Raw genomic sequence first — 288,358 nt, 5'->3', positions numbered from 1 at the left:
ACGACGGAAAAAGATCAAGTGTGCCCAGGATAAATGAGAATCACAAAGATCTGCTCTATAACAAGTGGGACGATCAAATCAGGGAGGGAGAACAAGCGGCAGAAAAAGCAGCCACGATAGCAAGCATTCTTATTGATTGCGTAAATGAGAATTTGCACAGAGCTAATTTAATCGCAGAAATGACCCCAGGGTATTTACCAAACAAACTACAACTAGAGGCGGAATGGAAACAGAGAGCACAAGAAAAGCGAAAGGCAATCCAGGCACTAAACAGGTTAAATTGGGAATGTTATTGTCCACATACTTGGTGAAGCCGCATAGTCAGTGGATGACTGTGAAGTGTATCATAAATGCGGTCGTAAAGGTGGTACCAACACTCATCGATTCCGTTTACTCAGCCTAGCTCAAAGTAGAAGTCAGCCAGCCAACCCTCCTTAAACCAATGCTGAATACATGCAGTTTTAAAGACTAGATACAAAAGTAGTTTAGTTCTGAATTTAATTTTCGGTTTAAATTTTGCTTAGAAAAAGGGTGGTCATTTGAAAAATGCATCCTAAATTTTTGTAAATAAACTATTATTAGAACTAGGAAGTAGTATTTAAACCCTTCTCATGCATTTAGAGAGGGTTCCAGAAATTTATCGAAAAGTTGTCCTCAGAACATGCACTTTTGCACCCTCAGAGGAGGTTTTGGCGAATGAATGGATCAAGATTTGTTGATGTTTGCATTTGATATCTGTTACTGATGTTTCACTTCTGTACTCTTACTAGATGTTGGAGCAAGGAGAGATAAATCATTGTTGCTTGAAGCTTATGAGTAGGACCAGTCATAAAGGGTACTTTTATCTCTTAACCATTTCTGCTTATATGATAAAGTGATATACAGTTTTTAGTTGTTTATATGTTATCGCATGAATGCTTGAGTTACCATTTGGCACTTTTGTACAGTGGTAGCTATTTATTTATGTTTAACGTATGAATAGCTTATTATGCGATATGTTGTTCACAACTGTTTTGCCTAACTTTTTATGTGAAATAGTTCATCTTAATTGATTTCCTTTCTTGTAATCGCTGAATGATCTTTATTACGAGTTGTTATTTGAAATCTCTTTAGATCGCATAATAGAAGAGTTACATCCTAGGTTAGCATAGATTAGATGTGCTGTTTTTATTAGATTAAAATACATAGGATTAGATTAAAGTTTGAATTAGAATAGCTTAGATAGTTACTGTTAGATCAGCAACATCCAATTCTACGCACACACCCATAGATTGGGAAACTGGTCCCATTATCCCCAGTCGGACCCGCTATACGAAACGGATAAGGAGCTGCCAACCAAGGTCCGGACCGGGTGGGTATCCCCCTTGTTGACGACCCGATTTTCGGGGCTTCAACATATTTGGCGCTAGAAGGAGGGCCTGAACATGTTGTCTGTTGGAGTTTGTTTGCAATTGTGACATTTGAATTAGGATGGCTTCTCTCAAACATCCCATTTTGAGTTGTATCCATGTTTGTGCCTCTTCTAACACTCCACCCGAAGTGGTAAGACTCTTGTCTTAGGTAAAATTCAATGGTATGAATAATTCTTCTGCTTTTAATCATGCCCTTCAATTTATTCAAAATGTTTCAAATTCAAATTTTCAAGGAATTGATGAAGGCATTTTATGCAGAATTTTTACTCTCACATTCATAGCAGAAGCTAGAAACTCATGTATAACCCTCCCAGTTGCCTCGATTCATAGCTGGGACCAATTTGTCACGGCTTTCATTTGTAAATTTGATTGCTATGATTACGACCAGGTATATGACGAAATTGAATATCTACGCAAAGAACGTGAGTCTGTTAGAGATTTTAATATTCGATTTCATATTAATTGTTTGAAATATGATGTTGAGAATGAATTCATGAATGAAGAATCATTAGATTGTGTTGAGAATAACTATTCCCTGCCTCCTATCCCTGATCCAGTAGAAATTAGTCCTAGCTTTGTTCCTTTTTCTTCTAATGTGAATGAGAATTACAATTTGGACGTGTGAATAAGTCATGATGAAGAAAATTCCCAAAGCTTAGGGGACATGCCTGATCCAATACAAGAAGACGAAAGCGGGAATGTTAGAAGAAAGCCTGCCTTGGAACCAAAAAGTGATTTTGAGACAAAGTCAGATAATATGATCGCAAGTCGAAAAATGCAGATGCCAAGGTTAGAACAGCAAAGTAATCCTCTTTCAAAAAACATAAGCACACCAAGGTATGATCTAAATCCCGAAATTTACAATGAATGTGATGAACAATGGTTTTTCCACGATGATACTTTCAAATGCATTATTTCAGAGTCCCATTTTTCTCTTTACCCTGATGTTTTCAATGATGATAATTTACCCCCCCTCAGTATTAATGATATCTAAGAAAGTACCGAGGATTATCCAAATGAATCACCATTAGGTTTTCAAGATAAAGAGGCAGCTATAGAACACCCTTTTGTCATTTACAAACATGAACGACTTGACCCCCCTGGTTTGAATATATTGGATAAAAAACAAAGATCTAGGGAATCTTGTAAATCCATTTATGATAACTACTTTGATGATGAAGATGTTGATTTATCTCGACTAAATCAACAGAAATCTGGGAATGAGGGATATTCTAATTTAAGAATTATTTCAGTCAATCCTCATTCCAGAGTGGCAGATCATTTACATGATTTCACTACCCAAGAGAATATTCCAATCTATGATTCATATCATGAACAAACCTTCACGCCTGTTCCCAATCATAATTTGTTTTCTAATTCACAAGATGGAATTCGAAATTACTCGAATCCCATAATTCTGGCCAATTCTTGTGAAAGAGAAGATATTTCAAATCAATCCCAGTTGTGCTATAACACTAGTTGTACAGATAGTCATTGCATTCTTTGTCGCTTGCACTCATTTTGTATAAAACCGGATTTTGCTTTAAATTTCAACTTTCAGACTCTTGATAGATTACTATGGCATAGTGAGCACCTTACTGAAAAACATTGGAGTGATGTTTTACCATTTTGGAAAATTCAATTGTGTCAAGGAAATCTACAACTTTTTGAATTCCAAGTCCAATCAATATCAGCTTTTCTTGAAAAACTTCTATCCTATCCAAAACAACATCAACAAAAGACGGTATTTCTCGAGAATTGCCGACAATTCAGGTTAATTGCTAATTGTTTTTTGAGGAGTTTCCATCCATTCTTCATTGATTCATTCAGTGAGATATATTTGGAAAATTTCCTTTTATTAGAAAAAGTCGAAGCCCCAACTTTTACACATAATAAAATACTAGCTATTAAAACCAAAAACTCATATTTACAACTCAGCCTGTCATCTTTCCTATTGAACGATTACCAACCCATAATGGCAACTCATCCTGATTTTTATGATCCAATAGATATCCAATTGGAAAGAAGATTTCATGAGAAAGAGATTTCAGACAAAATTCTGGCCACAATTACACTTTCTAATTCCACATTCAACATTCTCAGTCCCGGAAAAAATTTAGTCTTAATACTGATGTTTGAAAGGGATACACATGTAGGAATAAAAATGGAAAGATGGTTACACTGGAAATATCATTACACCTAGTCGATTTTTTGTAAAATAGTTAGAATAGGAGTAGAATTAATTTAGCTAGGTTGTTAGATGGATAGTTTATTTTTAACAGTTGGCGGTCAAAATAAGAGAAGTAGTTATCCCTATCATGTACATAATCCAAGGGAATAGTTACCTCTCATTTCCTTTACCATGTTTTTCCCTAATAACATTTGCTATCGTTGGCAGCATTTGAAATTTACTAAAAGTGGCCAACTGTCTTTTAGATTTTGAATACTTCGCTTGTATAAATAACAAATATTTTGGAAAAATGATCTTTATTATTGATAGATAGAGTTAAAGACACTAGCCTAGATATAATACTAGTTTCAACTTCATAAAGTTTGACGAAAGCAACCTTTAGTGAAGAAATTGTTTTATCTCAGTACAATGAAAGGTATCAATAACAAAATGAGGATTCTCTGTAGAACAGCTATTTCCAAAAAAACGCTATTTTTGTCGTCCAGAGCTATCTTAAGGAAACAATGACTTCCTCCCTGCTAAGGAAAACGCATCCTTCAGAGGAATAATCCAAGGATACACTATATCTTGAAGAATAAGAGGTCTCATCACGAGCCGGCTTATCATAATCACAAATATTATAACTTGCTGACTTTGCCAATACTATCCATCACAACAGGGCAATGACTCAAGATTGTTGCAATTAAAATACAAGGGGTCTCATCAAGAGCCAGCTTGTTCAGCAAATTTATGAATCAAGTGAGTGACTGTGTCATAATTTGGCTACCAAACCAAGATATTTTTCTTCAAGAATAAAAAGAAAATCAAAGCAATAAGTGTGAATATGGATTTTTCTTTGAAAGTTGTAGGTCACCTTAAGTAGGATACAGGATCATTGCTGGGTAACAGGTAACCCTGTCGAGGCTATAAACGCCTGCTGGCAATAGAGGTTCTACCTACGACAAATGAGCATATTTAAAACTGGTATACAGAGGAGACTTTAATTTATCTTTACAAAACCCAAGTAATGGCTGATATAAATACAAGGACTAGATTAAGGAAGCCAATAGTCAAAGTTGAGGAAGCTTGAAACAAAATATCATTGACAGGTTAGGGCATAATATGCTTTATCTTTCCATAATGAAGTTTAAATTTTCTGAAAAATTTCCTGTTTTGGAAGTTTGAAAAATTCAATAGAAAAACATAGATAACTAGTTCTCCCAAGTGAATCGCCAATTGTTGTGACCAACAACAACCACCCCCCTTCTCATTTAAGTGTTATCCAAAATACTAAATGTGTGGGGACCCTTAGTTAAAATTTAGGAAAAGCAAGAGTAGGGCTTAGCTTTCTTTTCCTCAAAATAAAGTTACCATCATAAGCTTAGGAAACTCCTTCGAATACTTAAAACCTAAAGTTTATGATGAGGAAGAAATCTTTAAAACACATCGTATAAATGGTAGTAGAACCCCACCATACAAGTACAATCCGGGCATGTGCAAGATTATGATATTAAAACAACTATCGCGTCGCAATAAGCAAAGCTTATAAGAAAAACTTCAAGATTTACCGATTTGCGATGACATCGATCGCAAGATCACATATTGCAGGAAAACAAGTTAAATAAATTTGTCATACATAAAATTCTGCGATCTGCGATATTGCGATATCGCGATATAGCGATGGTTGCGATGTCAAGCCACACCAGTGTTGCGATATTACATTTGTGCGATTTTACAATATTATGATGATGTGATCTGAGATGTTGCGATCTACGATGTTGCGAAACAAATCGCAAAATCGCTCCATCGCAGATCGTTCGGGAATGATATTCAAGAAAAGCCACTTGCCATAAGCTGACACATAATTACTCGCTTTAAATGCTAATACAGGAGTTAGTTGCCAGTTATTAATAAAATATGGACGCGTGCTTTTCAAAGAATCACTTCACGTAAGGTGGTGTATTTGGTATGTCTGTGGCATTAAGAACTCTCCCATCACCCGTTCGGGTCATTCATTTCCATTTTACTTGTGAATTTTAGGAACGGAGAACGGAGGACAATACAAGGCAATACGCAGGTCGAAATGGGGAAGAAAAACAAGGCTCAAAGCTCCGAAGTGAAGGAAATGGTACAGTTATACACAGAAACAGCCTGTAACAGAGATGCAGGAATATCAACCTGGAAAGGCATGCACAGACTGCTCGAAGAAGAGAATCCCAGAATAATGAAGGTTACTGTTGTCGTGGGATCACAGGGCTCTTCTGAAGCATCCCTAGAAGAGCTAGCATGCTCATTCCTACATCGGATAACAGCAAGGCCCAAAATTATCGTATACACGGACATGATCAAGTGGATACCTGATAGCGCAAAAATGAAAAATAGACAGTTCAAGATTCATGGTCAAGGGCTCATTGGGTCATTCGTTGCATAGGATTTAAAGCTTATGTATGATCTGCCTAAACCGCAGGCAACCTATAATACGCAATTCATAGAAGAATTTGTGGAGGAGAACCCGAACCTGTCGGAGACCACCAAAGATTGGTCCAGAAAAGATGAACCGCTCAAGAAAGATAAACACGGTATGTACAGTACTGGTTCCCTTACCTCTCCATATTGCTTTGCTGTTGCCATGCTCTGTAGATTATTTGGAATGCCAGATATCAACAAATTTCCATCCGAATAGTTACCATTACTAGATGCTGCCACAAACAACACTATTGTAGACTGGGCCAAGATTTTATCTGATAACCTAATCATGTCTATTGTCAGTTACCGGTCCAAAAGATCTACGTCTCAAAGGATTTATCCTCCTTTTCACCTAGCCACATATGTTATGGATTCAATATGTTATGTGTCTAGATTCCCTGTTATGGGTTGGAAGTGGACGACTCAAGAACCCTTACCTATCCATGTCTATCATAAGATATTGTGGGACTCTCAGTTCACTCCATATTTCTACCAGATTTGTCACGGACTCATGCTACCCTTGTATAGAATGTTGTATGATAAAGAACCCCCGAGGTGCTCGCCTAAAGTACAGATAGATATCCTCCCCATCCCAAGATGGTTCGGAGAAGAATTGTTTACTTATGTTAGAGTTTTTGGAAGTACTATACCCCCTCATGTTCTACCTTTGTATATCCCGGATAAGCTCCTAGCTCGAGAAATTGCATATCAAACATGTTCAGAAAGCGGCCTAACTAAAGACTTAAAGGACAAAAAGAAGGCTATATGGCCACATTTTCCTATGGCTTGTGGGGTCTTTTCGTTGTTCGATGTAGGTCATGCTGTCACTGAAGTACAGAATATGACGTTTCTACAATTATTTAAATTCCCGGGAAGACCATTTGACCCAAATGAGGTTGCCAAAAATTTCACAACTACAGTCAAGATAAAAGTGTTCTTTGGGAAAAAGGATTTATTTGATGATATATTCCAAAATAAAAGCTCACTTCAAGAAATTTTGCAGGAAGCCCAATTGCAATTGTCTCCAGAAGACTTTCAAAAATTCATCATATACAGGGAAAGAAGACTAGCCAATGTTCCTCTAGAAAAGCTGTAACTATCTGCCAAAGAACCGACTCCAAGCGTTAGCCTCAGTTGGATTTCAAGCACTAACGGATCTAAGTCTAAGTCTGTAAAAGAAATGCTTGAACATTCTAAAAGATCCAGAAACGAGCAAGATAGGAGCAAAGAGTCAGCTAAGGACACCGCGCAGTCAATGGAACTTCCACAACAACAAGTTATTCCCTCCCCGCAAAGAGATCATTCCCCTCTCGTCATTGAAGCACCACCCGTCACGACAAAATTAGATAAAGAATTGGAAACCTTCAATGAACTGATCAATCTTAAAGGACAAGCCCCAAAAACACCTGTAAGCAATATACAGGTAGTACAGGAAATGGTCCCAACCATAGTCAGCCATGTCTCAAAAACAGAACATATTCCTATCGCTCCGTCTTCTAAGCTTCTACTTAATGTAGAAGAAATTCCCCCTCTGGACATATTTTATAGTCCCCAGCATAAAGCAGTGGTAATAAGACAGAGAAATAAGAGGTAGTTAGAAAATACACTCTCTCAGGATGCTGAGCAATTAGACGTCTTATGGAAAGATCTCGCCAGTAATCCGACTGAAAATCTCTCCAAACTATCTCAGATTGCAGGAGCGTATGCCTCTGCGACTATTGACAAAGCATCAGAAGTACAACAATTGTTGAAAGAGTGAGAAGATCAGATACAGGTACTGCAACTACAATTGCAACAAGCCAATGCTAATAATGAGGCACACAAACAGCTTGAAAAGTTGCAGGAAGACTTCCAGCAAATGCAGATAAGTTATCAGAGAAGTTTGGATGAGAAGGGAAAACAATTACAGGATGTACAAGAAATGCATAGGTACGACCCTAAACTTACAGAGTTTACTTCAGAATCTATTTCTTTGAATGAACAACTACTGAAGCAGCAAGAAGTGTTGGGACAAAAGATCTCATAGTGGAATGATTATTGCGAGATGAGTGATAAGATCACTAATCAAGTGGTTGATTTACGAAGTGAATACGATCTGATTGACAAATGAGTGACTGAGTACTTGGCTTGGTAGGATTAGGATGAGGGAAAAAGAGTAGCTGAACCCAGGATAAATGAGAATCACAAAGATCTGCTCTTTAACAAGTGGGCCAATCCAATCAAGGATGCAGAACAAGCGGCAGAAACAACAGCCATGACAGCAAGCATTCTTATTGACTGTGTAAATGAGAATTTTCATAGAGCTAATTTAATCGCAGAAACCACCCCAGGGTATTTACCAAGCAAACTACAACTAGAGGCGGGATGGAAGCAGAAAGCGCAAGAAAAGGGAAAGGCAATCCAGGCACTAAACAGGTTAAATTGGGAATGTTACTGGACATACTTGGTGAAGCCGCATAGTCAGTGGATGACTGTGAAGTGTATCATAAATGCGGTCGGAAAGGTTGTACCAGCACTCATCGATACCGTTTACTCATCCAAGCTCAAAGCAGAAGTCAGCCAGCCGACCCTCCTTAAACCAATGCTGAATACATGCAGTTTTAAAGACCAGATACAAAAGTAGTTTAGTTCTGAATTTAATTTTCGCTTTAAATTTTGCTTAGAAAAAGGGCGGTCATTTGAAAACCTCATCCTGAATTTTTGTAAATAAATTATTATTAGAACTAGGAAGTAGTATTTAAACCCTTCTCATGCATTTAGAGAGGGGTCCAGAAATTTATCAAAAACTTGTCCTCAGAACATGAACTTTTGCACCCTCGGAGGAGGTTTTCGTGAATGAATGGATCAAGATTTGTTGATGTTTGCATTTGATATCTGCTACTGATGTTGCACTTCTGTACTCTTAGTAGATCTTGGAGCAAGGAGAGATAAATCATTGTTGCTTGAAGCTTATGAGTAGGACCAGTCATAAATGGTACCTTTATCTCTTGACAATTTCTGCTTATATGTTAAAGTGATATACAGTTTTTAGTTGTTTATATGTTATCGCATGAATGCTTGAGTTACCATTTGGCACTTTTGTACAGTGGTAGCTATTTATTTATGTTTAATGTATGAATAGCTTATTATGCGATATGTTGCTCACAACTGTTTTGCCTAACTTTTTATGTGAAATAGTTCATCTTAATTGATTTCCTTTCTTATAATCGCTGAATGATCTTTATTACCAGTTGTTATTTGAAATCTCTTTAGATTGCATAATAGAAGAGTTACATCCCAGGTTAGCATAGATTAGATGTGTTATTTTTATTAGATTACAATATCATACGATTAGATTAAAGTTTGAATTAGAATATCTTAGATAGTTACTGTTAGATCAACAACATCCAATTCTACACACACACACCCATAGATTGGGAAACTGGTCCCATTATCCCCAGTCAGACCTGCTATACCAAACGGATAAGGAGCTGCCAACCAAGGTCCAGACTGGGCGGGTATCCCCCTTGTTGTCGACCCGATTTTCGGGGCTTCAACACAACCATGGTCAACCTTGGTCAACCATGGTCATCCATGGTTAATCATGCTCATCCTTGGTAAAACATGGTCAACCATATTTTATAAAGTCAAACATGGTCATCCATGGTCATTCATGGTCAACCATGGTCGAATGTCGCATTGTGACAAAGATTGCCTTGATATGAAAATCAATCATGGTTGAGCATGGTCAACCATGGTCCAACATCACATTGTGGCAAGGATTGTCTCTATATGAAAATCAACCATATTCATTTTAGTGTTTACAATATTTATCTTAGGGTTTATATACCTTGGGTTTATAATATTAGTCCCTTGGGTTCATAATCCCTTAGGATTTTAGTATTAATCCCTTGGGTTAATTATTCCCTTGAGTTTATAATATCAATCCCTTGGGGTTTATTATTCCCATGGGTTTATAATATCAATCATGGTCAACCATAGTCAAATGTCGCATTATGACAAACATTGTCTGAATATGAAAATCAACCATGGTCAACCATGGTTCAGTGTCACATTGTGATAAAGATTGTCTCGATATGAAAGTCAATCATGGTCAACCATGGTCCAATGTCACATTGTGACAAGGATTGTTTCAATATGGAAATCAACCATGGTCAACCATGTTTATTTTAGGGTTATAATCTTTATCTTATGGTTTATATACGTTGGGTTTATAATTTTTATCCCTTGGTTTTATAATATTAATCTCTTGGGTTTATTAATCTAAGGGTCCATATTCCTAGGGTTTAATATTATTCCCTTAGGTTTATAATGCATTGGGCTTTTACTATTGATCCATAGGGTTTATTATTCCCTTGGATTTATAATTTGTATTAATATTTATTAATACAATATTTTATTAATACATTACTAATGTATTAGTATTTAATATTAGGGTTTATAATATTAATCCCTTGGGTTTATAATACTAATCCCTTGGGTTTATAATATTTAATAATATTTATTTTAGCATAATAATATTTAACAATATTTTTATTAACATAATAATATTTAATAATATTTTTATTAACATAAAGATTGTCTCAATATGAAAATCAACCATGGTAAAACATGGTCCAATCTCACATTGTGTCAAAGATTGTCTTGATATGAAAATCAATCATGGTCAACCATGGTCATCCATGGTCCAATGTTGCATTGTGATAAGGATTGTCTCAATATGGAAATCAACCATGGTCAACCATGTTTATTTTAGGGTTTATAATATTTATCTTAGGGTTTATAATATCAATCCCTTGGGTTTATTAATATAAGGGTTCATACTCCTAGGGTTTAATATTACTCCCTTAGGTTTATATAAATATTTGTATGATTTTCTATAAATAATATTAAAAATTTATTATTTATTATTTATAAATTAATTTATTATTTATTTTTCTATCATAAAATATGAAATAATTAATTATTACTATTATTATTATTATTATTATTATTATTATTATTATTATTATTTATCTAACTATTATACTTAGTCACAGCAATAAGGATGAAATGCATTCGATTTCGCGCAGTAGTTAGTGATGATACTCTAGAGTCTAATTTATTAATTTAATGTGAAAGAATAGATGACACATTTGTTAGAAAAAATTGTAATTTTATTTGATTTTTAATATGATTCAATATTGTTGTTATTGAAACAAAGCCTGTACATACCATTTTTAGAAATTTCATCAATTTCAAAATCCTCGCCATTGATTCTAAATCCTCACTCTGATGCCCATCCTCACCATTGCTTCTGTGATCTAACTCCATTAATTGTATAACAGTTTTGATCCCATATTCATCACATTCCATAACAAAGCCTACTAGTTTCAAGATCATGAGATTTGGCTTCATGAAGGATAGTTTATTTTTTGCTAATTCTAGCAAACAAGAAACCATTCTATTTAATTTAATCGGTTCACTATTCATTACTAGTTTTCTATTTGTTACATCATAGATTGGCTCATATGCATGCAATAATTCCTCTACTTATGCCGATGGAAGTATTTTATCAAGAAATTTTAACAGGGTGATGGATGATCTAGTGAAAAACACACCTCAAACAGGGTTCAACACTTGTTCCTATGGTCAAACTCCCAATAGAATGTATGGCCTTCTCCAGTGCACAAGAAACATATCTGAGAACAAATGTTCAATCTATTCACAAGAAGCAAATGATAGTGTTCTACAAATTTGCGGAAATAGCGTAGGCGGTCGAGTATGGCTCGATAACTGCTTTGTGTGATACGAGAACTACAAATTCTTTTCAAAGCTAAACACCAACGAGAATTATCTGGAGAACTCAAAGGATATTGATACAAGTAATCTATATAAGTTTAGAACCACCACTTCAAATCTCATTTGCAACCTATCTGATAAAGCTTATAATGTTCCAAGAAGCAATGGATTCATTAAAGGATCAGCTCCATATTCTATTAGTGGCACCATTTATGGTCTCGTTCAGTGTTGGATAGATATATCCATCAACAACTACAGGTCTTGCCTGCCATTAGCAATAGAAACCCTCTACAAATGTTGTTCTATAAAGCGAGGATATTAAGGATTATTGGGAAATTGCAGGGTCTGATATGAAATACACCCTTTTTATGGTACTAGTCCACCTGCATCTTATGGAATAAACCCTTCCACAAAACCTGCCCAGACTACTCCGGGTACTAGAACTTCACCAACCACGTCAATTAATGTACATTAAATCTCTTTGTGTTGAATTGATATTTATGATATGCGCCTTACTGGGATTATATAGAGTTTGGTTGTTCCATTTTTGTAAATAAAATTACAATATATTCAAGATCTGCTTTATAGGAGGTTCCCCTACAAAAACATTACCCATAACATTGGGGATTGTAGGAGGCGTGATTCTAGCGTTAATTGTTTGCCTGTTTTCCATGAGGAATAAACTGCATTGTTCCAATTCATGGAGTCATGGACAGATGGAAGGTACAATCTGCAATTTTGACTCTTTTTTCTAATAGTTAAATTTGTGTTATCCAATGAAATTAGATTCTTTATATTCACTTTTTCTTCTTAACATAAATCCTTCGAAATTACGAGATAGAGTTGACTATACTCCAGCTGGAGCAAATTATTTTCACCTTAGAAACACTCACAAAAGCAACATATAATTTTGATGAAAAGAACAAGCTTGGATAGGGAGGCTTTGGCCATGTATACAAGGTATGTATTTATGTACCCATTATCTTAAAACCATGAAATTGTATGACATGTCATGATCTTTGAGAGGATCGACAAAGAATGGGTTTGTTGATAGGCTTATCTTGATGTGGTTGCTTGTTTTAGGGATTAACCAGAGATGGAAAAGAAATTGCAGTGAAGAAATTGTGTGTAAGATTTGGGCAGGGAAAACATGAATTTATCAATGAGATGAAGCTTTTGGCCATTCAACACCGAAATATTGTAAAGTATTTTGGCTATTGTGTTGAGGGAAAAAAAGATTACTTATTTACGAGTATTTTCCATACAAGAGTCTTGACACTTTTCTCTTTGGCATGTCATTTTGGATTTGTTTATTGAGGGGATGATAATAATTGTTTAGTAAAATTAATGAGTTTGATTATTTGAATGTTTTCAAATCTGCTAACAATGAAATTCGAATAAAAATCTAGAGAAGAAGAGACATCTCGATTGGAAAAAGCATCAAAAAATCATAATGGGTCTTTATCTGCACGAAGATTCACACATGTGAATCATTCACATAGACATTAAAGAAAATGGAATTCTTCTAGATGAGGAATTGAATTTGAAGATAATAGACTTTGGGTTAGAAAGATTGTTTCCTGAAGACGAAACTCATATCCAAACAAGAGTTGTAGGAACATAATATGAAGATTACCCTCTATCCTTTTCTTTATACAATTTGTTGACACAGAACATGTATGCATTTGTGAATTATTAAGTACCCCACTCATTTGAACAGTTTGTGATTGGAGTATGCAATGGTTACATGGCGCCAAAGTATACAATTAGGGGAAAGCTATGTGTACAACTTTGGAGTGTTAGTGCTTGAGATTGTGCATGGGTGGAATAGAAGTGACATAGCATTTCTTGTTGAAGCACAAAGCTTATTAGAATGGGTAATGGTTTGCCATGCATAATTATAGAGATGTTGGGTGACTATGCATTTATAATTGAAAATGTGATACATGCAGGCATGGAGATTATACAAGCAAGGGTGTCTTATGGATATGGTGGATATTGATCCGAACTTAAATAGGAATGCAACAACTTATAGATATAATAATAAATATAGAGGTGCAGCTAAAAAAAACTTCATTTCATTAATAGAAAATATTGAACTATGCTTTCAAACAGAATGGAAATAAGATAGCCTGGGTGATGGTAGCTTATATCTGAGAAGAGATGTGGCAGATACATTCCTCTGAACTGTGTTACAATGAGGCTCAAATGCCTATTTATTATTGATAAACAATGGAAAACCCTAAACATCCAAAAACCTAACCCTAGGAGATGAAGCACCAAAATTGTTGGCCTCGTTTGGGTAAATTGGTACATTAACTTCCCGTGGTCGTAATTTTGGAATACGATCTCCGTTTGGTTATCATAATACCTGGTTTTCAAGATCTCAAAGAGGAGGCCAAAGATATCTATTCGATACCTTTTCAATCTCTCTGATTTCCCTAAAAACTTCGTTTAGGGCCTCAAAACGACTCTGAAAGTTCAGGACCTGAAAAACCTCCAAAAATAGTAAACTGTGGTAAAATTAAGGATACCGAAAAACTGAAAAAGACAATGTTAGGGGTCCAAAAGTAATAGACAGGTCGCCACCAATATCCACCTGGATCATTCCTCCCCCCTTAGGAAGCAATGGTCCCCATTGAATCGAGTGCCTCCATGAGATGGGGAAATTTCTATCGAAATTGGTCTGTGGTGAGCCACTTGCCTTGGTAAAGGAGTTGGCTAGCTTTGACAACCCAATATAGTTGGATATTTTGCTAACGATTTTTCTTGATCTGTGTGTTCATGATCTGATTAGTGGTGGCCTGGTCCATGCAATATGGGTTTAGCTCTGTTGGTGTGAGTTGTTTTGCAACGTCGGGTGTGTCCAAAAATGGTGGAAAGTATGGTTGAAGGTGTTATAGACATTTTTGTGCCTTACAGCATTGAGCATGAAATGTCCATAATCTAAGGGATCCAAAGTCCCTAAACATGTTGTTCCTACCCCTAGAGGAACAATGCTAACAAACCACAGCAATTCACAAAAGTTCTCCACCTGAAACTGCTCAAAAACAAGTCAATTCAGGATCATGTCAACTGCTCCATTGACAATCTGCGTTGAATGTCAGTGGCTCCACTGCCTACCTGCGTTGAATGTCAACTCCAACACTAGCTACCTGCGCTGAGCGAGTTTGGACAAGTGGCAGACTCATTCCTCAAGGTGTCAATGCTCAGGAAGCTTCCAAAATGACACTTGCCTTAGGGAATTCGACTAGTGATGAGTAAGAGGTTCCAAATCTCCAAGTGGAAGCAAGAACCTCCAAGTGGACTCAAGAACTAAGAGAGGGAGAGGACACTAGTCAGATCTCAAGCTGACTCATCCTCTCTCCAAAATAACTATATATAGATCTCTCCTCCATGAGATCTGGAGGCTGGAATTTTGTTATTGCAAAGAATTGTTGTTGGTTTGAGACTGGAATCATTGGGTGCTTAATGCTTTGAAGGGGCTGAAGATAGGAATTCCATTTGCTGGGAAGGAGATGCTGGATTGGAGCCCTCTAGGTTGTATCTCTTCCTAAACCTTGTTATTCATCAATAAAGCTATCTTGGTTTTCTCCTATATATTGGTGTATTTGTATGATTGCATTAGTGTATTTGATTTACTTCTAATCCTGAATCATTTATGAATATGAATATTTGCCTTTGTGTTGTGTTCTTCTCTTGTTGCAAGTAGCTGTTCTCTTGTGATCTCGCAGGAATCAAGTAGTTGTTCTCTTGGGCGAGCAAGGAGGCAAGTAGCTGTGAACACCCAAAGAGAAGAGGATCTAGATCGAGGGACAAATGGAAGACACCGGTAAGTCTATTGATCTCTCTTCTTTCATATTTCTTAAAGGAAGAAACCAGTATAGCTGTACTCGTTTGTTGCTAAGGCATTGTCACACCTTAGGTGGATAGGATCGTCCTGCATAGGCATTTTTCCCCACAACAAATTGGCGACTCCACTGGGGAAACTTTGTTTATCCATTTCATTTGTGTTTCTATCATTTGTTTACTTCATAGACTTGACAGCAACAATCGAACTGCATCTTTCCCGGATGCACCGTAGAAAGTTGTTGCTTTGATCCAGTTGTTGGACTTGTCTATGATCTGAACAATGGATTCACAGATGATTTGATGATCCTTGTGATAGATCTTAGTAGCTTTCAAAGCATCCCTTTGATTATACCTTGCTTGTGTTTCTGATTTGGCCTGAAACTGTTGATTTTTGAGCAATTTGTGACCCAGAACCCAGGAGAAACAAGAGTTTCTCCTTCAGCGCAACTGCTGTGAAGGCAGTCTGTATTTCAACGCAGGTCCCGTGAAGGCTACCTGCGCTGAATGTCAAATCCTCAGCGTTGAGGTTGCGCTGAACCAGTTTGGCCTTGTGCAGCTGGGGTTCTCTACTCTCTGTTGCCCTGTTTTGATCTCTGTTTTTTGCAGCCTTTAACCAGCATAGGTACCAGTCAGATAACTCCTTTTCTTTGCTTAGATTCCGCCTCCTTTTGTACAAAAATACTGTGAGTGTTTTTATGTGTTTGTGGCGTCATTTACAGTTTTCCTTTGCATGAGTAAAGTAGTCATCCTGTAGCCTTTGATTCAGATCTGATTGATTGTGATCTTAGAAGAGAGTTCGTTGGTTGTTTGCAGATTGATTATAGATTTACTTTTGCTTATTGGTTTGAATTTGTCTCTTTTAAGTGTCAAAACAAGTCATTATTTCGAAAATCGTTAAGTGTTGTAATCTCTTCTATCTTCTCTGATTTTGAAAGAGTGAACTTGTTTGTATTGATCATTCAAAAGCAAATTCAAAGTTGTACAAAAAGCTTTCTTTGTAGGCATTAATACTAAGAAAGCCGAAAACAAACACCTGCATTGTGCATTTTGCATTTGATAGTTTGCATGTTGGATTTAGGAAAAGTGCATTAGAGTGTGCTGATTGCTCTTTGAGAAAAGATGGTGTCTTTCTTTTCCCTTAGTAGCTAGGATTTTCAAAGTTGAAAAGATAATAAAGCTTGCTTATCATCTTTAGACTGCATTTAGGAATTTGTATCATACATCTCGTGGTGAACCTTGAAAGGCAAACTTTAAAAAGATCAACCTAAAATAAACTGAATGAACCTAACAACGCTTTGTAACATAACGCACAACATAGAGGTCTAGGCTAGAGACGTGTTCCGGCGTCATTAAGCCTAGTGACTGTCGATCTCGTGGAAGGTGGGTGATTCCTCCTGAGGGACGATAGTGCTAGTACAGATTGTGCTCCCACGTACCATCACGTATATATTGGGAGACCCCTATAGGCATATATCCTTTATCCTTAGGAAACCGTGTCGGCCGCCCTACTGATCGCAATGCAGTGAACACAGCATTCACGAAGATCGACCGCCCGTACCTTAAAAAGTATTCTGTGGTTTTGCAAAAATTTTGGCACACCCTCTGCCTAGAACTCCAGAGCAGTTTCTTTTGGCCTTTTTCAGACTCTATAACAGAAAAAGTCCATCCGAGCATTTGTCACTTCGGGCTCGTTAAAACATCGAAGGAGACTAGAGTCATCTTTAGCTTTTTCCCGACTCTTTAAAACTGAAAAAGCAAGTTGTGTCTAAAGCGTCGTTAAAAGTTATTTTAAACGGAACAATCACCCTTTAATTCCTGCGTTGATATTTAGGTTGAAAGATGGAGCACACCAACCAAGGAATTCCCCTTGGTGGAAATCCTAGTCCCTTCTCCTCTTGGGGAGATGTTGGTGCGCCCCACATGGCCACATTGTCGCTTCCAGGACTGACAATTGGCCTGCCAGTCTGGCTCTTTTCAACCAATGTCGTTCAGAACGTCACCATTCCTGAACAGTCGAGTCAACAGTCAGACCAGACCAGAGTCGCCCACCAGCCTTCTACTTCATCTTCCTCTCCTCCCTCCTCTTCGCTTGACGGAACTGGTAAAACCAAAAACCAGGCTCCTAAGGAGAAGAAAGAAAAGAAGAATAAGGAGCCAAAGGCGACTGGGGGCAAACGAGAGTCGTCTGACAAAAATCCACACACAGCACTGACCAGGCCTAAATCGTCATGCGTCATATGCAAGGGAGACCACTTCCATAGAGATTGTCCCTGTATCCCTCGAATACTAAGGGACTGGTCTCCCCGTTTGCACAATTCGGTGGCATCAACCTCTGATAGTCATGTTGATTGCTCACCGTCGACTAGTGAAAGTGAAGCCACAGGACAGAGGGGGAAACTTAGATTTCCCTGCAAACTGTGTGAAGGTGATCACGCCATCCACCGTTGTCCCTTCTTAGACGAGGCTAAAAGAGTTCTGGAAGATCGCCCGATTTTACGAGCGCAACTTCCTTCTGGATATCAAAAACTCCTGCCAAGTACTTCACTAGTCGAGAACCCGGCTGGCCCACCCAGGTGGTCAGCCGAAGCACCTATCATTAAAGATGAACCGTCTGGATCCATGCCTGACGAAAGTCAAAAGGTTGATACGACAGTTGACCCGGTTTTGCCTTCAAAGGCTCTATCTTCGAACGATACCATCACAGAGCAGAGTAAAGACGACACCGTCCAAATTCTCTTCATTAACACTGACTCTGATGAACAAGGGGGCAATGCTCCCATTCCTTTATCGCAGGAAGGAAGTTCGTCAGAGCGATATCCGGTCGTATATTCGGTCCCACCACCAAGCAACCTGGTTGTATCCTTTGATTGGAACCAACTAGGCAGACCCCGGTTGCCAGCAAGCATACCATTCAGAATTATTGTTCAAATATACAGAATGGTAATGGCTGGCACTATCATTGATGAGGGGGCATCTGTGAGTATCCTTTCCTCTATTGCTTGGAAAGCGCTTGGTTCGCCAGCGCTCTTGCCTGAGATGAGAAGTCTATCAGGCTTTGATAAAGGAACCAGTCGACCTTTAGGGATCCTCCCCAATGTGCCTATAACATTGAAAGGGAAGACCATTCAAATGAACGTGATGGTCGTTCAAGGACCCTTGGATTATAACCTACTCCTTGGATGAGACTATATATATTGCATGGGAGCTATTGTCTCCTCACTCTTTAGAGTAATGTGTTTTCTGCATGAAGGAAGAATTGTCAAGCTCGTGGACCAACTTTCGTTTCCCGGATCACGCATCGCAAATAGTCATGTACCATCCGTAAATGGTCTATTCACGCAAGAAGTGTCTCAGCCCACGGTCCGTCCTCCTGATGAGCGTGAGTAATCCGGGAGGATATGACTGGAACCCAGGTGGCATGCGTCCTGGTCTGCTTCGGCAGGAAAACTTTGGGTATAAGGTAGGTTTCCGCGGGAAAATATGACTAGTCCGTACCCCATCCGTGGTTGGAAGAGGGGTTGTTCTGGAATAAGATTCTCTTGTCAAAGTTATGTGAGAGGGCGGGGCTTGTCACTCACCTTTGTTTATCTCGGTAGACATTGCCGAAGAAGTGTTTTGTTGAAAGAATAACAGAACAATCTTTGGGTAACCAGAAAGAGGTAGGCCTCTCCCGGTAAAACAAATGTTTTATCTGCAAATTGAGGGGTAACCTTGAAATCATACTTTATGCCTGGGGGCATGCAAACCTTTTGGAGTGCAAGCAAAGAGCGGTTATTTATCTATTTTTTGGATTAGCTGTTTCCTAACTCGCATAAAGAAAGGATGCGGAGCAAAGCTTAGTGAGATGAAGCTCCATAAAAAATAGAATCTTGATGAGACACTCTTATCATATGACTGGGTAATCGAGCAGTTTTAGCATAAAGTTCATGCTCGTTAAAAAATAAACGCAAGATCCAAGCAGTTTTAGCACATAGTTCATGCTCGTTAAAAAATAAACATAAGATCGAAAAAATGTTTTCACCCGCGTTTAAGCTCGTTAAAAAATGAACTGTGCCGGTAAATAACCACTGTGAATGTAATGTCATCAGCCATTAAAGCCTTGGTCGTGTTTGCACCTGCCACCTCCACTTTTCATTTGGCCGATCGTTCACCTCCATATGATTGTTTACTCATTTTGAGGAACAGCTGCGAAGAGTGATTTCACCTAGCCATCCTTGTGACATTGTCGTGATTGGAAAATTCCAACCTGTACCTGGAATCAGCTGCTACCCCTGTTTATCACTCGTTCCTCAAAAGACGAGTCTTCTTTAAGCTCTTTTCAACTGACTCGTAAAATATGAAAAGATTGCCGAGTTTTGGCCTTCCAGCTCGTTAAAGCGACCGGAAGAGCTATCCCTCCTCTAGATTTTAATCTTTTTGGACCTGAGGGATTATTGCACAAAAAGATCGAGCGCTTGTTTTGTTCGGCTCGTTAAAACTATCGAAAACTCATCCCTTCTATATTGTTTTATACTTTTTCGGACTTAAGGGATTAGATGATGAAAAAGGAATTTTGGAGTTGACTTTATGTACCTTTTTAGACTCTCTAAAAATTAAAAGGACCGAGTTATCCTTGTCGTTAGACTCGTTAAAGTTATTAAATAGCGACAAACTTGTCTTTAGACGAGAACGAGTTTCACTATCGCTAGGCTCGTTAAAACATAGCGATGGGCTTGCCCGAAGGGTAGGTTATAGAACAAGCATATGTTATCCTCCTCAAGCTTGACAAAAATAAAGAGGTACTAGTCAGCAATGAATGGGAAAAAATTGGGAGAAACTAAAGAAAACTTTGATGGTAGCAAGTCGCTCTTGAACATGACACTTTTCCTCCGTACCACAGTCGGGTTGGGTTGTTTCATTCACCGGTCACATCACCATGGTCTCGCCATACCATCCATATTTGGGGTAATGCTACCAATCCATCGCATCAGTGTCGCCATATGTTCAAGAGAAGTCATTTAGAAAGAGTCAACCGTGTCCCATCCACTGCCATACATTATCCTTCCTCCATTCATGACCGCCACCCTGAATCATATGTCATAGATCGTTTTCACCTCCATTAAAATCATTAGCTCCGTTCTGTGTCACTGATGTGGGATTCATCAAGGCCCTCCTTTGACGGATCGCTTCTTGTCGACATCAGCTCATTATCCAGGAATTTGATCTAGGAACAACCCCTTCAGTACTTTGAAGCTTGCATGCCTCAATGGCAAGTTTCTCACTTCCGGTGACAGGTATACATCAATGACCTTCGACTGAAAGATTTTGCGTGGTGTTCGACACCAAGTCCTTTATTCACACCACGTGAATTGTACTGCAGTACCTTGAGGGTCATTATCATTATCGGTGATTCCTCTCGCGCTTGTTAACGGTTTACATTATTGACCGGTAATCAAGCGATGTCTTTCCATGTTCGACTTCAGAACAATTCTCACATGGATCGACTTGTACTTAGAGTGAAGATCGAACGAGTTTGAAGACCTCGGATCTAGTTTCATCCATCCGGGATGCGATATATATATTCAGGAAAGATAAAGACATTGACATGTACATCATTGCAGCAGATAATCATCCTACTCAAAGGATGATAATTTCATCAAAATTATGAGTCTATCATCAGACGATTGTCTGTTCTATTTACAGAAAAATGAATTCATAAAGCTGAGCATGCGAATGCCCGCCTCAGCTAGATCATGACAGCAGTATGAAAAATAATGTATTGTATTGTATTGTATTACAGGTCTCCTCCCAGCATTGGATGAACTTCGGATCCCCCTAATAAAGCATTTCGCCCGATAAACAGCCTCATACTTTAGGGGGAAACTGTTATAGACATTTTTGTGCCTTACAGCATTGAGCATGAAATGTCCATAATCTAAGGGATCCAAAGTCCCTAAACATGTTGTTCCTACCCCTAGAGGAACAAGGCTAACAAACCACAACAATTCACAAAAGTTCTCCACCTGAAACTGCTCAAAAACAAGTCAATTCAGGATCATGTCAACTGCTCCATTGACCATCTGCGCTGAATGTCAGTGGCTCCACTGTCTACCTGCGTTGAATGTCAACTCCAACACTAGCTACCTGCGCTGAGCGAGTTTGGACAAGTGGCAGACTCATTCCTCAAGGTGTCAATGCTCAGGAAGCTTCCAAAATGACACTTGCCTCAGGGAATTCAACTGGTGATGCGTAAGAGGTTCCAAATCTCCAAGTGGAAGTAAGAACCTCCAAGTGGACTCAAGAACTGAGAGAGGGAGAGGACACTAGTCAGATCTCAAGCTGACTCATCCTCTCTCCAAAATAACTATATATAGATCTCTCCTCCATGAGATCTAGAGGCTGGAATTTTGTTATTGCAAAGAATTGTTGTTGGTTTGAGACTGGAATCATTGGGTGCTTAATGCTTTGAAGGGGCTGAAGATAGGAATTCCATTTGCTGGGAAGGAGATGCTGGATTGGAGCCCTCTAGGTTGTATCTCTTCCTGAACCTTGTTATTCATCAATAAAGCTATCTTGGTTTTCTCCTATATACTGGTGTATTTGTATGATTGCATTAGTGTATTTGATTTACTTCTAATCCTGAATCATTTATGAATATGAATATTTGCCTTTGTGTTGTGTTCTTCTCTTGTCGCAAGTAGCTGTTCTCTTATGATCTCGCAGGAATCAAGTAGCTGTTCTCTTGGGCGAGCAAGGAGGCAAGTAGCTATGAACACCCAAAGAGAAGAGGATCTAGATCGAGGGACAAACGGAAGACACCGGTAAGTCTATTGATCTCTCTTCTTTCATATTTCTTAAAGGAAGAAACCAGTATAGCTATACTCGTTTGTTGCTAAGGCACTGTCACACCTTAGGTGGATAGGATTGTCCTGCATAGGCATTTTTCCCCACAACAGAAGGTGGTCTAAATTTAACATTGGGTGCAGACCAAGGAACGGTGGGATGCTAAGCTCAAAGGAATTGTCCCCTACAGCCTTGGTGATGGTGCATGGCCCATATCAGAGCGGGTGAAGCTTGCGGTGGGGTCTAGCAAGGCACTCCTTCTGCAAAGCTGAACTTTTTCACCCACCTGGAACTTGTGTGGAACTCGATGTTTATCAAGACACTACTTGTACTTAGATTCGGTCTCTTTGTTTTCCCTAAAACTGTCGTTTAGGGCCTCAAAATGGCTCCAGAAGTTCAAGACCCGAAAATCTTCCAAAAATAGTAAATTGTGCTACAATTAAGGAAGCCAAAAAAATGAAGGAGACAGTGTTGGGGGTCCAAGTGGAATAGGCAGGTGGCCACCAATATCCACCTGGATCAATTATACAGTAAGGGAAACATGTTGGCAAGAGGAAGCATTAAGATGCATTCACATTGGCCTTGTATGCACACATGTTGATCTAGGCATCTGTCCTGCTATTTCTAATGTTGTTCGGTGTAAAAATATTTGGCACAGATGAGTTGAACCGACCTTAGACTGACCAAGCACCCTAGTCATGTATGAAAATAACAGATGACACTTAATGAGAAAAAAATTAGGTGAAAATATGTCAAATAGATATGAAAAGAGTAGATGAATTCCTAGCCTGACCATTTCAAAAGGGGACACCTTCGGTGTAAATATATATACAATACCAAAATAATTACCTTAATGAATGTGTGCCAATCATGAGTTTTTACCCCACGTAATTCACCTTTCTTTGTTAGGATATTCTTTATGTTTGAAGAAAATCCAGTTGGAAATTTATTTTTTTAAATAATCTCTTTAACATGTTTGCTTTGTTTCTTTATCAATAACCATGGAAGGGTGCTTATATTTTAGTTGTCTCCATCACTATTTGAATGAATCACACTTTGCAATGCATGATCAACCTCCTTAATGTCATTACAAATCTTGACAATTTTTTCTTTATCTTTCCTTCCATCTAAGATTCACCATAATGTCTCTGTTACATTCTTCCTAATGTGAATTGTATCAAGCAAATGAACAATTTATAGGTTCTCATAGTAGGGGATTCTATTGAAGTGCTCAGGATAAATTTTCATTCCTCGTGGAAGTGCCTCGTTATTAATGCCTTCACGACCTACAACATTAATCATAGATAAAGATATTATAACAACAATATAACCTGTCAATTAGTATAGTGAAGAAAATGCCATAAAAAGATAAAATAATCCAAACATATAATGTATATTGATACTTTGACAATTCAATCCATACCTTGAGAGACTCTAGTATATTTCAAATTCTATGCACAAGGTGTCATTCTCCATGGTATTACGTCAGTCTCTTCTTTCCCATTGAAAAGATGTTTTTCAGTACTTCGGTACTTGTGGTTCTTAGTAAGGAAGTGCATATACTCATCAAAAACCTCCTTTCCTAAGCTTCTTAAACAACAAAATTTAATCTTAGGACCACAAACTGGACAAGCAAATTTACCCTTTGTTTGAAGACCTACAAGAGATGGAATAATTTTTATATCAATTATTTTAAGTATGTACAATGAAGGTCGAACTATTTTAAAAACATACTTGAAATGAACTTCACAAAATTAAACATTATTAAAGTGTAGGGTAACCTTATAACATACCACAAAAATGTGTTAGCCCTAGGGCATCACAAATCGTTCATACAAGCATTGAATGGAATTCAACTTCCCTTTGTGCAACTACTAGTCTAGAGATATCATACATAGTGACATTGTTCCATAACTCCACTAATTCATCGATAAGAGGCCTAATATATACATTCATATCTTTGACCTGGTACTTACCTAATTGATTGAACATACAATACATAATTACTACATATATGAGTAAATAAAAAAAGGTATAAGACATAATTATAAGATATAATTGAACATATATGAGTTAATTACCAAAAACATATAGGACATAATTATGAAACAAACAAGACAAATGAGATGTTATTGTGCTAAAAACAATTATTCTAAACGAATTAATACCAAAAATAATCATTGTCAACATTATGTGCTCCCTCCTTATTAACTTCCACAAAGGAACTTTATTGTTGATAACAAAAATGAGCCACACCAAGTAAGTAGATTTGGCCACTCCAAATGGATTGACACAGCCAGCTGCTAATGGAAGCCTAAGATTATGAGGTTCTCTTTTAAACTCTGACCACTTTTCCTCTATATTCCTAAATGCAAATCCATTTGCAAGCATTCGAAGAACATCATCTTCACTTCTATTCCTTGCATGGTAGTCCATAAGTTTTGCTACGCCTTTGCACCTGAACGATTGTTGCAAAATTGGAATTATGAGAATATAATGAAGAACCTTGTGAGACACCTTTTTTATTGCTTTATTAGTTTGATATCTACTCTCATCACATTTTGGCAATTTTCTTTCAACGCATGTTCTTTATAATAGAGAATATCATCATTAGGGCATGCATGAATAGCTTGATACTCCATTCCAATATATTTCATAAAGGCATGTAAATCTCAGTACGTATGAGGTAAAACATTTGATGATGGTAACATAAATTCACCTAATAATCTACAACATAAAAAAAAAAAAATAGTATTGGTTAATGTACTAAACAATATTAATCGTACATATTGTTAGAAAATTATATATTACAGAGCAATGGAACAAATAAAATATTGCATGAATATAAGCACAAAAAAGCACATAAAAAAAGAGAGAAATAGATATATGTGGTTCACCCAATTTGGGCTACGTCCATGAAGAAACAACTAGTCCTTCTTTTTATATTATCCAACAAAATGAAGAGATACAACCTAGAACAGATCTATTGTAATTCCCTCTTCTCTCACACACAATATCCTCTCTCTTTCTCACTCAGAATATAGATCTACATAGTCGCAATACAATTCCCTCATATATAGCGAGGGGTTTCCTTCTAGGGAAAAACCCTAAATTAAGCATAATTTATACCATCAAATTTTTGCCTAATGAACAACCCAGATTGACTACGAAATTACAATATTTTACAAGCCAATTTTATATCTATTTTTAGCTTTGGGGGTGTTTCCCCTGATCCCCCACTAGGGGGGGCGGTCCAAATAATCGTTTTCACGGTCCAATGTGGTGATACCTCTGAATAAAGAGGATAATCAGGCTCTACGCCCAACACATATTGCATCCAAATTTTACAAATTAATGAAATGATGTAGATCAACATACTAACATTAAAAAAAATGGAAAATTTATTTTCTTTATCATGTATATAGTACTAAATTTCACAAAATATATTACATACCTTAGGAGTTATGTCACACATGTGTTTGACAAACCATTCACCACCTTTAAGTTGACCAGCAGCAGTTGTTGGGGCAATTATTTGAATGATATATCACCACAATATTAAATTATCAACCAAGGATTTGTAATCAGTAGAGTTGGTACACTATATGTGTCAATAACAAATAAGTTCCTATGTCTGATGAGTATAGCCTAAATAAGAAGTACTTAAAAACTAATACTTCACTCCACAAATTGTAATCTAACTTCATCACACAATTTAAAGATCATAAAGAAAAACTCATAAATAAAATCCTAACAAGACTCTAAGCTAAATATTATTGCTCAAGTAACAAGTCTATCCATTTACAAGCTCATGAAACAGAAGGATGGATCTAACTCTGTTTTCTTATATCATCTTATCTCAATCACTACACTAGAAGCGATTCGTTGCATTCAAACATTAAACAAAGCAACCAAGACTAGTCCTGAAAGAAACTTTTTATTCTAGTACAGAAAATGTATGACAAGAGTCTTCACTAACAACACATGTAGGTGAATGGTGAGATCTCTGATCTTAGATTCCCTGTTCTTCAAAATAGAAATAAACAATTAAATGTGCAACTTAAGAAATAAATTTTGCATTCATAAAACTAATGAATTGTCACTCGGAAATTACTTATATGAAGCAGGACTGAAATCACATCAAATACTTAACACTACATAAACAAAACTCTATGCATAATAACTATAATAAGAAGTTGCCTTGATGGCTTTGGTGGGCCCTTGTCAAGCTACCAAGGAAAGCTTGAAGAACTTAAATAACTAAGAGATTTATTCACACAAGGAACTTATCAATCATTATTCATATCATTAATTCAAAGAGAAAGATTACAAAACTTAATGGTTCAATCACATCTTTAGCATAACACTATTGGAAATCTAGATACTTCTCTAACTCTCCAAGTTTCTCTCTCTCTCTCTCTCTCTCTCTCTCTCTCTCTCTCTCTCTCTCTCTCTCTCTCTCTCTCTATGTCTAACTGGCTATCATCTACAAGCTTTCTCTTATAGAGAAATGGCGTTACATCAAGGCTTAATAGAATAGTAACAAATCACTACAAAATATTACAGTTTAGCTCATTTTACATATTCGGCTTCATTCTCATGACACACGGTGCATGAGGAGGAATCATATCTCAATTTGTTATAACAAGATGATGCCTTTGACCAACAATTTCCTTGACCTCATCAAAGACAGTTCGCTCAACCACCGAACCTGGAAAGTAGGGTCTGGTACCGGAATAACACATTCAATGCAGGTGGTACGGGATTAGCACAGGTGTTGGATCGCAAGTACCAAATGAACACAGGTAAGCAGGTGAACACAGGTAAGAAGGAACATGGGTAATTGTTGTCTGGTAGATGATAGGAAAACACACAGGTACCATATGAGAACATGAGTAACAGATTGATAACGTTGGTACCAGATAAGTAGGAGTGCTAGTACTGGACCGATAATGTTGGTACCAGATGAGTAGGAGCATGAGTACCAGATCAATACACTGGTACTAGATGAGTAGGAACATTTTCTAAACATCTATGTGAGTCAATCCAATTAATTAGAGAGTATAAAGAATCAACAATTATATTTCTACTACAAGAAAACATAAAAATCATGCTTTGAAATATAAATTACCTCATAGATACATAAGGAGGCTAAGAGGTATATTCTAGAAGAAGATAGGAAAGTAGTACATAGGTTTGAGGTGAAATTGGCCAAAAAAATAGATGATAATGTAAGGTATTATAGGCATAAAAAGGAGACCCAACATTCCCCCATTCTAAAGTTGTTCCATGTCCTCATGCAAAAAGTGTTGAACCATTCCTCAAAATGTCAAAAATGGAGCCTTCTTGCCTAAATATCAATTGCTTGGATCTAAGACCTTCACTCCTAAGGCCTATTCTTTGAGTTCCCTTTTAATGACCCTAGTATAGTGTATGAGGTGAAGGACCTTCTTCATCTTAGTGGAGGCCTCATCATACTCCTCTTAAAACCTCCGTTTTTTCTCTTTTAACTTCTCATTTTCTTTCTTGAGGTATTCATCCAACATCTTATATTATTTCATCTCTTCCCTTAGTTTCTCATTTTTCTTCTAAATTTTTTCAATTTTGATGATCATTTGTTGTCTAGTTAAAGAACTAGCAGGTCCAACAGTTTCCTTCTTGGAAAGTTTTCTCTTAGCTTCAACCTCTCTTCTCAATTATTTCAAAGTCTTTGTAACTAATTCCTCAATTTCATTAAGTAGTTCATCTTGTGCATGTTCCTTTTCAGATGAGGCAGAGACATCTATTGGATTTTCTGGAAGAGAAGGAGTATGAGTGGTCATTAGTTGTTTTTCCATGCTCCTAGTAGTTCTACATGGAGATGTTGATGACTCACCGGATTTGATCTAAGTGGGAGTGAGGCTACTATCATGAAACAATCTTCTATTCTTCCCTTTTGTTTCTGACATGGACTTTGTGACTTCTTCTTTCTATGATTGTTTCTAATTTTTCTCATAAGATTGTGCCCTATCACCCTTTTCACTGGTTCTAGGCTTCTTCACCTTTTTAACACACAGTGTAGGAGTCTCTTCCTGAGGTAACTCAACAGCTACCTCTGAAGTAGTGCATGTGAGCTCTCCTTTATCACTGTCAGCTAGATTTTTCTTCTTCTTCTTCTCACTGGTTGAGATTTTACTTGGAGTGGGTGAATCGAGAGGGGGTCCCTTACCCTTTGATGGTTGCTTAACTATTGGTTCAGGAGTCTCCTCCTATTCTACTATTTTACCCTTGTCTGAATTATTAATGGACCTTGATGGAGTAGGGCTATGAATGCATTTTTTGGACTTTGACTTCCTCTATTTCTTCTTACTACTCTCCTACCTATTTTCTAGGTCCTTACTGTTGTCCCTGGGCATGCTTTCCTCTATGTGCTTGGAACCTTCTCCTTGAGAAAAATTTTGTGAGAGGAATGTCTTCCAATTGCTACCCTGCTTCTTTATCTAATTATTAACTAACAATTTTATCAACCCATGATGGTAGAAGTTGGTTTCAACCTTTTTAGAGGTCGATTTAACTCCTCTTACCATCTTGTTTAAACTCATCTAGAGGAAGTACGGGCAATTTATCTGAGGTTCTCCTTCAAAATGAAACAAAAGCCTTAGGTGGTAAAGAAAGGTGACTATTGTTATAGCAGCTACAACCACCCTCCAAAATTTTGCCTTAGATTCATTTTGGAGCCTCCATACCTACCATCCTTAGCAGCATGTATTGCACTAAGTAAGTACATAGGCTTAAGTTGCATTTTAGTGGTCTGCTAGCCTGTGCATGTCAGCTTGTTTATCTCCCACCATAGGCTGTCATTCAAGACTTAGGCATTTTTTTGGCTGAGATTCTCCCCCTGAAAATTGCACAATTATGCAGAGAAACCAGCCTTGGGCTCCAGCAATGTGCAATCCAGAAAGGAAACCTTCCATCTGAAAATTATGAAATCAAGCCTAGCACTAGGCTTCAACTCATGAATTTCACAATTCTAACCGACAACCAGGGCTTCAATCTAGAAATTGTGCAATGCAAGAGGGACAACTAGTCTTGCTCAGCCCAAAATATGCGCAAATCTCATCCTTATTCTTGCAAACTACTGCATGTGCTTTCAGGTTGACCAGTTCCCTCGAGGACTGAGCAATCATGATTTGCATGGATGGGTTGCTTTTCCCGAAAAAAGAAAAAAAGAAAAAGGTAAAAAGCATCCCTATATTTTAGGGATCTATTTTTAGTAGTTGGAGGTTACATGAAAAGATCATTTTAGAAACTTCCCTCTAAGTGTTGTTTTTCCTAGATTTGTGGCATGGGCTTCATAAGCCTCATCCTTGTCCAACTTATGTATTCGACACTGCAGAGCTCATTCCTCACATCAATCTTGGAGCTCTGACATCCCACATCGCATCTAGGAGTCTTTAGCACATTCAGCTCAACTTTTTCCGGGTAAGTCTGCTTTTCATGTCATTTGTTTCTTTTCTGTCACTTTTTGTATTTCACTTTGTATGAATGTTGTTTTCTTGGTTTTTTTGAACACTTGCTATCGTTTTAATGCATGTTAGCTTGTAGAAATGTTGTTTCAGTTTTCCTTTGCATCTCATTGTTGTCAAATGCATGACATTGTTTATGCACTAACGATCGTCGTTGTGGTGACTCACTTCACACACATGCTTTATTTCCCATTTTTTAAATCTTGCACTCATTTTTTGCATGCATGATCATTCACTCTTTCTTACACTCAATCTCACCATGCATTTAAACATTTTCATGTTTTCAGTCTCCCGTCGGCAGGTCTGGGCTTCCTTGGCCCAGACCTTGCCTTTTCCTAGACAGTAATACACATTTCTGAGAGTGAAGTCTCTACCTTCCTCCTAGAAAATGCACAAATATGGCCATTGACCTCTAGGCTTGCATTGTGCAATTCTGGGAGGCAGTGCCTTGCTGGCCCCAAAAATTGTGCAATGCAGTTTGTTGGGTTTGCATGCCCTTGCTGACTGAAATTGCAGATTGTGCAGTTTCAGTCCTCAGCAGGCTAGGTTGGACTATGCATTGAACAATTCCAGTAGTCATTCAGCCTCCTAGTGGCTTAGACTATGCCTAGCACAGTTTTGGCAGTCAGTCTCCCAGCCTCCCGATGAAAATTGCGCAATCTTCCCAGTCAGTCACCTAGGTATGTTGCATTTCAGTCCTCAAAGTTGTTTTGGTTTTCAACTGATAGATTGCTTTCCATGAGTGTTTCTCTTTCTCCAGGTATCACAGGTGTTCATCTGCCTCTCAGAAATATAGGTACAATGTCCTCCAAGAGAGTAGGGTCAAACGACACCATTGAGAGTGCAACTGGAGATCTATGAAGACACCAGGACATTCATAGACAAGGATATCAAGATGAAAGAGAGCATCACCATCAGAAACAACAAAGATTAGCAGACCCACACATGACAAGTAAGAGGAAGGTTGTTGACAGTGCAGAGGCATATCGAAGTTGTAAGTTCAAAGAAAATCCACTTGTGTTGAAAGCAGCATTGTTGATTGACGCTAAGAGGTGATAGAGTGACAAGAGGATTGCACAGAGGCAAAGAGAGAAACAGAAGATGGAGGAAACAGGAAAGGAGTGTAAGAGTTGAAGCAAAAACCAAGGGAAGAATAGGATTTGTGTAGAAGAGAGAAGAAAGTGCAGCAAAGATAAGTACAGAAGGAGGTGCAGCATGCATAGATTGATGAAACTGTGCCCATATAGGTTATAGACTCATATGAGAAGCTAGCATAGAGAAGACAGGGTGATCAGTCGCAGGAGGAGGACTTTGATCAAGAGATTGAACAAATGCTAGAACAGATGGACACAGATATGGTCCAGCCAGAGTCAGATCAGTATATTGACCTCATGCCTCAAAACAAAGAGGTCACCCCACCGAATTCACCACATCTGGAAGCAGATCAACTCCCAAATGATCAAGGAGACACATATATCCTTGAAGACAATTTGGAGGCGAAGATGCACAACATATCTTTGGATGAGTCACAACACAAAGTTGTGTAGTTGTGCAAAGTGCCTACTCCAGATGTTCACATATCTCTTGCACATTTTGAAGAACGAGTGATCATATCCTATGTGCACAAGAATCTAGCAGTATTTCTCGATGCTACCAGAGCATATGCTAAGCCACTAGCTCGAGTGTTTCATTCTTGATATATGATAACGAGCACATGGCTAAGGAGTTACAAGCGGCCAAGCAAGGAGGAGAACATGTTACATCATCTGCCAAAGCAGAGCTGAAGAGAGAAATACTGGATGAAGCATCGTCCCTCAAGGCAGTCATGCAGATGATGTATTCCAGACACATCATCGTGCATAAGTCAGTTGTCCATATCAACAGTTGGTAGTAGTGTTGTGCTAGGAGAGCACACATATTGTTAAATCTGCACTCTGTTGTCAATCGCATGCAAACATGGACAATGAGGTACAAAGGAGCCCCACTACACTTAATAAAGATGATGAAGCCCAATGCGGTAGAGTTGAAGGCACGCATCCGAAGTCATATCCGGAACTATGAGGAACTCCCGCAGCTCATCACCAGTTTGTAGGCTTCACATGCACAGGTGTTCAGAAGAATGGATTCCATTGTGTGCACACACGCGATCCCATCCATTGGCACACTCACCGAGGCAAAGACAAAGAACAAAGTCTGACTGGAGCTTGACATGTACTTTGAGGAGTTGATGCGTGTAGCCACCGGCACAAACTTGGAGATTAGCGCAGACACTATGCATCAGTATGTTGTTGGTCTGGCTGCACCCAAGAATATGATGCACATGTTATCAGACGAGTTGGATAGAGGTGCCAAATCAATGTACCCGGATGCAACAGAGGCAAGAGTTCGCTTTCAGCAGGATGTCACCATTGAGCACACGAACACCATCACGGACTAGTTATCTTGGCATCAGTTCGCCACTTTCAATCATCACGAGGATGTCGAAGAGTTGGTCTTCCCTGGTTGTCTGAGGCTTAGTGATAGCTTGTAGGGCTTGCTCAAGCCTATTTTGTCTCACATGGGTACATGTGTAGATTGTAATGTAACATCTTGTAAAAGTGAAAGACCAAGTGTCGATGATAGAATGTAACAGTCATGTAGTAGTTGAAGAGTCATGAGGGTAGGTGAAGAGTCACAAGGGGGAATGTCAAGGGTCACCCCACCCTTTCCTATTTATAGAACCTCATAACTCATTATACAGGATTTTGGGAGCCAAGCTTCCTATAGGTGTATCTTAGAGAAAGCTTGGAGTGTATTGTAACAAGCCTTGGCTTCTCCACAATGCAAAGCTAGTATATCTCTTTAGAGGAGCAAGCGGCAGTGACTGTAACGTTCCGTTGTCAAGACTAGTGGTTGGTCATAGTTGTATGTATGATTGGATCTTTCACTTTCTTAATATAACAGAGCCAACACATTTCATGCATATGTTGTTATTGCATTTCAACAATCTTGGTTACTCTAATGATATATGTATTTGTTGTTTATGCATGTATGTATGGATTTTTCTATATATGTTTGTATGAATCTTATTGAGATGTGTTGTTGGTTTAACCTTCACTTTGGATCATTGGCTAACCTTCTTTCCAGATTGTGATGTATCTCTCTCATGTGTTCCCTTTCAAGTCGCGTGTTGTCACAGGTTTCTAAGGGGCACACTCATACCCCTGTTACGTGTGTTAGACCCATTCATGCACCTTCCTTGACTTGTTGCACATGTCACACCCTTGCTACCAACAAGGGCATCTTACTCACCTCTGCACGCAACCGTGATCAAGGCGATACCATACTACCCCACTGCTGGGACTCCTACACCAAATGGTCTAAGGTCTAGTTGGAACTTCCTACCATGGAGATCCCCTAACATGTTGGCGAATCCAACACCGTCAAAATTTATGGCGCTAGAAGGAAGGCCAGATGAAAAGATGAGTCCTCGCATCTTGTTTTCAATCTTCACATAAATGTCATGGATATCATTAGACTCCTCCCTCCGGAATGTCTATCCCATTCTGAACCTCTCAACATCACGAGGGATTTTTTTGATCTCTTGTCAAAATTCACGTATGATGGTGAAGGCGAAGTGGCCTGGCCTGAGTACTTACAATACTTCTTTGCATTGCTTGAGGATGAAGATGAGTCCTATGAAGAGGAGGTCAGTTTGTTGCTTTCACACACACTTCACGAATCCCCACAACAATGGTGCAACAACCTGCCTCACGGTTTCGTGCACTCACTTGACGAGTTCTGTGATCTAATTGAATCTAATTTCCATCATTTTCATCCTAAACCTCTTGAAAAAAAACAACTAAAACAAGGAAAGACTTTGCATGAATTGCTTATGGATTTTTGGTAGCGCTTCCATGTACTACAGTTTGAAGATCTGAAAAACTAGATGACATTTCAATATATTTTGGATAGATTCGAATACTATCTTCACAAATCACTTGATCCCAAGATGAAATTGAAGTTCAAACCCCACTGAACAAACTTTGGAGATGGATTTGTGCAATCAAAAGCAGGTGCATTCATTGTCACAGGTGACTGTCCACCTCCCCCTCATCAAATAGCATCACCACTGCAGAGTGATGTGGGAGAACATTCACACACATCTGTTCAACTGTCATATCCTCCCAACATCACTTCTCTCAATTTTCGTACAGATTTGGTTGTGAATCCCATGGGTTGTTAAATGCATTTGTTACCTCAGCCTCCATCTTCGTGTTTTTCTAATCCTTTGAATTGAATTGTCTTGTGTTCTTCCATTTCGGACTCTAAACCTATTGTGAACGAGGATCAATCCATCAATGGATTTGGTGTTTCACAACCAACCTGAGCTATCATTCATGATGAGTATGACTGGGACCCTGAACATCAACCCACAAAAAAGGATGATCTCCTTTTGTCTGTGCCTCCTCTGCTTTTTCTTGACATCTTTGGTGATTCTGCTATCTTTAATTTTCCTTGTGTAAATCCATCCATGAATACACCCATTGTTTATCATTCATAGAACACATCAGACGTCAGTCCATCATTCAAAAGTGGAGATGATTAATTATTCATTAAAGATCCAATTGATATTTCATCTGCTTTTTCTAGAAATGTAGAGGGTGAACATTCTTGCTTCTCATCTACCCATCTATTTGATTTATCTAATCGTGAGGATGCTGATGAAATCATTGATTTTTCTGATCATGGTTGTCGTGATCCATTTACTCTCGTATTCGATCACAATGATGATTCTATCGCTATTGATTTTTCAAATCCACCTGTTTATGATGATCTATCTGTTGACAAAGTTGAAACCCCACAGACTATCAAGGCACTTCAACCCGAGCTGATGGTTATGTGAGGGCCTCGTTGTCCTGACGTTGGTTTCACTTCCAGTCAGGAAATTTTTGAAACACCCAAGACTCCTCATCACTCATCTGTATGCATTTAAGGTCAATCCCACACATAGATTTTTCTTCCTCCACTTGAACTACGTGATCCCATCGCTTATGCATTGGAGGAATCTTACATAGCAAGCACACTTGCACGATGCAAGTTGTCTATGTTTCTAACGTTTTCTTTCATGTCATAGTCAAAAGAATGCATATGTTTAACATCTACACATAGTTTAGAACATCACCATGGTAAGTCCACAGATTTCATGTCGTTCTCTTTCATGCATTTCTTTTTTGTAGACGCATTTAAGCTCAGAGTGTGTTTGTCTTCATTGTTATATATTTCATGTTTGCTGGTTCAGGCGACTGTGCTCTTCGCGAACCATGCCTTCACCAACATGGGTCAACCAATGCATTAGTGGCTGCATTGGAAATATCACTTCACATGAGTAGGCCCATGCACCGTTGGCTTAGGAGTAGGAGTAGTGTTTGCTTTATGACTTATTTTCCTGCATGCATGTTTTCTTCTTGCTTTGTGTGTTTATTTGCTTGCTTGCTTGCTTTGCTTACTCGCCTTGCTTTCACATTTTCTTCTACTCTTTGTTTTGTTTGTTTGTTTGTTTTTTACGTTTGTAGGTTAGTTTCGCATGGAAGTATGTGCTACTCTTGAAACAAGTAGGGTAAAGTGCAAGAGGACTTGTACAGCTCTCAATACTTGGTTATCTGTTGTTCTATCTCTTTATGTAGAACTTATTGTCTTCAGTCAATGATACACCAATGGAAAATACGTTATGTTCAAAGTGAACCTTGGTGGAAACACAATGCTTGTGCACTGACTAGTATCACCTACTCTAGTCAGTTGTTTTGGTTTAACCCTTGTCAGCTCAGTTAAGTAGAGAAAGGTGAGGGGGGAAGCCTTAACAAGTATGTCAGAGGTATATAAAAAATACTTCTCTAAAGGAACAACCTCTTCTTCTCTCAATAAGTCGGGATCCCTCTTCCGCCTCTGAAATGAATAAGTGTTATGCACAGTTATGAAAAATGAAAAATGAAAAAAAAAATGTGAAAATTTTTGAAAGTTTTTGAAAAAATGATAAATGAATAAGGAAAAAGGAGAGAAAGGCTTCCTACACAAAGAGGTGATGCAAGTAACTTTTTTGGGTACTGACCAGGCTCACTGGTAGTGGAGTGATGCTTGTCTTCCTGCGTGACTCTGTCAAGGTACTGACCAGGCCTACTGGCAACGGAGAAACACTAGAGATGAAACCTAAACTCTCACTGTCATATTTCTTGTCCACCAATATACCCCTCATCCCAATCGAAACAACTATGTTTACTTGGCTTGAAATGTGCATTGACTTACCAAGAGCATGGAAGGTGCTACATCTTTCAATCAAGATAGTGTGAAAACCAAGATGATCAAAGAACTGAACAATACTTCCGAAGGAGTTAGACTTGTTTCTCACGAAACAAGGTCCATTCAGAGAGCTGGAGTGTTGCCAAGTGTTGTAGTGGCTGCAAGCACCCTCCAAACTTTTTCCTTAGCTTCATTTTGGAGCCTCCCTACCTACCATCCTTAGAAACATGTCGTGTCCTGAGTAAGTACATAGGATTCAGTTGAGTTTCAGTGGCCTGCCAGCCTGTGCATGTCATCTTGTTTGTCTCCCACCACATGCTGTCATTCCGGACTTAGGCATTTTTCTGGATGAGATGCTCCCCCTGAAAATTGCACAATTCTACAGGGGAACTATCTTTCCCTCCAGAAATTGTGCAATCCTGTTTGGCTACCCGCTAGGCTCCAGAAATGTGCAATCCATCTAGGCAGCCTTCCCTCTGAAAACTATGCAATCCAGCCCAACATTGGGCTTCAGTTTAGAAAATTTTCAATTCTGACTGAGAGCCAGGGATTCAGTCTAGAAATTGCACAATGCATGAGGGACAACCAGTCTTGCTCAGCCCAGAAACTGTGCAAATATCATCCCCAGGCTTGCAGACTGTTGCATGTGCTTTCAGGTGGACTGGTTCACTCTAGGACTGAGAAATCCTGATTTTCATCCATGGCATGCTTTTCCAGAAGAAAAAACAAAAAGGAGAAAGGAAAAAAGCATCCCTAAATTTTAGGGGTCTATTTTTAGCAGCTGGAGGTTACATGCAAAGATTTTTTTAGAAACATCCCTCCAAGTGTCACTTTTCCTAGATTTGTGGCATGCACCTCATAAGCCTCATCCTTGTCCAACTTATTTATTCAACACTGTAGAGCTCATTCCTCACATCGATCTTGGAGCTCTAACATCCAACATCTCGTCTATAAGTCTTTATTCAGCTAAACTTTTTCTGGGTAAGTCTGTTTTTCGTGTCATTTGCTGCTTTTCTGTCACTTTTTGTATTTCGCTTTGTATAAATGTTTTTTTCTTGGTTTTGTTGAATGCCTGCTATAGTTTTAATGAATGTTAGCTTGTAGAAGCGTTGCTTTGGTTTTCCTTTGCATTTCACTGTTGTGGCATGCATGACATTGTTTTTGCACTAACCGTCATTGTTGCGGCAACTCGCTTCACACACATTATTGCTTTCCATTTTCTGAATCTTGCACTCATTGTTTGCATGCATGATCATTCACTCTTGCTTACACTCAGTCTCGCCATGTGTTCAAACCTTTTCATGTTTTCAATCATCCATTGGTGGATCTGGGATGCCTTGGCCCAGACCTTGCCTTGCCCAGACAACAATGTGCATTTCTAAGAGTGAAGGCTCTACCTTCCTCCCAGAAAATGCACAAATATGGCTAGTACTAACCTCCAGGCTTGCATTGCACAATTCTGGGAGGTAGTGCCCTGTTGGCCCCAAACTTTGCGTAATACAGTTTGTTGGGTTTGCATGCCCTTACTGACTGAAATTATGCATTGTGCAGTTTCAGTCCTCTACATGCCATGTTGGACTGTGCATTGTGCAATTCCAGTAGTCAGTCAGCTTCATGGCAGCCCAGATTATGCCTTGCGTAGTTTTGGCAATCAGTCTCCCAGCCTCCTGGTGAAAATTACGCAATCTTCTGAGTCAGTCACTCGGGTATTTTCCATGTCAGTCCTCAAAGTTGTTTTGGTTTTCAACTAACAGATTTCTTTCCATGAGTGTTTCTCTATCTCCAGGTATCACAAGTGTCTGTGCACCTCTCAAAAATACAGGTACAATGGCCTCCAAGAGAGCAGGGTCAAAGAACATTGTTGAGAGTGCAATTGGAGATGCAGTTGAGAAAGTGTCTATGAGATTTCCCATCTATGAGGACACCAAGCCATTCATAGATAAGGATAACAATATGAAATAGAGCAACAACAAGGAGTAGCAAACCTGTGCATGACAAAGGTAAGAGGAAGGTTGTTGAAAGCGCAGAGGTAGATCAAAGTTGCATGTTCAAAGCAGATCCACTTGTCTTGAAAGAAGCTTTGGAGATTGAGGCTAAGAGGTGATAGCACGATAAGAGGATCATGTACAAGAAAGGAAAGAAATAGAAGATGGAGCTATGCAGAAGAGAAAAGGAAGTGCAACAGAGACAGGTACAATAAGAGGTGCAACATGCACAGCTTGATGAAACTGCACCCATATGGGTTATAGACTCATCCTAGCGGTTGGCACAGAGTAGACAGGGTGATTAGTCACAGGAGTAGGACTTAGCTCAAGAGATTGAATAGATGCTAGAGCAGATGGACATGGATACAATCCAGCCAGAGTCAGATCAGGATATTGACCTCATGCCTCAAAACGAAGAGGCCACCCCACCAAATTCACCACATCTGGAAGTAGAGCAAGTCCCAAGCTATCAAGGAGACACAGAGATCCTTGAAGACAATTCAGAGGCAGAGATGCATAACATATCTTTGGATGAGTCACAACACAGAGTTGTGCAGTCATACAAAGTGCCCACTCTGTATGTTCACATATCTCCGGCACATTTTGAAGGAGTGATTGTATCTGATGTGTGCAAGAATCTGGTAGCATTGGCCAATGCTACTAGAGCATATGTCGAAGCCACTAGCTTAAGTGCTCGATTATTGATAGCTGAGAAAAGTGCATGGCTAAGGGGTTACAAGCAGCTAAGCAAGGAGGAGAACAGGTTACATCATCTGCCATAGCAGAGTTGAAGAGAGTGATACTAGATAAAATATCATCCCTCAAGGTAGTCATGCGGATGTTGTATTCCAAACTCATCACCATGCATAAGTCAGTTGTCCATCTCAACGGTTAGCAGCAGTGTTGTGCTAGGAGAGCACGCATCTTATCAAATCTATACCCTATTGTCAATCACATGAAAACATGGAAAATGAGGTATAAAGGAGACCCACTACACTTGCCAAAGATGATGAAGCCCAAGGCAGTAGAGTTGAAGGCAAGTATCTAGAGTCAGATTTGGAACTATGAGGAACTCTCGCAGCTCATCACTATTTTGCAGGCTTCACATGCATGGGTGTTCAGAAGCATGGATGTCATTATGTGCACGCACGCGATCCCATCCATTGGCACACTCACTGACATGAATACAAAGAACCAAGTCCGACTGGAGCTTGACATGCACTTCGATGAATTGATGTGCCACTAGCACAGACTTGGAGATCAGCGCACACAATATGCATCAGTATGTTGTTGGTCCGTCTGCACTCAATATTATGATGTGCACGTTATCAGACGAGTTGGACAAAGGTTCCAAATCAGTGTACCCAGATGCAATGGAGGAAAGAGTTAGCTTTCAGTAGGATGTCACCATTGAGAATGCGGACACCATCACGAACTACCAAGCTTAGCATCAGTTTTCCACCATCGATCATCGCGAGGACGTCAAAGAGTTGGTCTTCCCACAACTGTCTGAGTCTTAGTGATAGCTTGCAAGGCTTACTCAAGCCTATTTTGTCTCACATGGGTACATGTTCAGATTGTAATGTAACATCTTGTAAAAGTGAAAGACCAAGTTTCGATGATAGAATGTAACAGTCATGTAGTAGTTGAAGAGTCACAAAGGGGAATGTCAAGGGCCACCCTACTGTTTTCTATTTATAGAACCTCATAACTCATTGTACAGGCTTTATGGAGCCAAGCTTCCTATAGGTGTATCTTAGAGAAAGTTTGGAGTGTATTGTAATGAGCCTTGGCTTCTCCATAGTGCGAAGCTAGTATATCTCTTTGGATGAGCAGGCTACAGTGATTGTATTGTTTCATTGTCAGGACTAGTGGTTGTTCATAGTTGTATGTATGATTGGAGCTTTCACTTTCTTAATATAATAGAGCGAGCACATTTCATGCATATGTTGTTATTGTATTTCAGCTATCTTGGTTACTCTAATGATATATGTATTTATTGTTTACGCATGTATGTATGGATTTTTCTATGTATGTTTGTATGAATCTTATCGATATGTGTTGTTGTTTTAACCATCACTTTGGATCATTGGCTAACCTTATTTCCAGCTTGTGATGTATCTCTCTCGTGTGTTCCCTTTCAAGTTGCGTGTTGTCATAGGTTTCTAAGGGGCACACTCATACCCTCGTTACATGTGTTAGACCCATTCATGCACCTTCCTTGACTTGTTGTGCATGTCACACCCTTGCTACCAACAAGGGCACCTTACTCACCTCTACGCGCAACCATTATCAAGGCGATACCGTACTACCCCATTGCTAGGACTCCTACACCAAACAGTCTGAAGTCTATTTGGAATTATTATCAGGGAGATCCCCTGACATGTTGGTGGATCCAGCACCATCAACAACTACATACCTACCTTCACAAGTCAAGAAACTTTGCAATTTGTTGAGCATCAACCTATATTCCTCTTTGACCCAATTCCTGGGGATGCCTTTAGTCCAATCAGGGTTCAGGTGTTCAATAATCAAGAACTTTTGACAAAGCTCCTTGTTAATGGTCGCACCCTTGGTATATTTTTCCCCTATGACCGGTAATCTTATGGCCTCTGCTATGGTAGCCTCTGTGATTTTCAATTGCAAACCTCCTAGCTGAACATTCTCACCATCATAATTTTGATTGAAGGCGCAAGAAATGCCATCATGGTACCCTTTGAACTTCTTAAGGAACAAAATACATCCAGCTTGCAAAAATTCTCCTTGAACAACTGATATTCCTTAGTTTCTCTATAAGTCTGGAACTCTAGTTCATGCCTATCTACCCCCATGCAGGCTTTAAGAGTGGGTCTCAGACTTGGGAAGGGTTTAGTACTAGAGTTGACTGAGTACCAAAGATGATAATAGAGTACTGGAAGTGGTGACATAAGGTACTAGAAATGGTGTTAACAGGGTACCAGAAATGGTATTACAGAGTACAAGAAGTGATATTACAGAGTACTGAAATTGGTTGACAAAGTGTCAGATGGGGCGATAACATAGTACCGAAAATGGTTGACAGAGTGTCGAATGGGGCAATAACAGAGTACCAGAAATGGTTGACAGAGTGCCAAATGAATCAGTGGGGTCTCATGAAATGAAGTTCAAAGGCCAAGAAAAATATAAATGATTGTCATATGGATGGTGAAGTCATCTAGAGGAGCATTTATAATTCGAAAGGGAATGGAAACGGTAACATCGTTTCCATAATTACTAGGCGAACTCATATGGGATGATGGTGATATGTTATATGCGGAATTGATCTAGAAATCATTCTCATTGATGATATCGCACTTCATGCAAATAAATGTTTAAACATGATGAATAGTATGTGGTCGAGTATAGTAGTACGGGACAAGCCATATCAATGTTCTGGTAATCATTCATCACAATCATTCAACTTTATGGTTATGAAATGGCGGTAACATCATTTTTTAAACAACCCATAGAGGCTTGATTTTAGAATTCATTTGCTCATATTATGATTGGAATTCATCCAATCACACCCATAATCATCTCATTTAATCATATTATAAAGGAACCTTTTCTTGGAACAACCGGGGAATGAAGGTAAGTACTTTAGGATTAGGGTAGGGGCTTAACAAGTGATGGTAATAAAATTCTTATGAGGATAATTATATATTCATCACATGATTAATATCAACCTTAATAGCAGAAAATAAAATACTGATCTCATACCTCCATTACTGGATCACACACAAAGATTTTCTTTCGTACCAGATGAGCACATAAGACTTCTTATCTAGTAACGGATGACATTTTAATAAGGTACCCAAATGTATAGTCTTCAAATTGATATCCTACAGGCTTCCCCTTGTAGCTTAACATGTTCTGAAGGTCAAGTTTGAGAAGCTGATAGTGATTATTGATGTTGCATGTGAATTTATTCTACTGGAAAAATTACAAAAAACAAACACTGGTACAAGAATTATGAAATTGCAGTGGCAATTTCAAAAAATGAGGAAAAAGAAGTCAATGATCAAGTTCCAAGTTCTGCAACTGGAAGGCATTTTGTAGCTAGATATCCTCCTCTTTTTGAAACTAGGTTGACCTTTCTTTTTTTTGCCACTTCCATTTTATTGGAAAATGAACCTAATTACTACTATTGTTCTATGCATTTTTCTCGAGCCCATATCAGTTAATTCTCGCCGATGTTTTCAATTTTTAGGAGTCTGAAAAATTTAAAGAAAACTCCATTCACTGTCTCATGGATTTTTCTTGAGCTCGAGCTAGTTCATGCTCATCAGTGTTTGTTGGAAATATTGAGAAGGGGGGTGAATCAATATTTCTTTTCAATTGTTACTTTTACCAGTTAGATCACTTATATTTAGAACACAAAATGAACAATAAGAATAAATGCTTTTATTAATTTCTTCTTTACAATAAATGAAGTACAATATATGTAGGGCTCCAACCCTAGATGAAGACATCGATCTTCAATCTCCTAGGCTCCAACTTGTATTTTCCAAACATTGACTTGGACTTCCAAGGCTCCAACCTTGTCAATTTTGAGGCACCAACATCAAGGGCTCCAACCCTATATTTGGTTCAGGCTTCGACATGGTTTCTTGAAGACTTTGATCCTCTAGGGCTCCTACCCTATCTTTGGTTCAGGCTCTGACTTGGTTTCTTGACGACTCTGATCCTCTAGGGCTCCAAACCTATCTTTTAAGGCACCAACCTTGTCTCTATAAGGCTCCAACCTCTAGGGCCCCAACCCTCAGCTTCAATTCGTTAAGATAAGTTTGATTGATCCAGGTGGATGTTGGTGGAAACCCACCTATCCAAACTTAGACCCCCACAACTGTCTCTTTCAATTTTTTAGTTTCCTTATTTGTAGCACAGTTTACTATTTTTAGCAGTTTTTTTGGGTCCTGAACTTCGGAGCCGTTTTAAGGCCGTAAATGACATTTTTTGGGAAATCTGGGAGCAACATGGGTCTATGGACCGATGTTTCTCTTCCCAAAGTCACACTCCTTAGATAAATCGTTCTAACATGCTATTGTGCACGTCAAATGGAGATCGTATGCGAAAGTTACGACCCCAGGAAGTTGATGTACCAATTTACCCAAAATGGGGACCACAGTTTGGCGTTTCATTTCCTAGGCTTAGGATTTTGCATGTTTAGGATTTTCCATTGTTTATCAACAATAAATAGGCCCTCAAGCCTCATTGTAACATAATTCAGAGGCATGTAGCCGCCACATCTCTTCTCAGAGATAAGCTACCATCGCCCTAGCTCGTTTATTTCCATTTCTGTTTGTAAGCATATTTCAGTATTTTACATTAATGAAATGAAGTATTATTTCTATTGCATCTCTATATGTATGGTTATATATGTAATTTTTTGCGTTCCTATTTAATCCATATCAGTGCTATCAGAGGGGTCTACTTTTTCTCTGTTTTTCTTTGCATGTCCCCAACGAGGTCGGGATATAAGGATTTAGGGCTTGAACTGGTCGAACCTTTGCAAGACCAACCTCGTAAATCCCGATGACCTCCCATGGCAGATGAAAAGAAAGATGAGGGGGCGGGAGATCCTATCAAAATCTTGCTCGAGGAATCCCTCGAGAGACAAAGGAATTCAATGATGGACAACTTTTCCCAGATCCTTCAGTGGCTACCCAGAGACGACGCATCGGCTCCAATAGCTACTCTGGAAATGCCACACCCTTTAAGGCATAAATTAATTTTGAAATCCCCATCTTCGAGGGTCAAATCGAGGCAGATGTCGTAGATAAATTGTTAAATCTATTAGAAGGGTATTTTTCTATTCATGATTTTTCCAATCGGGAAAAGATTATTTTCACTCTTCTCAAAGCAGCCCCCCATGTTAAAGGACTGGTGGGAAACCTACTACAAATAGAAGGATGAAAGTAAAGGCTCACTATTTTCAGCTGCACCCACTTGGATCTCATTCCGTGATGCAATCAAGGAGTCGTACTACCCTATCAAAAGCTATGAGGACAAATACATAAAGCGGACCATGCTGCGACGGGGAAGGGACCAAGATGTGTTGGAGTTCACAAACATTTTTCATACCCTTCGTACACAGTTGGGTATCAAGGATTCTGAGCTGCATTTGGTACTCAAATACCATGGCTGCCTACACATTTACATCTAGGACGAGATGAATTTCCTGAACATCTCCTTGCTCGGCACAACATACCGATACACTGTCAAGATCGAGCAAAAGTTTAAACAGAAGAAGCAAGACTTTGGATCTGTGAATCTGAAGTAAGGGAAATGATTCCCCAAATCAAAGAACCAAGGACAAAGCCAAGACAGGGCAACCCAAGACAACCCGTCTAAGCTACAAGAAAAGAATAACACCACGAATTCAAAGAAGGACACAAGAAAGTGGTGCAAGTTCTATAAGAGACCCACTCACAACAAAAGTGAGTGTTAGACCAAGCAGTCGCTGGTGGCCGAGTTGAAGGCTTCAGAATTAGATGCATGTTCTGACCCTGAGTCAGAAACTAACAAGGGGAATGGCAAAGGGAAGTAGATCATTGATGTAGAGACCAGCACCACTATTGTGTTGGCATTATGATTCAAGTGTTGTCCTTGATGGCAACTCACTCAGAGGATGGTACAGGTGCTCAGAGGTTGGTACAAGTGATGACATCTTAATCAGAAGACAGATCTCAGTACAGCATGCCAAGGAAGCTCATACACGCCGTTTCGTTAAGCCCAAGTCGCGTGTACACGCTAGTTCGATTCATAAAAAGCGCGTGTATGTGGAAAGGTTCCTTTGGTCCATGGTGGTTAGTCCTTGGAAGTTGTGCCTATGATTTCGGACCATTGTGTCTCGACGGGCGTGTCGATCCCTAGTTTTGAAGTTGATGGTATTGTGTTACTATGGTTTTGGCTCTTGGTATTGAGCTAGGCCTAAGACTATATAAGGAGAAGAAGATCATTAGGCAAAATCATCTTTCGACAAGGGCTTGAATATCTAAGAGTGAAAGAGATCTGATTTGCAGGTGCTGGGTTGCTTGATCTAAGCCAAGGAGAGATCACATTGGTTGATGGAAGACTAGATCTAAGGATAGATCGGGATCTAATGGTTTGAAATGCACTATCATGATATGGTTGATTATGCTTATTTCTAGATCTGCATATTGTCGCAATGCTATGTTCTGGGTCTAACTAATGTCTGGTACAGCTGCAAATTGAGAAAGTTTATTTTTAGATCTGTACGCAGGTTGGCTTCGGTAAAAGTGCGTGTATACGCGGGTTTGGCTCCTTGAAGTAGCGTATATCTTTTGAAGCTTGTTTTTGGGTTTACAGTGGGGTCTGACAGTTATTGCAGAGTTCTGTAGTCTGCTCTGTGTTCTGGTAACTGGTGATTGACAGGGTTCAGTGGTTCAGTGATTCAGAGTTTGGTTGTTTTATGCTTCAATGATCTGTTGTGGAAATTGAATGAATTGTGGTCTTCAGATTGTAATGTTGTGCTTCAGGAATATTCAAGTCTGAAAATGTATGAAAGGTGATACCTGAAGAAAAGAAGATTGTAGGTCAGCACCTACGTACTAGTATCTTGGCTAGTACAAGAGCAAAGGGGGTTGGAGCTCCCTTCCAAGGAAGTTTGGAGAACGAGAGAAGGTTGTAGCCTTCTGCAGGTTGTAGCCTGCGTACTGGTATAAGGCTGCACCAGTACAAAAGATTGTAAACTGAAGTTTCTTAAAGAAAGATAGAGATAACTTGCAGCAGGTGGTTTTCACCCACATTGGGTTTCCACCTTATATCTTGGTGTTCATGTGTGTGGCTTTTGATCTGTTCTGTTATACTGCATCTGCTTACTGTTAATGTGGTGAATAATGTCCTGATGAACTTAACTGAAGAATAAGCTAACTAAATTATGAGTTTTCTGCTTATACGCTGTTTTATTTAGTCACAGTAGCGTGTACACGCTGATTCACTTAACTGAAGTAGCGTATATGTTTCTGAGCATTGAAAAGGTTTGATTGATCTGATAATACTGATTCACCCCCCCTCTCAGTATTATTTCCAACAATTGGTATCAGAGCAGGTCCTTCAGAGAAGCTTGATCGCTTGAAGGAAGATCATTCATCATGAGCAACTACGAGAAAGAAGCATCAATCAGGCCACCGGTTTTTGATGGAACAAATTTCAATTATTGGAAGGTAAGAGTTACTGCATATCTTCAATCTCTTGGTACAGAAGTTTGGAACATTGTAGAAACAGGCTATGCTTTTCCTTCAGCTACTCCTACAGATCCAGCTGAGAAAAAGACATATGAAACAAATGCAAAAGCAGTCAGTACTCTATTAGGAAGTATATCCCAAACAGAATTCATGAAGGTCATGCACTTCAAATCAGCAAAAGAGATATGGGACAAAATGATCACTAGCTATGAAGGAGATGAACAGGTAAAGGAAGCTAAACTTCAAACTCTCAGGATTCAATATGAGACTCTCAAGATGTATAATGATGAAAGTGTGGCTAATTATTTTCTTCGGGTAGATGAGATTGTTAATTGTATGAAAAATTTGGGTGAAGAAATAAAAGAGACTATAGTAGTTCAAAAGATTCTAAGATCATTATCCCCCAAGTTTGAATCTAAAGTATCTGCAATAGAAGAAAAGGAAAATCTCAAAGTTCTCACTATGTCTCAGCTACATGGAATTCTAACTGCTTATGAAATGAGAAAGGGAGGTCCATCAGACAGAAGGGAAGCTGCTTTTAAGGCATCAGGAAAAGAAGATTACTATGAAGCAAGCCATGTTCCAGAAGAAGAGGAAGAAGAATCAAATTTTGTCAGAAATCTTCAAAGGGGTGCTGGAAGGTTCAGAGGTAAGCTACCTTTCAAATGCTTTGCTTGTGGAAGAGTAGGTCATTATGCTGCAAAATGTCCTAATAAGGATAAAGGAAAAGAACCTGCTAGATGGAATAAGAAACAAAGTGCAAATAAGAAAAGCTACTACACCCATGAAGATAGTGATGGCTTATCAAACAGTGATGAAGATGAACAAGGTAATAAATATAAGCTATTAATGGCATTTGAAGATGATGATTATGAGGATGCTGTAGATGTGGATAATCTCTATAATGAAATTACTAGACTCAAGAGATGCATAGAAGAAAAGAGTGTGATCATTGATACTTTGCAATTTCAAATTGATGAAAAGGAAAAACATCTTGAAAAACTAGAAGGTGAAATTGTTGGTCTCAGAAAAGAAATTGAGAAAACAAAAGCTATTAATCTTAAGTTTGTCAAAGGATCTGAAACTTTGGATGAGATTATCAATGTGCAGCGGTCTCCTCTAAACAAGACAGGTTTGGGCTATAATGGAGAAACCTCTCAAGCATCCACCTCAAAAAGTTATCTTGATGCAGCAAGAAGAAATGAGCAGAAGAACAATGAAGATAATCAGGTAAAGCAGGGACGAATTACAAACAGAAACTATCAGGGACAATCCTTCTTAAGGGTGAACAAAAGCTACAACCAACCACAGGTAAAATCTTCTCAGTTTGGCACAAGAATAGATGAAAATAGAAATTACAATCAGTTGGCTGGTAGATTCAATAACCGCAGAAGCTTCTTCAATGGACAATGCTTTTCTTGCCATAACTTTGGTCACAAAGCAGCTCAATGTGTTGCATATAAAACAATCATGACTAGGGAAGCTCAAAAACAAAGAAGTATGACAGGGATTACAAAGAGGACCTATAACAACTTTTCGGTTCTTGAAAATGAAGTTGAATGTTCTATTTGCAATAATTTTGGTCATAAAGAATCTGAATGCAGGAGCAGGTTTCAGGAGAAAAAGGAACAAGCCACGAGCACCAAAAAATGGAGAATAAAAGAACCTCAGACAGAAAGATGTGGGATAGCGTTTTATGCAGAAGGACAGGAAAATCTATGGTACATTGACAGTGGATGTTCGAAACATATGACAGGTGATAAAGAAAAACTTGAATCTTATTCTACTTTAGAAAAGGGAAAGAAAGTTTCTTTTGGAAATGATACTCCTGCAACTATAAAAGGAAAAGGTATTGCTCCTTTGAAAGAAAAGGTCAAGGCTGGAAATGTTTTGTATGTTGATGGATTGAAGCATAATCTTCTAAGTGTCAGCCAGATGTGTGATCAAAAAACCGAGGTTATTTTCAGATCGAATGGATGTCTTGTTCGTGATCTTGATACAGGTAAAACAGTTCTCAAAGGCAAAAGAACTCCAAATAATCTGTACATATTTGAAGAAGGACAACAACAATGCTATCTTAGCAAGGATGAAGAGCACTGGTTATGGCATCGAAGGTTGGGACATCTAAGCTTCTCACAAATAAGAAAAGCATGCAAATATCAGGCAGTTCGCGATCTTCCAGATATCAAAATTCCAGACAACACCATATGCAAATCTTGTCAGTTTGGAAAGCAAACCAGAACTAACTTTCCAGAAAAGGAAGGATCAGCTAGCTTGCCTCTTGAGCTAGTCCATACAGATGTATGTGGTCCATTTAGGAAAAGGACACCTCGAGGAGAAGAATATCTGATATTATTCATTGATGATTTCTCAAGGTTTGTTTGGTTAGGGCTTATGAAGCACAAAGATGAAGCATTCGAAAAATTCAAATCCTTCAAAGCATTGGCTGAAAATGAATCAGGACACAAAATTAAGTGCCTCAGATCTGACAGAGGTGGGGAGTTCACATCAAATGAATTTTTCGATTTCTGCGATGAACATGGGATAAGAAGAGAATTCTCTACAGCTAGAACTCCTCAGCAAAATGGGGTTGTGGAAAGAATGAACAGAACTATCCAACAAATGGCTCGTGCTATGCTCGATGAATCAGGTACTCCTGCAACCTTCTGGGGTGAAGCTGCACATGCTGCTGTTATCATTCTTAACAAAACAAATGTCCGAGTAAACAGCACTCAAACACCTCATGAGCTTTGGAGTGGTAAAACTCCTTCCGTGAAGCATTTCAAAATCTTTGGGAGCAAATGTTATATTAAGAATACTGATGAGCAACTTGGCAAACTTGAACCTAGAGCAGATGAGGGCATTCTTCTTGGTTATTCTCCACATAGCAAAGCATACAAGTGCTACAATAAAAGACTTGGCAGAATTGTTGACAGTATTGATATAGTGGTTGATGAGAAGGGATATATTCCTAGGCAAGTTCATCATGAAGACATTGAAGAAGATGAAGGTTACTCTCAAAGGCGAAATGATGAAGAAGAAGAACCTCAAGAAGAAGAAGAATCTCAAGAAGAACCAGAGGAGCAGACAAGAATAGAAGAGAAGACTCCATCCAGATATGTCCAAAAGAATCATCCAGAAACTCAGATTGTGGGGCAGAAAGAAGCAGGAGTACAAACAAGAAGGACACTTGCAGAAGCTTCAAGCTACTTGGCTCTACTCTCCTCCATTGAACCACAAAATGTGAAAGAAGCATGCAAAGATGAATGTTGGGTCAAAGCAATGGATGAAGAACTTGAGCAAATCGAAAGGAACAACACTTGGGAATTAGTTCCTAGACCAAAAGATAAGAATGTAATAGGAACAAAATGGGTCTTCAAGAATAAGTTAAATGAAAATGGAGAAGTAATTAGAAACAAGGCCAGACTTGTTTGTAAAGGGTATGCACAGCAAGAAGGAATAGATTTTGAAGAGACCTTTGCTCCTGTGGCAAGACTAGAGGCCATCCGAATGTTCCTTGCTCTCTCAAGCTTTCAAAACTTCAAGGTATTTCAAATGGACGTGAAATCAGCCTTCCTGAATGGAGACTTAGAAGAAGAAGTATATATTGAGCAGCCAGATGGGTTCATTCTTGGAAATGATCCAAACCTTGTATGCAGATTGAAAAAGGCACTCTATGGGCTCAAACAAGCTCCAAGGGCTTGGTACTATCGGTTGGACAAATATCTTCACCAACAAGGCTTTTCAAAAGGATCAGCAGATAGCAATCTCTATATAAAAGTTGAAAATAACAAATTGCTAATTCTTGTTGTTTATGTAGATGATATTATTTTTGGCAGCAATGAAGAGACCATGAGTCAAAACTTTGCCTTGGTTATGCAGAAAGAATTCGAAATGTCACTTCTTGGAGAATTGACATATTTTCTTGGATTGCAAATCCAACAAAATGAAGGAGGTATCTTCTTGTCTCAAACCAAATACCTCAAGCAGATCTTGAAGAAGTATGGCATGGAAGAGTCAAAGCCAGTATGTACACCCATGGTTACAGGATGCAGCCTCAGTGCAAATGATGAATCAGCAGCAGTTCACCAACCCACTTATAGATCCATGATTGGGAGTTTGCTTTATTTGACAGGTACTCGACCAGATATTACACATGCAGTAGGAATGGTTGGAAGATTTCAAGCCAACCCAAAGGAAACTCATCTTCAGGCAGTCAAAAGAATCTTCAAATATCTTCAAGGGACCCAAAACTATGGCTTATGGTATCCTAGAAATACTGATCTCACTCTTCATGCTTACACAGATGCAGATTGGGCTGGAAGTGTGGATGATAGGAAAAGCACAAGTGGAGGTGCTTTCTTCATGGGTTCCAGATTAGTATCTTGGTTCAGCAAGAAACAAAGTTCGATTGCCTTATCTACAGCTGAAGCAGAATATGTGGCTGCAGCATCTTGTTGCACACAACTTCTTTGGATGATGCAGACCTTGCAGGACTTTCAAATCACTTGCACTCCACCTGTCTCTATCTTATGTGATAATACAAGTGCAATCAGCATTTCAAAGAATCCTGTCATGCACTCAAAGACCAAGCACATACCAATCAAGTACCATTTTCTTCGGGAACAAGTGCTTGAGCAGAAGGTCAAGTTGGAGTATGTTCCTTCTAAGGAGCAAGTTGCTGATATTCTCACAAAACCACTGCCCAGGGAAACTTTTGAATATCTCAGACAAAAGCTGGGAGTAGTTGATGCTTCATCCTGTTGTTGAAGATTGTTTGTTCTACAGAAAAGTTGGTATACGCAGGTTACGGAAGGGATATGAGCGTATACACGCGGATTCATGTGGGTAAGTCGCGTGTATGCTGGACGCTTGTTGCAGAAAGAATATCCGCGTACATACGCTGTTTTATACAGGATAAAACGCGTATATGAAGTTCTGAACAGCAAGGGAAAACTCTGAAGTTCTGAACAGCAATAGGAATGTCAGAATTCTTCAGGCACAGTTTCAGGGAGTGCAACAGGCACAGGTTCAGGGGGAGCAGCTCAAAAGTCTCATAAAGCATTGTTGGCATTCAGATGTTTTGGTTGTTGGTTTCAGGAGAAGGAGCTCAGAAAGAAATTCTGGTTGCTGATCTAACAAGATGTTTATCAGATGCTGCTGGTGTCTTTCCTAAGTCTTGGTCTAGATCTGTTGTCTCTATGTCATGTATCTCTCTTGTCATATCTCTTTTATGGTGTCAAGGTCATGTAACGGCCTATGTTGGTTTCCCCACTATGCCTGGGATGAATGCTGTAATATAATTGGTTATGTCCCCTCTTGGTAGGGAGTATGGATGTATGTATTGAGTCTTTTGGTGATAGGAAGGTCCCTTATGGTGTATAAATCTTGGTTCTTGTTGAAGAACATCTTTTTCAGATCTGGCCTACTGTCAGGGGGAGCACGAGTCAGCACAGCCAAGCAGAGGTATCAGCATGTCCTCAGGGGGAGCACAGCCCTTTGCTCTTGATGTCAAAGGGGGAGAGTGACTTGGTGTGGTGGTTGCCATCAAGTCCAAAGGGGGAGATTGTTGGCATTATGATTCAAGTGTTGTCCTTGATGGCAACTCACTCAGAGGATGGTACAGGTGCTCAGAGGTTGGTACAAGTGATGGCATCTTAATCAGAAGACAGATCTCAGTACAGCATGCCAAGGAAGCTCATACACGCCGTTTCGTTAAGCCCAAGTCGCGTGTACACGCTAGTTCGATTCATAAAAAGCGCGTGTATGTGGAAAGGTTCCTTTGGTCCATGGTGGTTAGTCCTTGGAAGTTGTGCCTATGATTTCGGACCATTGTGTCTCGACGGGCGTGTCGATCCCTAGTTTTGAAGTTGATGGTATTGTGTTACTATGGTTTTGGCTCTTGGTATTGAGCTAGGCCTAAGACTATATAAGGAGAAGAAGATCATTAGGCAAAATCATCTTTCGACAAGGCTTGAATATCTAAGAGTGAAAGAGATCTGATTTGCAGGTGCTGGGTTGCTTGATCTAAGCCAAGGAGAGATCACATTGGTTGATGGAAGACTAGATCTAAGGATAGATCGGGATCTAATGGTTTGAAATGCACTATCATGATATGGTTGATTATGCTTATTTCTAGATCTGCATATTGTCGCAATGCTATGTTCTGGGTCTAACTAATGTCTGGTACAGCTGCAAATTGAGAAAGTTTATTTTTAGATCTGTACGCAGGTTGGCTTCGGTAAAAGTGCGTGTATACGCGGGTTTGGCTCCTTGAAGTAGCGTATATCTTTTGAAGCTTGTTTTTGGGTTTACAGTGGGGTCTGACAGTTATTGCAGAGTTCTGTAGTCTGCTCTGTGTTCTGGTAACTGGTGATTGACAGGGTTCAGTGGTTCAGTGATTCAGAGTTTGGTTGTTTTATGCTTCAATGATCTGTTGTGGAAATTGAATGAATTGTGGTCTTCAGATTGTAATGTTGTGCTTCAGGAATATTCAAGTCTGAAAATGTATGAAAGGTGATACCTGAAGAAAAGAAGATTGTAGGTCAGCACCTACGTACTAGTATCTTGGCTAGTACAAGAACAAAGGGGGTTGGAGCTCCCTTCCAAGGAAGTTTGGAGAACGAGAGAAGGTTGTAGCCTTCTGCAGGTTGTAGCCTGCGTACTGGTATAAGGCTGCACCAGTACAAAAGATTGTAAACTGAAGTTTCTTAAAGAAAGATAGAGATAACTTGCAGCAGGTGGTTTTCACCCACATTGGGTTTCCACCTTATATCTTGGTGTTCATGTGTGTGGCTTTTGATCCGTTCTGTTATACTGCATCTGCTTACTGTTAATGTGCTGAATAATGTCCTGATGAACTTAACTGAAGAATAAACTAACTAAGTTATGAGTTTTCTGCTTATACGCTGTTTTATTTAGTCACAGTAGCGTGTACACGTTGTTTTACTTAACTGAAGTAGCGTATATGTTTCTGAGCATTGAAAAGGTTTGATTGATCTGATAATACTGATTCACCCCCCCTCTCAGTATTATTTCCAACATATTGCCACCACCAAGATCCAGAAGAATGAGCCCAAAGATCCAGAGGAGGGCGAGAGACTTTTCCACTCACAAATGTGGGTGAAGGGTTTGTCGCTGCAATTCATTGTTGATATTGGGGGCCAAAAGAACCTCATTTCAGCCGAGGTTGTGAAGCAGTCGGGCCTACCAACTACACTACACCCGCAGTCGTACAGTATCGGGTGGCTTCACCAAGGATGAGATCTTCGAGTTCGCCAGCAATATCACCTTCCCTACAATATCAATCCCTTCATAGACGAGGTATTGTGTGATTTTGCACCTCTGTATGTTTGTGATGTATTATTAGGCCAACCATACTTGTGGAGGCGACATGCTTTGTATGAGTCAAGGCCTCACACTGCCATTATTTCTTTGTGTAATTCATTATACAGGATACCTGAGGTAGCCCCACCTACCACCACCTCTTTGATCACTGCTAAGAAATGCAGCAATCTCATCTCCCAGACTAGGAAATTCATTTTATGTCGGTTCACTCCCAAAGTAAGGGGAAGATCGTCGCCACATCCATGACCCCCGCGAAGGGTTCCTCCACGCAGCAGCAACAGTAGATGGATACGGTCATGAAAGAACATAGGAACATCTTCTCCTCACCCACAAGGGTACTGTTGCACTATCAGGTCAAGCATTCATTCTATCTAACTCCCAGAGCACCTCTACCCAATGAGCCGATATATCACCGCTCCATTTTGAAAAATGACAAGTACAAGAAGCGACATGGTCCTTACACCAATACCAAGGCTGTGGGGAATAATACTTTGGAGCATAGCATTCCCCCATTCCTTCACTTGCACCAAGTTTTCAATGTGGACCACCCTCTACCATGCTTCCCACCATTACTTGACACATCAGAGATTACAGAATAGCTCACCAGGAACCAAGTTCAGCAGATGGAGGAACTCAACGCAATGGGGACCATTGCTTCCTAAGGGGGGAGGAATGTTCCAGGTGGATGTTGGTGGACACCCACCTATCCCACTTGGACCCCCACAACTGTCTCTTTCAGTTTTTTAGTTTCCTTATTTGTAGCACAATTTACTATTTTTAGCAGTTTTTCAGATCCTGAACTTCCGGAGCCGTTTTGAGTCCCTAAACGACGTTTTTTGGGAAATCTGAGAGCAACATGGGTCCATGGACCAATTTTTCTCTTCCCAGAATTGTATTCCTCAGATCAATCATTCTAATGAGTTATTGTGCACATCAAACGAAGATAATATGCTAAAGTTATGACCCTGGGAAGTTGATGTATCAAATTACCCGAAACGGGGCCTACAGTTTGGCATTTCATCTCCTAGGATTAGGTTTTTGGATGTTTAGGGTTTTACATTGTTTCCCACCAATAAATAGGCCTTCAAACCTCATTGTAACATAGATCAAAGGCATGTAGCCGCCACATCTCTTCTCAGAGATAAGCTACCATCGCCCTAGCTAGTTTATTTCCATTTTTGTTTGTAAGCATATTTTAGTATTTTACATTAATGAAATGAATTATTATTTTTGTTGCATCTCTACATATATGGTTATATTTGTAATTTGTTGCTTTCCTATTTAAATCTGGATCATTGATGATTCTTCATGGTTCCCAATATCTTCTTCAACAAGCCTTGAAAATCTCTTCAGTACTTCCTTCTCCAAATCACTTCATCAATGACAACCTTGTCTTCCCAGAAGGTGTCACCACTTCTCTTCATGTCAACCAAACAAAATTCTTTAAGTTTATTCCATGAGGGATTTAATAATGCATCAAGGTCTTCACTAATGCCTCCAAGTTAGCTTCTAAAAATGTCTTCAACAATGCTTGCCTCAACAAGATGTTTTCAACACAATTGCCTTAGTAATGCTTTAACATTGTTGCTACAGAAGTTCTTCAATGAGGCTTCTTCCAAGTCTTCAATGAGTTGTTCAACTAAGTCTTCTCCAACAAGTCTTCAATGCTTAAGGTGTCTTTAATAGGCTGCCCCAAGATATTCTCCAAGGTGTTCAAAAGATCTTCAAATGCCACTCCAAGTGTATTCTCAATAGATGTACACACCACTTTTATAATGTTCTTCAACAAGACTTGAAGGGTACTTCAATTCTACTTCAATTTCTAATTCAAAATCAGCCTTCAATCAAGCCTCAAATTATCCTTCAAGTGGTATTCAATGATGGTCCAAGAAATAATCTAGGAATACCAATAAATGCTTCATAGGTTGGCCCACAAATTTGGTTAATGAAGATCTTCTAGAATAGGAACAAATGGTTGCTTCAAATCTGCTATAATAGTATTTAAAGTTCTACCCAACACTACTTCATGTTCCACTTAAAGGTTACTTTAGAAAGTCTACAAGGAAGCCCTCAATAGTAGACTACTCCTAGATTGAATAGGTCTTGTTCAAATTTAGTCTTCAAAAGGAATTAAACTCCTTTCCACAATGGTTGCAACAGCTCTAAACCTTCAACGCTAAGCCTAAGGTCCACCACCTCAGGACTGCAATTCAACTAGTCAACAATATGAGCTTCTTGTCCAACCTTGAGTGATAACACAACCCAAATAACCACAGATCCAAGACTGTAATTCTTCCACAGGATTGCAATCCAAGATTTCAGGCATATTTTCATAAATTCGAGTCTTCTGCAATGTATTCTCTCCACAAATCCAGAATACCATAGAGGTATTCCTCGTTGGCCTCCTTAAAAAAGTGTTGCTCAAACAGTGTTTTATAATGTTCTCCTCGGCCTCCTTTTAATTTTGTGCCCAATCTCAGAAAATATCACCAAAATCTGATGGATAGAATGAGGAGATGGACTTATATTTATATTATTTTTGTGTTAAGGTGAGGATACAAGACTCTTGGAGGTAAGGCTAACTTGCATGAATCGGCTCATGTCGGCTTGCATTAAAAAATATAATTTTTCAACTTAAAAATTCATTTTCTCTCCAACGGTAGGGAGTTTGGGAGCATGTAATAGCTCATTAGAAAGAGGAAAAAATGCTTTACACTCCAATGTCAATCCCATCCTTAAATAGGGTCATTTTAACACCAATAAAATTATTTTTGTGAGATTGTCATTATTATTTTATTTATGGCAACCATTAGGATTTTAGTTTTAGGCATCCAATGTTTAGGGCTCCTTCTTTATATAATTAGGCCATCAAGCTGATTAGCATTAGGGTTTATTTAAAGGTATCATGGGCATCAACAATACTAGGGTTCCTTTTCAATATGTCTTCATGGGCATCTTCATTTAAGGCTGCATCATTAATGATCTAAGGCTTTTCATGGACATTAGGGCAAGGGCTTCTTCACTAGGATTAAGGATTCATTCATGTATGTGAAGGTATTCTTCATAGGCTTAGGGTTCAATACACATAGGATTCCATTCATGTATCTTAAGGGCATCATAAGTATTAGGACTTGCATCAATGTGATAGGGCTAAGGCATCTTCTAGAGTATTATAGGCATTTAGATCATGCATCACCAATCTAGGGCATGCATGTACTTAGGGTTTCATCATGTAGTTAAGGGAATGTCACAAAAGGGTTTAAGGCATGTATCACAAGAATATTTTCCATCTCCAACAATGTCATATTGACATCAATGACAACCTTGACCAACAGTCTCCCCCTTTTTCATTGATGGCAATATTATTTCCCTTAAAAATTCTCTCCCCCTTCGACATCAATGGCAAACAGGGTGCCCAAGTGCTCCCATTGTATTTTCTTGATGAATGAAAGTTCTCCATGATAGATATGTTGCTTCCCCTGTCAAGGTGCTCTTCCTTCTTGCAATGTGGTCCATGATAGATGTGTTTTCATTTTTTCATGTGATGAACCAACTCCCCCTGCCTTCATAAACTCCTCTAGCTCAAGAAAGATTGCTTTCCTTGTGATCAAGTGGAAGACATATTAAAAAATGGTCCATTAGAGTTGCTCACGAGAGATGATCTATCAAAAGATCATTTTCCATGTGTGACTCATCAAGGGCTCTAGATATCTTTTGCAAGAGTATTCAAAAATCACGATCTCGCCCTAACGGTATGCATGGTCTCCTTTTTGGCTGAGTCTCATCATAAAAATTGGCATATCACATATTTCAAGGATGTCTTCATCAAATCAACAACATGTGTTGTTGGCTAGAGTGTCTAAGAGACTTTCGGATCCAATTTTCTTCTTTCTCCATATCTGTGTAACTTTATTTTCTGGCTTGGTTGTCATGGTTCTAGCTTGTGTAGGGATCCAATTCAGGTTATAGTCACGTGCCATCTTTTTTATGAATGAGTAATCATGACTGGTTATCATGGAAAATTTTAGGGGCTAATGTTCGCCCAGTGGGCTAATTTTCCATGATTTTTCCACAAAAAAGATTTGCTAATTTCTAATTTTATAAAAGACGATTCGCCCAAATTTTAGAATATAAAATTATTTTACCTTAAAAATCGCCAACATTATATAGAGGTTATATATAAAATCATTATAAATTTGAATAATCTTACATTTATATCAATAAACATTTTATAGTTTGCATATTAGGGATTAGTGATATTCGCCAATGTTTCTAAACTTCAAGAAAATTTTCTATCCTTAAAATTTTCCTTGCTGGTTATCACAAAATTGCTTCTAGGAGATTGACAAGGACCATTATATTTTCCTTTGTGATATGCCCTACAATATTTTTCCATGTGCCCAAAGTTTGTACAAGAATAGCAATTACCAAGAAATATATTTTAATACCTAGGAGATGAAGATTTCTTTGATGTACTTCTAAAGTATTTTTGCCTTGGGATTCTTTGATGATATTCATTACTTTTGTATTCTTGACACCATCTGCAAGTATCCTTGGAGCATGGTTTCTTCCATTGTTGTCTTGACTCTTCTCCTTGCCTTTACTGAAATTGGGAGCATCAAGATTTCTTCCAAGCTTCCTCACATCGTTGTTCTCTAAAGCATTAGGGTTTGCATAATTCTTACTTGAGGATTGACTTGCATAGCCAAGACCTAATTTATCAAGGGGAGACCTTTGATAGCTTAGGATGTCATTTAGGGTTTGATAAATTTTAAAGTTCTTATTCATCATGTCAACTTCCTTTTTAAGAAAGACAATTTCTTGCTTCATTTCCTTGCATTCTTCATCCTTCTTTGATAGAATTATCTCCATTTCTTCCTTCATCATGGTTGTTTCACATGCTTGGGCCTTAAGTGAAGTGATTTATGATCATAGCTTGGTGATGTCATCATCCTTTTCTTCTAGTTTGCATATCATGGTGTTTCTCTCCTTTTCTGCTTCATCAACTTGTCCTTGTATGAATTCGAAAGCTTCCATCACCTTCTCATCTCCTTGTGCTTGTTTCCTTGCTTCTTCTAGTTGATATCTAAGGGAGGAGACATCTTCCTTGTATTGACCAATCTCTGCTTCAAGTTTGTTCAAGCTCTTGATTCTTTGTTCAAGGTGGCTTGACAAATTTTCTTCCCTTTTCTTTACCTTACTTAGTTGATTTTTCATGGATATGATGAAACACCTCCTTAAGTTTGGTGAGCTCCTCATCTCTTTCTTGTACTTGAAGCTTGAAAAGGTCAACTTCCTTCATTGTCTTTTCCTAGTCACCATCTTGCACTTTCTTCTTAAGTTCCTCATTTTCGTTTTTCAAATTTTTAATCTCTTCCATGGCAGCTATAAGTTTAGTCAGGAGATCTTCTTCAAAGTCTTATGTTCTTTCTTCTTCTTCTAGGTCTTCTTTGGCCTCGATGTCATCATTCTTGTTTTCATCTTCCTTTATGGGTTCTAGATTTCCTTCTTTCTTTTCCTCATCTTCTTGACTAGTGGTCATGGTTAATGCTCCTTTTGAGTGAAGGTCATGAATTTTTTCCCATATATCTTTTGCTAGTGAACATTTTTCCAAATTGGCCTTTATATAATTTGGTAGCCCATTCAAAATTGTCTTCATTACTCTAGTATTGTACTCCTTGGATTCATTGTCCATCATGCTATCAGTAAGCATTGATTCCCATACTCCAATGCCTTGAGCCATTAAGAAATTTCTCATTCTTACCTTTCATACATCAAAGTTTCCATTAAATACTAGAGCTTTCTCAATTTGATTGTCTTCAATTTTCATGGTTGAGGAAGAGACATCTTTAAGAGGATTGGAGGCTTTCTTCCTTGCCTTTTCCATTTGTGTTCTAAGGATCAACCTTCAAGCTTCTAGGCTTTGAGTGAAGGTATTGGCTCTAATACCAATTGTTGGAAATACTGAGAGGGGGGATGAATCAATATTTCTTTTCAATTGTTAATTTTACCAGTTAGATCACTTATATTTAGAACACAAAATGAACAATAAGAATAAATGCTTTTATTAATTTCTTCTTTACAATAAATCAAGTACAATATATGTAGGGCTCCAAATCTAGATGAAGACATGGATCTTCAATCTCCCTGGCTCCAACTTGTATTTTCCAAGCACCGACTTGGACTTCCAAGGCTCCAACCTTCTCAATTTTAAGGCACCAACCCTATATCTAGTTTTGGCTAAAACTTGGTTTCTTGAGGACTCTGATCCTCTAGGGCTCCAACCCTATCTCTAGTTCAAGCTCCGACCTGGTTTCCTGAGGACTCTAATCATCTAGGTCTCCAACCCTATCTTCCAAGGCACCAAACTTGTCTCTATGAGGCTCCAACCTCTAGGGACCCAATCCTCAACTTCAATTCGTCAAGATAAGTTTGATGATTCTTCACGACTCCCGATATCTTCTTCAACGAACCCTGGTAATCTCTTCAGCATTTCCTTCTCCAAGTCACTTCGTCAATGACAACCTTGTCTTCTCAGAAGGTATCACCACTTCTCTTCATGTCACCCAAACAAAACTCTCCAAGTTTATTCCATGAGGGCTTCAATCATGCATCAAGGTCTTCACTAATGCCTCCAAGTTAGCTTCTAAAAGTGTCTTCAACAATGCTTTCCCCAACAAAATGTTTTCAACACAATTTCCTTAGTAATGCTTTAACATTTTTGCTACACAAGTTCTTCAATGAGGCTGCTTCCAAGTCTTCAATGAGTTGTTTAACTACGTCTTCTCCAACAAGTCTTCAATGCTTAAGGTGTCTTTAATAGACTACCCTGAGATATTCTCCAAGGTGTTAAAAAGCTCTTCAAATTCCACTCCAAGTGTATTCTTAATATCTTTGCACACCACTCTTACAATATTCTTCAACAAGACTTGAAGGGTGCTTCAATTCTGCTTCAATGTCTAATTCAAAATCAGCCTTCAATCAAGCCTCAAATTATGCTTCAATTGGTATTCAATGATAGTCCAAGGAATAATCTAGGAATACCAATAAATGCTTCACAGGTTGGCCCACAAATTTGGTTAATGAAGATCTTCTAGAATAGGAACAAAAGGCTTCTTCAAATCTGCTATAACAGTATTTAAATTTCTCCCCAACACTACTTCATCTTCCACTTAAAGCTTATTTAGAAATTCTACAAGTAAGCCCTCAATAGTAGACTACTCTTGGATTGAATAGGTCTTGTTCAAATTTAGTCTTCAAAAGGAATTAAACTCCTTTCCACAATGGCTACAACAGCTCTAAACCTTCAACGCTAAGCCCAAGGTCCACCACCACAGGACTGCAATTGAACTAGTCAACAATATGAGCTTCTTGTGGACCAACCTTGAATGATAACCCAACCCAAATAACCACATATCCGAGACTATAATTCTTCCATAGGATTGCAATCCAAGATTTCAGGCAAGCTATCATAAATTCAAATTCTATTTCAATGTAGTCTCTCCACAGATCTGGAATACCATAGAGGTATTCCTCCTCGGCCTCCTTAAAAACACATTGCCCAAACAGTGTTTTATAATGTGATCCTCAGCCTCCTTTTAATTCTATGCTCAATCTCAGAAAAGATCACCAAAATATGATGGCTAGAATGAGGAGACAAACTTATATTTATATTGGTTTTTCATTAAGGTGAGGAGACATGACTCTTGGAGGTAAGACCAACTTGCATGAGTCAGCACATGTCTGCTTGCATTAAAAAATATAATTTTTCAACTTAAAAAATCATTTTCTCTTCAATGGTAGGGAGTTTGGGGGCATGTAATAGCTCTTTAGAGAGAGGAAAAAATCCTCTACACTCCTACGCCAATCCCATCCTTAAATAAGGTCATTTTACCACCAATAAAATTATTTGTGTGAGGCTATCATTGTTATTTTATTTATGGCAGCCATTAGGATCTTAGTTTTAGGCATCCAATGTTTAGGGCTCCTTCTTTATAGAATTAGGCCATCAAGATGATTAAGATTAGGGATTCTTTAAAGGTATCATGGGCATCAACAATAATAGGGTGGCTTTTCAATATTTCTTCATGGGCATCTTCATTTAAGGCTTCATCATTAATGATCTAAGGCTTTTCATGGACATTAGGGCAAAGGCTTCTTCATTAGGATTAGGGATTCATTCATGTATGTGAAGGTATTCTTCATATGCTTAGGATTCCATACACATAGGATTCCATTCATGTATCTTAAGGGCATCATAAGTATTAGGACTTGCATCAATGTGTTAGGGCTAAGACATCTTCTAGAGTATTATTGGTATTTAGATCATGCATCACCAATATAGGGCATACATGTACTTAGGGTTTTGTCATATAGTTAAGGCAACATCATGAAATGGTTTAAGGCATGTATCACAAGAATATTTTCCATCTACAACAATTCCATATTGACATCAATGATAACCTTGACCAACAGTGTTTTCAATTTTTGGCAGTCTGAAAAACTTAAGGAAAACTCCATTCATTGTCTCGTGGTTTTTTCTCGAGCCCGGGCCAGTTCATGCTCACCAGTATTTTAAGTTTTTAGGAGTCTCAAAAACTTAAAGAAAACTCCATTAGGCTCCTTTTCCATAAGTAATCTACCAGGGATGGATAAAGGAATAAACTTACACCTGGAAGATGTCCTCCTTATTGCTTATCTACATGAGAACACAATCATCTTTTTCTTTTGTTAGTAACACCAAAATCATTATATAACAACACACCTATATACATATATGTACAAAATGAAATTAAACTATGCAACAAAACTTACAGTGGTGGATCAGCAAGAGGAGAGTTCCCCTTTCCGACCAATTGCATTTTAGAATTTTGAAGAACATGTTTTATGAAATCCTCTTTAGATAGTGGATTATGATAAACTTTCAATCGATGTCCATTCACAACAAAGGAAGTTTGATCTGCAACGATAGTTTTTATCTTGACTGAGCCATTGTCATATATTGTATCTACCTCATAAGGTCAAAGCCACCGTGTTGTCAATTTTCCTTTTAAATCCTTAAATTTGTTGTCATATAGCAGAGCCCAGTCACCTGGTTGAAAATGTGTCTTCTTAATAAACTTATCGTGCCATTTTCTTATCTAGTCCTAAACAAGCATCATCCTTTGAAGATCATCTTGTCTAATCTCATTCAATCCGTTCAATTCCATTAGCCTTTGTTTTTGTGCCTCATCTAAATCCATTCCCAACTACATGGTAGTTCTGAAGGTTTTAATTTGGAATTTTATAGGAAGCAAAACCTGTTTTCCGTAAACCAACTCATATGGAGAATTTCATGTTGTGTTTCTCCAGGTTGTTCTATAGGCCCACAAAGCTTTTGGTAACCCATCAGCCCAGCCTTTACGATGCAGTTGTATTGTCTTGGTGAGAATGGCCTCGATTACTTTATTGGTAGACTCTACCTGTCATTTTCCTCGGGGTGGTAAGGTGTAGATTTCCGATGTATGATTTTATACTACTCTATAATACCTTTGACCAATTTGGAAGTGAATTGAGTGCCTTGATTAGTTACTATTTCCCTTGGTACACCAAAATGGGTAAATATCTCTTCAAATAAAAATTCAGCAACAGATTGTTCATTAGCAGAATATAGTGATTTAGCCTCTACCCATTTGGTTACATAATCTATACATACAATAATATATTTCTTCTTTTTGGACATAGGATAAATTGGTCCTACAAAATCTAATTCCGATTTATCAAAGGGTTCAATGATTACCCATGCTTGATAGTTTTCCCCATCCTTTGACAATCATCACAGTTGGCCACATATTTCTTTGCATCCTTGAAAATAGTGGGCCAGTAATACCTGGATTGTAACACTTTATATGCAATTATTTTGTCGGCGAAATATCCACCACGTGGCTTATTATGGCAGGCTTTTAGAATTTCTTGCATCTCATCTTCCCGTACACATATTCTGACCGCAAAATATGGTCTAGTACAGTATAAATAATCCTCATGCCACATATAATTCCCACTAAGTCATATTATTATTTGTTTTTCCCTTGAAGACAAATTTTGTGGCAGCTTTCCTGTAACCAGGTAATTAGCTACATCTACATACCAAGGAGTATAATTAGAAATAGCAAATAAAATTTCATCAGGAAAATCATCAGTAATTGGTGCATTGTCACCTGTGTGGACAAGTCTAGATAGAAAATCAGCAAAAAGATTATATTTTCCTGGTTTTTCAATAATAGTAATATTAATTCTTGCAGTAGTAACAACCATATAGTAACACGGGAATTGGTGATAGGTTTTTTAATTAAAAATCTGATAGCTTAATGGTCTGTATGTAAAAAAACTTCATGCCTGGTTATATATTGTTTAGGTTTATTAATGGCATGAACCACTGATAAGAATTCTTTTTCAGTGACCGTGTAATTCAGTTTTGTAGGAGAGATATTTTTGCTAACAAAATAGATGGCATAGGGAGTTTGATTCTCTATTTGACCTAAAACATCCCCCAAAGCTATGTCTGAGGCATTGGTACAGATGTGAAAAGGGAGGGCCCAATTTGGTTCTCTTAGAATTTGAGCAATTGATAGTTTTTGTTTAAGAGTTTCAAGGGCAATTTGACACTGAGAATACCACTAGAATTCTGGATCTTTTGTTAAACGTTTGATCATAGGGGTGACTATTATTGTAAAATTTTGAATAAATCTTCTGTAATATTCGACATGCCCTGGAAAGCTTCTAACTTTTGTTTGAGATATGGGAGTTTTGATCTGAGTGATTATTTCGATCTTATTAGGATCTACTCTTATCCCAGTCGCATAAATATGATGGCCTAACACAACACCCTCTGTAAGCAACATTCTAGACTTTTCATTGCTAAGGGCAATGTTGGTCTCTTGACACCTGATTAAAACTTTCTCTAGGTTGTCTAAAGCTTGTTGGAAGTCTTACCCATATATTGTGAAGTCGTCCATATAGACTTCACATTGTGGAAAATCATTACGTCCTATTAAGAACAAGTTCAAAACTTGATTTTTGGTTTGTTCTTGAAGGCCTTTAGATTGTTCAACTGTTAACAATGGTTCAGTACATTCATCCTCTCCATATGGGTTCTCTATCCATAAGGGGATTTCCATAACAGCCTGATCAGGAGGAAATAAGGTAATTTTTTTACTTTTACATCTGTTGGAAATGTTCATCTCTCCAATCCTTCATCCAATAAAGGCATCAGTAGTGGATAGCCAAGGTCGCCCTAGTACTATTATATGTCTAGGTTTGGAGGATTTCAGATGGATCACAAAGAAGTCCACGGGAGATTCCTAGGAAGCTAGTATGACTGCTATGTCATCCAGACTTCCAGAAGGTTTAAGGATGGATTTGTCAGCTAACTCCAATAGTGTTTGAGTTGGCCTCAAGCCTTCTAACTATATTTTTTGCATAATATCCACAGTCATGACATTTATTCCTACACCTAGGTCCACAAGAATGTTTGGTAAAGATATTTCATTAATTTGTATGGTCACTACTGGATTCCCAGGATAAGCATGTTTGGAAGGCATCTCTAACATGGTTTCTGACAATTGGCCAACTAATTTTATAATAGTGGGGTCTTTCCTTTTTCTTCCTAACTTTTTAATGCAAAGATCCCTTACAATCTTGGTTTAGGTATGAATATCTCTGATGGATTGAAGCAAGGGTATCTTTACACAAATATTTCACAATTCAACCTCTAAATCATATCCCAGTGGGAACTCAAGATTTTTGACAAGCAATCTCTCTAGATAGGGTGGTTGAGTAACCTCCTGAGATGGTGTAGGTTGTATGGTAGAATTGATGGGTACTGAGGGAGGCTTTTCCTCTTCATCAAGAGGAGAATCTTCCTCTTGACTATGTATCTCCTTGTCTTCATGAGGTGATTATGTTGGTTGTTCTTCTTGAATGATCATTGCAGGTCCTGTTTTATTTAAGACCTTCCTGGATCTTAGTCGAATTTCACTGATTGGAACTGAAGTGATAGTGTAGGTAGGGAAGGTTTTCAACTCAGTATTCTGTACAGGTTGAGCTAACCTATTATTAGGGTTTGGAATGGGCTATGCAGGTAATTGAGTAGTTCGAGGAGGATTAGGATTTGGTGGAATTTGTTGTTGATTCACATTCATGGGTAGAGCAAGTTGTTTTGGACTTGAATTCATAGGAAGTTGTTGTTGACTTTGATTCATGGGTAGAGAAGGTTGTTGTGAATTTGAGTTCATAGGCAGCTGTTGTTGAGGAAATGAAGGTAATAGAGGTGGGTTAAACCATGGCAATAACTAAGAAATATTTGGAGGATATTATGTGCATATTGGGTAAGAAGTTGTTTGGTATGGTTGTGGAGTAATATTCCCATAGGGATTCCCCCTCCAACCTTGTTTCCAAGCATGTCAGGATTGTGATGGTTGAAGGCCCCATTGGGACTAAGGCATTTGAGGGGGCCACTATGGTTTTGCAAACTGCATGGAAGGGTCTTGGAACATGGAGGGGTTTTGTTGCCCCCATGGTTTCCTAGGAGGATAAGATGGATCTTATGGTTCTGATCACCCTTTGTAAATGGCTTTCAACCCATGTAATGAATGGAATTCATTAGTTGTGTGTTTAATTGTGCAAATTCCACAGACCTCTATGGGTTATCTGATATTTTCCAATGTAGTATGAACTTATTCTGCCATTGTCTTTGTTTCTGCTCCAAGATGATTTACCGATGTCTCCTCTACTGCTGCCACCAACATTTTCTCCTCTAGATTTTTTCTTTCATAGAGATTAGCATAATTAGTTGGATTAACAATTTTTGGACCATATAGGTTTTCTAGAACTTTTGATGAAACAAACCTACCTTTCCTATCTCTAATTCTTCTCATGAAATGAAAACATCAAACTTTAACTACTTACCAAAAGAGAGGACAACTTAACTTTGGAGCAACCCCACTATAGTGGATGTGTGGCTCTTCAATCATGTCTTACCTTCTTCTCTCTTCCCTTAGGTCATCCTCAATGTTACTCAAAATCCATCAAAAAACAAATCATTACCTATTTTACAACTCCCAGAATACGGCGCCAAAAATGTGGGGGCAATTATATGAATGATATATCGCCACAATATTAAATTATCAACTAGGGATTTGTAATCAGTAGAGATGATACACTATAGGTGTCGATAACAGATAAGTTCTTATGTCTTATGAGTATAGCCTAAATAAGAAGTACTTCAAAACTAATACTTCACTCCACAAATTTTAATCTAACTTCATCACACAATTTAAATATCAAAAAGTAAAACTCATAAATAAAATCTTAACAAGATTGTGAGCTAAATGTTCTTGCTCAGGTAACAATTCTATCCATTTACAAGCTCAGGAAATAGAAAGATGGATCTAACTCTATTTTCCTATAACAGTTGATCTCAATCACTACACTAGAATCAATTCACTGCATTCAAACATTAAACAAAGCAACCAGGATTAGTCTTGAAAGAAACTATGCATTATACTACAGGAAATGTATGACAAGAGTCTGCACTAATATCACATGTAGGTGAATGGTGAGATATCTGATCTTACCTTCCTTGTTCTTCAAAATAGCAATCAAAAGTTAAATGTGCATCTTAATAAATAAATTTTTCATTCACAAAACTAATGAATTGTCACTCAAAAATTACTTATATGAAATAGGACTGAAATCACATCAAATACTTAACACTACATAAATAAAAATATATGAATAATAACTATAATAAGAACTCGCCTTGATGGATTCAGTGGGCCCTTTTCGAGCTACCAAGGAAAGCTTCAAGAACTTACAGAACTAAGAAATTGATTTACACAAGGAAATTATCTATCTCTACTGATATGATTAATTCAAAGAGAAAGATTACAAAACTTAATGGTTCAATCACATCTTCAACATAACACTGCTGGAAATCTGGATACTTCTCTAACTCTCCAACTTTCTCTAACTCTCTCTCTTTTTCTATGTCTAACTATGTCTAATTGGCTATCATCTACAAGCCTTCTCTTATATAGAAATGGTGTCACATCAAGGCTTAATAGAATAGTAACAAATCACTAAAAAATATTACAGTTTAGCTCATTTTACATATTTGGCTTCATCCTCATGACACGCAGTGCATGAGGAGGAAGCATATCTTGATTTGTTGTAACAAGATGATGCTCTTAACCAACAATTTCATCCGCCTCGTTGAAGAGAGTTTTCTCAACCACCGAACCTGGAAAGTAGGTTCTGGTACCGGAATAACATAGTCAATGCAGGTGGTACAGGATTAACACAGTTGTTGGATTGCAGGAACTAGATGAACACAGGTAAGCGGGTGAACATGGGTAAGTAAGAACACGAGTAACTATTTTCGAGTAGCTGATAGGAAAATGCACAGGTACCGGATGAGAACACGAGTATCGGATTGATAACAATGGTACAGATAAGTAGGAGTGCCAGTACTGTATTGATAATGCCGGTATTGAATGAGTAGGAGCACGAGTACCAGATCAATACACTAGTACTGGATGTGTAGGAACATGGTCTAAACATCTATGTGAACCAATCCAATTAATTAGAGAGTATAAAGAATCAATAATTCTATTTCCAATACAAGAAAACATAAATATTACGCTTCGAAATATAAATTACCTCATAGATACATAAGGAGGTTAAGAGGTATATTCTGGAAGAAGATAGGCAAGTAGTACATAGGTTTGAGGTGAAATTGGTCAAAAAAACAGAGGACAATATAAGGTATTATAGGCATAAAAAAGGAGACCCAAAAACAATAGAGAAGAGAGAATAGATGTAGAGTTGAGGCTTCTGTGATCCATAACAAGTTTATGATAGATTTTTCAGTGAAAATCACATGAGAGAACATTTGTCGACGTGTTTCAAACCAACCAGTGTGGTTCATCGTCAGGACAAGTTGAAGAACAGATCCAGCATAGCCTGTTTAAATAGCTAGAGCAGAGACACTCTGTCTAGCTTGGATTTTTGGTAATTGTAAAGAGAAGTTCCGTTTCTTAACTTCTTCTGTTTAGTTTTACCTAACTAATGGTACCATTTATAATTTATTTTTATTTTATTAATTTTCATTTATATATTTATTTTATACCTAATATAACTAAATTTGACCTTGTTCCTTAGTCAATTTTTTTCCCAGGTAACCGTTGGTGTCTCTGCTCTAGCTATTTAAACAGGCTATGCTGGATCTGTTCTTCAACTTGTCCTGACGATGAACCACACTGGTTGGTTCGAAACGCGTCGACAAATGTTCTCTCAAGAGAATAGATGTTTTTGAGCCTTTTTAAGCCTTCATAAATAGGTTTAGATGCCATCTCAAGTGCAATTAAATCAAAAGCATGGTCATCATACTGGTTGTCATCATTATCCATTCCAACATTCTTAAATGTCTCCTGGATCAATCTATTTGTCCCATCTTCTTCAACTATGTTATCAACATCATTATCTTCTTCCATATGATCATTAGCTTGATCATCAATATTAATCGCTCCATTTTCTTGAACAGGTTCTTGTACTACAACCACCTCTTCCTCGTCGAGCAATGCCCTAGGGGGGGTAATACTATACAATTACAATCAATAAAGTAATATTAGTATATATAGAAAATATTGAAACATCTATATAACAACAGTTTACAAATATAATATATAAAGAAAACAAATACAACAAAGACAAAGAGAAATACAACTTAGGTTAGACCAAGAAACAAAAATAACAAATCAATGATGATGCTTTTGCAATTTTTTAAGAATATCTTGAAAAAATCTAAGAAAGATGTTACTTTTCTTGACATGTAGGAAGTGATACATTTTCTCATATATATAGTCACAACCATAATAAAAAACATATTGATCTTATTTTGCATTCATCATTGTAATGTCATATTCTTTCTTAATCTCATATTTTGCATAACATACTTTAAAAACTTATTAATAATGCTCCATAAAAACCCATGATTAACATCTAAATCCTCTAGGTCCAAATTAACCCCCTAAAAATATACATTGACCCCCTAACACCTTAACCCCATTCCCCTAAGTCCTTAAACCCCTAACCCTTAATCTCTTAACCCCTAAACCCTTAAACAATAACCCCTTATCCCTAAGCCCATAAATTAATTAACCCCTAACTCGACTTAACCCCTTAAACAAACCTAATGAAAATAATCAAATAATATTTCTAGTCCACATCAAGATGACAACATAGTTCAAACACCTCCCAAAATAATATTATAAAATACATTTACAATAGAAAGCTAATACAATTTATAATACAAAGACATACAATCTAAAATACAATATAAATGTAAACATTTACAAAAACAATCTACAATACAAAGACATGTAACTAAACAACTTACAAATGGATGATATTCATGTCTGCCTTCAGCATGTCCATAATCTCCACAATGTTTTTTAGTTGATTTTATTATAATTCTCCTTAGCCTCAATCCCTTACAATTTCTACAAGGGAAATAAAATTTTCCATCCTCAGATTCCCTCGATGTCAATCCCACGTATCCTTGGTCTCCTTGAGGAATGTTATGTGACATTTTTTGTCACCAAACTTTCAGTGGTGATTTTGTTCAAAAATTAACCTCAAAATAAGGCTACAACCTTTCAAAACAATCACAACTAATATATAACAACTATGTCAAAGTTATATGATTTTAGGGCTTCTACACGCAGACATATATTATAATTATAATAATATATTTAATAAATTTATATATATAATTTATATTATAATCATGTAATATTACATATATATATAATTTAATTATATTAATTATATATTAATAATATTATATTTAATTATATATTTATTTTAATTAGTCAAACTGATCAATGTAAAGCAGTCCCATATTAGATGTTGTCAATGAAAAAATCCATTAATGGTGGAATTGAATGTTATGCAATGGTTATTTAGCATTTGTAGGAAATTCGACAACACGTTTTCATATTGGATATAGTGTCAAATATCTGAGGGTAAACAAATCATCATCGGTTATTCGATGATAGAGGGATTATAGGAAAACATCAAATAATCCACAGGATAGGGCATTCCATCAAATATTTGATCGTTAAAGAAGTGTCGTTGGATATTCGAAGGTCGTCCGAATTTTAGAAATAAAAAAATCATTTAACTTCTGACACTTTTTACCTTCCGGGATTTACTTATGGGCCACATCATCATATGTTCATCCAATTGTGTTAGAGGGGAAATTAGGTGCACCAATATGTCGTTGTCATGGCTACAGTTATGCTTCGTTAATGGATAAGGTGGTTGGCTTCATTATAAAACTAAGTCTTGACACTCTTCCGTTGCAACACTTCTTACCTTCGATCTTCGTCGTGGCCTGACCAGGGGAACCTTACCAGGCCTTATGCAATGCACCTGATTTGGGTTTTGTCGAGTATCATGGGATATTGCTTCAGCTCTTCATCGATCACTTCTCGTTGGTCATTTCGACCATGGCTCTACCACTGAGTTTTTGTAAACATAAAGATTAGCACCAACATTCAGCACTGACGGTGGTGTCTTACTAAAGAATCTTATGGTGCTACCCCTCTTGAGCTTGGGAAAAAGCTACTCCAATGAGTTTATGGCACTCAGACATTCCCTGTGCATGAAAAGGGAATTATAGGCATGCTGACATATGTGCTCCTCTAGTCACTCTCTGTCATGGGTTTGTAGTGAACTCCTGAAGGGCCTCCACCTCTCCTGCCACACGCCAAGGGTTCTTGACTCTAAAGCAGGCCTGTAAGCATCTCCATGGCGCTATGTAGTGGCTTCTAGGGCCTAACTAGTAGTGCTAGGAAGCTTTTTGAGGACCTTTATGTTGTTGAGAATGCAAGGCCGACTAAGACTTTATGCAAGGTTTTCGGGCTACCCTTAGACTTAAAATAGAAAATAACTCTCTCAACGTGAATGCAACACCACTTGTGTAGATTCATAGGCTTGTGACTAATCGAATAATCATATATGTGTATATGCAGACCCTGCTAAGCAAGCAATCTCTTATGTAATCACTTCATATTAATAGAAGGGATCTTTATGTCTAATGTTTCCAGGGTTTAATCTAGATCCTTATGGATCCTTCCACTACCTGTGGCATTTCATAATGTTTGTGTGTTATTTTCATATGTATTGTTTAACAACACAGTTAAACATTTACTACAAAATGGGATTCCATTTTAGGGATATAACATAACCCTTGTTATCATGTAAATCATTACACATTTTGTTGCTTGTTATATGTTATAAGCAACACTAACAATAATTTCACACAAAATTTCATTCCCAGTCCAGAAGCACACACTTGCTTAACCTATTTAACAACATCATTCATCTCAGAGATGTAATATTTTATATACATAATTTCAGTGACATGAGGGATTATAGGAAAACCTCTGATAATCAATGGGATAGGGCATTCCATTGAATATTCGACCACTAAAGAACTATCGTCGAATATTCGATGGTCGTGGGGATTTTAGAAAAAAAAACAAAATTATCATTTAACTTTCGACACATTTTCTGATTTTAGCCATTTCATCAGATTCCACCATCAGAATTTCCGCCCAAATGTAGTAGTGTGTGGTATTTAGATTGAAACCTATGTCATAAGACCTAAAATATACATGGGTCCTTAAATATGGTAGGAAACTCAAGCTTGTAGAGGTAAGTGCATTGTATGTTGGGATTTTTTAGTGTAATATGCATGTCATTATGAGTTTTTTCACACCATGTATATGCCCTAAGGATGTGGCCATGCATGAAGAGGAGTACCACAAGGATGTGTCCATGGTTATAAAAGATTAATTTTTGGTCCAATGGAACATGTGCATGGTCCATAATTGACAAATGTGTCATATAAACGGAATATTTGTTCCACAAGTGTAATAAGATATGTTTCATTGCAACATTTTCCCAAAATTGTAATGTGGACATTGTTATAATTTATCGCACAACAAGCAACTCTCCTCTCCAAAGAGCTTTAGTTTTCATGGCGACAGGGACTTGTGGTCATTAAAAATAGTGCATTGGACGTGGCTCGAGAATGGAACTTAAAAGGTTCAAATCAATGGGTGGCCCATTGAATTCTAGCCTCTGGGCCCCTAATGCCTGTGAGCATTGCAATATGGAACTTGCAGAGATGAGGGTCGAGATATATGACCTTAAGGTGATGCTCCTTTAGGAGAGAACCTCTCAAAGTAGCACACTAGACACCATGAAGAGCTAATGTCAGAGGATTTCCTGCTTGGAGGACGAAGTGGAGGCACTTCATAGCATTGTGGAAAATCTTCAACTTTAGTAGAACAAGCTGAACAACCTCATGGTAGAATTGAAACTGAAAATTGATTTGGCCATCTAGAAGACCCTCTTGATTAAGTTAGTTAACATATGACTAGTTTTAAATAATTAGTTCTTTTGTATAAATTTTGTCGGATTTATACAAATAGTAGAATAAGAGTACTTGTTATTCCTGATTTTTTGGATGTAATTTGGGCACTGATACGACCAACATATGCTAGTCATGAAGTTCATAATTTATTTTGCAATGTAAATCTCCTGGAATTTTGCAGTGACTAACACAGATTTAATGAAAAAGTACTCATTCTTGTTGAAAAAAATTGTTGCACACCATGAATGGGTACAAGGCCTTCTTGTGGTTCTGGGTTGTTGACCTACATCATGAGCTATATAATATGCATGGGGCCTTTAATATGTTAAGTAATTTATGATTGTAGAGGTATGTGTGTAGTATGCTAGGTTCGATGAGTGCAACATGCATGTCATTATGAGTTTTTTAAAACCATGCATGTGCCTTAAGGATATGGCCATGCTACAAGAAGGAACACCACTAGGATCTTGCCATGGTTATTAAAGATTTGTTTTCAATTCAATGGATCATGAAAAAGATCCATAATTGATAAGCATTCCCTATATATGGAATATTTGGGCCTAAATCACCTCACATGTCCTATGTATGGGGCCCTATCTCACCAAGTTTAGCTTGTATGAAGTAAATGAAGTTATAAGGTTCGTTGGTTAGGAATGAGGCCTCAAACCACCAAAGAAGACATAAAAATGAAATGTTTATCCTACATGTGTTGTATGAGCATGATTGAAAGGTATGTCTTAGGGCACCATATTTTCTCATTGCAAAAGGAAAAGGTTGATAAAGTTGTGTTACACATAATGTAAAGTAAATACTGTGAGAATTTATGAATCTACACATCAAAAATCCTATTGCAATCACTAGTTTATCACCTCCTACTTGTTTTTACATTCAACAAGTTATTTAACTATTTAAACAGCGACGAAAACACTATTACAGAAAACACATACATACAGAACATGAATTGAAAATAGAAGGAGATAAATACACAAGGAACAACATTATTTTTGGACAAATGCCCCTGGAAAAACCCAATGCGGGAAAACCAGTGCAGCATATAGAGGGTTTGTATTATTAAGCAAGTAGAATATGAGTACAACAAGTTGCCTCTCATACCAGCTAATCTTTCATAGAAATATCAGCATTAAGAAATACATATGAGGGTTTATCTCATTCTCCAAGTCACAACTGATCCACTGAATGGATGACTCCAGCAAGCACTGTGAAAATCTCAGCACAATCTGCTCATTGTGGGCCAATGTCTTGCCTCTAAGAGACTGCGTCACTTCTCTGTTGGATCGATTTTCTCACAGGAGCTTCAACTTCATCCCTCCCAGCTCAAAACATCAAACTCCCAGCAAAATCTCAAACTCCTGATGATTATCTCACAGTGCCACTACAAGAACCCTCTTGCCCTATTCAGCTTTGCATGAGCCCCTTCCTGGGTTGTGTAGGCCTCTGCACTGCCTCTTTGCCTAGTAATTGTTGGCTCAGAACTCCTTTTTGATCCAACTCTCTGCTACTGCCCCTCTCACTCCAACAGATCACTTGTTTGATTTTCTCAGCAAACCTCGCCCCATAAAAATCGAACTAATTGATTTCTCAAGTGTATCTCCAACTGACCCTCAAGCCTCCTCTTATACTTTTCATGTTGATGAACCGACGACCGAGATTAATTCCCTAATCAATGGATAAGATTAAAACAAACTTGATCCTTGTCACTTATAAGTTTCTCACCCATATTCTTTTTAATATTCATTAATATTTTTATTTTCCTAAGTTTAGACTTAGGAACCGATTAAAAATATTAATTATTTTAATAACTCCTCATCCTGGTGGAAATTCTCCAAACGATTTCTGGGTTTTGGAGATCTAATGTATTCTATCCTGTTACAGGGAAAATTGTCTATGAACAACTGCTAATCCCACTAAGGCTTGGTAGCTACCTTAGAAACAAACAAAGTAAAACTACTTTCGTTTTCCTTTAAGAAAGATAGATGAGAGAAGAATAAAGGAGACCAACCTCTATCTTGCGCTTGGCTCCTTGCTCGATTCCTCTCTCTTCTAATAGTCCTTTTCTACTTGTTTTCTGGTATACCCAGCTTCACAGAGTACCTGTAGAATCAAAACAGCATAACACTATACAAGAACATGGATCTACTATCATAAAAAATCTAGGATCAGATGTAAATTGACCATACAAATGCATAAAACATAAATGACACAAGAGTATGGAGGAAAACTTGAATAGCTTTATTGATAATCAAGAAAGAGCCAAGAGAGTTACAACCAGTTGTTTTGACCCAGCATCATCCTCTTAGCAAGTGAGCCCTTCTTCACCTCATGCAAAGCTTAGATCACCCAACACTATGATGTTGCCTCAAGAAACCAATAGCAATTCCTTACAAGATGCAAAATTCCAGCCCCCGGATCTCTGGGATGAGGGATCCATATATAGATATCTGTAAGGGAGATGAGTCAACTTGTGATTTGATTAGTGGCTTCTCTCTGATAGTTCTTGCTTCCACTTGGAGATTGATGATCTCTTACTCATCCTTGGTCGAATTCAGAGAGGCAAGTGTCACAGGAGAAGTTTCTGGAAGAGTCCATGCTTCTCCACCTCACGGATTGACACTGCGATTTGTCTCTTCTCGCCCATCGTACCCCATAGAAGGGATTTTTGAAATGCAACACACCAATTGAGTGTAATTAGGTGAGATGCAATGCACTTTGCCTATGGAGTAGGTGAAATGATCCTGTTTTGACCAGTTCTGAGTAGTTTTTCATGGAGAACTTTTGGGAGAAGCTGTAATCAGTTGACCTTGTTCCTTTAGGGGTTGGAACAACATTTTTAGGGACTTAGGAGCCCTTGGTTTATGGGCGTTTTATGATTGGGGTTGCAGTGCCCAAAAATTTCTATAACAGTTGCCCCCTAAAGCATGAGGTCGTTAATCTTTTTTGATGTCGGGTGAAATGCTTTATCATGAGGATCCGAAGTTCTTTCAAGCTGGGAGGAGACCTGTAATAAGATACAATACAATACATTATCTTCATAATAGTTTCATGATCTAGCTGAGGCAGGCATTCCCATGCTCAGCTTTATAAATTCATTTTCATGTACATAGGACAGAAATCGTCTGAGTGTAGACTGATGATCCTGGAGGAGCCATCATCCCATAGATTGGATGATTATCTGTGCATCAATGATGTACATTTGATGTCTTTATTTTCCTGAATATGTATCGCAGCCCGGATGGATGAAACTAGATCTGGGGTCTTCAATCTCGTTCGATCTTCACTCAAAGTACAATTCGATCCATGTGAGAGATGTTCTGGAGTCGAACATGGAAAGACATCGCCTGATTACCAGCCAATAATGTAAGTTGTTAACATGCGCGAGAGGAATCACCGATAATGATAATGATCCTCAAGGTACTACAGTACAATTCACGTGGTGTGAATAAGGGACTTGGTGTCGAACACCACGCAAAATATTTTGGTCAAAGGCCATTGATGTAAACCTATCGCTAGAAGTGAGAAACTTGCCATTGAGGCATGCAAGCTTCAAAGTACTGAAAGGGGTGTCCCTAGATCAACTTCTTGGATAATGAGCTGATGTCAACAAGAAGCGATCCGTCATAGGAGGGCCTTAATGAATCCCACATCAATGACACGGAACAGAGCAAATGATTTTAATGGAGGTGAAAACGATCTGGTGATATAAGGTTCAGGGTGGCGGTCATGAAAGAATGGAGCGTAAATGTATTGCAGCGGGTGAGACATAGGTGAATTCTCTCAGTGACTTCTCTTGAACATATCGGCGACACTGACATGATGGATTGGTAGCATTAACCCCAAATGTGGATGGTGTGATGTGACCATGGTGATGTGACCGGTGAATGAAACAACCCAACCCGACTTGGATGCGGAGTGAAAGTGTCATGTTCAAGAGCGACTTGCTACCAACAAAGTTTCTTCAAGTTTTCTTCCCAATTTTTCCCCAGTCATTGTTGACCAATACCTCTTTATTTTTGTCAAGCTTGAGGATGATAACATATGCTTGTTCTATAATTTTCCCTTCAGGAAAACCCATCGCTATGTTTTAACGAGCCTAGCGATAGTGAAACTCGTTCTTGTCTGCTATGGACAAGTTTGTCACTATTAGGTTTTAACGAGTTTAACGACAAAGATAACTCGGTCCTTTTCAATTTTAGAGAGTCTGAAAAGGGACGTAAAGGAAACTCCAAAAATCATTTTTCGTCATCTAATCCCTTAAGTCCGAAAAAGTATAAAACAATACAAAAGGGATGAATTTTTGATACTTTTAACGAGCCGAATAAAACAAGCACTCGATCTTTTTGTGTAATAATCCCTCAGGTCCAAAAAGATTAAAATCTAAAGGATGGATAGCATTTCCGGTCCCTTTAACGAGCTGGAGAGGCCAATGGCTCGACAATCTTTTCATATTTTACGAGTCAGTTGAAAGGAGCTTAAAGGAGACTCGTCTTTGAGGAACGAGTGATAAAATTGGGTAGCAGTTGATTCCAGGTAAGGTTTGGAATTTTCCAATCATGGTAGTGTTACAAGGATGGCTAATAGGATCACTCTTCGCAGTTGTTCCTCAAAAGGGGTAAACAATCAAATGGAGGTGAATGATCGGCCAATACAGAGTGGAGGTGATGATGAGAACACGACCAAGGCTTTAAACGCTAAAGTACTACATTCACGATGGTTATTTATCGGGAATTGGTTCATTTTTTATTGAGCTTAAATGCTGGGGGAAACATTTTCTCATTGCTTATGTTTATTTTTTAATGAGCATGAAGTCCACGTTAAAACTGCTCGATTAATCCAATCGTATAATAAGAATGTCTCATATATGAAAATGGCAATTTTTTAAGTTTTTCCCCACATCCTTTCTTTATGCAAGTTAGGAAACGACCAATCCTACGAGTTTAAAGGGTTAGAGGACCTACAAATTTAAAAAAATAAATGGTCGCTCTTCGCTTGCACACTAAAAGGTTTGCATGCCCCCATGTATAAAATAGAGTTTCAAGGTTACCTCTCAATCTACCGACAAAACATTTATTTTATCGGGAAAGGTTTACCTCTTTCAGGTTACCAAAGATTGTTTTATCTGCAGCACAAACAAAACACTTCTTCAGCAATGCCTATCGAAATAGACAAAGGTGAGTGGCGCAGATGCCTCTACCCACATAACTTTGACAAGGGAATCTTATTCCAGTCCAACCCCCTTTTCCAATCACAGATAGGAGTGTCAGACTAGTCATATATCCCTCACGGAAATCTATCCTATACCTGAAGTTTTCCTGCCGAAGAAGACCAGGGTGCATGCCCCCTGGGTTTCAGTCATGTCCCCTGAATCACTTGCACTCATCAGGTGGACGGACTGGGGATTGAGACATTCCTTGTGTGAAAATACCATTTAGGGATGGTATAAAGACATTACTCTAAAGAGTGATGAGACAATGGCTCCCATGCAATAAATATAGTCTCGTCCAAGGAGTAGATTATAATCCAGGGGTCCTTGGACTACCATTATGTTCATGTGAACGGTTTTCCCTCTCAATATTATGAGCACATTGGGAAGGATCCCTAATGGTCGACTGGTTCCTTTGTCAAAGCCTGTTAGATTTCTCATCTCAGGCAAAAGTGATGGCGAACCAAGCGCTTTCCAAGCAGTTGAGGAAAGGATACTCACAGAAGCCCCTTAATCTATGATGGTACCAGCCATAACCATTCTATATACTTGAGAAAAGATTTGGAATGGTACACTAGCAGGCAAAAGGGGTCTGCCTAGCTGATTCCAGTTGAAGGAAACAACTAGGTTGCTTGGAGGTGGGACCGAATATACGGCCGGGTATGACTCTGACGAACTTCCTTCCTGCGGTAAAGGAATGGGTAAATTGCCTCCATGTTCATCGGAGTCTGTGCTTATGAAAAGAATTTGGATGGTGTCATCTTTGTTCTCTTCGGTGACTGTATCATCTGAAGATGGAACCTCTGAAGGGAAGACCGGGTCAACTACCACCTTGACCTTTTGACTTTTGTCTGGTATGGGTTCAGATGGTTTTTCTTCAATGATAGACGCTTCAGTCGACCACCTGGGAGGGTCACTCGGATTTTCAACTAGTGATGGACTCGGCAAGAGTTTCTTATATCCAGGAGGAAGTCGTAACGGTGAAACCGGACGATCGTCCAAAACTCTTTTAGCCTCGTCTAAGAAGGGACAACGGTGGACAGCATGATCGCCTTCACATAGTTTACAAGGAAATTTGCACTTTCCTTTTTGTCGAAGGACTTCACTTTCACTAGTCGATGGTGTGCTTTCAACATGGTCTTCAGAGGTTGACGACACCGGGTTGTGCAAACGAGGAGACCAGTCCCTTAAGATCTGAGGGATGCAGGGACAATCTCTATGATAATTGTCTCCTTTGCAAATGACACATGGCGATTTAGGCCTGGTCGATGCAGTGTGCGGATTTTCGCTAGACGACACTTGGTTTCCCCTTTCTGCCTTTGGCTCCTTCTTCTTCTTCTCTTTCTTCTTCTTTTCCTTCTTCTTCTCAGGTACTTTATTTTTGGATTTACAAGCCTCATCCAGTGAAGAGGAAGGAGGAGAGGAAGAATTGGACGAAGTAGAGGGTTGGGAGGTAACTCTGGAATTGTCTAATTGCTGACTCGATTGTTCAAGAATTGTTGTGTTCTGAACGACGGAGGTTGAGAAAATCCATACGGGCAAACCAATCGTCAATCCTGGAAGTGACAATGTGGCCAAGTGGGGTGCACCAAAATCTCCCCAAGAGGAGAAGGGACTAAGATTTCCTCCAAGGGGAACTCCTTGGTTGGTGGACTCCATTCTCTCAACCTAAGACCAACGTAGGAAAGGTGGTGATTATTCCGTTTAAAATAAATTTTAGACTCTTTGACACAACTTTTTTTTTCAATTTTAAAGAGTCGAGAAAAAACAAAAGATGACTCTAGTCGCCCTCGATTTTTAATGATCCTGAAGTGAAAAGTGCTCAAATGGACCTTTTCCGTTAAGGAGTCTGAAAAGGAACGAAAGGGACTACTCTGGAAATCTGGGCAGAGGGATTACCAAACCAATCGCAAAACTACAGAATACTTTTTACGGTACGGTAGTCAATCTTCCCGAATGCTGTGTTCAGTGCATTGCGACGATAGGGTGGCAGACACGGCTTCCTATGGGAAAAGGATTAAGCCTATTGTGGTCTCCCAAAATATACTCGACGGTATGTGGGAGCACAAGTCCGTACTGGCACTTATCGTCTCAAAGTGGATGAATCACCCAACCAACAGTGAGAACAACAGTTACCAGGCTTTACGATGCCGGAATACGTCTCTAGCCTAGACTTCTAGATGTTGTGCGTTATGTTCCAAAGCATTGTTAGATTCATTAAATTTATTTTATAGTTGATCTTGCTTAAGAAATTTGCCTTTCAGGTTCACCGCGTGATGTAGATGTACAATTCCTAAAATGCAATCTAAGATGATAAACAATCTTTTTATCTTCTTTGTGCAATGAAAATCCTAGCTACTAAGGAAAGAGAGACAGTATTCTTTCACAAAGAGCATAGAGCACACACTATATGCACTGTCCTAAATCAAACCAATCAAACAGTCTAAATGCAAATGCACATGCATGTATTTGTTTTCAGCCTTCTTAGTATGTGAACGATAAAATAAATCTAATGCACAAATCTGAATTATTTTTCAAAGCGATAATTACTAACAAGTTTCTTTTCAAAACCAAAAATGAAGATAATGACAACACTTTACGATTTGGAAATGAAAACTTGCTTTCGACACTAGAAAAACTACTAATTCAGATAAAATACAATAGTAACAAGGTAATCGACTATCAAGAGCAATTAGACTCTCTTCTATGGCTGAAAATGACACTTGCGACACTTTCAAATCAAGAAACGACAGTACAATTACGTTAATTTTTTGCAAAGGAGAACTGAAAATGACTCAACAAATACACAAAAACATTTATAGTTCTTTGCACAATGGAGGTGGAATAACAGCAAGGAAAGGGGTTTAAAACAGAGGTGTACTAACTACAGGCAGCAAAATTCTTGAATAGATCTGAAAAGAGTGAACAGAAACCAAAATTCAAGAACAACGCCTAGTCTGATCAGCACACCTGTAAAGCAGTGAATCTGAAATGCAGCGCACCTACTACACTTGCGAAGTGCGCTGAATTTGAGATTCACAGAACAGAGAGTGCGTTGGGCCAGAAATGAGACTTTGCTTGGGTTCCGGGTCACAGTTTGCAGTTCAGTTCAGGGATTTTGGCCGAGCAAGTGGTAATCAGTAAATCAACAACATGGGTAGATGTAAGGATGTTACTAGAGCCACCACAAGGGCAATTAGAGAGTTTGTAAATCAGTTGTTTAATTCATAAACAAAACCCGGAGATTGACTGAAGCAGCATTTATCTACTTTTCATTTGCATAGCAAATGCAGTTTGAAAGCTACCTGGCTCGACTTTAGGCTCCGTTTGTAAGTTTATAAAGTAAACAAATGTAGATAGACAAACAACCTAGTCGCTCCCCAGCGGAGTCGCCATTTTGTTACAGGGAAAAGTGTCTATGCAGAACTACTAATCCCACTAAGGCGTGGTAGCTACGTTAGAAAAAAACAAAGTACAACTACTTTCATTTTCCTTTATGAAAGATAGATGAGAGAAGAATAAAGGAGACCAACCTCTGTCTTGCGCTTGGCTCGTTGCTCGATTCCTCTCTCTTTTGATAGTCATTTGCTACTTGTTTTCTAGTATACCCAGCTTCACAGAGTACCTGTAGAATCAAAGTAGCATAACACTATACAATAACATGGATCTACTATCATAAAAAATCTAGGATCATATGTAAATTGACCATACAAATGCATAAAACATAAATGACACAAAAGTATGGAGGAAAACTTGAATAGCTTTATTGATAATCAAGAAAGAGCCAAGAGAGTTACAACCAGTTGTTTTGACCCAGCATCATCCTCTCAGCAAGTGAGCCCTTCTTCACCTCATGCAAAGCTTAGATCACCCAACACTATGATGTTGCCTCAAGAAACCAACAGCAATTCCTTACAAGATGCAAAATTCCAGCCTCCGGATCTCTGGGATGAGGGATCCATATATAGATATATGTAAGGGAGATGAGGCAGCTTGTGATTTGATTAGTGTCTTCTCTCTGATAGTTCTTGCTTCCACTTGGAGATTGATGATCTCTTACTCATCCTTGGTCGAATTCAGAGAGGCAAGTGTCACAGGAGAAGTTTCTGGAAGATTCCATGCTTCTCCACCCCGCGGATTGACACTGCCATTTGTCTCTTCTCGCCCATCGCACCCCATAGAAGGGATTTTTTAAATGAAACACACCCACTAAGTGTACTTAGGTGAGATGCAATGCACTTTGCCTATGGAGCAGGTGAAATGATCCTGTTTTGACCAGTTCTGAGTAATTTTTCATGGAGAACTTTTGGGAGAAGTTGTAATCAGTAGACCTTGTTCCTTTAGGGGTTGGAACAACATTTTTAGGGACTTAGGATCCCTTGGTTTATGTACATTTTATGCTTGGGGTTGCAATGCCTAAAAATGTCTATAACATAGCCCCTCCACAAAATTTTGGATCGAGAGCACATCCGACACTACCCAAAATCAATACTACCTCTTAGAGAGGAATGTGCTCTAGTAACACTTCTCAACAGAAGTACTACACTGATCCACCACATCGGTCCTCTGTGTTATTGATACTTGGCCTGATGCCCTTCATCCACTGAATTATTGTAACTTGTACTACTTCTCATTACACTTCCACTATCACTGCTACATCTGTATTACAGCTCCCTCTCAAAATGTTGCCTCATGCTACCCATAGCACTGCCACTGCTAACTGTTGCACTGTAACTCAGTTGTTGAGAAGTAAGCAACTGAAACTTCACCTAAAAACTGACATGCTGGTCAGTCTAGATGCCTCATGATGTTGAAGCTACCTTTGCTGCTAATATGTGTTGACCCTCTACTACTACTGCGTTGCTGCAAACTGTTATGTGCCTCTCGCACTGCTACAACATCCACTGCGCTGCCTCATACTTTGGCACTCTAGCTCTACCATTATCGCTCCATCACTCCTCACTCCAACTGACACTAGTCATTTCTCTACTGTCATTAAGGGCTCCCGTAGCCATATGTGATCCACAAGTTTGGGCACCTCAACTATCCTTCCCGTCATGTAGTCCCCTCGACTACAACTCCATCTCGCCCCACCTCTTCTCCAGAGGAGAATGAGAATTCATGGCACAATCATCATCCTCACCTTCCCTATTAGTTTTCACTTGAGCAGCCTTCGAGTCAAGAGCCTCCTCCTTTCCCTTCTTCCGAGGGCACCGAGTGGCGAAATTTCCAAGTTCCCCACACATGAAGCATCTGACCTCGGAAATTTCCTTCTTCTTTCTCTTTTGTTTCCCTTTCTATCACGATGATGCAAGAGTTGCATCCTCCTCCTCCTCCTTCTTGGCCTAGGCTCCTTTGCCGCTACTCCCTACCTTGGTCAACCTCCTAATCTCTTCTTGTCGAAGAGCTGCCCACATCTCCTCCCTACTAGGGAGAGCCGCTCTGCCCAAGATACTTTGGAAAAATGTATCCCAGTCCTCAGTGACTGCATTTAGGGCAGTCTTGACCATGAACTTAGGATGTGGTGTAGACCCCATGGAAGTCAACTTGTCATGAATCCCTTGGAACCTGAGGAGGAAGGGATCGATATCTTCAACCTTCTACATCTGATACTATCTCAACTGATTTTCTAATAGCATCTTCTATTGGACGGAAGTTCCTTGGTACAAGGTGGTCAGTGCCTCCCACATCTCCCTTGTTGTTTCCTTCTCAGCAATGTGTGGTACTACATGATCTTTGACCCCATTTAGGATCATGCACTTGGCTTTCGCCTGGGCTTCCTCGTACTCCTTTAATGGATCAACGTCAACTGGAACAACAACTACTTTCAAGGCATAGTCCTTGATGCAATGTTTCTCTAGGATCGCCAGGATCCTAGCCTTCTAGATGAAAAAATTGGATGCTCCATCCAATCTGTCCTAATCGCTCAGTTCATTTACTGCCATCTCTTTTAGAAAAATAGGACTTGTTCTCTTCTCCCTCTCCTGCTTCTAAGAAAGACTTGGATCTAGATTTCTTTGGCGCCATAAATGCTCTAAGGAACAAGCTCCTCTAGACTCCCTTTGAGTGCTGATTTCCTTCACGGAAATCCTCCGGCCAAATGTTGAATCACTCCTCTCCAATCCACCTTTGTTGCTTCAACTCAAATCTAGATTTCTTTGGCTAGAAATTTGTCAAGGCAGTGACTCCCTCTACCTTGGCTCTATCTCCACAGACATTGTTCTACACCAACAAAAACAGCATCCCACCAGCTCCACTGATCGAATCTTCTCTGCTCCTCTACCCCAGAAACTGACTGATTCAAGTCTCTCAAGCTCTACGCTAGACTAGAGAGTTGATGCAGTCACTACGCGATCTCTTCTTAAGTTTTGGGTCACCTTCTGCAGGTTCGAAATGCTGATGCAGGCACTGTGTGAGCCTCTGCGCCACTTTTCTGGCTCTACGTCACACCTTCATTTGCTCCTGTACCTCTAAAATGATGTTGTCACTTGGGACAACTACTTCTCTGCAGCAAATTCTCTAGATCTCCCAGCTAATGTCTTCATTATCCTATGATCTGCAATGCTCTGATACCATGTGAGAATTTCTGAATCTACACATCGGAAATCCTACAATAATCATTGGTTTATAATCTCCTACTTATTTTTACATTCAACAAGTTATTTAATTATTTAAAAAACGATGAAAAAACTATTGTGGACTACACATACATATAGATCATGAACTGAAAATAGAACGAGACAAATACACAAGGGATACCATTATTTTTGGACAAACGTCCCCAAAAAAACCCAATGCAAGAAAACCGGTGCATCATATAGAGGGTTTGTATTATTAAGCAAGTAGAATATGAGTACAACAGGTTTCCTCTCACACCAGGTAACCTTTCAGAGAAATCTCGGTAGCAAGAAATACATATGAGGGTTTACCTCATTCTCCAAGTCACAACTGATCCACTGAATGGCTGACTCCGACAAGCACTACAAAAATCCCAACACAATCTGCTTTGTGTGGGCTAGCGTCTTGCCTTTGGGAGACTGTATCACTTATTTGCTGGATCGATTTGCTCACAGAAGCTTCGACTTCAGCCCTCCCATCTCAGAAAATCAAACTCCTGGAAAAATCTCGAATTCCCGACGATTATCTCGCACTATGACTGTAAGAACCCTCTTGGCCTGCATCAGCTCTGCATGAGCCCCTTCCTAGGCTACATAGGCCTCTGCATTGCCTCTCTGCTTGGTACTCGTTGGCTCAAAATTCCTTTCCGATCCAACTCTTTGCTACTACCTGTCTCAATGTAACATATCACTTGTTCTATTTTATCAGCAAACCTCGCCCCATAAAAATTGAACTGACTGATCTCTCAAGGGTATCTCCAACTAACCCTCAAGCCTCCTCTTATACTTTTCCTGTTGATAAATCAACAGTCGAAATTAAGTCCCTAATCAACGGCTAAGATTAAAACAGAGTTGATCCTCATCACATAGAAGTTTCTCACCCATATTATTATTACCCATTAATATTTTTATTTTCCTAAGTTTAGACTTAGGAACCCATTAAAAATATTAATTATTTTAATAAATCCTCGTCCAGGTGGAATTTATCCAAATGATTTATCGTTTTTGTATATCTCATGTATTCTAGCCCCTCCACAAAATTTCAAAGCTAGATCACATCTGATGCTACCCAAAATCAACAAATACGAGCATGAAGTACCTTCCAAAATAATAATAATGTTGAGAGATACATGAAGAATCACAAGGTGGACTTAGGGGAGTTAGGAAAAACAAAATAAGTAATAAAATCATGTCTTAGATCAGAAATTTCATCTTCCCAAGATTTTATTGGTGGTGTTTAAAAACATCATTGCTCTTATTTATGGACATTCATGTGCCTATGACTTTTTGGATAACTTGGGCATGCAACATGAAAATAATGTTAGACTAATTCATTAAAACAACTAGGGTTCATCTATAACTTAATTTTAAAAGAATAAGAATCTCAAACAACCCACATATCTTAGAATAAAACGCATGATTTAGCATGTCATTTTACCTCACCTATATATTTATCTACGATCATTCAAGTAGAATGCCTCACCATCTCTAGTACTAATTGTCTCTATTACTTCTCATACTCAAAATGAGGTATGAAGTATCATACATTTTAATGAGTGCTTCCTTGTCATTGTTTATAGTTTGAGGTTTGTAACCACAACTATATTTGTAAAGTGGTATACAGATGCACTTAGTTTGTAATCTTGAAATACAAAACCACCCTTCTTTTTAGTCTATCATCCTATGTCAATATTCTCCTTTAAAATCCATTAAACTAATTATAAATTGAATGACTTCAATAGCCATTAATGAGATATTCAGAGTCTACTTTCCCTCTAAGCAATGTGCCAACTAATAGTTAGTGCCCCATTCATTATCTTTTGAGAAAACCACTGCATATATGTGCCTTGAAAAAAGTGGAATGTTGTCGTGTGACTCCACTAAATTGTCAAAGCATATTATATTCACAATAGTTAATCAAAATTAATCTAATATTCCCCATTTACACTAAACTTGGTTGTATGAAATCTAAAACATGAATATAATGTGGTGAAATAGTTGGTTGGTCCTCCTTCAATTGGGATAATTCAATAGTTATACATTAACCAATAAGCAATGATACACAATTTCATCTATCAACTTAGTCAGTGGATTCACAACGGTCACATTCACCATTACTGCATGGGCCACAAAATCATGCAATTTTTCTTGTCCATATTTCAACTATGGTGTTGTTTATGGTCCAAACAAACTAAAATCCCCAAGTTCCACATACCATTTTTCATTCATAGTATGTGATCGCTTCACATCAATCATTTTCAAAACCTTTCCTTATCAATTATTCACTTTCTTGTTCTCTCTACCATTATTGAAGAACACCATTCACCTATATATTTTTCATATCTAATAGGATTATTTGTCACAAATTTAAATTCTTCCCCACATATTGTAGTTTTGATGCATATGCTAACTCCTTCATGCTCTGCTTCCCAATTAATTGTCTTTAAATAGTTCCAATTATGTCACACCTTATATTTTTATGTTCAACATACACTAAGTGAAATAGATTAACATTTTTTAACTAAGTCACACAACCATCTGACCAAATACAATGATGATTCATTTACATATTATTTTCCTCAAGTAACTATAGAAAAATTGAAAGAAAAGGTACCTATCATTACTTATGTAGAAGTGGTATTCCTACAATATAACTCTTTTATCTTTGTTACTACATGGCCTATGCTTGTATGTGATATGAACCATTAAGTTGACATGCTTTGAGTGATAATGTTGCCTTTGAATCTTATTTTGTGGCTAAAGAGTGTAGTTCTTAGCAAAAAGCAACCATTGATAATATAGTACCAATGGGAAAGGTATCTCTAACAATTTTAAAATGTTTGTCTTTCCATCAAGCCACATGGATATGTTAAACATCTTATTGGGTATTTCTAAAAAAATATTTGATAAATTCATAGCCTTGTACACAGTGATATAACAATAAAGATATGTATATAAATTCATTGTTATAATAATTTTCCCATCGCATTTCAAACTACAATATGAAAGAAAAGATAACATTTGGGTATGCATTACTAACTTGGAGTGTGTGTATGCGTCATTACAAATATGTTTGTGTGTGTAATAATAATAACCATAGTCAATGTGGTGCACAAAACAATAGTTGTGTTTGATGGAATGCACATCCTCGGGAAACCCTCCATGTACTCTCCTCATTTCGAGGATGGTACCTACCATAAATTATCTGGTTGCAGTTTTGGTAACCAACCTTGAAGGGGACATTAAGTGAGGCCAATAATGTTCACATAAGAAGCCAACCCGGGAGCTTGACCCTATGACCTCTTGCTCGTAATTCATGACCTCTTGCTCGTAATTCATGGCACCCAGCCATTCAATCCAACCCATTAAGCTATGGTATCTACAACCATATGTGTTACATATTGTGTTTAATTTAACATGCCAAGGCTTGCATCTCTCAGGTCAAGAAAGTGTTTAAAGTGGGTTTCACGGTCCCTAGAACCCTTTCTCAATTTTAGTACATCATTATAGTTGAAAGAAGGCCTAGATTTCTAGTGCCAAAAGTTCTACACTAGATCCTTATTTTCTCTAATTAACTTCATGTCAAAATGAGAAAAATAACATTGAAATCCCCCAAATTGGTCTCTTATAGTATCAATGTTGTCTCACCTAATAGACTACTTTTGAATGGTTTTTACATTACATTTAATGAGATGAAATGTTTGCTTCAAAGAACAATATTTTGTTGTGATCTTACTAACAATTGATTGTGGCAATACATGTTGGGTTGTATTATAGTCTTTTGAACAAGTTTTTTCCCTAGTTCTAAGAAAAACATGCATGAGGATTCTAACAATATGATTATTTTTTTATGAACTTTAACTATTTTAATGCCTAAAATCTTCCTCACAACAATCAAAACCCTAGATTTTAATAAAGATAGAAATCCTTGAATTAGTTTTTTTATTCAAAACATTATTTAATAATTTTAAATAATTGATGACTGATCATTTAGTTAGAGAACTCACTTTCAAGGGATGATAGATTACTTTCGTTCACTTAAATTCATTTAGGAGTTAGGAGTTTTTTTTCTCAATCTAAGTATGGATGATAGACCCACGTTTTGGTACTCATCACCTCTCTATTGCATACTAAATGGAGTTCTTACCCCTTCAGTTACTTCTAGGTCCAATTTTGGAAGATAATGGGTATTCTCATGACTACTTTTAGGAATGTCTAATTATTCAACAAAAAATTCACCATGAAAAAATTATTTCCTAAAAACTATCCATTAGTTGTTTTTCTAATTTCATCCCTCAAATAGTTAGCTATAAGCAAATTTTTCATCGTATGTTCATTCACAACTTATTTTGATGAAATAGTCATTGGAGGTTTACTATATGTCAAAATTAGCTATAAGCAAATTTTTCATCGTATGTTCACTCACAACTTATTTTGATGAAATAGTCATTGGAGGTTTACTATATGTCAAAATTGGATTAGCTTCTAATAAAATTTCATGATTTTCCTAGAGGAGAAACAATAACGACATGAATTTCCCCAACACAGAGTGAGAATGACATCTTTATCTAATTTATATATATATTTAAATCTTATTTGAATAAATGTAGAGGCTTTTTGCTTCCATGTAAAAGTGACTAATTGCAATCATAAGCAGTATGTGTTAGCGATCTCCAAGAGCAGGCTATGCAGCTTCTCCGGTGCGGAGAAGAATGGACTGTGGTCTGTGTCCACACTGTAAACCTTCTCTGGTGGCGAATTGGCGATGAACTCTTCTTGTTTGGCAAGACAGATCGCATTATCTTTAATAGTTTTGATATAAACTCTTGGAACAACCCCATATCGCTCATCTGTGGTCTCCAGGCTCAGGCTTGCCAGTGCCCTGGTTGGACTTGGTCGGATTAACAGAGAAGCCAGTGTGGCATCCTGTCAACATCAAATTATATTTAGTGCCACTCCTCTCAAGAGATTCTTCCATGCCATTGCCAAAATTATATTCCCCCTGCTCAGCAATGTCTCGGTCCACCTTCATCTGCAGAGGTAATCCATCTTACTCTCAACTATATCTATATTTTTATTTGATTATAATTATGTCTTTAAAAGAGGAAAAATCCTTACCATTTCCTTTTCGCGCTGCATGGATTCTCCACCCCGAAACATAAGAGCGCAGACATACACTGCTACCGCAATGAGATACGGGAATTCTTCAGATCCACGGGCTACGCTAACGCCTCCCAAACTGTGTCCCACTAACACTATCTGTGCTCTCCGTAGCAGTTCGAAAAATTTTCATGCAAAGAGAAATTGGAAGCCTCAGGTGAGTCTTCAAAATCAAATGGACCAAAATACAAGGATATTGATTTGGATAACCTAAACAATCCCTCTTAAACCTATAACAGAAATGCAGTACTAGCACATTTCAGGGATCCAACCAATTCATAGTTACCAGATCAGGCCATGAATGACAGGACAGGTGAAAGCATCCATACATCCGGAATCACGTTACAGCTGTTTGTTTTTTCAGCAGTTAAGGCTGTTTGTGACGGTAAATTTGTTAAATTTATTAATTTTAATTAGATTAAATTTTTTTTATAAGGTGGGAAAACCTACCATAATTTAGTTTTGAAGATTTGGGTTGACCTATTTGGAACCAACAAGTGTGGTTCATCTTCAAGACATGATGAAGAAACAGATCCAGGAAGAGGGCTAAATAGGAAGACAGATCAACCTAACAGTTAGAAGAAAACGGTTATGTTTGACTATGGGGGAGAGAGCTAGAAGAAAATGGTTATGTTTGATTATGGGGGAGAGAGAAGACCGATTGATAATATTTAAATTAATAAATATATTTATATATAATTTTTAACTTTATTGATTAACTAGCTAACAACTATATCCGATAATATTCATTTCATTTTTTACTTTATCAATATATATATAAATAACTAAAGGTTAAAACTAATAATAATGATTAAATATATAATATATATACAAAAATAATATAAAGGATTCTTAATAAATATCTACTCATAATTTAGTTGTCAAACCAATAGTGAGCTCATCACCATTATTAAAAAAAAACCACGCAACGTGGAATAACCTCTTGGTGGTGCTTTGGGTCTTGGGTCGTTAACCTGTTTCCTTGTGTCCGCGAAGACAGGTTGACTCATCACCATTATTCAAGGAAAACCATGCCACTTGGAATAACCCATTGATGGTGCATTGGGTCTTGGGCCATTACCCTCTTTCCTTGTGTCTGAGGAAGATGAGCTCCTAGCCAAGTAAAAGAAGTTTTAGGGCATACTCGAGGCCTAATTGAACTAAAACGTTATCATGATATATTGTCATAAGAGAAAGTAGATGTTATGATGATATATTATCATAAGAGAAATTTTTGGCCAACACTTTTCAAACTAACAGATGTGATTCATTGTCATATTAATCTTTTTAATATAATAATATTATCTTTTTTAAATTGATTATACGATAAGCGTTTTCGTTTTCTTCTAAAAACTCTCCAAATGTCACTCTACATTGGTTTGCACCACGGATTATCAGTTAAAAAATATTGAGGTTAAAGAATGACATAGGCTATCTTTAGCATCGTGGACGTTAAAATAATTTCTTTTTTTCTTTCTTTCCAATTCAAAATACATCTGTGTAAATTTAGATAGATATGTTATTGGTACAAATTTAATTGATGAAATGAGTATTATCACAACAAACCCTTTGTTTTCTCGTATTGGGATGCCAAACTCATTGTGGAACCTTCACAAGCTTAGACTATAAGATACAATAATATTTCTGGTCACAAATAAACACAATATAAAACGATTTATTTGATAGGTAAGAAATTTAACTGCACTTCGAGGGTTAGAAACTGAATTCCATCCTATTTTGTGATGGTGAAACACCCTCGTTTAAGCATATCTCTTGGCACAAAATTTGATATGATAGGCCTATATTCTTTCTCAAGAGAACGGTACGGACGTAGATGGTATCATCACGACCTCTCTTTCCGTACCGCTGGGGATGCTTAACGCCACTTCGCCAACTGGCGTTACCTGCGGTGATTACTAGGAGTAGGTCTACCTAGGCTGTAGAATGGCCCTTTTGCCGGCACCGGCCAGAAAATCGTCCGGCTCCGGCTATCGAAAATCTCTCCCTCCTCCGCCACCATCTCTCAGCTCCACCACCTTCTTTCTCCGCCACCCTCCCTGACCGCCCTGACATTCCCTGACAAAAAAACAGGATGCAGTTAGAGCGCCTGACATCCTTGACCGATCGGGGATGAGCTAGAATTCATGCGGGGCAGTAGAATGGCCGATTCGAAATGGTCACCCGCGCCATATTCAAGCTCTGATACTCACTACCTGCTCTGCTCTGCGCTTCAGCTGAACTGGCTGACCCCTCTGCGATTCCACACTGCAGCTCGGAGGCCAGGAACTCCTCGCAGGTACCCTTTGTTATCAGTTCTCGATGTTCATCCTTCGAAATTTCAATCGGGGGTCACCATTTCGAATCGGCCATTCTACTCCCCCGCATGAATTCCAGCTCATCCCCGATCAGTCAGCGATGTCAGGCGCTCTAACTGCATCCTGTTTTTTTGTCAAGGAATGTCAGGGCAGTCAGGGAGGGTGGCGGAGAAAGAAGGTGGTGGAGCTGAGAGATGGTGGCGGAGGAGGGAGAGATTTCCGGTAGCCGGAGCCGGACGATTTTCCGGCCGGTGTCGGAAAAAGGGCCATTCTACAGCCTAGGTAGACTACTCCGATTACTAGTGTCTCTCCATGTGGTCAGCCCTCTTTGTGGACTAGTACCAGGAAGGAGGCTTAACAGCAGGATACAGACATGCACTTGGTTTACCAAAGGTTTTGTGGTCCAAGTGAACCAGTGCGCGGCAGGAGATATTTTGTTAAAAAAACATAGATGAATATAGTTATATAAATAAAATAGTGGTAAATATTTATATGTATCAATTTATTATAATTATTAAAACTATTATTTTATGGTATATATTATATTATTAAAAAATAATAATAATTAATTATATTATATTTTTTATTATTAATAATTATAAAAAGTATATATGATTATTAAATATGAATATTTATTTTTATTTTATTAGGAAGATTTTTAAGTTTTAAATAAGATTTCTTACAATATTATGGGTCAATACCATGGTTTATCAATACTATATGTCCAAATAATCATAGCTCAGTAAATACTTTGAGATAAATATCAATATTCCATTTGTAAATAACTCTAAAAATATCTCTAAGTAGGCTTTGTTAGCATATCATGGCTTATCAATACCGTACAGGCAAAAAATCATAACTAGTTTAATCCTTCTAATTACATTTTTTCATTGATCAATTTAATTAAAAAGAAAAAAAAGACATAACTAATTTTAAAATAAATTAATGTTACTACTATTAAAACCCATCAAAATGAACTTAAAATTGTTTAAGAAAAAACATTTTATAAGATTAATAAATAATGATACTGAAAGTCGTTAATATAAATGATGTAGTTAAATAGATGTTATTTAATTACGTCATAAGTCATTCACTTTGAGAAGAACTCCCCCAGCTGTCACTCTACACCGGTCTGCACTGTCGGATTGAATAATAGACGATTGAAGAATATTGTGTTGTCGGATTGGTACAGTTTCAACTATTTCAAATTGATACAATTACAAGACATTCCATATAACCCTCGATGATGGTGAGCTTGAAATTCGCATTGCATTTGATAGCTCAAATTCCCAAATGCGAGGAGACAATGAAGGGGGTTGATTAGTAGAGATGATGAACCCTAGTTTTAGAGGAAAAAATGGGAAGAAGACTCCTTTTGGAGGATCGACGACTTTGATGCATCGACGGAGGAAACCAAGCTTAGAAAGATGTATAATAGCCAATGTCTCCAGACTTCCATTTCTCTATGGAGATTTATTCGTCGAATGTTGATAATGCCCGTTAACCCTACGGGGGTGCCAGATTTATGAACCTAAGCTCACGCAATGGATCAAAGACAATATCAAAACCCTTGCAACGTCACCATCTTAGAGCTCGAAGGCATGACTATGGACAAAAGACAAGATAAAAGCCCTAGCAATGTCACCATGTCGGAGCTCAAAGACATGACCTAAAACAATGAGAGGGTTTTTAAGCTCACCGCCATGGGATTTGGCCTCGACTGAACAATCTTTTCTTTCATTTCCAACTCCACCAATTTACACTCCCTCGATTTGTCGACAACTATTTAACCAGTGAGATATCGACGAGATATCGACGAGGCTCCAGTATCTGGTAAATCTCATAGTCTGATTCTCCTGTCGTGAATCGTAGTTTTATTTGTTGCTCTGAGCCTGTTTTCTAGAAGCTTCCATGTTTTCTCTCTACACAAGTCTTAGAGTCTTAGTACGAGAGACGAAAATGTGATCTCTTGTTATGAGTTAATATATGGAGTTTTGAGTGTTGTACATTTTTTCTTTTCAATTCATGTATTCAATTAGCTATGTTTTCATTGATCTAGAATACAAAAAATAGTTTTGAGAGTTCATGGAATTTCCAGGGTGTAGCATTTGTAGTTTGCAGGTTTGTTTACCATATAATGGAATTTTAACAATTACTTCCTCAAAATTTGTCATAAGGACTATTTCCCTTTTGATTTGAGTTATGTTGCCACTTTATCCCCACTAAGGGGTTTTCAATCAAAATAATTAACATAGGGGGAGGGGATAATAGATAATGAATGAGGCAAAAGTTGATTACGAATGAAATTTAATGGCATCTCGTTGTTGTAGTCATTATTAAGCCCTTAAACGAGTTTGGATCTCACAATGATTTAACGTGTATGTTAATAGTGGTGCCAACTAACTACTCAATTAAGAATATCATTGGGAATCAATTCCTTGGACTAACTGCTCAAGTAGGAACATCAAACTAACCACCCACTCAAAATAATGATAAGAGTTTGGAAATTTATAACAACTGAGTTTTGGAAATATATAACACATATTTAATTAGGTAATCACAACCATAAATCAAAGGAAATTAATAAATATTGACAAATTCTTGTAGCTATATCGTTGCCACTAAACATTTGACTATTTGAAAGTCCTAGCATCACATTAACAATAAAGCATTAGTCTATTCTATAAACCATCATGTGTCGTAATTGTTACAATTTTGAGCCAACAATGTTGTTCACCAGAAGCTACCATTTCCCTAGAAAATACAAAAATATGTCCCCTACCATCACTCACACATGCCTTAAATTTAATATTTGTAGCTCCCATCATCAGGAATCCAAGCCAATAGGCAGAGTAGAATCCCATCACATCCTTCTCAAGGGCAGTGCACAAGATCTATTTACTTTTCATTCTGCAGGCATGAGCACCTTGTGTATCATCCCCTTTTATAATGTCTTCTAGGCTTTAAGCATGTTGCACAACCACTACCCCCATTGTGCTTGAACTTTCTCCCTCACAAGCAAATAAACCCACCATTAGATACAAATGTTGGGGGTGATTGAGTTAGGTGAAGAAAATAGAGTAGGAATCACCGATACATGGGTGGAATCCCTGGCTTCATTGACCTAGACATTCACAAAAAATATCAAGATCCAACATCTACATAGTACAATCTAAAGGAAATAACTCCAAAGAGTGCCCTTAGTGAAAAGGTCAATCATAGGCTCTTCATTCAGTAGGAATGAGATCCTTGCATATCATCCCCTTTTATAATGTCTTCAAGCACCACCACTCTCTCCAATGTGCTTGAACTTTCTCATTCAGAAGAAAATAAAACCATAATTAGATACAAACATTTGGGATGACTGAATTAGGTGTAGACAAGTAAAGTGGGAATAACAACCATTTGTGCATCGGTGCAACCCTTTGCTTGATTGAAAAGCATCACAAAAAATCCAAGCTTCAATATCTGGAACCTAAAGGAGATGTTCCCAAACAATTCTCTTCATAAAGCAATCAATAATAAATTATTCATTTTGCATGCATGAACTCCTCATGTATCATGTACAACCACTCCCTCCATGCACTAGAACTTTCTCCCAAGTGACCAAATAAACCCACTATTAAACACATGCTAGGCGTGATTGTGCTAGGTGTAGACAGGTACAGTAGGAATAGAAACAATTTTTTCATGGGTGGAATACCTCGCTTCATTGAACCTAACATTCATAAAATTTCAAGCTTCAACACTACAACATAAAGGGAGACAGTCTCAAACAGTGCTCTTAACAACATAATTAATCATAAATAGGCCATCTTACCTCTGCAAATCTACTGATAGATATGATTTTTGCCACAAAAGTTGATGTTGAATCATTATCTCCTTAACATCACGAATAATCTCCAAAATCACAGAGCCCATCCTTGAAAAGATGAATGATAGTTAGCGCAAATGTGAAGGTTTTTGAATAGCCAGCCATGAGAAGTATTAATAAGCCAAAATGAAATAGGTATCTTTGCACTGTGATGGGACAAAGCATGCTTCTTCTGCTCCTCGTCCACATCATGCAACGTAATGTTTGGTTATGCACATACCCTGTCTCCATATCTTCATCCAAACATTCCAATTGCACAAAAAACTCTGGTGTTGGTGAGTGTATTAATTCTCCTACTTGGAATGAATATACCTTGTTATTAATCTCAATCCAGCTATGCCTTAGTATTGTTTCAACCTTTTGGTCTTTCGTAAAATTTCTTACTTTTTCTACTTCATCCAACCTTATAGGCTTTGCATATATGTTTGACAAAAACATATAATGTGCAAAATTTTGGGGGTTTGACTTAAAAAGATAGTTTCTTGCATGTCTAGCAAGCGTTATATTGTTATGGATTTTTCATGCACTGAGAAAAGACCCCCATACAACTGCATTGTATTCTTAAAGGCATGTTGCTGATAAAATTTTGTGCCTCGTAAAGGTTTCAAGTGCGGCCTAGAAGATCAAACATACAACAATAATGCTGTATTGTAGGGATGATATTGAATTCTTTATTCATGGAATATAAGTATTTCCAACCATGGTCTACTAAACCTACATGGACGCATGCAAACAGAACACCACCGAAGGTGACACTGTTGGGTTTTATGCGAGAGTGTTGCATATGTTCAAATAGTTGAAGGGCTTCCTTGCCAAATTTGAGAATACCATATCCTACTATAATAGAAGTGCAAGAGTGTTATCGGGAAAACTAGTGTCTATTTAGAGCTGCTAGTCCCACTAAGACAGGTAGCTATCTTAGAAACAAACAGATTAAAGTTACTTGTGTTTTCCTTTATGAGATATAGATGAGAGAGAAGCAGAGAGCACCAACCTCGGTCTTTCGCTAGTCCCTTTCATAGAGCTTTCGCCACTCCTTCCTCACTTGTCCTACTTCAAAGAAAACTTGTAGAGCCAAGGCAGCAAATTACCATCAAAGCATAGAGATCTATAACCATAAATAATGTAGGATCAGATGTACATTAACCATATAAATGCATACACAAACAAGATTCAGAGATATACAAGCATATGGAGGAAAACTCAAATAGCTTTATTGATAGAAGTAGTAGAAGAGAGGATTACAACCAGGTTGTTTGATCCAGCATAATCCTCCCAACATGAAAGCCCTCTTCACCTCATACAAAGCAAGATCACCCAACAATGTCTTCAAAGAGAAACCAACAGCACTTCCTCGCAAATTATAAAATTCCAGCCTTTGGATCTCTTGGATGAGGGATCTATATATAGATGTTTACAGGAGAGTGAGTCAGCTTCTAGGATTTTGATTAGTGTCATTTCACTGATAGTTCTTGGTTCCACTTGGAGATTTCAGATCTCTTACTCATCCCTGGGCGAATTCAGAGAGGCAAGTGTCATATGAGTAGTTTCTAGAAGATTCTATGGGTTTCCACCTAGCACACTGCTTCTGCCATTTGTCTTCTCTCACTCATCGCACCATATAGAAGGGCTTTACAGTATGCATCACACACCCCATGTGTAATAGGTGAGATGCCTTGCACCCTATGCATGGAGCAGTTTGTATGGTCCTGTTTTGACCAATTCTAGGTAGTTTTTCATGGAGAACTTCAGGGAGATGATGTAATCAGCTGAACTTGTTCCTTTAGGGTATGAAACAACACGTTTAAGGGTTTGGAAGCCCTTGGTTTATGGACATATGTGATTGGGGTTGCAGTGCCCAAATATGTCTATAACAGTTGCCCCCTAAAGCATGAGGTCGTAAATCTTTTGATGTCGGGTGAAATGCTTTATAATGAGGATCCGAGGTTTTTCGAACTGGAAGGTGACCTGTAATAAGATACAACACAATACATTATCTTCACAATATTCTCATGATCTAGCTGAGGCAGGCATTCCCATGCTCAGCTTTATAAATTCATATTCATGTACATAAGACAGACAATCGTCTATGTGGCAGACTGATGATTCTGGTAGAGCCATCATCCTTTAGTTTGGATGATTATCTGTGCAACAATGATGTACATTTGATGTCTTTATTTTCTTGAATATATCGCAGCCCAGATGGATGAAATTAGATCCAGGGTCTTCAAACTCGTTCAATCTTCACCCAAAGTACAAGTCAATCCATGTGAAAAGATGTTCTAATGTCGAACATGGAAAGACATCGCCTGATTACCAGCCAATGATGTAAGTTGTTAACAGGCGTGAGAGGAAACACTAATAATGATGATGACCCTCAAGGTACTGTAGTACAATTCACATTGTGTGAAAACATGAGCTGATGTCGAACACCACGTAAAATCTTTTAGTCAAAGGCCATTGATGTAAACCTGTCACCGGAAGTGAGAAACTTACCATTGAGGCATGCAAGCTTCAAAGTACTAAAAGGGTTGTCCCTAAGTCAACTTCTTGGATAATGAGCTGATGTCGACAAGAAGTGACCCATCGTAGGAGGGCCTTAATGAATCCCACAACTATGACACGGAACGGAGCAAATTATTTTGTGGAGGTGAAAATGACCTGATGATACAAGGTTCAGGGTGGTGGTCTTGAAAAATGGAGAGTGAAGGCATTGCAGCGGATGAGACGTTAGCTAGGTTGATGAATTCTTTGAACGAATTCTCTTGAACATATCGGAAACACTGAGATGGATTGGTAGTGTTAACCCCAAGATGGATGGTACGGTGGACCAACGGTGATGTGACCAGTGAATGGAATAACTCAACCCAACTCAATCATGGTGATGGAGTGACAGTGTCATGTTTAAGAGCGACCTGCTACCAATGAAGCTATTCAAGTTTTCTTCCCCTTTTTCCCCAGTCATTGCTAACCAGTACCTCTTTATTTTTGTCAAGCTTACAGAGGATAACATATGCTTGTTCTATAATTTTCCCTTCGGGCAAACCCATCGCTATGTTTTAATGAGCTTAGCAACAGTGAAACTCGCTCTTGTCTGCATGGACAATTTTGTCGCTATTGTTTTAACAAGTTTAACGACAAAGATAACTCGGTCCTTTTCAATTTTAGAGAGTCTAAAAAGGGACGTAAAGGAAACTCCAATGGTCCTTTTTCGTAATGTAATCCCTTAAGTCCAAAAAAGTGTAAAATAATATGAAAGGGATGACTTTTCAATAGTTTTAATGAGCTGAACAAGACAAGCGCTCGATCTTTTTGTGTAATAATCCCTCAGGTCCAAAAATATTAAAATCTAGAGGAGGGATGGCACTTCCGGTCACTTTAACGAGCTGGAGAGGCCAATTGCTCAGGAATATTTTAATATTTTATGAGTCAGATGAAAAGAACTTAAAGGAGACCCGTTTTTTGAGGAATGAGTGATTTTTTTGGATAGCAACTGATTCCAGGTAAGGTTTGGAACATTCCAATCACGGCAGTGGAAAGAGGGTGGCTAATAGAATCACTCGTCGCAGTTGTTCCTCAAAGGGGTAAACAATCAAATGGAGGCGTATGATCGGCTAAAAAATAGTGGAGGTGATGGTAAGAACACAACCAAGGCTCAAAAGCTGATAGTCATGCGATGAAAATGGTTATTTACTAGAGGTGGGGTTCATTTTTTAATGAGCTTGAACTTTATAGAAACATTTGCTCATTGCTAGATTTATTTTTTAATGAGCTTGAACTTTGCGTAAAACTGCTCATGGTGAGGTTTATTTTTTAACAAGCTTGAACTTTGAGTAAAACTGCTCGTGATAATAGTCAGAGATGTTCATTTCACCATTAACACTATGTTCTTTTGACGGTCGTGCTGCCTGTTCAATTACTCCATCAAATTGATTAGAAATGTGAATACATGCTTGAAAAATGAGTTAAACAACCATATTTTAAATGAACTATGTGAATAGTAACATAAAAATAGTTTCTACCTCTCATTTTTACCATTTCATTTGAATTTGGGATTTTTGGAGCTCTGGAGGAGTTTCCCCCTTTGATTTTCACCATCTGATTCCGAGAGATTCTGTGGACTATTTTCAGTCTCGTCTGGACTAGGTAGGAGCTAACCCTGAGCTCTTCAATTGCATTCTTTCCTTTTCTGATTTTGAGCATGCTTTCTTGTTCTTCTGGACCTCTAGGGTTTAAACAATTCTTTCTCTCCCCATCGCACCCAATGTATATCGAAAGGTGTGATGCATACTGAGCTGGTCATTGGCGAGTCAAGATGCATCTCACACAGTACATAGCTGGGGTGCGATGGGTGCAAAAGGGTAAGTTTATCCACTGTTTTTTATGGAAAATTTTGCCTATTTTTTCCTGAATCAGGATCCTAATTCTTCTCTTGTTTGTTTTTCAGAGATTCATTGGATCAAGATGGTCATTACATGGCATGAACACGAGCATGAAGAAGAGGACATGGTTGCTTTACATGATCTGGGTACGGTGACTGCTTTGCGGAACTGTGGTTTGCTCAAATTCTTCCGCATATCCAGCATGAGGCAACAAATCAATTTGTTGCAATATTTTCTCAATGCATGGGATCCTACCAACCAAGTGTTCCAGGTTCGAGGTAAATCCATCCCTTTGACAGTTGAGGACATCTACTTCTTTACCAGTTTATCGAGGCGTGGTGCGCCTCTCTCACTATCAGGATCCGCCCGTGGAGGTGAATCCGTGAGGGATTATATTCGTTGATTCTGTAGAGATGGATCTCAGTTAAGCAGGGATGGCAAGATTAGTATTCGAGATGTCACTGACTGGTCCTTGAGGACTATCTTATTCACCTTTACTAGATTGGCTGGTAGTGTAGCTCTTCATTTGGCCAACAGGTCCTATATGAAGTATGCTCTGGAATGCCTTGAACCAAAGGTATTCAACTGGTGTGATGCAGTACTTCCAGTTATAAAGGAGTAGCTCACCAAGGTGAAGAACGGAAGATCTAAGAACTTTGGTTATGGTTCTATTCTCACTACCTTTGCCTTGGAGAAGATCCCACTGATGCAGCCACAATACATTCACTCGGACCGTCAATACCAATGGAATCACGGATGCAGAGATGGGTCAATATTATTGCCAGACATGCTGTTCAGTCACAGATTTCATTCTTTGATGCCTTCTTTGAGTGGTTTGACCGTTAGGAGATGGTCTTTGCTGAGTATCCATATGTTGGGATGGATTTCTGGGGTGACCTAGATTTTATGCTGCCGACTAGAAAGCAGTGGGGTGCTATAGGTAAATGTTCTGACCATATCCCTATTTATTGTTTTTATAATGTTCTTATGTCTTTTAATGCTATCAATAATAATCAAACTCATATATTCACGCAGATATTGGACCCATGCGACCAACAGTGTGCCCGAGGGTAGCAGCTATCGTTCCAGTAGGAGAGGCTGTAGGGAGGGTTGTCCTTCGCAATCTAGACGTAGCCGAGACCCTTGCAATATTGTAGGATAATATCGAGAGTCTCTCCCTTGGTATCTAGGATGTGAGGACTGACGAGTTACCTCTGAGATTACAGTGCCATACTATTGGTGTGCCAAGTCGATGGACTAGGTTCTTACGTATGATCGCACAGGTAGTGACTTTTTATCACCAGCACCATTAGTCTAGGGTGCTTCTCTACATTTTTGAGTTTTTGGGTCATGTGACTGATTTTGCCTTGGACACAGAACATTTTTGATAAACTATAAACAGTTATATATATTTTTTATTTTTGGAGCTTTATTTTGGTTAAGTTATATGATCTTGATGAAAATGTTGATTGAAATGCTTTCTTTTATAAATGCTGAAAATGTCTATCTAACACATAATTTGCTAATGAATCAGTTAATGTGTTTAAGTTTCTAGGAATGTGTTGATATTGAATAGAATCAAACTGCCTTTCCAAAATCTTGACCCTTAGGAACATACGATAGATAGCTGGATTCTGAACATAATATATGCCAGTAAGTTGTAGGATGACAAGTTGTGAGTCTAGCCTGACAAAAATTCGGTGTATGCCACATGCAATGGCATTAGAGAGAAGTTCTATCAACACACTATACTCAACGATGTTGTTCGTTGATCGACCAATAAATACTCCTCTGAAACCCACTAACTCATCGCTTGGATCAAAAATGGCCCAGGCCGCAGAAGATAGGTTTCGCGTACTACGGATAGCCCCATCGGCATATCCAACGAATAATTCCAATAGGTTCGACATCTGCAACAAATTCAAGAATGGATTACCTAACCAAAAAGATCACTCTTGACAAAAACAAAAATGTAACAAAAGCATATAAAGAGGTTACTATACCTAGTCAAGCATAGTAATGCTTAAGGTATAACCCGTTTCGGGGTTGCGCAAATGGAATTCCATCATAATCTACTAGCTCGTAGGCTCCTTTTTCTAACACTCGTTTAACAATGTAGGGACCCATCCACAAATATTGGAACTTACCTACCCCCAATTTATCGGATTCCTGATCGTAAAGCAATACCAAGTCACCTTCTGAGAAGACACAGGGTTTGACATTTTTGTCAAACTGTGCCTTAACTCGTTTCTTATGGGCTTCATTAGCCAAGGCAACGTCATGACGGGTTTCATCCAATTGGATTAGTTCTAAGAAATGAGTCTTTTCCTCTGAAGTTTCGGGGAGAAGGTCGATTGCGAGCTTGAGAGATGAAATCTCACATTGAATTGGTAAGACAACTTCCAGGACATACACCAGCTGAAAGGGTGTACACCTGGTCGTATTTCTTATCGAGGTTCTGTACGCCCACAAGGCTAAGTACAGGATTAGGTGCCAACTCCATTTGTGGACTCCGGTCATCCTTTGCAGCATGTGCTTTAGGACTTTGTTGATGGCCTCAACTTGTCCGTTAGATTGCGGATAATACGGAGTAGAACTGTCGTGGGACAATCTTAGTTTGGCAGCCAATTCGACCATCATGTGTTTGCGAAAATGTGATCCATGATTTGTGATTATAGCTTGTGGAACACCAAACCTAGAGACTACATGATTAAAAAATAAAAGAGCAGCCATTTCACTACTGTTGTTTAATGTAGGCATTGCCTTGGCCCATTTCGTAAAATAGTCGACTACGACTATGATATACCCATGCCCCCCGGCCAAGGTGGGGTTACATGTCATGAAATCTATGCCCCATTTGGCGAATGGCCCAACAGCAACTACTGGTTGCAACGGTGTGGGTGGTATTCTAGTTTTGCAGATGAAGATTTGACAAGCATGACAACTTTTGACTGCAGTTACGCAATCTTTGAGCATTGTTGGCTAAAAGTAGCATGCTCGTAAAATCTTTTGTACCATGGCGTAACTAGATTGATGCCCCCCACATGGGACTTTTTCGGCCTCCTCATGGGTAAGGCACCTTCGTAGAACTATATTGATACCATGATGGTAAAGCGTGTCACTGACGATCATGTAGTCTTTTGCTTGGTATCAAGTACGTCTTTGTTCAGAGCAAGAGGTATTAGGCCTGTATGTTTCGGTTTGGAGATAGATGACTATATCTCTGTACCACGGATTGCTCGACGATATCAGAAACAAAGATTCATCCACGATTGTTGCTTTGGATGTTGAATCGTTGGACGATGATGGGAAATCGCATAATAACTCCACGAAAGCTAGAGATTTCTTTGATCTGGACTTTACGAATTCCAGATCAAACTCTTGCAAAATAGCTATCCACATTGAATATTTTCCCCCAAGTAACTGACGCGACAAAATGTAAGTCATTGGGTTGCAATCTGATAAAATGGTAGTTTTGCGGAAGAGGATATAGTGTCGCAATCTTTGCACTGCTTGAACAGCTGCAAGAGCCAGCTTTTCAACATAGGAGTATGTGCTTTCTGTATCATTTATGTTTCGGCTTAAATAACAGATAGGATGTTCAATTCCATTTTCTTCTTGAACTAAAACCATTTCGATTGTTGTATCTGCTGCAGCTAGATACAAGTTAAAGTATTTTTGATAATTAGGAGCGTGCATTAATGATTCCTTTATTAGGGATTCCTTTAGAGCATCAAAGGAAGCTTGCGCAACCTGATCCCAGTTGAAGGGTACTTTTTTTTTCAAAAGACGTGTATAACCTTTGGCAAGTTTGGCGTAATTTGGAATGAACCTCCTCAGAAAGTTTGCTTTCCCTTGGAGTTTCTGAATCTGAAGCAAATTTGAAGGTGGAGGCATATCGATGATTGCCTGAACCTTACATGGGTCGAGTCGAATTCCGTCCTTAGAAACCACAAAACCAAGTAAATGACCAGAACCGACACAAAACGCACACTTGTGTGGATTGATTCGTATCTTGTAGTGTTGGCAACATAGAAATATGGCTCTCAAATGTTGCGAATGATCAGTCCGCTTTCGCAAATGAGCTGGAAGATCATCGAGATATGGTTGAACGATGTTCTTGATGTCATGGAAGTTGTAATTAATAGCCCTCTGAAAGGTTGCCCCTGCGTTCTTTAAATCGAAAGGTAATTTGCGGTAGGCAAATGTGCCCCATGGACATATAAATGCAGTCTTCGACTGGTCCTATGGGCGGATATTTATTTGATTATAGCCAGAAAATCCATCCATAAATGAAAAGATTTCGCATCCAGCGCATTCATCAATTATCTGGTCGATGAAGGGTGTAGGGTAGTTCTCCTTTGGACAAGCTTGATTTACATCCTTGTAATCAACACACAATCTAATCATTCCTTGCTTTTTCATCATAGGAACAATATTCGATACCCAATCAATTAGAGGAATCTGGTAAATGGAACCAACATGTAAAAGTTTTTCAACTTTTGCCTTGATGGCAGCGGATTTCTTCGGGTGCACCTACTGAAGTCGTTGTCGTATCGGTTTGACATCTGGATACATTTTGATTTCGTGTTCAACTATGCTCAAGTCGATGCCTGGAATTTCTTCATATGACCATGCAAAGACATCTATGAATTCACGAAAGAGAGCGCAATATATTTCCAGTTCTGAAGAAGAACAAGATTTGCCGACATGAATATTCTCTACAACATTAGGTTTGATCGAGATATTTATGGTGATAGTTTCTTCAATATTGGATAGATTTTTCTCAAATTCCACCTTATTTACAGTATTTGATAGAATATCAAAAACTGAAGGATGTTCAAGGTCGTTGGAATGATCTTCATTGTAATCCGGAAGATGGGAACAATGGTGGTAATCTTCCCATGGTGCCTCTCCTATCATCATCGACTGAATAATTCCTTCATCTGTAGAATGTACATATGACCAAGGATCTGAAGAGGTTCTATATTCCTTTGACCTATCCACCCAAACACTCGATGAGCATTGATTTGGGTTTTCTACCCAGGCCAAGAAAATTGATTGCTACAAAATCTCTATTGGGCTTGGAGGCAAAACCTGTTGATGATCCATGCTAACAAGATGGTTGGAAATCTTCTGAATGGAAGATATCATATTGCAGGTTCCTATTGTTGTCACTTCCACCAGATTACTTGGAGGCGATAAGGAAAAAGAACCCATCAAGGTAGGGTCTTTGAGTAGGCCTACTCTGACATTTTGAAGCGAACAAGAGCTTCCATGGATCATTGGAATGCTTCCTGTAACTTGTGAACTGTTGGGGAGAAAGTTTGGTTGATCAACGATCGTAATTCCTCCTTGGAAAGGAAATGCAATCTTTCTAAAGTAAGTTGGTACAACAGCAGCCATGGCATAAATCCAAGGCCTTCCTAGTAAGATATTGTAATTGAGGTTTCCATCGATAACTTCGACATCAATTTCTACTGTTTTGCCCCCCAGTTCAACTTGTAAGTTACTTAAAATCCCGTACGGTGTGTATGTTCGTCCATCGAATGCCTTTAATGTCATTGATGATCTTGACAAGGGTGGTGATCCTAAAGTTTTCCAGTAGCTCATTGACATAATCTAGGTATATGCCCCTTCATCAATAATTGTTTGATGAACAGTTTTGTTGAGGGTTTTCACTTGGATGAGGAAAGCGAGTTGAGCTAGTAACTGAGGTTCAAATCCTTTATGGTTAAAGGCCACCAGATTGGAATCCACTGGGTCAATCCCACCTATTGCTGATAATAGAGCCTACTTTTGGGAGGCGCAATTTTGCAGTACTTCAAGTGTTGACATAGTGGATGGTGATTGGGCTAGATCCTCTACTATATTATAATTTTTTGTTGCTCGGGCATGAGGATTAAATGTTGATTTGTGTACTACTCCTTTTGGCAGCTTTATTGTTAGCTCAGGAATGATGGGTGGCACAACTTCGGTTGAAGTTGTTGTCGAACTACTAGGTTGATCGGTAGCCTTGTTTTTCGACAGCTATGGATTCCCGTAATATTTGTTCCTTGTCGATATCAAAGCATCATTTTGTTGTTTCGAAATGAACATAAGCACTTGGGATGGGGAAGTATTGTCACTAGCAACTAGATTACTTTTTGGGTTTGGAAACGGGTCAATCAATACCACTGAAGTTCTTGACTTCTTAAAGATTTTCTTAACTTCAGCTTTATATGGACATTCTCTCATCCAATGGTCCTCATCACATATGAGACATGGCTGATTAGGTTTCTTTTGCCCAGAAGGGTTTGCAGAAGATTTTTCAGGAGACAAATCATCTTGTTTCTTCTTTTTTCTTTTCCCTTTTTTCTTGCCCCCTGGTTGCTTTGGTTCTTTGCCTTTGTCGATCGACACGGCATTAACCTCTGAGGCAAGAAGTTCTTCATTTTCATTTTGACCAGAAACTATATGGGCCTTCTTAGATGTAGCCTTCATGAATTTCGTGCTGGTTGTTCCTATCAAACCATTGCTGGCATGAGAGTCTTTGCTTGATTTAGGAGGAGGAGGAACAGAAAACTCTGGTCCAAGGGCATCAAGAATTTTGTCATAGATCGTACCAGACTGAGTATAAATCAAGTCTAGATATTGCGCATGAGCAATAACTTTCTCTTCAGTGACAACTCCCCCCTTAGCCACATCTTCTGTAATAGAAGGTAATAATGAATTAATAAACCATTCAGCTATCAGCTGATCAGGAACATATGTTTTTACCATTCTGCGATGACATCGCCACTCATGAATATGATCAGATATGTGAGTGGCTATCATCTGCTTAAAATTGGTAAGAAGCTCCATTCCTATTTCGTACCTTATGGGTAACTGAAAATGGGTTAAAAAGGTTGTGGCAAGGGCACTGAAGTTATTGAATGAAGCTCTAGGCAATTCGATGTACCATTTTGCTACTGGACCAGTTAACGTTCACTGAAAAAGGTGAAGCCTAATCGAATCATCGTTGAGAGTGTTGGACGAACACCATAGATGAAAATTCATCACATGATTCGATGGATCTTCACCCAGATTCCCATTGAATTTAGGAATATCTAGCAAAAGTTTATGAGGAATTGCCAGCCACCAAGGGGCATAAGAAATTGGATCATTTGTTAGCTGATTTAGATCTGGTAATTCCAACGTTGCGACGAAGGGCAACTGTTGATTTAGGTTTGGCGAAGCATACCCAGGATAAGATGGGATCGCCTGAGCAGTGGGTCTTTGCATACCAGCATAATGTATTTGATGCTGATAACTTTGATAAGGTTGATGGGCATAACCATTATGATATGATTGATGGTGACCGTTTTGAATATACGGTTGCCCATTACCCGCAAAGCTTTGTTGCTTAGGTCCTCGGTAAGCTTGCTGGAATTGCGGTTGTTGATATTGCACTAGCCATGGTTGTGAAACCATTTGCTGTTGTCCAATATTGGATGTTTGACCAAGATGAGGGGTGATAGTACCCGTTTGAGCCTGAGTCGCTTCAGTTAAGGAGCCACTAATTGGCGATTGTGGTTGAGTCGTTGAGACAAGAGGCTGTTGTATTACGACCTGAGAGACTTGAGGTTGACATACAATAGGCAGTGCTTGTACTTGCGACACAGTTACAATAGCTAGTGTAGTGGGAATATTCGACACAGGTAGATTTGGTTGCATTGAATATACAATTCTTGGTTGTTGAGGTCGTATTGGCACCCAACCACTGGATGCAATTCTAGCTTGACTCGAATTTTGTTGTGAACTCTCATATGGTTGTTCTCTTGGAGGGAACAATGAAAAGGCATACTGCCCCCCATATGGCGGAAATCCAGTGTTCAAAGGAAAAATTGGTCCTTGTAGACTGGACTGCCCAAATTGATACTGTTGTGGAGGATCAATTTGTTGAGACTCAACATAAGAAATTCTAGATATTACTCTGGATGAACAAACGAGAACAGACCACACTGTCGAAATAGTCCCTGGGTGGACTCCATCTAGCAGTTGAGAGCTAGTTGGGACAGATGGTACACCAGTGAACATTGTCGGAGTAGTGGCAGGAAGTTCTACTACTGCTATATCGGATGACATAGTCCTAGATGTCGATGGTTTTTCAGACATATTGAGTCTATCCAAAAGACTTCCTAGCGATTCTACAGGAACTTGCGATGAAGGTTGACTATCTTCTGAATTAGAAGGATATAGGTGGATCTGAGTTCCAAAATGTAATGGGGTACTGGATGGAAGATCCTCCACAATCTCTATTATTGCAATCAGTCCAGGTGGAAGAGGCAGACCGTCAGGTCCATAAAATATTTCTGGTGCCGAAGAAGGTGCACACTCTCCAGTGACAGATGTTGGAGGGTTAACACTTTCTGAATCAGTCCTAGATGGAACTGGTTTAGGAATAGATGTGTTTACCGTTATAGTAGGATCAGTTCTAGTGTCCTCTTGTAACTATGGAACTTCTTCTATAGAGGTAGGGTTACCAGAAATAGTTGGAGTAACTAGAGTCTCTGAGGATGTTGAAACACAAGTTTCGAACAAACCAAGGGAATTTGACCTAGTTAAACGAGATCGCTTGGCCCGGAATGGTTTCATTTCCAGAGTCAAAGACGATTGACTCGTTAGTCTTCATGAACGATGGGGTTTTGATTGAATTTCTTCCACGATTGTGGATTACTTGATCAAATAAAAATAAAAAAGGGGAAAAAGTTATTCCGAATTAAATGAATTTATGACGCTTTGACACAACTTACTTTTTCAATTTTTAAGAGTTGATAAAAAGCTAAAGATGACTCTAGTCGCCTTCGATTTTTTAATGAGCCTAAAGAGACAAGTGCTCAGATGGACCTTTTCCTTCAAGGAGTCTAAAAAGGAACGAAAGTGACTACTCTAGAAATCTAGACAGAGGGATTACCAAACCAATCACAAAATTGCAGAATACTTTTTATGGTACGGCAATCAATCTTGCCGAATGCTGTGTTCAGTGCACTGCGATTGATATGGCGGTAGACATGGCTTCCTAAGGATAAAGGATGTAGCCTATTGTGGTCTCCCAATATATACTCGACGGTACGTGGGAGCACAAGTCCATACTGGCACTTGTTGTCTCAAAGAGGAGGAATCACCCAACCTACGATGAAAGCGATAATTACTAGGCTTTATGACATCGGAATACATCTCTAGCCTAGACTTCTAAATGTCGTGCGTTAGGTTTCAAAGCGTTTTTATGTTCATTGAATTTATTTTACAGTTGATCTTTCTTAAGAAGTTTGCCTTTAAGGTTCACCGTGTGATGTAGATATACAATTCCTAAATATGCAATCTAAGATGATAAACAGTCGTTTATTTTCTTTTTGCAATGAAAATCCTAGCTACTAAGGAAAGAGAAATGGAATTCTTTCAACATAGAGCAGAGAGCACACACTAGATGCACTATCCTAAATCAATCTCCACAGGTAGTCTAAATGCAAATGCACATGCATGTATTTGTTCTCCGCTTTCTTAATGTGTGAATGACAAAAAGAATTGCTGAGTACAGATCTGAACTATTTTTCTTTCAAAGTGATAGTACTAACAGTTTTCTTTTCAAAAAAGAAAGGAAGACGAAGACGACACTTTGCAATTTTAAATTCAAAAATGAAAGGAAGACTAAGACGATACTTTGCAATTTCGAATTCAAGAAATGAAAAGAAGAATACTTTGTGATTTCGAATTCAAAAAACGAAAGGAAGGCTAAGACGACACTTTGCGATTTTGAATTTGAAAAACGAAAGGGATACTAAGAGCTACACTTTCAATTTCAACTTGAAAACTGCTTTCGACACTTCAAAGAATTGATGATTCAAATAAAAAACAATGGAAAAAGTGTAATTGACTATCAAAAAGAGGAAGAATCTTTTCTTTGACTAAAAATGACACTTACGACACTTTCAAATCAAAAGACGACAGTTCAATTAAGCTACTGTTTGAACAAGAGAACTGTAAATGACGAAAAATACATAAAAAAACATTCACAGTTCCTTATCGATGGAGGCTGAATAATGCAAAGGAAGATGCTTTAAACAGAGATATATTGATCACAGATAGCAAAACTACTGAATAAAGCTGAAGATGATGAAGAAAAAACCAAAATTTGGAGGCAGAAACAATCTCATCTGATCATCGCACCTGTAACACAAGGAAACGGGGATGCATCTCGCCTACAACACATAGGAGGTGTGATGCATCCAGACTGCCAAGAAGAGATAGTGCGATGGTCTAGGGACAAGACTGAGCTTGGTTTTTTCTCATAGTTTTCAGCTAAGTTCAGGGATTTAGGCTGAGCTAATGATTGTCAGTAAACACAAAGTATAGGGGCTAATCTAATGAGGTTATTTGAGCTACTGCCAGGGCACTTAGGATGTTTGAAAGCTAGATGTTTAGTCCATAAACCAACCCGGAGATTGACTGAAGTAGTGTTGATCTACTTTGCAGTTGCATAGAAAAATTAGTTCGAAGGCTAGCTGGCTTAACTTCAGGCCCCGTATGTGGTTTATAAAGCAAACAACATTAATGAAACAAACAAACTATTCGCTTCCAGTGGGGTCGCAATTTTGTTATTAGGAAAACTAGTGTCTATTCAGAGCTGCTAGTCCCACGAAGATGGGAAGCTATCTTAGAAACAAATAGATTAAAGTTACTTGTGTTTTCCTTTATGAGAGATAGATGAGAGAGAAGCAGAGAGCACCAACCTTGGTCTTTCACTAGTCTCCTTGCTTATTTCCTCTCTCCTTTGATAGATCTTTCGCCGCTCCTTCCTCACTTTTCCCACTTCAAAGAACACATGTAGAGCCAAGGCAGAAAAATACCATCAAAGCATAGAGATCTATAACCATAAATAATGTAGGATCAGATGTACATTAACCATATAAATGCATACACAAACAAGATTCAGTGATATACAAGCATATGGAGGAAACTCAAATAGCTTTATCGATAGAAGTAGTAGAAGAGAGGATTACAACCAGGATATCTGATCTAGCATCATCCTCCCAGCATGAAAGCCCTTTTCACCTCATACAAAGCAAGACGACCCAACAATGTCTTTAAAGAGAAACCAACAACACTTCCTTGCAAATTACAAAATTCCAGCCTTTGGATCTCTTGGATGAGGGATCCATACATATATGTTTACAGGAGAGTGAGTCAGCTTCTGGGATTTTGATTAGTGTCATTTCATTGATAGTTCTTGGTTCCACTTGGAGATTTCAGATCTCTTACTCATCCCTGGGCGAATTCAAAGAGGCAAATGTCATATGAGCAGTTTCTAGAAGATTCTCTGGGTTTCCACCTAGCACATTGCTTCTGCCATTTGTCTACTCTCTCTCATCGCACCCTACAGAAGGGCTTTCCAGTATGAATCACACCCCCTGTGTGTAATAGGTGAGATGCATCGCACCCTATGCATGGAGTAGTCTATATGGTCCTGTTTTGACCAGTTCTGAGTAGTTTTTCATGGAGAACTTCTGGGAGATGATGTAATGAGCTGACGTTGTTCCTTTAGGGTATGAAACAAAACTTTTAAGGGTTTAGAAGCCCTTGGTTTATGGACATATGTGATTGGGGTTGCAGTGCCCAAATATGTCTATAACAAAGAGACAACATCTCGTTAAGACATTTTACTGAACATTGGTGCATCAGCATCTGCAGAAACAACTCCATAGACTTATCAAGATACCCCTTACGTGCATATACAACATGTATTGCGATACATGAAACCATGTCCCATTCAGAAATTTTAAGAAAAATTTTCATGGCCTCATCTACATTCCCATCCTCTACATACCGTAATATTATAACATTCCAAGATACTACATTTCGTTCACACATTCTATCAAACACCTGTTGTGCATTTTTTATGCAAACACATTTAGCATACATATTCATAAGAGCACTCCCCACAATGACATTACACTGCAACCCATAGGAAACTATGTCATGGTGGAATCCTTTGCCATGTTCCAGATCTACCAAATTAACACATGTAGAGAGAACATTGGGGAATGTGAAATGGTTAGGTTGGGTACCCTTTTTTTGCATATCACAATTAAAAGTCAGTGCCTCCTCGTAAAATCCTCACCTCGCATAATCAACCACCATTGCAGATGATGACACCACATTTATTTTATACATTTACATAGCTAGGTAGGGTGACCCTATCTCCCATCTCCCTATGGAGTACTCTAGTCACATTTTCTTTCTTCTATGATATTGGTTCCTATGCTACTACCTTACAATGTTTCCTTTGCAACATCTAGTGTAAATGTTAGTTTAAATTGCCTCAAAATATTAGTGTACAACATATCATCCATCACCGATAAAAACGGTATAACAAACTACCTTTACTACATTCTTTGTATCAGATCCCCAGATTGATAATGGATTTTTACTTTTTACTTTTCTTTTGCAGATGTCAATCCATTCCATAGAATTATTAGGGAAAACTGTAGGGGGGACATTGACATCATTTCTTTGAGATAATTCCACTACTGAAGGTTCTGCCATATTTTTTGTTTCCTTGTCACTATCTAATTGATATGACTCGTGGGTACATTTTTTGCCACTCATTAAAAAAGCCCCAATTATGGTTAAGTCTCTTTCATTTTCATTTAAAGTATGGGTCTCCTCCGCCGAGGGATGAGATGGTGCCTCCTATGGCTGAGCTGAGTTTGGAGGATTTGATTTGGCAATAGATGCCTCCTGTTGTTGAGGGTTGTCCTACTTTTGACCTAAAGTATTCTTGGACCCTTTTTCTCTCTTCGGATCTTGCCATCCACGACTCATTTTCTTCAAATCCTAGGGAGAACTTGTGAAAGGGGGATAAATTTTGAAGATTTTTAGGTTGTTCACAAGTCTTGCAGTGGAAAGTAGTATTTTTATAATCCAACAATTGCATAAAAACCTTACCCCTCCACTTGAGTAGGATTTTAGCCAGCAACTCTTTACTTAGGTCCACTTCAACACATATGCGAACAAATGTGAGAATTCCTTTTGAAAGCCTTTCAGTGTCTATATTGATGAAGTGACCTATTAAATTTCCCACATCTTTTAAGATATCCAGATGTGTCAAATGGATGGGAAAGTTAGAAAGCCTTACCCATACTGGAGTTGCCAAATACGTCATGGAAAACGACTAAAGTCAAGAAACCATGGTTGCATTGAGAGGCTAGAATGGCCCTAAAACCAAGATCCTTGGTAAAAAAACTTATATCGATCCTCTAAAATGTCTAAGAAAACTACAAATAATCCTTTTGAGCATAATAAAACTCTATGTTATTTGACTAGTTCTAGTGTACCCATTCCTAGAGAGCAGATGCCAAGGGCCAAAATCCATTAAAATGACAAATAATCACTCGTTGTCAAAGTTGGTTAAGACATTTTTCACTTCAAGAGATGGGGTATCCATTGCCTGTTCCACAATGAATGTTTTCCTTCATCGATCTTTGGGATTTGAAGATGAGTGACTAGGCTTTAGGACTTCCTTAAAAGTCTTGGGTTGGGAGGAGGAAGGCACCCATCCTTTAGCTCCACCTACCAATCTGGTGATCAGAGAAATAGAGGCATCCTTGGGCCTTGGCTATGATACATTCTTTGATGGGTTTCAGGTCCTAAAGTCATCTTCATCATATACAAGACGAAAATTGCCAAAGGAGATTCATAGTTGATCCAGGATTTTGGCAGCAAGTGAAGAGACGAGATGTGAGTCTTTGACAAACATGAAAAAGGAACCCCCTAAGAATGGTCATATAAAGATCGGAAAATCCACTAGATCTGGTATAAACTCTCATTTGAGCCACATGAAAGATTTTGAAAACAATAATAACTCCTTTAATTTACCAGATCTTAAAGTTGGACGGATTTCTTTACACCCTCATGAGAAAGCAAACTAATGCCCACTAATGGTGTAGATTCATCAACAAAGTCGAAAAGCACATTGAAATCAAACCCTCCAAGAACATTTCCTTTGTCATAAACATGCAAATCTCCAACAACCCCATCGATGAAGGTTGGAGCGAGGGTATTAGTGTGAGATCGAGGCTTGGCTGCAATGGAAGAGACAACCACAACACCATAGGTCGACATGAAAGTTGCAATGATGTGGCTAGGGTTAGCCCCAATGACAGTGGCCACATCCATAACAGGGACCAGCTCACAAGTCTGGAACATCAGCTTAACCCTGCAATGGCGAAGGGATTCATAGTGTTCATCTTCGGTCATCACCATCTTTCCCTTGTACTTTTGCATGACCTCATCACTACAACATTCCACAAGTGAATACACATTCAAGAACAATTTCTTGCCCTGTTTTAGATATCAGGCATGGCCGAATGTGGAAGAATTTGTATATTCCATCATTTCTTGCGAGAGAGGATTTATGTGTAAGCTGACATTGTAAGACCATGATCCTTTGCAGCTTCGTGATTTAGTGGTGCACAAGCTCTCTTTGCATCTCCATCACTCTTGTACAATAAAACCCTTTAATACTTCATATCGTGATGATCACCAATTAAGCTACACCCTCAACAATTCTAAGTATTATATAAAACTAATTATTTTTTTAAAATAATAATAATTTAATTTAAAATTATAGTTTAATTAGTTTTTAAATTGAGATATAACTTTGCAAGATTTAGATGTTTATGAGATAAAGGACCTCTTTCATGCATGGATTTGACTTTTTAGTTTATTGATTCATACTTACCTTATCCTTCATTTTTAACGGAACATATGTTCTTGAAGATAAATTTATATCTTATTTTTTATTTTGGAAAAATCTTTTAAGAGATTTAATCAAATTTTCAAATCGCCATAATCTAAATTCCATGCATATTGAAATCTTATTTTTTAAATCTTATTCATAAAGTTTGTCAATTCTAAAGCAACTTTGATCCTAAAAACAATCAATAGAAGTTTTGGATCAATCAAAGTCTGGATTTCTTGAGTTGCCAGAGTTTTGAGCCAAGAGGCTCATTCTACAACCCAGTATGATGGATATGTGTAAGTTTGTTTGAGCTCAACATGGAGTTGACACTTGTCCCTCCTAAAATAAAAATAAACTATTCTCTAAATAAAAAAACAATGTCAACCATAATTAAAAACAAAAATAAATATGTTTTGTGTTTACTAAGTTTTCCATGTGCCCATAATATAATTTCATATCAACGTTAAAAAGAAGTAAACTAATTAGAAGTAAAAAAATGCAAGTAAAATGTTTAAACCTTATAATTTAAAAAAATATTTCAATGGGGGATTTAAATAAACTATTTCAAGATCTATGTTAACTAATATTGACTATACTTAGAAATATATTGATAATAAAAAAAACCATTTTAATGTGCACAATATATATATATATATATATATATATATATATATATATATATATATATATATATATATAAGTTTTTCCTTGCTCAAAGTCTTCCTCTTCAAATAAAAATAAAATATTCTCTAAAGAAAAAAACAATGTCGATTATAATAAAAAAACAAAAATAAATATGTTATGCATGTTTATTAAATTTGTCATATGCCATCATACAATTTCAATTTCGTAACAACTTTAAAAAGAGGTAAAATATTTAGATAATATAATTTCATATCAATTCTAAAAGGAGATAAAGTAATCAGAAGTACAAAAAATAAAAAAGAGAAAAATGTCATTTCTTTTCAAATTTAAAATAAGTTTGGAATTTTGAGGTCTAAAATGGGCCTCCTAAGCAAATTATAAAATAATATTGGAAATAATAAAATAAGATTAGATTACATCATCAAATTTTAGAGGGAAAAAATAAAAAAATAAAAACTATTTTTTCAACTTATCTCCCTATGGGTTTACTCAAATTTTGAGTGGAAACACTTGTTGAATGCATAATTTGATTTCTCATCCAAGGAGTACTCATGTTGCATACTTTCGATGGATCATTGTATATGAAAAATGAGAAATACATGAAAAACATGATTGCAATCACGTTTTTCTTTTTTATTTATTTATTTAATTTTTTTTTATGTATTTCTTATTTTTCATGTAGCAGAGTCCATTGAAAGTATGCAACATGGGTACTCCTTAGATGAGAAATTAAATTTTTCATCCAATGAGTACTCCAACATGAAATTTTAGTAAAAACTTAGGGAGATAAGTTGAAAATACGAGTTGAAAAATGTAGTTTTATTATTTTTTAATCTTTTTACTTTTTTACTCCAAAAATGGTGAATCATCCCCCATGGCTGACATCATCATCTTGAATCCTATTGGTTCTTATAAAGTTTATTTTGGTTGTACACTTTTCTTAGGAGGCCCATTTTATACCTCAAAACTCCCCTAATGAAAAAATTGATATCTCTCGCCTCATATTATATCATTGGTTAAAATGATCTATACTTATGACGTTAAAAGGAAATTGCTACCGAATTAAACTACCCCGGTTCTTAATCGTTAAACCCAAATAATATTATGATATGTGACTTTTCTCAATAACCTACTCTAAACCAATGCATACTTCACCAATCTATTCTATTGTCTAGCTGGTTTAAAGGTAGCTGAGACAGATCTGGACACTCTGAGCTTCCAATCTGCTATCAATCTTGTTAAAGAATGCAGAGACTTGCAAATAAAACCCAACTCTACAAAACATACCCTAAACAACTCAACACATAATAGGAAATGAAACAGAACATGCAGGAAAAACTGAAACAAAAGATTAAAGAGCATTTCACACAACATTTTGGTTGCAGACAACGGATTTGAAGAAGAGTGTTGAGCTCTCCTTCAGTTTCCCTTAAATCAGCGTGACAATAAAACATATTTGTGAGGTTTGCATTAGTTTAAAGTGGATTGGTGACATCTTCATCATTTGTTTGGGGAAATTTCTGGGCTAGTAAAGTTAAATAAAACTTAAAAACAATTTATTTTTACTGGTTTTAATTATCAATTATTTTACTTGCGGTTTTTTCACCAGTGAAAGAGAAGTGCTTTATAATTTTGGTGGGAGAGATGTTGATGTAAAGTGCTTGGACACTTGCAAAGGAAAGTTGTGAGCAAAAAAAAACTTGAAACTACTGAAAGGAGAAGGTACTCTGTCACCTTTCCCTACACATAGAGAAACAGTATTAGGTCTTGGCAAAGATGAGGCACCATGCACTCTACCAGTGATTGGTATATAAGATAGAATATATAATATCATTGGAAGAGTGCATGGCCCCTAGAATTTCTGGTGGAATTAGGTTTCAAAACGGCCACCTGTCTAACTTGGATTCAATTGGAACCAGAACAAACCATATTCAATGAACTGGATATGGAAATAAATACATAAAATAATTAAATTTTAAATGAAAAAAAAATTAAGATTTCAAACCATGATTCGAAACCATTAGAGACAATTTGGAAAGTTTTCTTATCTATATACCATGTAAGGGTGAAATATATCAAAATGGCACAGAGTACAATACACATAAAAAAAATACATAATCAATGAGGATCTAAGTGGCCTATAGAATCCAAAAACAATGCTACAATTTATTGGGCCACTGGCTTACTACAAAATCATTGATCAACATGATCACTCATCAAACTCATCATTGATTCACCACTACTAGAAATGGAATCATCAACAAGAGATACGTAAACATCATCTAGCTCAAAGTCTTTAGACTTGGATTGCTCAACCTTATAATATGGTAGAAATTGGAAAAGTTCAACATGCCTAACCAATGATTTTGGTTTCAGTGAAGGGTTCATCTTCTCAACCTTTAATATGGTGGAAAAAGATTAGCATGCCTAACTAATTATTTGCTTTGAGTGAAGGGTACATTTTTGTTAAGGGTATGGTATATGAGTTTAACAATCAATACCACCAACATCAATCAAGTTCAACAATCAATACCACCAAAATCAAGGTACATAATGGGCTTCATGCTCTTGATCAAATGCCAATCCCATACCCTCACACATGACAAAATCAAATGGAAACACTAGAATCGTCCAATTCCTGAAATTTTGAAAACTAATAAGTTTACTAGATTTTGAGTGAGATCTAAAATTCTAGTTTCTCCATATGAAATCCAATGAGGTCGGGACCACTCTTAAACATCTCGAGTCAATTCATGGTAATGTTAAAAATTTAACTTTTACTTTAAGAATTTAACATTACCATTGATTGCTAGCATTGGTAGTGTTGAGTTAGGTTTTTTGTTTAGATTTAGGGTTTAGGAGAGGGAGGGTTGGTTTTATGACCAAGGTGGGTTGTTTTGGAACAACCCCGGGTTTCCTCCAAAACCACCTCAAAAACTGCCATTAGTGGTCCCAGACTCCCCCACAAATGTGAGATCTAACTGGGCCTATTAGGGCCAGTTTGTACCAGTTAGGTACTGGCACTCCAACTGGGTTTTTCTACCAGTTTGTTATTTGAGCCTATCTAACTGGCTGGTTTGACTGGTTTCCAGTTCAAACCAGCCAGTTTTTAAAACTATAATCTCACCCCCCTGCTACTCTGGAACTGTAGGCTAGAAGATGTACTCTACATACAATTATCCTGATCTGTAACAAAACTCTGTTTTTATGCTCTAATCCATTTAATGCTTGTTACATTCCAAGCAAAGTAACATTGCAAAGGATGTTCTTTTATTTGGTGGTGTTGTGAATTGAGTCAGCGAGCTGTAGGGAGAAGGCATTGCTGCTCATGTTCCCCTAAAATTACAGATCAATTTGGTAACAGAACATAAAATCATGTTGCCTTGAGAGGTCTGCATGGAATATTGCATGAGTCTGAGCAGAAAGGGAGTGAAAAGAGCTCAAGGAGAACATGCCCTGTCCAATCCAGCAACCAGTAGGGAAAGAAGGCTCGAGAAAATTGTATCCATATCTGATTTTCATACCAGAGAAGAAGAGGGCATTGAATTTAAAGCTCAGTTTGTTAGGAGGAGCAGTCTCTACTCTGGGAAGATAATGGATCAATTGGATGACATATTCTCCCATTTCATGTCAGTCATGTTGGACAAGGAGAGATGTCGCAATAGGAAGAAGAGAAAAATCCTCAAAATAAAGAAAATCTTGAAGGGGAAAATATGGTTGCACATTATTACTTGACTTTTTTACACTTTTGTTGTGAGGTGTGTCTTTGAAGGGCCCTCTATTAATATTTTTCATATTGAAGAAGATCCATGTGATTAGCTAGGGTATATTGCTATTAGCCTAAGTATGCCTTTTCATCATATTCAAATACTCTTGTTCATTAATTTTGACTCCATAACCCAATTTGATAGGCACTAGTCTTGGTAAATTCCACCATCCATTTTAGTCTAATGAAAACAAACTTTTATAGGGTTTCTCCCCTTGTATCACACAAGAAATGACCTAAAACAAGAGGAAGTATTGTTGTGGTGACAATGGACAATCTTTCGAAGTTCCCTTAAGGTTGTACTTTATAACATTTGAAGGCAAGTTTGGGAGTTAGCATGTCACAACCAAGATGAGCATTCCTAAATCTTAATACCTACTTAGTTTCTCTCATCTACATTACCCATCTTGCTACCAAGTTGTGTTAAGGATTTGGAACACAGTACCCAAGCTATCTAATAAGGATGGATAGATAAAATGATGGAATGATTCCATTGACCAAATTATAGTATTCTTGCAAAAGGTTTGGTCATCAAATAGAAATTACGTATAATGTCCACTATAAAGAAACCAAGGACAAATTTGAGAAGGGCTCTTAGCATTACTCTATATTGTAAATCTCTTCAACCAAAAGTTACCAAATAAACACATTTATTGAAGGTTGGCAAGATTCAATAGGTCCATGGCATCCAAATTTGGTTTCAAGTTTCAATTCCACTAGTTTAGAATTGGGCATCAACCCATGAAAGAGGTGTCAAAGAAGCTTGATGCCCTAAAGATAGAGTCGAGAAAGGTAACGAAATAAGAGGGCATTGAGGATGAATTAATTGAATACTATCATACTTTATTCCTATCTCAAGGCAAGAAAGATGCATGGAGGGTGGGCATGCAAATGTGCGTTCCTTGTGCCTTGAAAATTTTCCCCTAGGCTAGCACAGATTTACAATTAGGAATTGACTTTGTCAAATTTGAAACAACTAATGGCAATGGTTGATAATAAATTTCATGAATGCACAATTTTCTATGTGAGTCTTTTAAAGCCACATGGGATTGTGTTGGTTGTAGCCTACTCAAGGTATACAAAGAAGCAATCTAGAATAAATGACTCGTGTCTCTTATCAAAAAAGGCTTCATTAAATTCATAGCCAAATTGGGTGACCTAAAGTTTATTACTAGTGGGAATCCTATTACTCTCCTCAATGTATCCTACAAGATTTTGGCCAAGACCTTGCGGTTTCACTAACTCTTACCATAAATCATCAATTTGGAGCAAACTAGTTTCATCCAAGGTCAGTATATCCTTGATAATATAGTAGTTGTTTAGGAGGGTATAGAGTGGGCCAAATTCTTTGGGTTTAAGGACCTTTTCATCAAGCTAACATTGAGAAGGAATTTGACTATGGAAAGTTGCCTTTCATTCTAGCCATGCCTCAAATATTAGGTTTTGGGCAATTTTTTGTCTAGGTGGTGAAAACCATATTTGTAGGTGCTTCAACTTGTATATCTAATCCAGATGGATAATTATATAATTTTCATCTATCTTGGTACTTTTTGGGTGGAAATTTTGGAGGAATTAGCTTGTAGGGTCCACTTTAGGGGCAAGTCCCACTTTGGTGACTTGGGTCTATAAACCTCTAGAGCTTAATTGGGGCATCAAATGGCACTTTTTTGGGGTCATAATTTTCATGCATAGCTTGCCCCCCATCAATGTTGTTCTACACACAAAAATACTTCCAACGATGCAAAATCACCTCAATTGGAGTTTGTATGAAAAATTTATGCCTCCTAGAAGTTGAGCTATCCTATTGACTGCCATGTTACCGAGTGGATGTCATGTCAACCCCTATTACTCACACATGTGGAGATAGTTATATGTGTATTTTCAAGAAGATTCTGAAAGTTCCAAACCCCTAACATTAATTGAAGATTAAGGCATGCAAAAACCTAACCCTAACCCTAACCCTAGATGATTATCAAGTTATGTCAAGTACTAGAAGTGGTTCCATTCTTTTGGTATTGTTATTGTTCCATAGTTGAACAAAGAATATAGGATTTGGATATTGAAGCATAAAAAAAGAGGTAGAAGACTCTATAACAACCATTCAAGTCACAGTGTCCATGGCAACTCCATAGTGAGTGTCCCTTTCTTTATAACTGAGTTCCATAATTTCAAAAAACAAAGTAGAGCATAGGCCTTACCTTTTCACCATATTAGGTTTACTAGGTCATTCCTTGTGCTCATTTGGATTCGTGGTGTGTTTGTTTTCTTTTTTCTTTCATTTCAATTTTAGTTGTTTCCATAATTTAGAGTGCTATGCTAGTAATATTAATTTGAAACCTAAGGTAATAAACTACATAATAAAATATTTTAGAATATCTTAAGGTTTGTTGTCACAATTCCAATGGAATATCCATGGTAGTATATAGATCATATCAATATCCAAGTACTTTTCTTTGGGGTTTTGTGGGAAGTTGCAAGATCTGATAATTGGCTTAAGAAGGAAGTATTAGAAGCCTATCCATGGTGGATGAGTCTAGTACTATCAAGTTGTGTCAAATACTAGAAGGATTTGCTTTCTTATGGGATTCTTACTATTCAATAGTTGAATGGAGCATCTAGGAGTGGGATATTGAAAGAATAACAAAAGGGATAGACAACTTTGTAGCATCCACTTAAGCCAGAGTCTCCATGAAAACTCTAGAGTGTCCCTTTCTTTGTACTTGAATTCCATAATTGAAAAAAAAAGAGTAGAGTGTAGGCCTCACCTCTTAGCTGGATTTCCTCCCATATTGGGTTTACCATATCACATCTTGTGCTCATTTTCATTCATTGCTTGTTTCTTTCATTTCAGTTTTAGTCATTTCCATAAATAGAGCATCATGCTAGTAATATTAATCTAAAATATAAGGTAATAAACTACATAATAAAACATTTTAGAATATCGTAAGGTTTGTTGTCACAAACTACAATGGAATATCCATGGTAGTTTATATATAATATTGATATGAAATTAGTTTCCTTTGGCGTTTGGTGGGAAGTTACAAGATCTAGGAATTGGCTTAAGAAGAAAGTCTTATAACCATAGCCATGGTAGATGATTCTAGTCATAAAAACTCTCAAGATGAGGCAAAGGAGAGATTTTTGAATTTGGAAGAACAAGTTGTTGATATATCTCACGACATTGTCCTCCTCATGGTGGCTCTAGAGAACAAGTTTGTACCTTTTTGGGAGGTTGGTGGCTCTAACTAAGAAGTTGGACGAAACAAGAAATTAGGAAATAATGAAAACCCATAAAAGGAGTTGAAAAAAGAGCTATAGAAAGAGAAACCAAGTTCTAGTGTCATCACTTCTTCATAATCTATATTTGAAATGGAAGTGAAAATGAACATAAAGCCCTGACAAGGTGAGATTGATGTTGTTAAGTTCAATTAATTGTTCCAATAGTAATAAGTTCTTCCAATGTCCATAACATAGGAGAAGAGAAAAAAGATTTCATCTCGCCAACTCAAAATAGAGTGTCATGCCCTAACTTAGGGGAATCCATATAAAGAAACTTAGGCTTAAGTGGGAGGTGTTTAAAATGGTCATGAAGTTCCAATTATACCTTATTAGGTATGTAGAGGATAGTGGATATAGTGGCATCACTTCAAGAAAATACAAGGGAGTACACCACCAAGTTTAGAAAAATGGAAATTATGTTCGATATATCTCCCATGAATCCAAGCATACTCCTTAAGTATTTGAGAGGTCTACATAGTGATTTATGCAATAAAATTATGTTGTTTAAACCTGGGACTATTGATGAGGTTTATGTGAAAGCAAAGTACCTAGAGAATATGGGTAGAAAAAAGGATATCCAATTGGTTCCAAACAAAAATACCACCAATATGCTTCCAAGGAGGGAAAGAAGTACAAAGGAAAAGATACGAAGAAAACAACCACTATGGATTAGTGCAAGGATCCAAACAAATACTACAGCCATTTTAATAGCAATGGTCACACCAAAGATAAGTGTTGGAAGCTATATCTAGAAATGAATCCAAAGAACCATAAAAAGGATACCAAGAAGAATAATTTGCTAGCCATGGATTGAGGAAACTAGGTAGAGAGCAACTAAAATGTAGATGAAAATATTTATTAGCACTACAATGTAGAAGGAGGTGAACCCGAGTAGAATTAATCACCAGAAAAGAAGGATATGACTAACCTCTTCCATATTAAGATCTAGGTCAAGGAGACAAAGTGGGATGCTTTATTCAATTCAGGTTCATAGGCCAACCTCATAGTAGAAGATCTAGTTAGCAAGCTTGGTTTTGAAGTTCATGATCATCCTAAGCCATATGCATTGGGATGCGTAATTAAGGATGTAGAGATAAAGGTCACTAAATAGTGCAAGACCAAACTTACTATAAGTGAAAACTATATTGATGAAGTGGAGGTAGATGTAGTACCACTTGATGTGTGTGGTGTAGTGTTTGGAAGCCCCTACATATATATGAGGGATGGAATCTTCATGAGGAGAGAAAACTTATATCATATAAACAAGGATGGGAAGTCTTTCGTCATCAATGCACACAGAGGTACATCCAAGTTCTCTCTAGTAAGTGATAACCAAGCCAAGAATGTAGTGTTCCTAAGCAAGATAATATGGGGTGCCTAGGTAGGTACCCATGGAGATAATGAATGTAATCTGGCCATAATAATGGAATAGTCTCACTATGTAATTAAAAGGGAAGAATGTAATAACAAATAGTAGTGGGCATGAGACCCTTACATATACTCATGAAAAAGTATAAATACACATGAACATCATTGTATTGGATGTGTGTTAAATTGTATTGTTTTGTAACAAGCATGACTTGTGGAGTGATACCTTCCATAAGGAGTATTTGATGGTGTTACCCTAACTTAAGGGTACTTATTTCTATGTTCTTGGTGTTGTTCACGATGAATGTATGGATAATTTTGGTTTCTAGAGTTTATTTTTGAAGTTTTAGGGTGGATTCACTCTTATGTCTTTGAAGTTATACTGCAAAGAAATTGATCAGTTTTAGTAGAAAGCTTGTATTACTTTTCTTAGGAGAGAATCAACTAAGTGATGAATTGATAAAAGTAAAGGCATCTCCAAAGAGATGCACTAAGAGAAGAAATTTTAGTTGGAGGAGTTGTTGTAGGCATATAGAGAAATTGTTGAGGAGCCTGAAGGGTTAACACCTAAGAAGGAAATGGAGCATGAGATATGGTTATTACCTCACTCCCCATTGCCAAATATTGGGTTGTATAGACAATACAACCTAGAAGTAGAGGATTCAAAGAAATAGTTGCAACAATTGTTTGAGCTAGGAGTAATCCGAAGAGGCATTTCACCTTGTGAGTCACCTATCATCATAATACCGAAGAAGGATGTGACTTGGAAAATGTGTATCAACTATAGAGATTTGAACAAGATCATCCTAAAGAATCAATGCCCTCTAACCAAGAGTGATGGATTGTTATATTAGTTGCAGCATGCCAAGTACTTCACTAAGTTGTATCTCAAATCGAGATACCACCAAGTACAAGTTAAGAAAGAAGACACCCAGAAGACTTGTTAGTTTTCTTAAAACTCAACAAACTAATACGTAAATTTTACTAAGCAAAGAGTTGAAACAAAAATTTAACTCTAACCCACAAATATACTAATTTTTCTAACTACCATGCAATGAAAATAAGGAACAAATGAAGACAAACACACCATAAAATCGTACACAACTAGGGAAAACCTACAAACTTGGTGGCTTCTATTAGGTTGTTTCAGCATTTTACAATGAAGGGAAGACTTCCCTTGTTTTTGCAAATTCCTTGGCACATTGACACACCCTCTCATAGCCTCTTGGCCCAGTCAGTCTACGCACTGTATGAACTTGTACAACTTTGTACACCCTGAATGTGACCTCCTCTGCATACCGAACATGGTCTGGCTGAAGTCTACGTTGGTCTAGAAAATATCTGATGCTATAATAGCTTCTCTTTCCACCTTGTATTTGCGTTGATCTAAAGACTTCAATTCGCTAAAACACTAGCCTAAAGTGTTCTCTTATTGTTGTGTTCCTACCACCAAGTCTCTAGTGCATAATGACCAAGTTTTGTGCCCTTTTTCTCTCCTAGATGTTGACCTAGCCCACCACTTCTACGAATGGCTGAGATTAAATATCCTAGGATGGTTGAGATCACTCTAATTTTTTACAAGAGGATAATTCAAATTTTCCTAAGTCAAAAGTAATAATAAAAAAGTGAAATTTGTGCCTTGACCCCACTTTCAGGTCCCTCGGCCAAATTTAGTGAACCTGCTGAATTTAGTTGAACCCTTCCTCCTCTTAATCCATTTAACACTCCCTCTTAGAGAGGAAGGTGTGTTGAACTACACATAGTTTGTCTTTGAAATAGATAAAGCTCCCTATAAGCAAGACTTTGGTCAATATGTCTATTGTCTGCTCTGTTATAGGAATGTACTTAAGTCTGATCTTTCCCCTTTGAACACAGTCTCTAATATGATGGTACCTGATCTCGATGTGCTTGGAGTAGTCATGGAACACTGGACTATTAAAGAGATTAATGCAGCTCTAATTTTTAGAGTGCATTGTTGTGGCTTCCAACCTTTGTCTAAAAATCCCAACAAGCAGATTCCTCAACCAAATGGTATCACAAGATCTTAGTATGGTTGACATGTATTTAACCTTTTTTAAGCTTAGTGCCATTGATCTATGTTTCTTGCTGAACTAGGAAACAACTGTTGACCCAACACTAAATTACTCTTCCTGTTTGTGGAACCCCCTACCCAATCTGCATCTATGAAGCCTTCCATCTTTAGTCCATCTACATGTCTATCATAAATCCATAATCCATTGTGCCTCTGAGGTACCTGAGGATATGTTTAGCAACAACCCAGTGTACTCTAGTAGGTTCAACCATGAACTGACTCAATTGGTTCACTGCATAGCAAAGGTCTGGTCTTATTTTCACAAGATACATCAGTGAACCTCTAAATTGTCTGTAGAGAGTGGCATCAACTCTCTCGGCTTTCCTAGCATCTACCTTACTCCATTTTGTCACCAGAGGCATGGCCATGGGCCTGTAATCCTGCATGCAAAACCTCTTGAGAATCTCAAGAGTACACTTTCCCTATCCCAAGAAAATCTATCCATCTCCTTGCCAAACCTTCAACCTAAGGAAATAGTGCCTAAGCCCTATATCCTTCATGTCAAACTCTATTGCAAGATCCTTCTTGCAATCACTGATGAGCTTCTCGTCCCCTGTCAGTATGAGATCGTCTACGTGCAACACAAGAATGAGAGGTTGCCCCCCAAAGATGATGTAGTAAAGGTTAGGGTCTAATTCACTCTTAGTGAATCCCAGTCCCCAAAGATAACTATCAATGCAAGAGTACCATGCTTGTGGGGCATGCTTGAGCCCATAAAGAGCTCTCTTGACCCTACACACATGTGTCTCCTTACTATGTGCCTTGAATTCCTCTGGTTTCTCTATGTAAATCTCTTACTTAGCCACACCATTGAGAAAGGCAGTCTTCACATCCGTATGGTGGATCTTCCACTCCATTTGTGTTGCAAGTGCTATAATGGCCCTAATTGATGAATAGTGGGCCACATGTGAAAAAGTCTCATTGTAGTCAATTCCCTCCACCTAAGAAAACCTTTTGACTACGAAAATAGCCTTGTAATTCTCCATGCTCTTGTCAGCTCTATGCTTTATCTTGTAGAACCACAAGGATCCAATCAAGATCTTCCCTCTAGCCTTGGCACAATCTGCTAGACATCATTCTTCATGATGGAAGAGTACTCCTCCACCATAGCATCACACCAAACCTGTCGAGAGGTTGCCTCCTTGTAGCTAGAAGCCTCTATGTCTATGGTACTAGCCATTAATGCCATAAAACTTGAGTGTCTCTATGGTTGTTTTATCTGCCTAAATGTAGAGTTGGGTGCCCCAACCCTGTCCTAACCCTTCCGAATCAACTTGTCAACCCACCTCAACTTCCTTCTACCTGTGTTATGTGTCACTACTAGAGTAGGCCCTGCTTGCTCTTCTCTCTCTTCCTACTCGTGTGTTCTCTCCTCAAGTAACTGTTGTAAGGCTTTCCCAACAACTGGTTGTGACATGGCCTGAGGAGTTGGCTGAGCCCCCTACTTAGGAGCCTATAGCTCCTCCACCTATGTTGTAGCCTACTCACGCTCTAGGGACTTACTAAGAGACCTTGCCTCCTCAAACTTAATATCATGCCTGATAACTATCTTCCTCAGTGCTGGTATGTACACGCTATATGCCTTGGAAGTCTCACTGTAGCCCACAAAAATGGCTTTTTCTGTTGTAATCTCTAGCTTATTCCGGCTCTCTGAAGGCATGTGGTAGTAAACCAAACTACTAAAAATTTTGAAGTGAGAAACATCTGGCTTCTTGTCAGTGGTGTAACTCATCCAAGCACCTTATGTGGACTCTTGTTTTGTAGATAGACTATAGTGTTACATGCCTCTTCCCACAAAAATAATCGTAGTCCCTAGTCATGCAACATGGCTTTGTCCGCTCTAACAATACTCTTGTTCTTGTGCTCTTCCACCCCATTCTGCTGAGGGTTATAGGGTGTGTTGAGCTCCCTCCTAATGCCTTCCTTGGCACATAAATCCTTGAAGGCATTGGAAATGTACTCCCCTTCATTATCTAATCTCAACGCTTTGACCTTCTTTCCTATTTGGTTCTCCACCAATGCTTTGAACTCCTGAAACTTTGAGAACACCTTGTCTTCCTTCTTCATGAAGAAGATCCACGTCTTCCTTGAATGGTCATTAATGAAGGTGGTGTAGTACTTGTATCCCATGAGGGATGGAGAAGAGAATGGACCACATACATTCGAATGAACTAAGTCCAAGATTCCTTTCGCTTGGTTTTCACTATTGGGAAAGGATGTCTTGCACTACTTTCCAACTGTGCAACCCTTCCACACATCATGTTGGTTTGTGTTGCACTGTGGCAACCCTGTGACTATTTCCTTAAGGATTTTCAAGGCTCCATGGTGTGAATGGCCCATACATCTATGCCATAGCTCCCCAAGGTCTCGGCCCTGCTCATGGCCCTCTTTGCTGCTACTCAAGGGCACGACTATCTCAAATCATAGCCTGTAAAGGTTCTTCACCCTCACACCAATCCACTTCATGGCTCAAAAATTTAAGGGCTTGAGGCATGCCTTTCCTATGCTAAAAATGATCGCGTAACACTTGTCCTCTAGGGATGAAATTGAAACAAGGTTCTTTTTAAGATCTGGAACATAGAGGAACCCTTGAGATGAAGAGGGTTACAAGACTCTCTCAAATCTGATAATACCTACCCCCCTAGTCAAGTACCTTCCATCAAATCCTATCTCAATGTGAAACTGCATGTCCTTCTCCATCAACTGGCTGAAGTATTCCTTGTTCCCAGTCATATGGTTGGATGCTCCACTGTCAATATACCATATGTTGCTAGCTACTGAGCTTGCCATGCAAGCTATGAGCAAGAACTCCTTCTCAAACTTGGAACTGAACTCCCACCTATGCCAAAGCTGCCACTTGGTCCTTGTTGGACTCCTTCTTCCTCTGAGGACACTTGGTGGCATAGTGTCCAAACTGATGACATTGGAAGAACTGCATTTTGCTAAGATATTTCTTCTCTTCTTGCCTTTGGAGCCCTACTTTCTTTTGGCCTTGCCCCCTTTTTTATCTAGGGAAATGTTCTCCTTGTCCTCATGCTTAACATGAGATCCAGATCTAGCCTGCCTAAGAATATCCTTCTGAATGTAGTCACTCCACAACCACTCCCAATCTGGAAGCTTCTCTCTGCCATTCATTGTGTCCTAGAAGTTGTTCCATGATTTTTGAAGCCATAATTGTGTAAGGCTCACCAAATTTACTTCAATTATTGTCTCCCCCACACTAGCCAACTCATCCTTCACCTAGGTGAACCTAGTGAGGTAAGAGATTATGGGCTCAAAATTGCCCATCTAGATGTCTCTTAGTTTGTCTTTGAGCACAAGTTTTTTGGCCTCACTTGATCCCTGGTAGAGGTTCAAAATGGATGTCCACATTTATTTGGCAGTCTTCTTGCTGAAAATATGTGGAACAATATGGTCTTTGACTCCCTCAAGAATGATCCTTCTCACTATGGCATCATTCTTGTTGTGTTGAGCCAACTTCTTTGGGGATAGTTTGTGTGGTTGGTGGGTTCTCCAAAAACTCCTTCACACCCTACTCCTCAAGCACCATAGTAGTCCTCTCCTACCGTGAGCATAAATATTGCAACTCCCTCCAAATTGTGCTCTGGTCTCAAACCTTGGAAAGGCATTTTGTTGGTAGAACTCTTCAGAAACCTTAGCTAGTCTTACTGGTAAAAATTGTGCTTTGTGGGTTAAAACTATAGATCACACTACTAGAACTCTAACACAAACCTTCACTGCATTGTGCCTTAACCTATACTTGAGGTCGAAAACACAGGTGATGGTCTTCACTCAGAGACGTGGCTCTTATACCATGTTATTTTTCTTAAAACTCTACAAACTAATCTGTGAATTTTACTAAACAAAGAGCTGAAACATAAATTTATTTCTAAACAAAAAATATATTGAATTCTAATTACCATGTAGCAGAAATAATGAACAATTGAAGACAAACACATCATAAATCATACACAACAAATTTACCTAGGAAACCCCAACTGGGGAAAAGCTGCAAACTTGGCGGCTTCTATTAGGTTGTTTTAGAATAAGTATTGTTCAAAAAAATTTAAAATCAAGGGAAAACTTCCCTTGTTTCAACATAACACGCTAATATACCCTCTCACAACCTCTTGGCCTCGTAAATCTATGCATTCTCAAACTCGTACAACCTAAATACGGCGTCTTTTGCGAATTGAACATAGCCTAGCTGAAGTCTGCACTTGTTTGGAAAAGATCTGATGTTGTAACAACCTCTCTTTCCACCCTGTATCTGCGCTAATCTAAAGCCTCTAATTTGTTGAAACCCAAGCCTGAAGTGTTCTCTTCTTGTTTCCTCTCTGCCACCAAGTCTCTAGTGCATAATGACCAAGTTCTACACCCTTTTTCTCTCTTAGTGGTTGATTTGGGCCCACCACTGCCACAAATGGCTGAGATTAAATCTCCTTGGATGCTTGAGATCACTCTAATTTTTTATTATAGGAACATTCAAATTTTCCAAAGTCAAAAATAATAGAAAAAGTGAAATTTGCACCTTGGCCCCACTTGTGGGTCCCTCTGTCAAATTTAGTGCACTTGCTAAATTTAGTTGAACCCTTCCTCTTCTAACTCTATTTAACAAGACTACCTTCAAGACAAGGCAAGGTCTATGTGAACAATTTGTAATGTTTTTGGTTTATGTAATGTACCAACTAAATTTATGCCTTTGATGAATGACGTATTGCGTCCCTTTCTAGATTAATTTGTGATAGTGTACTTAAATATAAATTGGTTTATAGCTCTACTTGGGTACATCATATCACACATCTCATATAGGTGTTAAAGACTTTGGAAAAGCATCAATTGTTGGCTAACCTTAACAAATGTGAGTTTTCTCAATAATGATTGGTATATTTGGGGTATGTGCTTGGTGGAGGGGAACCCAAGATAGATCTTATGAAGATTGACGTTGTCCTCAGGTGGCAATTTCCTACTAGTGTCACTGGAGTTAGGAGCTTTGTTGGTGTAGTGCAATACCTAAAGAATTTTATGGAATTCTTTCTTGTTGTGGTTGCACTACATCATGCCATAACAGTTAGTGGTAACAGTTTTTAGTGGGGGAAGAATCAACAGAAAAATTTGAATGAACTAAAATCGAATATCAATCAAGTGGCAATTCTTGCATTGCTTAATTTGCAGAATCCTTTCAAAGTGGATATGAGTGCAAGTGGACAAGCTATGGGATCAGTCTTGATGTACGGAGGTAAGCCAGTACGTTATTATTCTAAAATGTTTCATGGTGGAGTCCTAAACTACCCTACATACGGTAAGGAATTCTTAACCTTGGTTCAAGCAATTAAGAAGTGGAAGCACTATCCAATGGGAAAGGAAACCATTATCCACACTACTCACCAACCACTACAACATTTGCAAGCATAGAGTAAGCTTTAACAAACCAAACACTAGAGTGGATGGAGTTTTTGCAATAGTTTCATCTAGTCATAAAATATAACAATGGAAATACCAATAATTTGGCAAACATGATTTCAAGGCCACCCACCTCCAAGATCACAAATTTGTGAATTCTTATGCACAAGAACCTTTTATCCAAGATTCATACAAATAGGTATACATGAAAGAAATGACTTTATAGAGGTGTTTCAATAGATACAAGGCCAAATTCGTGTTGAAGAATGTGATGGTAAGGGTGACTATCATCTCTAGAATGGGATGCTCTACAAGCTAGAAAGTTTCTATCTTACTAAAGAGCAAATATCTTAGCTTATTAGAGATCCTCAAATCTCCAAGGTTGCAAGCCATTTTAGTGTTGGGATGACAATTTCCAACTAATAGAGAAATGTGTATTAGCCCTGTTACCCACCATTTTGTGGGTGATATCCCTAGATTTTTTTTTCTAGAAGATGGTCCTCAGTCGGTAGCTAGCAAGCCCCTTGCAGCCACCAACTAGCTCATTCTGCCACTTCTCCGCCACCTGAGCCAGCCATGTGGTCCCTCACCCATCTGTCATGATTATATGTTTGAAGGTGGGCCTCCTAAGCCTAAAGATATGCCTTGTCATATGGTAATTGAGTATTGTAGTTTACTTATCATGGAAACTTGTCAGCATGGATTACTGGGTGGATTCAGCAAAAAGAGTGGGCTAGGTATGTGCTCTTGTCTATAACTAGTGCCAAATTCCACCTTAGGACAGATCATATGATGGAGATGATTAATGCATTAGATTCCTATTTTCAAGAGGTACAATTTTGATATAAATATCATCTCATTCTGACAAGCAGAAATGGAATTTTGAATTTATTCTTTCTCATGGACAAATTGTCAAGGTCGGCCTTAGTCAAATGTATGCTCAATAAGCCCAATGGGTGTGTCTCCTCACCTTCAATGAAGTGTATAAATAGAAGTGACCATTCTCTCATTTAGACATCACTCATATCATCACATCTTCTCCTCTCTCCTATATTGATTGGTTTGTACAACTTGGGGGCTCTCTACTTCGCACGTGTGGAGGAAGGCAGATTTCTAGATTGGTTTTGGAGGCTGAAAATTTCAGGGATTAGGACATGCCTTGACCAGCTTTGACTTGGAGTATTTCACCAGTGTTGACTTATGTTTTGTGGGAAGAATTTCAATTTCTATAGGCCGCATTCTTTGGCATGGATTTCGAGATGATTGGGAACTGTTTGACCAAGTTGACTATTGCGTTGACTTTTTGGTTTGACCAAAAAATTATAGTAGACTTTGACTGGGTTGACCAAGTAGGTTTTGGGTTGACTTTGACTCCCTTGGTAGGCCACATTCTTCTGTTGTTGACCGAGCTGCTTGGAGGATGTTTTGGGGTAGCTTTGACCACTGTTGACTTTCTGGTTAGGGTTGCATTGACTACTGATGTGGTTGTTGATTTGGCAGAATTGTTTTGGGCTTGTATTTATGACATTTGTACTCTCTCTCTCTGTTGAACTATTGAAGAATAATAAGAAGATTTGATCAAAGGGTTTCCCCACATTGGGGTTTGTTCCTGGAATCTGCTACATCTTGTGTCTTCTTGTCTTGGCTTGTCTTCTACATATATTTTTATGTTCTATCTGCATTCACTGTCAATGTGTATAAGTTAATGTGATTGCTACTCAAGATAATTGGAATTTGTCATTAGGCTTATAAGGAACATTGAAGTAAATTGTGCTAGAGCATAGAAAATACCATTGTTATCTAAAATTAACATGGTATTAGAGCTCAGGTGAAGACAAAGCCCAAGCAAGAGTGAAGCAAAGAAATCACTAAGGGAAGTTGTTGGATAAGGACTTGGAACTAGTCCCTATGACAACTACATCTTTCTTCAAATCCGACGACAAGCTTAAGGACAAACCTCACTATCATGCATGGAAGATGACTTTGGATTTGAGATTAGAAGAAAATGATGCCATGGAGTATGTCAAAGGAAGAATAACAGAGCCTCCTTCAAATGCATCCACTGCTACACAAACCAAGTACAATAAAGGTGAGGTTAAAGCTAAGAAGATTATTGTTGATTCTATTCATAAGCCTTTGTTTGCCTATATTTCTGATTTGGAAACATCTAAGGAGATGTATGAAAATCTAGCTAGGATGTTCAAAGCAGGTAATGCAAATCAAATTCTCTTTCTCAAGAAGAAGCTGAAATATATCAAGATGGATAGAGGAGAATCCATCCAATCCTACTTCATGAGGATTACCTAGATCAAGAATGATATCCTATCTATTGGTGAAGTCACTGGCGATAGAGAGCTCTCTCTTATTGTACTTGGAGGCCTTACAAGAGATTGGGATGTGTTTAACACTACCATCCTCAACAATGACAGGATTTCAAGATTTGATGAACTATTGGCTAGATGCACTCAAGAAGAAATAAGGATGATGGAAAGAGACAAGCCTTCAAATGGAAACAATCCTACCTACTTCTACGCTCATTCTAAGAGAAGGAACAATATTGTTCCAAGGCATCGAGGACAAGGGTTCAAGCTAGGATTCAAAGAAGGAAGGAAAGGAAGGTGCTTCAATTGCAACAAGTTTCGCCACTTCGCTAGAGAGTGTCCTCACAAGAAGGATACTCCAAGAGATGATAACAAAAATAACAACAACTTCAAGGGAAATGGAAATTAAAGGAACAACAGGTTCAACAAAAAAGGAAAGAAGAATGCTCTTGCTGCTTGAAATGGAAATGGTCATCCTCCTAAGAAGTCGAGAAACTCCAGGTATGAATAAGTCAATGTTGTAAAGCAAAAATAATTGTATCTTATTTCTACCCTCTCCACTGCCTCTCTTCCGGATACATTAGACCATTGGTTGATTGATAGTGGTGCCTCAAGGCACCTCACTAGGTACAAAGAAGCTCTTTCAAATTTAGTTGAAAAGAAGACAAATATGGAGATTATACTTGGGGACAATGCCACTTATCCCATGAAAGGACTTGGGACCGTTACTCTTCACTTAAATCAAGGTTAAATCCTCCACTTACAAGAAGTGTTATATGTACATGATCTGAAAAAGAACTTGGTCTCTATTTCTGTGATACAAGACAACAATTTCAAGGTGACATTCATTGATGGGAATGTTCAAGTTTGGCAAAGGAACCCAAGAGATGAATTCACTCTTGGATTCAGGGTTGAAGGTCTCTATCAAGTTGGTGGAAGACTGTTGGGAGCAATTACTTTTGATACTTTTCTTCAATCCAAATTATGGCACCGGAGATTTTCTCACCTTCATTTCAAAGCCTTACCCGATGTAAGGAAGATGGTAACAGGGATGCCCGAATTAAACTTAAATCATGAAAGTGTTTGTCAGGGATGTGAAGATGGAAAACATGCAAGGGGACCATTACCCTCAAGTGAGACTCAAACCACAGGTATCCTTTAATTGGTCCATTCTGACCTATCAGGTATGTTGCCTGTGACATCTTTGGGTGGATATTTTTATTATGTTATTTTTGTGGATGACTTCTCTCACAAAACATGGATCTATTTCTTAAATAAGAAGGATGAAGTATTCAAATGGTTCCACTCTTTCAAAGCCTTGGTCAAGAATCAAACAGGGAAGAAGATCAAAATATTGAGGACCGACAATGGTACAAAATATGAGTCAAATGAACTCAAATACTATTGTAGAGAAGCTGGCATTAAGAGGGAGAACACTGCCTCATATACTTGTGAACAAAATGGTGTTGCCGAAAGGAAGAATCGTACTATTATAGAAGCCACCCAAGCTATGCTTCATGATCAAGGTCTTCCTAAGTTCTTATGGGGAGAAGCTACCAACATCGTTTTGTATGTCCAAAACCGATGCCTGCATCAAGATTTGGACTTCAAGACACCCGAAGAACTTTTCACTGGAAATAAACTTGATGTCTCTCATTTTAGAATTTCTAGTTGTCCTTTATATTTTCATGTACCAAAAGAGAAAAGAAGAAAACTAGATGCATCTCGGAAGAAAGGAACGTTTGTGGGATACAGTGAAAGATCCGAGATAGTCCTATTCAAAGGAAGGACAATGATGATGTTGATGCAGATAAGCAAGATGAACCTTCGTCTCATGAACCAATGCCCGATTTGAAGGTCCAATGGATCCCATTGATCCACCTCCTAGTGAGCCCTCTACATCAAGAAAAAGACATTTATGGCTCAAAGGCACTCTTGAAGATGTTGAGAAACACATCGTATTAAGGGGGACATTTAGTGAAAGAAAGTAGTCGAATATGTACCAAGGGTACTTAGCTACCATGAGTACCATTGTTCAATCTGAGCCTTGTACATTCAAAGATGTCATGAAACAACAAGTTTGGAACGATGCAATGAAAGAGGAGTATGATTTGATCATGAAGAATGATGTCTGGGATGTGGTTCCTAGACCCAAGGACAAGTCAGTGGTCACTTTGAAATGTCTCTACAAGATCAAACATGGAGCTGATGGGGGTGCTGAGAAATTCAAGGCCAAATTTGTAGCCCGAGGCTTCTCTTAAAAAGAAGGAGAAGACTACGATAAGATATTTTCCCAAGTTTCCTGATATACCACCATCCATTCGATTATAGCTCTTGCTGCCTCACAAGAATGGAACCTATACTAGATGGATATCAAAACTGTCTTCTTGCATGGTTCACTTAAGGAGGAATTGTATGTGGAACAACCCAAGGGGTTCGAGGTTCAAGATCATGAGACACATGTATGCAGGTTGAAGAAAGCCATCTATGGCTTGAAGCAAGCCCCTAGGGCTTGGTACAAGAGGATCAAATGATATCTTATGAATGGAATTTACAAAGAGAAATGTTGACCCGAACCTATACTTCAAGGTTGAAAAGGAAAAACCTCTCATTCTCGTCCTTTATGTGGATGATCTCTTTCTGATAGGTGATGACCCTCTCATTCCTCAATTCAGGATGGATTTGTCTTCCAAGTTCGAGATGAAGGACCTAGGACTGATGCATTACTTCCTAGGGTTGGAGGTCTAGCAAAAGCCAGGTGATATTTTCGTTTCTCAAGGAAAATAGATTGTGATGCTACTTGAGAGATGTGGGATGGTGGACTGCAACTTTGTGACTACTCCGATGGAACTCAACTTTAAGAAGCTATGTGGAAGTGTTGATGGGCCCGAATTGGCGAACCCTACCGAGTATCGTCAACTTGTGGGGGGGATGATGTTTTTGTTCAACTCCCATCTTGACATATGCTTCAATGTGAACATGTTGATTCAATATATGGTCGAGCTTCATCACATTCATTGGATTGCTTTCAGGAATCTCTTGAGATATGTCCAAGGCACAATCCACTATGGACTAAGATACATTGTTGGGAATTTGAGGCTACATGGATATACAAATGTCAATTGGGATGGCAGTGTGGTGGATCATAAGAGCACGTCTGGGTGTTGCTTCTCTTCAGGGTCTACTTCAATATCTTTGATGAGCAAGAAGCAGAAATTGGTTACTCTAAGCACTGTCGAGGCTGAATACATTGCTGCAAGTATTGCCTGTTGTGAAGCATTTTGGTTGAGGAAGCTCTTCAGTGAGCTATTTGAGCATGTGCTAGATACCATCGTGATCTTCTCCGACAACCAAAGTGGGATTCATCTATTAGAGAATCCCATGTTCCATGACCACTCCAAGCACATTGATATTAGATACCACTTTATCCAGGATATGGTACAACGGGGAGCAGTTAGACTCCAACATATCAGGACGGATGAGAAGGTTGCAAACATTCTCATGAAGCCTTTTGGGAAGGCCAAATTCTTAACCTTCTAATAGAGACTTGGAGTCATGGAACGACCCTCCTATGAGGGTCCTGTATGATTTGGAAATAGAGCTCTAGGAGCTCCTCGAGGCGTGGGGTACTTTTGGAACTATGAGTGATCATAGGGTGAGTGGTTCACCTTCCCCTAGCGGTGTGCTAGATACAGGGTGAGTGGTTCACCTTCCCCTGTGATACCCCATTATGGTTGACATGTGTGTAGGGTGAGTGGTTAACCTTCCCCTAGCTAGACACATGCATGTACGGTGAGTGGTTCACCTTCCCCTATGATTGGCATATGCATAGGATGAGTGGTTCACCTTCTCCTATGGCATATAAGCAAGATGAGTGGTTCACCTTCTCCTGCTAATGCTCCAGCACACATTGATGAGCCCCAATTTTTGGTACAATTTGGGCTCATTTGGCCTACTTACCTTGCTCAACCATTCATCTTTTATCACTTATGCATTCATTTCTTAGTATATTCGTGTTGTTTGTAGGAAGAAGGGCAGGCATTATATCTATGTGGCTAATACATGATGATTTCAGGTTTTTGCCATTAAAGAGAGCAAAAGACCACGCAGAAGGAGACAAGGAGACAGCAAAAGTGGCATTGCAGGTTTATAGGGAGGTTGTCTACAACCTTAAATAACCTCCCTCGTGATTTTCACCTTAACTCCGAGCTCCAACAGCTCTCCCCACCGAGCTTAGAGGCAGCCAACAGATTCTAAAGGAGCAGCAGTTTGACTTTCAGTTGGACAGCCAAGCTCCACGAATGGAGGAAGCCAGCTTGATCTTCATTGTGTATAAATATGAAGGCCGTAGCCTTTGATAGAAGCTTTTTGAACTTTTGAACTGATATTGTAATTTCTGAGCACGAGCTACAGCTCGGTGTTTGTTTTTGTAAGCCAGTTTTGGCATGACATTAGACTCTTGATTATGAATAAAGGCAAGCATATTTGGATCTAATTCTGAGATTTTAAGGGAGCTATAGCTCTCAGGTTAGGGCCCAACCTGAGAGCAATAGACCTCCTCTTCCTTGTATTGTTACTTGTTTCCTTGCAGCACTTTATTTCCTCTGTTTTGACATGCATTTAGAATTTACAGTCTGCTGATTTGATTTCTTGTACGTGATTGAGTAGGATTAGTTTACAGTTCAAGTGCTTTCAGTTGCTTAGATTAGAGTAGGAGGATTGTAATTCATTAGATCTCCAAAAAAGGTTGTTAGTGCCTTCACTGCCATCTCTGTTTAGAGATTGGGGTGCAGTCTCTACCAACCACCAAAAAAACGCAGTCTTTTTCTACTTTTATGCAAGCTGCAACACAGTCATTTTAGTTATAGATCCATCCATGCACTCTGATCTCGAGCCATACTCGTTCATTCCACCTCCATGCACGACTTCTCTTCACGATTTACATTGCTGTTAATTGGTTTAATAGCACAGGTAGCACAGGTTAATGGATTCTCGTTTTTGGTGAAAGACATAAGCAATTTGTTTTATTTACACTACTCAGTATCATTCAATTTCCTTCTTCTTCTTCTTAACCACGCCTAAAGCCACCTACTTGACCTCTGTTCAGTTCGTTTACCTTCCAACTCTTCCATTGCCCACGTAGCTCCATTTTCTTAACCTTTCGTTGCTTCCATCCTTCTATCCACCAACCAACTCCGTGCACTCTTTCTCCATCTTATTTCTCTGCTCATGGGCCATCACAAGTTCCATCTCCATCTGACCTATCCACCCATACCACTCCATCACTTCACCATCACCCAAAACTCCCACGGTAGAACATCCTGTAGAAGTTAGCAGACTTCCTGTAGAATTCCTTAGTTTCCTGTAGGATCCCCTGCAGACATCCTGTAGAAGCCTGCAAACTTGGTTTCCGAGCACCTGAATGTTGTGGACTTCTATGGACTGATCCTAGGGATCCTCTAGGGCCTCTCCTAGCCCTCCTGACCTTTCCCAAGCTTTCTCTCCCTTCGCACCACCTCTGCACAGCCAAACCCTAATAAGAAACACGATCATAATCACTCCAGCCACTTAAGAAAAAATAAAAAAACAATGTTCTTTTTAATGGAAGTAGTTTGAGTTCATGCATTTCACATCACTAGAAGTAATGGCATCATTTTTAGACATTGGCACTCTCACTATTGCATCATAGAGGTTAAACTAGTCAGATTAGGGTTTACTAGGGTTTCCATGTTTTGGTTGGCTTTCAGTTCATTTTTGCAAAGTAGATTAATTTCCTTTGAGATAGCCTTCGTCCATCATTTAGAAAGCTTCTTCTGGGAGCATATAGAAGTTGGCTTGAGCCCTAGCGGACTTGTGCCAGCTGACCAAGTGACAGCTGCGACAAGAGCTAGTACTTGTGCATACAGCATCGTTGCTTCCAAGTTTGTACAAACTACCGGGTTGATAAAATTAGAGATAGGAAGCCCCAGGAGTTGTAGCATTATTGCTACAATACTGGAGCCCACCATCTTTTTGGCGTCGTTGCCGGGGAAGCGTCAAAGTATTAGTAATTGTTGCTTTTCTTCTATTTTCTTACTCTTGCCTTCTGCTAAGTAGTTTATTTCATTTCCATTCTGCAAAAGTAGCATAGACATTTCCTGCTTTCATAGATTAGCATTTCCTGCTTTCATAGACTAGCATTTTATTTCTGCAAGCGTAGATTAGTGTTCAATTCTGCAAGCGTAGACTAGCATTTCCATTCCTGCAATTTCATTTGAGCAAAGTAGATTAGTTATTTCCTGCTTTCAGTTTAATTTTGCATCTTTATAGTTAGTTGTAGATCAATCTATTTTAGTTTTGCATGTACCAAAGAAAAAAAGCAAAATCAATCAAAAAAAAAAAGGAAGTCTTTTCCATTTCATGCCTCGTAGAAACCGAGATAAATCAGGCAAATTCCTACCCAACACCCCCACCACATCACTGAGTCACCCTTCTCTCTTCTTTGGTGACAGTGACCCAGAAGAACCTATAGGTGAACATCCTGAGATATACAAAGATCCTATAGTAGAAGAAGAATTAGAGACCACTCCATCTGAAGCTATGGTTGAGAATAGAAGAGAAGATGAGAGAATAGAAGGTGCCTTCCCCATCCGAGAGACCAATGGAGAGATGAAAATGAAGAACATTAGCCCCTCCGCCTTACCTCACTTCCATGGACTGACTACTGAAGATCCTGATACCTTCCTGTTTGAGTTTGTTGTCCTTTGTAGAACCTATGACTATACTGAAGATGAGCAAAAGTTGAAACTCTTCCCTTCAACTCTTAAGGATGCAGCATTACGCTGGTTCATGGGCTTACCTGGGAATAGTATCACCACTTGGGCTCAGATGCAGCAAGCTTTCAATACCAAGTACAGGGATTATTGTAGGTCTAAGGAAACCAAGGGAGAAATCTTTCGGATGACCATGGGAAATGATGAGTCCTTAGAGGATTATGAGGAGAGGTTCCAACTTAGCTATAAGCGGGCCAGGTGCACACTTGACCCTGAATCCCTCAAGTTGGTCCTGCTCCGAGGAGTCCCTGAAGACCTCTTAGATACCCTTCACATGTTAGCTTGGGGGGACATTTACCAACTACCTTATGAGGACATCAAGATTGTGTTTAGAAACCACTCCAGGGTAGCACGGAAACGAGGTAGAGGAAACCTCCTCTCAACTAGTGTCCCTTTCTCCAAACATGAGCTTGCAAATCAATTAGAAGATCTTAAGAGTGAGGTGAGACAGACCATTTCCATGCAGCTGGACACATTCAGGATCCAGCAGAAGAAAGAAGAAGCTGAGAGAGCCTTGGCTGTCTTCTGCCCTAGGTGCACAAGGAGACACCCTAAGAACGAATGCCCATTGCATTCGGTTGAAGTATGTTTCGTTTGTGAGGAGGACCATCCCACAAATCAGTGTCCAACCTTACCTGGGTTTAAAGCCATGTACCAAGGGACAGAAGCTCCCACTGAACCTCTCTATTACCTCAACCAAAGGAGGCCACAAGGATCTAGACCTTATCAGCAGGGAATTCAAGGGGCACCTCAAGCTTATTACAGCCCCAACCAATCGACTCCTATGCCTTCCTGGGGTCCCCCTGCTCATCCTTCCTGGTCCATGCCTCCTCCATGGTCTTATCCACCTCAGTACCCTACTCAACCTACTTCTCATTCATATCATTCACATGCCCAGCTACAGCCTTAGTGGAATGCACCTCAGTTGGGGTGGAGGCCCCAGTACAATACTCCTCCCGCCATTTTGCCTCCACCACCAGTTCAACCTCAGCCATTACCTCCTGCTCCTCCAAGGCAACCTCAAATGCCTGCTCAACCGAACCCAAACCCCAACAATAGACAGGCCCAACAGGTATACACTGGGGAAACCTCATGCCCTACCTATGCTGTGGAGATCCAGGAGATCAATCTTCGATCTGGAAAGACTCTACCAGATCGCCAACCTCCTCCCCCAGAGGATGAGGAAGATAAATAGGAAAGTGAACCAAAGGCTATTCCACCCTTTCCTGAGAGACTGACAGCCACCACACAACCCAACCCAGAGGAGGATGAGCTTCTTGGTGAGCTCAAGCAGTTGTGTGTAAAAATACCACTTCTCCAAGCCATCAAGGATGTGCCAATATACAACAAACTGGTTAAGGAAAAGTGTTTCAAACACCCAGGCAGGCGGAAGAAAGATGCTTCAACCATCAATGTCATAGGACAACTATCTGACCTTATGTTAGGACAAGTCATCCGCCCAAAGTACCTAGATCCTGGAAGTCCTGTAGTAGATGTCCACATCAATGGCACCATCATACCTCACACCTTGATTGATCTGGGGGCTGCCATTAATGTGATGACCAGGGATACCATGCTCAAACTCAATCTTCAGGGTTCCTTGAGGAAGACCTCGACAGTACTGCAATTAGCAGATCGCTCCACTGTGACTCCCGAAGGGATTGTGGAGGATGTCTTGGTCTCTATCGACTCTTGGGAATATCCTGCATATTTATTGGTTCTGAAACCCAAGGCAAAGCTTACTGGATATCCTCTCATTTTGGTAAGGCCTTGGTTAGCCACTGCAGATGCTTACATAAGTTGTCGTGCAAGAAATATGACCATAAAAAATGGTCCTATGTCCAAACAGCTAGTCCTATACCCTCCTACCCAACCCTCCTTAGAGCATGACTTACCACTCTGGTTAGAGGAAGGAGAGGAAGACGAGGTGTACTCAGCACCTCTGTGCACCCTAGATACCACTAGAAGAGACCCCCCAACCGAGGATGACTTGATCGAGACCTTGATCCAGAATCCACCTTCCAGTGCACTATCCTTAGAGAAATTGGTGGAGGATGCCCAAGCTAGCACCTTAGTGGATCTTTGTACAACCAACCCTGTCACTCCCAGAGTCAAGACTGTGGAGTTCGGCCCTGAGAGAACGTTGAAGATCAGCTCCTCCCTATCTCCTTCCCAGGAAAAGGAGCTGTGTAACCCATTGGCCAGTCACCTAGATGCTTTTGCTTGGAGCTATAAGGAGATGAAAGGAGTCCATCCTTCGGTTTGTACCCATCACATATACATCAAAGAGGATTGTAAGCCGGTTAGGCAACCCCAGAGGAGAATGAATCCAGACCTTAAGGACATTGTCAAGGAAGAATTGCAAAAACTGTTGGATGCCGGATTCATCTACCCCATCTCAAATAGTGAATGGGTGTCCCCTCTGGTGTTGGTTCCCAAGAAAAATGGGAAATGGAGAATCTGTGTGGACTACCGAGAACTGAACAAAGCTACCAAGAAAGACCATTTCCCTCTACCTTTCATAGATCAAGTGTTGGATGGACTGGCAGGAAAGAAGTTCTTCTCTTTCCTGGATGGGTTTAGCGGGTACAACCAAATCCAAATCAGCCCGGAAGACCAAGATAAGACCACCTTCACTTGTCCTTGGGGCACCTTTGCCTACCGAGTCCTTCCCTTTGGGCTATGCAATGCTCCTGCTACCTTCCAGAGAGCTGTCTTAAGCATCTTCTCGGAGCTGGTCCATGATGCAGTGGAAATCTATATGGATGACTTTACTCCTTATGGGGCCAACTTCCAAGAAGCATTGTCCAATCTGGGAAAAGTCCTAACCAAATGCATTGAGATGAACTTGTCCCTTAGTCCTGAAAAATGTGAATTCCTAATGACTGAAGGGACCGTGCTAGGCCATACCATTTATTGCCAAGGGTTACAGGTGGATCCTAACAAAATTGCTCTCATCAAGAAGGTTCCACCTCCTCAAAAGGTAAGGGATTTTCGGAGTTTCTTGGGATTAGCAGGATATTACCGGAGATTCATTAAAGACTTCAGCAAGCTAGCCTCGCCATTGTTTGGCTTGTTGGCAAAAGATGTGGAGTTTAAATGGATTGACGATTGTCAGAGGGCTTTGAATGAATTGAAGGACAAGTTGATGTCAGCCCCAATCCTGAGAGGTCCAAACTGGGCCCTACCTTTCCACATCCACACTGATGCCTCGAACAAAGCCATAGGTGCAGCTTTAGGACAAGTTGAGCAAAAACTTCCATATGCCATTTACTTTGTTAGCAAAAACTTGTCCAAAGCTGAGCTAAATTACACTGTAACCGAGAAAGAATTATTGGCTGTGGTCCATGCACTGAACAAGTTCCGACATTATATTACTGGCTATCAAACCTTTGTACATATAGACCATGCTGCAATTAGATATTTAATGAATAAAATAGATGTGAATGCTCGTATTATTAGATGGTTACTTTTATTGCAGCAGTTTGATTTGACCATTGTTGACAAACCAGGGAGAGAAAATGTTGTTGCTGACTTTTTATCTAGATTGGATTTGTCTGCAGATGAGGATGGAACAGTGGATGACCAGATGCCCGATGAACATCTGTTTGCTATTTCAGTACTCTCTCCATGGTTTGCTGATATAGCAAACTACCTTGTTTCAGCACAGTTCCCTCCGCACCTATCTTCAAGAGAGAAGAGAAGAATCATCAGAAAAAGTACCTCATTTACTTGGATCGGGGGCAATCTGTTCAAGCTTGGCCCCGATCAGATCTTAAGGCGTTGTGTAAGGGAGGATGAATTCTTTGATATCCTCCTTACCTGTCATGATGGGCCTTGTTGAGGACATTTTGCAGCAAAGAGAACTGCCTTCAAAATCCTGCAGGCAGGCTACTATTGGCCCACACTTCATCAAGATGTCAGAAGATATGTCAGCCAGTGTGACCAATGCCAAAGAATGGGGAAACCGACCCAAAGGGATGAGATGCCTCTCCAACCTCAGGTGACTCTTGAGCCATTTGAGAAGTGGGGTATGGACTTTGTGGGCCCAATCAATCCTCCTTCGAGGCAAAGGTCTTACATCATTGTATGCACTGACTACCTGACAAAGTGGGCAAAGACCAAAGCAATCAAAGCAGCAACAGAAGAAAAGGTGGCCGAGTTCCTAAGAGAAAACATCTTCTATAAGTTTGGCTATCCAAGAGAGCTGGTCACCGATCAAGCGAGCCAGTTCACCTCCAACCTGGTTGAAGATCTACTAGCTCATCACAAGATCAAGCATAGGACTTCCACCCCCTATCACCCTCAAGCAAATGGACAGGTGGAAGTCACCAATAGAGCATTAGAAGGGATCTTGACTAAGGTGGTGAGCAGCAGCAGAAAGGACTGGGCAGATCGCCTGGTTGAAGCCACATGGGCTTACAACACCACTTGGAAGACCACCACCGGTTTCACACCTTATGAGCTGGTCTATGGGAAGAAAGCTTTGCTGTCCATTGAATTTGAATACAACACGTTGAGGATGGCAGCTCAGCTGGACCTAGATCTCAGCCATGCACAACAAGAAAGGTTATTGCAGCTGAATGGACTGGATGAGCACCGAATGCAGGCCCTCCTTCACTCAGAAGTGGTTCAACTTCAGAGAAAGGTGTCGCATGACCAACATCTCCATGACAAGCAATTTCAGCCAGGAGATTGGGCCTTGTTGTATGACTCCAGATACAAATATTTCAAGGGGAAGCTGAGAACCAGATGGCTAGGGCCATATTCAGTGGAAAAATGTCATGACAATGGATCTGTTCTTATTCGGACCATTGATGAGGAAGCCATCCCCATGCTTGTCAATGGGCATCGATTGAAGATCTACAGGAAGCCTCTCTCAAGACAAGAGTTCATCAAAACTATGGAGAAGGCAGTGTTGGTCATAGAGAAGGGTTCTGCCTCTGCTTTGGGCATACCCTGAAGAATCTAAAAAAAAAAAACAAAAAATAAATAAATAAATAAATAAAGAAATAATAAAGATCCTTGGGTGAAAACCTTTCTGAGGCGCCCAAGGCAGGTGGTAGGGGTGAAAACCTCATTGAGGCGCCCCTATTGTCTTTCAAAAAAAAAAAAAAGAGATTGGAAAAGATCCTTGAGTGAAAACCTCTTTGAGGCGCTTAAGGCAGATGGCAAGGGTGAAAACCTCAATGAGGCGCCCCTGTTATCTTTGAAAAAAAAAAAAAGAAAAAAAAAGAAAAAAACAAGGTCAGCAGATTCATTATGTAAAATTGCATGCAAGTGTTCTATGGAGGAGAGGAAGCCTCTCAACTCAGAGCTCAGGATCCTTATCATGCTGTCAGGAGACCTCACCAGCACCTCCTCCAAGAATACTCATTTTCTCCAAGGTATGTGCAATTTTATTACAGCTTGAGTCTTCTACAGGAAGACGCAGATTTTCTACAGGAAGATGCAGATTTTCTACAGGAAGGTGCAGACTCCCTACAGGAAACGCAACCTTTCTACAGGAAGCTCTATATTCTACATGAAACTTCCTGTAGAAGCTCAGAACGGGCCAGAATTCATTTCATGAGGAGATCTAACGGGTAAGGATTGGTTTGGACGCATGCAAGCCATTGTTGTCACCCTTGCACATTGTTGTTATCTTGTTCCACCATCCTTGTCGACATGCAACAAAGCTACCTGCACCAGCAAAGTAGGTTGATGAGTTCTCAAGAAAAGGCAATTTTTAAATGAAAAAATGATGGAGATCTCGCACCATATTCATCCCAGTCATCCAGAAGCTCCGGGAGCATGATCGTGAGGCCAGATCCTTCGTCGTGCAGCATGCACCCAAGGAGGAAGAACTGTTACAAGACATCCCGCGGGAGTCCTGTAATAGTTAAGCCTGCTAGAGTGGATACCATTCACAGCGCAGGCCATATGCAATGAAACGTGGGCGCATGCAACCAAAGCATCCAATCCATCGTCGGCAGCCTGTGAACATGGACCTCCAGGCCTGTGTAAGTTCGCCAGCAATAGGTAAATCCACTCATCATCGTCCAAAGAACCGAAACATCGTGTGCAGCCGCGCAGGTGAGTGTATCGACCCTTCCTTCCATCAGATTGCATGAATGTTACTTTGATTGATTGCAAAGTGTAAAGGTGAATGGGTTGAGCGGCCGTATGGCCATTTGGCCGGCCACGTCGGCCAGTTAATGGTCTAGTTGGATGTTTGGGTGGCGGCCATGACAAAAAGAATGGGCAGCACGCACGTGAGAACGATCCCGTCGAAAAAAACGAGTTTAACAGAAGAGGCGGCGGCAGATCTGCGGGAATTGATGCGGCAGCAAGTGAACGCGCAGTTGAATGATGGGATGACGTCACCCAACGGTCCGGCGGGGACAGCTCACCCCCGCACCACGGATTCCGCCGATTCAAAATCTAATCGGCTAGATTGCACTCATGCATTTATCAACCACCGTTTTGAACTCGAGTGGCTATTCTGATCTTTCTGCAGTTCGATACGCCGAGCCTTTTGCTATCGGAACGATTGTAAGGCACACCCAAGGCGCAGACCGACTGCAGTCTTTCCCGAAAATTGCGCGCTGCATTCTACAGGAACGTTGTCATTCTACAGGAATGTTGTCATCCTACAGGAATGCAGTTTCTACAGGAAGGCGGGTGCCTCACGTAAAAAGGTGGCAAATTAAAAAGGTAACCCTGAACTCTTCATGCAACTAGTTTTTAAAGGTGGCAGAATTGTCGTCCACAGTCTGGTCATAGAAAAATGGTGAAATTGTTGTCTGCTGTGCCTATACTGTCATTCTACAGGATGTCAGGGTAATTAAACTGTGTTAAGTTCCTCAGGGATAAGTTTTGTGGATTATGTGCATGACATTCTACGCTCTGTCTCAGTAGACCAAATTTCTTCCACAATCACCACCTCTAGTTAAGGAAACTGTTTTATCATGCCGGGTGGGTTTATTAGACGAGAACCCACTGATTCAACCAAGTTAAGGGAAAACCAGGAGGTGGTGGAGCTCTTCACACGGGTTCAATGGATATCTTTTTGTGACAAATTGCAGGGTTACGACGATGAAGTGGCAGAAGAATTTTTGCAGGCTCTGAGGCCGAAATCCAAGACACTGGCCACAGTGAACTTCAGGGGTATAAGCCTCAAGCTCACCCCGCAATATATCAGTCGAATTACTGAACTTCCAATGGGTTTGCCATGGGATAAGGAAGAAAGGAAGTTGAGCCAGCAGGCCAAGAAAGAATTCTTCCACCTGAGGAGGAATTCTCGGAGGACAAAAATGGGGTGCGTAGAACCAGTTTGCTGCCACCATGGAATGAAGTTAGCTTGCAAATCATGAAGTATATAACCTGTGAAGGCCGTTTTAGCATCGTGTACGCGTATCACTTTCGGTTGCTCACTGAATTGAGGCACCGGATTGATCTTCCTGTAGAACAGAAACTGAGCATTCCTTATTTCCTGCTACAGTCTCTAATTGAGTGTGCCACAAAGTTGAAAGAAGGCATACCAGATCAGGTAGCCCACCATGGGTTGATCAAACTTCTTGTGGAGGATGCGCTTCATTCATATAAGGTTCCCCTCTCATGGGAATCATTCAGGAATTTGACAAGAGATGGAGACATAAGGATGTTGATTGAAGAAACGGGTTCCTCCAGCAGTGAGGAAAAAGAATCAGTGGTCGAGGGAAAGAAGGAAACAGGCCAGAAGACCCCGACCACAGTGCAGAAGAAAGAACAAAAGAAGAAGCATGAGAAAAAGGATGACAAAGAAAAAGGTGACACACCCATCTTGTCAGCAAGAGAAAAGAGGTTGCAGAGCAGAACGGACAAAGCTGAGATGGTCCACATCAGCCCAAGTACCTCATCAGCACCCGCAACCCAACCAAAAAGCAAAACCCATGCAGCAAAGCAAGCAAAGGTGGTGACACCTGTGTCTACAGGAAAGCAGAAACAGGCTTCTACAGGAAGCCCGAAAATCATTGAAAAAGGGGCTTCTACAGGAAGCCCGAAAATTACCAAAACAGGGGCTTCTACAGGAAGCCCGAAAGTGGCTAAAACAGGGTCTTCTACAGGAAGCCCAAAATTGGTAAAGAAAGGGTCTTCTACAGAAGGCCCGGAAGTGGGTAAAGCAGGGTCTTCTACAGGAAGCCCGAAATCAGAAAAGAAGGGGCCCTCTACAGGGAGCCCTGAGAAAGCAAAACGCAAGAAAGAGAAGGTTGGCATTCTCGAAAAGGAGGCAGCAGTTGCGCTGGCCTCCCTCAGTACACCTACAAGGCCAAAGGAGAAGAGAGAGAGGGAAATCCCTCTACCTTTTGAAGCTAGGAGAAGTAAGAGAATAAAAACGGGCAAGCCGCAGCCTCCACCCAGCAGCCAAACCATTTTAGGGGGTGTCCCTACTTCACCCAGTGAAAGATCCCCCTCTAAAACATCGGCCACCCCCGAGAGGGGAAGTCCAAAAATAACTTCCTGGACATGAGGGATAGGCCAATCGGCTTCTGAAGCCCGGCTCACTGAAACAGGAAAGAGGGAGGAAGCGCCACCCTCGTCACCGCCAGGGGCAGAAGAGGCAGGGCCACCAAGAACAGGAAAGGAAGAGCATGCTCTGGGCCCTAGTTCTCGGCCAAGGAGAAGGAGCTGGAGCAAAGTTGCTCAAGGATGAGCAAATATTTTAGCTAGGGGGTGATGATGAGCCCCAATTTTTGGTACAATTTGGGCTCATTTTGCCTACTTACCTTGCTCAACCATTCATCTTTTATCACTTATGCATTCATTTCTTAGTATATTCGTGTTGTTTGTAGGAAGAAGGGCAGGCATTATATCTATGTGGCTAATACATGATGATTTCAGGTTTTTGGCATTAAAGAGAGCAAAAGACCATGCAGAAGGAGACAAGGAGACAGAAAAGGTGGCATTGCAGGTTTATAGGGAGGTTGTCTACAGCCTTAAATAACCTCCCTCATGATTTTCACCTTAACTCCGAGCTCCAACAGCTCTCCCCACCGAGCTTAGAGGCAGCCAACAGATTCTACAGGATCAGCAGTTTGACTTTCAGTTGGACAGCCAAGCTCCACGAATGGAGGAAGCCAGCTTGATCTTCATTGTGTATAAATATGAAGGCCATAGCCTTTGATAGAAGCTTTTTGAACTTTTGAACTGATATTGTAATTTCTGAGCACGAGCTACAGCTCGGTGTTTGTTTTTGTAAGCCAGTTTTGGCATGACATTACACTCTTGATTATGAATAAAGGCAAGAAGATTTGGATCTAATTCTGAGCTTTTAAGGGAGCTATAGCTCTCAGGTTAGGGCCCAACCTGAGAGCAATAGACCTCCTCTTCCTTGTATTGTTACTTGTTTCCTTGCAGCACTTTATTTTCTCTGTTTTGACATGCATTTAGAATTTACAGTCTGCTGATTTGATTTCTTGTACGTGATTGAGTAGGATTAGTTTACAGTTCAAGTGCTTTCAGTTGCTTAGATTAGAGTAGGAGGATTGTAATTCATTAGATCTCCAAAAAAGGTTGTTAGTGCCTTCACTGCCATCTCTGTTTAGAGATTGAGGTGCAATCTGTACCAACCACCAAAAAAATGCAGTCCTTTTCTACTTTTATGCAAGCTGCAACATAGTCATTTTAGTTATAGATCCATCCATGCACTCTGATCTCGAGCCATACTCGTTCATTCCACCTCCATGCACGACTTCTCTTCACGAATTACATTGCTGTTCATTGGTTTAATAGCACAGGTAGCACAGGTTAATGGATTCTCGTTTTTGGTGCAAGACATAAGCAATTTGTTTTATTTACACTGCTCAGTAACATTCCATTTCCTTCTTCTTCTTCTAAACCACGCCTAAAGCCACTTACTCGACCTCTGTTCAGTTCGTTTACCTTCCAACTTTTCCATTGCCCACGTAGCTCCATTTTCTTGACCTTTCGTTGCTTCCATCCTTCTATCCACCAACCAACTCCGTGCACTCTTTCTCCATCTTATTTCTCTGCTCCTGGGCCATCACAAGTTCCATCTCCATCTTACCTATCCACCCATACCGCTCCATCACTTCACCATCACCCAAAACTCCCACGGTAGAACATCCTGTAGAAGTTAGCAGACTTCCTGTAGAATTCCTTAGTTTCCTGTAGGATCCCCTGTAGACATCCTGTAGGAGCCTGCAAACTTGGTTGCCAAGCACCTGAATGTTGTGGACTTCTGTGGACTGATGCTAGGGATCCTCTGGGGCCTCTCCTAGCCCTCCTGACCTTTCCCAAGCTTTCTCTCCCTTCGCACCACCTCTGCACAGCCAAACCCTAATAAGAAACACGATCATAATCACTCCATCCACTTAAGCAAAAATACAAAAACAATGTTCTTTTTAATGGAAGTAGTTTGAGTTCATGCATTTCACATCACTAGAAGTAATGGCATCATTTTTAGACATTGGCACTCTCACTATTGCATCATAGAGGTTAAACTAGTCAGATTAGCGTTTACTAGGGTTTCCATGTTTTGGTTGGTTTTCAATTCATTTTTGCAAAGTAGATTAATTTCCTTTGAGATAGCCTTCGTCCATCATTTAGAAAGCTTCTTCTGAGAGCATATAGAAGTTGGCTTGAGCCCTAGCGGACTTGTGCCAGCTGACCAAGTGACAGCTGCGACAAGAGCTAGTACTTGTGCATACAGCACCGTCGCTTCCAAGTTTGTACGAACTACCGGGTTGATAAAATTAGAGATAGGAAGCCCCAGGAGTTGTAGCATTATTGCTACAATACTGGAGCCCACCACACATCCTACCCATAGAGTCTAGGACTTATGGGAAGTACCTCTCATCTGGCCAATGAGTTGGTAAAATATGGTTAGGGACCATAGCACTACTGATGGACGCATCGTGTATTTCCGTACTCCCTACGACTAGGATGCATGGTGTTCAACAAACTTGATCTGGGATCAAGGACTGAATTTTATCAGTGGAGAGTGATATGATCTTATGCCTCACTCTCGAGCAATTATTCTTCATTATTATTTCATGGTTCAGCAGAGCAAAGAAGAGTAGTACAGGGAAATGATGGCAGGGATGGTTCAAGATGACAGGTTGGCTGATGATGGATTGGTAGGTGGAATTCTCCCCAGTTGAGAGGGAGTGTTAAAATTGGCAACTACGGCCAAATTCCACCTTACGACAACTGATATGATTGAGATTATTATTGCATTGGATTCCTATTTTCGAGAGGTACAATTTTGATATAAACATCATCTCATTCTGGCAAGTAGAAATGGAATTTTGAATTTATTCTTTCTCATGGACAAATTGTCAAGGTTGACCTCAGTCAAATGTAGGCTCAAGAAGCCCAATGGATGTGTCTCCTTACCCTAAATGAAGTGTATAAATACAAGTGACCCTTCTCTCATTTGGACTACACTCATCTCGTCACATCTTCTTCTCTCTCCTCTCTTGCTTGCTTCGTACCACTTGGAGGCTCTTTATTTCGCACATGTGGAGGAAGGCAGATTTATGGATTGGTTTTAGAGGTCAAAAATTTTAGGGATTAGGGCATGCATTGACTAGCATTGAATTGGAGTATTTGACCAGCTTTGACTTCTGATTTGTGGGAAGAATTTCAATTTCTGCAAGCCATATTCTTTGGCATGAATTTCAAGGTGATTGGGGACTATTTGACCAAGTTGACTGTTCCGTTGACTTTCTAGTTTGACTGCAGAATTACAACAGATTTTGATTGGGTTGAGTAAGAAGGTTTTAGGTTGACTTTGACTCCCTTGGCTCACCACATTCTTTTGTTGTTGTCTGAGCTGCTTGGAGGATGTTTTAGGGCAGCCTATAAAACCAAATTCATCCCCTAGGCCCGTCGTGTTTCTAATCAGGCAAATCGAACATGATTTGGTTGGATTCATGTCCTTCCGAACATGTCCGATCATGTCCGATTGGGACACGATTTAATCCGGATTGCGTCCCGATCTGACACGACATGTCCTGATTTTCTGATTCAAATCCGGAATCTAGCAAGTCGTGTGACGTTATAAAGGCAGTTTTTGCCATTCTATTTTCACATTGACTTGTTTAGTTTGTTGTGGGTGTTTGGGAGAAAGGAGCAAAGGGTGTTGGGGAATTTTTAAGGAGATTCAAGCAACAAGTAAGTGAATTTTATCTCTATATTTTTTGCATTTTTATTATAGTAGTTTTCATATGCATTTCTTTTACAAATTTGTGCATTTTTTTTATTCTTTTACAACATTCATGGCTCAGTCAAGGGCAGTGGAGAAGGGGCAAAGGAAGGGGAAGAATTTCCCCATTGGTGATGCCCCTCCTCTCCCAATTTCATCAGGGTCTTCTGCAAGTGTTCCCTCTATTTCAAGTGGGGCTGCAACAACAACTTCAAATGTTGAGGGAAGACTTCCTCCTCAAGATAACAAATATCCCTTGTGGAAATATGTCACAAGAGAGAAAGGGCCAAGCCGCAAGGTGAAGGGAGGAGGCAATGTGAGTTGGAAATGTAGTTATTTCCACACTACCTTCACGAGCACATATTTCCATGTGATAGGTCATTTGTTGGCTTTACCAAGTCATGGAATTGTAGCTTGTACAAAGGTGCCTTTACCAAAGAGGAAATAAATGGAAAGAGTGTCCAATGTTGGTATGGAAAATGTGGCTTCAAAATCTAAAATAACCAAGAATGATGGCCCCCTTCCATTCTTGAGGAAAAAAACAAATTCCCATTTGAGAGTTTTGGTGGGGGACAAGAAACAAGAAGAAAGGCAATTTCACTTGGTCCAATGGACAAGATTTTTCAGAAGGAAAAACAGGAAGAGCTTGATCTCACCATTGCCTTTTTTTCTATCAAAACTTCATATCCTTTAATGTTGCACACTCACCTCTCTTTATTGAGATGTGTCGAGCTCTAACTCAATGGGCTCCATCAGGGTATGTGCCTTCTGGGTCAGAGAAGATTAGAACACATTGTTGATGAAGGATGAAAAAAGAGGTGGAAAAAATGCTTGAACCTATTAAAGAATCATGGCCAACATCTGGGGTTAGCATTGTTTCTGATGGATGGACAGATCCAACACGACACCCACTCATCAATTTCATGGTGTCTTCCTTGAATGGTCCAGTTTTCTTGAAAGTAGTGGATGCACTTGGATGATACAAGGATGCACAATATATGGGTGAGTTGTTTATTAAAGTTATGAAAGATGTAGGTGTTGACTCTTGTGTGCAAATCATCATAGATAATGCACCTATTTGCAAGGATGTTGGCTTGATCGTGGAAGCTAAATATCCACAAGTGTTTTGGACACCTTGCATTGTCCATTCATTGAACTTAGCACTAAAATCTATTACTTCTTATATGCTTTGGATTGGTAACATTATTGAGGATGCACGACATATCCATAACATTGTACAAAATCATACAAATACCCTCACTATCTACAAGGAGTACAATAGTCTATCATTGTTGAAGATTGCAGGTACATGGTTTGCCTCTTCATCCATCATGTTGAAGAGTTTGAGGGAGGTCAAGACCGCTCTTGGGGCCATGGTTATTTCAAATTTTTGGCCTTTTTGGAGAAAGACAGATCAAGTAGCCTCTAAAAGAGTGAAGGACACAGTGTTAGATGATGCTTGGTGGGAGAGGGTAGATCTACTTATTCAGATCATGGACCCTATCATTTCTTTGCTTCAATTTGCAGAGATAGACCAACCCATCCTAGGAGAGGTTTATGAGGGATTGGATTCCATGATTGAGTCTGTGAGGAGCATTATTTTACAGAGTGAGTGCCCTGAGTATGAGACATCATCAGAAGCCTTCTTCACCACCATTCAGGATATTATTGTCAGTAGATGGGACAAGAATTTCACACCTTTACACTGTTTGGATCATTCATTAAATCAAAAATACTACAGTAATGAGTGGTTGAATGGTGGACCTTCCCGCAGATTCCCTCCTCACATGGATGGTGAAATCTCACAAGGGAGGAAAGATGCATTCAGGCAGGTTTTTTAGGATAGAGCATCCCTTGATGAGGTGGAGGATGCCTTTGCAAATTTTTCCACTGGCACTAGTTGATTTGTAGGATATGATTTGATTAGAGATAGGGGGCTAAGAATCCCTATTCTTGGTGGGCATATCATAGGGCAACAATCCCTCCTCTACAATAGTTAGCCATGAGTCTCCTCTCTCAAGTGACTTCATCCTTTTGTTGCGAGAGGAATTGGAGCACATATGGGAATTTGTATAGTGTCAAGAAGAGAAAGCTTGAGCAGTCCAGGGCAGAGACAATGGTGTATGTGCACACCAACCTCTTATTTACAGGCAGAGGGATGAGTGGTTGAAGGGAAAGACAAAGATTTCGGATGTATTTCCTGATGATATGGGTCTAAACAACATTGTTGAGTTGGCATTGGCCAACTTGGATCTCAATGATCTAGTGCTAGATCTTGTCACATTTGATGATGGTGATATTGTAGAGGGGTCATCCTCCACACCAGCAGACGTAGAGATGACTTTGGATACAGGGGAGGAGGATGCAGTAGAGGAGAGTAGTGGTGACTATGATGATGAGTACAATGATGCCAATTTTGATGATGACTATGAGGATTGATGACTCATGAGTCATGAGCTACCTACTTCCTTGATGCTTGTATACTCGTAGTTTTTTTGTATTTGCTATTTCTATTTTTCATTGGCATTGCACTACCTATGTAACACATTTTGATTTTGATGACTTAATGAGAAAACTACAGTATATTTATCTTACTATCCTGTCTTTCTCCTATTGGATCACTTATGAATTGAATATGTATTATGATTTATCCTTTATGTCACAATTGTATTTGTATGCATAATGTTACTTTGTAAACTTACATCTAGATGAAGATCTATGTTGAAATCAATGAATTTGTATCATTAATGAGAAATTCTGTAAGAAATATCTAATTTTTAATATATATATCTATATATATATATATATATATCTGAACATATCCTATCCCAGGGGGTCAACTTGTTAGTATCCGACACTTGAATCCTCGTATCTGTCGAATCCAAAATCCCTGTGTCAGGTGACTTAGGGGGCAGATTTGACCACCGTTGACTTTCTGGTTAGGGCTACATTGAGTGTTGATTTTGCATAATTGTTTTGGGCTTGTATTTCTGATATTTGTACTCTCTCCCTCTCTATTGAACTATTGAAGAATAATAAGAAGATTTGATCAAAGGGTTTCCCCACATTAGGGTTTGTCCCTGGCATCCGCCACATCTTGCATCCTCTTGTCTTGGCTTGTCTTCTACATATTTTTTTATGGCCTATCTGCATTTACTATCAATGTGTACTAGTTAATGTGATTGCTATTGAAGATAAATGGAATTTGTCATTGAGTTGATAAGGAACATTGAAGTAAATTGTGTTAAAGCATAGAACATATGATTGTTATAAAAAATTAACAAGTGGGCTAGGTCTGTGCTCTTGTCCCCTATACCTCTTTTGGATGTTAACCTTGGACCCTAGTCCCATGGGATCTCTTTTACTAACCTTTGGGCTTTAGGGATGGTACTTCATGGGAAACCCTGATTTTGATTGCATGGTCCCGCTCCCTCATCCACATATATCACTCCCCTTCTGCGTATTATAACCCCATTCATCATTCCTCCCACCTGGGTCCACATAGGGTTAGCCTTTCCCTTCCCCTTGCCCACACCTTGGGTTGGGCCTAGAATGATGCCTCAGAGGTTGATGCAGCTGAAAAGAAAAGTAAAAGCATAATTGGCCACATTCAACAAGAAAATGTACCACAAAATGCAAAAGATGGTCGGGATAAACACATTTAGCACGTGGGAAAAATCAAATGCATGAGCTCTACCCCATTCTCATGGCCATCACCCTAGTTCCTATAGGCCCTAGATGAGCCTCTCTTATCATTCAGGAACCCATGATTGTCCCAACCCCTCATGAGAAATGAACAGCCCCACCTCAAAGGGGGGTATCCACTGCTATACCCTACATATCATGCTCTTACTCCTTGAGCTCCAAGCGGTTAACCAAATAAAATTCATAAAAGGCAAAAGGAAAATAAAGAAGGGTGAAAAAATCAAGGCCAGGGTGACTCATGTACAACGATTGCACCCTCCTATACATTATATACCCAAGTGTGGGCTTCCCCTTTATTAGCTACCCTTGTACCTTGGCATGTGACCCAGAATAACCCCCTCCATCCCCTACTCCGTACCATCACTTTATCACATGCCACCACCATTTGAAGGATGTACCTTGGACATATCATCCCCTTTAAAAGTAGAAACCATCTAATAGGGCACTTGGTTACCCCCCCTTGGAGCTTGTAGACATTAGCACATGCCAAAGCCCACTATGGAAGGGCATGCCATTATGAAGTTCCCACTTGTTTTCCATGGTTTGCAAGCTCTTTAACTCGATTTCTTTAAATGACTTGTTGTATCAGAAGGCAAGGGGACACATTGGATCTTATGCAGGATTACAGATGGTCTCCATTTTGGGTTTGGTCTCCCTATACGGGGTCCTAACCCTTTAGAGGCCTACATTGACACATGTAGGGTCTGTGTAGAGAGCCATGGGCCTCTACAGCAGTAAACAATATTCCATGGATCCCCAGAGATGTTAAAAGATTTCTCGAGTTTCATCTATTGGACGAGGAACATGCACCTGGATCACCATGTCTTGTCGGCCCCACAGTTATATCATGCATTTGGTAGATGACCCAGGACTTGTATGTTGATATGGCATCACTTACATTATCATTTAGGCCCTTACAGATGGTCTAAATGCATCTTCGATCTACTTAGAGACCCGTGAGCTTACTTGTGTACCCCCACACCCATTTGGAGAACCACATGTTTATTATTTGGAGAACAAAGGGCCAACCCCTTGTCCACTACCTTTGGAAGTCTTATTTCTCATTATGGCACCTATGAACTTCATCAGGTCTCTTAGAATGCCCAACAACATGTATTATTGATTATTCTACCTCTTGAGAGGCTTATTCTTTTGTTTATGAGCTAGTTTGGTGGTCTTGACACCAAAAGTTAGTTATTTTGCACATTATTTTATTTTAGGGGCTAATGTAGGCTTAATTAGTTAAATAGAACTCATTAGAAGTTTATAAATACAAGTGATGTAAATTCATTTTATCATCATCACTTGGATTGGAATTATATCTCTCTTGAGAATTTCACTATCCTTCTTGGAGGACGAATTTTGGAGCATGGAATGAATTTTGATGTTTGGATTATTTTCTTTTGTCTTGGAGCTTCTTGGTTGGAAAATTCTTGATGGTTGGATATACTCTTAATACATGTAAGTACAATTTAATTATATTTTCTTTTCTATTCTTGTCACATACATTGTTGCTAGGATTTCACTATACTAGGGCTAATTTACTAATTCCATTTATGCGAAGTTGTGGAAATTCGGTTTCTAGATACTTATGCTTCACGTATGGGTCATGTACTATGAATGAATGTTTCTAGAGATGATTATTCCTTGCAATTCATCTTGATAAGCCATCAATCTTGCAAAACGAAGTATAAAATTCTTGGAGTTGCTTTTGTTGTTGCCCTAATGCTATTCGAAGTTGTCTTTGAGGCCTCCTTGACATGGAAAAATCAATTTCCATAGTCATTATTACTCTTGACTCCAAATCTCCCCAAAGTATTAGGCATTGTTCCACCATAAGGTGATCACCTTAAACCTATTTTCCTTCTCCCCTCTCCTCTTCTCTAGGTCTAGTCCTCTAGGTCACCTAGGGCATCAATTATCTCACAATCTAGCTATCCAAATACTTTGATTTTTGGTCCACAATCGTGCTAGTGTGTCCTCAAGAAGCTTTCCAAATTTTGTGAGATTCTAATTTTGGAATCTTGATATATCGCAAGCGCTAGCTTGAAGACCAATTATTGCCCTTAGTTTCCCTTAGGCTAGAAACCTCAATGGGATCCTTGCATTTCCTTTTATTGAAAATTCATTCCTTGATCCATTTCCCCTCCCTAATTAGGTCAAGAATATCATTAGTTGCTAAATCCTATCCCCTTGACCCAACCTCGGGTCCACTTGGTCTTGTGTGGTCCCATGCACTATCAACGTTAATTCTTCAAAGATCGCCTGGAATCCAAGTTTCCACAAGAATTATAAGGCTTAGGGATCTCCTTTACAAGGCACATACTCAAAACCTAACCCTTGAAATTCTCCCCAAGCCCTTCCTTGAGAGCCTTTCATCTTGTCTTCCAAGACAAACAAACCACATATTTGAGCCTCTCTTGTGAATAGGCTTCTAGGAAATCCCCTTGCCCTATCATTGGTCCATCCATTTCATGATCCTTATCATAGTAGGTCTCCTCCCATTGGTGAAAGTCTGTAAACAGTAGGGAGCCTCAACCAAGCTGACAGTGGGTTAGCCCTTAGCCTAGTAGTAGCCCTTCAAGTATCCCCTTTTAGGACCCCTGCTAGTTTGAGCGGTGACATTTTGGTGTCGTTGTCGAGGACACGAAATGTGTGTTTTGTTCCCCATATGACATATTGACATATCATTATCGGGGATTCCATTGGAAGAAAGAAGCCCTAATTCTTCATTGAACTTTAAGGTCGATGCTTGCAGGGTGAAGCAAGAATTTTTCTAGGCATCTTTAAATTCACCATGGCAACTCCTACATATTTTTAATGTATGTTTCAAATAGATTGTATTTATTTGATAATTTCCTGCTTTAGACATTGCTAGCATCCTTGGGAACCCTAATCATGTCATGGGAAGGATGGTACGTGGGGTGCCCATGTTTGATGGTGATCCACTCTCTACAATTGACCATGTAGAAAGATTTAATTGACCACATAATAGTGACTGCTTGAGAATTCTTTTTACTTCTTTAGATTAGGATCTTCTTCTTATTAGATTATTAGTGTTCTTCTTCATCAAACAGTAACCAATGCATGAACATAAATAGACAAGAGACACAACATGTAGGCTATGAGCCAGGGCCAAAACCTCTCACTCTTTGAGAGGAAAACCCACACAAATTCTTCTTCTAGAGATTCCAATTGACAAATACCAAGATTAAGACCCTTCACCTATTAGCCACTCTAAGACCAAGACACCACTTCTCTTGACTGTCTTTTGTTCTTCTTGATTCTTCCTTCGCTTCGACCTTGTTTGCATCAAGACATTGTCTTCACATCGCTGTCTTATCAAGATCTTCTCATCATTGTCTTCAAGATCTTCTTCTCAAGGCCATGACCTTCATGGTACCGAAATGTATGACTATGGTGCACTACAAACTATCTCATCTTCTTCGTCACCACTGAAATACGAAATGTAGAGGGATCTGAATTCCCTTAAACACCCAAACTCTTCCTCTACCTCTTAGACCAAGTTCTCTTCTCACATCTGAATCACAGAGATGTTTGACTGTTCATCATAACCGAAAACTCAGAGAGGATATCTGAAATCTATTCACCATACTCCATAGAAGAATCTGAACTTGTGACTGTTTCAAGAGTATCGAACTATGGTCTATATAGAGACCAATCTTTGTTGTCACTGTGATCTACATTTAAGAGGGATCTGAATTCCCTTCTCCATAGAACTATAGTCTTGTAACCTTCCAACTGTAGCCTCTAGCGAAACATAGATGATCTGAATTCCTCTATTGTCTCAGTTCACCGAAATTTCAGAGATGCAAAGTTCTGGACTGTGGAAATGCAAGGAGCCTATACTCCTATATATAGTGATTCGACCATATATTTAAGCCGAAATTAGCATCTGAATGGGTGTGTCACTTTGGATGAGCCAACATGAGTTATTCCTTCATTTTATAGGCCAACATCAAGAGAAGAGAGCAGTGCTTGTCTTTGGAGGGCTTTCTAGACATTTAATTGACTCATATACATTTTACACATGCTTAAGGAGAGCTCTTCATACATGACATTAATTCTTTGACCTTAATGACAAATCCTAAGGCTCTCAATGGGAACCATCTAAAATAAAATCACATGCTCATGAAACCCATGAAGCAAGGCTTACAATAATAATTTATTTTCTTCATTACATCATTTACAAAAGTCACAATTACATGTCATTATGAAGACCAAACCTAGTTACACTTTTCAATAATGGGCACCCTCAACACCATCAACAGTTTTTTCATTGCCCCACATTATTTTCAAGATGATGCACTTGGACCAACATGACCTAGCTGGCTTAGCATGATCAGGGCATTTGTTCCAAGGCATAGAACATGTTTGTCTCATCCTTGAGACATGGGAGGGTAGGCACCATCATCAGAGCCCTCATTTGGAGCATAATACAAGGCTTATCTTTCATTTGGAGACCCATGAGACCAACATATGTGCCCTAAGCCCATTTGGGGACCCACATGATGACTTCTATAGAGATTAAAGGGCTATCCCCTTGTCAATCATTAATGGAGCCCTCTCTCTCATTTTGGCACTTAGGGGACTCAATGAGGCCATCCAACGTCCCTCCTTCATCATACAATCATCATTTCGACTCACTTATGGATGGCTTTCATAACTTGTATTAGCTACTTGGTGGGCTTGTAACCAAGACTTGTATCTAATGCATTTTATAATTTTTGGGGCTAATTAGGCTAAATTGAATTAGGAGAGACTCATATAAATAGAGATGAGTCTCATTTGTGAGAACTCATCATCACCACTTGGATCTTTCTCTTGTAAAAATACTTTGCACTTTTTCTTGGACACTAGTGGAGACTTTTGATGCATTTCAATGTCTTTGGAAGCTAAAAGTTTCATTCTTCTTGGAGTTACTACATGATTTGTGAATGGATATATCAATTTGTCATATTGTAAGTGCTTTTTGTTGAGTATTTTTCTTAGAATAATGTCTAATGTAAGGAATTGTTGCAACTAGTAAATGTTATTGTGCCCTAATTTGTTAAAAATTATTTTGGAAAGCTATTTGGTTGGCAAATGCATATGTTACTCATTGCATGACAATTGATGAATGTTCCTAGTGGATGAGATTTTACTTTTCTTCCATGAAACTTCATAAATATTTGGTGGGTAAATGTTAAAAATTTGTTACTAGGGCATCATTCTTTAGCCTCCTTGAAGACGTCTTTGGTGAATCTTGAGTCATATTAGACTCCATAGCCCTGGGAACTAGGTACTGGTCGAGGAGGTTTGGTGATCATTCCTTCTTTTCTCTCAAAAATTTTAGCCCCTCTTTCCTTGGACATCTATCTAGGGCATCCAAAAAAATTCTTTAGAGGAGGATTTTTCAAATTCTGTATGGATAAAACTCTTCCTTTGTTTCTCCTCTATAGGATCTCAAATTTTGGTAAAATTCACATGGTATTTCTCCATAAATTTGTGTGCCATAGGTGTGCATTGGGAGGGTAACCTTGTTAGTTTACTTGGATACGAGGACCCTTCTTGAGGGTCATATGAGCCTTGTATTCGATAGAATAAATCATAAGAGATTTGTTCCAATCTCTTACCTTGACCTAAAGGATACCTTGGAGGAATTTCTTCCCACGTTTATCCTAAAAACCCTATGTCTAGCATAAGCCTTTAGAAGGTCTCTCAAGAAGAGAAAAGAGCCTATTTGAAGTATCAAACCATCTCACAAGCTTCTTGAGAGGTCCTATCTCATCTTCGGTGTCTTGACTTTGGGCCTACCTATCATCATTCTCAATCTCGAGCCCTCAGTCTTGATTTCAATCCTAGGTATCTCATTAAGAGCCTTTAGCTTCATTGAAGCATTGAACCATCATTGTGCCTCTCTTTCAATGGGCCTCTAGAATCACTTCACACCTTGTCATTTACAATACCATTACAAGTGATTTCCTTCCTACTAGGACTCCTCCCATCAGTGAAAGTCTGTAAACTGTAGGGGACATTGACTGAGGTGGCAGTGGGTCTTTGTCCCACTATTGTCACTTGGTTTGGTAGTTGTCCCATAGGTCCCCCTCTTAGGGCCTATTACCACTCAAACTAGTAGGGGTCCTAGGAGGGGATCCTATAGAGCAACTACTAGGTCAAGTGGCAACAATGGAGCAATAACCCACTATCGCCTCAGCTATATCTCCCTATTCTTTACAGAATTTCACTGATGGGAGGAGACCCGAGATAAGAGGAATCACAATGATAAATATGTCAATAAATGGATGGAGATTTCTTCCTAGAACCTATTCACAAGAGAGACTCAATTAAATGGATTACTCGATTAAGAAGCAAGGTGATGGACTCTCTGGGAAGGGTTAAGAGGATACTTAAACCTAGGTTTGGGTAATATCCCTTGACCTAAGAATCCTTAAGGAGAAGTGGTTTCTACACGATCCTTTTGGAATTTGAGTTACGAGGTTGCGGGACCACAGAGAACCCAAGTGGACCCAAACTAGGTCAAGGGTGTGGAGTTGATCAACAAAAGAGGGGCTTGACCTATTTAGGGAGGATAATAGGATCAAAGGACTATTTTTCTTTTGAAATTTGAATGCAATGATCCAAATGGGGACACTAACCCAAATCAACCTAGGGAAAGAGATGGTCTTTTGGCTAGGATTTGCTAGATCTCAGGATTCCACTGTCGAATTTTCCTCAAACTTGGAGGACCTCTTGAGAAAACTCCAATGCAATATTGCACCAAAATTCAAGGGTTTTGGATGGCTACAAAAGATTTCGCTTGATACCCTAGGTGACCTACTAGGGTTAGGCCTAGAATTGGGAGATGAGAAAAAGAGGGGTATTTTTTACCACCTAAGGGATGCGAGGATCAATGCCTTGCTTCTTGCGCTTAATGGAGTCAAGATACACCTAGATCGAGAATTTTCATATGCTAAGGAACCCTAGATGACTTTCACTATCCTTTCAAGTTGCAACAACAAGGTCATTAGGGTTTTATACTTCAAATTTGCAAAGGAGATGAAGTTTCGAGGTATTTCAACCTATGAGGTGCCTCTAGGAACATTCACCCACTCCCTCAAAGAGAAATGCATGCATTAAATCACTTATTCAAGGTTTCCAAAATAATTTTTCATTATTTTAACCCATACAAGAATAATGATAACAATACCAAGTGCTAGACAAGTAAGATAACAAGAATAGCATTAAAATTTCACTTACATGAGAGAGAGAGAGTATATCCATTCATCAACTTTGCATTAGAAAGAAGCTCCAAAGACAATAGTGAAAATCCAAACATCATAGTGCATCAAGAAACTCCAAAAATTTCATCCCAAAAACAAGTGCGAAAATATCTCAAGAGATACTAATCCAATCCAAGTGATGATGAGAGGAATGAATGAGCCTCTCATCTATTTATACAATCCAATAGGGGATTCGAATGGCCTAATTTGCCTAAGTTAGCCCCAAGTAATAAAATAATGTACAATAATGATATAACTTGGTGACAAGCCCACCAAGATAGCTCCAAAATAGAAAGATAAGCCTCTCAAGAGGGCTAAATAGTAAACATGATGAATTGTTAGGCCATTTAGAGGGCCTACTGGAGTCCAAAGTGTGCCAAGTTGAGAGAAAGGCTCCAAACATAGTGTCCAAGGGGTTGGCCCCTTGATATCCAAGCAAGTCACATGTGGTGTCCCTAAGTGGGTGTGCGGACACAATGACATCCTCATGGGTCTCCAAGTGGATTGATAATGCTTGTAAACCATCTGTAAAGGCTATGATGATGACATAAGCCCTTCCTTTGTCTCTTGTGGTGAGACACATCCTCATCTAGACCCTGGAACATTTTCCAAGTGTGTGGTATTGGTGTGAAGTCGGTTGGGCATGGTGATCCAGGTGAATCATCCTCATCCAAAAGGTGGAACATGAACAATTATTGAATGGTGTTGGGGATCCATGATGTTCTTTCTGCTATGGTGGAGGCCCATGGCTCTCAATGCTCACCCTACAAGTGCCACATGACTCTCTGGAGGGATTAGACCCCGTATAGGGAGACCAAACCCAAAATGGAGACCCATCTGCAATCCTGCATAATATCCAATGCGTCACCTCTCCTTCCAGTAAAACAAATCATTAGAGTAATCAAGTACAAGAGCTTGCAAATCATGAAACACAAGTGGACACTTCAAAATGGCATGCCCTTCCATAGTGGGATTTGGCATGTACAGGTATCTCCAAGCTCAAAAGGGGGTTAACCAAGGAATTTATTAGGTGGTTTCATCCTCCAAAGGGGGTGATTGTGAAAATTCCTAGAGTTGAAGGAACTCCTACTGTAGCAAATTTTGAATCTACTTCACCTACTTGATTTTAAATTACATTCATCAAATTATCCTTCTGAATACTGAAGCAAATTACTTTTGCAGCCTACACTAATTTAATATTTGATCTCATGAAACAAAAAATAGAGCAAAGAACAAGATACATAGGACACACTTATTTTTAGACACAATAATCCCCAGAAAAACCCAATGTGGGAAAATCGGTGCAGCAACTCTGAGGGTTTATTATTATGCAAGAGAAATATCTGAATAAAAATCTAGGATGCTCATGTAGAAATACTTTACAGAGAAAATACTGGCAGAATCTGAGTGAGTTTTACCTCACTTCACCCGGCATAATTCCAGTTGATCCAGCACAATACTGGCTAACCTCGACTATCTTTGCATTGGCCCTACGCAAGCTCTATGTCAACCCTGTGTCAGCTTCTCTACCCTTTGCATCAATGATCCCAACTATTACTGGTTGTTCTCGATAGTTTTGGATTCTGCCTGACAGACAACTTTTCTACTCTATGTTGGCCCTTCTGGCTTTGCGTCAGGACTGCATGGGCCCAGACTAACCCAGCATCAGCTCTCCCGGCTACTGCGTTGCCACTACAATCTCTCTTCGCCTCTCTGTTCTGTATTCTCCAGAAAGTCCTTATTCTGGATTCTCACTGCCCCTCTACTGCAGAATGATCACTTAGTTCAAATTTCTCAACTTCCTAGCTCGAGAAATCAAACTCTAAATCAATTTGTTCTCTCCATGTGTATTTCCAAATGAACCCCAAGCCTCCATTTTATTCTTTTCCTGTTGAGTCTTCAACGACCGAGATTAATTCTCTAATCAATGGCTAATATTAAAACATGACTTGATCCACCTTCTAGATCATTCTCACCCATATATTGATTAATACTCATTAATATTTTAATTTCCCTAAGTTTAAACTTAGGAACTCCATTAAAAATATTAATTATTTTAATAAAATACAATCCAATTGGAATTTTACCAAATGGTTTCTGGGTTCTTTAGAAATCATGTGCCTTAGCCTCTCCACCAATTTTCAAGGCTAGAACACTTCCAATGCTACCAAAAACTAAAACTCCCTCTTAGCAAGGAAAGTGCTCTAGCAACAATGTCCACCTGCATGATGCTATGTTTCTGAAGCAGCTCCTTTCTTCCCTGTTGCTACCACCAACACTATGTTTCTACTACTACTGTACTATTTCCCATGACACTTCCACTACCAATGTTGCATCTTTACTACAACTCCCTCTCAAACGTTGCATTTGATATGGTGCTAGCACTGCCACTAGTAACATTGCAGCCGTACTGCAACTCAATTGCTGAGAGAAGCAACCAAAAAAAATAAAAAATTAGCTAAACTTAACTGTGTTTAGCATAATACAATGAATGTTGGAATCTGACTACTGTTGATTCTGACCCTCTGAATCTTTTGCACTGTTGTTGACTCCTGCACTGTGCCAACTGCACTGCTGCCAACCTTGCTCTACATTGATCAGTCTCTAGCCCCCATCTATTGCATCTATCCTCCAAACACTCCACTGCATCATCTGACACTAAGTCCATCTCAGTACTGTTGAATCTTGGGCTCCTGTAGCAAGGAATTGATCCAAGAGGTGGACTCCTCATGGTTCCTGCCCACATGTAGTCCTCCTGACTACAACCCAATATCACCCCATCACCCGCCTGGAGATGCGTGGGCACCCATGGTAAACTCATCCTCGTCTATCTTCACAGCTACAACCTTTGGATGATGTTTCTCATCCTTGTCCTTTTTCTTCAAAGGACACTGGGATGCATAGTGACCCATCTCGCCATGTCTGAAACATTTCATCTTCGAAATGTCCTCCTTACATTTTTGCTTCTGTTGTCCCTTCGATGCTAGAGATTTTTTTTCTCCTCCTCCTTCATCTTTGTGCCACTCCCACCGTTTCCATTGAGGTTGACCTTCACTAGGTCCGTCCTTAACTCCTCCTATTGAAGTGTCACCCACATCTCCTCCCATGAAGGTAGTTTTTCCCTGCCCAATATGATTTGGACGAAAACTTTCCATTCATCCGAGACTCCATTCAAGGCTATCCTCACCATTGCGATTAGCTGAGGAGTGGATCCTACTACAGAAAGCTAGTCTCTAGTGTCCTGAAGACGTTGAATACAAAGGCTCACCCGTTCTCCTTTCTGCATCAAAGTCTGTTGCAACTTCTTCTCTAAATACATCTTTCATTGTTCAGAAGAGCCTTCATACGTAGATGACAAGGCTTCCCACATCTCCCAGGTTGTATCCTTGCCTTGCAAATGTGAGACCAGATGATCTCGATCTCCATCGATAATGAGCCTCTTTGCCTTCCCCTGCTCGGCCTTGTACTTCTTCTTTTGATCGTTGTCAACAGGAACAACTACATCACTTTTGACATAGGCCTCGAGATCATATTCCTCCAGAATAGCTAAGATTCTAGTCTTTCATATGACATAGTTGGACACACCTTCCAACCTATCTTGATCTCTAAGCCCATGCGATGCCATCTCACCCAACTTTCAAACTGACTCCTCTAGTCACTACATAGCACTGCTCAGTTTCTCAGCAAGTGAGAAATTTGAACTTTTTGGCGAAAATTTCTTGGAGGAGAAAATTCACCTTCTATGTGTCCTCGCTCTTTTCTAGTGGATTTTTGCCTCGGCAAAAACTGTGCCGTTTAAGCACTGTGTTGAGGCTCTGCGTCACTCCCTCTACCTCTGCAAAATCATGAACTGGAAATCATACCTCTCTGTTGTCTCACTCAGAGAGAGATTTCCTCGGATCTACTTCTTGGCAAGGACTGAGCAATCCCTTCAAGGGGATTCGAATTGTTTCCAAATACAGCGTTCGGCCTCACTGCTCAGCACTGGATCTTCTCATTCTATTTCAAAATCATTGTTCTAATACCATGTGAAAATTCCTAGACTCGAAGGAATCCCTACTGTAATAAATCAAAATCTACTTCACATACTTGATTTTAAATTACATTCATCAAGTTATTCTTCTGAATACTTAAGAAAATTACTTCTACAGCCTACACTAATTTAATATTTGATCTCATGAAACAAAAAATAGAGCAAAGAACAAGATACATAGAACACACTTATTTTTGGACACAATAGTCCTCAGAAAAACCCAATGCAGAAAAATTGGTGCAACAATGTTAGACTTAACAATGCGCAGCGGAAATTAAATTAAACAAAACATACACAGCACATTAAAAAACACAAAACCATAACACACAGAATTAACATGGTTCACCCAACCAATCTGGGCTACGTCCCCCAGAATAGAGGCATCGACAATCTTATTATTCAAAGGAGATTACAAAAAATCTAATTCTTCACACATACTCTCAGCTCTCCCTCTTTTCTCTACTTTCTCTACACACACTCTCTTACAATCCTCTACGGGATTACATTTCTATATATCTGGAGCATAAAACTGAATCATAAATTCCCTCACAACAAAAATAGGATGCGTTAACTCCTCCTCAAAAAATACTGGAGCTAATATAGAAACTAATCCTATTGTTGTCACATACATGATATTTTTCCCAAATTTAATACAACAGAAAATCTCAACAATCTCCACCTTGACAAAAATTAGCCTGATGCCCTGTTCATTTATTATTTTTATCTTTTCTGCAAGCCAAGAGAAGCCAGACACCAACGCAGCTTCTCTAACAAAACTGGTTTCGTGAACATGTCTGCACAGTTTTCCTTCGTATGCACCCTGTCAAGAGAAACACCCCTTTCAGTGATAACCTGTCTTACAAAATGGTACTTGATAGGTATATGCTTTGATTTACTATGATAGGCTAGATTCTTAGCCAAATGAATTGCACTTTGACTATCACAAAATAGCTTGATGTTGTCCTATAATCTACCAAACTCACTAATCAAACCTTTCAACCAAACCGCTTCTTTGCAAGCATGCGAAGCAGCTATTTATTCTACTTCAGTAGTGGATAAAGAAACACTATTCGCTAGCTTTGACATCCAGCTAATAGCTCCACCTGCAAGAGTAAAGACATATCCTGAAGTTGACCTTCTCTTATCTAAATCACCTGCAAAATCAAAATCAACATAACCACAAACAAATTCACTACTTCTGTTATAAGTGATACAATAATCACTTGTGCCTCTCAAATACCGAAGCACCCATTTCACTGCTGACCAGTGTTCTTTTCTTGGATTTTCCATATACCTGCTGACAACCCTGACCGCATGTGAAATATCTGGTCGAGTACAAAACATCACATACATTAAAAAACCTACTACATTGACATATGGAATTCGAGACATATATTCATTTTCTTCATTTGTACTAGGACATAAACTTGAAGAAATCTTAAAATGGGAAGCTAAAGGGATTGAAACGGGCTTCACATTGTTTATACCAAACCTCAAGAGTATTTTCTCAATATACTTCTGTTGTGATAGGCACAGCTTACCATTGCTCCTGTCTCTGAAAATCTCCATGCCCAAAATTTGTCTTGCTGCTCCTAGATCTTTCATATCAAATGTCCTAGCCATCTGAGCCTTTAACCTATTGATGTATGCTATGCTTTTGCTTGCTAAAAGCATATCGTCAACATACAACACTAAGATAATGAACATGCCATTACTTAATTTCTTAAAGTAAACAAAATGATCATATTCACTTCTTATATAATTTTGACCCAACATGAAAGAATCAAACTTCTTGTACCATTGTCAAGGCAACTGCTTCAGACCATACAATGATTTCTTGAGCCTGCAGACAAATTTCTTGTTGCGATCTTGAACAAACCCTTCCGGTTGTTCCATGTAAATCTCCTCATCTAAATCTCCATGTAAAAATGCAGTTTTAACATCTAGTTGCTATAATTCTAAATCAAGCAAAAAACCTAATGCTAATATAATTCGAAATGAAACAATTTTTACAACTGGTGAAAATATCTCATGAAAATCAATGCCTGCTTTCTGAGAAAAACCTTTTGCGACCAGCCTTACTTTGTACCTGTCCTTCAAACCATCAACACCCTTTTTCAATTTGTACACCCATTTACATCCCACAATTTTTCTGTCTTTAAGAAGTTCTACCAGATCCCATGTGTCATTCTTGTGTAATGCCATCATCTCGTCCTTCATAGCTTCTTTCCACTTTTCACTTTTAGAACCTTCTACAGCTTCCTGGTAACACAAAGGTTCATCACCGTTAGCAGTTCAAGCAAATGAAGTAACATAATCATCATACCTTCTAGGAGGACGTTTAATTCTTGTGGACCTCCTTAAAGATGTTTCTGGTACTTCCACAATTTTCTGATTATTATCTGTAGGAACTTCTTCATGATCAGCATCTGAATCATGTTCATGATCTACATTTGAAATTTGTTCATGACCTGCATCTGAAACTTGTTCGTACTTACATTTGAACCATGTTCATCTTGATCATTATCAATATTTTGACTGGTTTCAAATTGAAAGTGTTGAAGCTTAGATACATTATCCTGTTTCACTTTATCATCTACATCTGAACTTTCAATTGAGGATTCATTAAATTTAACATCTCTGTTAATGATGATCTTGTGAGTAGTAGGATCCCACAATCTATATCCCTTAGTCCCATCACCATATCCAACAAAGATATATCTTTTTGATTTAGGATCTAATTTAGAATGCTGATGTTTTGGAACTAGAGCATATGCATCACAACCAAAAACTTTTAGTTTAGAATAATCACAAGGATGACCTTTACATACCTCTTGAGGAATTTTGCATCCTATTGCAGTTGATGGTAATCGATTTATCAAATAGCAAGTTGTAGCAACCGCTTCTGTCCACAATTCCTTCTGCAAATTGGCGTTACTCAGCATACTTCTTGCTCTCTATAACAGAGTCCTGTTCATGCCTTCAGCAACTCCATTTTGCTGAGGAGTATACATAGTGGTTCTATGTCTTTCGATCCCAACTTCCTTGCAATAATTATCAAATTCCTTTGAAGTAAACTCACCACCATTGTCAGTTCTTAAACATTTAATAGTTCTTCTAGTGATGTTTTCAACTAATGCTCTAAACTGTTTGAAAATTGTAAACACATCAGACTTCTTCTTTAAGATGTAGACCCACACTTTTCTAGAGAAATCATCAATAAAAGATACAAAATATGACGAACCTCCATATGAGGTTGTAGGAGACGGACCCCAAACATCAGAATGAATATAATCAAGGATTCCCTTACTAGTATGTTCTCCAATTTGAAACTTCTACTTGCTTTGTTTCCCAAACAGACAATGTTTGTAGAAATCTAACTTAACAGACTTTAGACTAGGAAGTAACTTGCGATCAGATAAAATCTTTAATCCTCTTTCGCTCATATGGCCCAACCTTTGATGCCATAAACGAATAGAATTACTGTCATTTTCAGACACTATAGAAACATAATCTGACTCTGTTCTTCCTTCTAACTGAAAAAGATTTCCAACCTTCTTTGCTTTCATTACTAGTAAAATTCCTTTATAAATTTTCATTACTCCACCTTGAATAAAGGTTTTATATCCATTTGTGTCCAGTACTCCTAATGAAATGAGATTTTTCCTTAGTTCAGGTACATGTCTTACATCAGTTAAAATTTTATTTGTCCCATCAAACATTTTAAGCTGAACAGTTCCAATTCCCACAATGTTGCATGTGACATCATTTCCCATGTAAACTACTCCATCATTTATTGGTTTATAAGTTTTAAACCATTCCCTATGAATACACACGTGATTTGATGCACCAAAATCTATCAGCCAATGTTGATCATGACTAGACAAATCAACTGATAACACTTCATCACTCATACCTGTCTTGGATGCCGAACCTGTATTTGTCGTGTTTGCTTCTTGCTTTGCTGTTGAAGAGTCTTCTTTGGATGCTTGTTGTCTCTTCCAACCATCCTTCTTCAAATGTCTCAATTTGTCACAAAACCAGCACTTTACCTTACTCTTCTTCCCTTTTGATTTTGAACGCGAGTCGCTGTGCTTACTGGAGTGTCTTTCTCTAGAACGACCTCTAGCCATCATTGGTTCTGATGTAGAGGTTTCTGAATTTGACCTCTTCCTTGTCTCTTCGGATAACAAAGCTCCAACAACATCATCAAATTCAAGGGTTTCTGATATTCTTAGACTTATAGAAGTAACAAAATGATCACATGACTCCGGCAATGAGCACAATAAAGTTATAGATTTATCTTCTGATTCAAATTTTACTTCTATACTTTCTAATTGCACCATGAGAGTATTAAAGACATTCAAATGATCAGTAATAGTTGTACCTTCCTTCATCCGTAGACTGTAAAATTTTCGCTTCAAAAGAATCCTATTGGTCAAGGATTTTGTCATGTACAACTTCTCAAGCTTTGTCCACAAACCAGCAGCAATTTTCTCTGACATGATGTTAAACGAAACATCATCCGCCAAACACAGTCGAATACTGCTCAGAGCTCTTCCATCCGATTCATTCCATTCATCATCTGTCATGGGATAAGGCTGTTTGGATCTTCCCAACAGCGCCTTCGCCACACCTTGTTGCACAAGCTAGTCATGCATCTTCACTTTCCAGATTTCGAAGTTATTTTTGCCATTGAAATTCTTAATCTCAAAACGATCACTTTGAGTATTTTCCATGTTGTATCAAACAAACAATCTCTAATTCCAAATTAAAAATGCCTTTGTCGTACCATGTAATCACAATTTTAAAAGAAAAAACAAAAAATTGCAAGTTTACCAGAGGGAAAAACTGTCGGGCGCTCCTTGAGAGTGGAAAAACCGCGCCTAAAACACAATCCACTGCCTGGCGCTCCTTTGACAGCAGATCATCCACGCCAGAGCAAAATCCGTGTAAGTGACAAAATATTGGCACGCTTAAACTGGTCGATTCTGCACGAGTCGGTTTACTGGTTCTCTGGTGTGAGTATTAAACTCGGATCTGCACCAACTGGCGCCTCTGTTCTAAAATAAACCGCGCCAACTCGTTCACTGTGAGAAATTGGCGCGGCTGGGTCTGCCGAAACCGCGTCAATTGCAGAAACTCCACCTTCAGCAGCTCTGTCACATGCACCAGCTCCACAACCAGAGACCTATAGGTTATGGGCCCTCCACACTTCCGCTGCGCCGCTCTGATACCACCTGTTAGACTTAACAATGCGTAGCGGAAATTAAATTAACAAAACATACACAGCACATTAAAAAACACAAAACTATAACACACAGATTTAACGGGTTCACCCAACCAATGTGGGCTATGTCCACCAGAACAGAGGCATCGTCAATCTTATTATTCAAAGGAGATTACAAAAAATCTAATTCTTCACACATACTCTCAGCTCTCCCTATTTTCTCTACTTTCTCTACACACTCTCTCTTACAATCCTCTACGGGATTACATTTCTATATAGCTGGAGCATAAAACTGAATCATAAATTCCCTCAAAACAAATATAGGATGCATTAACTCCTCAAAAAATACTGGAGCTAATATAGCAACTAATCCTATTGTTGTCACATACATGAGATTTTTCCCAAATTTAATACAACAGAAAATCTAAACAAACAACTCTGAGGATTTATTATTAAATATTTGAATACAAATCTAGGATGCTCATCTAGCATTCCTTTATAGAGAAAATACTAGTGGAAAATTTGAGTGAGTTTTACCTCACTTCACCTGGCAGAATTCCAGCTGATCTAGGACAAGACTGGCTAACCCCAGCTATTTCTGCATTGGCCCTGCGTAGGCTCTACGTTAGCCCTGCATCAACTTCTCTTCCCTTTGCGTAAGCTATCCCGGCTGTTCCGGCAGTTCCCGCCATTTCCAGCTAATCCTGATAGTTTTGGATTCTACGTGAAGGCAACTTTTCTGCTCTACGCTGGCCCTTTTGACTCTGTGTCAGGACTACGTGGGCCCAAACTGGCCTAGCATCAGCTCTCCAAGCTACTGCGCTGCCACTGCAAGCTCTCTCTGCCTCTCTATTCTATATTCTCTGGAAAGTCCTCTCGGATTCTCACTACCCCTCTGCTCCAGAGTGATCACTTAGTTCGAATTTCTCAACTTCCTAGCCCCAGAAATCGAACTCGTGATCAATTCGTTCTCTCCGTGTGTATTTCCAAATGAACCCCAAGCCTTCATTTTATAATTTTCCTGTTGAGTCTTCAATCGTTGAGATTAAGCCTCTAATCAATGACTAAGACTAAAATATGACTTGATCCACCTTCTAGATCATTCTTGCCCATATTTTGATTAATACCCATTAATATTTTAATTTCCCTAAGTTTAGACTTAGGAACTCCATTAAAAATATTAATTATTTTAATAAAATACAATCCAGGTGGAATTTCACCAAACAGTTTCTGGGTTCCTTAGAACTCATGTGCCTTAGCCTCTCCACCAATTTTCAAGGCTAGAGCATTTTCAATGCTACAAAAAACTAGCAGTGACATGTCCACGATATATCCATGAGACAGTGTGTGGCTTATGATATAGTGCTGGAATGGAGTGGGGGTGAAGGGGAAGCTCTGAGCCACATACCATGGTATAAGGGTAGCTAATATATGTAAGCCCACACTTGAGCATATTAGTGTAGGAGGGACCAATCATGACACATGAGTTACCCCAGCATTTGTTTTTCCACCCTTCAGGGCTCTAGGGGATGAGAGCATCATGTGTCCCCTTTAGGTGGGGCATTTCATTGCCCACCAAGGGTTGGGACAATCATGGGGTCCTTAATGCTGGAGGGATTCATCTAGGGCCCATAGGAACTAGGTTGATGGCCATGGATAAAGGGTAGAGCTCATGATTGGCTTTTTCTCACGTGCTAAATTTGTATGTCTCGACCATATTTTTCATTTTATGGTACAATTTCCTGTTGCGAGTGGCCAAATATGCTTTTTCTTTTCTTTTTAGCTACATCAACCTTTGGGACATCATTCCAGGCCCAACCCAAGGTTTGGACAAGGAGAGGGGGAGGCTAACTCCTTGTGGACCCAATGGACCAATGTGGATCTGAATGGGAAATATCATGAATGGGGTTGTAATGAGCGGAATGGGAGTGATGTATATGGTTTTTGGAAGTGGGACCATGCAAAAGAAATCAATATTTCCCATGTAATGCATCCCTAAAGCCTAGTGGACAATAAAGGATATCCCATGGGACTAGAATGTGAAAATTCCTAAATAGAAATCCAACTGTGGTGATTGATGTTATTTCTTCTACTTATTAATTCATAAATAAGTTATTCACAATTTTTCTACAGCAAATATCAAAATAAATTCTACTGCAACCTTCACAATTTAAATACTGCGGAAAGTAAATGCAAGGAAAAATACTAGCACATGTACAATCACAATGACAATAAATTTTTGGATAATTGTCCCCAGAAAAACATAATATGGGAAAACAGGTGCAACAAATGAGGGTTTCTTTATTGATCTTTAGCAAAATCTCATGTACAAGATACAACCAATAGAATAGAAGAGAAATTTCTGTGAGAAATTTTACAGACAATTTTCTCACTCTTCACAGTGAAATTTTGACTCTAAAGAGGACATGTTGCCCTCACTGCATCACCTTCTGTGCAGTGACTGTGCAGTCCCAATGTCACTACCTCTGTGTTGTCCCTCCTCTACTCTGTGTCTTCTCTCTACTTCCTACACTCCCAACTCTTATGGATGCCCTCTCTCTCCAACCTACAACTCTCCCTTTGATTCAATTTTCTCATGCCAAACTTCAGCTAGTAAGAAAATCGATCTGCTTGGGCAACTAAGTATCTACCTGGTTCATCTTCAAAATGGCCATCGAAGTCCTTCTTATAATCCTCTCGTTGATCAATCAACGACCTAGATTAGATTCTAATCAATGGCTCAGATCACTTTTCTTGATCCTCATCTTTTTCTAGAAGTTTCACCCTTAGTTTAATTAATACCCTTTAATTATTTTAGTTTCCTAAGTTTAGACTTAGGCACCCATTAAAACTAACTAAATATTTTAATAAAATTGTCTTCGAGTGGAATTTCCCAAAACGATTTCTGGGTATTCTAGAATACATGTGTCCAATCCTCTCTGCAAATTTTGAGGCTTAGAACACATTCAATGCTACCAGAATCAACATAGAATACAACGTTAACCACCAAAATGGTAGAGTACAAACCTATTCCCCTCTTTCCGCCAAATCCGCCCACTAATCCATGCCCAAAAGTGTTCATGATAAGTAAACAAAAATGCTCAATCACACAATGATAAGCCACACCTTCATTTTTAGAAGGCCCACCTTCAAACATACGATCATAACAGATGGGTGAGGGACCACATGGCTAGCGCAAGTGGCAAAGAAAATGGCACATCGAGCTATTTGGTTGCTGCAAGGGGCTACTAGCTATCGATTGAGGACCATCTAGGAGAAAAAAATTCTCCTATGGATATCACTCAGAAGGTGGTGGGTAACATGGCCCTAATAGATTGTGTGACAATAGGAGCACTTGAAAGAACCATCTCAAACTCAATTGAAACTTACCATTCAATAGAGATAATGACCATAGATGCATCATAGTGGACCATAATTAATTGTTAAGGGTGAAATAAAACTCCAAGTTGGGATCACCTTCAAATATCTAACTAGACCAAGTCCAATAAAAATGTTCCCTACCATGTTAGAGGTGGCTAGATGGTCAACCATATTAGGTGCTTCTAGCCCCTAAGGGGAGGCGACATGTCCAAAGTCAAAACTTCAATTTGTAGGTGTTCGTGATAGTGGTGGAAACAAAGGGGAAATGCTTCATGGCTAGGTGCCATGGTAATGGGACTAGCTAATGGAGGTCCATCATCCTGAGTGTATAGATGTATGCAAAGATAAATCATAGAGGCATGAATTACCCCTTTCCTTGACTTTCTTTTTTCACCTTTCTGGTGCACCTTTTACTTATTTTTGATAATGCTTTGATAAAGAGGATAACTCAGGTGTCCAAGCATGTTTTTAATGACATAGCATTGATTTACCCCTTAATCATGAGTTTGCATCTCACTCATCAAGATTGGGACATGAAAGAGTTCCTTTATAATGTGATGGAGCATATAGTGCTCAAGAACCAGGTGATGGCTAATGAGGGGGGTAGAGCTCATGCTAGGCTTTTTCCCATGCGCTAATTGATGTTATGACCATTTTTTTCTTTTTAATTTTTCTGTTTCTTTTATTATGGCCATCTTGTGGCTTTACCTTTCTTTTAGCCGCATCAATCTCTATAGCAAATTTTTTCAACCCTGACTCAACAATGCGGATATGAGGGTGCCAAATCCCAATGAACTAGTGATAGCTAACCTGAAGGATGGATGTGAAATCAAGGGAATGGTGAAGAGTGGTAAGTATGGAATGGAAATGGATATGCTACGTCAATCCAAGTTTCCCAAGTAGTGCCCCTCCTATAACCCTAAGGCCTTAGAGGAGGTACCACTGGACTAGGGCCAAAGGCTAACCCCCTTGGTAAAGTGAGAGAACAAGTTTACAATCAATATTAATCAGTCATCTAGATCACCCCTTTATGCAGGTTAGAATGCCCAAAACATTAAGTAAAGGCACTTTATTTGCAAAATGGTTAAAGTACTTAACGAGTGGCAACCCACCTTCCTTCAAGAGGAATGTTGGATGGTGAGAGTTATATGATCAGTGCAAATGGAAAAGGAATGTGGCGTATCATCACATATTGAGCAATGTATAGGGCTGCGAGCTAGCTAGTTGTCCAAGATAGGAGAAAAATTTCTCTGATGGAGTTACCCACTTTTGGTGGGTAACATCTGGCTCCAACTCGAGGACATGTACTTACCATAGAGCGCATGATTTGTATGCTTGAACGAGAGTTCATGAGAACCCCAACAATCCTTGGGTTTGCAGATCTGTTATTTGTACAATCAAATCAATTTGTTTGCTAGCACGTGAATGGGGTGTTGATCATCACCCTTGCATTTATATGATGTATAAAACCATAATGAAAAGAAAAAGGTTAGCTAAATGCATTCTAATCTAGAATGCAACACATGATCATGACTAATGAATTAGTAGGATGCTCACACATTAATGTAACTCACAAATGCAATGCAACTACCTACTCTAACCTATGCTAGCATACAATACATTAACTAAGTATAGTCATACAACTAATGTAGCCAGCACATCATTAGATCAATGTCATACCTTTAACCCCTTGCGTTAATCGTGAGATAAAATAAGGAAACATCATAATAAACCATAATCATCACACGGATTGAGAACATGGCTCCTTGTGCTAGGGTTTACAATGCAGGCGTTCTTGCAGGGGCTGGATCTCCCCAGAATCGACTGGAAATGAAGGAGCCACATATCCTTCACGTTTACGCGCAGATCTCTTCACAGCATGGCAGCGCCTGGAAGGTTCCCGCTCCGGAATGCGCATTTGACCTCACGACGGATCTCCTGGACAGGGCAGTAGCACTCGGTTCACCGAACCTACTGAATAAGAACCAAGCGGATGGCCAGATCTGGGGCCTCCCAATGGACATCATGCAAACTATCTCTGCCGACTGCGAGCATCGAAAGAATGCTGAGGATAATCATCAAATTTCGATTCATCAGATCTGCAGGACGAATGGGCAACAAAAGGGGCAATGGACAGATTGGGCAGATCCGCCCCTTTTCACAACAGATCGGGCAAAATCCGATAAGGTTTACAGCGACCCGGAAGCAGGAAAAAAAGAAAGAGGCCTGCATGCAGCAAATCTACCCTCTCCCATAATAGAACGGGCCAAACATGGCAGATCTGGAATGGATCTAATTCTTCTGTCCAGATCCAGGCAGAGGATAGGTGGGAACTCGCCAGATCTAAAAACCAAACCCACAAAATCGGACCTGGATAAGGCAGATTCAGTGGATCTGAAGGTATTCTCATCAGATCTATGGTTTCAAATATTTATAAAGCCCCCCTCTGGGAAATCAACCCCAATTTGGGTTCAAGCCTCAGACAAAGTCTCAAAAATGAAGGAAATCATTGCCAGTCACATTGGCCTTCCGGAAGGATTCCAACATCTGCTCTCAGAAGGCAGATCGATACAAGATCACTGGACAATAGGCCACTACAACATTAAGCCAGGATCTAACATAATAGTCAACATGAGGCTACGAGGAGGTGCAGCAGCCAGCGGATCACAGTTCCCTGGCTCTTTTCGTGATGCAGTCAATGGGCCCAGTTCAAAGAATACAGGCTCCTTCAAGGACGCGGTGAATGGTAAAGGGGAAAACTATCAACACAAACCAGCACCAGCACCAGAGCTACCAGGTCCCTATATTGTGGAACAAACACTCGAATCTCCAACGATCCAAGTAACTTCACCGGAGGTAAATAGAATACACACTGATCTAGCCACTCATGCTGTTATATGTAGATTTAATGGATTCTGGCCAAAATCAGACGCCCTGCATCACTGGATCCTTTCAACATGGTCACCTGACTGTGAAATCCATCTATGCTCAAAAGGTTTCTTCATAGTTCGCTTTACAACAGAACAAGAACGTGACAACATTATCAATCAGGGACCATGGTTCTGGGGAAAGGCTGGCCTCTTCACCATCCCCTGGTTTCCTGAATTTGATGCAAATACTATGAAAGTAACAACAGTTCCTGTCTGGGTGAGATTGCATAATCTCCCGCTACATTTCTGGCACCACAAAGTTTTATTAGCCATTGGAAATTCCTTGGGGAAATACCTTAAAACAGATGAAGAACGAATTAACCAAGGAATATTCACCTATGCTAGAATATGTGTAGAAGTGGATCTGAGCCTGGGGCTACCTGATCATATCACATTGAACTATAATAATACGCAGAGGATACAACCGCTTGATTATGAAAATACAACATTTAGGTGCCTTAGATGTATGCAAACAGGGCATCTTCAAAACACCTGCCCTCTGGGCAAGAGGGACCCCAAAGTGAACAAGAAACAACCAAAAAAGCCGAATGGATGGCAGCACACCGATTGGAGGGAAAAAGAGGATATGCAGGCGCAAGAGCATACAATGAACCAAGAGGAACCTGATGCAAATATGAAACAGAACGGCACACAGGAAGAAAAAGCAACAGACCCACAAATGGAGGACCATTTTCAGCAGCAGGAAATTCCACAGCTGGAATTTAGTGGCAATAAAAGAACACATGGGTCTGAAGGATCAGAATCCGACAAAGAATCTCCAGTGAACATACAAGAGCACCCACAGGCCATCATTGTTCCCTCTCCTGACCCACAGGGTTGGCGTAGGGTGGAAAAGAAGAAGGGCAGAAAAGTATAGGCTTGATGTTTTTGTAAATTTTTTATTTTTTTTCAGTTTTTTGTCCTAACCATGGACAGCTATCTTCATATGCTCTAAGCATCTACAAAATGTAATTTATTTCAACATGAATATAAATTACAACTTTTTTCTACGGGAAAAAAAAAGACCATATCATCACACTCAAATGCTAGATCCAAGTCATAGGGGTGGGATTTAGGGAAATAAAAGACCTGTTGTCACTCAGAATGTACAGGCACCACGACAACTACTCAAGGTAGGGGCTGTCACTCTAATCCTCGCCCACTCCGTTCTAGTTGTCTCTCAACAACAAGCTATGGGAGGTAGTCCCCATGGAAATGAGGTGAAGGAAAACAAGTTGGGAACCAACTTGTTTCGGAGACACGGATGAGTGGCCTATATACTTGGTTAAATTTAGAAAGATTAATGATTAGATTAGAGTTTAAGTATGAGACCAATGCCTTATGGAGTCACAATTCTTGCTTAATATAAATTAATACCAAGTAACTAGATGGACACTCGCTACTTGATATGATAAACTAACCTATATGGGATGCAAGTTCTAAGAGCTAGGTGTGATGCAGGAATGTTGGTAAATTTTAGATTAAATGCCTATTCTAAGTTGAACCTCTTCCTTAATTGTTTGAGAAATAGTCTTCAGAGTATGTTGTGGGATGGAAGCTAGCGGGAAGCAGACAAATGCTTGATTAACAATACCTCCCCCTGTGTTCCAACCACCTAGTGCCTTCAGTGTTGTGGAGACTATGGCTCTGACGATTACAAGGTCATTATGTTAACCACTAAGAAGGGTTGAATATCTCAAGCTAATCGAAAAAGGGTTGCCCTAGGAGTCTATCAACCTAGCTTATGCTAGGAGGTAAGTTTTTAGTGCAAGCTAGATCCTAGAATGCTCGTGCAAAGATGATGAGTGAAATTACTTGAGTTAAGATTGTTTAAGTGTTTAAGTACTCAAATTATGATTACTCCTTATGACAACAGTACTTAACAACAATTAGAGGACAATCTTAATACAAGGCAAGTGCTTAAGGATACAAGTGCCAATGAATCAATCGATAAGATACTTAGAATAAATTATCTAATTTTTCAATTAGCCAATGATTACATGATGCCAATAAAATTTACTCAAGATGTTCTTATCACAATGCTAATTAGATTCCACATGTCAAAACAACTTAACCAACCACAAGTTTAGAAATTTAGAGCTTAAATATATGAGTACTTTAAGTGTAAAATTTAGAAATCCTTGTAACTTGGAGCAAGACAAGCAATTCTTAGATCTCAAATATCCAAATCAGTAGTAATATTTCAGAAAATTCTAGCACTTATTAGACTTATGCCAACAGCAAGAAAATCACTTTAGGTCACGGAATTTACCAAATATATGAAATAAAAAAATTTCCGAATGATTAGCAGATGTAAATTTATGAAATTAGCTCACTTTAAAATGGAGTTCAGTGATATGTAAGATATGAAGTAACTTATTACAACAACAAACAAATCATTAGATCAACAAGTTAATGATGCTACAACAAATCCCCAATATACCCAAAACTAGTGAAAAAAATTATCAAAATTGAAAAAATCAAGATTTTAGGGCTTTTAGAGTATGATATTTAGAAAATATCAGATCTGAAAAACTTGCTACAGAAATGAGGAAATCAGAAAACCAGTGAGCTATCAGTGCTTAAACAAATGCCAAAAAAGCCCTGAACTTGAAAAAAATTGCAAAAACTAAAAATTTGAAATCTTGAACCTTTTAGGTGAATTATTCAGAAAAAGTTCAGATCTGATATATTCAGTTATGCAGTAAAATTCCAGTAATCAAAAAATCAGAACTAGGCTAGATAACCAATGCCCAGATGGCCAGAATTTAGGAAAATTCGAATTTTGCAATTTTGAGTTATTTTAACCAAGTTAAATGTGATTTTAGGGCTTATATATCACTATTAAAAATAAAAATTACAACAATGGTAAAACAATGAGAAGCTAGGGTTCATATAGCAAACCAAGAGGCCTTGGGGCCTTATAGATGGCTAGGAAGACTTCCAATGAAGATGACCACCTAAAAACACAATGTTAACCCCAAAATCGCTGCAAAACAAATTGTTAGAGATAAAATGTCAATCCCTTGAAGAAACCCTTGTTTGCAATGAGATCTAGCCCTTGTAGAGCTTATGACCTTATTAATGCTTATAAAATAGGTCCCAAACACTAGCCTTTTAGGTTGGGTAAGGGCTAGGGCCTTCAGAAAATGGGTTTCTTCCCTGATTTGAAAATAAGTAACCTGCAAAAATAGCCTGAAAACCCTAGATGTCTAGGGTTTCTGAGGTCTCCAATGCCAATTTCTTCCTCAATCCTGAAACAAATTTAGAATAGAAACCCAAATACTCAATATAAAAAAATAAATTTTAATTTCAAAACCCCAAATATATACAAAATCTCAAAAAACCCAAACCCCAATTAACAAAAATAATTTACAAATCTATTCACAAAATTTACATATGTACAAGGGTTTTGAAATAAGTTTTTTGAAATTTTTTATTTTCATGGAGTTTTTTCTTTGATGTGTGGCAAAAAATACTTTAGAAACCCAATACACACTATAGCCTTAGCGAATATTAAATCCACCATACAAATATTTGGGATCCAAGCAAAATAATTCCTGCCCAAGTTTGTGAACTTGGAGACCAAGCACTGAAGTACCTGCAAACACTATGTATTTATCCCAAGACAATTTGTTAATCATATGGGGAATCAAACCACCTAAGATTAGCCCAAAACTATCAATAGCATGATTTTATCTCCATCTAATGAAAACAGATCTTACCAATATTCAACACAACATAGGAAAGTCTGTAGTCAGTACATACCACAAATCATGAACATGGAACACCTTGAAATTGCACCCCAAAGTCTTTATTATGATAGAAAAAATAGTTCCCAGCATGACAATAGTTTACATGAAAGCTTCAACAACAATTTTCTAGCCAAAGATCATCATGCTAGAGACTCAAATGACTCTCTAATTTATAGCTAAATCCTCCAAGTGGAAAAATAATGACTAGTTTCTTTGATCCTTGTCAAAATAATCTCGGTCATTGATAAACTCTTGAAGATATTGTAATTTTAGTCATTTTTGAGGAATTTTCGATTTTTTCATTTAACTCCATTTTTGTTAGCTTTAATTTCCTCAATTTTTTTACTTTGACTTAACCACAAAGGTCCAAGGGTCCAAATTTTCTTGAAATATACAATATTCCCTTAGTGGAGGACCTTCAAAAATGACTTCTTTTAAGACCTACAAATTTTTCCACTTGGAGAATTAATTTTCTTAAGACAATTTAATTTGACGCTAATTGATTAATTTTCTGGCTTAAGATTTATTTAATTTTTTGCTAGAAAAAGTAATTAATTTTTACACATGAGGGGATTTAATTTTTTTCCACCTTCATTTACATAAGATGTTTACATTTACAACCCTTAAAGAGGGAATACACATTTGGCTTAGACCCTCAAGACACATACCCAATTTTGTGACACGACTAAGTGATTCATAATAAAATAATTTAGTCATCTAGCTTATATTATTCCCAAATCATTTTTACATAATACTCAACTATAACACTAGGACTCACTTACGACTTTGAAAAAGAATTCCACCCTAGATTTGCAGTGAGTCTAGAGGGAAAAACTCTATCGACCATCTATGTTTAGACACACACATGAGTCAGTGAGACGAAAAACCTCCTCGGATGAAACTTTTCGCCAAAATAATAGGCTTACCTAGGTTGTTACACACCCTCAAGGTCTTACTAGGATCATTTACATTACATAACTTGCAGAATGGGTTTATAATGACACATAACACTGTTGATAGATGATCCGATCTTGTTGAAAAAAATTGTACTTCCACTTCCTTTGAATTTTGACAAATATGAGTGCAACAAGACTCATAGATCAATTTGCTACCATGAGAAGGGACATATGATGAAAATGGAGAAACCAAATTTTGTCTACACTCGTGAATGCTTTCTTGCAAGTTGGATATGGAATAATCAATGATCAATTTCAGGAACTCTTGTCCAATAGCGAGGTCAGGCATCCAACCATCATTGATGTTACTAGGGACATGCTGCGAGTGGCATGAGGATGGAGATGGCTAGAGGAGAAGATCTCAACGACTAAGCTCCTCATCACAATAATGAAATTCATAAAGGTCATCCAAAGTTGGCTCATCATGTTTAGAATTTATGGGACTCGAATGTGACTAAGGAGTGACATCAAGAAGAAGCGAAGATGGCTCAAACAAATCAATAATCATGTCTTATTGATCATCATATGGAGTGAAGGGTAGAATAAAGTCATCTTTGGCATCAACATTAGTGTCATAATTCAGATCCTTATCAAAACTATGGCCCTCATATACCACTTCTCCTTTTCCACATGTAAAAACTCATCAATGCTAATCTCCAAGGAACAAATGGGATCACCCTTTTCAAGTCTTGACATAGTGTATCATTAAACTTAATATCCATGAAAAGCGTGGAGTTGGCCTCAAATTTTCTTGTCAAAGCATCATTTTTAGTAGGATTCTCTTTATTAACACCATGCTCCTCTCCTAGAGCATCTTCAATATCACTTTCAATATATTCATCTTGATGATCCAAAAGGGACTTGCTCATGGTATTCTTCTTTATCCCAACCTTGATTTTCTTCATCAATAGAATGATTAGGATTTTCTTCAATATACTCTACTTGATAATTAGGGGCGGTCTTCTCTTTTGGATTACAATTATATTCTTCCTCAGTTTCTACATCTTCAGAGGGAAGAAGAAGGCATTCCCTTTTGATGTCTATGGCCGAATTTTTTAGGGCATCTTCATAACTTTGAAACATTACCCCCCAATAATCAAAACAAATTCAATAAATATCTTAATAAAGGGAGTTCTTTTAGTTCCACAAGAATATTTAACTCATTCATTTGGATTATTCCTAAGATAGTTAATGAATAACCTCATGAGAGAATCTTCATGAACCACATTGACCTCTAAAGCATATTTGATGAATTTTTCTACCTAATCAATTTATGAAGGATCACCACTAAATTTCGAAAGATTTATCATAGCATTTGTATCACAAGGATTTGGATATCCAAGAATATCCTTAACATCCAAAGTAGGGTACATCTCATGTAGATCCCAAGGAACCATTTCGTTGATCTTGCATAACAACCAAATGGAGAGTTGCCAGGGTGAATTCACAATTCCTTAAGAGAAGCTTGCTTCACCCTACAAGAATTGAAACTTTGAAGCTCAGTGAAGAACTAGGGCTTCATTCTTCCAATGGAGTCGCTAGATGAAAAAAATTATCCTTGTTCATGGGATAAGCTCAATTAAGGAAATGAAACTTAGACTCGGATTACGAAGACGTTGATTCAATTCCTCCCCAACAATGGTGCTAAAAATGTTTCCTCAAAATCTAGTAGGCCTTGTGAGAGGCCTCATAAGAAAAAGTCCAGACCTTGTTGCAACAATGAGGGAGATTGCCACTGTTGTTGAAAAGTGTAAATATCTTCGGTCTTCATAAATACATGTAATTATGATTTTATGTAATGAGATGTAAAGAAGATAAATAAAATTATTGTATTGTTTGCTTCATGAGTTTCATGAGCAAGAGATTTTGTTTTTTAGTCAAGACTCCCCTTGAGAGTATTTAGGAATTATTTGTCATCTAGTCATAAAATGATAGAGTCATTGTCATGTAATGAAGTCATGTTAGACACTATAAAAGGTCAAACTTATCTATGTAAAGTATCCTCCAAGACCTTGGCACTTATCCTCTTCAAGTCGGCCTACAATGATGAAAGAACTTGCTAGAAGAAGTCGGCCTAACTACTTGTGGTCATGTCAACCTAAAGGACATGTAATGAATTGTATATATATCCACACTCAGCCTCACTTAGATGCCAAAAACGCGACAAGAATTCGATCAAGAAGAAGTGCGAAGAAGAGCCCAACAATAGAAGTACGAAGAAGATATAGCAAAGAAAGGATTCTTCTAGGTATAGCGAAGGAGAGATTCTTCTGGGTATAGCAAAGGAAGGTTTCCTCTAGGGTCATCGAAGGAAGTATTCTTCTGGGGTACTCGTTTTGGGTACAAAATAAGGACTGAAGGAATCAAGAGAAGATAGAAGGAGAACTTATTGTTGCATAAAAGGAGGTCAAAGAGAAGCAGTATAGAGATAGGTTTCTAATCTAGAGACTGAGATTCTCTAGAGATAGCTGAGTAGATCAATGTGAAGTCTAGAGAGTGAGATTCTCTATGGAAAGCCGAAAAGAAGTAGTGTAGAGGATAGATATTGAGTTTCTCTAGAGGAAGCTAAGAAGAGAGGTTCGAGATCAAGAAGGAAGTCGAGGAAGGGAAGAGTTAGAGCATCAAGGCTATTGACAAGGTTCTTGGGAGGATACTTGAGTCAAGGGTCTTTGTCATGGTCTTGTTACTCTTCAATTGAATATATAGAAGAATAATTTTGATCAGGTTTTTCCTCTCAAGAGGTGAGAGGTTTTGGCCCTGGCTGACAAGCCTACATATTTTGTCACTTGTCTTTTATTGTGCAGATTGGTAATTGTCTTAATGAAAAGAACACAATAATAACATAATGAAGAAAAGATTATAAGCTAAGAAGTAAAAGTGCATCACAAGAAATTATCAAGTAGAGAAATATTTTAACTATTAATGCCCTAGATTTCTCAACATAGTATCAGAGCTAAGGTGTTGAAGTCAAGAAGGGGCACTCAATCAAGAAGACATCAAGCCTTGAAGAAGGATCATAGCAAATCCAAGGGCTACCAAGGGCAAGATCTTCAAAACCCTATATAAAATAAATCTACACCAACAAGAGTCTTGAAACCATCTTCAAGAAGGAAGACTAGAACATTTAAGAAAGATCGTTAATCCAACCGTCTCTCATCAAAATCTCAAGAAGAAAATCCTCTGTCAACATCAAGATTAAGGAGGAAGAAAGTAACAATCTCTCCAATAAGTCTATGAATATATTTGATAATACCAAAATGTCCTTTTGCAAGGAAAATAATAAATTAGTTGGGGTTATAAATTTCCTTGCATGCAAGAAAAGGACAGACCTAAACCTTATTAAGAATGAGCTCATGGATCACATCAAGGGGTCGATAACCTGACCTCCTAAGGAAGATACTCAAGCACATGCTAGATTCATGAAGAAGAAGTGAGAGCCCAGAGAATTCTTATAGAATCTATACAAGACTATGACAAACTGGTAGAATTGTTTTCCATGAGTATTGCGGGAGAAGTAATCTCATTAAGTAAAGAACACTACAAACTGAAGATATCCAAGGTAGATGGAATAGCCTCATACTTCATGAGGATATCAGAAATTTGAGATCAACAACAAGAGTTGGGAGAAGTCATGACTAATGGAGAGATGACCACAGTTGTACTGAATGCACTGCCAGGAGAATGGGATAACTTCACTTCAAGTTTATATGGGAAGAAAGAGACTACTCCATTTAAAGATCTATGGTCACTCTGTAAGATCAAAGAAACCAAACTGAAGGCAAAGGTTGATGTAGGACCAAATGAGCAGAATCAAGCATATGTTGCCATGACAAGAAGAAAAGGAAAATTTGGAAAGTTTGGTCCTCCAAAGAAAAAGAAGAAGATGGCTAAGATAAGATGCTATGGTTGTCAGGAACTTTGGCACTATATATGAGATCGTCTTAAACGTAATAAGGATAAGAGGGATAGGTAAGAAGCCCATATTATCGAGGAAGTGAAAGAACCTGAGACAAAGAAGCCTAAGAAGGAAGAAGTAAAAGATCTCTACTATGACTGAGATGTTCTTCTTCACTAGAAAGTACTTTTCACTTGTAATTTATAGATAGTAAGTAATGTAAATAAGATAGGATGCATCAAATTAGAAAATAGCATCGTGAAAGAAGCATTAGAAGTATGAGATCTTGACATGGGAAGTAGAAAGGATTTCTGGAATAAATTCTATTAATTACAAAGAATGGGAGCTCTTGGAAACCTCATTGAAACCTCAAGTGATACTTAAAGAAAAAAGTAGGGGTCATCATCGACTGGGATCATCATACAATAGTCAATAAGGAAACATCTGTTGAGTGAGGATATGAAAGATCCTCGCGTTTCTCTCATGGAATCCTCATCAAAAGATTCACCGATCTAGAAAGAAAGTAAGTGTTTCATCGGGAATTCCAACTAATGGGATTCAAGGAATGATGGTATGATGACATAACAATGAAGTTGGCGTAAAGGATAAAACTCTCTCATTCAAAGGACGCTATTGCAGGAAGTCTAGATGACCCAAAGGAAAGATGAGGTATGAATGCTTACATAGATTATTATGAAATTCATGTCATATGGTTGCAGATAATATATATCAATATTTCGATCTTGGGAAATATGATCAAAGGAAGAAAGAATCTCCTCCTCTGAAAGATTTCCAAAAGGCATAAGTCGCACTAGATGAAATCGACATAATATGCTCTCATATGGAACATGACGAGGCTATTGAGGAACTTTGATTGGAAGCTCCTGGAATTAAGTGTGTGAAAAAAGAGAGGAAGAGATCGTAAAATATGCAACAAAGGTAAAAGGCATTCAACATCTAAGACCAAGAAGAGTTGACTGAAATGTCTCCCTGAAAATATATGAAGACTCTGATAGGAGGCGGAAAAAGGTGGAGACCCTTGACAATGAATATCTTTAGGAAATGTGTCAGAATGCATGCAAGATGTTGATACCTACAAGAAGATGTCATGATGAAAGATCATCAAAAAGGTAATTATGATTTAAGTGTTCATTTCTTATTTTTGAACTAATATCTGGATGGGCTTATGTAGGTTTTCCAAAGGGAATATTTGTGGATGACTTCCAGGAAAAACCATATAGAAGGATGTAATATCCTTCCAAAAAATATGGAACAAAGAAAGAAGCATGACATGAAGCAAAACCATATGGAAAATTGACGGATCACTTTCTGATGAAATAAGGACTTGACTAACTCATGGAAAAAAGTGATGGATGGTTTGTGCCCTATGAAGAAGTCCCAAAAGATGAAGACTCCATAATGAAGAATAAAATCATGACATCAAAGGAAGGAGCTCTTCAAGTAGCTAGTTGTTCCATGATCTCCACATGAGGAGTTGTTGTAGGTCCCTGGTTAAGAGGGATCCTGAAAAGAATTTTCTTACTTGGAAGAAACTCGAAAATTCCTAAGCCAAGAGGGAGCTTAGGTAAATTCCTTTTGTATGAATGAGTACATTCCTTTATTGTAATATGTCCTCCCTATCTGAGAGGGAGAGATAGACATATCATTCTAGTCTTCACCTGGGAAGACAAAATGGAGGATTGGGTAATTATTTGGCATTTGATACTCTTTGAGGATGATATAGGGCATCCAATAGAGGAGTAATCATGGAGGACCAATATTCTTTGAGGGTTGGGGAGTCCAAGATAAGAATAGTCCTCATGGAACACACCCTGAGTACCGGGTAGGGGATGTTCCATGAGAGGCAATGATGAGAGTTTCTATAAATCATTGATCTCACCAACATTGGGCTCAGATCTTGTGGAGAGATGGAACTTTTAGTCAAGCCCTTGCTATGTAACAATGATGGTTGATATGATGCTATACAAATGAGTTACCAATCTGAAATTCTTCTTATGAAAAATTCTTCAGATTGAGAATTTCCAAGTACCATTATGAATACCTCCCTAGTTAAGAGGGAGTGTTGAAAAGTGTAACTAGGTTTAGTCTTCATAATGACATGTAATTAAGATTTTATGTAATGAGATGTAAATAATAAAAATACAAATATTGTATTGTTTGCTTCATGGGTTTCATGATAAAGAGATTTTGTTTTTGAGTCAAGACTCCCATTGAGAGTCGTTAGGAATTATTTGTCATCTAGTCATAAAATGATAGAGTCATTGTCATGTAATGAAGTCTTGTTACACTTTGTAAAAGGTCGAACTTATCTATGTAAAGTATCCTTCAAGACCTTGGCACTTATCCTCTTCAAGTGAGCCTACAACGATGGAAGAACTTGCTAGAAGAAGTTGGCCTAACTACTTGTGATCATGTCAGCCTAAAGGACATGTAATGAAGTGTATATATGGCCACACTAGGCCTCACTTAGATGCAAGAAACGCAACAAGAATTCAATCAAGAAGAAGTGTGAAGAAGATCCCAACAATGGAAGTACAAAGAAGATATATCAAAGAAAGGATTATTCTGGGTATAGCGAAGGAGAGATTCTTCTGGGTATAGTGAAGGAAGGTTTCCTCTGGGGTCATCGAAGGAAGTATTCTTTTGGGGTACTCATTTTGGGTACAAAAGGAGAAGGACTGAAGGCATCAAGAGAAGATCGAAGGATAACTTATTGCTACATAAAAGGAGGTTGAAGAGAAGCAGTATAGAGACTAGGGTTTCTAATCTAGAGACCGAGATTCTCTATAGATAGGCAAGTAGAGCAGTGTGAAGTCTAGAGACCGAGATTCTCTAGGGGAAGTAAAAAAGAAGCAATGTGAAGGATAGAGACAGAGTTTCTCTAGAGGAAGCTAAGAAGAGTAGTTCAAGATCAAGAAGAAAGTTGAGGAAGGGAAGAGTCGGAGCGTCAAGGTTAGTGATAAGGTTCTTGGGAGGATACTTGAGTTAAGGGTATTTGTCATGGTCTTGGTACTCATTAATTGAAGATCTAAAAAAATAATTTTGATTGGGTTTTTCCTCTCAAGAGGTTAGAGGTTTTGGCCCTGGCAAACAAGCCTACATATTGTGTCACTTGTCTTTTATTGTGCACATTGGTAATTGTCTTGATGAAAAGAACACAATAATAACATAATGATGAAAAGACTATAAGCTAAGAAGTAAAAGTATATCACAAGAAATTATTAAGCAGAGAAATATTTTAACAATTAATGCCCTAGATTTCTCAACAACTGTCACCTCAACAATCTTCATCTTACTCTTTAGTGGAGTTGCACCACGAAGGAGGCTTCCCAGTGACCACCTAAAGGGTAATCTAGATTATATGGCTCATGGTGATGTAAATATAGGGTAGGTAAATATACTCAAAATTGGACAAAGACACAATTATTTTTGCATAGGAACAACATACCATATACCAAGCCCTAAAAGAGGCACATGTGACCTGGCGTTTCAAGTTATATATCAACAAAGAAATTTCCAAGCATACAAGTGCCAAGAAATGGTCTGCAAATGATATAATCAACAAAGGAGAAATCAAACCCTCAAATTAAACCCTAGCTAGGATTATGGTATTTTTAGGGCAAAAATTACTTAGAGAGGATGACGACAACCCTTCTAGCACAAATTTAACCATGTAAAATGCCATTATTTGAGTGAGATGACTCAACAAACCTAAATTCAAGCCTCTTTAGCTCCAACGTTCACCTTGAAATGACCTAATTGAATTCAGCCCTACAAAATAGCCCTAGCAGCTTGCCTTGAAGGACTTAGAAAAATAAAAAGAAGGAAAATATTGAAGTTTCTATAGTTTTTGACCAACATCAAGGATACCAGTGCCTATCTTTGCTTGGGTGATGGAGTCTTTAGAGCTAAATTTAAGAGAAAGTGAAATAATTCTTAGAGTAAGGGGGACAACCTAGTTTTCATTTGTACAAACCCTAACTATATTTTTTGTGACTGGAGAAATTGAATACGGGAAGCTCTCTAGGAGGTCCCCTATGGATTTCAAGGAAGATAAATTTAACATGCAATAATCAACCGAGATTTTCCATAAACAATATGCATTTAGACATTGCACAAGAAAAACCCTAGCATTAATTACTCACATGAAAAAAAAAATAAAAGAAAAAAAATTTGAAATTAAACTTACAATTGATCCATGAAATAGCCTTCTTCCAATCCCAAAAAGACATTTCCAAGGAAAATCAATCTCCAATAGCAATAGCTCGAGAAAGATCACATCTCCATAAGTAGCGACTTTACACGAGGCTAAGTTGAGCTCTCTAAAGACATTTCCAAGGAAAATCAATCTCCAATAGCAATAGCTCAGAAAAGATCACATCTCCATAAGTAGCAACTCTACACAAGGCTAATTTTAGCTCTCCAATGGAGGCCAAAATCCATGAGTGATGATGAAAAATAAGGATGGAGTGGTCATCTATTAATATGAGGTAAATCACTCTCAATAATTAGCCTAAAAGCCTTTTGACATTTGATTTTGAGTGTACATGAAGAAAATAGGTTACAACCAACCTAATAGCTCAATACAATAAAATAAGCTACTAAAAACCCACACATGTAGGTTAAAACTCCTCTCTAGCATGATTTCATGCCCTTTTAGGGAAAATAAAGCTCGAAAAATACATGGAATAGGAAGGATGCATCTCCAACCATCATAATCAACTCAATGATTGAGGGGAAGCCCTCGAGTCATGACTCAAAATGTCTCAATGTGTCAAAAGCCTACTCGGGGTACGTTGCATCATCTCTAAGGGGTCTATAAAGATAATATGGTGCAATCTCTCTCTAGCACTGGGGCTCCAAGAGGTAGTACAAGCCATCCCTTTTCATCTTGGGGATGACCATCATTGTCTAGACTTTGGATCAAGCCATGCTCATCAAAAAGTGTCAAGGCTAGCCTAGGGGCACGTTGGGTACACCATCAAGGATCTCCAACACTAAGCAAAATGAGCTCAACATTTCAGCATCTAGGAATGCTTTGAGGTGTCAATCAATTGTTGTTATCATTAAAATGGCCAACGCTCTACTATGGAGGGGCAACACTACATCTACAAGGTCATCATTGCTCTCCAAAAGTGTAGTATGGATTGAGCATTGTGAAAATTTCTGAATCTAATAAACCAGAAATTCTACTGTAGTAAACTGATTTACATTGCCTACTTGTTTTATTCATTTAACAAGTTATTTTTGGAAAATATTCAGAAAATATAAATGTAAATTCACTGCAGGCTACACCACTATACAGATCAAGAACTAAAAAATAAATGAGACATCATGCAAATGACACACTTATTTTTGGACTAAATGTCCCCGGAAAAACCCAATGCAAGAAAATCGGTGCAACAACTTTGAGGGTTTTCTATTATTAAGTAGAAGTTCTGAATATAAATGTTGGTTTCCCTCCTAGAAAACTAGTGATAGAGAAATACAATAGTGGATAACCTGAGTGAGTTTTACCTCACTTTACCTGACCGAATCTGACTAATCTGGCAGCAAAACTGGCTGGCCCCAGCTACAAATTTGCTGCCCCTTCGCAGTAACTGTGTGGGCTTGCGTGGAGCTCTCTAAGGTTCTACATCAGCTCTACATTAGCCCTTGTATCCACTGTGTCAACATTCCCAGCTATTCTGGAAGCCCCCCGACTTTCTACGTGGAAGACAAATCTTTCTCTGTGCTAGCCCTCCTAGCTCTGTGTCAAGGCTGCATGGGCCCAGACTGGCCCAGTGTCAGCTCTCCTGGCTATTGCGTTGCCTCCACAAGTCTTTCTCTACCTCTATATCTATATTCTTGAACTATTACTACCTCTCAGTGGCAAGGTCTCCCTAATCGATTTCCCTCCTGGGAACTTCTCACCTCAGAAAATCGATTTCCTCAATCTCTTTGTGTGTATTCTCTAACTAACCCCAAGCCTCCATTTATACTTTTCCTGTTGATAAATCAACGGTCATTATCTAATTTCTAATCAACGACTAAGATTAAATTAGACTTGATCCTCATCTCTTAGAAGCTTCTCACCCATATTTACATTAATACCCATTAATATTTTAATTTTCCTAAGTTTAGACTTAGGAAACCCATTAAAAATATTAATTATTTTAATAAAATACAATCTGGGTGGAATTTCATGAAACGATTTCTAAGTCTTGGAGACCTCATGTGTTCTAGCCCCTCCACAAAATTTAATAGCTAGAGCACATCCGATGCTACCCAAAAATCAACACTACCTCTTAGCGAGGAATGTGCTCTAGCAATACTTCCCAACAGAAGTGTCACACTGATCCGCGACATTGGTCCTCCGCATTACTGATGCTCGACCTGCTGCTGCTCATCCACTGTGTTTCTACAACTTTTACTACTGCCCATGGCACTGCCACTATCACTGCTACATCTGTATTGCAGCTCCCTCACAATATGTTGCATTATGTTGCCCATAACACTGCTACTGCTAACTGTTGCACTGCAACTCAGTTGCTGAGAAGTAAGCAACTGAAAATTCACCCAAAAGATGACATGTTGGTTAGTCTGGATGCCTTGTGATGCTAAAGCTACCTTTGTTTCTAATCTATGCTAACCCTCTGATGCTATTGTGTTGTTGTTGTATCTTCTTTGTGCCTCCCACACTGCTGCAACACTCTACTGTGCTGCTTCAGACTTTAGCACTCTAGCTCTGCCACTGTTGCTCCATCATCCCTCGGATCAACTGACGGTTGTCATTCTGCTACTACCATTAAGGGATCCCATAGTCATATGTGATCTAGAGTTTTGGCAATTCAAGGATCCTGCCCTAGTGTAGTCCTCCCGACTATAGCGCAATATCACCTCTCCTCTTCTCTAGAGGTGCATGAGCATTCATGGCGGAATCATCATCATCGCCCTCTTTGTTAGCTTGCTCTGGAGCAGCCTTTGAGTCAAAATTCTCTTCCTTGCCCTTCTTCTGAGGACACTGAGTGGCGAAATGACCCAGTTCTCCACATCTGAAGCATCTGTCTTTGGATATATCTCTATTTTTCCTCTTCTGTTTCCCTTATTGTCCTGCTAATGTGAGAGTTGCATCTTCCTCTTCCTCATAGAAAATTTTAGGGGCGAATGTTCGCCCTTTGGCGAAATTAAGGGGTTTTAAATTTTTAGTGGGCGAATATTTTGTATCATAGTGCATTTTTACAAATCACCTCAAATAGCCCACCTTATTTTAATGGAGAGGATAAAAAAGGTAAATTTAGCCCTTGAATTAGGAGTTACAACCTTCCATTCACCCATTTTCAAGAATAGGTTTTATTTAAGTGATTCCATTCGCCCATTTCCAAGAATAGGTTTTATTTAAGTGAATCCTATGGGCCAAATACCATATTTATAAAAGAGGTATCGTAAATTAATAAAAATATAAATAAATGAGAAGTATGGTAAATAAATAAAACATTTGTAAGAAGAGCTTCGGCGTAAATAAAACATTTTTTATATTTACTCCATAAGTCACCTTATATACATGCAAGGGTGTAAACAAATAAAAATATAAGTAAAGTGGAGGTATGGTAATTTTTATACTTACTCAAAAGGTATGGTAAATAAATAAAAATATAAATAAACTAGACGTATGGGAAATAAATAAAACCTCTTTTTATATTTAGTCCATAACCCTCGTTCTATTTGTGAAGGCTCAAGAAAGAGGTTTTATTTAAGTGAATCCCATGGGCCAAATACCATATTTGTAAAAGAGGTATGGTAAATTAATAAAAATATAAATAAACGAGAGGTATGGTAAACAAATAAAACATTTTTTTATATTTACTCCATAAGTCACCTTATATTTACGAACACTCAAAAAATGCGTTATATTTACGTGAAACTTATGGGCAAAATACTACGGGACAAATACCATGGACTAGATTGTTATTAATACCATGCAAAAAAACATTAATAAAAATAAAAATGGCACATGGTATTGACACATGGTATTCACCAAAATGGCACATGGTATTGACCCATGGTATTCACCTGGAATGTAGCCTATTTAAATGGGGGAATTAAACTAGCATAGATCCATCTTTACTTTGGATCTACTAACCCCCGAGAGGTATCAAATATCGTGATATGCAAACTAGCATAGAGTGAAAAAATATTTGATCCCTCTGGTGGATCAAGAGTAAAATTGGATGTTGTAATTTAATTTATGTTAAACATTTTAGCTTGGTTAAAATAAAAAATAAAATAAAAATCAACTATTAATTTTATTAATTTTTATAAATTACTAATAGTAATTTTTATGCTCCAGGTTTATGATAACCCGTGGTAATACCAAGGTATTCGCCATACCGCCAAAAAATTATATATACATATTATATTATTGATAAAATCGCCTTCCATTTTTCCTATATACCATGGAGATTTGCCCATTTATTATATTTATAAATTTAGGGGGGCTTCTTAAAATTTTCCCTGCTCTTCCTCCTTCTTGGCTCTAATCCCTTTGCCATTGCTTCTTGCCTTGGTCAACCACCTGATCTCTTCCTGTCAAATAATTGCCCACATCTCCTCCCAACTAGGGAGAGAAGCCCTACCCAAGATGCTCTGGACAAAGGTTTCCCAGTCTTTAGCGATTACATTCAGGGCAGTCCTGACCATGAATTCAGTATCTGGGGTAGACCTTATGGATGTTGGCTGCTCTCAGATGCCTTGCAGCCTGATAAGGAAGGGATCAGTTTCTTCTCCCTTTTGCACTTGATACTGTCTCAGCTGGATCGTATGTTACTTGAGAACGGGAGCGGAAGTGGGGAGCGGGAGCGGAAACGGGAGCAGGAGTGACCATTTTCAGAAGCTCCTAGTTTGGGAGCGAATCCTGGAGCGATTTTTTAAAAATTATATATATTTTATATATTTTTTAATTTTTGATACATATATGTCAACAAAAACATGTAGAATGATGAATTAGACATAAAAAACTAAAAAAAACATAGATTGATCATTGATCATTGAACCATATCACATCAATGATCAATCATCTAGAAATTATAATCTTCATCAACCATGTCCACAAGTTAGTAAAATGCATATTACAATTGCAACATATTGAGTCTCGTGAATCATGATTCATCAAATTCAATCTTAAAGTTTCAACTTCAAGCTTTCAAAATTGAAAATTCAATATATAACATTTATCATCATTGATCACCAAAGTTGTACTTGCAATCTAAGTTTAACCATTAAAAAAAGTAATATCTTAGATATTTCTAAGTCCTAACTTCTAACTGTTAACATGAAATGAAATGTTATAAAATGAAACATGAATAAAGAAATGAAATGAAACAACTTTAGTCTTTCACGAAGCATCATATTCATAATTCACAATCATTACCAATGAGTTATAATTGCCAACTTCAAACTTCAAATTTTCATTGTCATAGTCATATATTGTTTAAAAAAAATATCATTATGGTATGAAAGAGTCAAGAGTCAAGAGTCAAGGACTCAAAACTCAACAGTTATGAAAACTAAATTCTAATAGAAACTAGAAAAGACAATTAAACTGCAAATCTACATATGGCCCTTGCCACGAGAGTCTCCAGGAGTATAGGCAGGTCGTGGTGGTCTTCTAGGAGTCTCTCGCATAGACCGATGACTAGAACTAGAAGGCACATGCCCTCCACGTGAGGGTGTAGATGGAGGTGGCGACATCAAAGGAACAAGACTCAGACCTCGAGCACTGCTACTGGATGGTGGAGGTGGAGGTGGCATGGCTGCTACAGCTGCTTCATCCTCATCCCTTATAAGTTCCTCTTCCAGTTCTTCAAGATGTACAATGCCATCCTCCAAATTGTCATCCTCTGGGTGATTGTACCAAATTTTATATGTGGGATCCTCATAAGCCTGATCACAGTAATGACTCAACAACCTCAAGTTGTAGTGCACATAAACCAAGCTTTCTGCTCGGTTTTCATTGAGTCTGTTTCTTTTCACATTATGTATGTAGTTGTAGGTGCTCCAACACCTCTCTGCAGAAGAAGTATTTACAACCTGTGAAATAACTTTTTTTGCCAATTTTGGTAAAATTCTGTGGCCACCATATGTTTCCCACCATGTGAGAGAATCAAATCTATCTTTGTCGTCCATTGCATGGAAGTTACCATACAAACCAGTGGCACTGAAGTATTTGCCTATTTCAAGGCGCATAGCTGCACATTCCTCCCTGTCAGGTATCAACTTTCCTAATGCTTGCAAATATCCACTAGTTACCTCTGGATCTAAATGGCGTTTGGTCCTAATCCCACCCCCTGGTGCAGGTTGGCCCAACCAAGATGTAGAGTAGTATTTTGACGTAAGGATATACGCCAAGCAATGTAGTGGAAGATTAAGTTTATTCCACCGTTTACACACACAATCATGAATCAGTTTGTACAAGTTGGGATCTCTGTTATGAACAATATCTTTTATTTGCCCCAACATGGTATCCATTTGCTCATACACCTCGCCAATCACTGGTTTGTCTATATTTGTAAACCGAATCATGTGATAAATGGACTTGGTGAAATCCAATACTTACCTCACACTTGTCCAAAACTGACCATCAAGAGTGGCCTCCTCCACCAATTCAAAACCTTCCCTGTCAACTGCATTTGTAGCCCTTTCCTTTAATACCTGCCAATGTGGACTTGATACCATGCTAGACAATGACTCTCTTACCTTCAAAAGGCGCTTCAAGTTGAGGTAATAGCTACCAAATCTGGTCTTCGCAATCTTCAACAACTCCAATCTCGAGTGATTGCGGAAAAGGCCATGGGTATTTCTATGATTTGTAATAAATTTTATCATTTGTCTGCCTTTCTTGTTCAAATCACCAATCCATTGGTATTGTGCATTTTTGTTCTTGACAACATCATGCATTAGAAGGTTCAATGTGTGAACCAAACATCCAAACCAAAATATGTTGGGGTATTTATCCTCAATAATTGCTCCCACTACCTTACAATTAGCAGCATTATTAGTGATGACTTGGAGGACATTGTATGGCCCAATACGGTCAATTGTTTCAAGTAATGCTTCTGCAATGTTGATGGTGGTCCTAAACTTGTCTGAGTAATCATGTGCAGTTAGAAAGATGGCACCACTAATAGACACAGCAAGAACATTTATCAATGGCTTGCCTTTTACATTTTTCCATTCATCAGATACAATGGACACCCTATGGTCAGTCCAAGAACTTGTTATTCTATTCAAAGAATGTGATATTTCTGCTTTTTCATGATCAAGTCCAACGGTTCTTGCCTTGTCATACCCAGGGCTATTGTATCCTTTAGGCGCACCATTTATGGTAGAAACCATTTTGTGCCAATAAGGTGAGCGAAGAACATTGAATGGTATCCCACATGCATAGAGAAACCTGTAAACCTTTGAATCCACATCATTCCTACACCCCTCATCAAGGAAATCTGATATGGTTCTACGCCTTAAAGATGATGACCCTGTGCCTCCATATCCACTGCCTTGGGAGGATGCTGAAGGAGTTCTTTGTGCTTGTGGTTGTGAGCTTGGTTCAAAGAAACCCCTTGATTTTTTTGATTTGTATTGGGCTTCCTCCTCTTCCCTCATGTATTTGGCTCTAGCTGCTGACACCACTGGACAAGTTTTGATTCCTATTTGTTTGTCTCCATCCCATGGCCTTTTCCCACAGAGGTGTTTTCTGGCATGAGTGTATGAACCTGTGTAATCGTTGTTGCAATGGGGGCAATGAAATTTAGTGGTTCCACCCCCTCTCCTTGTTTCAGCCCTATTAACATATTTCCACAATGCGGTTTTGTCTTGTTTAGTTTTTTGAGAGTCATGTTCACCCTCCTCCAGCTCCTCGTCACCGGGGTTTTCATCAATTCGACTTTCTCCAGCTTCTTCATCCCCCTCTTCATTTTCGCCCCTCCATTTCCTACTCTGCAGCAACATAATAACCATAAAAGGGACCAACAAGAGGAAAATGCCAAGAAATATAGCCAGGTCCATGGTGTTTGATATTTGTAGGCTTTTGAATCTGCAAATTAATTTAATTTATTTAGACTAATTAATTTAATTCATTAATTTAATTTAGGTTCATGATTTTTAAACTAAATAAAATTAATAAACTAAATAAACTAGATTAAACTAACTAAATTACTACCTAACTAAATTAAACTAACTAAACTAACTAAATTACTAATTTACTTACCTCTTTGCAGGCTTGCTCCTTGCTCCTCGGCACTTGCTCCTCGGCACTTGCTCCTCGCTCTCCTCACTCCTTTTCTCTTTCTCTCCTGCTCTAACTCAACTCATTCAAGTGATAATGAAATATTTTTAGCCCCATTGGGCTTTTAAAACAATTTTTTTTTTTATTTGATTTTTTTTCAGGTCCGTGGATTTTTTTTTTCCGTCGAATCACTCCCGGATCGAAAAATTATAATTCTGGAGCGGTCGGGAGCGATCACTCCCCGATCGCTCCCGGGCTGTAATTTTCGCTCCGGGAGAGACGGGAGCGATGCTCCCGAAAGTGATTCCTAAATTGGCAGGGAGCGAAATTTTTTTATTCGGGAGTGCGCTCCCGACCCGCTCCCAAGCCGCTCCCGCCCAGAGCGCGGATTGGGAGCAGGTTCAAAGGGGGGGGGCATTCCCCCGCAACATAGGATGGATCTCAAGCGACATCTTCCATTGAATGGAAGTTCCCTTGTACAAAATGGTCAAGGCCTCCCACATTTCCCTTGTGTCTTTCTCAACAATGTGGGATTACAGATCCTTGATCCCGTCCAAGATCATGCACTTTGCTTTTGCCTGAGCCTCCTCGTATTTTTTCAGAGGATCGACGTAAACTAGAACAACAACCGTCTTCAAGGCATAATCCTTGATGCAATTTTTGTCCAAACTACTAGAATCCTAGCCTTCCAGATGATAAAGTCTGATGCTCCATCGAAGCTGTCTTGATCCCTCAGACCTTTAACTGCCATATCTGCTCAAATGAGTGTTGAGCAGGTTCTCTTCTCCCTCTTTCGCTGCTACCCCAATGAAACTTGGATCCTGATTTCTTCGGCATTAGAAATCCTCTAAGGAACAAGATCCCTCTGAAATTTGATTTCCTTCACAGAAATCCATTTGCCAACAACTGTCGAACCACCCCTCTCTGATCTCTCTTTGTTGCTGCTCAACACTAGATCTAGATTTCTTGGCAAGAAATCTTTTGAGGACCACTAGGTATTGTTCTGCACCAACAGAATCAACACCCCACTAGCAACTCCAAATGAAGTCTGCGCTACACCTCTAGCCCTATCAACTGGAAAAATGAGACTCAATAGTCTTTGCGTTGCCCTTTGTAGCTACAACATCACACAAATAGGCTGATGCAGGCTCTGCGTGAGCCTCCCTTGGTGACTGCATCACCCCTCCTCTGCTCTCTTAACCAGAAACTATGTTGTCACTCGGGATAGCTGCCTTCGCAAATAGATTTTCTTTTATTCTTTCACTAATGACTTTAGCCCTCCTTGATCTGCAATGGCTCTGATACCATGTGAAAATTATGAATCTAATAAACCAGAAATCCTCCTACAGTAAACTGATTTACATTGCCTACTTGCTTTCTTCATTTAACAGGTTATTTTTGGAAAATATGCAAAAAATATAAATGTAAATACATTGCAGGCTACACCACTATACAAATTAAGAACTGAAAAATAAATGAGACATCATGTAAAGGACACACTTATTTTTGGACTAAATGTCCCCAGAAAAACCCAATGTGGGAAAACTGGTACAACAGCTCTGAGGGTTTTCTATTATTAAGCAGAAGTTCTGAATACAAATGTTGGTTTCCCTCCCAACAAACCAATGATAGAGAAATACAATAGTGGAGAACCTGAGTGAGTTTTACCTCACTTTACCCAATAGAATCCGGCTCACCCCAGCTACAACTTCACTGCCCCTTCGCACTAACTATGTGGGCCTACGTGGAGCTCTCTGAGGCTTTGCATCAGCTTTGTGCTAGCCCTTCTACCTAATGCGTCAACTTTCCTGGCTATTCCGGTAGCTCCCCTACTTTCTGCATGGAAGGCAGTTCTTCCTCTACACTAGCCCTCCTAGCTCTGTGTCAAGGTTGCGTGGGCCCAAACTGGACCAACATCAGCTCCCCCGGCTATTGCGTTGCCTCCACAAGTCTCTATCCACCTCTTTGTCTATATTCTCAAACTATCACTACCCCTCAGCTGCAAGATCTCCCCAATCGATTTCCCTCCTGAGAACTTCTCACCTGAGAAAATCAATTTCCTCAATCTCTCTATGTGTATTCTCCAACTGACCCCAAGCCTCCATTTATATTTTTCCTGTTGAGAAATCAACAGTCCTTATCTAATCTCTAATCAGAAGATTCTAACCCATATTTACATTAATACCCATTAATATTTTAATTTTCCTAAGTTTAGACTTAGGAACCCCATTAGAAATATTAATTATTTTAATAAAATACAATCCAGGTGGAATTTCACCAAATGATTTCTGGGTCTTGGAGATCTCATGTGTTCTAGCCCCTCCAAAAAATTTTGAAGCTAGAGCACATTCGATGCTACCCAAAAATCAACAAGCATCATGTGGAGTGAAGGCATGGAATGTGTGCCTTCAAGGCCTCTGCTGATCTGTGAAGCACCACCTAGAAAATCCATCTCAAATTGAATTGAAAGTTACCATTCATTAGAGACAATGACCATAGATACATCATAGTCAACCATACTTAATTGTTAAGGGCATAATAAGGCTTCAAGCAGGAATTACCTTCAAATATCTAACTAGACCAAGTCCTATAAAAGTATTCCCTACCTTGTTAGAGGTGGCCAGATGTTAGGCCCTATTATGTTTTTCCAGTCCCAAAGCAAAGGTGACATATCCAAGGTCAACTATTCAATTCATACGTGTTTGCAATAGTGGTGGCAATGGAGGGGAAATGCTTCATGGCTAGGTGTCATGGTCATGGGACTAGCTGATGGAGGTCCATCATCCTAAGTGTATAGATATATGGAGGGAGAAATCGTGGAGGCATGAGTTACCCCTTTCGTCGACCTGTGTTTTCCACCCCTCTGGTGTGACTTTCAGTTATTTGTGATAATTCTTTGATAAGGAGCATAACTCAGGTGTCCAAGCTTGTTGAAAATGCAACAAGATGATGGAGCTTAGTGAAAAGAAATCGCCTTCACTAAGTAGGCCCGCAGGCTATTTTTGGCACAAAGTCTATTTTTAGACTATGTCTATTTTAGACATATGGATCATGGTCTATGAGTTGTAGGATTCTATTTATGGATGATTGGTTATGTTGGTAAAAATAGATGGACATCTATTTTTAGACATATGGGCGGAGTCTATTTTTAGACTACTAGTCTAAAAATAGAACAGTCGAATATTATTAGCTCTTAATAATATTTGGACTATAAACATTATCTTATCCTCTTACAGCACTTCAGTTCGAGCTACGGATGTGGCACATGCAACTGCCAGAAGGAAATACGTTTTTCTTATGGGTTAGTTGAGCTATTGCATGGTGGACTTTAGTTAGAACTCAAGTGATCGAGTTTGGTGGAGTTGATTGAGGAGTTGATGGAGTTGTGTTCAGTTTGACTTAGTTGAACTAGTTGTATTTAGTCTAACTGCCAAATACACTAGTGATGAGTGATGTGAATTAATTATTAATTAATTAACTAATTATTAACTCATAAATCAACTAAAGAATACATCACTTAACTCAGTGCATGGATAGTTCAATGGAGACAAGTGTTAGAGGTGGGCGAAAGGGTGGGACTACTATCAGTTGTGACTATAACTGTGCATGAGATTTGCACAATCATTGATGGAGATTTCCAATGAGGATTGCATAGTACAAGCCAAGGAAATTCGAACTTGGATCAGATCTATTCTCAAATTGGATTGCGCAGTAGAGGTAGGCAAATAGTGGAGGAGATTTGAACCTGTGACTTGTTCAGATCTGAGCTAGTTTGTGTGTAGCATGTGGAGATAGTACTGATTACTTGTGAGGAGTATTGTACTATGTATTGTTACATGTTCTCTATCATTATAATATACATATAGTTGGGGGTTTTTAGCTATATGCTTTCCCCATTACATACTGTGTTGATATGTGTGATTGATGTTTCAATGTGCGCATGCGATTGTTTTAATTCCACAAATTGATGATCAACGTAGAGGAGGTTATGTATTATGCATGCATTCCCCAAATAGTGTATAATCAGGATAATCTTTGTGAATAAGTGTTATATTATTCAAAATTTCTACATGGTATCGGAGCTCGCTGATTTGTAGAAAAAATTTCTACATGGTATCAGAGCGAAGTTGATCATCAGATCTATTATTCAGAAAGTGATTACATTTTATTTATTTAGGCAGAGTCTGTAATCAGGCTAGGTAGCTTTTGGATTCATCCTTCTTTTGGAAGGTGAGATATCTAGTAAATGCCCATACAGTAAATCTCTGTACGAGAAATACTTTGTTCTCACGAATTTTAGATCAGAATCAGTTGAGTTTTGAGCTGGTCGAATTCGAATTTGCGGCAGTGTTTTCTTGGTGTCGAAGTTGAAATGTATTTCAACGAATTGCGATTGGAGTATGCCCTTGAAGGCAGCTTGAATTATATTGCATGGAAAGACAGGATGGAGGCGGTGTTAAATGAAAATGGGTTGAAGGAGTTCATATATGCTGAGGTCCCAAAGCCTACTAATGCTGCTCATGTTGAGGCTTGGCAAAAGAAGACAGCAAAGTGTCAAAGGATTCTGTTGGAGGGCGTGAAGGATCACATTGTATCCAGCCTGCATGGAAAGGCTTCTCCATACTTGATGTGGAAAGCGTTGACAGATTTATTCCAAAGCAAGAGTGACCAGAGGAAGTTGGCGCTCAAGGATAAACTCAGAAACATTAAGTGTGAGAAAGGAGACAATATGCCCAAGTATCTCACGAAGTTCACCCAATGCCGGGATGAGCTGGGAAGTGTGGGGGTGACTGTCAATGATGAGGACTTGGTGAGCTTGGCTCTCCTTGGTCTTCCGAAGAGTTTGCATTCCTATCAGGACTCTTTCAATGGTCGGGAGAAATTTCCAGGATGGGAGAGACTTTGGTCTCATCTTGTGTAAGAGGAGATCAGGCGGAATACCAGGGACGAATCTTCATTAAAGGCATCTGATGAAGAAAATTGCGCTTTGGCTGCCAAAGCAAAGAAGGGGAAGAACAAGAAAGCTTCTCATTCCGGTGCAAAAGGCAAGAAGCAGGACATGTCCAAGGTGAAGTGCTTTCACTGTCACCAGCACGGACATTATTCGACAAATTGTCTGTAGAAGAAGAAAAACAAGCAAGTTGCTAGATCTGTAGTGGGAGAGGGCTTAGCCTCGCAGGTTGAGCTAGATTTTCACTGATCGCATGCTTGGTATCAAGTGTGATGGGATCGATATGGTTCTTGGACAGTGGTGCATCTTTTCACATGACTGGAGATCGAGATTTGCTTTCTGATCTAGATGAGAAAGATCTTGGAGTGCACATCGAGATGGGTGATGATGGTAGATACATTGCGACCGATATCGGTACCATTTCCTTTGAGAGGGAGTCTGGTAAACCCTTCGTATTGAAGGAAGTGATGCATGTTCCAGGATTGAAGAAGAATCTTATCTCTGTGGTGATGTTAGAAGACAAGGGATATGATGTTGTCTTCAGCGAGGGAAAGGATTTCCTACGCAGTAAGACAACTGGAGAAACCCAGAAGATAGGGGTTTGAGTCAAGAACCTTTATCAATTGCATGTAGATGACTGCGCAGTAATGGAATGCAAGGTAGAAGTATTGGTGAGCTGGGATGATGGCGAGCTGTGGCACCGGAGATTGGGCCACCTTCACCATGGAGCCTTGAATATACTGCAGCAGATTTCTATTGGACTTCCTAAAGGGACTCTTGCGCAGTCAAATCAGTGCAAGGGGTGTACTTTGGGAAAATTTGTGAAAGCCACCTTTCATGAGAAGGATAGTCACGCCACGACGATCCTTGAGAGAATTCACACAGACGTGTGTGGACCTTTCTTAGTAGCTTCAACAACAAAGCACAAGTACTATGTGATCTTTGTTGATGATTTCTCTCGAAAGTGCTGGATCTTCTTCATGCAGAAGAAGAGAGACACATACTCAAAGTTCTGTGAGTTCAAAGCACTGGTCGAGAAGGAATCGGGGAAGAAGGTGAAGGCTCTTAGGAGCGACAATGGTGGTGAATTCATCTCTGGCGAGTTCAAGGACTTTTGCAGCGCAGAAGGGATTCGAAGAGAGCTCATAGCTCCCCATAACCCACAGCAGAATGGGGTTGTTGAGCGGAAGAACAGAACGATCGTGGGTGCTGCACGGGAGATTTTGCATGATCAGGGCCTACCCCTTCACTTGTGGGAGGAGGCATGCAATACTGCAGTATATGTGCAGAACCGTTGTCCTCACAAGATACTTGGCATGAGTACACCTGAGGAGGCTTATTCTGGTAAGAGGCCTGATATTTCCCATTTGAGGATTTTTGGTTCTCCTGTTTACATGCATGTGACGAAGGATGCCAGGAAGAAGCTGGAGCCGACCATGGAGGTTGCGATATTTGTGGGGTACACTGATACGCCCCACAACTATCATGTGTATTTTCGAGACAGTCGCAAGACTGTTGTGTGACGGGATATCAAATTTCAGGAGGAGAAAGCCATGAAGTGTTCGCTTGAGAGGGAGCCACACTTGCATGCAGATGAGGAGCTATTAGTTTCTAAGGATGAGCTTCAAGATGTGGATCAACGACAAGATGAAGTTCATGGAGTGGAAGAGACCACTCATGCAGCGCCAACCATCAGAGGGCAAAAGCGCACTACAGAAGCTGAGCGACTGGCTCAAGATGCAGAGAAGGTTGTAGGACCACCTACAACACAGCGCAAACAGAGACAGTCACCTAATCGGTACACTGGATACATGGCTCTTCTGAGCAAATGTGTCGTGACTGAGCCATCCTCTTTCGAGGAAGCTGTGGAGGATCCCGCATGGGTAGATGCCATGGTGGAAGAGTATGATTCGATTGTCAGAAACAGTGCATGGGAGATTGTCCCAAGACCAGAAGGGAAATCAGTGGTGGGTTCGAGATGGATCTACAAAGTGAAGCGGGAAGCTGACGGGAGTGTGGAGAAGTACAAGGCAAGATTTGTTGCTCAAGGCTTCTCACAGATAGAGGGGATCGATTATGAGGAGACCTTTGCACCTGTCGCAAGGTATTCTTCCATACAGACGATTCTTGCTCTCTCAGCGCAGATGGGGTGGCACATCCATCAGATGGATGTGAAGACTGCATTCCTCAATGAAGTCATTGAGGAGGAGGTGTACATAGAGCAGCCCGAAGGTTTCGAGATATTCAACAGCGAGTCGCATGTGTGCATGCTCAAGAGAGCTCTGTATGGGTTGAAACAAGCACCTCGTGCTTGGTACACACGGATAGACAGTTCTTTCACCGGACTTGGATTCTCCAAGAGTGAGGCGGATCCTAACCTATACCAGATTGTGGTGGAGGTTAAGTTGATAATCATTGTACTTTATGTAGATGATTTGATTTTGACAGGAGATGAGCTGTTGATACTTTCATGCAAGGAGGATCTTGCTAGAGAGTTTGAGATGAAGGACTTGGGCCTTCTTCATTATTTCCTGGGATTGGAAATTTGGTAGCGCAGTGATGGACTATTTGTTTCTAAAGGTATGTATGCCCCGAAGATACTAGAGAAGTTCAACATGTGACGCAAGCCTGATGATACTCCTCTTCCTGGAGGTTGGAGGAAGGAGGATGCTACTTCAACGGAGGTAGTGGATGCCACTGTTTATCAACAGTTGGTGGGGTCGCTTATGTATCTGGTCAATACATGACCCAATATATGCTATGCTATTAACCAGCTTTCACAAGCTATGGTTAAGCCAACCAAGATCTTCTGGGAGGCAGGCAAGCATGTATTTCGTTATCTCAGAGGCACATCGGGATATGGATTGTGGTACAGACAGGAGGATGAGGTGAAGTTATGTGGCTTCACAGATGCAGATTGGGCAGGGAGCCCAATGAACAGAAAGAGCACATCTAGAGGGATCTTCAGTATTGGGTTGACAACAGTTTCTTGGTACAGCAGGAAGCAGAGATCCGCGGCACTCAGTTCAGCAGAGGCCGAGTATATGGCAACAAGTTTGGCTGCATGTGAGGCTATATGGATGAGGAAGATCCTGGTCGGGTTGTTCGGGTCACACTTGGAGCCTACTGTGATTTATTGTGATAACCAGAGTTGCATTAAACTCTCGGCTAATCCAGCATTTCATGATAGATCCAAGCACATCGACATCAGGTACCATCATATCAGATATTGTGTGCAGCGGAGAATCATGTTACTTTCATACATTCCCATGGAGGATCAGGATGCTAATATCTTGATGAAGGCGCTCACTAGGAGCAAATTTGAATACCACAGAGGTAGGACAGGGGTTGCAGATAATCCATATCTTATTGAGAGGGAGTGTTGAAAATGCAACAAGATGATGGAGCTTAGTGAAAAGAAGTCGCCTTCACTAAGTGGGTCCGCATGCTATTTTTGGCGCAAAGTCTATTTTTAGACTATGTCTATTTTTAGACATATGGATCATGGTCTATGAGTTGCAGGATGCTATTTATGGATGATTGGTCATGTTGGTAAAATTAGATGGACATCTATTTTTAGACATATGGGCAGAGACTATTTTTAGACTGCCAGTCTAAAAATAGAATAGTCGAATATTATTAGCTCTTAATAATATTTGGACTATAAACATTATCTTATCCTCTTGCAGCACTTCAGTTCGAGCTACGGATGTGGCACATGCAACTGCCAAAAGGAAATACGCTTTTCCTATGGGTTAGTTGAGCTATTGCATGATGGACTTCAGTTAGAACTCAAGTGATTGAGCTTGGTGGAGTTGATTGAGGAGTTGATGGAGTTGTGTTCAGTTTGACCTAGTTGAACTAGTTGTATTTAGTCTAACTGCCAAATACACTAGTGATGAGTGATGTGAATTAATTATTAATTAATTCACTAATTATTAACTCATAAATCAACTAAAGAATACATCAGTTAACTCAGTGCATGGACAGTTCAGTGGAGACAAGTGTTAGAGGTGGGTGAAAGGGTGAGACTACTATCAGTTGTGACTATAGCTGTGCATGAGATTTGCACAATCATTGATGGAGATTGCTGATGAGGATTGCGCAGTACAAGCCAAGGAAATTCGAACTTGGATCAGATCTATTCTCAACTTGGATTGCGCAGTAGAGGCAGGCAAACAGTGGAGGAGATTTGAACCCGTGACTTGTTCAGATCTGAGCTAGTTTATGTGTAGCATGTGGAGATAGTACTGAGTACTTGTGATGAGTATTGTACTATGTATTGTTACATGTTCTCTATCATTATAATATACAGATAGTTGGGGGTTTTCAGCTGTATGCTTTCCCCATTACATACTATGTTGATATGTGTGATTGATGTTTCAATGTGCGCATGTGATTGTTTTAATTCTGCAAATTGATGATCAACATAAAGGAGGTTATGTATTATGCATGCATTCCGCAAATAGTGCATAATGAGGATAATCTCTGTGAATAAGTGTTATATTATTCAAAATTTCTACAAAGCTTGCTTTTAATTATGTAGCATTAATTTACCCCTTGATGATGACTCTGATTCTCACTCATTAGGGTGACATGTAAGGGTTCCTTTATTATGCAATGGAGCATCTAGTGCTCAGCAGCAGGGTGATGGCTAATGACGGGGGTAGAGCTCATGCTAGGATTTTTCCCACACATTAATAAATGTTTCGGATATCATTTGCATTTTAATTTCTCTTTTTCTTTTACTGGGGCCATCGTATGATTTTACCTTTCTTTTAGTTTCATCAACCTCTAGAGCAATTTTTTCCGACCCCAACTCAAGGATGTATATATGAGGATGCCAAATCCCAACGAACCAATGATAGGCGACCTAAAGGATGGATGTGAAATCAAATGAATGGTGACGAGTGATAAGTATGGAATGGTCATGGACATGTTACTTCAATCCAAGTTTCCCAAGTAGTTCCCCTGCTATAACCCTAAGGCCTCAGAGGACGTCCCATTGGACTAAGGCCAAAGACTAATCCCCCTGGTAAGGTCAGAGAACAATTTTACAGTCAATATTGGTCAATCATCCTAATCACCTCTTTATCCATGTTAGAATGCCAAAAAGTTAAAACATTAAGTAAAAACACTTGATTTGCAAAATGGTTCAATTACATGCCGAGGGGAAACCCACCTTCCTTCAATAGGAATGCTGGATGGTGAGGGGCATATGACTGGTGCAAATGGTGGAGGAATGGCTTATCATCATATACTGAGGAATGTATGGGGCTACTGGCTAGCTTGTTGTCCAAGATAGGACAAAAAAAAATTCCTACAGGGTTTCCCAGTTTTGGTGGGTAACAAGGAGTCCCAAAATATCTCTTGTACTAGCAAGAAGCATGGCTAAACTCTCTAAAATAGCACGTGAAGTAAAATATAGTGCAACCCAATAAGGTATAATAAGGTACAGGAGACAGTTTGAAGTCAAGGATGTTGATGATGCCTGCAACAAAGTATTGTACACTCAGCTGAAGGGGAAGGGCCAACAAAGAGCTCTGGAAATACATCTCAGAAAGAAAGCTTTGTCAAAACTCAGAATTAAAACAAGCAAGGGAAACAAGTAATTTTTTTGCAGAAATAGAATGATTCTACCAAAATGATTCATTGCAATATTGAGAGGCACAAACACAAAGTGCTGGAAACTGCACCCTGAGTTTCAACCCCAAAACAGAAAACATCATTAGAAGAAAAAACATGACTTCAACTGTGGAGAGACATGAAATTGAATGCAATTTAAACCCAGATGATAGGCTGGCTTGGACCATAAAGCAGAACATAGCAATAGTGGTGCAAAAAAACAAGTTGGAGAAGAACCTGAAAAGCTCTTCCACATTAAATTCAAATCTAAAAGACAAAAATCAGTGCTTCGTTCAATTGAGGGACTCAAAAGAATTTAGTCTTAGAAACTTGAGTTCAGAGGTTGAGATTCAAGACCTATAACCATCCAAAGCCTTATCCATTGGGTTGGCAACATAAAGACACTAAATTGCAAAACGTAGGATCAATTTTCCATGAATGAGAGCTACATGGATGAGGTGGAATGTGACGTTGTTCCATAAAAATGTCATGTTTTGGTGGCTGCTACTTTTAGGACAATGATGCCATTTTCCTCATAAGAGTTCATCAATATAGATGGGTCGAGAATTGAGGACCATTCTCATCAATGCCTGCAAGGGAAAGCAAAAGATCTCTCTTGTAACAACTCACCAAGTGAAGAGGTTGACTAATGTCGATAGAAAGTTTGTGATGTTGGTGTTGAAACCCAACGTTGATGGGATGGGTCTAGAAGCAAAAAAATTTAGGTGTAAGTTGTACTAAGAGGCAGAGGAAGCAGTGGAACAATGTAATAAATCAGTTCAAGGAAATGCTCTAATAGCCCAAAAGGTTACCTCCAAAATGTGGGGGTGGGGCATGAAATTAAATGATTGTTAAATTCCCCATTGCGAAATATTGGTTTGTACATACTACATACAGTCTTTGTTGGAATTAGAGGAAGTCAAGAGACAAATCTAAGAATTACTTGACCAAGGAGCCAAGCCCAAGTGCTTCCCAATGTGGAGCACCATTTGTGTAGGTTCCCAAGAAAGATGGGACTTGGCGTAGCATTGACTACTGGGCACTTTACCATATAACAATCATGAACCATTATATACTATTGAGGATTGATGACCTGCTTGATCAGCGACAAAATGGAAAATATTTCACTAAACCGGATCTTAGGTCTAAATACCATCAAGTGTGGAAGAAAGAGGAAGATACATAGAAAGCCACATTTAAAACCAAGGCTAGTTTTACTCTTTGTACTCTAAAATGCTTCAACAACATTTATGAGACTCATGAATGAAATCGTCCATCCATTTGTAGATTCTTTTGTGATTGTATATCCTTATTTTCAGCTAGACACGGGAAGAGCGTTCTCGGCGCCTAAAGCTCGTATTTGAAATGCTGTGAAACAGTGGTTGCTTCTAAACTTGAAGAAGTGTGAATTTTCTCAGCAGCATTTAAGACTTGATCTTGCTAAGATGAAGGAAATACTAGAGTGGCCTAGACCCAATATGCCACATAGGTTCAAGGGTAGCAGCGGGGGCGGGGGTTCTTCTTGTCCCCAAAGGACAAATTGAGATGGAATACTCATTGAGCCTAGTCACAGCCTCTAATAATCGGGCTGAAATGTATGCTCTCTTTTATGGCATGCCAATCCTTACTAATCAGATCTCTAAGTATAATATGCGACTCTAACCACTCCATTCGTCATCTTGATTGGGAACCTTCCCTTTGCACTCCAGTCTTCGTCATCTATATCTAAGAATCTAGTCACAGCCTCTAATAATCGGGGCTGAAATGTATGCTCTCTTTTATGGCATGTCAATCCTTACTAATCAGATCTCTAAGTATAATATGCGACTCTAACCACTCCATTCGTCATCTTGATTGGGAACCTTCCCTTTGCACACCAGTCTTCGTCATCTATATCTAAGAATCATGAGACCACTCACCTCGATCCTCCTATCGAAGCTAAAAAGGTCTTAAGAGGCCTGAACAAGGCAGTAGATAAGTTGGCAAATCAAGCTCTCACACTACCTCCTGGAACTGTGAGGGTCAATGGATGCCTGCAGGAAACAATGTTACCGTCGACCATTGATGATGAATATAATAATGCATGCCAAATAAATGGCATTCAAATGTTGAATCGAGTGCATGTGAATGTGGTGAAGGTGAGCCGTCGAAGTCAGGGAGGGTGGCGTGGTAGCCAAAGCAGCATCATGGGAATCAGAGGAGAGTGTAATTCAATAATTTGGAGGAAAGACATGACTTTTCACTGGATTTGTTCCATGCAAGCAACGGGTGAAAGATAGGATCGGACTGCTCTTGAAGGCAGACCCTGCATGCGATTTGATTACTGGCAACCTTTCCTTATACGAAGAATGGATCACAGATTGTAGGGTGGTAGTTTATTAATACTGGCATTCTTTTGATGCTCCAGCAAATTTAACAGTCGGTGATCTGCGCGCAGATCAAGAACAAGTGCAAGAGTGATATATTTCTTTGATTTGGGGGTTCTGCGAAGGATTTCACTTGTGGATAGGGACAATTGGGAGATTGACATCGGCAGGCAGAACAGAGTGCTCAACTTCCCAGTGAACAATTATCAAACTCTGCATTTCACTGTGATGGAGGACGAAAGGGGAAAAAGGAGAGGAGCAGACAGAAATGAGAGGGATGTTGATGATGACGTTAGGATGGAAATAGCAGTGCTAGGCTGGAAAATGATCACTTCTCAATTCTGGTGAAAACACTAACCAATATCCTCTCTTCACAATGTCAACAAATTTAGAATCTGAATGCAGACACGCAACGTCTCTAATATGAAGTGTAGTAGCTTCAGGCGTTACAGCAGGGAGATGCCCAAGGAAGTGAGCACAAAAAATCCTATGCAAATTCAGCGCAATCTGCCTCAGCTGGACTGCCTGACCTCAACCGAGTAGCAGCTACTCGAAACTTGATAATTTTAGATGATTAGGAGATATTTCTAGTCTAATTTTAATGTCAGCCAGACGTTATTGTATTCATCTCAGTTTCTATAGATTGTATCCATATGGCTTCTTTTGGAGTCTAGTAGTAGGATTGAGGTGCAGTCAAACTGGCTAAACTAGTATAGTTTTAAAACCTTCTACAATATTTTGTCTCAGGATACTGTGGATGTGTCTCTTCTCTGCTTTGGCAATTTTTTTGCTAATATAATCTAATCTGTTACTCTTAAGGAAAAAATAATGCCACAGAGGTTCAGAGTATTATTGGAGCTACTCAATATTTATGAAAATTTTATAGCATGCTTCTTCAAAAGTGCTACACCTCTTGTTTCTGTGATATCTGGCAATAAGCCTTTGTTACAGGGCAAGGAACAAGAAAATGCCTTTGACGAGTTGAAGAGGAAAATTAGCAGAGTTCCAGTGCTAGCATTTCCCAACATCCAATTATTTTTTCAAATCTAAACCGATGACTCAGGGTCTGCCTTGGGGAGCAGTACTTATGCAAGGAGGAAGACCACCAGACACCAATGTAGCGGCAGCACGTACAGTCTTGCAATTGGAACCATTTACCCATGCAGACTACAAAGAATTATATGTTGAGGATGCTGAAGTCAAGGTAGTTTACCAAGAGTGTGAAAAGGGAGGGACAAAATGGACTGTTACATCAAATGGTAGATAGTGCATCCCGCAAGGAGATACTAGAATTTGTCTGATATGTGAAGCCCACAACTTAAAGGTAGCTGGTCATTTTGGTGTAAGCCAAACAGTCTCTAATTTGCAAGGGTATGTATGTCGTCCCAAATTGCAGAATGATGTTGCAAAGTGCATCAGATTGTAAACTGTGTTGCACCAGCAAACCAACTGTAAGCTAGGACTGTACATTCCCTTGCTAGTGCCTAGGCAGCCTTGGGAAAGTATGTCCATGGATTTCACAGGTGGTTTATTCAAGAATCATCAAGAACAAGAACATGATTATTCATTTTTGGTAGTGGACAGATATAGCAAAATGTGCGTTTTACTCCCATGCAAGACTATATCAGGTGAAGAAGTCATGCAAATTCTTTACTCATCTGTGTAGGTTTACTCTGGTTTATCAAAATCAATTGTGTCAGACAGATACTCAGCTTTTGAGTAATTTATGAACCACATGATGGGAATCAGATGGACCCTAAGTTGCAGAGGTCAATGGCCTTCAATTCACAAACCAATGGAAAAATTGATGTGGTGAATAGGATTTTGGTGCATTTGTTGTGGGGAATCGGGATACAATCGAAAAACCCTAAGACATGGGATGGAAGTTTAGCATATATTCACCAGTGTGAATACTGGGCTGTGCATTCATCTACCAACATGTGACCCTTTGAGACATGTATGAGATATCTTCTGCAGGTCCCATTTCATCTTCTGCTTGAGCGGCAGCAAGCAATCAAGGATTTATAATTATCAGGGGTAGATAAGGAAACAAATTTGTTGAGAGAGTTAGGTAGATCCATCCAAAGGTGCAGGAAAAGCTGGCCAAGGCTTAAAAGAAGTTTAAGGCCAGGAATGATCTTTGCAGCATCAATTCAAAAGTTGGTGTGGCTGCACTTTAGCACGTGATCTGACGGCAATGACGAGTCTCCATCCTTTATTCGACTACTGCACATTTTGTTAGTCAATATCTAGGATGGTTCAGTGGCTTTGACCTTGCTGAGATCTAACAAAGAAATTTCACCAAAATTTGTACAGGAAAGGAATTCAGAAGAAATGATCTCTTGAGGCCAGATATCCCATTTTATCTAGCTATTGATCTGGAAGGGTACACTTTTATTTATCAGTCTAATTGCTAAAGGGCTCCAGAGAGGACATGTAGGTCAAGTTCAAGCATAATCTCCTCGAACTACATTAATGGCCTTTGAAAACAAGAAAATGATTTCAACCTTAACTATGGAATTAATGCAAGCACCTTTTCTGTCTGTGGGAGCTTGGCAAGGAAGTGCGTAAGAGGCTGATTATATTCCTCAAATGAGGTGATGGAATCAGCTGTAACGGGACTTGTACCAGCACTCATCAGATCGATTGCTGACACCTTGTGACCATCTTTCTCAAGAAGCTCCACAATCTTATACCAGCACCATGCTCCATGCTGAGCTCCATGAACCAACACAAAATGGATTCCTCTTGCTGCTACATTTTCACAATCCATGTTTTTATTTTCCTGCGCTATGTTTTCAGAAGCCATGTCTTCCAATTTGATTAGCTAATCATCCACTTCACAAACTATCCTTAAAACTCTACTATATTATGGCTCCCGCTCGTCTTGCATGTAAATCATCTTGTCCCTTCCTTTTCTAAGCTTAACTCTTCTTCTCTTAGTCTGGAACCAGTCATGTCTCAAGTGTATTAAATTCCAGAAATTCTCAATCTGTTATGTTGGTGTATATACACCATGTAGTTAAGTGTATTTAGGACAGTGATCTTGTGCATATTTGACTTATTACTGCTTGGGACTTGGTAGGTGAATCACCCAACTACCTGTCTACGCCCGGTTCCTCTTAGTGTACAAAGGAGAGTTCTCTTCTTTCTGTCCTTTCCTCTTTTTATGTTTGCTGTTCTGTTTTTCTCTTACGGAATTGAAGCTAACGCATGATTCTCGCTAGTGCTCTTTGGTTTTTTCACAGTTAACCTATTATGTCATTCTAAAGCCGAATATCGCTGTCACATATCCAAAGTATTATGCAAACAAAACAAAATTCTGAAATGATACTTGAAAGCTAAATGGGAACAACCTGTTAGCAGAGAACGTGGACCAGCTAGAACCTATTGCACATATCAAGTACTATTAGATCTTAGGTACTTTTCCTGACCGTGAATTGACCTTGTGGAATGCTGGCAATCATAAAATTATTATAGTTTTATCGTGAATGCTATCTCATGTGCAACCATAAAATCATTATAGTTTTGTCGTGGAATGCTACCAACCCTGAGATAGGGTGATGGGATAGGATAGGGTAGGGTAGGGTAGGTGGGTAATTGGGAAGATATTTTTTTAAATTTAATTAGTAACCGTTTTTAAAGATGTAAAGATATACAAAAGGAATAGAAGATTCAAGAAGATTATATTTAAAAGTTAAATCACTAAATTCAAAAACTTTTATTTTTAATAGAATAAATATTATACCAATATAAATTCATGTTAATCACAGATCTAACATGAGACAAGAGGAATCAAATTTCTTCACCTGCAAACTTCTTTAATGGTGTTTAAATTTATTTTTTACTGTTATAGAGTACATGAACATAGTTGACATTAAAATATTTTATATAACATGTGCAGGTTAAAATGGTTTTTTGGTCATTAGTATATTTTCAAATATACATTAATATTAATTCATATTGAAATATTTTATGGATCACCCACATTGAATATTTTTATTATATGCAATATTAAAATATATATATATATATATATATTTATTTTTTTACTTCTAATTAATTTACACGAAATTATATTATATCCTATGGTTGTTAATATTTTTTCAAGTATACATTGATATTAATTCATATTAAAATATTTTATGGATCACCCACATTGAATATTTTTATTATATGCAACATTTAAACATTTTCTTTTAACATTTTTTTTACTTCTAATTACTTTACATGAAATTATATTATATCATATGGAAAACTAACTAAACATGCATAACATATTCATTTTTTTTAGTGGACATTGCTTTTCTATTTAGAGAATATTTTATTTTTATTTTAAGAGGGATATATGTCAACTCCATGTTGAGGACAAACATACTTGCATTTCACCCTCATACCAGGTTGTAGAATGAGGCTCTCGGCTCAATAAAGATTATTTGAAAAAGATTGAGATATATAAAATGTATCACTGCACGTACATTTGACAATGCAACTTGGTGTAGCATGTATTGCATTGAAGTAAAGTGGATTCAATGAATGTCATATATCTTTCACAAATAATGGCAACCTTATTGCAATGTGGAAACTAAAGAATTAACCAAGTGTCATAGATGTGTAGCGACAACAAATTTAGTTAGGATGATGGCTTTTGTTTTCACCCATGCCAATGATTTTCTTCAGATAATATATATTTAATAGTGGACCGACTTAGTCATGGATTTATTATGCTCCATTATTTCCGCACCCCACTCGATTTTGGGACAGATAGATGCGTTGAGCCTCTCCAAAAACATTAGATGTCCCACACCTAGCAGCTCTAGTATCTCATTGCATTGGCAAATAGATAGTCTTCAAAGATGATGGTGATTCTTAAGTCCTCTATTTCTTTACACCTATTGACATCTAATTGTTCCAAAACTTAACAGAACAAAAATGGCGGCATTTCCAAGAAAGGGCATTGAATTCATATGACTTCCAAATTACTAGCAACATCATTGTCATGTCCTTTAAATTTGTAGAGATAAAGCTTTTTTATTTTTTTTATTTAATAAAATTGTTTTATAATATTAATTAATGCAAAACTCTTCACCCCAAGTACCACGAATAGATCCTACTAATAAATGCATGCGCATAAGGTTTTCCAAACACTTTAATGTAAGTGCCACAATGCAATCCTGATGCTCACAACCTATGCATAGTAGGAAGTGTCAACATACCTTGCCCTAGGTATGTCACATCCAACTATCTGTCTTTTCTCTACCACATGGTGCAGCCAGTCCTAGATTTCCATTATGGTTCAAGATCGACCTTTGTCATGGTCCTAGAGCCTAGCGACTCGTTCTCCAGGGTCCTCATGTGAGATTCCACTAGTCTAGTCGACACTACTTTAGGAATGAGGCTGATGTTATTATTATAAGAAAAGAACAAAAAATGTCACATTACGAAGAGCAACATTCTACTTCAGTGATTTCTTACTTGTTGATGGAAATTTGTCATTGCAGCATTTGGTTATGCCCAGAGTAAGATGACTAATGGAAAACTACACAGGTAAATAGCTAAATGACCACATAAATTATATACTTCCTTATTTAATTCTTTGAGTATTGAGGAAATTGCTTGTTTGTTATGTTGCCATGGTGGCAGGGAAAATTGTGAAGCCAAAATGGATCAATTTTCAGACTGTTGCTTTTACCAGATGGGTCAATACAACTCAGAGAAAAACTTCAAAGAGCTAGACAAAAAAATGACTAGGCAGAGATTACCCAGGGGAGTTTGGAGCCACTCTTGAGTTTCCAAACAATGATTATAGATCTCACTTCCTTTCCCATGTCCAATGCTTCTCTTTTCGATGAAAAGACTAATGCAACATAAGCCATGTCAATTCGGATATACACCCTTGATATGAAGGTCTTGAAGGCTATTTTGAAGGATTTTGATTACAATAATTCCAAGGATGTCTGCGGGGTTCTAGTCTAGTATCTTGGAACTGAAGGGGAGGTCTAGGATTACTTTGATTTTGTTAGGAATGCACATGCTAATGATGTTAAGGTTTTCATGGTTGCATTTGTTGGCTTTGATGATATCGAAGTCTCTGGGGAGTTCAAAACATATATGGCTATTGGATCTACTCAGAGTTTGGGGGTTTCAATGGCATTTGGAAGGCCTCATGTCACTTTTTGGGATACTTCACGAGAGTATAAGAGAATCATGCCCGGGAGGATTATAGGAGTGAGTGTGGATTCAAATGATAAGCCAACTCTTCAGATCTAGTGTGCGAGACTGTGTCCTAACTACCTTCTTTGGGTGTTCTTGGAAAGTTATGTGTTAACCAAGTCAGAGTTGTTGGCAGTGAGGTTGACAACTTGCACTTTTTAGAGTGTCAAGAGATGTTGGTGGTGAGGTTGGCATATTGCACTGTTCAGAGTGCCACGTGGTCAAAAATGGTTATATGGAGGGAGACAAAAATGGATGGATCTTATTGGCTAGGATGAATAGTGTTTGCCCAGTTCAACCCCATGGACAGACACCTTCGGTGTAAAAATAGTACATGTTATATGCTAGAATAACATGTGGGAACAAAACCATTGCGACTATCTTAAAGCATTGGAAAAATCATCATTAATATTTTAAAGAGTATTGAGACAACATTGAAGTAAAATCACCATCAAAACATTAAATGTATTGAGACATTTAATAAAGATACAGAATAATTAGAACTATTTTTAACACAAATTTATTTTTAAATCATTCTTCAAGAAAAGTGAAAGACACTTTACAATTTGAATGGAAATATATATATATCTATATATATATATATATATATATATATATATATATATATATATATATATATATATATATATATATATATATATATATATATAAAGCCAATTGGGTGTATTCAATGTGGTTCGGAGGTATAGAATCTTCCCCATCTAGGTTCAATTCAGGCAAGTGACATGATGGATGTATATATCGTCGACAATATATGTATGTTCATCATATGGAATATGCAAAGTTATACCTATGTGCGTAATTAATTTTTTTACAAATATTTATTTATAAATAATCATTTCATTTTATAAAAATATATAACTAATTACAAATCTGAATTAATATAAATTTACTTTCAAGTTTTAATTTTTTAAATTATAAATTTAAATAAAAATGAATATATTTCACTTTATTTTTTAAATTTTATTTATAAATTAAATAACTTGATTATTGATATATTAACCAACCTAGATCCATCTTAATTCATATCTACCAAGTGCCCGAAGGGATCAGATCTATTTTCACTCTAAAAGAGGTTTGCATCTCAAGAGATTTGATCACTCTCAGTGCTTGGTAGATCTGGAGTTAAGATGGATTTAGGCTAGTTTGAATTATCTAAAAAATTGTAAGTTTGTTTTACATTTAAATTATTTTTCATTTCTATCTGGGGGGTAGCTCGATTGGCAATAGAAGTAATGTGAAATCCAAGGTGGATTCAGAGTGGAAAAAGTGGAGGTATGAGCTCATGGGACCGTTTTTGCCGGTGGGACCCAGTTTAGCGAAATGGGGTCTCAAACATCCTAGGAGAATTTTGATGCATCAAACTACGTTTTTTGGGGGTAAAAATTTGTCGCTTTAGAGCCACACCTTTTAATGTTGTTCTACACACATATATCTTTCCAACGACGGAAGAAGCGCGTTAATCGGAGTTTGTATGCAAAAGTTATGCAATATTTTAATATGCAATATTAAAATATTTTATTTTAACATTTTTTTTACTTCTAATTACTTTACATGAAATTATATTATATCATATGGTTGTTAATATTTTTTCAAGTATACATCGACATTAATTCATATTAAAATATTTTATGGATCACCCACATTGAATATTTTTATTATATGCGACATTAAAGCATTTTCTTTTAGCTTTTTTTTTTTTACTTCTAATTACTTCACATCAAATTATATTATATCATATGGAAAACTAACTAAACATGCATAACATATTCATTTTTTTAGTGGACATAGCTTTTCTATTTAGAGAATATTTTATTTTTATTTTAAGAGGGATATGTGTCAACTCCACGTTGAGGACACACATACTTGCACTTCACCCTCATACCGGGTTGTAGAATGAGTTTCTCGGCTCAATAAAGATTATTTGAAAAGAATTGAGATATATAAAATGTATGATTGCACCTACATTTGATGACGCAACTTGGTGTAGCATGTATTGCATTGAAATAAAGTGGATTCAATGAATGTCATATATCTTTCGCAAATAATGCCAACCTTATTGCAAAGTGGAAACTAAAGAATTAACCAAGTGTCATAGATGTGTAGCAACAACAAATTTAGTTAGGATGATGGCTTTCGTTTTCACCCATGCCAATGATTTTCTTCAAATAATGTATATTTAATAGTGGACCAACTTAATCATGGATTTATTATGCTCCATTATTCCCGCACCCCACTCGATTTTGGGACAGCTAGATGCGTCGAGCCTCTCCAAAAACATTAGATGTTCCACACTTAGTAGCTCTAGTATCTCATTGCATTGGCGAATACATAGTCTTCGAAGATGACGGTGATTCTTAACTCCTCTATTTCTTTACACCTGTCGACGTCTAATTGTTACAAAACTCAACATAACAAAAATGGTGGCATTTCCAACAAAGGGCATTGAATTCATCTGACTTCCAAATTACCAACAACATCATTGTCATGTCCTTTAAATTTGTAGATATAACGCTTTTTTTATTTATTTTTATTTAATAACATTGTTTTATAATATTAATTAATGTAAAAGTCTTCACCCCAAGCACCATGAACAGATCCTACTGATAAATGCATGCGCATAAGGTTTTCCAAACTCTCTAATGTAAGTGCCACGAGGCAATCCCACTACTCACAACCTATGCATAGTAGAAAGTGTCGACATACCTTGCCCTAGGTATGTCACACCCAACTATCAGTCTTTTCTCTACCACATGGTGTAGCCAGTCCTAGATTTCCATTAGGGCTCAAGATCAATCTCCATCAAGGTCCTAGAGCATAGTGACTCATTCTCTAGGCTGCACAATGGGTCCTCATGTGAGATTCCACTAGTCTAGTTGACACTACTTTAGGAATGAGGCTAATGTTATTATTATAAGAAAAGAACAAAAAATGTTGGATTATGAAGAGAAACATTCTACTTCAGTGATTGCTTACTTGTTGATGGAAATTTGTCATTGCAGCATTTGGTTATGCCTAGAGTAAGATGACTAATGGAAAACTACACAGGTAAATAGCTAAATGACTACATAAATTATACACTTCCTTATTTAATTCTTTCAGTATTGAGGAAATTACTAGTTTGTTGTGTTGGCATGGTGGCAAGGAGAATTGTGAAGCCAAAATGTATCAATTTTCAAACTGTTTCTTTTACCAGACGAGTCAATACAACTCAAAGGAAAACTTCAAAGAGCTAGACAAAAAAATGACTAGGTAGAGATTGCACCAGGGGATTTTGGAGCCACCCTTGAGTTTTCAAACAATGATTACAGATCTCACCGCCTTTCCCATGTCCAATGCTTCTCTTTTCGCTGAAAAGACTGATGCAACATAAGCCATGTCAATTCGGATATACGCCCTTGATATGAAGGTCCTAAAGGCTATTTTGAAGGATTTTGTTTACAGTAATTCCAAGGATGTCTGTGGGGTTCTAGTCTAGTATCATGGAACCGAAGGAGAGGTCTAGGATTACTTTGATTTTGTTAAGAATGAACATGCTAATGATGTTAAGGTTTTCATGGTCACATTTGTTGGCTTTGATGATATCGAAGTCCCTAGGAGTTCAAAACAAATATGGCTATTGGATATACTCAGAGTTTAGGGTTTTCAATGGAATTTGGAAGGCCTCATGCCACTTTTCAGGATACTTCACAAGAGTATAAGAGAATCATGCCCGGGAGGATTATAGGAGTGAGTGTGGATTCAAATGATAACCCAACTCTTCGGATCTAGTGTGTGAGACTATGTCCTAACTGCCTTCTTTGGGCATTCTTGGAAAGTTATGTGTTGACAAAGTCAGAGTTGTTGGCAGTGAGGTTGACGACTTGCACTCTTTAGAGTGTCAAGAGATGTTGTTGGTGAGGTTGGCATATTGCACTGTTCAGAGTGCCACATGGTAAAAAATGGTTATATGGAGGGAGACGAAAATGGATGGATCTTATTGGCTAGGATGAATAGTGTTTGCCCAACCCAACCCCACGAAGAGACACCTTCGGTGTAAAAATAGTACATGTTATATGCTAGAATAACATGTGGGAACAAAACCATTAAAAGCATTGGAAAGATCATTATTAATATTTTAAAGAGTATTGAGACAACATTGAAGTAAAATTACCATCAAAACATTAAATGTATTGAGACATTTAATAAAAATACAATATAATTAGAACTATTTTTAACACAAATTTATTTTTTAAATCATTCTTCAAGAAAAGTGAAAGACACTTTACAATTTGGATATATATATATATAAAGCCAATTGGGTGTATTCCATGTGGTTGGGAGGTATAGAATCCTCCCCACCTAGGTTCAATTCGGGAAAGTGACATGATGGATGTATATACCGTTGGCAATATATGTATGTTCATCATATGGAATATGCAAAGTTGTACCTATGTGCGTAATTAATTTTTTTACACATATTTATTTTTAAATAATAATTTCATTTTATAAAAATATATAACTAATTAAAAATCTGAATTAATATAAATTTACTTTCACATTTTAATTTTTTTTTAATTTATAAATTTAAATAAAAATGAATATATTTCACTTTATTTTTTAAATTTTATTTATAAATTAAATAACTTGATTATTGATATATTAACCAGCCTAGATCCATCTCAACTCATATCTACCAAGTGCCCAAAGGGATCAGAACTATTTTCACTCTAAAAGAGGTTTTCATCTCAAGAGATTGGATCACTCTCAGTGCTTGGTAGATCTGGAGTTAAGATGGATTTAGGCTAGTCTGAATTATCTAAAAAATTGTAACCTTGTTTTACATTTAAATTATTTTTCATTTGTGTCTCGGGGGTAGCTCGATTGGCAATAGAAGTAATGTGAAATCCAAGGTTCAATTCCTCCTTTTATATATTTGATCTGGATTGGATCATTATATTGTTTGTCATCCATCTCGATGCATTCAGAGTGGAAAAAGTGGAGGTATGAGCTCATGGGACTGTTTTTTCTGGCGGGGCCCAGTTTAGCGAAATGGGGTCTCAAACATCCCGGGAGCATTTTGATGCATCAAACTACGTTTTTTGGGGGTAAAAATTTGTTGCTTTAGAGCCACACCTTTTAATGTTGTTCTACACACAGAGATCTTTCCAACGACGCAAGAAGTGCATTAATCAGAGTTTGTATGCAAAAGTTATGCCACTCAGAAGTTAATGTTCTTGTTTTCACACCTATAATTCGGGAGGGTGTCGCGCCAGCCCCCATTATTCATGGAAAATGGGCTAGTCATGTGATTACTATGTAAAATACTCTTGAAGTGTCTATATTATAACTCTAGTTAAGAGTTGATGTAGTCAAACTTAACCACCAGTAGGCTATCGGGTTGTGTTATAACCGAGCCACTAGGAGGAACAGGCATTCCATTCTTTCGAGAGCATTTGTTCCATAGTTGAGCAAAGATAGCCAAGAGGGATAAGAGGTAGAGCACACAAGGAGTATTTTTGCATTGTAGCCCATGGGCCACAAGCCTTACTTCTTTGTACCTGCATCCATATTTCCAGACAGAGAAAGAGAGCGAAGCGACCTCACCTTCTAGCTAGGTTTTCTCCCGAAAGGGTTTCCCATAACATATTTTGTTTCTTATGTGTGTGTATGAGCTTATTTTGTCGTTCTCCATTTTTCTGCATAATTTCCATTCACATGCATGCAGTAATTATAGTTAAATCTATAGATCTTAAAGTTTAATAATACTATAATAGTGTCGAATCTCATATTTTTAATATAATCAGATATGTTGTGATGAACTATCTAGTGGAATATCCACGACAGTTTGCAGATCATATTGGTATTAGAGCATGTTTCTTTGGGTATTTCGTGGAGTTTGCATGGGATCTAGGTCCGCAGGGTCGAAAATCATAAAACCCTAATCATGGTCGATGAATCTATAAATGACCCTCGTGATCCTGCAGAGGTGCGTTTTTCGCGGCTGGAATAGAAAGTCACAGACATAAATTGCAATGTAAACCTCATCATGGCAGCCTTGAACAATAAGCTTGGGATATTTGGAGAAGATAGGGGTTCAAATGCAAATGACAAATCATAAGGGGGATCGAGAGATCTGGATGACATGGAGAACCAACCGAAGAAAGAACCCAAAAAAGATAAATTCAATTCGAATGTCGTGAATCAATCCCTATTTAAAATGGAAGCAAATTTCAATATCAAGACGTACCATGGCGAGATCGATGCTCTGAAGTTGAACCACTAGTTGTACCAACTAGAAGTTTATTTCAGCGTCCATTGGATCAAGGAAGGGAAAAATATCTCATTTTCACGACTGAAATTGGAGGGTCGTGCATTGACTTGGTAGGAGAGCCACACGAAAACCCTGAGGTTGGAAGGAGAACCTCCATTGACTAAGTGGGAGGATTTCAAAACCCTCATTAAGTCATAATTTTATCCCATTCACTACGTGGAGGACCAATGGATCTGGTGGCATTACTTCAGGCAAAAACTGGGTCAAAGCATGTAGGAGTACACCACGGAATTCAAAAAGATGGCTATAATGTTGGGTATCTCTCCAAAGAACCCATATGTACTCCTCAATTATTTGGGGGGTCTGTACCACCATCTGCGTGAACAAGTGATGTTATTCAAGCCCAAATCGGTGGGTGCGACTTGTGTACAGGCACAGTACCTGGAGAATATATGTCTGAAGAGAGCGCAATAAAGTGGATCGAAGTAGAAGGAGCAACAAGATGCTTCTAAGGAAGGAAAGAAGAAGAAAAAAGGGGGAAAAGATAAAAGGGCAACAACCACAACATGTTGAGAAATCTAGGGCATTCAAAGTAAACAATTTCTCTACTTGATAATTGCTTGTCATATACTTTTACTTCTTATCTTATGATCTTTTCTTTGTTAGCTTATTAATGGGTTCTCTTCATCAAGACAATTACCAATATGCACAATAAAGACAAGTGACACCGTATATAGGCTTCTTAGCCAGGGCCAAAACCTCTCACCTCTTGAGAGGAAAACTCGATCAAAATTCTTCTTCTAGATCTTTAATTGATAAGTACCAAGACCATCACATAGACCCTTGACTCTAGTGTCCTCTCAAGAACCTTGTCACTAACCTTGATGCTCTTGCCTCTTCCTTTCCTCGCCTTTCTTCTTGATCTTGAACTGCTCACCTCAGCTTCTACTAGAGAAACTCGGTCTCTATCCTTCTTACTACTCCTCCACGTCTTCCCCTAGAGAATCTTGGTCTCTAGGTCTATACTTCAGCTTCCCAGAAGAATCCTTCTCTTGTTGCCCCAGAATAAACCTCTCCTTTGCTTAGGAGAAACTTCGTTATCCCAGAAGAAACTTCATTGCCCTAACTTGGAATTGCCTACAAGAAACTTCGTTACCCTAACTTGGCATTGCCCAAAATAAACTTCATTGTCCCAGAAGAAATTATTTTTCATTGATTCAGAAGAAACCCTAACTTCGCATTACCCAGAAGAATCTTCTTTCTCTTCTTCACACTTTTTCTTTCCTCCTTCTTCGCACTTCTACTTCTTCCCTTTCTTCACACTTCTTGCAATTTGAGTTACTTGTCCAAGGTGTGTCTTCAAATGAGGCCGAGTTGGGCTATTTATACACTTCTTCATATGACCTTTAGGTCGACATGATTTGTTGAGTTAGGCCAACTTCATATAGAGAGTTCTTCCATCTTTGTAGGTTAACTTGAAGAGGATAGATGACAAGTTCTTGGAGGATACTTTACATAGACAAGATAGATATTTTACAAAGTGTAACATGACTTCATTTACATGAAAATGAATCTATTATTTTATGACTAGATGAAAAATAAATCCTAAAGACTTTCAATGGGAGTCTTAACTCAAAAAAAAAAAATCCCTTGCTCATGAAACCCATGAAGCAAGTCAATATGATAATTCTATTTTTCTTATTTACATCTCATTACATAAAATCATAATTACATGTCATTATGAAGACCAAACCTAGTTACACTTTTCAACACTTCCTCTTAACTAGGGAGGTATTCATAATGGTACTTGGACTTTCTCAATCTCAAGAATCTCTAATAAGAAGAATTTGGATTTGTAACTCATTTGTATAGCATCATATCAACCAACATTGTTATATAGAAAGGCCTTGACTAATAGCTCTATCTCTCCACAAGATCAGATCACAATGCTGGCGAGACTAATGATTTATAAACACACTCATCATTGTCCCTCTCAGAACATACCCCACCCGGGTTCTCTCAGGATATGCTCCATGAGGACTATTATTTTCCTGGACTCCCCAGTCCCACAAATAATATCGGTCCTCCATGACTACTCTTATTGTTGGATGCCCTATCTCATCCTCAAAGAGCATCAGATGAAAAATGATTACGAAATCCTCCTTTTTGTCTTCCCAGGTGAAGACTAGAACGACATGTCTATCTCTCCTTTTCAAATCAGGAGGACATATTCCATTAAAGGAATGTACTCATTCCTATCACAAAGGAATGTACCTAAGCTCCCTGCTTAGGAATTTTCCAAGTTTCTTCCAAGTAAGAAACTTCTTTCCAGGCTCCCTCTTAACTAGGGACCTATCGCAGCTCCTCATGTGAATATCCTAAAACAACCAACTGCTTGAAGAGCTCCTTCCTTCGATGTCATGAATTTCTTCTTCGTCAGAGAGTCTTCATCTTTGGGAACTTCTACATAGGGCACAAATCATCCATCACTTTTATCCATGAGTTAGTCATGTCCTCAACTCATCAGAAAGTGATCCATCCGATTTTTCATCTGGCTTTGCTTCATGTCATTCTGCTTTCATGCCATATTTTCGAAGGGACATTACATCCTTCTATATGGTCTTCTTGGAAGTCAGCCACAGATTTCCCTTTGGCAGACCTACATAAGCCCATCCAGATATTAGTTCAAAAATAATTAATGAACACTTCAAATCAAAATTACGTTGTGATGATTTTTCACCATGACATCTTCCTGTAATTATCTGACATTCTGCATGCAGATTGACACATCTCCCACAAATATTCATTTCTAGGGGTCTCTATATTTTTCTGACTTTTATCAGAGTCTTCACATCTTTCCGGGAGATATTATAGTCAAATATTCTTGGACTTTAGACGTTGAATTCCTTCTTCCTTTGTTGCATATTATCACGATCTCTTCCTATCTTTTCACACTTCCTTCCCATGAGCTTCCAACCATAGTTCCTTGATTGTAGTCATCTTCCTCGTGATTCATATCAGAACATATTATGTTGATTTCATCTAGTGCGACTTATGCTTTGTTGTAAGATTTTGGAGGAGGAGATCCTTTCTTCTCTTGATCATATTTCCCAATATGCAAATAGTGATCCATATCATCTGCAACCATATGACATGAATTTCATAATAATCTATGTAAGCATACATACCTCATCTTTCTTTCGGTCATCCAAAATTCTTGTAGCAGCTTCATTTGAACAAATGAACTTCTTCCTTCCGGCCTGCTTTATCGTTATGTCATCATACCATCATCCCTTGAATCCCACGAGTTGGAATTCTTGATGAAAACCTTTGCTTCCTTTCTAGATTGGTGAATCCTTTGATGAGAATTCCATAAGAGAAACTCTAGGATGTTTCATATCCTCACCCGGCAGATGTTTTCTTAACTATGATGATCCCAGTCAATGATGACCTTTTCTTCCTTCTATAAGTATCAATGAGGTTTCCTAAGAGCTTCCTATTCCTTGTAATCAGTAGAATTTGTACCAAACTTACTTTTTGTTTTCCATGTCACGAGCTCTTACTTCTAATGCTTCTATCACGATGCTACTTTCTAATCTGATGCATCCTATCTTATTTACATTGCATCCTATCTATAGATTACAAGTGAAAGGTGCTTTCTAGTGAAGAAGATCATCTCAGTGTTGAAGAATCTAGGGCAAACATAAATTAGGGAGATTCTTCTTAACATGATAAAAATTTGTGAAGTTATTTTTCCATTTTATATTAGATTGATCTTCATTTTGTTATTAGTGTGTGTTTGCTTCATCAAACTACTATAAAAAACAAAAGAGACAAGAACACAAAATATTTGGCTTTCTACCAGGGCCAAAACCTCTCCCTCTTCGAGAGGAAAACCTGCACAAAATTCTTCTTATATAGATTTCAATTGACGAATACCAAGACCATGACCCTTGACACATTCTACCACTCCAAGACCAAGACATCAATCCTCCTCCTCAAACACTGCTGAGATCATCATGATTGTTGTTGCTATACTTAGGTTACTGCTGCACCTTCACTTGCTTCTCCTTCACTTGAGATCATCATTGATGTGCCTTTATTAAGATCACCATTGTTGTAGCACTGATACCTTTACATCAGATCCACCGAGACCATTTACTTTACTACCGAGACAACTGAGATATGAGAGTTATATCAAGATCAAAATCATGATCCTATAACTATCATATTCATGCTAGGATCAAGAACGTATCACAGAGATCCTTCCTTCTCATGAATTGATTACGACTGAGATTACAGTGATCAACAAGTATACGACTGAGACATAAGTCATTATATGTTGCGTCTATCTAGAATGTTAATATCATCACAACTGTGACTGTGAGTATGCCGAGAGGATATATTATCTTATCGTGGGATCATCGTGATCCTCTATACTGAAACTGAGATCATAATAATTATGCTGAGGTTACTTCTCCGTCTTATTATTCCGAGACTGTGATAGTTATTGCCATCACCAGAATTTTCTTCAACAAGGTTAGGCCGATACAGGATTGAGATGGTATATATATACACGTAGAGATTGTATCTCTTCTTCCACAGGTATGTCGAGTTTGTAGTAAAACCGAGATACATATATATAAACTGATCTGAGATAGGTCACCGAGATTGTGACACTAAGATCATTACCTATCATTGAGACCACAGAGAGGGCTTCATTATCATCAAGACTGTGGCTTACTATCCATCTTAAACTTTGTCTGCTTGCACCTAATACCCAATCGAGGTGCAGTCAAACCCTTCACCGAAAATGCTTGCGGATCTGCTCCTCCATATATGCGAAATTTCAGAGGAAAAGCAAAATCTTCTTGTCCTTTTTGCATTGACCCTAGATGGGTATTTATAGAGGTTTGTGCCACATATTAGAGCCAACGTGAATTCATGAACCGACACGTCATTTTAACCAAGCCAACATGACTACCATTTATAAATTTAATTTGATATTGAAGCCGACTTGATGAGTGTTGTATCGATTTTCTTGCAGACTTCTTGAGCATGCCAATGGAGGATTGTTCTTGGTCATGGAGGGCTGCTTTTACTTAAATACATTTTACATAGGCTCTTAAAGAGATTCTTTACACATGACATGACTCTTTGACATAATAATAAAATCCTAAAGACATCAAGAAGAAGTCTTTTGACCTATGACACTTCTTGCTCATGAAACCCATGTAGCAAGATATACAAAAATAATTTATTCTCTTTATTACATAATTTACAAAGATCAAGTCATTATGAAGACTGAACCTAGTTACACTTTCTTCAACACTCCCTCTTAAATAGGGAGGTATTCATAATGATACTTGGTCATTCTCAATCTGAAGAATTTCTCATAAGAAGAATCGGATTTCCAATCCATCTGTTATAGCATCATTTCAACCAACATTGTCTTCATTTAGCAAGGCCTTGACTAACAACTCTATCTCTCACTTATATCAGAGCACACAATGCTAGTGATACCAATGACTGATAGACACACATCATCATTGTCTCTCTTAGAGTCATACCCACCCGAGTATTCTCCGAGTATGCCCTACTAGGACTATCCTCATCTTGGGTTCCCATCCCTCAAGAATATCAGTCCTCTTGCCCACTCTTGTCTTGGATGCCCTACCACATCCTCAAAGAGTGTCGGATGATTACACAATCCTCCATTATTTCTTCCAAACTGAAGACAAGAATGTCGTTTCTAACTCTCCCTTGTAGAAAATCTGACATAGGTTAACCCGATAATGCAATATAAATCAAAGAAGAATACTATAACCTACTTCTACTATCAATTTGCGGAAGCTTAAAGATCGAGTTGAACAATATAACTAGAAGAAGAAGAATCAATGGCATAATACACATGAAAATACTTTGGGGAAGGCCTCAGCTAAAAACCCCACACTATTGTATTATCATACATGGTAGAAATACATAGGAATTATACAAAGCCTTAGCTCTCACAGCTAGCTAGCTCTCAGTACAATCCTCACAAATGCTCACAAGCAATCTTGGCTTCTCTCCAACCTTCCTCTCTGCCCTCCAAGCTCCTATTTCCTTGCGCTGTTCCTTGTCGATGATTTTCCTTTTACCAAGTGGATGCTCAAACCTTCAAAACTGCACAATCCTCAAGGATGAATCCTTGACTGCATGCATGAGTTTTCTCCATGAGAAAACACATGCAACTGATAGTACACTATCCTTGAGCATTAATCTCAATTGGGTCTTTCTTAGAATAGACATGCATGAGTCTCTAATGAGGGAATATTCAGTTAACTGGAGTAGCACTGGTTGAGTGCATTAATGCATCAACTGGCTGTTAACTCACTATTAGTTCCTCAAATAGTTTGGAACTAATTTAACTGGACTTAACTCAGTAAACTAAGTTAAATAATTACAACTCAAATATAACTCAATATTATCTCCTTAATTTAAGGGATAACTCTTGCATGACTTCAGAAAGACTTCTAACTTGAATTTTTGCAACTAATTAATTTAAAATAAATTAATTAATTATTTCCATGTAGCTGTTAAGACTAAATTCAATTTTAATTCACAATTTAATTCAAGAACAAATTAAATTGGAATATTCTTGTTTCCATATTTCAACACTCCCTCTCAACAAGAAAGGGATTATCTGCCACCCTGATCCTGTCTCTATGGAACTCGAATTTACACTTTGACGATGCCTTTGTCAAAATGTTAGCATCTTGCTCCTCTGTCCAAATATACTGTAGCAACATGATCCTCCTCGCTACATAGTCTTTGAGATGATGATACCGGATGTCATTGTGCTTGAACCTATCATGAAATACTGGATTCTCAGAGAGTTTGATACAACTCTGATTCTCACAATAGATCACAGTTGGATCCATCCTCTGATGAAACAAACCAACTAGGATTTTCAACATCCAGATGACCTCACATGCTGCTTGAGTTGCAGCCATGCATTATGCCTCTGCCGAGCTGAGTGTAACCAACCTCTATTTCCTGATGTAAAAAGAAATTGCCGCTGACCCAAGGTTGAAAATCCCTCCTGATGTGCTCTTCCGATCCGATGGACTCCCTGCCTAATCTGCATCAGTGAAGCCCTATAGCTTCACTCCCTCTGTCTGTTTGTACCATAATCCATACTGAGATGTGCCTCTGAGGTATCTCAAGACATGCTTTGCCACCTTCCAAAACATCTTGGTAGGCTGAACCATCGATTGACTCAGCTGATTCACCGCATAACACAAATATGGTTGTGTGTTCACTAAGTACATCAATGAACCCACACGCTGCCTCTACATAGTAGCCTCTACCACTTCTCTTGAAGTAGCAACTTCCTTCCTCTAGTTACCTACTAGAGGAGTCTTCATGGGCTTGCACTTCTCCATGTGGAATCTCCTGAGTATCTCGTTGGCATAGTTTCCCTGAGACACAAACAACTCCCCATCCTTCTACCACACTTCCATGCCTGTTGGGTTGTGTTATATTCTTTCCACGACTAGCCCACGTAGTTAACCAAGGGGTTAGAAGGGGGGTGGAGCACCCCCTTCGTTGCATCGATTGCGAGCAGGGGGGTCACGGGGGTTTGAGCGGTGCAGGTAACCCCACTCTATGGGGTTCGGGGCAGTGCCCCAGAAAATTTTGTTTTTGGACCCTATATTAGGTTGGGCGGACCTACCTATGGTTTTGTGCATGATTTTCACACATGGTTTTGGACACGATGGTTTTCGGTCCATGCTTTTGGATGCGATGGTTTTCGGTCCATGGTATTGTATGCTTCAACATGTATAAATATGTATTGTAACATTGAAAGGAACATAATGAAAAATCAAGCTGGTAGTCTTGGTTCTGGGATCCAGGGGAAAATCTCTGTGTATATGTGTTTTATGTGTTATGCTCTCACATTGTTTATTTTCTGTGTTTTAGATTTCGTATGCAGGTAATTTTTGTATAGGGTTAAAACCTACATTTGGTATTAGATCTGTTTTCGCTTCAAGGGGATGCCTTTGTTGCTGAGGGGTTTCGCTCGGGCCCCCTGTTTAGTGGCAGACCTGTAGGATCGATTCTAGTGGTGAAAGAGGATGGCGAACAGTGGAAAGATAGAGATCGAGAAATTTAATGGTCAAATTTTTGAGTTATGGAAACTCAAGATGGAGGATATGTTGGTGGATAAAGATCAGTGGGTAGCGGTAGATCCAGGTACTAAACCAATGGGAGTGTCTGATGAAGAATGGAAGAATTTGGATCAGAAGGCTAAGAGCACAATACGATTATGTGTCTCAGATTCAATATTGCTGAATGTTTCAAGGGAAGCTACGACGAAGGCTTTGTGGGACAAGTTAGGGACTTTGTACCAATCTAAGTCTCTAGTGAATAAACTGTTCCTACAGAAAAAGATGTATAACTTGAGGATGAAAGATGGAGATTCGATGATAGAACATCTGAATGCATTTAATACTGTGGTAAGTTAGTTATTACCTGTTGATATTAAAATTTTAGATGAAGATAAGTGCATCAGTTTGTTGTGTTCTCTACCAGATTCGTGGGATAGTCTAGTTATTGCAATAGGTAGTAATGCAACTGCCTTACAATTTGATGAAATAGTTTCATCCTTGCTAATGGAGGAGATGAGATGGAAAAATATGGAGAGCCAAAATGGTGATGCCTTGTCTATATGAGGACAATCCCAGAATAGAAACAAAAATAAGTCATTGAGTGGGAGATCTAAATCTAGAGGGAGATCTAAATCTCCAGGAAAACTTGTAAAGGTGGTGTGCTGGAAATGTGGAAAGGAAGGGCTGTTATAGACATTTTTGTGCCTTTCAACTTTGAGCATGAAATGTCCATAATCCAAGGGATCCAAAGTCCCTAAAGATGTTGTTACCGCTCCTAAAGGAACAAGGTCAACCAATGACAGCTTCTCCCAGAAGTTCTCCACCAAAAACCACTCAGAACTAGTCAAATCATGAACAATTCAGAAGCTCCACTAGCTGCCTGCGTTGCAAAGAACCCAAATACACTGGCTAGGTGCGTTGCAACGCACTTGAATGCACTACCCAGGTGCGTTGAGCGGGAAATGACAAGTGGCAGATTCATTCAACGAGGTGGAAAGACCATGGAAGCTTCCAGAATCTTCTCCAATGACACTTGCCTCACTGAATTCGACCAAGTGATGAGTAAGAGGCTCTTAGTTTCCAAGTGGAAGCAAGAACTGACAGAGAGAAGCCACAAGTCAAAACATAAGCTGACTCATCCTCTCTGCTTACATCTATATATGGATCCCTCATCCCAGAGATCCGGAGGCTGGAATTTTGTACTTTGTAGAGAATTGCTGTTGGTTTGAGATTGAGATTAGTACATTGGGTGATTTATGCTTTGTTGGAGGAGAGGAAGGGATTCCTTTGCTAGGAGGTAGATGCTGGATCGGGACTCACTTGGTTGTATCTCCTCTTGGACTTTCTTATCATATCAATAAAATTATTTGAGTTTCTCCTACATGCTTTGTATCAATGATGTTTTGTTATATTTTCATGTTTAGCTTAATCTGATCCTGAGCTTTTTATGAATGTATATCTATATCTTCGTGTAGTTTCTCTCTCTTGTGATCTTGCAGGAATTTGGTGAAGCTGGGTCGGTAAGGGAGCAGGGAGTTGGGAGCTATTGAAGAGAGGAGCGATTGGATCAACAAACTAGCGAAAGACGCAGGTTAGTTACATCCTTCCTCCTCATTTACATTTCATAAAGAAGAATACTCAAGTAGTTTTCCTTGTTTTTTGCTAAGGCACTATCACACCTTAGAGTGGGATAGGGGCGTTCTAATAGATACTTTTCCCAACAACAAATTGGCAACTTCACTGGGGATCGTATCTAGTTAGTTTATTTGTGTTTCTATTGTTGTTCTTCTCATAAACTTAGGAGTGGCGAATCGAACTGCATTTGCCATTTACAAATGCAAAGTAGAGATTTGCCACTCTAGTCCACTCACTGGGCCTGTTTATGATCTGAACAAGCTGATCCACAAATGCTCTAACTGCCCTTTGTGATAGATCTTAGTCCTCCTTTAAATCATCCTTCTAATTGTACCTTATTGATAGCTTTTATCCGGCCAAAAACGTTAGATCAAACTGCAAACCGTGACCCAGAACCCAGAGACAATTCTTGTTTCTGCTTCAGCGCAAGCTCTGTGAAGAGACTCTGCATTTCAACGCAGGTCCCGAGAGGGCTACCTGCGGTGCAATTCAGTTTCTCTGTGCAACAGGTGCGCTGATCAGCCTTTGCCCTGTGCAGCTGTGGTTCTTTGCATCCATGTGTTCAGTTTTATCTCTATTTTTTGCAGCCTGTTATCAGTGTGTGTACCTATCTGAAAACCCCTTTTCTCTGCCTTAATTCCGCCTCAGTTGTATAAAAGAAACTTTATTTGTTTTTGTGTATTTGTTACATCATTTGCAGTTTCCCATTACAAAAGTAAACTAGTCATACTGTCGCCTTTAGATCTAGACCTGTCGTAAGTGTCGTTTTGATCTTAGGAGTAAATTTGTTTGCTGTTGATAGTTGATTGCGCTTTTACTTTTGTCTTTTGGTTTGAATTTTTGAATTTCTAGTGTCGAAACAAGTGTTTACTTCAAAATCATAAAGTGTCGTAATCGTCTTTTTGATTTCAAAAAGAAACTTGTTTGTGTTTTCACTTGAAATCGAATTCAAATTTGTACAACAACTTTCTTTTTAGGCATCAATATTAAGAAAGTGAAAACAAATACATGCACATGTGCATTTGCATATTGATAGTTTGTATGGTTTGATTTAGGAAAAGTGCATTTACAGTGTGCTCTATGCTCTTTGAGAAAAGATTGTGTCTTTCTTTTCCCCTTGTAGCTAGGATTTTCATTGTTGAAAAGAGATAAAAGCTTGCTTATCATCTTTAGACTGCATTTAGGAATTGTATATACATCTCGTGGTGATCCAAAAAGGCAAACTTCTAAGAAAGATCAACCTAAAATAAATTGAATGAACTTAACAACGCTTTGTAACTTAACGCACAACATAGACGTCTAGGCTAGAGACGTGTTCCGGCGTCGTAAAACCTGGTGATTGTCGGCCTCACTGATGGTTGGGTGATTCCTCCTAAGAGACGATAAGCACCAGTACGGATTGTGCTCCCACGTACCGTCGAGTATATATTGGGAGACCCCTATAGGCATAAAACCTTTATCCATAGGAAGCCATGTCGGCCGCCCTACTGATCGCAATGCACTGAACACAACATTCGGGAAGATTGACCGCCCGTACCTTAAAAAGTATTCTGCGGTTTTGCGATTCGTTTGGCACACCCTCTACCTAGAACTCCAGAGCAGTCCCTTTCATTCCTTTTCAGACTCCTTAACGGAAAAGGTCCATCTGAGCACTTGTCACTTCAGGCTCATTAAAAATCGAAGGAGACTAGAGTCATCTTTTGCTTTTTCTCGACTCTTTAAAATTGAAAAAGCAAGTTGTGTCCAAGCGTCGTTAAAATTTATTTTAAACGGAATATTCATCCCCTTTTTCCTGCATTGATCTTTACGTTGAGAAAATGGAGCCTACCAACTAAGGAATTACCCTTGGTGGAAATCCTAGTCCCTTCTCCTCTTGGGGAGATGTTGGTGCGCCCCATATGGCCACATTGTCACTTCCAGGACTGACAATTGGCTTGCCGGTCTGGCTCTTCTCAACCAATGTCTTTCAGAACACCACTATTCTTGAACAGTCGAATCAGCAGTTAGGCCAGTCCAGAGTTACCCACCAACCTTCTACTTCCTCTAATTCTTCCTCTCTCCCTTCCTCTTCGCTTGATGGAACTGGTAAAACCAAAAACCAAGTTCCTAAGGAGAAGAAGGAAAAGAAGAAGAAAGAGAAGAAGAAGAAGGAGCCAAAGGCGATTGGGGGCAAACAAGTGTCGTCTAACGAAAATCCACACACTGCACTGACCAGGCCTAAATCGCCATGTGTCATTTGCAAGGGAGACCACTTTCACAGAGATTGTCCCTGCATCCCTCGGATACTAAGGGACGGGTCTCCCCGTTTGCACAATCCGATGGCGTTAACCTCTGATAACCATGTTGAAAGCACACCGTCAACTAGCGAAAGTGAAGTCCCAGGATAAAAAGGGAGAGTTAGATCTCCCTGTAAACTGTGCGAAGGCAATCACGCCATCCACCGTTGTCCCTTCTTAGATGAAGCTAAAAGAGTTTTAGATGATCGTCTGGTTTCACCGTTACGACTTCCTCCTGGATATAAAAAACCCTTGCCGAGTCCTTCGTTAGTTGAGAATCCAGCTCGCCCGCTCAAGTGGTCAGCTGAAGCACCGGTCATTGAAGATGAACCAGCTGAATCCATACCCGACGAAAGTCAAACGGTCAAGGCGGCAGTTGACCCGGTCTTGCCTTCAGAGGATATATCTTCGAATGATACAGTCACTGAAGAGGATAAAGATGACACCATCCAAATTCTCTTCATCAACACAGACTCCGACGAACACGGGGGCAACCTACCCATTCCTTTATCGCAGGAAGGAAGTTTGTCAGAGCCGTACCCGGCCGTTTACTCGGTCCCACCTCCAAGCAACCTAGTTGTCTCCTTCAATTGGAATCAACTAGGCAGACCCCGTTTACCAGCAAGCATACCATTCAGAATTATCGTCGAAATATACAGAATGGTCATGGTTGGCACCATCATTGATGAGGGGGCATCTGTGAGTATCCTTTCCTCTACTGCTTGGAAAGCGCTTGGTTCGCCATCGCTTTTGCCTGAGATGAGAAATCTGACAGGCTTTGATAAAGGAACCAATCGACCTTTAGGGATCCTCCCCAATGTGCCCATAACATTGAAAGGGAAGACCGTTCAAATGAACGTGATGGTCGTTCAAGGACCCTTGGATTATAACCTACTCCTTGGACGAGACTATATATATTACATGGGAGCCATCGTCTCCTCACTATTTAGAGTAATGTGTTTTCCACACGAAGGAAGAGTGGTCAAGCTCGTAGACCAGCGTTCATTTCCCGGATCACGCATCGCAAATAGTCATATACCGTCCCTAAATGGTCTCTTCACACAAGAAATGTCTCAACCCACGGTCCGTCCTCCCGATGAGCGCGAGTAATTCAGAGGGACATGACTGGAACCCAGGGGGCATGCGTCCTGGTCTGCTTCGGCAGGAAAACTTTGGGTATAGGGTAGGTTTCCGCGGGAGAATATGACTAGTCCGTACCCCATCCGTGATTGGAAGAGGGGTTGTTCTAGAATAAGATTCTTTTGTCAAAGTTATGTGTTTGGCGCTCGTTGTCACTCACCTTTGTCTATCTCGGTAGACATCGCCGAAGAAGTGTTTTGTTTGCTGCACAAATGAGACAATCTTTGGTAACCTGAAAGAGGTAGGCCTTTCCTGGTAGAACAAATGTTTTATCTGCAAATTGAGGGGTAACCTTGAAATCGTACTTTATACCTGGGGGCATGCAAACCTTTTGGAGTGCAAGCAAGGGGCGACTATTTATTTTTTAAATTTTTAGGTCCTCCCTTTAAACCCGTAGGTCTAACCCTTTAAACTCGTAGGATTAGTCGTTTCCAAACTTGCATAACGAAAGGATCCGAGGAAAATCTTTGTAAGGTTCAAGCTCCATAAAAAATGGCATCTTACATGAGACATTCTTATCATATGACTGGATTATCGAGCAGTTTTAGCACATAGTTCATGCTCGTTAAAAGATAAACATAATATCGAGCAGTTTTAGCACATAGTTCATGCTCGTTAAAAAATAAACATAAGATCGAGCAAGTGCTTCAATCCGCGTTTAAGCTCGTTAAAAAATGAACTATCCTCCGGTAAATAACCACCGTGAATGTAACATTATCAGCCATTAAAGCCTTGGTCGTGTTTGCACCGTCACCTCCACTTTTCCATTGGCCGATCATTCACCTCCATTTGATTGTTTACCCATTTTGAGGAACAGTTGTGAAGAGTGATTTCACTAGCCATCCTTGTGACACTGCCATGCTTGGAAAATTCCAACCCTTACCTGGAATCAGCTGCTACCCATTTTATCACTCGTTCCTCAAAAGAAGAGTCTTCTTTAAGCTCTTTTCATCTGACTCGCAAAATATGAAAAGATTGCCGAGTTTTGGCCTTCCAGCTCATTAAAGCGACCGGAAGAGCTATCCCTCCTCTAGATTTTAATCTTTTTGGACCTGAGGGATTATTTCACAAAAAGATCGAGCGCTTGTTTTGTTCGGCTCGTTAAAACTATCGAAAATTCATCCCTTCTGTATTGTTTTATACTTTTTCGGACTTAAGGGATTAGGTGACGAAAAAGGACTTCCGGAGTTAACTTTACGTGCCTTTTCAGACTCTCTAAAAATGAAAAGGACCGAGTTATCTTTGTCGTTAGCCTCGTTAAAAACATTAATAGCGACAAACTTGTCTTTAGACGAGAACGAGTTTCACTATCACTAGGCTCGTTAAAACATAGCGATGGGTTTGCCCGAAGGGAAAATTATAGAACAAGCATATGTTATCCTCCTCAAGCTTGACAAAAATAAAGAGGTACTGGTCAGCAATGACTGGGGAAAAATTGGGAAGAAACTCAAAGAACCTTTATTGGTAGCAAGTCACTCTTGAACATGACACTTCCACTCCGTGCTTGAGTCGGGTTGGGTTGTTTCATTCACCGGTCACATCACCATGGTCTCGACATACCATCCACCTTTGGGGTAAATGCTACCAATCCATCACATAAGTGTCGCCGATATGTTCAAGAGAAGTCATCCAGAGAAGTCAACCGTGTCCCATCCACTACCATACATTATCCTTCATTCTTTCATGACCGCCACCCTGAACCATATATCATCAGATCGTTTTCACCTCCATCAAAATCATTTGCTCCGTTCCATGTCACTGATGTGGGATACATCAAGGCCCTCCTTTGACGGGTCGCTTCTTGTCGACATCAGCTCATTATCCAAGAATTTGATCTAGGAACACCCCCTTCAGTACTTTGAAGCTTGCATGCCTCAATGGCAAGTTTCTCACTTCCGGCGACAGGTATACATCAATGACCTTCGACCGAAATATTTTACGTGGTGTTCGACGCCAAGTCCTTTATTCACACCACGTGAATTGTACTGCAGTACCTTTGACGATTGTCTATCTTATGTACATAAAAATGAATTTATAAAGCTGAGCATGGGAATGCCCGCCTCAGCTAGATCATGAAAACAATATGAAAACTAATGTATTGTATTGTATCTTATTACAGGTCTCCTCCCAGCATTGAAAGAACTTCGGATCCTCCTAATAAAGCATTTCACCTGATAAACGGCCTCATACTTTAGGGGGCAACTGTTATAGACATTTTTGTGCCTTACAGATTTGAGCATGAAGTGTCCATAATCCAAGGGATCCAAAGTCCCTAAAGATTTTGTTACTGCCCCTAAAGGAAAAAGGTCAACCAATGACAGCTTCTCCCAGAAGTTCTCCACCAAAAACCACTCAGAACTAGTCAAATCAGGATCAATTCAGAAGCTCCACTAGCTGCCTGCATTGCAAAGCACCCAAATACACTGGATAGGTGCGTTGCAACGCACTTGAATGCACTACCCAGGTGTGTTGAGCGGGAAATGACAAGTGGCAGAGTCATTCAACGAGGTGGAAAGACCCTGGAAGCTTCCAGAATCTTCTCCAATGACACTTGCCTCACTGAATTCGACCAAGTGATGAGTAAGAGGCTCTCAGTCTCCAAGTGGAAGCAAGAACTGACAGAGAGAAGCCACAAGTCAAAACATAAGTTGACTCATCCTCTCTGCTTACATATATATATGGATCCCTCATCCCAGAGATCCGGAGGCTGGAATTTTGTACTTTGCAGAGAATTGTTGTTGGTTGAGATTGAGATTAGTACATTGGGTGATTTATGCTTTGTTGGAGGAGAGGAAGGGATTCCTTTGCTGGGAGGTAGATGCTGGATCGGGACTCACTTGGTTGTATCTCCTCTTGGAATTTCTTATCATATCAATAAAATTATTTGAGTTTCTCCTACATGCTGTGTATCAATGATGTTTTGTTATATTTGCATGTTTAGCTTAATCTGATCCTAAGCTTTTTATGAATGTATATCTATATATTCGTGTAGTTTCTCTCTCTTGTGATCTGGCAGGAATTCGGTGGAGCTGGGCCGGTAAGGGAGCAGGGAGCTGGGAGCTATTGAAGAGAGGAGTGATTGGATCAACAAACTAGCGAAAGACGCAGGTTAGTTACATCCTTCCTCCTCATTTACATTTCATAAAGAAGAATACTCAAGTAGTTTTCCTTGTTTTTTGCTAAGGCACTATCACACCTTAGAGTGGGATAGGGGCATTCTGAATAGATACTTTTCCCAACAAGAAGGGCACTACAAAAGGGATTGTAAATCTAAAGCTCTTAACAAAGGAAAGGGATCTCATGATGCTCCTTCTACAGAGGCAAAAACGACCTCAGATGAAGGTGGGGATGTGTACTTGGCTTCTTCAAGTACACATATAGATCATGAGGCATGGTTGATTGACTCAGGTGCATCCTTTCACTTCACTTCCCATAGAGAGTGGTTATGTGATTATGAGAAATATGATGGTGGTGATGTATTTTTGGGGGATGACAGGAAGGCTAGAATCGTTGGTTGCGGAAAAGTAAAGTTGAAAGTTGCAAGGTGGAAGGGTTAGAACACTTTCGGGTGTTCAGCATATTCCTACATTAGCCAGAAATCTGATTTCTGTAAGCAAGATGGATGATGCAGGTGTAAAAACAGTGTTCGAGAAGGATACCTGCAAGATGGTTCAGGGTGCACTGGTATCGATGCGGGGAGTTCAAATTGGAACTCTGTACAAGCTGCAAGGTAGCACTATTGTCGATGGGTGCAACAGTTCCATGGTTCCTAAAAGTGGAGCAGAAAATCTAGTGGTCTCTGGAGAGAAGACCATGCTGTGGCATCAAAGGCTTGGACATATTGGAGGGAAGGGCCTTCGAATTCTTCATGATAAAGGTATGATAGAAGATATGAGTAATAGCTCTCTGAATTTTGATTTCTATGAAAATTGTGTATATGGGAAGCAGAATCGGGTGAGTTTCCCCTCTGGTGGTAAGAGGGAAAAAATATATTAGAGCTTGTGCACAGTGATGTGTTTGGACCTGTGAAGGTTCCATCACTGGGTAAGTCTGTGTACTATGTATCATTTATAGATGACTTCTCAAGGAATACATGGATATATTTCCTTAAGAAGAAATCTGAAGTCTTTGACAGGTTTAAAGAATTTAAGGCTCTGGTGGAAAACCAGGTAGAGAAGAAGATAAAGGTGTTGAGGATAGATAACGGTGGAGAGTTTTGCAGTAAGGAATTTGAATAATTCTATAAGAAGTGTGGTATAACATGGTAGAAGACTACTCCATATACACCTCAGCAAAATGGAGTTGCAGAAAGAATGAACAAGATGTTGATAGAAAGGGCAAGAAGCATGCTCAGTGGTGTTGGGTTAGGATAGGAATTCTGAACAGAGGCGGTGGAGACAACACGTTATCTGGTCAACAAATCACCTTCATCATTGTTGGAGGATAAGACTCCGCAAGAGGTATGGACTAGTAAGAAACCCTTTCTTTCAGATTTGAGGGTATTTGGATGTGATTCATATGTACATGTTCCAAAGGAGAAATGAACCAAGTTGGATAGTAAATATGAAAAGTGCATCCTTATTTGGTATAAGGAAGGTTTAAAGGGTTATAAGCTTTGGAACCTAGTAACAAGGAAGGTTGTGTACAGCCGAGATGTGGTGTTCAGAGAGCTGAAAGATGTTATTAAACATGAAGTCCAACCAAGGGAACCTTAGAAGATAGAGTTTGAGCTTAAGGAGGAAGAATCAGACTCTAGAGTAGAGGAGGAATCAGAAGATGAAGAGCCACAAACTCCGGGTGTGAGAAGATCAGATCGAGAAAGAAGGCTGTCGGAAAGGTATAGTCCATCTGTTTTCTATTCAAATTTTTCTTTATTTGTTACTGATGATGATCCTAGAACTGTGAAGGAAGTAGTAGATTAAGAGGACGAAAAACTCTAGAAAGATGCCATGGTTGATGAAATGAAATCTTTGCACAAAAGTGAGGCTTTGGATCTGGTGGAGTTGCCGGCTGGAAGGAAACCCATTGGTATCAAATGGGTGTTCAAGAAGAAGACAAATGTAGAAGGAAAGGTGGAGAAATACAAAGCTCGGTTGGTAGCGAAAGGTCATTCCCAGGTGCCCAGAATTGATTTTGATGATATTTGTTCTCTTATTGCCAAGGTAACTTCTATTAGATTACTTTTATCTATTGTTGCTGCTTTTTATTTTGAGGTATAACAGATGGATGTGAAGACAACATTTCTTCATGGGTATCTGGAAGAGAAGATATACATGAAGCAACATAAAGGTTTTGCGGTGAAGGGTAAGAAACAACTGGTATGCAAGTTAAAGAAAACTCTGTATGGGTTAAAACAGTCACCAAGGATGTGGTATCAGAAATTTGATACATTTATACAGGAATTTGGCTTCAACAGAATCAAAGCAGATCACTTTGTGTATTTTAAATTAATTGGTGAACATTTTATTTATCTGGTCTTGTGTGTGGATGATATGTTGCTGGTTGGAAATGAAAAAAAAATTATCTAGGATTTGAAGACCCATTTTTCCTCCAAATTTGACATGGAAGATCTTGTTGCTGAAAACTATATTTTGGGCATGGAAATTAAAAGATATCGGACAAAGAGGAAGCTATTAGGTCCCTATAATACTAGTGATTCCCCCATTACTACTGTAGTTGTTGTTACAGACATTTTTGTGCCTTACAACTATAAGCATGAAATGTCCATAATTCAAGGGATCCAAAGTCCCTAAAGATGTTGTTACAGCTCCTAAAGGAACAAGGTCAACCAATGACAGCTTCTCCCAAAAGTTCTCCACCAAAAACCACTCAGAAATAGTCAATTCAGGATCAATTCAGAGGCTCCACTAGCTGCCTGCGTTGAAATGCAGAGACTACACTGGCTAGGTGCACTGCAACATAGGTGGAAGCACTACCAGGGTGCGCTGAGCGGGAAATGACAAATGGCAAGCTCATTCAACGAGGTGGAAAGACCCTGGAAGCTTCCAGAATCTTCTCCAATGACACTTGCCTCAATGAATTCGACTAGTGATGATTAAGAGGCTCTCAACCTCCAAGTGGAAGCAAGAACTGACAGAGGGAAGCCACAAGTCAAAACATAAGCTGACTCATCCTCTCTGCTTACATCTATATATGGATCTCTCACCCAGAGGTTCAGAAGGCTGGAATTTTGTACTTTGCAGAGAATTGCTGTTGGTTTGAGATTGAGATTAGTACATTGGGTGATTTATGCTTTGTTGGAGGAGAGGAAGGGATTCCTTTGCTGGGAGGTAGATGCTAGATCGGAACTCACTTGGTTGTATCTCCTCTTGGATTTTATTATCATATCAATAAACTATTTGAGTTTCTCCTACATGCTGTGTACCAATGATGTTTTGTTATGCTTACATGTTTAGCTTAATCTGATCTTGAGCTTTTTATGAATGTATATCTGTATCTTCGTGTAGTTTCTCTCTCTTGTGATCTTGCAGGAATTCGGTGAAGCTGGGCCGGTGAAGGAGCAGGAAGCTGGGAGCTACTGAAGAGAGGAGTGATTTGGATCGACAAACTAGCGGAAGACACAGGTTAGTTAGATCCTTCTTCCTCATTTACATTTCATAAAGAAGAATACTCAATTAGTTTACCTCGTTTGTTGCTAAGGCACTATCACACCTTAGAGTGGGATAGGGGCATTCCGAATTGGATACTTTTCCCAACAACAAATTGGCGACTCCGCTGGGGAGAGTATCTTGTTAGTTTATTTGTGTTTATATTTTTGTTCTTCTCATAAACTCAGGAGTGCTGAATCAAAATGCATTTGCCATTTTCAAATGCAAAGTAGAGATCTGCCACTCTAGTCCACTCACTAGGCCTGTTTTTATGATCTGAACAATCTGATCCACAAGTGCTCTAACAACCCTTTGTGATAGATCTTAGTCCTCCTTTAAATCATCCTCCTAATTGTACCTAATTGATAGCTTTGATCCGGCCAAAAACTGTAGATTAAATTGCAAACCGTAACCCAGAACCCAGAGATATTTCTCGTTTCCGCTTCAGCGCAGACTCTGTGAAGAGGTTCTGCATTTCAACGCAGGTCCCGTGAAGGCTACCTGCGTTGAAGTTCAGTTTCTCTGTGCTGAGGGTGCGCTGATCAACCCTTGCCTTGTGCAGCTGTGGTTCCCTGCTTCCTTTTGCTCAGTTTTATCTCTGTTTTTTACAGCCTGTTATCAGTCAGTGTACCTATCTGAAACCCCTTTTCTTTGCCTCAATTCCACCTCTGTTGTATAAAGAAATTGTATTTTTTCTTTGTGTATTTGTTACATTATTTGCAGTTTCCCATTACAAAAGTAAACTAGTCATACTGTCGCCCTTAGATCTAGACCTGTCGTAAGTGTTGTTTTGATCTCAGGAGTGAGTTTGTTTGATGTTCACAGTTGATTAAGCTTTTACATTTGTCATTTGGCTTGAATTTATACATTTCTAGTGTCGAAACAAGTAAATCATAAAGTGTCGTAATCGTCTTTTTGATTTCGAAAATGGAGCTTGTTTATGTTTTCACTTGAAATCGAATTCAAATTTGTACAACAGCTTTCTTTTTAGGCATCAATATTAAGAAAGCGTAAACAAATACATGCATTTGTGCATTTGCATATTGATAGTTTGTATGTTGATTTAGGAAAAGTGCATTATAGTGTGCTCTATGCTCTTTGAGAAAAGTTTGTGTCTTCCTTTTCCCCTTGTAGCTAGGATTTTCATTGTTGAAAAGATATAAAAGCTTGCTTATCATCTTTAGACTGCATTTAGGAATTGTATCATACATCTCGTGGTGATCCAAAAAGGCAAACTTCTAAGAAAGATCAACCTAAAATAAATTGAATGAACTTAACAACGCTTTCTAACTTAACGCACAACATAGAGGTCTAGGCTAGAGACATGTTCCGGCGTCGTAAAACCTGGTGACTGTCGATCTCACTGATGGTTGGGTGATTCCTCCTGAGAGATGATAGCGCCAGTATGGATTGTGCTCCCATGTACCGTCGAGTATATATTGGGAGATCCCTATAGGCATAAAACCTTTATCCTTAGGAAGCCGTGTCGGCCACCCTACTGATCGCAATGCACTGAACACAGCATTCGGGAAGATTGACCGCCCGTACCTTAAAAAGTATTCTGCGGTTTTGCGAAAAGTTTGGCACACCCTCTACCTAGAACTCCAGAGCAGTTCCTTTTGGCCTTTTTCAGACTCTATAATGGAAAAAGTCCATCCGAGCATTTGTCACTTCGGGCTCGTTAAATCATCGAAGGAGACTAGAGTCATCTTTTGCTTTTTCTCGACTCTTTAAAATTGAAAAAACAAGTTGTGTCTAAGCGTCGTTAAAATTTATTTTAAACGGAACAATCACCCCTTTTTTCCTGCGTTGGTCTTTAGGTTGAGAAAATGGAGCCCACCAACCAAGGAATTCCCCTTGGTGGAAATCCTAGTCCTTTCTCCTCTTGGGGAGATGTTGGCGTGCCCCATATGGCCACATTGTCGCTTCCAGGACTGACAATTGGCTTGCTGGTCTGGCTCTTCTCAACCAATGTCGTTCAGAACACCACTATTCCTGAACAGTCGAATCAACAGTTAGACCAGTCCAGAGTTGCCCACTAGTCTTCTACTTCCTCTAATTCTTCCTCTCCTCCTTCCTCTTCTCTTGACGGAACTAGTAAAACAAAAAACCAAGTTCCTAAGGAGAAGAAGGAAAAGAAGAAGAAAGAGAAGAAGAAGAAGGAGCCAAAAGCGACTGGGGGCAAACAAGTGTCGTCTAACAAAAATCCACACACAACACTAACTAGGCCTAAATCGCCATGTGTCGTATGCAAGGGAGACCACTTCCACAGAGATTGTCCCTGCATCCCTCGGATACTAAGGGACTGGTCTCCCCGTTTTCACAATCCAGTGGCATCAACCTCTGATAGCCATGTTGAATGCATACCGTCAACTAGCGAAAGTGACGTCCTTGGACAAAAAGGGAGAGATAGATCTCCCTGTAGACTGTGCGAAGGCGACCATGCCATCCACCGTTGTCCCTTCTTAGATGAAGCGAAAAGAGTTTTGGATGATCATCCGATTTCACCGTTACGGCTTCCTCCTGGATATATAAAACTCTTGCCGAGTCCTTCGTTAGTTGAAAATCCAACTGGTCCACTCTAGTGGTCAGCTGAAGCGCCGGTCATTGAAGATGAACCAGCTGAATCCATACCCGACGAAAGTCAAAAGGTCGAGGCGGCAGTTGACCCGGTCTTGCCTTCAGAGGTTTTCTCTTCGAATGATACAGTCACTGAAGAGGATAAAGATGAAACCATCCAAATTATCTTCATCAACACAGACTCCAACGAGCACAGTGGCAATTCCCGACCGTCTACTCAGTACCACCACCAAGCAACCTAGTTGTCTCCTTCGACTGGAACCAACTAGGTAGACCCTGTTTGCCAGCAAGCATACCTTTCAGAATTATCGTCCAAATATACAGAATGGTCATGGCTGGCACCATCATTGATGAGGGGGCATCTGTGAGTATCCTTTCCTCTATTGCTTGGAAAGCGCTTGGTTCGCCAGCGCTTTTGCCTGAAATGAGAAATCTCTCAGGCTTTGATAAAGGAACCAGTCGACCTTTAGGGATCCTCCCCAATGTGCCTATAACATTGAAAGGGAAGACCGTTCAAATGAACGTGATGGTCGTTCAAGGACCCTTGGATTATATCCTACTCCTTGGACGAGACTATATATATTGCATGGGAGCCATCGTCTCCTCACTCTTTAGAGTAATGTGTTTTCCACACGAAGGAAGAGTGGTCAAGCTCGTGGACCAGCTTTCATTTCCCGGATCACGCATCGCAAATAGTCATATACCATCCATAAATGGTCTCTTCAAGCAAGAAATGTCTCAACCCACGGTCCGTCCTCCCGATGAGCGCGAGTAATTCGGAAGGATATGACTGGAACCCAGGGGGCATGCGTCCTGGTCTGCTTCGGCAGGAAAACTTTGGGTATAGGGTAGGTTTGCGCGAGAGAATATGACTAGTCCGTACCCTGTCCGTGATTGGAAGAGGGGTTGTTCTAGAATAAGTTTCTTTTGTCAAAGTTATGTGTTTGACAGAACAAAGTCACTCACCTTTGTTCATCTCGGTGGACATTGCCGAAGAAATTTTTTGTTCGCTACGCGAATGAGACAAATCTTTGGTAACCTGAAAGAGGTAGGCCTCTCTCGGTAAAACAAATGTTTTGGCGGAAGTGAAGTAGGGGTAACCTTGAAATCGTACTTTATACCTGGGGGCATGCAAACCTTTTGGAGTGCAAGCGAGGAGCGATTATTTATTTGTTTTTTTGGGTTAGTCGTTTCCTAACTTGCATAAAAAGAGGATGCGGGGCATAGCTTCGTAAGGCGCAAGCCCCATAAAAAATGGAATCTTACATGAGACATTCTTATCATATGACTAGATTATCGAGCAGTTTTAGCACATAGTTCATGCTCGTTAAAAAATAAACATAAGACCGAGCAGTGTTTTTCCGCATTTAAGCTCGTTAAAAAATGAACTACCCTCCGGTAAATAGCCATCGTGAATGTAACATTATCAACCATTAAAGCCTTGGTCGTGTTTGCATCATCACCTCCACTTTTCCATTGGCCGATCATTCACCTCCATTTGATTGTTTACCCATTTTGAGGAACAGCTGCGAAGAGTGATTTCACTAGCCATCCTTGTGACACTGTCGTGATTGGAAAATTCCAACCCTTACCTGGAATCAGCTGCTACCCGTTTTATCACTCGTTCCTCAAAAGACGAGTCTTCTTTAAGCTCTTTTCATCTGACTCATAAAATATGAAAAGATTGCCGAGTTTTGGCCTTCCAGCTCGTTAAAGTGACCGGAAGTGCTATCCCTCCTCTAGATTTTAATCTTTTTGGACCCGAGGGATTATTGCACAAAAAGATCGAGCGCTTGTTTTGTTCGGCTTGTTAAAACTATCGAAAATTCATCCCTTCTGTATTGTTTTACACTTTTTCGGACTTAAGGGATTAGATGACGAAAAAGGACCTTTGGATTTATCTTTACGTACCTTTTTAGACTCTCTAAAAATGAAAAGGGACCGAGTTATCTTTGTCGTTAAACTCATTAAAAAACATTAATAGCGACAAACTTGTCTTTAGATGAGAACGAGTTTCACTATCGCTAGGCTCGTTAAAACGTAGCGATGGGTTTGCCCGAAGGGAAAATTATAGAACAAGCATATGTTATCCTCCTCAAGCTTGACAAAAATAAAGACATACTAGTCAGCAATGACTGGGGAAAAATTGGGAAGAAACTCAAAGAACTTTATTGGTACCAAGTCGCTCTTGAACATGACACTTCCACTCCGTGCCTGAGTCGGGTTGGGTTGTTTCATTCACCGGTCACCTCGCCATGGTCTCACCATACCATCCATCTTTGGGGTAAATGCTACTAATCCATCACATAAGTGTCGCCGATATGTTCAAGAGAAGTCATCGAGAGAAGTCAACCGTGTCCCATCCACTACCATACATTATCCTTCATTCTTTTCATGACCGCCACCCTGAACCATATATCATCAGATCGTTTTCGCCTCCATCAAAATCATTTGCTCCGTTCTGTGTCACTAATGTGGGATACATTAAGGCCCTCCTTTGACAGATCACTTCTTGTCGACATCAGCTCATTATCCAAGAAGTTGATCTAGGAACACCCCCTTCAGTACTTTGAAGCTTGCATGCCTCAATGGCAAGTTTCTCACTTCCGGTGACATGCATACATCAATGACGTTCGACCGAAAGATTTTGCGTGGTGTTCGACGCCAAGTCCTTTATTCACACCACGTGAATTGTACTGCAGTACCTTGAGGGTCATTATCATTATCGGTGATTCCTCTCGCGCTTGTTAACAGTTTACCTCATTAACTGGTAATCAAGCGATGTCTTTCCATGTTCGACTTCAGAACATTTCTCACATGGATCGACTTGTACTTAGAGTGAAGATCGAACGAGATTGAAGACCCTGGATCTAGTTTCATCCATCCGGGATGCGATATATATTCAGGAAAAATAAAGACATTGACATGTACAGCATTGCAGCACAGACAATCATCCTACTAAAGGATGATGATTTCAGCAGGATCATCAGTCTATCATCAGACAATTGTCTGTCCTATGTACATCAAAATGAATTTATAAAGCTGAGCATGGGAATGCCTGCCTCAGCTAGATCATGAAAACAGTATGAAAAATAATGTATTGTATTGTATCTTATTATAGGTCTCCTCCCAACATTGAATGAACTTCGGATCCTCCGAATAAAGCATTTCACCCGATAAACGGCCTCATACTTTAGGGGGCAACTGTTATAGACATTTTTGTGTCTTACAGCTATACGCATGAAATGTCCATAATTCAAGGGATCCAAAGTCCCTAAAGATGTTGTTACAGCTCCTAAAGGAACAAGGTCAACCAATGACAGCTTCTCCCAGAAGTTCTCCACCAAAAACCACTCAGAAATAGTCAATTCAGGATCAATTCAGAGGCTCCACTAGCTGCCTGCGTTGAAATGCATAGACTACACTGGCTAGGTGCACTGCAACGCAGGTGGAAGCACTACCAGGGTGCGCTGAGCGGGAAATGACAAATGGCAAGCTCATTCAATGAGGTGGAAAGACCCTGGAAGCTTCCAGAATCTTCTCCAATGACACTTGCCTCAATGAATTCGACTAGTGATGAGTAAGAGGCTCTCAACCTCCAAGTGGAAGAAAGAACTGACAGAGGGAAGCCACAAGTCAAAACATAAGCTGACTCATCCTCTCTACTTACATCTATATATGGATCTCTCACCCAGAGGTTTAGAAGGCTGGAATTTTGTACTTTGCAGAGAATTGCTGTTGGTTTGAGATTGAGATTAGTACATTGGGTGATTTATTCTTTGTTGGAGGAGAGGAAGGGATTCCTTTGCTGGGAGGTAGATGCTGGATCAGAACTCACTTGGTTGTATCTCCTCTTGAACTTTATTATCATATCAATAAACTATTTGAGTTTCTCCTACATGCTGTGTACCAATGATGTTTTGTTATGCTTACATGTTTAGCTTAATCTGATCTTGAGCTTTTTATGAATGTATATCTGTATCTTCGTGTAGTTTCTCTCTCTTGTGATCTTGCAGGAATTCGGTGAAGCTAGGCCGGTGAAGGAGCAGGAAGCTGGGAGCTACTGAAGAGAGGAGTGATTTGGATCGACAAACTAGCGGAAGACACAGGTTAGTTAGATCCTTCTCCCTCATTTACATTTCATAAAGAAGAATACTCAATTAGTTTACCTCGTTTGTTGCTAAGGCACTATCACACCTTAGAGTGGGATAGGGGCATTCCAAATTGGATACTTTTCCCAACAACAGTTGTATCCCTTATTAATATTGTTGTGCCCCTATTGTCCCCATATTGTTATTACTGTGTCCCATAGAATACCTCTATTGTTATTTTTGTGCCTTTATATTATTATTGTTAGGTTGGCTTGGTTATATTGTGACCCCTTAGACTCCTATATATAGAAAGGAGGTTTTGTCATTTGAATCATCTAAGAATTGTTCATTTGTGTAATGTAAAGGAGGTTTCCCCCTCGAAGAGGCTTATTTCTAAGGTGTTGATCTATCTTTTCTATCTTTTTGTGAGCTGGTTTCCTAACATTTGGTATTAGAGCTTTGGATTCTAGGGTTTCGCTGCTCCAAACAGGACATCGTGGCATTTTTACTATAACTTTTTTTCTGCGACGTTTCAGAAGAAAAAAAAACCCATTTGAGACAAAATCAGGTTGAACCTTGGATCTGAATTTTAGAGCTTGTCTCGCTATATTCTCGGAGATATGATCTGAGGAAGTTAGGGTTTTTGCAGTCCCCCGAATTACATTTCAAACAGGTCACCTTGGGAAAATCATCATAACTTTCACTCTGAATATTAGATTGAATTTTTGTAAGAAGTTACAGAAAGAGGACAGACTGAAGTTTTTGTGAGTATAATTTTTAGAACCTAAGGTTGAAACAATGTGATGCGGCATGTCATACAAGTTCGCTCTATTGAACATTTCTATAATTAGGTCACCGTGGGAGATTTGGAATAACTCTTCCTTGGAGAATCCAATCTTGATCAGACTTGCAGGGTTAGTAAGAGGACTCAAAGTGCTACCAAAGGACAAAATTTTAGATATTTGAGATCCGCGGCTATAGAGATACAACAGATTCAATATCGAGCTCTTACAAAGTAGAAAAAAAGCTGTGTAATTTTTTTTATTTTGCATAAGATTGGTTGGAAAAAATAGTTTGATGGAATTCAAAGGGAATAGTGAAGAATTATTAGCATTAATTAATGCCCCGAAGAAAGAAAATGGAAACACCTAGTAAGCAACCTGAAAGCTCTAGCATGATTCATGAAGGAGAGGAAGAAATGCAACATGATATATCAAATTACAAGACCAAGTACAATAAATTTCACTCTCACTAAAGTTAAATGAAGCCAAGATGAATGGTGTGGAAGCTAATATGAATGGCATACAAGTTAAGATGAATGGCATGGAAGCTAAGATGAATGGCATGGACGCTAAGATGAATGGCATGGACGATGAGATGGAAGAATTGAAGGTAAATTTGAATAAGTTGCTACAAGAAATGGTCACTAATGGTGAAAGGGTAGTAAAGGAAACTCATGATGAGAACAAAAGAAATGTTAATCATGATTTCATAGACTCTAATGTTGGATTGAAGACTGACCATATTCCAAAAATCAATATGAGGAAGTTTGATGGCAATGATCCCGCAACAGGGATACTACAGATGGAGCAATTTTTTGATCTCCATAATGTGTAAAACACACAAAAGGTACGTATTGCAACTTTATATTTGGAACCAAATCAGTTTGTATGGTATCAATGGCTTTGCTCTCATAAACAAATTATCACTTGGGCAATTTTTACAGAAGAAATGACAACACATTATGAGGATACAAAAAGCAACACCTTTTTTAGCCAATTGATAAGTCTCAAACAAAAGGGTTCAATGATGGAGCACATTGAGGACTTCCAAAAATTGAACATAAGGGTAAAAGATATTCTAGAGGAGCATAGGATTGATGTGTTCATAGGGAATTGAAAGGATAATATCCAACATTAGGTTCACCTCTGGGAACCTGATTCATTGGAGAAGGCATTCAGGTTAGCAAGAAAAATGGAAAGAAAAATTATGGCAACCAGGAAGCCTACCACTCACAACTATAAAGATGGAAGTGTTGTTAACCTTAGCCTTCCAAAACCTATAAGGTTGACACCACAATAATTGGAAGAAAAAAGAGCAAAAGGGATTTGTTACAGTTGTGATAGCAAATACACTAAAGGTCATAAGTGTGCTGAGAAAATTATTCTACATAGATTGTGAAGAGGAGGAAGAAAAGGAACAAGAAATGTCAAAAGAAGAGGATATACTCCAGGAACAAACCTAGATAAAGAAGAAATGAATCCAACCATATCTTGTAATGCATTGGCTGGAATTACCACTCCTCAAACTATCAAGATAGAAGGAAATATCAAGAAGAAAAAGGTAATAGTGTTGATTGATTCAGGAAGTACCCACAATTTTATTCATTGTAAGATAGCAAAAGAATTGAATTGCTTCCTATATCCAACACCAGAGTGTCAAGTGATGGTTGCAAGTGGAGGAACCATAAATTTCTCTGGAAAGTGCCATAATATCAAGCTATCCATGGGAGAATATGTATTGAATATCCCAATGATTTCCATTCCAATGGGTGGTGCTGATGTTGTAATAGGAGTCCAATGGATACAATCGTTGGGTACAATAGCTTTTAATTTTCAAGAACTTTTCATGAAATTTTCTGTGGAAGGAAAGGAAGTTGAACTAAGGGGTATTGTAGGGAAACCAGGAAAGGTAATCAGCTCTAACATTATGACAAAGCTTCTAAAAGAGGAACAACGAGGTGTAATTGCATAATTATGTTCACTAGATGTTTCCACATCGAAATCATCTATTTCTCCAGATCTCCAAAAGGTCTTGGACAATCATTCCAAGGTATTTGAGACTCCCAAAGGTCTCCCATCTATTCATGATCAAGATCATGCTATTCATTTGATTCTAGGAAGTGTTCCTCCAAAAATTAGGCCGTACAGATATCCCTATGCCCAAAAGAGTGAAATTTAACGTATGGTTGCAAAAATGCTAGAGGCTAGTATAATTCAACCTAGTCAAAGTTCTTTCTCTGCTCCAATAGTATTGGTGCACAAGAAGGATGGATCATGGCGCATGTGTCCAGATTATAGGGAGCTCAACAAGCTTACCATTAAAGATAAATTTCCCATTCCTGTCATTGATGAATTATTGGATTAATTGCATGGATCAATTTACTTCACCAAGTTGGATCTTCATTCATTATATCATCAAATCAGAATGAAGACTGAAGTCATTCCGAAAACAACATTTAGAACTCATGAGGTCATTATGAATTTTTGGTCATGCCTTTTGGCCTTACCAATGCACCTTCTACATTTCAAGGTTTGATGAATTCCATTTTCAAACTCTTCCTTAGAGAATTTGTGTTAGTATTTTTTGATGATATACTAATCTACAACAAGTCTTGGAAGGATCATGTTGAACATGTTGACAGGGTGTTACAACTATAGGAGGAGAAAAAATTATATGCAAAAAGCTCCAAATGTTTCTTTGGAGTACAAGAGGTGGAATATCTGGGTCATATTGTATCTCATGAAGGTGTTAAGGTAGACCCTAGCAAAATTAAATCCATTAAGGAATGGAAAATCCCCACATCCATAAAGCATCTGCGAGGATTTCTCGGGTTGACAGGGTATTATAGCAAGTTTGTGAAGAATTATGGGAGAATAGCAACACCTCTAACAACATTATTGAAGAAAGATGCATTTTCATGGACTCCAAAAGCAACAAAGGAATTCAAACATCTTAAAGAGGTAATGAGGCAAGCATCGGTCTTAGCTACATTGGACTTCACAAAAACCTTTATTGTGGAATGTGATGCTTCAGGAAATCGAATGGGTTCTATTTTAATGCAAGATGAAAGACCCATTTCTTTCGAAAGTCGTCCAATAAAGGGAAAGTATTTACACAAAGCTATTTATGAGAAGGAAATGTTGGCAATAATACATGCACTTAAGAAATGGCGACCCTACCTAATGGGAAGACACTTCAAGGTAAAAACGGATCATGATAGCCTTAAATAATTTTTAGAACAAAGATTATCCTTTGAAGAGCAACAGAAATGGGTTACAAAGATGTTGGGTTATGACTTTGAAATCATCTACAAAAAAGGGAAGCAAAATGTTGTGGCAGATGCACTATCAAGAAAGGATGAGGATGTGGAAGCATTGTTGTCCGCCATTTATATTATCGAGCTAGATTGGATAAACAGAGCAAGGGAGGAATGGAAGAATGACGAAGAAGTGTGGGCACGTATTCGAAAGTTACAACAAGATTCCAGTACATCTGATACATTTAGTTGGAAAAATGATTCGTTATGGTATAAAGATCACTTATACCTCTGTAAAAATTCCCAACTCAAACAAAAGATTCTTATGGAATTGCACACTTCTCCCTTAGGAGGGCGCTCAGGATTTTTAAAAACTTACCACAGGGTTAAGAAGGAATTTTTTTGGGATGGCCTTAAATTGGATATTGAAAAGTTTGTGGCAGAATGTTTGGTTTGCCAACAAAATAAAGTTAAAACAATTAAGACCCGAGGCCTATTACAACCTTTATCCATTAGAAGCCAACGTTGGGAGGAGGTTTCAATGGATTTTATCACAGGTTTACCCATGTATGAAGAAAAGAGTGTCATCATGGTGGTAGTTGATAGACTTACCAAGTATGCACACTTTTGTGCATTATCACATCCATTTAAATCCAGTACAGTTTCTACTGCATTTATGGAAACAATTCAAAAGCTACATGGAAACCCAAAGATTATTGTAAGTGACAGAGATCCAGTTTTCACTGGAAATTTTTGGATAGAATTATTTTCTTATCTTGGTACCCAGTTAGCTCGTAGCTCATCTTATCATTCTCAATATGATGGGCAAACTGAGATAGTAAACAAATGTTTGGAAGGATATCTTCATTGCTTTGTATCTGATAAATAGACACAATGGGTCAAATGGTTGCCTCTGGCTAAATGGTGGTATAATACTTCCTTCCATACTGCAACAAAAATGACCCCATTTATGGCACTTTATGGATATCAGCCACCATCCATCACATCATATTTAAGAGAAAATTCTAAGGTTCAAGCAGTGGAACATCACATCGAGCATCAACAACAAGTTCTCCAACTCTTAAAGGATAACCTCATGTTGGCGCAAAATAGAATGAAACAACAGGCAAATCAACATCGCAACGAAAGAAGTTTTGATGTAGGTGACTGGGTATTCCTATGGCTACAACCATATAAACAAATCTCCCTCAAGCAAGTTAAGAAGGATAATAAATTATCATCAAAGTATTATGGTTCATATAAGGTGTTGCAAAAGATTGGTACTATGGCATACAAATTGGAGCTTCCTGCAACTTCTTGAGTGCACCCAGTTTTTCATGTTTCATGTTTAAATAAGGTTATAGGTGACAAGCTCCCAGTTCAAACAATATTGCCAGAACTTGACGAGGAAGGAAAAATTATATTGGAACCAGAAGCAGTCACAGAAACAAGAACTCGATCGCTACAAAATCGATCAATTTCGGAGTATCTCATCAAGTGGAAGAACTTATTCACTGAAGATTCCACATGGGAGGATGAAAATTTTATACAGAAGCATGCATAACTACTCAAGCATTGAGGACAACACTTTTTTGAAGGAGAGGGGCATGTTAGGTCCCTATAATACTAGTGATTCCCCCATTATTGTTGTAGTTGTATCCTTTATTAATATTGTTGTGCCCCTATTGTCCCCATATTGTTATTACTGTGCCCCATAGAATCCCTCTATTGTTATTTTTGTGGCTTCATATTATTATTGTTAGGTCGGCTTGGTTATATTGTGACCCCTTAGACTCCTATATATAGAAAGGAGGTTTTTTCAATTGAATCATCTATGAATTTTTGATTTGTGTAATGTAAAGGAGCTTGCCCTCTCGAAGAGGCTTATTTCTAAGGTGTTGATCTATCTTTTCTATCTTTTTGTGAGCTAGTTTCCTAACAGAAGCTCTGGTTAAACCAGAGGAGGCATGTTGAGACAATATTGCATAGGTTCAATATGCAAGATAGTAAACCGATGAAGGTTCCTATTCCTGCAGGTGTAAAGTTATATGCTGAACAGTGTCCCAAGACACAAGAAGAGGAAGAGGACATGTCCCGTGTTCCATATGCAAGTGTAGTCGGTAGCTTGATGTAGGTAATGGTCTATACTAAACCAGACATTGCACATGTAGTGGGAGTATTGAACATGTTTATGTCAAAACTAGGGAAGGAGCACTAGACAACAGTGAAGCGGGTTTTCAGGTATTTGTGTGGCACTAGTGATTATGGTTTGTGCTACCAAGGAAGACTAGGTTTGGACAAAGTGTTGGATATTCGTCGCTTTGTTGATGCAGACTGGGAAAGAGATCTGGATCAAAGAAGATCTACAAGTGGGTAAGTGTTTAACCCATTTGGAGGTGCAGTCAGTTGGATGAGTAAGACACAATCTGTAATGGCACTAACAACTACAGAGGCAGAATATAATACAACAACTCATGCAAGCAAGGAATCAGTTTGGTTTCAGAGATTGTGTTCAAGTATGGGGTTAGTACAGGGAGCTATAAGGATAGACTATGATAGCCAAAGTGCAATTTTCTTGGCAAAAAACCCTGCATCTCATTCAAAGACGAAGCATATTGATGTTCAATATCACTTTGTGAGGGATATGATAGAAGACAAAAGGGTGTTGCTGGTAAAGGTGGACACTTTGAAGAATACTGCATATGCATTGACAAAATCTGTGAGCTCTGAGAAGTTCTCTTGGTGTAGAGAAACAATGGGCATTGCAGGGCTAGATAAATGACTAAACTCTCTTGTGGCCCCCTATGCAAAGAAAACAACAAGTGGGAGAATGTTGGGTTGTGTTATATTCTTTCCACGACTAGCCTACGTAGTTAACCAAGGGGTTAGAAGGGGGGTGGAGCACCCCCTTCATTGCGACGATTACGTAGCCGCGGAGGGGGGGGGGGGTCACAAGGGGTTTGAGGGGTGCAAGTAACCCCACTCTATGGGGTTCGGGGTAGCATCCCGAAAAATTTTGTTTTTGGACCCTATATTAGGTTCGATGGACCTACCTATGGTTTTGTGCATGAAATTTCACACATGGTTTTAGATGCGATGGTTTTGGTCCATGGTTTTGGATGCGATGGTTTTCGGTCCATGGTATTAGATGCTTCGGCATCTATAAATATGTATTGTAACATTGAAAGGAACATAATGAAAAATCAAGCTGGTAGTCCTGGTTTTGGGATCCAGGGGGAAATATCTGTGTATATGTGTTTTATGTGTTATGGTCTCGCATTGTTTATTTTCTGTGTTTTATAATTCGTATGCAGGTAATTTCTGTACGAGGTTAAAACCTATAATGCCAAGAAAGTAATGCATGAGACCCATGTCTTTCATCTCGAATTCTCTTGCAAGGTCCTCGTTGTAAGACAAGATCAACTGACCATCACTAGTCAATATGAGATCATCAACATAAAGTACAATGATTAACAACTTACCTTTCACCACAATGTGGTATAGGTTCGCATCCGCCTCACTCTTTGTGAAGCCCAACCCGGTGAAGTAGTTGTCTATCCTGGTGTACCAAGCACGAGGTTCTTGATTCAGCCCGTACAATGCTCTCTTGAGTCGGCACACATGCAACTCATGATCGAAGGTCTCAAAACCTTCGGCTGCTCTATGTACACCTCTTCCTCAATCTGGCCATTAAGGAATGTAGTCTACACATCCATTTGATGGATCTTCCAACCCATCTGTGCTGATAGTGCCAACATAGATTTGATAGATGAGTACCTTGCGACAAGAGCAAAAGTCTCATCATAGTCAATCCCCTCGACCTGTGAAAAGCCGCGAGCAACAAAGCTTGCCTTATGCTTCTCCACACTACCATCAGCAGCTTTCTTTACCTTGTAAAGCCAACGGGAACTCACAGCTGACTTGTTCTCTAGTCTCGGAACCACGTCCCAAACACTGTTACGAACTATGGAGTCATACTCCTCCATCATAGCATCAACCCAAATCGGCTGCTACACTGCTTCCTCAAAGGAAGATGGCTCGGTCTCAACAAATTCCCAAGAAAGGGCCATGTATCCAATGTACCTCTTAGGTGACCTCCTCTATCTGTGCTGAGAATATGGTGCTCCCACATTCTCTCTCGCATCATCCAACATTTTGTCAGCTTCTCTTGCGCGCTTCCGTCCATCTCTAGAATACTTTGCTTGAGTGGAGGTCTCCAATCTTGAATTCTATTCTCAGTATATTGTTCATAGCTCTGATACCATGTAGAAAATCTAACATAGGTTAACTCAATAATGCAATATAAATCAAAGCATAATACTATAACCTACCTCTACTATCAATTTGTGGAAGCTTAAAGATTGAGCTGAACAATATAACCAGAAGAAGAAGAATCAATGGCACAATACACAGGAAAATACTTTGGGGAAAGCCTTAGCTAAAAACCCCACACTATTCTATTATCATACATGGTGGAAATACATAGGAATTATACAAAGCCTTAGCTCTCACAGCTAGCCATCTCTTAGTACCATCCTCAAAGATGCTCACAGGAAATCTTTGCTTCTCTCCAGCCATCCTCTCTACCCCCCAAACTCCTATTTCCTTGTGTTGTTCCTTGTTGATGATTTTCCTTTTTTACCAAGTGGATGATCAAGCCTTCAAAAATGCAGAATCCTCAAGGATGAATCCTTGACTGCATGCATGATTTTTCTCCATGAGAAAACATATGCAACTGATAGTACACTGTCCTTGAACATTAATCTCAACTAGGTCTTTCTCAAAATAGACATGCATGAGTTTCTGATGAGGGAATCTTCAGTTAACTGGAGTAGCACTAGTTGAGTGCATTAATGCATCAACTGACTGTTAACTCACTATTAGTTCCTCAAATAGTTTGGAGCTAATTTAATTGGACTTAACTTAGTAAACTGAGTTAACTAATTACAACTCAAATATAACTCAATCTTGTCTCCTTAATTTAAGTGATAACTCTTGCATGACTTCAGAAAGACTTCTAACTTGAATTTCTCCAACTAATTAATTTAAAATAAATAAATTAATTATTTCCAAGTAGCTGTTAAGACAAAATTTTGATTTTAATTCACAATTTAATTCAAGGACAAATTAAATTGGAATATTCTTGTTGCCATATTTCAACATCCCTCTCAACCAGGGATGAGTTCCAAGTTTCTCTTTACTCAAAAACTTGCTCGAGTTCCTTTACTCATAGGAACCTCTCAGAGCTCCCTTTTACCCAAGAACTCTATCATCGGTACATTATAGGGTCTTCTAGTTGACTAATGATCTGAGACTTTGATGTCATCAATTTATTCACATGTAGGGTTCAACCATCCATCACTTTCCTATGTCATTCCTTCTTTCTCGGAAAGTATCCTCCTTGGCTTTACATCTGGGGCTTCCTTCATAGGGCCATTTATCTTCACCTTTCCTTCAATGGTGATTTCTCTAGATCACGAGGTACATAGTTGTGACATCCTTCACAACTCTTCTTACCATGGCCCTGCACACATACCCATATTTTTTCCAAGAGGTCAGATACCAAAAACAAATCACATATTACCTTTTGGTGATGGCCTTTTCCAGTGAAATCCTTTTGTAGGTATCAACATCCTGTATACATGTTGACATATCTCCCAAGGATATCTGTTGTCAAGAGTCTTCATCTTTTCAGAATTCCATCAAAGTCTTCACATCTTTCAGGGAGATTTCCTGGTCAAATCTTCCTGATCTTTTGGATGTTGATTGCCTTCATCATGGTTGCATACTTCACGATCTCTTCCATCCTCGCATCTTCCATCCTTAGGAGCTTTCAATCAGAGTTCTTCAATTGTAGTCAACCACCTCATACTTCATATGAGGACATATTATGTTGATTTCATCTAGTGTGACTTGTGGCTTTCTACATCTTTTCAGAGGAGGAGATCATTTTCCTTTTGATCATGCTTGATCCATGTTACCTGCAACCATATGACATGACATTACAATATTAAACAAATACAAGAATACATACCTCATTTTAACTTTGCTACATATAGCAACTTCCTTGATTGAAAAGATCTTTAATCCCTTGAACTGCTTCATTTCTCACGTCATCAGATCATCATCTCATGAATCCCAACAGTTGGATTTCTTGATGAGATACTTTCTGCCTTTCCAAACTAGGAGATCCTCTGCTGAGGTTCCTATCAGAGGATCTTCAGGATCTTGTATATCCCATCTGGCAGTTGTTTCCTTTGACCTGGATGAGTTCTTCTTTTTCCTTTAATGTCCAATGAGATTCTCAAGAGCTATCTCATGGTGATATCAAGAGCTCTTGATTCTAATGTTTTCATGATGCCACAATGCATCTTCTTACCATGGTCATATCTACAAGGACTTCTGATATGATCCTTATTGAGAGGGACACCATCTCATTCATAATGGAGATTTATTACTCCCTCTTTCCCTGGTCCTTTTTCTTCTATCTTATTGTAGCATGCAACATTGACTTGAGTACAATTTATACAAATTATGACTGAAGTGTAGTGAGGCCCATTCTTGAACATTATGTTGTAGATGATCTGCTTCTTTGAGTAGGAATCTGAGTTGTCAAAACTGTTCTCTTTATTGAAAGGATCCAATGATTGGTATGTTGAGATCATGCCATTGTGAGATGATTGAGATCACTATGGATAAAAACTGTGGGAGTCACCAAAGTTGTTGCTATGCATCTTGAGATCTGACTACTTCATCCTCTAATTGTTGTCTTTCAAACCCCTTGTTGTTGTAGACTTGATGATGTAGGCTGCCTCTTAGATCTTGGTCTTGTTCTTTGAGTGTAGATCCTGATTCCTTTAGCTAGTTTGATGCCTTGTAGAAAACTTGACTTTTGACTGTCTCTTTTCAGCCCTTCCTTTGACTTCTGAACCTTCCCTCTAATACCATGTTGAAGAATCTAGGGAAAACATAAATTAGGGAGATTCTTCTTAACATGATAACAATTTGTGAAGTTCTTTTGCCATTTTATATTAGCTTGATCTTCATTTTATTATTAGTGTGTGTTTGCTTCATCAAACTGCTATCAAAAACAAAAGAGACAAGAACACAAAATATTTGGCTTTCTGCCAAGGCCAAAACCTCTCCCTCTTAGAGAGGAAAATCCGCACAAAATTATTCTTATAGAGATTTCAATTGACGAATACCAATACCATGACCCTTGACACATTATACCACTCCAAGACCAAGACATCAATCCTCTTCCTCGAACACCGTTGAGATCATCATGATTGATGTTGCTATACTTAGGTTACTGCTGCACCTTCACTTGCTACTCCTTCACTTGAGATCATCATTGATGTGCCTTTATTAAGATCACCATTGATGTAGCACTGAGACCTTTACATAAGATCCAACGATATCATTTACTTTATTACTGAGACAACTGAGATATGAGAGTTATATCGAGATCAAAATCATGATCCTATAACTATCATATTCATGCTAGGATCAAGAACGTATCACAGAGATCCTTCCTTCTCACGAATTGATTACGACTGAGATTACAGTGATCAACAAGTATACGACTGAGACATAAGTCATTATATGTTGCATCTATCTGGAATGTTAATATCATCACAACTGTGACTGCGAGTATGTCGAGAGGATATATTAGCTTATTGTGGGATCATCACGATCCTTTATACTGAAACTGAGATCATAATAATTATGCCGTGGTTAGTTCTCCATCTTAGATCATAATAATTATGTCGTGGTTAGTTCTCCATCTTATTATTTCGAGACTGTGATAGCTATTACGATCACCAAAATTTTCTTCAACAAGGTCAAGCTGAAACAGGATTGAGATGGTACATATATACACGTAGAGACTGTATCTCTTCTTCCACAAGTATGCCGAGTTTGTAGTAAACCCAAGATACATATATATGGATTGATTGAGATAGGTCACTGAGATTGTGACACTGAAATAATTACCTATCATCGAGACCATAGAGAGGGCTTCACTGTCATCAAGACTATGACTTACTATCCATCTGAAACTTTGTCTTCCTGCACCTAATACCCAACTAAGGTGCGGTCAAACCCTTCACCGAAAATGCCTGTGGATTTTCTCCTCCATAAATGCAAAATTTCAGAGGAAAAGTGAAATATTCTTGTCCTTTTTGCGCTGACCCTAGATGGGTATTTATAGTGGTTTGTGCCACATATTAGAGCCGACGTGAATTCATGAACCGACACGTCATTTTAACCAAGCCAACATGACTGCCATTTATAAATTTAATTCGATATTGAAGCCGACATGATGAGTGTTGTATCGATTTGCTTGCAGACTTCTTGAGCATGCCAATGTAGGATTGTTCTTGGTCTTGGAGGGCTGCTTCGACTTAAATACATTTTACATAGGTTCTTAAAGAGATTATTTACACATGACATGACTCTTTGACATAATAATAAAATCCTAAAGACTTCAAGAAGAAGTCTTTTGACCTATGACACTTCTTGCTCATGAAACCCATGTAGCAAGATATACAAAAATAATTTATTCTCTTTATTACATCATTTACAAAGATCATGTCATTATGAAGACTAAACCTAGTTACACTTTCTTCAACACTCAGTCATAGTAAAGATCCTTTACTTCTTCATTCTTAAGTTTCTTTGACTCAGGCTCTTTCACTTCGTCAGTAATGCGGGCTTCTTCCCTATTCCTCTTGTACTTACTACATTTAGGAAAGTATGTTCTATAGTGCCCAAGTTCTTGACATCCATAGAATCTTACTTTATCCATGTTCCTCTTTTTCTTTTGAGGACTGAACTTTCCAAATTTCCGTTTTCTTCTTGTCATAGCAGCATATGCTTGATTCTTCTCATTTGGTCCAACATCAATCTTTGCCTTCAGTCTGGTTTTTTCGATCTTACAGGGTGACCATAGATATTGAAATGGAGTAATCTCTTTCTTCCCATATAAACTTGAAGTGAAATTACCCCATTCTTCTGGTAGTGAATTTAGTACCACTGTGGTCATCTCTCTATCAAACATAACTTCTCCTAGTTCTTGTAGTTGATCTCGAATTCCTGATATCCTCATGAAGTATGAGGCTATTCCATCTCCCTTGGATATCTTCAGTTTGTAGAGTTATTTCCTTAATGATATTACCCCTCCTGTAGTACTTACAGAAAAAAAAAAAAGCAAAAAAACTCTATCAATTTGTCATATATATCTTTTGCAGTCTCCAACTTTGATACATATGGGATTAGAGAGTCTTTTATAGATTCTATAAGAATACTTTGGGATCTCACTTCTCCTTTCATGTATCTAACATGTGCTTGAGTATCTTCCTTTGGAGGCTGGGTTACCGATCCCTTGATATGATCCATGACCTCATTCTCAATAAGATTCAGGTCTGTCCTTTTCTTCCATGCAAGGTAATTTACAGCCCCAACCAATTTATTACTTTCCTTGCAAAAAGACATTTTGATATTATCAGATATAGTCGTAGACTTACTTGAGTGATTGTTGCTTTCTTCCTCCTTAATCTCGATGTTAACAAAGGATCTTATTCTTGAGTGATTGATGAGAAAGAGCTTGATTCATGATCCTTCTTGAATTTTCTAGTCTTCTTTCTTTCTTGAAGAGATTCCACTCCTTTCATGATGTGATGATTTATTATGAAGTGATTCTAGGGTTTCAGTCTTTCTTTCCTACTTCCTTCTTGAAGATAATTTCAAGACTCTTTCTTGGAGTATTATTTGATCTAGGGTTTCAGATTGATGAAGATCTTGCTTAATATTCTTTGAATTTCTTTGATAATTCTTTAAAGTTTGACTCTTGTGTGTCTACTTTCTTTGACTTCCCTTTCTTGTCTTCAACACCTAAGCTCCGATACCATGTTGAGAAATCTAGGGCATTCAAAGTTAACAATTTCTCTACTTGATAATTTCTTGTGATATAATTTTACTTCTTAGCTTATGATATTTTCTTCGTTAGCTTATTAATGTGTTCTCTTCATCAATACAATTACCAGTATGCATAGTAAAGATAAGTTACATAGTATATAGGCTTCTCATCCAAGGCCAAAACCTCTCACCTCTTGAGAGGAAAACCCAATCAAAATTCTTCTTCTAGATCTTCAATTGATAAGTACCAAGACCATGACATAGACCCTTGACTCTAGTGTCCTCTCAAGAACCTTGTCACTAACCTTGATGCTCTTGCCTCTTCCTTTCCTCGCCTTTCTTCTTGATCTTGAACTTCTCACCTTGACTTCTACTAGAGAAACTCAGTCTCTATCCTTCTTACTACTCCTCCATGTCTTCCGCTAGAGAATATTGGTCTATAGGTCTATGCTTCAGCTTCCCAAAAGAATCCTTCTCTTGCTACCCCAGAAGAAACCTCTCCTTTGCTTGCCCAAAAGAAACTTCATTGTCCTAGGAGAAGCTTTGTTGCCCTAAGTTTGCATTGCCTAGGAAAAAATCTATTGTCCCAGAAGAAAGTCTTTTTCGTTGATCCAGAAGAAACCCTAACTTCGCATTACCCAGAGGAATATTTGCACTTTTGTTTTCCTCCTCCATCGCACTTTTGATTCTTCCCTTTCTTCGCACTTCTTGCAACTCGAGTTACTTGTCCAAGGTGTGTCTTTAAATGTGGCCGAGTTGGGTTATTTATACACTTCTTCATATGACCTTTAGGCTGACATGATTGCTGGAGTTAGGCTGACTTCATCTAGAGAGTTCTTCCATCTTTGTAGGCCAACTTGAAGAGGATAGATGATAAGTTCTTGGAGGATACTTTACATAGACAAGATAGATATTTTATAAAGTGTAACATGACTTCATTTACATGACAATGACTCTAGTATTTTATGACTAGATGACAAATAAATCCTAAAGACTCTCAATGGGAGTCTTGACTCAAAAACAAAATCCCTTGCTCGTAAAACCCATGAAGCAAGTCAATATAATAATTCTATTTTTCTTATTTACAACTCATTACATAAAATCATAATTACATGTCATTATGAAGACCGAACCTAGTTACATTTTTCAACACAACACACCAGTGCAAAGATCCTAGAAACCACTGCAACATTTATATCCATACATAGGAGAAGTGTTGGAAGTTGCATCTAGAGCTAAATCCAAATTACAAGAAGAAAGATAATAAGAATAAGAATCTCATGGCCACTAATTCGAGCAACCAAGTTGAAAGCAGCTCGGACATGTATGAGAAGATCGTTTGTACATCAGTGCAAAAGAAGGTGAATTTGAGTAGCCTTCAGGAGCAGGAAGAGAAAGAAATTACCAAACTCTTCCATATAAAGATATAGGTCAAGAAGACAAAGATTGATGCTTTGTTTGACTCAGGATCGCAAACAAATGTATGTGTAGTCATGTTTGGGAGTCCATACATGTACATACATGATGGAATATTCATGAGGAGAGCCAACCAGTATCGACTCATCAAGGATGGAAAATCATTCATCATCAACACGCACAAAGGCAAGTTGAAAATCTCACTGGTAAGTGCCAACCAAGCCAAGAAATTGATCAGTTCCAGCAAGAAGTATGTTTTATTATTTTTTAGAGAAAGTCAGTCCAAAGAGGAGTCAATAAGAGGTAATGCATCCCTGGAGGGGTGTACTAAGAAACATAAACAATAATTGGAGGATTTTTTATAGGCATACAGGGATGTGTTCTGAGAGCCTAAAGGGTTACCACCTAAGATAAAAGTGGAGCACGTGATCCAGTTATTGCCGGACTCCCCATTGCCAAATATTGGGTTGTATAGGTAGTCTGCTATAGAAGCAAGTGAGGTGAAGAAACAGTTGCAACAACTGCTGGAATAGGGTTTCATTCGACCAAGTACATCACCATGTGGGTCACCCATCATCATTGTGCTAAATAAGGATGGGACTTTGTAGATGTGTATAGATTACAGGGCGTTCAACAAAATCTTGCTCAAGAACGGATACCCCCTGCCCAGGATAGATGATTTGTTGGATTAGTTGCAGCAAGAAAAATACTTCACCAAGTTGGACTTGAAGTCTAGATATCATCAGGTTCGAGTCAAAGAAGAAGATATTGGGTAGATCACCTTCAAAACTAGGCAAGGTTTGTATGAGTGGTTAGTCATGCCATTTGGCCTATGTAATGCACCAACGATATTTATGAGATTAATGAATGATGTAATGTGCACTTTTATATATTCATGTGTTATTGTCTATTTGGATGATATATTGGTATATAGTGCCACCTGGGAGGAGCATATTTCACATTTGACGTAGGTGTTGGAAACATTGAAGAATCACCAGCTACTAGCAAATCTCAAGAAGTGTGAGTTTGCGCAGCGACCTTTGGTGTATCTAGGGTATGTGATCAATGGAGGAGGGCTGAAGATAGATCCTTCCAAGATGGAAGCCATCATGAAATTACTGATGCCTACTAATGTTTATGAGGTCAGGAGTTTCATTGGGGCAGCACAGTACCTGAAGAAATTCATAGCATCATTTTCAGTGGTAGAAACACCTTTCCACTCCATAATAGCAAGTGGTAAGAGTTTCCAATGGGTAAAAGGCCAACACATGGCTTTCGAGGAGTTAAATAAGAATATCAGTCAAGCACCGGTTCTGACATTACCAAACTTGCAGTGGCCCTTTGAAGTGGAGACAGATGTGAGTGCGTATGCTATGGGAGTTGTCTTGATGCAGGGGGGAAGGCTTGTATGCTACCATTATGAAGTATTTCATGGGGTAGTCCTTAACTACCCTACCTATGATAAGGAGCTCTATGCCATGGTGCAAGCTATGAAGAAGTGGAAGCACTATCTGATGGGAAATGAGACAACAATATGCACAAATCACTGGCCCTTACAGTACTTGTAGGCCCAGAGTAAGCTACAACAGACCAGCCATTACAAGTGGATGGGTTTCTTACAACAGTTTCATTTGTTGATCAAGTATAAGAAGGGAAACACAAACACGTTGGCTGACATGCTTTCAAGGCCACCAACATCGAAGATTATAACTTTGGGGACTCTTATGCACATGGAGGCATTCACCCATGATGCATACAAAGAGGCATATTCAGAGGATGAGGACTTCAAGGAGGTGTATCAATAGTTGTAGAGTTAGAGTCATGTGCACGATGGCGATAACACCATTGACTACCATCTCCAGGATGGGTTACTCTATAGGCTGGATAAGCTATGTGTTCCTAAAGGTGAGTGATTGCAGCTGATTAGAGAGGCTCACACCTCCAAGGTTGCAGGGAAATTTGGTGTAGGGAAGACCATGGCTAACTTGCAGATGTGTGTGTATTGGCCCAAGATGCAAGAGCAGGTAGCTAGGTTCATAAGAGGATGCATGCTTTATTGTACCAACAAGCCTAGTAACAGGAAACATGGTCTATATCATCCCTTACATGTACCTACTCATCCTTGGGAAATCATTTCCATGGACTTTGTGGGAGGTTTACTGACAATAAGGAAGGGATATGACTACCCATTCATGGTAGTTGATAGGTTCAACAAGATGTGTGTTCTGATGCCCTGTAAAAAGACCATCAATGGGCAAGAAGCAACAAACTTGTTCTTTGGATAGGTTTGGGTGAAATTTGGGATACTAAGGAGAATCATTTCAGACAAGGATACAATATTTCTCAGTGCATTTTGGACTACATTGTGGTAGAATATGGACACAAAGTTGAAGAGATCTACAACATTCCATCCATAAACAGATGGGAAAACAGAAATAGTCAACAAGACTTTGGTGCAAATTCTAAGGGGATACAACCAGAATCATCTGAAGACCTGGGATGAAAATATGGTATATATACAACATTCTCACAACAGAGTAATCCACACTTCTACATGAAAGCCCCCATTTAAAACTTTTTTTGGATATTTTTCACCTTCACCATTGGACATTTCCTATGGTCAACAAGGAGGAATGAGGGAAGATCTTACAAGAAATTCTTTGAGGGTTGAAAAATTTATAGAGAAAATTAGACAGATCCATCTATAGGTACAGGAAACACTGCAAAAGTCACAGGAGAGGTATAAGGCCAGGCATGATCAACATAGAACAGAGAAATTGTTCAAGGTGGGAGACAAAGTATGGCTACAGTTGAACAAGGAGAGGTTGCAGGGGCCTGGTAAGAAAATAAAGGCTCTAAGGTATGGACCCTTTGAGATATTGAAAAAGGTGGGTGATAATGCTTATCGACTCAGTTTACCACCATATATACACATTTACTCAGTTGTGAATGTAGAGAATTTGAAACTCTATGAGCCTTCCATGCTAGACCAGGAAGAGGAACAAGTCCTACCTTCTGTGGAGGATTTGGCACCAGATGCTCAAGCAAATTTGACTGAAGATACAATTTCGCAGAAGAGGTCTAGAACTACAAGACAAGGGCAACATGACCTTTGGTAGATTGGGTTGAAGGGAAAACTTCCAAGCAAAGGTAAATGGTACACCAGAGAGAAGGTGGAGGAAAAATTTCCTCACCTCATTCAATAGAAGCTTTTTGGGACCAAAATCATCCCAAAATGGGGAGGTGTGATTTAGATTGGATCATTATATTGTTTGTCATCCATCTCAATGCATTCATAGTGGAAAAAGAAGAGGAATCAGCTCATGGGACCATTTTTTCTGGTGGGACCAAGTTTGGCAAAACGAGGTCTGAAACCTTTTGGGAATGTTTTGAGGCATCAAACAACATTTTTTGGGGGTAAAACTTTGCCTCTCTAATGTGCACCAATCGGAGTCCGTATGCAAAGGTTATGCCACTCAGAAGTTGGCCTTCCTGTTTTCACACCTATAATTCGGGAGGATGTCGCGTCAGCCCCCATTATTCATGGAAAAGGGGATAGCCATGTGATTGTGATGTAAAAGACTATATAAGTGTCTATATTGTAACTCTAGCTAAGATTTGATGTAGTCAAACTTAACCACTAGTAGGATATCAGGTTGTGTTATAATCGGGCCACTAAGAGGAAGAGACATTCCATTCTTTCAAAATCATTTATTCCATAACTGAGCAAAGATAGCAAGAGGGATATGAGGTAGAGCACACATGGATGATTTGTGCACTGTAGCATCCCAAAGGCCACAGACCTTACTTCTTTGTACCTGTAGCCATATTTCCAGACATAGAAAGAGAACGAAGTGACCTCACCTTCCAGTTGGGTTTTCTCCTAAAAGGGTTTTCCAGAGCATATTTTGTGTCTCGTGTGTGTGTGAACTTATTTTGTTGTTCTCTATTTTTCTGCATAATTTCCATTTGCATGCATGCACTAATTACAGTTAAATCTACAGATCTTAAAGTTTAATAAAATTGTAATAGTGTAAAATCTTAGATTTTTAATATAATTATATCCATTGTGACGAACTATCCAATGGAATATCCACGACAGTTTATGGATCAATAAAAATACTTATCGTTTTTTATTTCGATAAAGTTTACATCACATAAAAACATTTTAACTATGATATCAATTTACACAATTTATATATCTGAAATACTTATTAATTTTCTTTTGGATAAAATTTACCATACACAAAAAGATTTTAAATATAATATCAATTTACATAATTTATATATTTAACATATTAATTTTTAATTGTATGAATTTTACCTCATACAAAAGCATAGTTTTTTGTATTTTTGAATTTTGTCTACACTTTATATTTTTGAATTTTGTCTACGCTTTATTTCCTTTTATGATGGATAATATTTTGTATATGTGTATTTTGTTAAAAAGTTTAATTGAGCTAATGTATTCGATATTATTATTTATTTTTCATTAATTAGCTAGTCGACATATATTTTTTAAGTTTGTTTAATGTAACGTTACGTGACAACATCTCCCTCATATACTGGGATGTAGATCATCTCTCAGCGCAATATTTTATTTTTATATAAATATTACAAATATATTAATATAAAATAAGTTTGTTTGATGACATATGTAAAATTTAAATGTTACTATTTTTGTTTTTATTTTTTCTTTTCATTTTAAACATCTTCTCACTATAAATAGAATTAAAAAATGAATACTCACCATATTTTTTGATAAAAATAAAATACATTTAAAATTATTATTTGTTTTCTTTCTTTTTATATAATCCCAATTTTTTATCTCTCATCCAAGGGATTAATTCTAAAACCCAAAGGTATTATAAACTAAAGGGAATAATATTGAACCCAAGGGATTAATATTATAAATCCAAGCTATATAAACACTATTAAAGGGATTGATATTATAAACCACAGGGAATAACAAACCCAGGGGATCAATACTAAAAATCCAAGGGATTAAAAACCCAACAGATTGATAATATAAACCCAACTAATTAATATTAAACCCAAAGTATATAAACCCTAACATAAAATATTATAAACCTAAGGGATGAATATTATAAAACCAAAGAATATAAACCCTAAGATAAATATTATAAACCCTAATATAAATATTTGTCACAATGCAACATTGGAATATGGTTGACCATGATTGATTTTCATATTAAGACAACGTTTGTCATAATGCGATGTTGGAATATGGTTGACCATGATTGATTTTCATACTGAGACAACGTTTTTCACAATGCGACATTGGACAATCGCTGACCATCGTTGACCATGGTTGATCTCCATATTGAGACAATCTTTATCACAATGCAACGTTGGACCATGGTTGACCATGGATGACCATCATTGTGACAATGTGACATTGGACCAAGAGATAGTCTTTGTCACAATGTGACCATGGTTGACCATGATTGAACCAAAATTATTATAAACCCAAGGGAATAATATTAAACCCAATGGATTAATATTATAAATTCAAGGTATATAAACCCTAAAAGGATTGATATTATAAACTCGAGGGAATAATAAACCCAGGGGATTAAAAACCCAACAGATTGATAATATAAACACAAGGGAATAATATTAAACCCAAGGAATAAATATTATAAACCCAAGGAATACAAACCCTAATATAAATATTATAAACCCTCACATAAATATTTTTCATAATGTGATGTTGGAATATGGTTGACCATGATTGATTTTCATATCGAGACAAATAAAACCTAAAATAAACATGGTTGACCATGATTTACCATCATTGATTTTCATACTAAGATGATGTTTGTCACAATCTGACGTTGAACCATTGTTGACCATGGTTGATTTTCATATTGCGACAATATTTGGTACATTGTGACATTGGGCCATCGTTGACCATGGATGGTCATAATTATAAACCCAAGGGATTTATAGCAAACCCTAGGATTATAATTATAAACCCTATGAATAATATTATACCCTAGGAATATGAACCAAATAAACTGAAGGGAATAATAAACCTAACAAATTAATTCTAAAACCCAAAGGTATTATAAACATAGGGAATAATATTAAACCGAATGGATTAATATTATAAATGTAAGGTTTATAAACCCTAAAGGGACTGATATAATAAACCCAAGGGAATAATAAATTGAAGGGATTAATACTAAAACCCAAGGGATTAAAAACCCAATGGATTGATAATATACACCCAACAGAATAATATTAAACCCAAAGGATTAATATTATAAATCCAAGGTATATAAACCCTAAGATAAATATTATAAACCCAAGGAATATAAACCCTAAGATAAATATTTGTCACAATGCGACGTTGGAAAATGGTTGACCATGATTGATTTTCATATTGAGACAATGTTTGTCACAATGTGATGATGGAAAATGGTTGACCATCGTTGACCATGGTTGATCTCTATATTGAGACAATCTTTGTCACAATGCGACATTAGACTAAGGTTGACCATGGATGGCCATGGTCGTGACAATGTGGCGTTGGACCAAAAGATAGTCTTTGTCACAATGTGACCATGGTTGACCATGGTTATTAACCATGATTGAACCCAAAGGTATTATAAACCCAAGGGATTAATATTATAAATGCAAAGTATATAAACCCTAAAGGGATTGATATTATAAATCCAGTGGAATAATAAAGCCAAGGGATTAATACTAAAAACCCAACAAATTGATAATGTAAACCCAAGAGAATAATATTAAACCCAAGGGATTAATATTATAAACCCTAAGATAAATATTATAAAACCAAGGGAATAATAAACCCAAGGGATAAATATTATAAACCCAAGGAATATAAACCCTAAGATAAATATTTGTCACAATGCGACATTGGAATATGGTTGACAATGATTGATTTTCATATTGTGACAACGTTTGTCCCAATGAGGCATTGGACAATGGCTAACCATCGTTGACCATGGTTGATCTCCATATTGAGACAATTTGTGTCACAATGTGATGTTGGGCCATGGTTGACCATGGATGACCATGGTTGTGACAATGTGACATTGGACCAAGAGACATTCTTTGTCACAATGTGACCATGGTTGACTATGATTGACCATGGTTGAGACAACATTTGTCACAATGCGACATTGGAACATGGTTGACCATGGTTGATTTTCATATTGAGAAAATATTTATTGCAATGTGACGTTGGACCATGTTTGACCATGATTATAAACCCAATGGATTTATATTAAACCCAAAGATTAATATTATAAACCCTATGAATAATATTATGCCCTAGAAATATGAAGCCTTAGATTAATAAACCTTATAAATTATTATTTTATAGTTTTTTTAATGAAAAAAATATTCAAAATATAGTGCAAAATCTTAAAAACAAATGAATAATAGATAATGAATTTTTTTTCATATTGAGACAATGCTTGTCACAATGCAACATTGGTTGATTTTCATAATGGGAAAATCTTTATCGCAATGTGACGTTGGACCATGGTTGACCATCATTATAAACCCAAAGATTAATATTATACCCTAGGAATATGAAGCCTTAGATTAATAAACCCTATAAATTATTATTTTATAGTTTTTTTAATGAAAAACAAATTCTGCAAAATCCTAAAAACAAATGAATAATATATAATGATTTTTTCAAAAATAAATTCATATAAAATAAAATGAAAAGAAATAAGAATTTGTAAATTCATAAATTCCTTTACCATAATTTCATTTGAATATATTAAATTAAAAAAAAAAATAACATGTGAAACATTATTGATCGAATTTTAAAGCTATAAATTTAAATTTTTTTATTGTATGATATATTTAAAAATCCGATAATTAAATTAAAAAAAAAAAAACCCAATTTTACATTTTTATTTCATCTATGTTACTTATAATCAATTTACAATATAATGCGTTTTAATTTTTAAAAATAAAATACATTTGAAAACATCAAACATAATTTCTAAATTTCTAAATTTATTAATCCTGGAGGAACTTAGCATGGAACTTATTAATATAAAAAATGTACTTCATAAGTAAAATATTTCAATCCCATATTAAGTAAAATATTTCAATGTCAACTAATATGTACAATGAAAAGAAATAAGTTTTCATGGTTAAAACATTTTTATGCATTTCAAAATATGTTATTATTTTATATTTGGGCTATATTTTTCTATCAATTTTATCTTTTTTCAAATTTTTAATTTAAATTTTTTTTACAACTTGTAGCCCACATTCTTAGATGGTGAGCATAATATTGGAGTAAACAATATGATCTTGGAACATGTTGAGGGACATCTTAACACCGAAATGGATGGAATTTATTTGCACCATAGTGAAGACGTATGAAAATACCTTGTTATATATTTGGTTATATATAAATGAATGTTATAAATAATAAGGAGGAACTTATCATGAAGGAAATGATTAGAATTGGAATAATCTCAAATCCCTAGGAAATTGGTGGGTGGAGAGCCATGTGGCACGAATCTAATTTTTTAAATTTATTAAAAGTATTGGACCATTTTGCTAAATAAAATTTGCTTATGTTTAAATGAATGTTATAAATAATCATGAGGAACTTATTATAATTGGAATAATCTCAACATGGAGGAACTTATTAGAATTGGAATAATCTCAAATTCCTAGGAAATTGGTGGGTATGGAGCCACGTGGCAAGAATCTAATTTTTTTAATTTATTAAATGTAATGGACCATTTTGCTAAATATTTTTTTCTTATATATAAATGAAAGTTATTAGTAATAATGAGGAACTTATTACAATTGGAATAATCTCAAATTCCCAGGAAATTGGTAGGTGGGGAGCCACATGGCACGAATATTGTAACAACCCTCGTGAAAATTCCATGTAAAAATATATAAATACCATGGATGATGGGACATATATTCCAAGCTTAATGGTGGGCAGGACATCCTAGGGGGGTGTTCATTTGGTTGTTTATGGTTAAGGAAATTAACAAAGGCAAAGGATAAGGCATTAAAGAGGCAAAAAGGTATTTTGGCACATTTATTTATGAAAATAATGGAAATTAGGAGAAAAGGAAGATGAAAGGTCACATTTTGCATGTGAGGAGGAAATTGAAGGAAAATAATGGAGAATGAAGAAAATAGAGGCCTCATTAATAAAAAGGCTTATGAGGATCAGTGGACAAGACTTGGTCAGTTTAGCTTTTGAGCTCTCTCATTATTCTCTTTCTCTCTCTCATACTCTTGGAGACTTAGAGTTTTATTGGAGCACTCTTGGTGGGTGTGAAATACTTGGATTCTTGGAGCAACAAGGCAAAGGAAGAGTAGGAAAGTGCAAGAAGGCATCAGCATCAAAAGCTACATCAGATTTGCTTGCAGGTATCGAGTTGCATGTATGATTTATTCACTAGTTTTGGCATGCATGGCACATGCATGTGGTTTCTTGGTTGTGATCTATCATTAGCATGGAGGATTTCCAAGATTGACAGTGGATTGCCTAGCCTTGCCATTTCCTAGATAACCATGGTGATCATGGGTTTACTTTCATTGCTTTGTTTTTGTTGGTTCTCATGTTTCCTTAGCTTGGATTGAGTTATTAGTCCTGGAAGCCCTGGTTGAACAAACTCTCTAGAATCCCTGTAACAGCTGGGGTTGAGTTACTAGTCCTGGAAGCCATGGTTGAACAAACGCTCTGGAAGCCTTGTAACAACTTGGATTGAGTTACTAGTCCTGGAAGCCCTGGTTGGATAAAAGCTCTGGAAGCCCTTAGTGGGTTGAGCTACTAGTCTTGGAAGCCTTGGTTGGACAAACGCTCTAGAAGCCCTACATAATTTGTGGGTTGAGTTACTAGTTATGGAAGCCTTAGTTGGACAAATGCTCTGGAAGCCCTGTATAAGTTGTGGTTTGAGTTACTAGTTCTAGAAGCCTTGGTTGGACAAACGCTCTAGAAGTCCTATATAAGTTGTGGGTTGGGTTACTAGTTCTGGAAGCCTTGGTTGGACAAACACCCTGGAAGCCCTAGAAGGCTTGGATGGAGACCAATTTGATGATAGTTTTGGTAAAGTCTGACCATGAGGTGGAATCACTGTTTGATGGATTGAGGTGGGTGGCCTCTAGAAGCCCTAGATGAGTTTTGATTGATGTGTTCTATGAGATCCCACATTCATGCTTAGAATATGGCATGGGGGTGATTGGATGATATGTTTATTGTATTTATGTTCCTATTATGTTTTTTTATATGCACATTTACCCCGGAGGTTGTTACAAATATAATTTTTTAAATTTATTAAAAGTAATGGACCATTTTGCTAAATAAAATTTGCTTATATATAAATGAATTTTATAAATAATAATGAGGAACTTATTAGAATTGGAATAATCTCAACATGGAGGATATTATTACAATTGGAATAATCTTAAATCCCTAGGAGCCACGTGGCACAAATATAATTTTTTAAATTTATTAAAAGTAATGGACTATTTTTCTAAATAAAATTTGCTTATATATAAATGAATGTTATAAATAATAATGAGGAACTTATTAGAATTGTAATAATCTCAACATGGAGGAACTTATTAGAATTGGAATAATCTCAAATCCCTAGGAAATTGGTGGGTGAGGAGCCACTTGGCACAAATAATTTTTTTATTTATTTATGAAAAGTAATGGACCATTTTGCTAAATAAAATTTTCTTATATAAATTAATGTTATAAATAATAATGAGGAACTTGTTAGAATTGGAATAATATCAACATGGAGGAACTTATTAGAATTGGAATAATCTCAAATCCCTAGGGAATTGGTGGGTGGGGAGCCACCGTGGTATGAATCTAATTTTTAAAATTTATTAAAAGTAATGGACCATTTTTCTAAATAAAATTTGCTTATATATAAATGAATGTTATAAATAATAATGAGGAACTTATTAGAATTGTAATAATCTCAACATGGAGGAACTTATTAGAATTGGAATATTATCAAATCCCTAGGAAATTGGTGGGTGGGAAGCCATGTGGCACGAATCTAATTTTTTTAAATTTATTAAAAATAATGGACCATTTTGCTAAATAAAATTTGCTTATATATAAATGAATGTTATAAATAATAATGAGGAACTTGTTAGGATTGAAATAATCTCAACATGGAGGAACTTATTAGAATTGGAATAATCTCAAATCCCTAGGGAATTGGTGGGTGGGGAGCCATGTGGCATGAATCTAATTTTTTAAATTTATTAAAAGTAATGGACCATTTTGCTAAATACATTTTTCTTATATATAAATGAATGTTATAAATAATATTCAGGAACTTGTTCGATAGAAACACATTGGCCAAAAATTTCTCTTATGTGATTTCTACAGAAAGACTTTGCTTAATTCATTATGGATCACAGAAGCTTGAATATAGAAATCGGGAACTTATTATAATTGTAATAATCTCAACATGGAGGAACTTATTAAAATTGGAATAATCTTTATCCCTAGGAAATTGGTGGTGGGCAGCCACATGGCACAAATCTAATTTTTTAAATTTATTAAAAGTAATGGACCATTTTGCTAAATAAATTCTACTTATATATAAATGAATGTTATAAATAATAATGAGGAACTTATTATAATTGGAATAATCTTAACATGGAGGAACTTATTATAATTGGAATAATCTCAACATGGAGGAACTTATTAGAATTGGAATAATCTCAAATCCCTAGGAAATCGGTGGGTGAGGAGCCACATGGCACAAATATAATTTTTTAAATTTAATAAAAGTAATGGACCATTTTGCTAAATAAACTTTTCTTATATATAAATGAATGTTATAAATAATAATGAGAAACTTATTAGAATTGAAATAATCCCAAATCCCAAAGAAATTGGTGGGTGGGGAGCCATGCTCAAATCTAATTTTTAAATTTATTAAAAGTCAATGCAACCTAACAAACTTTGTAATACACTACAACCATTGATAAGCATTAAGAAGAAGCATATGTTAAGCATATTCCCTTGAGAATTAATCTAAGCCCTCGATTAAAAAAAAGTCAACAAACCTCCTTTCATCTAAAGTTCATATATATACGCCTATCGTCTAAATATTTATATAATTTTTTCCTAGTGAAATTATTTTCACTATTTTTTAATTGTGTTGAATATTAGCCCTGAGAGTTAGCTCCTCGTTAATGGGAGGTCACAGGGTCAATTCTCCTTGATTCCCTCAAGGTTAGTCTCTACTAATAAGTTGGGGGTGAGTGATCACTTCAAAGGGATCTGCCCAAATATTTCCTCTGGAAAAAATAAATTATATTAACTATTAAGCAAAGTCTTTCAGTAGAAATCACATAAGAGAATTTTTTTATTCTTTATCTATATAACTTTGTGTTGAATATATTAATTGTCATTCTTTTATGTCTAGTGTATACAACTTTCTTTTCATTATCACCTATTCCTTTAATTATTAGATATATAATGATGTGAAAATATTTATAATATTATTTAAAATATATATTATATTATTTTATTTTTTTAATATGTAAAAGAATAAAATTGTAATATTAAAATATTTGGATATAAATAATATAAAATAATTTTTATTAAAACCAATTTCGAGTTGTTTTAAGTGTGACTTTTTGAAAAGTTTTCCTGTTTAATTTCCTATCTAATTTGTCTAGAATTCGACAGGGATTCATTGAAATTACAAGTTTGATGGGTGAAATATGCACAATTGATTTCCTATCTAATTTGTCTAGAATTCGATAGGGATTCATTGAAAATACAAGTTTGATGGGTGAAATCTGCACAATTGATTTCCTATCTAATTTGTCTATAATTCGACAGGGATTCATTGAAATTACAAGTTTGATGGGTGAAATCTGCACAATTGAAGTTCCCTTGGGATTCTTTTAGGGTGTTGAATCCATATATGCAGTAAAAAAACCGTTTAAATAACACAAATAAAGATTTCACCACATATTTTTTGGTTTGATTCCAATCATAAATCCATCGAAAACTCCAAAAAGTGCCACTTAAAGACAACTCCAAGTAATTTAAAAAGGGATTCAGCCATCTTCTTACACTGGCACTTAAAAATATTAAAAGTGCAGTTAAACAAATGTGATGGACTATATAACAAACAAGAGCCAGGTGGTGGCAATGTTACTGCCCTTGTTTTTTTGGACTTTTCCACCACATGGTTTTTGTTTAAGTAATAATATATTTTTTTCCTTCTTTTTAAATAAAAATAATATATATATATATATATATATATATATATATATATATATATATATATATATATATATATATATATATATATATATATATATATATATATATATATATATATATATATATATTTTGTTGGGACAAATCTTTTTTTTTTTTTTCTGTGTAAAGACTAAGCTATTGTATTAAAATAAGAAAAAATATTTACAAAGAGGACTTAGCCTCTGAGGATGCATAAGGCCACCCTCTGTCAGAAGAACAAAGCAGGTGCGAGTGGCCACCTGAATTACAAAGAGAGATTCCATGGAATTGAACATAGGCGAAGCTGTTGCAGGTGGCCACCTGACTTACACAAGAGACCCCATCAAAAGAACAGCAGTAAGCTGAGTTGGCTAACCATTGATTCATATTTTGTGTCTTGTGGTTTGCTGCTGGTAGCATTGTAACGAAGGAGAGTAAAGAGACCATTATTTCCAGAGTTCTGGAGACAGCACGAACTCTGAAAGGTCCCCTACCCAATAACAAAACCTGGGCGTCGCGGATAGAGAAGAATCCCCACCAAAACATGACCATCAAACAAGAGAAGAAGCAGGAATTAAGCCTTCGGAGGCTCACCTTGTGCATTATTATCGACTTCTGGCGGGAGAGGAAGCCAGTCAAACATGGTAGCATCTCCTATATCTTCCAGGTGAATTTCCGGTGGATGAACCGGCTGCGGGTGCGTGACCAGTCCAACAACAGGCGCCACAGGATTGATATCATCTGGAGGAGGATCTTCTGCATTACCAACCTCCGCAATCGCCTGGGCATTTCGAGTTTGAACTTGCTCCCCATCGTCCTCCTCCTGGCTAACAGTTTCCTCCTCTTCCTCCGTGGCAATCATTATTATCATGAAAGAGACAAGCGATTGATTTCGCCTGCACCTGAAGGTGAAGCGGGAGGTATGAACCTAGCTTTCAGAAGGATCCGACTCCTCTGAGGGAGAAGAAGGAGGCGCAACTATGGCAAGCGGAGGAATTTCTCTAGCTTGAGCTTCCTGCCTTCTTCTTATCCCCCACACTCCTCCTCTTCTCGGGACTCCTCTTTGACATGGGGCCATGAGCGTGGGAGATCTCAAGCACTTAATACTGATAGACGAAGTGCCAGGACGTGACCCAGAACCAGTAATCCCTGAGAGGGGAGGCAAAGCCGTGACTCTTTCACACAGAAAATCCTTAAGAGAAGCCAAGACAGAATTATGGTACCTCACTTTCCCCTGCACAGCCGAGAGCGAAGAGAGCGCACTCTGGACAGAGGTGAAACCTCTGCAACTCCTCACAAAGCCAGAATTGGGCACCTTTCCACCATTATCACCAGAATTCATAACAATACTCCATGCTTTCCAAACCTGGAGCCAATGCTCCATTAAATAGACATCCGCTTGGAACTATCTGGAACCAGACAGAGCATCTCCCGTCCATTCAGAGTACAGGGCGCTTAAATTCGCCATGCTTAAACCCATCTCCCACATTCCTTTCCATCTCCTCAGTATTTAAAGACTTTAATGCTTAGCAGAACCGTCCTGTCTAGCCACCGGATGATGCCAGCTGCCCGATGCAACTTGTTCAATCGATCCTCAAGCTGCCACCCGCATCTGGGTTTGTTGGGACAAATATTGAGAGGGGGAAGGGGGGTGAATTAGTATTTTAAACAAAGTTCAACTTTTCATTTCTTATTTAGATTTATGTATGCTATTGTCATTCAGTAAACCAGTGTATGTACAAGATTGTGATGAATACAAATAACGTATATCTAGTTAACTAATTTTTAATTCATTTCATCATGTGTTCAACTTTAACCGGTGTGTCATTACTTCATTAGCCTTTAATTAAACAGAAACCATAAGCAGTAAGAACAGAATAAATCATCACACATAAGAAACACAACAACACATGAGGACACTAGGATTTATAGGTGGAAACTCAATGTGGGAGAAAACCATTGTTGTTGTCGTCTCTTCCTTCATCTTTTATTATAAAGGAAAACATCTTACAATCTTGTACTGACGCAGACTCATACCAGTACACAGAAACCCACCTGCAGAAGGCTACAACCTTCTCTCATTCTCTAGCACCCACTAGAAGAGAGCTCCAACCCCCTTATCTCATTTATCGGCTCCTACTAGAAGGGAGCTCCTACCCCCTGTACAAATTCTCCAGCTACTACTCGAAGGAAGCTTCAACTTCCTCATTGAAGGATTCAACCCTCAACACCTCTGTGGACCACGTTTCATAATATTTCATATTAGATCCACCTGACTCAAAACATCAAACCTGTAGGCCACTTTTCATCATATTTTCAAACTGGATCCACTTCCACCATTTAAGCCTAATATCAGATAAACATTCTGAAACCAATCATTGTATCAACTCACCAAATCACTAAACTAACTTAATCATCAAATTAATCACTGAATAAAAATCAACCAATGCAACTAGATCAAACCAATCCATATCATATCATATTACTACATAACCACTCACAGGTATACTAGACTATATATTTTTCATCACATAAATCAGATCCTATCACTGCAAACTCTGATCAATCATATGTCAAAAGGTATACACTACTGTTGTGAATCATACCTGCCTATGTCCGCACTTCCCTTGAAGACTACATGTGTATAGATCTCAAAACACTGACTAATGAGATTTCTGTCAAGCTGAATCACTAGATCAGACATTGAATATTGAATCACAATAGATACATCAATACTAGCTCAATCACTGATCAATATACCAAGTCTTATTTAACCCAGTCAATACTGTCAAACACAGATTATCATGATAAAGACATCATCGATAAACAACAACAAATGTAATAGAACTGGTCAAACATCATCAACAGTTCATATTGAAAAACCCTAGCATATATATGTGACTTCTACAGAGCACATATGTGTATGTACGCACTTCTTATTCTTAACACCTGCGTATAGATTCTAAAATTTCGCAGAATGCATATGCAACTACGTAGAGGTAGATCCGCATATGTACATGATTTCGCAAAGACAAACTAATATATATATATATGTAATCACTAAGTCATTCCTTCGTTGCAATCACAACACACACTCCCAAACCTTACTGTCACACATTCATGTCAGAGTATCATTACCACCACAAATCTATCATTGTTAGTCATAATCATAAAATATCAAGCAAGCATATTCATTAGTCTCTACTATAATTTCAGATCTATCAGATTTGAACCTCCTCCATGCTCCTTGGTGCATACCTGTTTCAGATCAGATTACACATTAATAACCCATGACTTGCATGCTTAACACTTTGATCTCCATCTCCTTATATAGCCTTAGCCTTAGCCAATACATTAGGCTAATCCCTTAGCAATGTCATTGGTATTCTCTGATGGGATCAATTAACCATTGCCGCACTCAATACTATGGGCCAATACCATGGTAAAGACACCTAGCATTCAAAATACCATGGTGTGATTTATGTGCGCAACCTCTCTTCACCATACCTATGTATGTACGTGGTCTTATTTCACAGGACCTGCGTATACTTTCTCAAACTTTATCTTTACCATCCATCTGTCGCTAAACTGATATTCCTTTGTTCATATCACTTGTAGTATCTGCATAACCTTCATGTTGACATGTCTATCAAGTAGGTTTTCATCAAGGACAACACATTAGCCATAATGCCAACAATCTCCCCCTTTGGACTTGATGGAAACCACTTTGTTGTTTGGTCACCATTACTTGTAAAAGTAAGCACACCATGCTTCTCTCCCAAGTCACCAAAATTCTCTCCAAATATTATTCTTCAAACACCAAACTTCTCTCCCCCTTTGACATCAAGGGAAAAGGGCTGACCAAAGCTGAATGAAGACTTCTCTCTCCCTTTGTAGAGATGAGCATTGTAGATCTGATCTGTTGAATATGAACATTGTATACTAACCATGTTCCCCCTGAGCATATTTTGAATCTTCTAGAGGATAATGAAGTACATGACTCTATGACTCAACCAAATATGACTTTTCCTATCACCAATGACTCATATTTACATTAATCACCCAACCTAGTGGGAGTTACATGTTTGACCCACAATATTACATAAATGACTTGGCCCCAATATGTCTAAATTTTACAATGATTTACAACATGGGTATTTACATGACCTTTACATCAAGAAAAAAATATGACATTTATAACCAAAACCAAAGACCTCAATAGTGAGGTAGCAAGACCATAATAGTCACCATCAACCATCATACACCATATAGGATACTGCAATACGAACATATTTATCATCATCATGAAGTAAGATAGGGAAATGTAGCATCAATCTTTATGTCACAAAAAATGCAATGCTTTCAAGCATCACCAAGCTATTGTAGTAGTAGTATATCAATAACCATCCTCTTGACTTCATGCCTTTTTCTCATATATGAAGTGTTACACAGTATTTTGTCACACCTCCTGTTCACTTCCTATTCCACATCCTGAAGTGCCAAAATATTGAGAACTGTGTAGTGTACTCATCATGAAACACATACTGAAACATCCCCGGAGAATGGAAGAAAAACTACCCTGAGTCAATTCTAGAGAAAGTTGACTGAAACCCTAAATTTCAAGACCAACGCTCTTTGCTCCACTACTTTCCCGTGCTGATGGAAGGTTTTAGTTCTTTGACCTAGCACTTCTAGCACGGGTCTTGATAAGGAAACCCATGTTGAACCTCTTCTGGTAGGTTTTCTCAAAATGGAGGAGAAGCTTCGTATGCTAGAAACTTTGAGAAACAATGAGTTGGATGTTGTTGGGTAGAGATATGGTCGAGCTCTCTCATTTGGAGCTCTTGATCCTAACTTTAAGGGCCTTCCCCTTGATATGTGGACCTTCCTCCCTCTTTTCTAGATCCCTAACTCCCTCTCCCTTCCTATAAATCAAATCCCCTCCATTCCCAAATGGTTGGTCATTGATTGTCTGCATTCCTATGCTGAGATTATGCCTAAATGTTGCCCATATAACTTGGAGAAGGAGTGCTTGAAGAGTCTTGGATTGGACTTGGACATCCACCAAAAGGATGTCTCCAACATTAAGGCAATGGTTGTATGCTTCCATTTTTTATTCATTAATATATAAATTTTATGTTCACTTTCCATACATGTCTAAATATGTATGCATTTAGCTTGATACTCCTTGATCTATCAAGTAGTTTATGTTTGATATATACTATGTATGCTCTTGTATCTTGTATTGTCTTTTGATCTCTTTCGCAAGTACTTAGATGTAAGGAACAAGCAAGGAGTGAGCCTGGAAGCTAAGGGATCAGAGCCGTCACCAAAGGATTGAGAAATTAGCATCAGAGTGATGTAGGTTTCTCTCTCTCTCTCTCTCTCTGCATTTTTAAACATAAGCTAGGAAAGTCTACATTAGTTTGTTCAATTTGTTGCTAGACCCACTCATTGGGCTAGAGAGATCGCCTCTGTCTGCAGAGGGGATTTATCTTCACAAAAAAATGGTGACTCTTCTTGGGAAGCTATAACCTCTTCAATCTCTTTTCTTGATTTGGTCTTTTGATCACTTTGACTGACCATTGAATTATCAATTAGTCTGGGTCTGTATAGGTCTGCACATTGAATAATCACTGCTTTAGAGTGTTAGGTCTAGACTCTGTTGAAATTCTGTTTGTGTTTTCCCAGCTTTCTCAGCCAACATGTTTTTGACTTGAATAGTCGCATTGCCAACGCGTTTTTACTTGAAACAGTCACACTGAATCCATTCTCAGCACGTTTTTGGCTACGATAGTTGCGTTGATCTCATAAATTTGAGAAAAAATAGCTTTTATACCCTAGGATCCAGTGTGTCCTAGCCTCTGGAGGTATTTTATTGTCCTCTGAGTTTGGATTTGCTAGTGTTTTTGTCTGATTGTCTTGTTTAATTAGTAAATTAGTCTCTTTGACTTTGAAGTGCTTGAAGTGAGAATTTGATTGAGTTCTAGAGTTCCTAGGTCAATTAGTCACCAATTACTGCTTGTTGTGTCGCTAATATATTGGTTTGTTGATTGATTGAGTCTTCTTTTCTATGGAAATTATTGAAAACATTAGTTTGCATTTGTTTTAGCTTGTCTTTCACAAAGTTGTTTTTCAAGTTGCATTAGGTCATTTTCATTTGGAAATCATCTTTGTTTTTAATCAAGCATAGATTACATTGTTTGATTTTCAAGCTGAAAGGAGTGCATCATTTATTTGTTCAAAAGGAAAAAGTGAAAGTTATTTTCATTTAGATGCTTTTGAATTGGATTTGGTGTTGCTTTGGTTGATGCATTAGTTGCATTAGAAAAATTGAATCCAAATTTCATTTTTCTTTAGTTGCATTAGATCATTCAAAAATCAAAGAAAAGACATCATTTATATAAGTGCATCTTTGTAAAAGAGAAGATCATTTTGCTTTCAAAAAGTTGCATTTAGGATAGTGAAAAGTGAAGATCATTTTTATTTTTGAGCATTACATTTTGGAAAGCGAAAGTGAAAGTTAGTGGAAGGCATGTTGTTTGATGCATTATTGATTAAAATTTCTTCTCTTGATTAGTTTAGCTTTCATCGAAGTGGAAAGTTGTCTTTTTCTCATATAGTTGCATCTCAGGGATTCAAGTGACATTGTTTTGAGCCCAAAATTGAAACATAATTCAAGATAAACGTTAAAATTTACTCAATCAACCTAAGGAGAATTTGGAACTTAATGCAAACATTTAGAGGTCTAGGCTAGAGACGTGTTCTGACATCTATAAACCTAGTAGTTGTCATTATTTTCCATCATTA

The 288,358-nt window shown here is 38.6% G+C and overlaps 1 pseudogene across 1 annotated transcript; it reads right to left on the bottom strand.

Annotated features, from left to right (window-relative positions):
- Positions 1-89,809: 89,809 nt before the first annotated feature.
- LOC149263688 (methylesterase 17-like) lies at positions 89,810-217,043 on the bottom strand (annotated as a pseudogene). The gene is made up of 3 exons (XR_016249712.1): positions 216,457-217,043; positions 90,281-90,421; positions 89,810-90,194 (listed from the first exon to the last, which is right to left on the bottom strand). The product of XR_016249712.1 is annotated as a methylesterase 17-like (transcript).
- Positions 217,044-288,358: the final 71,315 nt, after the last annotated feature.

This window comes from Pinus tabuliformis, chromosome 6 (assembly GCF_031772625.1).
Source record: "Pinus tabuliformis cultivar Carrire ecotype Pingquan chromosome 6, CPIR1, whole genome shotgun sequence".
Classification (NCBI taxonomy): Eukaryota; Viridiplantae; Streptophyta; class Pinopsida; order Pinales; family Pinaceae; genus Pinus; species Pinus tabuliformis.
This window is presented reverse-complemented; position numbering and strand designations above follow the sequence as displayed.